Here is a 288,358-nt window from a genome sequence, read left to right as displayed (position 1 = left end):
CATTTTTTTGTGACTTTAAACTATGCATATGGCAAAGTGTTGCACAAATCAACAAATATTTGTTAAATATTGATCTTCATTTTCTAACTGAATATTGTTGAGTTTTGAATTAAATGAACCTCATTCACACAAATCCTTAAGATTATCACAAACTGGATTCTGCTCCCATGAAAGTCTAAGTACACATTTATTTTTATCTATAAAGAGTCTGAAGAAAATTGCTCCAAATATTTGAAGAAAAAAAAAAAGGACATATGAGTTTAGTATAAAGAAAGATATGAAAAGCAGCCCTGAGAGCTGCTAAATGAGGCAGAACTGAATTCCACAATATAGTAGTGAACAACTGACCACCCTCATTCTCTTCACTGACCGTCTGATGTGTTCTGCACACAAAAAGAGCAAGCACTAAATCAGCAGTTCCAACACGACAGGCTTTACACAACTTCCGTGACTGAGACCACACAGGTATTTATATCGTGTAAACGAGGTAACGGGTTGATATGATGAGATAGTTCTTCTGAGAAAGAACTTATCACTGAATTTGCCAAAGTTTGCCAGATTAGTCTCATTAAAACATGGAAATATACTCCAATGTTTAGTTTGAAGCATATATATATATATTTATTTATTTTGCAAATAAATTGCATTTTCCCCCAAGCTTGTAATCGTCAATATTTAAACGTAGAATCACCTAATTAAATTAAACAACACAAAGGAAGTATATTTTAAATAATATTTTAATGACATCTTGTGAACTGTAAACAGACTCTCCTCAGAACCACAGAGTAGTTGTTCCCATCAAATAAAATGCGTGCAGCAACATTATAAATATATACTGCAGTAACGTGGATTGACTAGGCCCCGCTGTAGCCTCGCTAGTTACGTTGCTAGCACCTGGGTGCTTTGCTTTTAAAGGGAATTGCTTCTATGGTATTTGAATTCAGCTTTGCAAATTGTACACACCATCTTTGTTTTGTCAAACGTGCCATCAGGCAACTTTTTAAATGTAAACATTCCTCCTAAAACTCCATCCTTGTCGTTCTCCATCATGACAGGGTGACTTGGTTCGGCACACTCACAATAGCAGCCACAACAGGAAGTCATTAAAACGAGGCAAAAAAATAAATAAATGTGCCGCGTCAATTGCATTTTTTTTTTTTTTTTATGTGTTAAACATCTCAAATTAATTGCAAAGATTAACGCGTTAATCACTGATATATATATATATATATATATATATATATATATATATATATATATAGTACAGGTCAAAAGTTTGGAAACATTACTATTTTTAATGTTTTTGAAAGAAGTTTCTTCTGCTCATCAAGCCTGCATTTATTTGATCAAAAATACAGAAAAAAAAAATAATAATTAATATTGTGATATATTATTACAATTTAAAATAATTGGTTTTCAATTTATTATACTTTAAATTATCATTTATTTCTGTGATGCAAAGCTGAATTTTCAGGATCATTACTCCAGTCTATCACATGATCCTTTAGAAATCATTCTAATATGATGATTCATTATCAAAGTTGGAAACAGTTCTGCTGCTTAATATTTCTTCATAACCTGTGATACTTTTTTAGGATACTTTGATGAATAAAAAGTAAACAAATAAAAAAATTAAAAAGAAGCAAATTTTTTAAAAATAGAAATCTGTTGTAACAACAATATACACTAGCCTACTGGTCAGAAATTTGGGGTCAGTATTTATTTTTTTTATTTTTATTTTTTTTAAATAAATCAATACTTTTATTCAGCAAGGATGTGTTAAATTGATAAAAAAAAAAGTGATAGTAAAGAAGATTTATATTATTAGAAAATATTTTTTTTATTTTGAATAAATCAAAATAATTCATCAAATATATTAGGCAGCAGAACTGTTTCTAACACTCATAATAAATCAGAATATTATAATGATTTCTAAAGGATCATGTGATAGACTGGATGTCACATGTGACACTGAAGACTGTCAGAGTAATGATGCTGAAAATTCAGCTTTGCATCACAGGAATAAATTATTTTTTTTAAAGTATATTCAAATAGAAAACTATTATTTTAAGTTGTAATAATATTTCACAATATTACTGTTTTTTTTTTTTTTCTTTTTTTTTTTCTCTGTATGTTTGATCAAATAAACGCATCCTTGATAAGCATTAGAGACTTCTTTCAAAAATATATAAAAACGTAATGTTTCCAAACTTTTGACCTGTACTGTATATATATATATATATATATATATATATATATATACACACACACACACACACACACACACACACACACAGTATATATAATACACAACTCCTCAGTTACACATATATATGTGAGTACATTGAAGGTTTTTGCATTCGGCATTCATCTGACAGCCATGTATGTCAGCCCATCTTTGTGTTAGTTGTTGACATTTCATTTCGTCAAACTGTTACATCAGCATTTTACATTTTTATTTGATTTGATTAACTACAAGAACTGGACACATTTTTCACAGAGCTGAGAGTAGAATGACAGCTGATGCTGGATATTTGCTGAGAGAGTGAAAAAGAGAGAAAGAAAGATGAATTTTGAGAGGATATGAGAGCTGACAGTAGATATGCAGTTTTCTCCCCAACTCAAGCCTGAGGGAAGGGAGTCAAGCTAAGGCAAGGCTATTCTTAAATATGATGTGATTTTTCAAAGTGTCATTCCTTCGGCTTCATGTATTGGTGATGCATTAGTTTAGCCAGGCTTTGCTCAATATAAGACTTTCTAAATAGAAAAAATATTTATCAGGTTAATATACAGTCAATACAATGCATTGGTTTAGCACGATTAGAGAAAAAATATAAATGAATAAATAAATAAAGCTAATTTTAAAGGATAACAATTTTAAACATTGCTACACTTAAATAACATTTCTGTAATCATTTAACTGATCACAAAAGTAAATAAAACTTTCATCCATATGATTGCATTGAGGAACAATAAAAAAAAAAAAAATATTCAGCGATATTGTAAGCCAATTACTTATTGTTAATATATATATATATATATATATATATATATATATATATATAGTGGGGATTTATTTAAGACTGCAAGGGAAGCTTGGCCTCCCCTAATGTCAAAAAATGAAATGGTCAAATATGTATACTATTGTGTTAACATTTTATTGACTAAAAATGCGTTAGAAAACATTCATCTCAAAGACGAGTTCGTTCAGAATCAGTTATAGCAGGACGGCTGACTCGATTTCCTTCTCATACATTCCCATAGCGTCACAGTGCATTTCCCTGTTGAAGCCCGGCGTCCATTGACTTCAGTGGGGCTGCTTTGAACAGTTTTTTTCAGTGCTTCGAAACTTGACGGTCATTGGATAAATGCTGCGATTATGTCCCGCCCACGGACGCTCAGCGTCTCTGGGAGTGAATGGACTGGAGTGGGCTGGCCTGGACTCCGGGCTTCTGCGTGATGATTGGAGGGTCTGTTCAAAGGCTGCATCTCCTTTTGATTGACAGCGATTTCATACAATAAAAAGTCGCTGACGCTGAAGCTATTCGAGCTCAGTCCCATCGCGGACTTAGTTTTGGCTTGATTTTGTTCGAAATGACGTCACGTCAGTTACATTTTTGCTTGAAGCATATCGTCACTGTTTATTGCCAAAATCTAACAAATCTGGGAAAATCAGGCAGCTGACCGTATTCTTCTATATTAAAGCAAAGGCTAACTTATTCAAATACTACGTAGGCCTAGACTTTTACAGCTGAACTGAAGTGGAACTCAGGTCTATATCAGCCTTGACAAAAAGAGAAAAGCTGACATGATAAAGTCATTAATATTTAATGACATACTAACTTAATGGACAATCCACAGGCCAAATGGGCCCTGTCTGCCTTGACTGGAGACACATCTTAAATAGTGCTTTACTGATATAAGGAACACATCAGACCAGAAATGAATGCATTCATTTTTAATGGGCTACTCTGTCTCTCTCCCTCAATTTCTCTTGATCTCCCTCACTTTTACACCATCTTTGAATACTTATGCATCATACATTGTCATTATGCTCCTGCTCTACTGTTGGTCGGTCAGCCAGGGCCGGAGGGGTCACGGGCAGAAGCAGCGAGGGGTCTGCAGGGTGGGCCACCAGCTGCCTGTAAGCCACCGCTGCTCCCATAAGAAATGCTGTCCCCGACACAAACCCGGTCCCCGTCCTCGGGTTTCTCCACAGCAGGTGCCCAGAGTGTTGCAAGATAATTGAGGTAACCCTGCAAGGCTAATGGAAGCAAACTAATGTTCTCCCTGTAAGCTTACATTAACATCATCGGGGGAAAAAGCATGCTCTGTTTGTCGTCGTTAAGTGAAAAGCAAGAGGGAAAAAAATCTAATCGCTTTTTCTTAAGAAGACATATTCGGGCGGTATAAAATCATCTTGTGAATTTGAGATATATTAAATTTGAGAAGCCTTGAAACCAGTGTTGTTTTAGTATCATTGAGATGCTGTTATAGTTTTTTTATTAATATTTTGAATCAGTTACTTTCATATTTTCTGTTTTTACAATTTTTGTAATTTAGTTGTCTGTCATTTTTTATATATATTTAAAAAAATTTCTATATGGTTTTTATACATTTTCTATTTTATTTTTAGTTATGTTTGTAACTGCTGAAATACAATTTAAGATTGTGTTTAGGTAAAAAAAAGTTATACAACTATTTTGTACAGACAATCAGATATTTATGTTTCTACTGAAGCACAATAATCTCTTCATGCCGGAAGAACATAATCATCAGCTTTTGTTCATGCAGCTCCAGTGGACAAACCTCATACGAATACAGTATTTTTTAATTAAATCGTTAATTACAGAACTACAGTATAGTGATATTGAATGCGGCAGTGTCAATCATTGATCCTCCCTGCTGTGACATCAAGGGGGCGTCACCTTTGAACTTCATCAAAATAATTAAGCCCCTTTATCAAGTTGAGAGATGGGTGGGATCAAGTGACAGTGATGAGAAGGTGAATGGCCTCCTGTGGAAGAGAAATACATATCTCACTATACTGAGATCTAGAAAGATATTCTGATTATTATCTGATTATCTGTAAAGGCACTACATGGTCAAGGTAACAAATTGAATTATTTACTTAGAAATAACAAATCTTAGTGTCCATGTTATGCTATTTTATAGCATATTTTTTCTCCTTCTATAGGCTAACTTCCATCCAAGGTAAAAAAAATAAATAATAATTTTCAGTGTGTTGCAGCATCACCTCTTTTCTCACAGTGTCTGAAACTGTTTGATGAAGGATTAGGTCTTGATTAACCCCATCTTTCTGGGAGCTCTACTCTGATTCGATTGGTCAGATGGCCCAGTCTGAAGTGATTGGTCTACCGCTTATAGATTGTGTTGGAAACCAAACTCCCATTACCATATCTGAATTTCAGCTCTGGATCTTCCTCAGCACTTGTTTACACAGTGATATGAACAGTAACTATGGCATCATTTTTACCTCATCAGTGTGAGTCCTCATCCTTTGGAAGTGTATGCAGCGCAAAATGCTGACAACACGAACCAAGCTCTTCCAGGCCTCGGCTACAACTACAGTGTTTGAGGGGAGGGTCAAAGTAGACGTTGTTTGCAAGAAGCCAATGAAGACCATTGGCTGGCATTATGCAGATTTGTTACAAACCTAATATGTAGGTTCATGCTGGAAGTAAGACTGGAATTACTGACAACTTGTTTCAGATGATTCAGAATCGGTTCTTTCTTTTGGTAGACATATTCATCTTGCACATTGATCTTTGAAAATTTGCAGACCTTTTACATTCACATACAGCTATACACACTCCATGAAAAATAATATCTGAAAAAGCATAGTAGGGGCACTTTAAGTAGATAATACGTCTTTATTTTATATCACAACTTTTCTTTTACACCCCATGTTGAACTCTAGTGCACTTCCAATGCGAATTTTCCAAATCCATAGACAACATAAATCCAGTTATAGTTTACTGTATGTTGTCATTGTGTTACACACAAAATTAAGATATATTTGCAGTAATAAACTCTTAGGGCAAACATCATCTGTTGAATTTACTGAGAACAACTACTGTATCATAACAGCCCATTGAATAATAAAAAAAAAAATAAAAAAAAACTTTTAAAACATCCTTTATTTATATCTGCAATATCTAAATGGATTCTCTACAACTCTGGACCCCAACCAGCCCAATATGTATCCTGGATTTATGGGACTGTATCTGCGCATGTGTGTTTGAGAGAGTTTGTGTGTGTTTCTTGAGGGTCTGGGGTACGACCAGACTCTCAGAGGAGCCATTTAGATATTGTAGATATAAATAAAATATGTTTTAAAAGGGGCAGATGGCTAAATAGCCTTATAAATGGTGAGGAAAATTAAATGCACACATCTAATACACTTAGCAAATTGCATTATATTGACTGTCAGAGTAGTGAAATCCCAAGAGACACAGAAAAGGCGGAATGGTACGCTTTTACTCCGGAGAAAGGAAACCGTCTCATTAGATAATCATTGAATTGAAAGAAGCCCCCCAGACAACAGAGTGCTCTAACACACAACCAAACACACTCGCCCATACATCAGCACAAACAACACACACACACAAGTTAGTCCAAAAACTGTTCTCGTAATGTTTCCTCACCAGCATCCTTAAAGCCATTAAACGCTTCCCTCTATTTTCATACGTCTCGTCTCTCTCCCCAGACGCACGCCCACAACCCAGAGTAAATGCAGTCGCTTTCTCTAAAAGCCCACGTGTCCTTGATGGAAATCAAATCGACAGAGTATGTCAGCCTATATGTTATGACTCTAGTCAGTATTCTAATGGGTGGCTGGGGACTTTTCCATACACATACGGTGAAGCTTATTAAAAGGAGAGTCTATCCATTTTGCATGAATATTTGACTTTGATCTGACAGGATAACATACGGTCGAAAAGTAATGACGGCAACCTTTTTTTTAATGTTTTTGGAAGAAGTCACAATGTTCTAACAATGCAACATGACACGGGATACACAATAAAAGGTATCTTCTCCATGTTAATCAGAGTTTGGTCCTAACCAGCTGGGACGACGAGACATGCCGAGGGATTTTTAGAATTCATTTTAGAAACAGTTCCTCTTTCTGCAACGTGTTGGCTGGAACAACACCACATAAAGCATGACACTGATAATCTCAGCTAATGATTTAAAGTAAATCATTTAATGATTGTTTGAATATGATATTGCGTGACATTTATAGTCATACTGAAAACGACAATGGATAATTCAGCTATCTTGAAAATAAGACAAAGGGGAACTGGAGCGCTGCTGGTATCCCTTGTATCCTCTGGTGCTCATGGAAGGGTTAAATGTTCATAAAAACAATTGGAAAAAAATCCAGGTCCAGGCACTCAGTAGGATGCAAAATTTAAAAAGCTTTATTATTTCCAATTCTTTTTTATCTTGAAAATAAATTTGAGAATACAAGAATGTTCATACTGTGAACTCTGTGTGACCAAACAAGTGTATTCTATAACAAAGATTGTTTTAATCACTAAGTATGTTAAAATTGTGTAATATGTATGAATTTAATCATGTACTTATTCATTCATACTTATGTACACTACATACATGCTCTTTTTACTTATCAATGTTGAAAACAATTGTGATGCTTTTTTTTTTTTTTGAAAACCCTTTTATATATATATATATATATATATATATATATATATATATATATATATATATATATATATATATATATATATATATATTGTATATATATTTCTAACAAAGTTCGAAAGAACAGCATATTCAAATACAAATCTTTCATAATAGAATACATGTAATTTACTGATTACCTTTGCTCAATTTAACACATTCTTGCTGACACCCAAAACTTTGGAACAGTAGTGAATATTTTATCATATATGTACTGTGCAGTGCATTTTGTGCTCTTGCAAAAGTTAAAGACATATCTCAGCAGCTTTGCACCTAAACGCTTGTAATGATGAACTTAAGTTCTACTTAATAATAAGCAGTCTACATGCTGGTTTGGGGAAAAGATGTTACTCCATCATAAAATGCTGCATGCTGTTATTTAAGATGATCTTAATAGCGTGATTTGCACCATTACTAGGAAACCCAGGCCTTGTTACTCTTTTTGCCAAAACCTCTCTCTCTCTCTCTGTCACTTCTACACTTTCTGCAAACCTTCACTCTCACTTCTTCTCTCTAACAAGGTCATTTGGGAGACAATTTTGCAACTTCCTCTTCAAACAGCATGTGAGGAGCAGCAAATTTGGGATTCATGTAAATGAACGGTAGGAAAAACTCTCAAGAGCACCCCTTATCTCCCTCACTGAGAAACAAAGATACGTCATTTCCCCGCACACAATCCGGAGACCAATAAAAGAGAAAGCGTACGGTACAAACAGATTTTCAAGAGCAAAAGAGAGTGTTTTTAATGTGAAAGTTATAAAAAAAAAAAAAAAACACTGGCCCAGTGATGTGGATTCTTTAGCTTTTGGGGTCAATATGAAGCTAATTAAACAAGTTATAATCTGCACGAAACCTTAAGAAAGAAAGAAAAATAGAAAATATGATCAATTTCATCACTTCTTTCCCCCCACTGCATCAATCAGTTATTTTTCTTCCAATGGAGCTGCATTATTCATTCATAAGTCACATGAATAATTAATGGCAGTCTTGTATTGTGTTTCCAGTGCTGTTTAAGGTTAAAAATAAAAGTGTGCAGACTGCATATTTACAGGTGTACGAGGCATTGGCCACATACAGCGGAACATCCATAATGGTATAGAAGCGTTAACCTTGGCTTCACACAACAAGGAGAGAGTTTTGTGATAGGAATACCAAACAAGCACGAAGACAACTTCAACACAGCGGGACATCAACACACCCCATAGCCTCCCACTAGTCACTGTTTTTCTTTAAAAAAAAATGAAAAGAGAAAAGAAAGAATGAGTAAAGAAGGAAAAAACAAACAAACCTTGAGAGCAAAGAAGTGCCCATTTTTCTTCATTGATGTTATCTTACTGGGTCATTCTTAAACACTCTTAAATTATTGATGTAACTGTAGTCAACAGCTATAAGCAAGACAGTTGTCATAATTAAAAAAAAAAAAAAAAAAAAAGTATGCTTTTTCAACTTTTATGTTTATGGTTTAAACTTAAATAAGAAACTTAAATCTGGCTTTTGGAATATGATCTCTGGACTGAGTTTAAGGTTTCATATCATGTATGTTACAGAGACCTGGGGCCCTATCATACACCCGGTGCAATGTGGTGGCAGGCGCGACGTGACGTTTTTTGCTAGTTTCAGCCCGACACAGTTATCATTTTCACATCCTGCGCCACGTTGTTTAAATAGCAAATGCATTTGCACCATCTGTTCGCCCATGGGCGTGCTGGTCTGAAAACGAGGTGTGTTCAGGCGCATTGTTGGCGCTTTTCTATTTTGAGGCAACTGAAATAGACTGTGCCATTGAGCAATTGAAACCTGGTCTAAAGTCAATGGTGCAGTATTTTCTGTTGTTATTTAAAGAGTGCGTTAGTAATGTGTGCCTATAGGCGGGTCCATGACGCGCTTACACTCTGCTTATTACACACACACATACAGCGACGCGCAGCAGCACACAAACATGTCAAATTATAAAAACTCTCTTCACAAACATGTCAAATTATAAAAACTCTCTTTAAGCTTTAACCTCGCGCACAAGCAGATCCGTTTGCGCTCTGGAGACGCATTAGGTCTTTCCACTATCAAATTCCGTCATGTAAATAAATAGCGAATCCGCCATGGCGTGAGTGCAACTGGGCTTTTAAAGGGAATGGGAGATGAGACTCTGATTGGTTTATAGCATGTAAAGCCCAAAGCACCCCCATTATGCATTAAGAGAATAGTGACAACCCTTTTAGACCATGCGCCGGTCATGCCGACCATTTTTTCCCGTCGTTAAACTAGCAAAAGTGAATTCGGACACGCCCTAAGTGCACTTGCGCCGAGCGCTTTAGACCATGCGCTTAGATCGTCAAAATAGGGCCCCTGATTTTACTGCCCTAGATGTATTGCTCAAATGTAACCCATAGGGAAAAGCTGGAGCTTCAATCAATGGGCTTTATGCACAGCTGTACTACTTCCTGAACTTCAGCCAGCTCTTTGTTTCCTGTCTGCCATTATTGGACAAACTGATTAATCCAGGTGTGTCTGATTATTGTTACTGAGGTCAGGCACACCTGGATTAATCAGTTTGTCCAATAATGGCAGACAGGAAACAAAGAGCTGGGGCACGTTCAAGTTCAAAATGGTGCGCAACGTTTTGCTACGGTTTCCGGGTTGAACGTCATGTTTCCTGGAAACGGCATGCACCGGTGTGCAACGGGGTTTGAGATACGTTTTCTCTTGTTCGGTGGGTGTGTCAGAACTGCAGTCCAAACATGTATATAAAGCACGCGGTATTAAAGTGAACTCGCACAATGGGTTCAAGGAAAGTAATTTACAAATGTGTTCGATGCAGCTCGGTATACGCAACAACTGAGGATATTAGACGACATGTTTGTCGTAAGTTTTATTGTAAAAATATAGGATATCAACATAATGATGTAGTTGTTTATATTTTTAGCTTCATTGCAAGTGTATGACATTTGGTATAGAAATAAACAATGGTAATTAAGTGCTTTTCCTAAAAATGAGAAAGAAAATACAGGGTATTAAAACAGTATGAACTACAAATAAAGTCAGTATGTGAGGCTAAATAGATGTGTTTTAGTCTGAATTAGGTAAGATGTGTGCTTCCATTTCAGTTTCAGCAATCCCTTCACTCGATTGGGATGTTCTCTTGTTCTGGGCGGCAAGTAGCCTGACTACGTCAGACTTCGTACTTCCGCTCAATTTCATTTCGCTTCTGTACTCAGTCTGAGACCGCGTCATAGCTTTCCGTTTTCCTTCGGCCTGGAAACAGCCGGCCGAACAGAGGGCGGGCTGAGAGCCATGACGTAGACGCTGATTGTACCGTGGATGCGTAGATTTACTTCACATAATCTGCAAAAGTCGTTCACAGCCATGTTCACTCCGGTATTTCGCTCGATGGTTTTGTTTTCGCATCATACATGTGTTTACAGTGGAAGTTAGATGTGGCTGAGCATGCGCATAACACACGCCATAACCAAACGTTGTGTGATTGGCTTACGGGTAACCAATGATTTTAAGCTTCAGACTAGCGCCCCCAGGCGGTAAAGAAAACGTTTACTTATAAAGCAAAGCAGAGTAGCAGAGTCTGGTATTACCAGGCTAGGCGGCAAGTGCAGTAACTGTAACATCGGCCATATTTTGTAGTAGCCTATTAAACACATATTTATACCGACTTCATCAGGCTCTGAAAATTCTTCACAAAGAACACAAAGAATGGCCTTCTCAGCTGCCATAGTTGCAACTCTTGCGTCATCAGAACAGTGTGTTCAACGCATCACCGTTTCTGTTTAAAAAACGTTGTGCAACGTTTTGTCGGGGCTGAACGCAGCCCTGGCTGAAGTTCAGGAAGTAGTGCAGCTGTGTATAAAGCCCATTGAAATTAGATACACCTTTTAGATAGTGTTTTTTATTTTATTTTATTTTTATTTAAAGCTTTTGGGTAATATATTTTGAATGGTTTTAGTTGTATTAGTTACATTTCAATTCAATACAATTCAAAACAATGAATAAACTGAAAATAATAATATTAATTTGTGATGATGATGCTTAATAGTAATAATAATGCACGGTAAAAGCAGATAGACAGACAGATAGACAGACAGACAGAATAACAGATAGACAGACAGACAGACAGACAGATAGATAGATAGATAGATAGATATATGATAGATCGATCGATAGATAGATAGATAGATAGATAGATAGATAGATAGATAGATAGATAGATAGATAGATAGATAGATAGATAGATAGATAGATAGATAGATAGATAGACAGTCTGTCAGATAGACAGACAGACAGACAGACAGACAGACAGACAGACAGACAGACAGAACGACAGATAGAGCAAACGATAGAACGATGGATAAAACGAACGATAGAATGATAGATACACAAACAATAAAACAATAGATAGAAGGAATGATAGAATGATAGACAGAATGAATGGCAGATCTGATCATGATTTAAACTTATGATCTGCTATGCCATTCCATAAGCTTTAAAACAGAATCTCATTGTATGTACCACGTTTAGAGCCCTTACGAACAGGCACCCCTCAAATATAATGATTTGGAAAGGCAGTTAAGGCACAATATCCTTTTGCCAATATGTGATTGCACTGTTTTGATTAACTAGAAGCGTCTGGAGCGTTTTTTAGAATAAAAAACAAACACTCTTAATTAGAAATTTAAATTAAATTAAAACTGAGGAGACAGCCGTGATTCATTATTTGTCTCTGAATACATTTGTAATCCCAAGGAGGAGTTGGAAACACGCGTGTTTTTTTTTTTTTTTTTTTTTTACCAAGAACGTGAATCATTGTGATTTCAAGTTGTTTTTATTGAGTACGCCAAATAAAAGCCAATGGCCATCTTTGTTTGTAAAATAAATTAATATGCAGTGATTGGCATCTGTTCAAAATAGGGTATTTGCCTCTATCTAGTCAACCGTGGTGTCTTTTGGAGACCAAATGGGCACCAGGCTGTCTGTCAATAGCAGGTCCCTAAATTAACGTGCTGAAGTACTTAACCTCTCCGTGGGGGTGGGGGAGGGGGGGGGGGGACTGGGCGGACTGCACCTGAACACCAAATCTGTCACGCACATGGGCCCCCATCAGGGGCCGAACACAAAGGGCACACGGCACGCAAGGGTGAACGCAATCAGAGCAGCACAGCATTTACTCAGACGTGTTAGAAACACAGATGGATTCACAGGCTCACACATGCATTGTGTTGGTTTTATAAGACAGACATGCATGGGACCCTATGATTTCAACGATGTGGAAAATGCAGACAGAATCGTGGAATCCAGTCATAAAAATGGAATTTACAGTATAAAATGGAATGTCATGGAATTTGGCAAATTTTAGATGAATAAATTAACAGAAGGGCTTAAAGTGTACACTTAAAGTGTAACTTTGCCAATTTTTAACCCACTTTGTATTGTTACAGTGTTGGTATTATATGAAGAGTTCAGATGCAAAAGCCTCTAAGTGCCATCTGAAATTTTCTTCTAGAATGATCATTTTTATCAAGCTCGTATTTTTAAAGGATAATTCCGGTATTTAACACTTTGAGTCTATTTTGTAGTTTGTTTTGGATGAACAAGAATGGTGGACAAAGAAATTTTGACAATGGTTCCTGTCTCGACTTTTTGACTATTTTAGAATTGCCCATGACCGCTTTAGAATGGGAGTCTATGGCCATGCACAAACATGTCCTTAAAACAACCCTTAACGTTCGTTTTCAAAACTGTTCAACTCACCGAGTGGTTAGTGGTGTTCGTTGATGATTAAAAACAAATATATCGGCGCAATGTATGATTTGAATCCGTTTATTTATCTATAGTGGAACTATTTTTTCAGATACCTCACAACCGCGTATAAACTTCCGCTCTTCCGCAACTTCCGTTGCTCTGCTCACGCTAGCCTTCTGAGAGACAGAGAACCGAGCGAAAAGACCATAAAAGACTACAACCAAATGTAAACAGCCCCCTTTCCGTTTCCGGTAGCGCAGTAATATCAACGAGCAATGAGTCCTCCAACGGAAATCAATGGATTTTACAAAATGCCAAATAAAACACGACAGAAACTGTGTTTCGCTACGCTACTTGTTTTGGAACATCAACGAACACCACTAACCACTCGGTGAGTTGCGTTTTGAAAATGAACGTTAAGGGTTGTTTTAAGGACATGTTTGTGCATGGCCATAGACTCCCATTCTAAAGCGGTCATGGGCAATTCTAAAATAGTCAAAAAGTCGAGACAGGAACCATTGTCAAAATTTCTGTGTTTCCAGCATCTGCCATCTATATAAGGACACTCCACATGAACTTCATCTTCTTCATCAGCATTTCACCATTTAATTCGATAAAAACTATTATCATATCATATACACACAGAAACTCAAAGGTTGTCACAACAACTTGTAATATAAAAGCAACAACAACAACAATAACTTTTTTTTTGAAGGAATAAATCCCATTTTCTTCTTTCATGGTTTGCTTTAACAGCAAAAAAAAAAACAAAACAAAAAAAAACAGAAGACATGGAATTTGTAAAAAAAAAAAAAAAAAAATGGTAAAAAAAAAAGAGCTAATTTCATCGGGCCCTAAAAATGTTATTTTATTAAAGCCCCACTAGGTAGGAATTCTGTTTTGGTCAAACAACGACCCCTAGAGTCGCTGTGGACTACTTGTATTTAATGTTACTGTCGTAAATACCACTCGCAGAGCAGTCTCTTCACTCACGGCCTGATCCCCTCCCCCCTGTATACCGGTCCCTGTTCAGTCGGATGGAAGCTGTAACGAGTGGAAATAAGGTGTGTCCCCTTTAAGAGCTGCGCGCGCCCTGTTTAACTGTCGGCAGTCTGTATTGTATGTGCACCTCGAACACCCCATAAGCGGGTTGTTTCTGTTTGATGCTCATTCTTGTCCTATTTTTGTCTATCAAGTAATGCTGTGGATGGTAGAACGTGTGACAGACAGTTACACTAGTTCGATTGGGGAATAAACACAACGCGTTACAATCGTCGGACATCGAACAAGCACAGCTAGCCTCCGAAGATGTCTAATTTACTAATCCATCAGGCTATGGCAGACGTGTCATTCAACCTATTGTAAGTCGATGTACCATCACAAGAGTCTTGGAAATATATTATGAAGGTTGAAAAGTTACCTGGTGCTGCCTTAAAATGTTAATAAATTGTTAAATTGTAGTTTTATGATTTAAAATATTTAGACATGTTTTTGGCACTAACATTTATTTTAGCCAACAAAACGAAAAGGAATACAGGAAAAAATAAATAAAACAGAATTTGGTAAAAAAATAAAACAGATTTCATAGGGCCCTACATGCACACAAGCCAACCCACACCAACATCTCCACGACATTCATTTGCTGACATCGTGAACTCTCTTTTGCACACACACTAGGCCTGTCAAGTCTACTTCCAGGCTGAGTGACAAGACTGCCTGCTTGACTCACACACCAACCAACCCACACAAACATGTCAACAGCCATTCAAAATGAGCCAAAGCATAACAAACACACACATTTCCTACCCGAGACGCACAAACATAACGTGCACACCAAGTTGAGAAAACCAAGTCAACATCAACTCAGGTTAGGCAGACACACATGGACACAAGTTGTAACTGGATGGACTAAACAGGCACACACAGACTCTAACACGCTCAAAATCATGTTCGAGTTCACTCAAGCAAACCATCTGAGAGAGCAACACCACATGCTGCCCACAAAACATCACTTCACAGGCTCTCACTCCTTTCATCACATCTGCCAATCTGCTTACATTTAACCGCACTTTGAGCGATAGGCGATGTTACTGAAACACACAATGATTCACCGCTGTCTTTCTTCACTTGTGGGCTTCTGTAGATCCATTAGTTCTGTCACTGAAACTGAAACTCTGCAGAATAGATGATATGCTAACACCTATTTGATTGAGGGATAAATCCTGGAGGACTCTGGGTGTGAAGAATTACATTAATGTATCCTAATATTGACCAAAAAAAGGAAGGATGAGCAAATAATTGGCCATTTATCTTCTTTTTTTTTTTTTTTTTTGCTAATATATTGCCTGTTTCAATAGCATTCATATTGTTTATTGACCTGCAAATACACTTGAACTTTGTTTGTCTACATTTATTGTTTTACTGTCAAATTTGTAATATATATATATATTTAAAGAATATACAGTACCAGTCAAAAGTTTGAATATACCTGGTTATTGGTTCTTGCTGAAGCTCAAACGTGCTGCGTAACACGAGAACGAACCCCACTGGTTCTCGTACGTCAAGCAAGCATGCATGAGCTTCCGTTGACCACAACTGATGTGTGAGTTGATGAATGTTTCTATGTGAATAAAAGCATGAATTCAATCTGTTCATCATATAAATCTTTTGAAAATCATATTTCGTATGTTACAAAAACAGCCTTTTTCCACCTTAGAAACATTGCTAAGCTACGTAATATGCTATCAGTTTCTGATGCAGAAAAGTTAGTTCATGCATTCATGACCTCGAGACTAGATTACTGTAATGCTTTATTAGCCGGTTGTCCTGCATCCTCAATAAACAAGCTACAGTTAGTCCAAAATGCAGCCGCTAGAGTTCTTACTAGATCAAGAAAATATGATCATATAACACCGATTTTATCATCACTACATTGGCTACCTATAAAGTTCCGTATTAATTATAAGGTATTGCTACTGACTTATAAAGCCCTAAACGGCTTAGCTCCAGTCTATTTAACGGATCTTCTATCGCCCTATAATCCATCGCGCTCTTTAAGATCAATAAATTCAAGGCTTTTGGTCATACCTAGGATATCCAGATCCACCAAAGGAGGGAGAGCATTTTCACATTTAGCTCCAAAACTCTGGAATAGCCTTCCTGATACTGTTCGTTGCTCGGACTCGCTCTCCCAGTTTAAAACTAGATTAAAGACGCATCTTTTCAGCCAGGCATTCATATAATATTGTTAATCTCACAGTTTCAAACTACAATCCGGCCTCTAGTTCATAAATGCCAGAGGAGAACTGGCCCCCGACTGAGCCTGGGTTCTCCCAAGGTTTTTTTTTTTCTCCATTAGGTCACCTGATGGAGTTTTAGGACACCATTAGGCCGCTTGATGGAGTTTTTTCGGTTCCTTGCCACTGTTGCCTTTGGCTTGCGCAGTTGGGGATATTTTGGGGATATTTAATTTTATTCTATCAATCAATAAATTCCACTAGAAACAAACTTTGTTGTATTATTTTATTTTAATACTGTGAAGCTGCTTTGATACAATCTGTATTGTGAAAAGCGCTATACAAATATACTTGATTTGATTTGATTTAAATTGATAGCGTCTCTTCTGAAAATTTTGGACTAAGTCGCTCAATTCATATAGATTAGTTTTACGATCTCTTTATTAACTTTTTGAAGCGTCAAAGTGTCAGTTGCATAGCTGTCACTGAGGGATAGAAATCACTCAGATTTCGTCAAAAACGAAAGAACAAAAGTCGTGTGGGTTTGGAACGACATGAGGGTGAGTAATTAATTACAGAATTTCTATTTTTGGACGAACTATAACTCCTGTCAATCATCTGTCAAGTTGAAAATCCAAAGTTTAAATGGTACTCCCCCATTTATTTCATAAATACATATACAAAAAGCTCCTTTACATATACATCTTAAATCAACTGAATTTCTACTCGCCTTAATTGCAGTCCTCCATGTGACAATTACCCAGGAATGAAACAGGACCCATTTCAGACTATCAGAGAACAATCAGGTGGTGCTTGGTTCCACCTACACTGAGTGACCAAACGCTCTGATTACAGGTTGTCTGTGCCGCCCACCGGTCCATTCAGATTTCCCTTTCAATAAACCACGTCAATCAAAGAGACTTGAAAAGAACAGCAGTCTGCCACAAGCTCAGGCATTCTGTACACACCGTGTTACAACAATAATTGATTCATTTACCTTTCATACCTTTTAGCTCTTTAGTTCAAATTCCAATTTCAAAGTTTTTCCAAACAATCTTGAAATGAATCATTACCTCTGACATACAGCGGAGTAGTGCTTCAGGAAAAATACACGGCTGTAAAATGTTTGTGTGTTTCCTCCTATCAAAATATATGCATGTTTGTAAATGTATTTACAGCATGCAAGTATGCATATGTAAATGTCTGTATGCATGCTTCACATATAGTATTCTTAGCCACATAAAGAAAATGTCACCTTGTACACAACATCTGTTTGCTCTACTTGCTTACAACTTACATCACGGTTTGCAGAGGAAGTGGTGAGAGACCTAAGTAAGAATGTGAAATTTTCAATCTCAAAAAGGGAATGACGACTGCAGTCGTGTCCACGGGAAATATGGCAAAAGAAACCCGTCTGAGTTATTAACTTGAGCTTCTGCTGGCTTAAACCTTTTCAGATGTTTTGATACGTAGGGGGATTTACACAGGAGATCTGGAACCTCAAACAAGTATTGCTCTACATGATGGTCATATTATTACCCACATTTATATCTCCGCTGTCAGGACAGTCTCATAAAGGAAATATGAGTTGTTTAGACTACAAAACTCATAAATTCAGTTTGGAGTATTGCATCAATCCTTGGCTTGATATTATTGTATTGTGTTTAAATAATGCAGGGAATATTATCATGAATTATACACAAAAGTGGCTTAAAATTAATAATGCAGATACCTTTTTTTGAGGGAAAATTGTCAGGAAGAAAACAAAATACAGAAAACCGTTCTACTGCAGCACTCAAATCTCAATATAATTGAAACAGGGCGCATAACAATCTGTCACATGACACATAAGAGCCAATGAAATGAAAGCATTTTAGTGCATCAGCTTTCACTGCATGGAAAATAGCAGGTTGGATATTCTACAAACAAACTTACAAAATGGAAAAGTTTGTACATTTGTGTAATACTTTACACAACACTTGGACCAAACACTGCAAGTGCTGCTTTTTTGCTGCTTTTGATGTATTTGGACCTTTGAAGGTCATACAGTTTTGTTGAACTAGCTGTTTTCAACCCTCCAAAAGTGCACAATTTTAAATATCAGAGAGATATTTGATAACCCCTCTCACTGTATGAACCAGTAAGCACCTTTTTCACCACATGCAGTTTAGATTATATAAAGGGCAAGATGCGCCTCTGTGATTTCAGCACAAGTCAATTGACCTAACTTGCGAATCCACTGGTGTCTTTGCAAGAGGTCAAGCAGAAGCAGCACCAGCAATCTAAATTATATGTTTGTGTATAATTTGCATTGTGAAAAATTAATGTAGAGATATTTTTATACGTTAAAGCATTCTCCATGATATGCCATTCAAATGTTGATCTGAGTGATCACGTTTAACTGGATAAAGACAAATTAAGAACAATTCAAGCGGGAAATAAAAGACAAAAAGAAAAGAAAAAGAAAACAAGAGGGGTAAGATAAGGATACAGGGAGATTAAACCCTCATGTCATTGCTGTGTGTTGTGACAGATATTGATATTGTTAATACATGAGAAAAACTAAATGTCTGCTGGCTGTTTTTTCACATCAGCAGAGGAAAGTTTAAGGCAAAAAATATGTCATTTGAGATTAATCATTGGTGGCAGGTGACAATTGACCACACTATAAAAAAATAAAAATAAAAAAAACCCTGCAGCAATGCATTTAATATACAATCACTTTAATTTTAGTTTACTAATTTTAGTTCAACTTTATTGGATCTGCATCTGAAAATTCATATCATAATAATGTGTCATTTATCATTACACATATAACTAGGCAAATTATACGAATGACGATAAAAATATATTTCAAGATGAACAGGCTCTGTAATTGTTTTTAATCAGCATATCAATAAATCCAGTACAAATGTGCACCAATTAAACACAAAAGAAAATGACTAAAAGTGGAGTGATTATAATTCAAAATTTCTATAAATAAAAAATAAAATAAATTAAATTAAAATGCCAATGTTTGGGCTCTGCTTGGGTGTAAGATTATAAAATACAAACTACATTCCAGAGATTTAGTACAGAACACAATTATGTTTATTATACAGGATGGTATAATGCAGCCACTGAAATACTCAATTAAACTTATGTTTGGTAAAGAAAAGAAAAAAAATGAATTGTTCATCAAATAATGATCAAGTGCAGAAAATCTGTCCTATACACACACACAAAAGGTTACACTTTATTTCAATGTGACATTGTTACAGTGCAATTACAAAAATAATTGCCGAGTAATATTAATTAATTACATGTACTCACTATGGGGTTAAGGTTAGGGTTGAGGTTTGGTTTAGAGTTAGTTGCTTGTAATTATGCCTAATTTACTGTTATTACGCATGCACCTTCTGTAACTACGTCACCTTCAAATAAAGTGTTACCAAGTTTAATAACAAAACAATCTTATGGAGGGAGACACACAGCCAGGTAAAATGTTGTTTTGTCTTAAAAATGTCTGAGCAGCTTGGGTTTCGAGCACCTCCCTGGTGTGCGGTCGCCACCGCAGCGCTTCCTAAAGCCGACTTCCTGAACTGGAAAACTCTCAGCTTATTAAACAGATCAGTGAGTGAAATGACAATGATGCCACAACACCCTTTCTAAAGTAGTAATGTTAGAAGGTTTCTCCTCAAATTAGTGCCATATTTATATTTGCAGGATTGATTACAATTCCAAAAATAACACCAACCATTCAAAAATCAAGAATAAATTCAAAATCTAAATTGTCTTAATTAAAGGAATAGTTCACCCAAAAATTACAATTCAGTCATCATTTTCTCACTCTCATATTGTTCAACCATCTAAGTATTATACCAGTTGAATATGAAATACAGCAGATTATGAAACTTGCGAACAGTAGCCTATTTTACATTCACTTTAAAGCCATTAAAATGGAGATGTGTGTCAAGTAAATGTGTGGAGAAGAGGACAGCCATCCTTATCAATTTTAAACGGTACGCCATATTTACATACACTCTACAGGCTTAATCCTTTGAGACAATTTTAGCAGTTTCCAGGCAGTAACAGCAGAACCGATTTGAGTCAGAGCCCTTTTCTCTCAGTAATTTGTATATGTCAGGTATGATCATTGAAAAAGCGAATCCAATTAGTCTGCAAATTGAACTCTGACAGAGAAACCAACTCTGGGTTGCCCTGCCATCTCCACAGGATGTAGAGTGTTCGTAGATAGAGACACCACTTCCCTCAGTTGCTACCGATTCATTTTACACACAGGACTTCCAGGGGAGAGAAATAGTGTTTGTGATTCAACACAAACCTGACCAGAATTGGCAAAAATCTACTGAGTAAGGCCATGTGTCCACCAAAGCGTTTTATCCTGAGGCTGGCATATTTTTTCCAATTGTTTTCAATGGGAGCGCTGCGTTTTTTAAAACACCAACAGTGTGACGAGGCCCTGAGCGTCTATTTCACACTGAGCGCTTGGCGTTTTTTACCAGATTCTGAGAGTTGAAAAATGTTCAACGCAGCTCTGTAAAACACATCACTGTCACTTTTTACTCAGCCGTCCAATCACAGTGGAGCAAGGGCGGGACAAATACCACAGCGACCAAATGCCACATCCTGCTTGCACAATGGCAACAGATGACAACACCAAGCACGTCTCTTCATTCAAAACTAGTGCCAGAGCAAGTACATTATATTGTGTTAACATGTTTATATTCAGAAACAAACTATTTTCTGAAATCAGGTACTATAAACAGCTGTATAATAGCATATAGTGTCTCAATTGAAAAAAAAAAACCCTGCTGTGCCGTTAATTCCAAAGTGCTCTCAAGTGCCCGCGGTATAAGGTGTTTTCAGAAGAACGCTGATGTTTTCAGCTGGCTAAAAACGTTTTGGTGGACACACGGCCTAAAGCTCACACAAACACACACACAAAAGCAGTCAGGAAAGTCAACACTCCAGTTTCACTACTGCACCATAAATAAAACAAGTGAAATTGAAACCTTGAAACCTCTTAACATGAGAGGTCCTTAACGTTTTATATGCACTGAAATCGCGATTGGCTTAGGGCTGTGCATATTTAATGAATTATACTGAATTGGGGAAGGGTAAGTTTTTTTTTCTTTAATGTTTGTGAAAGAAGTCTTATTTGTATAATTTAATTTATCATTCATCCTCATTTGCTATTGTTGGGCACATAAAAGAGAATGTACGATTTGGTTATAGTACAGCGTAGTAAGTGTCAAGAGTGGGCAGAAGAGCATAACAGGAAGATAATGTCCAATGAATATCCATGTCTTAGTTTGACATTATTTTATTACATTATAAAAAAAAAAAAAAAAAAAAAAATGAAAAGCCTAAGGACCTGTCCTTCACAAAAAATAAAAATAAAATAATAATAATAATAATAATAATAATAACAATAATATAATTTAAATAAATAAAATAAAAAAAGTTAAAGAGTTAAAATAAATAAAATAAAATGAAATTTATAAAATACATGTTTTCTCTTACTAACAAAATGCCTCCTAGGGACTACTGGGAGTGTCTTTTTGAGTGTGAAAATGGTTGTACCTATGAAAATACTTGAGCCGTAATTAATGCCCACATAACGAAGACATTCTTCTCTGCGGGATTCACAGCTGCAGAGGTGCAGGTTCCCTTTCAGCAAGGAAGACTGAATTTAGCCCACATCTCTGCATGAGAGCACATTTGATTTATCAGCAACAGCACAATACATTATGTACAAAAGGTTATAAAGATATTCACTTCATTTACTCAGAGCCCCATGCAATGGCTCTGTACAAAAAAAGAAAGAAAAGGAAACTAAGGTAATTGTTTCCTGAACCAATTAGGCAGAAAAACGTCAATACTTTTTTAGTGTAATGAGAAGGGGGTACAGAGTCATGCACTGGGTATGTTTATCTTGCACAAAGTCCCACGGTATTCATTAGAGGTCACAGAAATATTAGGCTGTTGTTGCTTAGTGATACAGAAACACCATGGCTGTTTCACTCTTCTATTGAGTTTTGCTGATGTGATGCCAAAGCTAACAACACCCACTTCTTGATTTTTATGTCCCCACCTCCACTGTTCCCATTCATTACGAGCTTGAAAAGTCTCACACCCACATCTGAAATCATTTCAGACCAGAAATCCTTGTCTGAACTATAATCCTTACTTTAAAAATTAAGCATTAGTTCAGACAGCAACATGAGCTAACGTCAACATAATTCCCCCTGACACGTGATTCTGCCTCTGGTGTGAACATTTATGGAAAAACACTAATGTGCTCATATGAGCATGTGATCTGCACCCTGAGCACCTGAATAATGGGTAGTCGGGCCGTGAGGGTGCCATAACCGCGGCGAGCCCTCGTCTCAGGCACCTGGTCATTAGAGGGGGAGAAGCCCAGAGGAACTTGTTAAAGGACGAAGGGAAATAGTGGTAAATAAGGTTAATTGGGGCGATCTGTCAGAACGGAGACGATGCGCTCGCTAACACGGCACCAGCCATAACACGACTCCCTCCATCGCTGTTCATTAGGGTTATAGAGGGAAGAGAGAAACATGGGAAGAGACGGCGAGAGCGAGAGAGCAAATTGGCACTTATTGCGGGCATTGAGGGAAACAGAGTGACAGAATAAAGGGACAACAGAGAGACCAGGAGAAAGAACATTCAGTATTGGAAAAAACAGAAGCGGCAAAGAGAGAGAGAGTGTGTCAAACAACGAAGAGAAAGTGGAATATCAGAGGGAAAATGAGTGAAAGGAAATTGCTTTCAGATACAACATGCTGAAGAATTCCCTACAGAAACACAATGTCTTACTGGTGTTCAGGTGTTTGTGCACTTGTTGAGGGTCATATCTTGAGGAATCAAGCTTTCCTTGATGTTCTGACATAAAAGAGTTCATTGTACGGTGAACTCAAAACTTCTACCCCAGTCCTCAGTCTCGTATTGAAACTGAACTACGGTACAAGGCTTATTTTGAAATGCTTGGGTTTCTGATTGGTGGAGGTCCATAATAGGAGGAAAGAGACTGAACATCCTCAAAAAAGAAAATAACAAATAAAGTTTTGAAATTAACTGTCGTGTTGTTTTAAAAAATTTACTCACTAATGCTCTACACACAGATGCATATAATGTAAAACTATTTTTCTTTCATGCACAATAGCCCAGACAAGCTTTAAAGATACTTGTGGGTTATGCCCCGTTACAAAGTCTTGTTTTTGTTTTTGGGGTCTACTAGAATAGTAGCTATTAGAAATAAAACTATTAATTATTATAGTTAACTATAACTAAGAAAGTTGAAAAAGTAAAAAAGCATAATGGGTCCTCATTAACTACTGCATGAATGCCACAAGAGGATATAACAGCATAAAAGCTCATCTTGCTATTAAAAAAAAAAACATAATATTGGAATCATTTAAATCATCAACTGAATCCTTTAAAAAATCTAAAAAAGTGTTTTTAATGGATGTGCAGACTACTAAATTAGACCAAAATATAAATGCAAATTATTGAAAAAAATGTCCAAATAAAATATAAAATGAAAATAATGCTTATTAACAATGTTTTTTTCTATAATGAACAGATGCAAAAACAGAAGAATGGAAGCCAAACTCCTGCTGACTCACTGATTAACAGACAAAATCATGACAAAGATGTCTACAGAGGAAAACGAAAGAAAGACAGGTGTAGAAAAGAAGTACAAACAAGGACAGAAATGTTGCCTTCAGTAGACAGCTCACTAAGTTTTGATGCACAGCTATAGAGAAAAGTTTGAAGAGGAGTGAGACGCTAGCTGAGAGGAAGGGCAGGGTGTATAATTACAGTGTCACCAGATCATTTATATCCTCTCTCATTAGCTTCACCGAGCCTCCGGTCCACACCTCAGACCCGCTCAACGTTCGACGTCAAACTTGGAGTCAAATCGCATGAGCAGCTCTCCTGGTGCAACAGAATCAGTGAGTTAAAGCACTCAGAAGAAAGGGGCCCGGTGTTAATGAGAACGATAAGACAATCACTTCCGCTGCCGGCTCATTAGCTGAGAGTGAAACGAGAGAAAGAGATGATAAGAGCAGCAAGAGAGGAGGAGGAGACGGTTAAATATGTATGACATCACTGTTTCTCCTAGCTCATGCTCAATTAACAAACCACTTCTCCATTTTTTCCCCAACCACATCAACAGCAGGGAGGGGATTGTAAAAATACTTAATTGGAGAGTGGAAACTAATTATATTATCATATCTTTCATATCTAACTGACGTCAGGACGAGTGCACTCCAGGCACTGCTAAAGCTGAGCTGCAGCAACATTTCTCATTGAATTAAAAAGTGGTGCATGTAATTGTTTTCTGTTAAAAACATGTTCTTCTTCCTCAGCTTAATGGCTAACTATGAGTAAGCCATTTACCGGCTGATTGTCCAGAAAGTGCATATACCGTTGCCCTCTCAACACATTTCTCAGTTTGTTTGAACATCTCAACCAGCCTGACACAGCAGCATTGATTGACTCTCTCTTCATAATAAGGTATCATTTGTTAACATTTGTTAATAAAGTAGGTGTGGAGAACTAACAATAAATAATACTGTAACAGATACAGGTAGGTCACTCAAATATCATCATCATTTACTCACCTTGTGTCATTCCATACCCCGATACTTTGCTTCTTCTGTGTTCTATTTTTGTTTATACAATGAAAGTCAATGCAGTCCGATGTTGTTTGGACCCCAACGTTCTAAAAAAAAAAAAAAATGAAAAAAAAAATCTTGCTTTTTCATTTCACAGAAGAAAGTTGTAAGCTACAGGTTTGGAACAACATTAGGGAGAAAATAATGATATAATTTACAATTATGAGTATGCCGTTAGTAATTTAGGCTTATGTTCATTTCTACATGTACACACCAAAAGTTTATATAAGATTATTTCATGTTTTTTGAAAGAAGTCTATTATGTTCAACATAAAAAGCATTTATTTGAATAAAAAATACAATCTAAAATAATTTTCTCATAATGTAATTTATTCCTGTGATGGCAAGTCTGAATTCATAATCATTACTCCAGTCTTCAGTGTCACACATTCCTTCAGAAATCATCTCCACAATCATTCTAATATGCTAATTTATTGGAAGTTCTATTTATATGAACCCTAAACTTTACAATCCGCATTCATAACTGAAGAACGCTGCTGTATAATGTCACCAGAGCTTTTGTGAGTAGAAATGTCATTATTGCCTTGGTGAAAAACCTAAAAGGAAAGCTAGCAAATATGTCAGAAGATCAGAGTCTATTGAGGTGATTACATGAATACTTTTCCATCTATTTGAGCCATCTGATAACTAAAAGATTATTTGGGTGAATGTAACCAGCAATAGCAATTCAAAAGCAGTAAGCAATCATCATGAACTCACAAACCCACAGAACATCAAACCAAACCACCCATACACCACTTGTTTTACTTATTAAGCTTACTGTAAACATTGTCAAACTCAGATGCATTCAATTGATTAATCTGTTTATATTCAACAATAATTACATTTTTGATAAGTACAAGTATTTAATTTCCATTTTAAATTTAGATCTCATTAGCTGGTTTTGGAATAACCAGTTCTGCCCTCGAAATCCTCACCTTTGTCCTGTGACTTTCTCTGTTTCTGTTTCTTTTGAAAGTTTAGATCGCTCAAGGCCCAGACATTCACTTAACGAGCATCTCATATACTGAATGTAATGCCTCATTATGAGGAACAGACTTGAGCATCATAGATTTCAAGCAATTTTTTTGGTTGCATGCATGCACTCCCTGAACCTTCCCCTTAGCATCACTGTAATATATATATATATATATATATATATATATATATATATATATATATATATATATATATATATATATATAACCATCCATCCATCCATCTTCTTCCGCTTATCCGGGGCCGGGTCGCGGGGGCAGCAGTCTAAGCAGAGATCCCCAGACTTCCCTCTCCCTAGACACTTCCTCCAGCTCTTCTGGGGGGACACCGAGGCGTTCCCAGGCCAGCCGGGAGACATAGTCTCTCCAGCGTATCCTAGGTCTTCCCCGGGGTCTCCTCCCAGTGGGACGCGCCCGGAACACCTTCCCGGGAAGGCGTCCAGGAGGCATCCGGAACAGATGCCCGAGCCACCTCAGCTGACCCCTCTCGATGTGGAGGAGCAGCGGCTCTACTCTGAGCTCCTCCCGAGTGACCGAGCTTCTCACCCTATCTCTAAGGGATCGCCCAGCCACCCTGCGGAGAAAGCTCATTTCGGCCGCCTGTATCCGGGATCTTGTCCTTTCAGTCATGACCCAAAGCTCATGACCATAGGTGAGAGTAGGAACGTAGATTGACCGGTAAAATCGAGAGCTTCGCCTTGCGGCTCAGCTCTTTCTTTACCACGACAGACCGGTACATCGACCGCATTACTGCAGAAGCTGCACCGATCCGTCTGTCAATCTCCCGTTCCATCCTTCCCTCACTCGTGAACAAAACCCCAAGATACTTAAACTCCTCCACTTGAGGCAGGAACTCTCCACCAACCTGAAGTGGGCAAGCCACCCTTTTCCGACTGAGGACCATGGCCTCGGATTTAGAGGTGCTGATTTTCATCCCAGCCGCTTCACACTCGGCTGCAAACCGTCCCAGTGCATGCTGAAGGTCCTGGCTTGATGAGGCCAACACGACAACATCATCCACAAAGAGCAGAGACGAAATCGTGTTGTCACCAAACCTGACACCCTCCGGCCCCTGGCTGTGCCTAGAAATTCTGTCCATAAAAATCATGAACAGAACTGGCGACAAAGGGCAGCCCTGCCGGAGTCCAACACGCACCGGGAACAAGTCTGACTTACTGCTGGCAATACGAACCAAGCTCCTGCTTCGGTCGTACAGGGACCGGATAGCCCTTAGCAAAGGGCCCCGGACCCCATACTCCCGGAGCACCCCCCACAGGCCGCCGCAAGGGACACAGTCGAATGCCTTCTCCAAATCCACAAAGCACATGTGGACTGGTTGGGCAAACTCCCATGAACCCTCCAGCACCCTGTAGAGGGTATAGAGCTGGTCCAGTGTTCCACGGCCTGGACGAAAACCACACTGTTCCTCCTGAATCCGAGGTTCTACTATCGGCCGGATTCTCCTCTCCAGTACCCTGGCATAGACTTTCCCAGGGAGGCTGAGAAGTGTGATCCCCCTGTAGTTGGAACACACCCTCCGGTCCCCCTTCTTAAAAAGAGGGACCACCACCCCGGTCTGCCATCCCAGAGGCACTGTCCCCGACTGCCACGCGATGCTGCAGAGGCGTGTCAGCCAAGACAGCCCCACAACATCCAGAGACTTGAGGTACTCAGGGCGGATCTCATCCACCCCCGGTGCCTTGCCACCGAGGAGTTTCTTGACTACCTCGGTGACTTCAGCTTGGGTGATGGACGAGTCCACCTCTGAGCCCTCAGCCTCTGCTTCCTCAATGGAAGACGTGACAGTGGGATTGAGGAGATCCTCGAAGTATTCCTTCCACCGTCCAACGACATCCCCAGTTGAGGTCAACAGCTCCCCACCTCTACTGTAAACAGCGTTGGTAGGGCACTGCTTCCCTCTCCTGAGGCGCCGGACGGTTTGCCAGAATCTCTTCGAGGCCAGCCAATAGTCCTTCTCCATGGCCTCACCGAACTCCTCCCAGGCCCGAGTTTTTGCCTCCACAACCACCCGGGCTGCAGTCCGCTTGGCTTGCCGGTACCTGTCAGCTGCCTCAGGAGTCCCACAAGCCAACCAGGCCCGATAGGACTCCTTCTTCAGCTTGACGGCATCCCTTACTTCCGGTGTCCACCATCGGGTTCGGGGATTGCCGCCTCGACAGGCACCGGAGACCTTACGGCCACAGCTCCGAGCGGCTGCTTCGACAATGGAGGTGGAGAACATGGTCCACTCAATATCTCCAGCCTCCCTCGGGATCCGGTCGAAGCTCCGCCGGAGGTGGGAGTTGAAGATCTCTCTGACAGGAGACTCGGCCAAACGTTCCCAGCAGACCCTTACAGTACGCTTGGGTCTGCCGAGTCTGTCCAGCTTCCTCCCCCGCCATCGGATCCAACTCACCACCAGGTGGTGATCAGTTGACAGCTCCGCCCCTCTCTTCACCCGAGTGTCCAAGACATACGGCCGGAGGTCAGATGAAACGACCACAAAGTCGATCATCGACCTACGGCCTAGGGTGTCCTGGTGCCACGTGTACTGATGGACACCCTTATGCTTGAACATGGTGTTCGTTATGGATAAGCTGTAACTAGCACAAAAGTCCAATAACTGAACACCACTCGGGTTCAGATCAGGGGGGCCGTTCCTCCCAATCACGCCCCTCCAGGTGTCACTGTCGTTGCCCACGTGGGCGTTGAAGTCCCCCAGTAAAACGACGGAGTCCCCAGTCGGAGCACTCTCTAGCACCCCTCCCAGAGACTCCAAGAAGGCCGGGTACTCTGCACTGCCGTTTGGCCCGTAGGCACAAACGACAGTGAGAGACCTATCCCCGACCCGAAGGCGCAGGGAAGCGACCCTCTCGTTCACCGGGGTAAACTCCAACACATGGCAGCTGAGCTGGGGGGCTATAAGCAAACCCACACCAGCCCGCCGCCTCTCACCATGGGCAAGAGTGGTGAAGAATCCATCCTCTCTCGAGGAGTGTGGTTCCAGAGCCCAAGCTGTGCGTAGAGGTGATCCTGACTATCGCTAGTCGGAACCTCTCAACCTCACGCACAATCTCGGGCTCCTTCCCCGCCAGCCAGGTGACGTTCCACGTCCCTAGAGCTAGTTTCCGTGTCCAGGGATCGGGCTGTCGAGGCCCCTGCCTTCGACTGCCGCCCGATTCTCTAAGCAGATAGGCGCTCCGACCAGGCGCTCGCATACGAGCCCCAACCCCAGGATATATATATATACATATATATATATATATATATATATATATATATATATATATATATATATATATAATATAGTGTATATGGTAACTCTTTAGTTTAGGGTACAATTATCACAATTAACTATTTTCTTATTAGCATGCATATTACTATAATAGTGGCTGTTTATTAGTACTTATAAAGCACATATTAATGCCTTATTCTGCACGGCCATATTCTACATTAATAAGCAGTAATTAGGAGTTTATTAAGGGAAGTCATAGTTAATAGTTAGTTAATAGTGAGATGTGGACTCTAAACTAAAGTGTGAATATATATATATAGCAGCTCAGGCCATTTAGCAAGGCAGTTCAAAGAAGCCAAAGCAATCACTGTTCATAAACCTTTCAAGCACTCTCAGCGAATGAGATTAGGCAGTGTATCGTCCCGCCGTGGCAGATTTCTTAATGAAACAGGCCCAACATGACTGTGCATGTCTCTGATCAGTTTGCAATCCTCACCTCTAGCGCTGCCATCTGTGGCACCGTTTATGAGATGCTATCTGATCGGACTGGCAAGTCTATCACAGCTCGGCTGCTTGTGTTAAGCGAGATGGCTGCACCATTACATGGCTCTAATCTCTCGGCCATGCTCTCCAGTTATCCGATCAGACGATGAGGCCATTTCCTTCTCAACCTGCAGATCTAATTATGGGATGTTTGGCCCGTTTCAGACCTGTCTGCGCTTGAGCCCCTACAATCTTAGCCTGGGGGCATGCTGATATCGGTCTATCGTGTGTCACTTTCTTCATCCGACGGTGCATTAGTGTCAGCTTTGCTGAGATACGGCCCTGATGATTGGGTGTTGAGCACTCAAAACTCTATAATTTCTGAACCCTTTGACTTTACATGTGACTTACAATAACCTGATCATGGAAGGCAGAACAGGTCTATAAATATACAGTGGACTCTCGGAACGGTATTGTTTAGCTGTCTTTGCACAATCAAAAGACAAAGCAAGAACTATTGTATTCCCCCATGAAATGTTAGGAATGAATGCTTAAAGTATTCAGTTACCTGAACAACCTTTGTGTGGTGCCTGCAATAATGTCAGTCAAAGATGCACACTAGGGGTGTAACAGTAAACAAAAGTCAAGGTTTGGTATGTTTTTGGTAGAGTTGGAGAAACGTTTTTTTTTAACTTTTTTTTTACTTTTTTTTTTTTTTTTTTACTCTGGTTTACTGAAAACCATGTCTGTCCTAAAATTTTTTAAAAAGTCTGTCAATATTACTGCAACTGGCAGCAACACACATTGCATTTTATGGTGCTTTTCTAATTGGGGGAAGAGATTTAAAGTGCTTACACTTTTGGATGCAAAATATAGTAGCAAAATATTTTACAATGAGGTTAGAATTATTGCAGTCCCATTCTAATCCCCTGTCTATTTGACACACATGCGCAGCGGCACTCGTTCATTGAAGTCTGTGTTAAATAAGTTAAAACAATGGAGACTCACTTGCTGTCAGGAAAATGCTTAATACGAAATGGAAATAGTTGCATGAATTTGTAACATTTACCGTAAGATGTAAGTGCACTGAGGAAACCCCGTCTCAAAGGCATTACACACACATCTGACAGTAGACCAAGCAATGTAGGTTTATGATTTAGTTTGAAGCACTTAATGTGTCTTTTAAGACACATTGGTGCACTTATCCAGCAGCAGATCACTTCTCACTGCCCTTAGTTATTTTTGAGATGTGTTTCCGACTTAAAAGTATATAGATATTAAGGATATTGTCCCATCCTAAGGAGGAAACTCGGAATTTGAAATCACGTTCAGCACATGCAGCGGTTAAAACAACACTGTATTCATTTGGTACACATGCCGAATCAAAAGACCCATACCGAAAATTTTCAGTAAAAATACATGTACCATTCACTGACAGGAAATCATCTGAATTTAATAAGAAAACTTTACCTAAAGAGTCAGTGTTTTTATATCTGAAGTCTCCTGTACATTCTTACAGTGCAAACATCCTAAACATAGAGGGCCCTATTTTAACGCTCTATAAGGGCATGATCTAAAGCGCACAGCGCAAGTTCCGAATCCACTTTTGCTAGTTTACCGACGGGAAAAAATGGTCGGTGCGCCAGGCTCATGATCTAAAAGGATTGTCACTATTCTCTTAATGAGTAATGGGTGTGTTTTGGGATTTAACGTGCGTTAAACCAATCAGAGTCACATCTCCCATTCCCTTTAAATGCCAGTTGTGCTTGCGCCATGGCGGATTCGCTATTTACATGACGGAATTTGATAGTGGAAGACCGAAGCCATCTCCAGAGCGCAAACGGATCTGCTCGTGTGCGAGGTAAAAGTGCGCAAGCAGATCATCTACGGGACAAGCCAGATTCCACCATATCTTTATTTACAAAATAATAATATTTTACATTGTAATCCTTTTAACATTTGCCATGTTTGTGTGTTGTTGTGCGTCCCTGTGTGTTTAATAAGCAGAGTGTACGCGCGTTGTGGACCCGCATATAGGCGCACATTACTAACGCGCTCTTTAAATAGCAAAACAATAAAAAAATAATGCACCATTGACTTTAGACCAGGTTTCAGTTGGTCAATGGTGCAGTCTATTTCTGTTGCCTCAAAATAGCAACGCGCCAACAATGCGCCTGAACACACCTCGTTTTCAGACCAGCACGCCCATGGGCGCACAAATGGCCGCAAATGCATTTGCTATTTAAACAACGTGGACGTGAAAATGATAACTGCGTCAGGCTGAAACTAGCAAAAAAACACTTGCATCGCACTTGGCGCTGCATCGCCCCGGGTGTAAGATAGGGCCCTAAATTGTTATTTGTTTAAAGTTGGGAATTTCCCCCAACTTAGTAAAGGAATCAATGTAAATGCCATCCAGAACCTGGGATACTTTCAGTGCAGAATTTTTGGATCTGAGCAGGGATACATAATGCAGCAGTTAATAAGCTGAATTAAAGCAACAGAAAAACAAATTGTGCCTATTCGAGCTGATGAAAAGAGGTGGATGAGTGGCTGTAAAAGATAGATAAGGGGTTGACGCTGCCATCATGAAATTAGATGATATTGTTCATTCAAGAGACATTTCAAATTAAAGCTTTTGTTAAGGGGAATGTGGAAAATATCAAGACTCCATGATTTTAGGGCTTGATTTGAACAAGTGCCTTTTGGATTCCCCAACAAATATAAAGATGAGAATACACAATACAATTTAATTAGAAAGAATAATACATTTAACAGAGTTAATGCTATATAATTTGCATAGTGCCTTTATTACGCTGAGAGATTCCATATGCATGGACAATTTATAAATTGTCATTTAAGATGTAAAAACAGGGTTTTACAATATCTGAATGTCATTATGAATCTCTTACAGAGCTTTTGCAGAACTTAATCTTCACTTTTTATCTTAAACAGTTTGTAAAATAGACAATTATGAAGAATTCCTGGTAACACTTTATTTTGATAGTCTACTTTATACATATAACTATAGGTAACTGTATAACTCTCATTAATTTGAAACTACATGCCAGCTAACTGCTAACTCTCATTGGCATTAGTAAACTGTTAGGTTAGGGTTAGAATCTATTGATATGTACTTGCAAAGTAACTTATAGTCAGTATAATGTCTGTTGGCAGACCATCAAAATAAAGTGTTAGCAGATATTTCAACGTTATCTCACTACCAATTCGTACGAATTCTTACAAGTGAGTAAAATGTGACTGATTCGTATGAATACGTACAACCTCACTCGTACAAATACGTACAATTTGTCTAAACCCCAGTGACGGTTAGGTTTAGGGGCGGGGTCATTCGTACGAATTCATACAAAATTGGGCAACTCGTAGGCTAAAATATGTACGATTTAGCAAAATGTGTGAGGTCGTATGAATTCGTAAGAATTAGTACGAGATCGGGTTGGATATTTAGCAGACAGTCTACTGATACTCTAGGTGCTAGTTGACATGTAGTTTCAAAGTTACTTATAGTTAGTAGAAAGTGGACTACAGAAATGAAGTGTTATCGAATTTCACTTGGGACTCCCTTTGGATGCTGACTCGTCCTTATGAACAAAAATCTTCTCTGTTATCTATGTATTTATTTAATTAATCTAATCCCTATCATAAAGATATTTAATTCATTTGCACCTTGGTTTATTTTGCAAGTGTGGAATAGGTCACAATCATTAAGAATGAGTTGACCAAAACCTATTGATCTATGACACCTCTTCAAAGTAATCCTTCTATTCTGGCTCCATCACAACACCCAAGATTCACGAGAAGAAAACGGCTCACGAGGAAGATACAAGGACAAATAATGTGTTTGTATAAATGCATACATGCTGGGCGAGCTGACATGTTCCAGTTATGACTTACTTGTGTTTCAAAGTGATGACACTTCGAATGTCAATCAAAAAGATGGATTTGAAAAAGACAGACATGGGGTTGTCAAACACAACATCTCTTTGAAGGATAGTCTTTGAAGCCAGTTCATGGCCAGTTCTCTGATATTTGTTGCTGTTGTAAGCTTGGAAAGCTTTTCCCTGACATTCATTCATACCCTTGAAATGTCTTTCAGTACCTAGGAAATGGTGATGAAATTTCCAACTTTGGTCTAAAGAATACGTTTTAGATTATTCGCAACATGACCATGTCATTTCCATAGCTTTGAAACGTGAGCAGAGGACACACTTGAAAATATTACAAACAGAAACATCACATCAACATACATGTTCCATATCAGCACACGTATATCAGTCACTTCGAAGGCAAAACTCAACAGACTATGGCATGAGGCACTTTCCATGAAGACTGTACAAAATAGAGCATAAAAAAGTATTTAAAAAAAAAAAAATTGATTGTATTAGATCGTATTAGTCATTTTATTTATTTATTACTCAATTTACTAAAAATAAATGCATGTCTAAAAACTAATTTGTGTGATTTTCTAGCAATCACAAACATCAAATACATTTCTATGTATTGAAATAATTTGAACATCTCATGTTTCTCTCACCTCAAGAAATGTCATGAAGTGGTTTTTAAAAATATCACATGATTACCCATCAAATGAGTAACATTCATGGAAACATTCTTGCTGAACACATAGATCAACAATTTGTACATGAAACAACAAGATTAAGAACTAACAGATCAGTTTAAGTAGACAAACAAACTTCCTGACATCACAACACAAAATCAACAACAACAGTGTAAACAAAGCAATTATACAATGCAGCTATTCTGATTATTCACGCCAGAGTGCATGCTGGGAAGTGTGCTGGCACCATCGCTTATTCGCATTGTGATGATTCACTCAATATCTTCATCTGGAATTATTCAAACAGAATGATTATACCCTTAACAACATAATTGAGTACATTTTGTTCAAGACGTTTTTACATTTTAATTCAAATTTAGGTAAAACATGGCACAAAAAATAATAATAATAGTTGGTATCTGTTGTGTTTAATGCTACCTGCTTTTCATGGTATGTTAGATAATAGTGTATCTAACTTGTCTAAGAGATCTCACTCAAAAAAGCTTGTACCTATAATACTTTGTAAACATTAAAAGGAAATCAATATACAAAACCGTATTCATGAAAAATTACCTCTAAAGGCCAATTCACACTGCAACACACTGGCAACTAACGCGGATAATCACAAGATTACAGTGTATCACTTCTCAGACATTCCACGACCAGACAAGTGCCGACTGGGGTGTGAACTGGCCTTAAGTGATTCTCATCCAGCACAGCGGACTTATATTTTAAATTTGTGGGAAGAATTACGCCCCTGCCACTTTCCGGAGACTGCCATTCTTTTACAGTGCATGAAGTGCATTAAGCCATGAAGATGTGTGCAGGGTGGGGTAATGTGTTCAGTATATTGATCAGTCTGTGTCCTGACAGTTTAAGCTAATGTCTTATAGCAGACCTCAATCTCCTTCAGCTGAGGTAATATCCTCTTTAGTTCATGCTTGTCATCTTTTTCATAGGCCAGCATTTGCTAACTCACAATATGCTTTGAGTGATGAGTGCTCTTATGGTGGTCAGGGTCAAGTCAATGCAGCTCCACCGTGGATTCTTACCAAATCCTGGTACATACAGTATATATATATATATATATAAGCAATTACAATGAATAGCTTCAAAAAGGACAAAAAAGCACCATGAAGTGGTCCAGATGACTTGCACACTAAGGCCCTGTCCCATTTCTCCCCCCTTAAAACTTCCACTTGGTTTTGAGTGCCCTCAAAAGTAAAGTCCCCTCAACGAGGGGAAGTGGAGTTGAAGATCTTTCCCTATGAAATGGGACACCACTATATGCAAATTATATACATGCACATAACTATCCCAGTTATGATCAGGATATAAGTATCCATAATAATATGCTAGAAATCTAATAAAGTAATCAAATGTAAAATAACACAGCATAGTTTATTATAGATAGATTAATGCTCATTAAAGCTAAAGTTATTCATTCAAGAGCTGGGAGAAATTTTCTCTTTGCCTTTAGTTGTTTTATTCACATTAAAGGTGTAATCATTCGCAGGTTTATTAGACGCTGCCACTTTAAGACCGAATGCAGATCTAATAATACACATTTTCTCCCAACTATTCCACAACCAACTCCCATTTAAGACATAAACTGTGTTAAAGTGAATCTCCAAACCGGTCATTTAGCCATATTTTTGTCTGTATTTGATCGTTTAGACGCGCACATGAAACCCAAAGTATAGTTTGCTTGTCTAGTTGCAGTCCGTTTCCGAACGCGCGCCGCCATGGGAACAGGGTCAAGTCTCTTGCGCGGATCATTGTGCTTATAATTTTAATAGCTCTTTTTACAATCAAACACCTCCCGCAATTTATAATCAGCAGACACTGCATTTTACAACCATCACTGATTGTGCTCAGTGCTGTTTGGGTTTAACGTTAGTAGGGAGAAGTGACAGCGCGCTGTGAAGAAAAAGATGAAGCACTAGACGAACGCGGCTATTTTTTAAAAGTTTTACCTCACGTCTTCTTTTTATAATAATTGGAAGCCAACATCGAAAATAAAATTAGATTAACTACCCAGATAAGATGTATATTTGATGGGCAGCGGTGTCCGCCATCTTGTTTAAAAAATTTTACCGGCTTGCTGAGCCCGCAAGGTATCCTGGGTAATTTCATCTTCCACTTCGCTTTAAGCCTGCATCGGACCGCACTATGTTTTGAGGGTTGATTTTAAGGGGAGAATAGCACTCCCCCTTGCTCTTTAGAGTATTGGGACACCCTACCCCTACACGAGAACGCACAAAAACAAGGGTTAGGGCAGAAATCTAGGGTAAGGGGAGGTATTGGGACAGGCCCTATATTGCATATCTTCTGAAGTCATACAATAGCTATGTATAAGAAAAAAGGCAAACATTGTAAATGTTAAAAATGTGTCTTTGTGTGATCCATGAAAGAAAGAAAGTCATATGGGTTTGGAACCACACGAGGGTGAGTATACAGTAGATGACAGAGTTCCCATTTTTGGGTTAACTATCGCTTTAAGAGAACCATCACATGCTCTACCTGTGATAGCTCTTGCAGAGAAGCCATACAAATAAATAAAATAAATAAATAAAGCAGTCAAAGTGTCTCTGGAATCGAGACATTCAACTAAATCATTTTTTAATCAAGCAAGAGCACTCTTCTAATAAACGATCATGCCAGGAAGTGGATGAGAGAATGAACGTGCGAGACAGATAAAAAAGACAGTGAGTGTGTGTCCTTGGGAGGATCCCTCAATATAATTATAAATGCTACCTATCCTTATTATGACAAGACAGATCACAAGGGTTCAACTTTTACGCCCTTAATAGACAATGGAATGAAATGGTCACTTGTTATGAAATAGGAGGTTTATGCACCCCATAAATCTCGTATTTCATAACAAATGACAATTTCATTCCACGATGTAAATACTTACAAAGATGTCTGCTAGTTTCACTTAGATTGAGCATGAAAAGTAAACAGTGCACCAATGAGTCCTGTTAGACAGCTGGGCTTCACTAAATATATATCTGACTTCTCTACAACCCCTTTGTTTTAAAACCATATTTAGTGACACACAATCGGTTTGCATTATGTCAAGGATGATAAATGAAAATCAGATAAATGAAAACCATACACATTTCTCCTGCATCCAACATGTTGATTACGAGAACTGATTGTTTGCTAATCATCTAATCTACCCAGACCTTAATATTTGGCCTTGTTAGCAGATGATCAGCAATATTCATAATGTTTTGGTTCATCAGTGCAAACACAAACACACACACACACACACACACACACACGGAAATGTGTGTGAAGCATAAATAAAGGCAATTATACACACACACAACCACACACAATCTGTATTTAGACCATTCAAACTTAATGTACCTCCAGGAGAAACATGAGGCAGTACAGAGAAGTTGATTGACATACACAATGATCAAGGTTACATGTTTGCAGGTTTTGCAGAGATTTTAAAGGGAACGTATACTGACATAACTGGGCTGAACGACATTAGATAAGCATTTGGCAGCTCCATGTTATAAAAAAACATTTCAGGTCAATACTTTGCCTCTTAAGGTCAAGTCCATATGAACTAACTACTTTAGAAGCCAAGCTAAATTCATTAAGACCACAACAATTAACCTAATCTTTATTTTAATTACTGTGACTGCAGAACAGATTCATACGTATATCCTGTCATAATGCTAAAACAATATTGCAGTCATGCACACCACCTTGTTAGGAAAAACAACAACACACATTTCCATTAGTACTCAAAAGAACAAATTCAGTCGTGCTACACCAAGGTTATGAATATAGACGACCAGCTCAGACAAAGTTTATATTAACATACAGACCATATATATTTCAGCAAAAGGAAGACAACGTCTCTAAATTCTGAGCACAGACACCACTTTATGGCAAATAAATAAGTCAAATTTTTCCTTACATGTTTTGCTAGCTAAATATCAGGTTGAAAATGTTCTCTGCACAAGGATGCAACCAGGGTGAGCTCCCTCCTGCAAAACAGTCTTTATCCATCCACAGCTGGCAAATGGAAAATCCCAGCTATTTATCAAATGCTCCTCAATTATGGATGCTGGATATCTTGCACAGGGTTGCAGTAATACATTTCCTGCCTGTAAGTGGAGGGGAGGAAAATGAAGGAAGCACACACACTTTTCACTATAAAGCTGCCGAACGGGCAGCCGAAGGGGCGAGAAGTTTAATCAATAGCTTGTGTTACAGACCCTCTGGCCATATAGAACAAACTAATCAGGATTTATTGTATTCTCAGTGAATTATAAAAATATCATGATCTCACAGTTACAGACTGCTGCAAAATCATTTGATAATTTGCCACACTTTTCATTACAATCTTCATGTAAACATGCATCAGTAATAGGCCTACCAATGACCAGTATACTGTTCAAAATGTTGGAATCATTAAGATTTTATTTATTTTTTAAATTGATCAATAATGACAGTAAAGATTTTGACATTGTTTCAAGAAAAAAAAAATCAGATGCTTTTCTTTTGAACCTTCTATTTATAATTGAAAGAAAAAGTAACTGTCACGGTTCATGAATTCACTGCTTTTTCCTTGTCTCGTGTGATTATGGTGTTGTGTGTTAATTAGTGTGGGTGTGTGTCCTCTGATCATTGCTCATCAACAGCGCCAGCTGATTCACATCTAATTCACCTTTATATTCTCTGTGACTGGTGTCCTCTGTTGTCAGAACCTTGTGGTGTATGCAGTGTTTGTTCCTGTCCCGTTTTGGCTGTGACCTGTGTTCCTGTGGAGTTTTCGTTGTGTCTTTGTCTCAACTCACCTTCGTCATCTTCCTGGATTTGGATCGTCACTTCTGCCATCACCCTTCACCAGCCGGTTGCCTATTGAAGTCCCTGTGCCACTCTCCCACCCCAGTGTGTCGTGTGACCACTCTGTTTATTTCTAATACACATACTTTGTACCTGCTATTGTCTCCTCTCTTGCAATCATGACAGTAACATGACAGTGTATAAAAGAGATGAATGCATAATTAATCAGGAAAGGGAGCACATTTATACACTTTCTAGTTTGATTTCCTCTGTCTCACTGTGTCTCAGTAATCAGAGAGGTTTTGTGCAGGTAACAGGAAATCAAATAGCACAACATGAGCCCAACTCACTAAATCACTCCTTATTACTGTACAGGAACTGAGACTTGCAGAAAAATAAGTAGGAAGTGGTGAAAATAATGGGAAACATGATGATTACAGGTCACATTTATGAAACTCTCTAGTCTAAGACATTCCAACATTCTTATAACTCATTTCAATGAGTCACATCGTTGAGCTATTTTTTTTTTTTTTTTTTTTCAGGTATGTATGCAGTTATTCACACAATGTGTCATGAAAAACAGTTGAGGTTTGATAGAATGTATTTGCTATTTAATTCAATCATGACTGAAAGATCAACAAATGATTTATATATATATATATATATATATAAAGTTTGTGAGGAAAAGTACTAAAATACAAAATACTAAAATATAATACTATGGGTAATATAGTGACTAATAAAAGTGGTTCAGACAACTCAGGGGAAATAGCCCAAGTCTTATGGAGGATTATGCAAAAATTGCTAAATATTTTTAGATACAGCAACATAGCAAATATCAAAATATAAAAAAAAAAAAAAAAAAAAAAAAAAAAAAAGCTAAATATTTTAATAAGCAATAAAAAAAGTTAAGTCCAAGGACGTAGTAATATTTTGTTTTTGATGTTATTCATGTGAGGAGTGTTACAGGAATCTGTGTATCCCCTTTCTTTCCTGTTGCTTGCTTCCCTGATAGATTAACAGCGATCACCTGTTTTCAGTCGCTTACGTGGGTGCCGTCCACACACTCATTGGTGTGTGTGTGCCCCGAGGATTTCAAGATAAAGCTGCAGCGAGAGTGCTGGGGAAGGCGAGAAACAACGCACCGTTTGAAGTTTTCAGCCCTCCTGTCCTAGCCTAGTTAGCACTCCTTGTTGTTGAGTTACAATTTGTGTCACAATGTAATTTTTTTTTCCTCTCAAAGTCTTTCCATATGTTTGTTGTTCCCTATTTACCCCTAGACTACAGGAAGACGTAACAAATAGCATGCAGATTTCGAATGGAAAATCTAAATTGGGTGAAAATATTAATTTCCACATAATTTCCACAGCATCAACTGTAGTCTTTTATAAAGGCATCTGAAATAATAAACTAAGTACAGTGTATGGTTGTCAAATATATTGTCGATATATATTGATACAGAAATATCTGAAACGCTTCCAATACTAATTTTCCACAAAATAGATACAATAGCTGCGCTTTATCTCTCTCTCATCTCTCTGACAGCGAGTGACACAAACCCATCTCCCGTCACACTCATTTAATTTGCTCTGGATAAATATTGTTGATGTTTCAGGGCTTGAATTTCGGCGTGGGATTGAATGTATTGCGCATCATTTTACTCATTCCAGCAGATTTTGTGCTCGCACCCAAAGTGCGCACACATAAAGCCACCTCTCAGTACTAGATTGACTTCTTTTTCCATGCTTATTGCGCTTAAACAGTCAAATAAAAGGATAAAATAATGTAAAATGATGTAAAAAATGCCTGTCTAGGCGAGTATTCATGTAAACCATTTCAACAGTTAAGAAAGAAAATGCATGTGCAACAGTATAATGGATCCATGCATCAGGTCTTAAAGTGACAGCAGCCTAATACCTGCTTCCAAATTATGCGATAATATTAAAAATAGCTGTATGGTAGTTTTTCCCCATGGTCTCAATGTCAAAATTGTGGCCAGTGAAAATGCTGAGTAGCTAGCCACAGTGAGCAAAAAAGTTACTGTCAAGCCCTGCTGGATATCTCTAGATTCAAGATGCACTATCTGCATGGGTTGCTTCAAAATGTCTCTTGCCTCATCCAGTCTGACATAAGAGTTTGATTATTTGAATGCTGTCTTAAAGGCTTATCTCCCACACTCTCTAACTAAAAACGAACCCATAGCCTAGTCTATCAAGCTACAAGCATGTAGACAGTCCTGAGGCAAAAAAAAACAGATCAATACTGTCAAATGGGCTGCTTGGAGACTTTAGTGACAGTGAGGAAAGAGAGAGAGCAGGTGAAAGAAACCCTTCTGTTTGACAAATCAGCCTGTGAGGGTGACGATTTGGCTGGAATGGAGAGCGTTTGTGATTCACAGTGGATGCAGGACTTACCGCATGACTTCCCCCAGACAGCCCGAAGAGCTTTTGTGTTCGAAATCACCTCTGTTGAACCGAAAGGCCTCACCCCGCTGTGAACGCCACTCTTCACACATAATGCACTCTCCCTAGGTGAAAAACAGGCCAAGGATGCGGACGTATAGCCGAGCAGCCGAGGATATAGATACATCCTTCAGTGAGAGCAGTTCTCCTTGAACCCGTCGCTGAGGATCCTGACACTAAATGGCAAACCTTGCCACAAGGCACCCAAAAGATCTCGTTAGTCAGAATATTTGGCCTAACGCAAGGATTCCCTTCAACTCAACTGTACCCTTGAAACTCTCGCAGCTTGACTTGTCTGATAATGATAGTGTGGTGTTATACACTTATGACCTCAGAATAGTTAGAGAGGAAGAGAACAAGACGTGCTTGTATACGCCTGTTTAGGGACATTTTAATTTTAAAGCCACCTGAAGGCTGATGCATGCATTTGCATGCATTAGGCGCTTCTTTCCGGGGGAAAAAAGAAAATCGGAATCGTTTCTATACCCAAGTGCATTATCCTAATGAAGAATTCAATGCATTTGAAGCCATTTAATTTTCTTCAAATTTGGTGATAGCCTCCGGTTAAATGCATGTTTCTTTAATGAGTAAATGTTCGAAAAATGCGCAAAACATGAAGGGCTGCTGCGTTGACGTGGGTTCGAATCTGGCCTGAGTCATGTCAAAAGGCCAATCTTGGTGCATGGCAGATTAGCCAATTATTCAGACAATGCAGCTGAAAAGAATACATAAAAATACAAATAGACATATTTGAATAAATAACCTATTGGTTTCACCTCATTTTACTACTTTTCAGCTTTCCAAACTTTAATAATATCAAGAGATCATACATTAGGGCTATTTTCATATTGAAACGCTGAGGACAGATACATTTCATTTGGTATCTTGCTGTGCAATAACAATGACCCAAGAGAGTTTCCCGGAAGATAATGAGTCTCTGTTACAGAGAATGGGTACAAACCGTAAGATGTGTCTGCAGGTGGAAATCACCCCGATTCATTATCAGTACCATGCCTAGTTGGCACATAACAAAGAGAAATACTGTACAATACCTGCTAATTTCACAGATCTGCTTTAAATGGGACATACTCGGTGCATACCTTCTCTAATGTTCACAATGCAAAGCTTCACTGCAGCAAAAACGGGTCGTTCAGAAATCATTATTATTATGCGGATAACCATAAGCACATTAGCATATTTACATATCAAAAAGTATTTGAGTATTCAGCCTGCCCTGATGACTACCCAATCATAAAAAGATTAATTTAAAGATCAGAGAAAGAGTGATTAATCATCATTTTGAAACTAAATTCTGACATTTGTTTTGGCCAAGAGAAACCTTGATGCATGCAATACAATGTAAATTGTCACCTCTTTAACCCCCAGAAAGGCACTGCTGAAAGCTACATTAATTAATAAATATTAATCAGATTAAATAATGCCTATTTTTCATCAAAACAAGCAGCTCAGACTGTCAAATGTATAATAGCATCACGTTTAACAGGAAAACATTTACAGTTTAAATCCCTCAGGTCAATGCATACTGAGACCATTGCTAAGTTTGGATCAAATGAAGCCATCTGTGAGGTATTTATGTATTTGACAGATGCTTTTATCCACAATGACTTATAGTACATGCATTCCCTGGTAAATAGCCCATGACCTTGGTGTTTTGTTTGCAGGAATTATAACACGTGACATTTTGAATCTTAAAAACCTTGCACATTTTTTCTTTTCCAAATTTCCGTTTTTTTTTTTTTTTTTTTTTTTTTAATCAACCACTGGCTTCTTAAAATACATTTAAGGGGAGATATATTACCTGTTCACTACAGGTATAGGTATCTCCTCTATGAAAGCAAAGCCTCATTGGCTGTCGCTGTGATTATGTGAACGCATCCCAATAAATAATCTATGTGAGACGCAAACAGCTAGCCAGGCTTATAATATCTAGACCGCTTTCATGTTCTGGCTGTAAAAACACCTGATGATCACTCCCTTTACCTGTCCGATCTGCCTCACTAAAGACATTTATCCTCATCTTCTCCACATCAGCTTTGGCTTTGCATGAAGGCTCAGCGGGATTTGCTTTTGTAGTTCAAATCTTTGTCGCTTCTGGTTTGCTGCAGCGCCTCATATCAAAATGCCTAACAGATTAGACACCACCACCTTCAAAAAAAGGAATAAAAAGACAGTCAAAAGAAAAAAAAATTTTTTTTTCAAAGATTATGCTTCACAGAGAAATGTGGCACAAAGGGAATTCTTAATCCAATTTCTAATGATGCGAAAAAAGTGTTTCTTGGGAATATTTTTTATTTATTTTTTTATAAATAAGATTGCCAAAGGCTGTTCACCAAACTGCCACAAGCGGAATTTTTTTTATGCACGATATTAGCTAAGTGATTCACTTGCCCCATGATTTTTCCATGCTTATATGTGAATAGTATTTAAACCCTAGTGTCTGTGACAGCAGCTTAACAGAAAAAAATACTCTTAACATGACCTTCTTTGTATTTTAATTCATATTTCAACACTTTCATTTAAAAGGATAAGGCTTTCTTAAAGCCAAACATTCAATATTATGGACTTTAAAAATCCCTCAAGGGAATGCAGTGAGACAGATGTACCGCTGTGCAGCTTCTTGCTCTGGTTTCCACAGCATAAACATTAATATGTGACATACACTGCATGCTGTTTATAGACATGCAGGGAAGCAGTTTCATTTATCTGTCTGTACTGTTCTGTCTGACGCTGTCATACACATACAGTATATATATATATATATATATATATATATATATATATATATATATATATATATATATATATATATATATATATATATTTCTGTACGATTGAATTTCTACACAAATAACATAATTAGTCACCTTTAACAAAATAAATACAATTCAATCATTACACCAAGTTTATTGTAATCTTGCAAAAAGGGAAAATTACATACTATTTGCAAGCAGTGTTGCTATCAACCTCAAGGTCATGGATCGGGCCTCCATTAAATGCATGAACTCATAAGACATTTAAGCATTTGGTTAATGCATAAATGTGAATGCAAACTTTTAAATTTGTACACTGTAAAAAAAAATTCTAACCTCCCCTACTCAAAATTTTCTAGTGACTGGTGTCGTGGAAATTTTAAACTCTATATTAAACTAACCATGTTTCTAACATCTAACCTTATTTAACATCTAACATTCGAACAGGATGTACTGTACGAAACCAATGGAAAACTTGTGACTTTGAGTGTGTGTGCATGTGTGTGTATAAATAACATAGTTTGGGAAATGAAACTAGACAGACTGTTAGAATCTTGTGATTAACAAATGAAGTCATCATTAAAACAAAGTTTGCTTTACCTAGTAACAGAGGGGTTTGCATATGAAGAACCAATCAAATAGTGGGGAAATTATGTAATGCAGCATGACATTTATGCCATACCTCTATACTATAAAAACTGTTGTATTCTTGTGTACAGTGGGATTTTCTCAATGGAATTTGTATGCGATCCTCCGGCCTTGATTCTTCTTGGGAGAGTTTCGCTGAGAACTGCTCAAACACTCTCCCGGCCGTTAATAAAGGCTTTTAAAGGACATTTGCTGAAAGTCTGTCTGTTATTACTGCTGCGCAGCAGGTCAGTTTAGAGAAGCAAGTAAGTTAGAGTAAGAGACTCGGCCAGTTGTCGACAGAAGATGCAGAGAGCTAGAGTATAAAGGTTATTAAGTGTTGATTGGAAGACGCTATGGGTGTCGATTTGAAGACGCCAGATTTTATTTATTAAGTGTCGATTTGCAGACGCTAGATAGTCAGGTTTATGGAAAAATCCACTACACTGGTCACATCTACATTTTTTTAAGTGGCTCAAGTGAATGCCAATTAAAATTTTAAAATTGAAATACAATTGAAATACATTTACAGATTAGTGAATACAGCCCTAAAAAGTGCATACAAAAATGTTAAAAGACTTTCCTCATTACAAGGTGTAACCCATGCCAGGCTCTGGTCCACTATGATTACAGGTAACAGTCCCAATCACAGGAAGTGTCCTCCATCTGCATAACCTTGAGGAGTGTGAAAAAGTCTGTTTTTCTTGGTAAATGTGTCTAAACAGGCTGGCCTTTCTCCTCTACACCTGTTCGGCTTAATATTAGCATATTTCTGTGAGGCTGAGAGGATTAGTGAGAGATGCACATGAACTCCAGTCCTGCGCTGCTGAGGAAACACTCCCTTGTGGTGTTCTGCCACTGCATGAACTGTGAGCGACAACACATTTCTTATTTCATAGAAATACTGTGTATGGGCCGTGTTTGAGCCACAATTACGGGAAAGGTTGGTGCCATTTAGGTTATTGCTGCTAAAGGATGGGGAAACCAGTGTTGTTGTTTTTTTTGTTTTGTTTTTGCAATCTGAATTTTTGCATGGCGAAAAGCATAACTTGAATGATGTACACCCCATAATCCAATCAAATAAGACACAGACATAGCTAACAATATAGTCCAATCCAAAATATATATATATAAAAAAAAAAATTTAAATGAAAATTTAGACAAACATATACTTTCATTCAAAATTTTGGGATCAGTAAGATTTTATTTTTGGGAAGACATTTTTTTTCAACATGATCTTTTTGGCATGTTTCTCGACCAGCAAATCAGCATATTAATGTTTTCTGAAAGACTGAAGACTGGCTGCTGGCAATGCAGCTTTGCAATCACATATTAAAATATAATAAAACAGAAAACAGTTATTTTAATTTTTAATGACATTTCACAATTTCTGTTTTTACAGTTTTTTATTTGTTTTTTTTATTTTTATTTTATTTTTTATCAAATAAATTCAGCCTTGGTGAACATAATACACTTCTTTCAAAAGCATTATAATACTAACCCCAAACCCCAGGTTTTCGGCAAGCAACATATTTCGCCAATGACATTTTTTGAAGGGCTTTTAGAAGCATGACTTGCATTTTTTTGTTCTGTTGTTGACATCACAGCTCATGCACTAGCCTGGAGCAAGGAGTTCTTATATACTAGTCAAGGACTTGGGACTGTGCACATCCTAATGATTCTATCAGCCAATCAGTGTTGTCAATCAGAATGTTGTTTACCTTCTGGTCTAGCAATCAGTCACATGACATTAATGGGGGAAAAAAAGAGCAATGGCTGTAAAGCAACGAGCAAGCTAAAAGATTTCACAGTAGACAACATACTTCCTGGCTTATTCTAAAAGCCAAATACCAGAGACTGAACTTCAATTCACATCAGTGAACAGAACTTTTGAATGTTTGTACTGACTGATGCAATAACATGAACGTTTCTGAAAAATGTTTCAGCCAACCCAACTACAGATTATGCTAGCGTGCAAATTACCGGTTAACATTCTCTCCGTACCAGACTTTGATGTCCAGTTTGAGAGGAGACATCCTCATCTCCATTAGCATACATAAATATAATCCCTTAATATGTACACCAAGGGCCTTCAAATTATTCATCAATTATGATCTCCATTCCTTAAATGTTGCTATTATCGAAGTCGTTCTCTGAAGGGGAAAGGCCACACTTTTACTTTCTCTTCAAGATTTCAAGTCATTAGAGAGAACACTTTCCATATTCCTTTCGCGACTGATGTGAATGGTTAGGCATTTAATTAAATTTGCTGTACATAAAGTCATTAGCGAGCTTTTTGAAAAATGTTATGCTCAACTGAGTCTAATTATTACCCAGTGAAAGCTGGCTTCAAAGTTATTGTCTTTGATGATGATACACAGTCTCACATCGGCTGTTCCTTTGTGATCTTCAGGCGCCTTCTTCCTCAAATTCACCTTCTTTTTTTTCAAAGAGTTCAAAGAAAACTGCAATGTATTTTTAGCTCAGATTAGGTAAAACCATAAGCTTTCAGATCACTCCATTATACTATGACCTGAGAAGCTGAGAAAATGTTTCCTTCCCATAACTTTTTATAGTACTTCCTATCAACTTTTTGAAAACTCAAACAAAGGAACACATGTGACTGATGAAAACAAGTCCATGAAAGTGAAACTAAAAATGAATGAGTCCAGATAACTGTGACACATACTAAAGCATTGCAAATAAAATAAAACTGAGTTGTTCTGAAATTACAAAAATCTCATTTGAATATGAAACAAATTTAAAATGTAATTTAAAATTTGTTCAACGACCATAAAATATATTAATGATTGTGTTCTGAAGATGGTGTTCGGTGTCAGATTTGATATTCAACATCAGCAAATATATTGATTATTTAGGTGAGCAAATCGATATTTAATTATTATTATTTTTTTTAATCATGATATTTTAAATTAAATTTGATCTAATTTGTAATTTGCACCCCAAAGATTCACACCCCTAAATAATCAATATATATTTGCTGATGTTGAATATCAAATCTGTCACCAAACACCATCTTCAGAACACAATCTTTTATATTTGCATGGTCATTGAACACATTTTAAATGTTACTTTGAGCTATTGGAATAAAGAAATGATTCATGCCTAGGGCGAACTTCCTTTTATAAAAGTTAAAGGTAATAGATTACTCACAAATACATAATACCTGTGTGTAATGAATACAAACATTCAGATTTATAGAATTGGTTGTCCACGTTCTGATTCCTTTCTTTTTTTCAGTGAGCTTCACGTGACAGCAAATCGTAGAAAAATGTCAAGAAGCAGTAGTTTAATATGTCGCCCTTCTTCCTTCCTTAATTGGTGAGAGTGACAGACCTCTGACAGAACGGCCTGAGATTTCAGCAAAAACAGTCGGTAGGTTAGACACACCAAACAAAATCATTGTTTCGAGTCAGCTAGTGGGACACAGTCTTTTTTCCTTGCAGTCATTATTTTCTCCAGTGTCTAGAGTCTGTTTTGCTGAACCCTCAAAAGGTTAAACTCTGTTTCCTGATTCAAACACCATTGATTTCAATGCCTAGCTGCCTCCCCTCCACTCAGCACGACTCAGCAGAATCACAAGCTTTAAACGCTTGAAAGCCAAGCCCATTAAAACACAATAACTCGTTAAATGAAAGAGGTGTTTCCACTGTTTTGGGATGCAATTTAGCACAATAAATCACTGGTGAAAATCCCTCTTTGCAATGTAAGGATTAGTCAGAGCACATTCTTTTAAAGTATCTAATGAAGCCATGGCTCAGCTGAAAGATCCTTCTCTTTCCTAAAATGAAGGTTTCTAAGTCTCCCTGTGAGAAAGGGACAAGTGAACCTAGAATCTAAAGGATCTATCAGCGGGGCTTCAGCTAAAAAGGAACAGGAGCAGAGAATAACTGTCATTGAAACAGGGACTCAGAAACATCAGACTGCAGTTCCATATGGAGTGATAGATAGATAGATAGATAGATAGATAGATAGATAGATAGATAGATAGATAGATAGATAGATAGATAGATAGATAGATAGATAGATAGATAGATAGATAGATAGATAGATAGATAGATAGATAGATAGATAGATAGATGATGATGATAGATAGATAGATAGATAGATAGATAGATAGATAGATAGATAGATAGATAGATAGATAGATAGATAGATAGATAGATAGATGATGATGCTAGATAGATAGATAGATAGATAGATAGATAGATAGATAGATAGATAGATAGATAGATAGATAGATAGATAGATAGATAGATAGATAGATAGATAGATAGATAGATAGATGCTAAAACATGTTATTTGTAAAAAATTGTAAATAAATTTGTTATTTATAAAAAATATATATATTTTTTTTACTTACTGAAAAATAAATAAATAAATGACTAAAACAAATCATAATTCCCACTGCTAAATAGAGAGGACATTCAAGGAAAGCGTTTCTGAAATGCTGAGACATTATGTAGCTGACACAGGGGTGGTTGTATACACACACACAAAGATGAAGATGAAGACGACGATGATGATGATGATGATGATGATGATGAAGGCAAATAGGTAATATTTAATAAATCCAACAGGTTTTTTTCAACACCAATAGAGCAACATACAACACATCCAAAATAGATGACACTGAAACAGAACAGAACATTATCATACAGGTGATTGATGATGATGATTGAGTGCACAGCTGAACATAATTAGTGTCCGTGACAACACATGAATGACGAAGGCAGACGATGAACGTGATTGTGACAGTAGCATTTTGTTATGCTACACAGCGAAGTGTTGTTGAAAAGTAACTTGTTTCATGAAAAAAAGTAAAAGTGACAATGTAATTCATTCTGAAAAGAGCTAAACTACTGTCACAATACCTAAGTCAGTAGTGTTCATTGTTGACTTGCCAACACTGCTATGTTGCCATTCAAGTATCAAAATATACATTTTCAAAAGGACTTCAAACTGGACTTTTTAAATCACAATAAACAGAATTGTAACTTTGTTCAATCACAACGACTAATTCAATTACCCCAGCAGTTTGTCAGGAATGGTGTAAATACTGAAGTTTGGCGCTGTAGGTGGCTTGGCAGCGGGCCAGCTATTGATCATGAATCCCATACCAACAGAGGGAAAACTGCTGACAGCTCATGAATTCACCAAGGACATGGGTGTCCATTATTTAATCATCATTTTCTGGGTAAAGGGATCAGTTTTCCTTCTTCTAACTTCCTCTCAATAGGAGCTGCCACTCCAGAACCAAAGAGTAATTTGCAGCTGTTCCCCTTTCCTCATTTCTGCCTTGTTGCTCTTCTTGATGTTAAAAGTGAGTCATTTCCCATTTGCACCATATAAAGGTAGAAGTATTTTAGCATGAGAAACGACACAAGTAATGGGATTTAACGGCACAAGAGAAAGTAAAAAACTGAAAAAATTTGCCTAGCATATTTTCAGTGAGAATGTGAATTCATTTTTTATTAAAGGGACTGTGTGTAGGAATTTCTCCCATCTAGTGGTGAACTTGTATTTTGCATTCAAACGAATAATGCTCTCCAGCACCTCACTTTTTCAAATGCGCGTTGCATCTACGGTAGCCGTTATGTACCAAAAAGCTATGACAGGATGTCTTATAATAGCACTTTGAGTTTTTCTTCGGGTGAACAGGTTTGTTATTTAAAACAAACTGAAACTTGAAACAACGAAAAAAAGAATGCTACAGTATGAATTACTGACTGTGAAAAACATTAACTATGGTAATTAGTAGTATTAATAATGTTATTTGTATAATGTATTATTTTTCTTTTTAATATTTATAACTTTTTTATTTCTTATTAATGAATTTTCTCCCGAATTTTATTTATTTATTTAATTAATTTACATGTTTATAAATTTATTATTTACATTTTTATACATTTTCCAACAAGCCATATTTTTAAGCTCTATACTAAACATATACATTCTTCTCTATGTTTTCTGTATAATATTTAGACACATTCTGCTCTTGGACATGCCTTCTTTACTCGTTATATTTTTTGAAGTACGAGCATTGTTAGATATCATCATCATCAGCGGAAGCGCCTTAACGTTACTTTACTCAATAGCTGCTATTCATCAAAGAGCCTGTTTAACTTTTAACTATAAATGTTCTACTGTCTATATAATAAAGTACACAACCAAGCAATGAAAAAAAAAAGCTTGTAATTAAGACCGTAACATTGACTTACCTGTCGAGAAGAAAGCAGGCAACTTCAGCGTCTCTTCTGAAAGCTTTCTCCTGCATTAGCTATCCCGACATTAACCCTTGTTTTTGTAATCTCCGGTGACGTTTCCTTTTACGGTCTATTTTGGACTTTTTCGACGACGAGGACTCCTTATCCTGTGACTCAGCATATGTATGAATGAACGGTGTATAAATAACCGTGGAGTGCAGCCTTTTAAACTTGCGGGGCAGTGACAAGCGCCTCTCTCTGCTCTGCTCCTCCGCTTCTGCTGGCTTCAGTCACGTGACGCTGGTTCTGAATGAAAACGCGTTGTGGAAACGCGTTGGCCTAGTACTTTTTGTCCCTCTCTGCTATTATAGTTTTTCAAGATGGCGGAACTACATGGAAGCCTCCGTGGACCTACCCGTCCCATGTATATAAAGATAATAAATTCTTCGTTTACGAGGATTAGTCTGATCATTGGCATAGGTATTTGTACACCATTGAGGGCATATTTATTAATAAAAATATTGATTTTAGATAATAAAATACCTAAAAAGCTACACATAGTCCCTTTAAGGTCAGTAAAAAAAAAATATATATATATTTCTGTAGCAAGGTGAATTTATAATAAATCAAGCAATTTGCAGATACTAATAATTACACTAATTTCAACCTTCTTTTGAATTAAAAAAAAAAGTTCATTTGTTCTTTAATATCTGATTAGGTCCTTTCCTTCATTTGTCATTCTAATAACACCATGGGAAATAATTGCTTTTCAAATCACAAAAGGGTTATGAAACATGCATCATACATTTTGAGGAGTCTCAGGGTTTTTTTTGTGCTGCTTGCTGTTCAATGAAGGAACAAATAAATAAAAAAAACTTTAAAGAAAGTGAAAAAGAGGAAAGCACCCTATCTGACAGTTTTGGCAGAGGCACTCATGCAGGGAAGTAAAACTCCCAGAATGCCACAGTTCCTGCTCTTCCTGTGAACCGTAGTGGCCCAAAAGGCTAAATACACAGAAAGAGGAATCAAGATAAATAAACACTTCACTGATCCAATGACCTGTCACACTTCAGATGAAAAAACTGTTCAGTTTTAGAACTGTATTCACTGTTTTCATTTATATTATTAGCTGTATTAATTCAAAGCTCTGCAGAGAAAATGTATGAATCATTTAACAGCAGATTTTACACTATTTTTTCATTAGATGGGTGAAGAAGAATATGAGGAGATATCAGGGGAACGTGACGCACATACGACTAAACTAAACTAAAACTAGTGATACTGTGTTCAACCAAAAGAGACAGTTTAGACCTACAACCAGGGTTAGGTGCTTCTACATTATTCACCTATCATTTCCCTCTGATTTTAGGGATATCTTATGGGTAGGGTTAGGTTTAGGGGTTGGTATAGGGTTTGGACTAAACCACAGCTATAACGATGACAGCACAAAGAAACAATATCGTTGGAATCACTTTGTGGGATGATTTTTTTCCCCAGCTGATGAATTATAAAAAACATTGAGAGCAAATCAGAATCCATCCTGCTTTAAAGAACTCAGTCATTTAAAGTGACAGACGACAAAACTGCATCGAGCGCTTTGAATAAACAGAACGATATTGTGCATTGGTGCAGACACTAATTATTGTAGTTATCATTCTTGGTGTGAACGGGCCTTAAAACAATGCTACAGGAGTGGTGTCCAACCAAAGAAGAAAGAGAAAGAAGTGATGACCACATGGATAAACATACCATTTGCTTACTTTCAGTTGTCTAAATATTGAACTGGGTTTATAGAAAAAAACTCCATTTACGGTTTCAGCAGTGTATTTTCTCTTTATCAATCCCTCAACCCAGCTAAATAAGTATAAGGTATACATCATCAAGACTTGATTTAAAAGCAGCAGCAGTAGCAAAGCACCCGTGCTGAGAGAGCTCAGGCTTTCCCCTCTGAGACACTCCTGAATTGGTCTATCACCTTCCATTTCTCCCACACTGAGGAACGTCACGCTGCTGGAAACATCTTAATGCTGTGTCTGCCCACACTCTCACCTAAACACACCCAGACATCACGATGAACTCACTTTAGGTGAAAATTTACTCAAGATTACCAAACTCAGATTATAGACTATTCAAAACTAACAGAAACTGCTTTACCCAGTGGTCAAATTATTTGGTTAAAGGCACAATATGTAACTTTTTTGCTTTAAAAATAGCAAAAATCACTATATCTATGTTATATATTTTTTTTAGTTGTGTACTTACATTATCCCGACTGTTTCCAACAACTTTCAAACCAGGAGAAATTTGTAATTTAATTTGAGAAACGTCCCGTTTCTTTATTTCCGTTTTGTCGCCGCCAATGCCGTCATATCCGTGTTGTCCCTAGTTTCCGCTCGTGCTGCCATAGCAACCAGAGCTATGAACCAGAGCCCTCTGATTGTAACCAAAGCGACTGATGTGGACCACTGTGTAGTTCGCAATGTCTATTTGCACGCTGTTGTTGTTTCGTTCAAACATTATGGACCATGGCAAGCAGACTTTGGATAAAAAAGGAGAACTAAAACGAGAATCAATATCAGCGCGGTGTTTTCAAGATGCCGAGAGCTCCCATAGACAGTATATAAACGAGAGCTCCACGTCCAAGACTTCGACCGCTCCTACATGTACTTTATTAAACAGGTGAGCACATTTACATAAAACTAATCAATGTTAAACAAAGTTCAACAATGATAAAATGTCAGAATATGATCTGTATGTTATTCTAATGTTGATCTAGCTTACTGCTAGTCTCATACAGACAAACTAACACATGCATTTCAACACATTCAAATGCAGTTTAGTGTGATAGTGTAATGTTAGACCAGGTGAAACAGCGCTGCGTTACCTCACAAGTTTAATTTGTCTAATAAACTGACCTGTGAGTAGTAATTCTGCGTGTAGTTCGGTAGAATGAAATGTCCATATTCATTTTATATCCGTGGGACTCGCGTCGCGTGTGGAGCTGATAGCTGTCTCTTAGCAATCCCGAACTGCTTCATATCACAGTCATGATAAAAACATCGATTCAGTCATCCATAAACATTATTAGATCGGTCGGCTTGACGTTGACGACAAGATCCATAATTCTTAGCAAATGTTGCATCATCAAACTACGCCTTTGTTATTGTAAATAGGTTAGCGACCCCTAGAGGCGAAAAATGGCATACTGTACGTTTAATGGCTGATTTAACCAAAGACAAAGTCTAATTTATAAGGATTATACGCAGAGATTAAAGTGACAGTTCACCAAAAATATTAACATTTTGCCTTTTTTTTTTTTTTTGGCGTTTCAAATAAAATATGCCACATTTAATGTGGACATCGGTGATGTCATCTCCAATGACCGTCACTGGCGTCAAAAATGAAGTGACACTTCTAACATCACCATATTTGATTTTAAAATAAAATTCAGACTGTTCATAAGACTCTTGTATGGCTTTATCTATTTTTTTGTTATTTTACTCTTGTAAGGAATTGTCTTATGCTCACCCAGGCTGCATTTGTTTGATCAAAATACTGGAAAAAAATTTGGTCACACTTTAGATTAGGGTCCAATTCTCACTATTAACTAACTACTATGACTTTTTCCTCAGTAAACTCCTAATTACTGCTTATTAATAGTTAGTAAGGTATTTGTTACGTTTGGGTAAGGGATATAGAATATGGTCCTGCAGAATAAGGCATTAATATGTGCTTTATAAGTACTAATACACAGCCAATATCCTAATAATAGGCATGCTAATAAGCAAGTAGCTCATAATGAGAATTGGACCCTAAACTAAAGTGTTACCAAAATATTGTTACGACCAAAAAAATAAATAAATCTGTTTTCTATTTGAATGTATTTTAAAATGTAATGTATTTATTTATTCACTTTCAGCATCATTACTCCAGTACTCAGTGTCACATGATCCTTAAGAAATCAAAGACTCCCTTTGTGTTCCACAGAGGGGGAAAAAAGGAGACAGGTTGGGACTGAACATATGAATGCATCCTTGAATATAAGGTTACATCCTTGATGTAAATAATGTCAGAATTTTCATTTTTGGGTTACACAATTCTATTTTGTAACAAATGGATTGTATTATATATATATATATATAAAATAAAAAAAAAACCTTTTGTACATATTAAATGTCGCTTACACCTTTCCCCTTACATAAACCATATAAAAAAAAACACTTTAGATGTTTTGCTTTCATTCCCAGAGAGGCTGGCTGTCTCATCAAAAGCTGATAATGACAGCAGTCCGCTGCTGCCGGAGCAATGAGTGTTTGTATGAACAGTCATCCCTGTGATGTTTTCACACCCACACACACACACACACACACACACACACACACACGAGTCCATAAATCTGTGGATATGATTTCCCTTGGTGCTCAAAGAGTATATATAAAAAAAAAAAAAAAAAACTGAAAGACACAAAACTAATGGAAAATATCCGGGTGGATGTGTCTGTGAACTCTGCATATATTTGGAGATAATCCAGCTTTGTGTTCTGTGGTAAAGCGGCACTCTCCTCCAGTGTCACAGCGACTTATCATTGCTATAACAATTATAACAACATTAGGCACAGAGAAAGCACACCAAGACACTGCTTTTGCCGTATAAACAAAACGGATGTAGCTTTGATCCACCATTGACTTGTGATCTGCAGCATCGGCTAGATGTCAGGCTGTTTAAATATGAGCCAGGCTGCTCAGATTTAGAAACGCTATGAGAGGATACTGGGTAATTAAAAAGGATAACATGTAATTTCTTTAAACACATAAAGGGATGGTTCGGAGTAATTTCATCCTAGGGACCTTTGCAACATGACCTCGAGCCAAACACCCCCCCAGAAGCTTTTTTTCCCTTGGTCGAACATTATTAAAGTTAGAGCTTATTTAGAGATATCAGCCGAATGGCTTAGTGCAGGCGCTAATGGATCCAAGGTTGTATCTCGGAAATTACCACACTAATAATGCCCAGAATGGTACCAAACTTATACAGTAGTACAAATAGGTTCTGTACTCATAAAACGAGGCATTGGAAAGTTTGTAAGTACATCAGGAGTTTATTTAAATAACATTTGCCTCATGGCTAATGCTACCGCTAACCCGGACTGATTTGGGAAATAATGAAATTAAATGACATGACATGAATGAAATGAAACATTTTAAGCCATCTTTGCTGAAACTTCAAGGGAGAAACATCTAAAATGTAGATATTTTTTAACAGAAACATCTGAAATTAAGAATGATTCAGCAAAGGTTTAATTATGCTTCAATTTAATCATATTGTTGCTTAAAAAAATATATATATATATTAAAGGGATAGTTCACCAACAAAACAAAAAGAAAAAAGTTATTTACATGAAACACAAAATAAGATATTTAATTTCAATAGTCAAAAGGGTCCAATATTGTTTTTTCCAACTATTTTCTTTATATTTTCTTTTTTTTAACATTTTATCAGAAAAAATCGAATCCCGTAAAGCCGTAAAGTATACTTTGGCCGTAACTTTCTTTAATGGGTTGTCTGCGGGAATCCACGGTCAAAAAAATTGGGCTGCATGCGGATGGTGCACGTACAATAGCGCATGCGCAAGGTGAATGTTGAGACAGAAAAGTCCACTAGGTGGCAATACACACAGCTGTGATGTACTGTGCAGTAGCCGAAGAAGAGTGCGTAAAGAGCGATACAAAACAGTAAACAAAGCAGCATATCCTTCTCTGTCGTTTTGGTTCTTGTTCTAAATTTTGCATGCAATGGCGGATCCACTACTTTTCTTCTTCTATCATTCTGAGCAAATATCATGTAAATGACAAGACTCATAGCTGCCCTCTGACATCTGGTAAAGTGTAAAAAAGCGGACCCGACTGTGCATGAGATGGAGCAGAAAGCGGAAAATAAAGTATACCTGGGCCATAATAAGCATAACCAAAACAAATCTGTCATGAGCCTGCCAATAAGGGGGTTACAGCTCCCTCACACAGCAATCATCATAAACTTATTTTAAAAGTTTACTTTTCTTTTAAATGCATGTTTGGTCCACAGTATAGTTTACACAAACAAAATGAATATTCATTCCGGGCACATCTGCCAAAACAAGCATTCATCTGCACTATGACATGATGATGCTTCCAGCTGTATTGACAGCGAAGCACTATAAAAATGAATTGCTTGGCAAAGGCCACATCAATTTACTGACCCAATTTTCAGGGGACATGAAGGCCGAAATCCGCTTATTCCGTCGCCTAAATGACTTTCGGGATCATAACTGTTCAAAATAAGCTACCTCATGTTCTGCAGAGATTAAAAGACCAGTCATAAGTCATGCGATTCATTAGGTCAAATATAACTGACCGAAAAGGATCACAACACGCCTCAGCCTGAATATTCAGTCCATGAAAGATGAGATTACATCATTAGATGACTAAAATAGCAAACTTAGTCTATGCATCTAACCAAAAATCCATGCATCATTATCATTTTAACCATTTATAAATAATATATATATATATATATATATATATATATATATATATATATATCATATTCACATTATTTAGAAACAATTGATATACAGTACCCTTAAAAAGAATGCAAATTATTTTATGTCCAATCTATATTAAATTTATAAAACAAATTACCATTAACTTGGACCAGAAATCCCACTATAAATAATAAACATGCAACACCATTAAACACAAATGAATCACGTAAGTAAACGTATTAACAGTGACAAATGTCTCTGCAAGAATAGTTCCCTGGCCAGGCTTTCCCAGAGCATATAAAACAGGATTACAGTATCCAGACAGTTCGAATCAATGTGACCTCTGTATGAATACCATCAGTGAGAAGAGAGTTGAGCAGAGAGAGAGGATAGAGGGTCGTCTGTTGAGCTCACCACGTGATAATATCCCACAAGTGTCCAGCCTGTGAATGAAAGCTCAGGGCGCAAACGAGAAAGACTCATGTTGGACACAGAGCTGCGCTGTATGATCACCCAGAATCCCTTTCTCCACACAAACCTCCAGCTCTGGCCCCTGAGAATTCAAGAGAATAGAACAATGATACACAAATAGAGTGATGCAGGGATGATGCATTTTTGTAAACCCAGAAGTTAGGATCACCCTGGTTCCCTTGACAAAAAAACTAAAAACAAATGGGATTTTTCCATTGGCTTTTGGATTAGCCTCTAGCTTTGAGACTAACAAAAGTTTATGATTCTTTCATGTTTTGTACATCATGATAATCTTCACAAATGAACACAACTGTTATGTATTGTGAATCATAATTTAAACGCCAGAAAAAAAAAGAAAAAGCTAAACGTATGCTATAAACAAACTACACTTCAATGTAACCATAACTAAGGCTGCATTTACACTGCAAGTCTTGATGCCCAATTTCGATTTGTTGACTAAATCCAATATTTTGAAGACCAGCTTACATCTTCTTTTAAAAGTGACCCATATCCAATATCTGCAGTTACACTAGGGTGAAATAACCCAAGACGTACTGACCTGGAAAAGTAAAAAAGTAAAAACGCAATCAAATGATAACACAAGCTTTTGCTTTCTTTTGCTTTTTTCTTTAAAGGTCAGCACAACTTTGGGTTGAGCCTTCGTCCTCTATTGCGCCACTGAAAAGAGTCATGTGATCGCGGTTGATGTCCAACTGAGTTGACGTCATTCGCCACCATCACATTTTCAATGATGTACGACTTGCATTGACAAGCGAATATATGATCTGTCCAACGCTATCTCACGACCAATTCGTGAGTATTTTACGAGGTGGCTAATTCGTATGAATTCGTACTACCTTACACGTAAAAATTTGTAGGATTTGTCTAAACCCCAGTGAGGGGCGGTTTAGGGGCGGGGTCAGGGGTAGGCCATTCGTCCGAACTCATACGAATTGGGCAACTCGTAAAATACATTAGATTGAGCAAAAATCGTATGAATTCATACAAATAAGCCACCTACGTACAGATTGCCGTGAGATCGGGTTGATCTATCCACTTTACATGGCAGACTCAAATGCACATATCCGATTCATATCAGATTAAATTCCACATATGAATGAGGTGATTTTCTCCTGCTGGGACCACATGGGAGGAAAAAAAAATTGTAATTGGGTCACTTGAACATTTTAATGTAAATGCGACTCTTTCAGTTTTGATGAGTTAGATGAGTTTACTACTTCTGTGTGATGACGTTTAATGTCGCCAACAAACTAGCTACTTGGTAGCAACGGTCTTTTACAAGCTAAGCACAAGAGGGTATTATTGATGTTTTTATGTCTTGAGCTTCAGTTAACCACAGACCTAATTTCAGGCATTTAACCAAAAAACCCATTGACTTTAGGACAATGGAACCGGAAGTGCTAAAATGGCAACTCGTTTTTAGTTGTTTTTTTTGGCCTACAAAAAAAAAAACGGCATCTCTGCAGCACTCTATTGGAGTTTAAAATGAAATTTCACCCTATTGCACATTATCGGCAACTAAATTGTATCCCTCTTACTTTTCAACCTCTTCTGATACATAACAGCCATTTTTTATTTTATTTTTTTACAATCCAATCGATCCCCATGTATAAAATCAAGTCCTGTCCTACATATTCACTTGGAAATACGTCCAATAATGGAAGTAAAATGAGCTGTGAATCCCATTTCATGTTGACTTTTAAACTAATGCTAATAATTTCCTTCAGTACAAACACACTTTTCAAACAGCACACACACACTTCATTATAAAGGATAATCAATAATATTAAATCAGCATCTTATATCGTTAACTGGCACAGAACCGCCTGTGTTTCAGTATGCATCCTCAACACGTCTCACACAAACCTTCACATCATTGATAAAACAGCTCTGTGAATCTCTCCAGTGACATGCAAAGCATTAAATGCATTATAACCAATCAAAAAGCCAGAATCATAAAATATTGGTCAATCAATTATTTTTATAACTGAAGAATAATAAATAATTACAGCAATGATAATCTGATTATTTTCAGTCAAATGTGCTTCACAGTGTAGGCATGGGAAATAACAGAACAGGCAGGAAGAACATGACAGAAGTTCTATTTTTAAAAATAAACACAAACATCACTCAGACATCAATCAACGGATGCCAATACGACAATGAATGCACTACATCTGAGTAAGCTAGTGGGTGGAGAAACAAAGAGAAAAGGGACATTTTTATACATATACAGTAGTAGGTTGTAAACATTTTAGCATTTTTGCCCCTTTTTGTTCTTTTTTTTTGGTACATTTTACACTTGTTATGCTGCAAAGAGAGTGAGAACTATTATTAGATTTTATATTATATTAAAAAATATAAATGGTTACACATCATGGTTTTATAAATATGCACTTGCAATACAGTATCTATTGTTACTTTTGTAATTGGCTTTATTAAATAAAATAAAACAATTTTTTTTGGCCTTTGTCAAAAATTAACCATACATTGTGTGTGTGTGTGTGTGTGTGTGTGTGTGTGTGTGTGTGTGTGTGTGTGCGCGCATATAATTTCATGTTCACAACAGCACTGTATCTCTTGCAAAACAGTGATGTTATGAACTTGAAATCCCAGAACTATTTTAGGATGCAGAGCTTATTTTGTGAATTAATCATCGCTGCACACTTGCACGCACAAGATTTCCCAGTTTCTGTTCCATACTGAAAATCAATGGACACGTGGATGGACTCCAGTTGAAATGATGCCCATTCATTTAGCTCTGACTCGCTAGCTTTTTCACACATTTGAGCCTGCCTTCTGTGCAGACTTTTTTTTTAATTGTCTGTGCTGGACTAACATTAGCTATGAGGGAACATTGACCATGACGGTTACCACACAAATACAAACACCACCATAAGCCAGGCACTAATGCTCCAGTGAAGTAAAGGACAGTTCTGGTTGTGGTGGCAGCATTAGACTCGGGAAGTCTGTGTGTTTTCCATTGTCAGCTATTGTGTGTACTGTCACTCATCACAATCATCACAATCATCTCTCTCACTCTCTCACTCACTCACTCACTCACTCACTCACTCAATCATCACAATCATCTCTCTCTCTCTCTCTCTCTCTCTCTCTCTCTCTCTCTCTCTCTCAAACGTCAGAAATACTGATCTGCTCATTCAAATGCCTCACAAAAGTCACAAGACCTTGAACATGCCAGTTTGTTTTATGTAAGCACAAATGATGATGTACCATTTACGTTATATATTTTCACAATACCATGATGCTACCATAGTACATTTAAAAAAAAGTTAAAAAAAATAAAAATAAAAATAAATTGTGGTACTTTAAGTGTTTTTGTACATTGTTGTTACTGTTTTGTATACGGCAGAGTCTTTCAAAAGATTCACAAGAAGGTGCTGAAAATAATAAAGACCTCCTCCATTACTGGCAAACACATTCTTGGGTTTTGTTCCAATAGATTGTAGGTAAAAATCTACTTTATCTAGAGCTCGGAGATCTGAAGTATCACTACCGAGTGAGAAACCGCAACAAACGATTCAGTGAGTCAGCGAATGATTCAGTTATTCAGACTGAATATTGAACCGATTCAGGTGTGCGTTTCCAGAAAGCATCATTAGACATCTATGATTGCAAGTTCTGTCAATATCAACATAGTTCAATGAGTCGGTGTTTCCCGAAACCATAGCAAAGTTGTGTGATTGGAACGACAGATCTTGACCTGTGGTTAGAAGTGTAGTTTCTTGTTTTCATGACATGTGGTCTTAATAAATCCTTATCTTGATGTGCGAACGTGCGTATGTAAGAAAGGGCCTATGATTGAATATAGCAAAATAACTGATAAAAATGAGAATTAGTCCTCATATGCCATATCTGTAATGTAGCCTATAGGAAAACAATCTAGCATGAATTTGATCTCAGACGGATTAATTAAAATACGTTTTTACTCCACCACCTTCATCACATCAACTAACGTGGTTGAACGTCAAATTTGCGACAATATGGTTTCGGGAAACAATCATGACTAGCTAATTGATTTCTTCAAGGATGCATCTTACTAGTTAAGCAGTGAGTTATGTCGTTGTACGGGGAACACTCCCAAGAGTGTTTGCTAACCCCTGTATGTGATTAATTTAAAAGAACTGACTCAGGGTGATTCCTTCGTGAATCGGGCATCGCTAGCTAAATCTGCAGACAACTGGCAATATCACATGACTTGATTGCCGTTGAACTGTATAAAGGTTTGGAAAGGTGGTTCTCCATGGACCCCTAGATGCCAATATAGAACCTTTATTTTTAAGAGTGTATGTGGCTTTGTAATTTAGAAACGGAAGATCATCTGATTGTTCATAAGTATCATGTCTAAATAAGCCAATTCTGCCTCATATTAGTTCAACATTAGGGTTCATTCGGGTCTACTTAGATCAAAATAAATAAATAAATAAAATAAACCAGCTTACCAGAAATGTTGTTGAAGTAATAGCTCTCTTGCTTGCCATGCCATATTACATAAAGTGTAGACACAGAGGCAGAAATGAATTCTCAAAAAAACAAACCAAAAACTCTGGATTGTGGCAGGCCATGGATAACCACTTGGTGGGCTGAATTTGGCCCGCAGGCCAGACTATCACTGCATTGTGGTTCCTCTCTATCTTCTGCTCACACACAAAAACCTACATCTGTGTCCCTGAGGCCATTTTCTTTCCAACACTGCAGTGGAAATCCCTCGCAAGGCTTGATAATACTGACAATGGACATTTTCTTGTTTGAGCAGTCATTACACATGTGGCTGTGTTATTTAGAAACTGAAGCTTCCCTCATTCTTCATAAGAATCATGTCTAAATAAGCCAATTCTGCCTCGTATTAGTTCAGAATTAGGGTTTATTCAGGTCTGATTAGCAGTGCAATTCAGCTTGCCTGTGAAGATGATTACAGTCAATGGCTTTCCCGATGCGTGTCTGAGGGCACACTGTTTTCCGTTTCAATCTCGATTTATGTCTTTTTCTTCTGATCCCCTCCCACCTCCATACAGAAGGTTTGCTTAGAGAGAAATAGATTACAGCTTGTTTTACCATGTTTAACAGAGTATGTCAATAAAAACAAGTCCCTAAACCGAATTATTAAAATTTAAACAAAATGTGTGTAACCTATCCAGTATTTTATTTTTTTGAATGACAAAAAAAAAAAGAATAAATAAATAAATAAATAAATAAATAAATAAATAAATAAATAAATAAATAAATAAATAAATAAATAAATAAAATAAAATAAAATAAAATAAAATAAAATAAAATAAAATAAACCTATCCAGTAATTTTTTTTACTGGACGACCCACGTACAAAACATCCCACGTTTTGTATCGCATTACTTGGAAGATTTACCCCCAGTGGCTTTTCCAAATATGGATGTGTGCGGCCTGCTTAAGAAAATGGTGGAGATGCATGCCGACATCGGTGCCATGAGGAGTGCACTACAACTCCAGGTGGATGTGTGTATGGACCTCTGTGCGATCACAATGGAAGTGAACTGCTGGGTGTGTAGCCTGGAGTGCGCCGCGGATGTGGCTCGGGATGGTGGCCGGGACTTGTGCGGATCAGCGCTTGAGATGACTTGTGACAGCGGCGGCGGCTCAACGCTGGTGGCGGAGGACGTGACCATGCCGGTGACTGAGGCTACTCGAGCCGCTGCGTGTGAGGAGAGCGGCGAGGCCAGATTCCTCGCTCTAAGCAACAGTGGAGAGACGAATGGTGGAAAAGTTACACATTCGCCTGCTTCCCCAAAGTGGAGTAGGCTACTGTTGTCAAAAGAGGAAAGCGACAGCCAGAAACTGCCAACACAGGAGGACGCATTGCTACACCTGGTATCAGGAAAAAGGGTAAAAACATGGCAATTGTGGGCACATGAGCAGCAGGCCACATTAAGACCAGAAGCCTACGATCGGTCAACGAGCGACGGCTCGTGGTTCCATCACAGAGAGCCACAAAATCACTTTCCAGAACATTCTCATTCACAGTTCCATGCTGGTGGAATGCTCTCCCCACCCTCATCCGGAATGCAGAATCCCTGACAACATTCAAAAGACAGCTGAAAACCCATCTTGTCCGTGAGCACTTAACCAAAAAAAATTATTTCCTTTTCCTTTAATCCTCCCTTATCGGGCTTATGCTACTCTGAACAATGCCTGAACTTTGTATGTTGAGCACTTCTTGCGTTGTTTTTGCCTCTTCACGATGACTCGCTTAATTTAGTCCTAAATTGTAAGTCACTTTGGACAAAAGCATCTGCTAAATGACTAAATGTAAAATGTAAATGTAAGACTGTGACCACAAAACTGGTGAGTGTTTTTGCCTCTAAATTCTCACCTGAATGTGCAGACATTAACTGACTATCTACGGGATCAGCTGGGCAGCGAGGTTTCGTGCCAGACAATAACCACTGTTAATGACAGATTCGCATTGCAAGTGTCGGGGGAGATGTATAAACCAGAGATCTGGCCGGTGGGCGCTTATGTACGCCGTTTTTATGAGCAACGCAGCAGATCTGATGTTGCTGGGGCAAACCGTGCTGGTCTGGCAGTGACTGGGGCCTTGTCTGCCCATGCCACTGAGGCTGAACGAATTAATATAAAAGTAGTATTGCAACTGCCGTGGCCTGCGCGTGGGCCCGCACGCAGAAGACCGAGCACGCCGTGTTGTTATAGACCAGCTCCTGGATCAGTGTGATGTGCTGTGTTTACAAGAGACATTTCTGACAAAACAGGATCTAAATGGATTAAGCGCAATAAATTATAACTTTCTTTGGGCTGGGGAGTCCAGTGTGGATATTAGTGATGGAATAATTCGAGGGCGCATTCCTGGCGGAGTGGCAATTCTCTGGGATAAGAGACTTGACTCTTGCATTAACATAATTAGACTAAATGGCAAGGAATATGTTACAGTATCTTGAATGTGTACACCCTGTATGAGTGTCAACTTAATGAAACTGAATATCTTAAAGGGGTCATGACATGAGAAACCAAATTTGCCTTGATCTTTTGGTATATAAGAGGTCTTTGTACCATTAAAACGTCCTGCAAGTTTCATAGCTTAAGACGTCCTCCCCATTATAAACGAATCATTTATTTAATCAAGCTCTAAATACAGCTCGTTCTGGATCCATGGTATGAAGTGACGTAGCAGTCGTTTGCATATGACCGCTTCCAGCGTAGACAACTACGCTTCAAGCGCAAGATAACTACACCTCATTTCATCATCGCATCTGTCACGCGCTTCACATGTGTTCAGTCGACGCGCAGCGAGTGGGTCAGTTTACAAGAAGATTGCGATGTCACGCAGATGTGCTGTTCCTGGCTATGGACAAACAATGTTTGAATAATATACGCTGCTGAAAGATCCAGACGTCAGGGGAAGATTGATGCAGTTTATGTTTCGCGGACGTCCCAGTCACGGCAGTGTTAATTTAAGCGTGTGTTCTCCACATTTCAAGGATGAGTGACAGTTGAAAACAATCGCAGTTTGATGATGGCTTTGCCAGAAAACTTTTGTACAAGATAAGGCCGTGTGGACTATTCTGGGCTACACAACGACGACGCAAACTGTAAGTAATGTAGGCTATTTAAAACTTAAAACTTTTTTAAAGCGTTAATTGCAGTTTAATTCATTATGAATAATCACCGTGTTTTTTAGCCTACTTATTGTTTTATGACCGTCATGTTCATGCCCCGTAGGCTATTAAAAGATGTAGGCTGTTAAACTGACAAAATAGTTTCACACTTTCTATGTGGACGGATTCATTCTGATGGTTCATTTCCTCTGATTCCGACTCAAACATCATAGCAATCGCCATCGCCTCGCACGCATCACCCGTTACTATGGTAACGGTAAACACAGCTCCGCAAAATCCGCACGTTTTGACAAGGGGGCGTTAACAATTGATGCATAGGCACTGACGTTATCCAATAACAGTGGGTGTTAACACTGAACTCTTAAAGGGGAAACACCCCCAAAACAGACTGTTTGAATCAGAGCATGAGAAGCAGGGTGGGAAAAGATCATAAATCACTAAATTTTAAACGTTTTTTGTCCAAAAAACTATAGTAATACTATAATTGCACCTAAGGGAACACTATAAAAGAAAAAAACATGTCATGACCCCTTTAATAGACTTGCTTTTTATAAATTCATTTATACAGGACAAGAAATTATCTAATGTGTTTGTTGTTGGTGATATGAATTCAGATATAACTGACAGTAAATACATTTTTGCTTATCACTTGAACCAGTTTTGTGAAGACAATGGACTAATCCTGTCAACGAAAACGCTTTTGCCCACAGATAGTTTTACATATATAAGCGAGGCATGGCATACAACCTCGTGGCTGGATCATTGTATAGCTACAGCAGATGCACACGCCTCATTAACAGACATGAAAATTCTATATGAGTTTTCAACTAGGCTACTGATCATATTCCATTAGAGATACAAATAAACTATGAATTGTTACCTTTGACACAAAGTTTCGAAAATGAAAGTAATATTTCTTACTTGGATTGGAGCACTCTTTCAAGAGAAGAAATCTTATCATATTCTATGAAAACGGATAACTTGCTAAAAGATATCTACCTGCCAAAGGAGGCTGCCTTGTGTAGATTATAACTGTAAAAACTCGAGACACAGATAAGAAATTTGTTCTATGTAAGCATTGGCTGATTCAAGTGATCTCTCACAAAGATTAAAAACCAAAAGAAAGTTAAACCAGGTTGGAATACTTATGTAGCCGACTCTTATGATCAGGCACGAGAAGCTTCCAAAGAGAGGATACTTGCAGGTAGACCAAGATATGGGCCTGTTTTTGAGCAAGAAAGGGTCACCAATGCCCAATATAAGTACACTGTATGTTTTATTAGTAAAAATGAGAGTACTATGAGGGCTGATTCAGTGGCAAGGAAACTTGTTTGTAACAACACGTATGACTTCTGGAAGGAAGTGAAAGGCATGACTGCCAGTAAGATGTCACTACCATGTGTTTTTGATGGCATGTCAGGTACTGATAATATCTTAGAACTTTGGCGACAACACTACAGTAGTTTGTTTAATTATGTTAAGAAGAGTGAGTCCTATACTGTGAATAAATTTGACAGCACAGATATAATTCTGTCACATGAAGTTTTAAAGCAATTTGCAAATTGTCTAATAATAAAGCTAGTGGGTTGGATGGTGTTGCTGCTGAGCATTTAAAGTTTGCAGGTGCGAGGTTGGCTCCACTGCTTTCCATCTGTTTTACTGCTTTTCTTGTACATGTTTTTTTTTTTTTTTTTTTTTACCTGACTCAATGTTAACTGTCTTGTATGTTCCTGTGGTCAAATACAAAACTGGGAAAGTTGGCAGTTCTGACAATTACAGACCAATAGAATTGACCAGCATAGTGTCAAAAATGATGGAAACAATCCTGCTGGACAGGATTTCAGAATTTGTTAAATCTACGGATAACCAGTTTGGTTTTAAGGCTATGCTGGGCACAGACGTGAATATATGCTCTTAAAGAGATAATTGCTAAATATAAAAAACAGAGCTCCTCCATCTGTAAGAGTTTCTTAGATGCATCTAAAGCATTCGATAGAGCAAACCACAGAAAATGATTTATTAAATTAATACAAAAAGGTGTACCCAAATATGTAGTACGTATTTTAACCTACTGGTATGCACAGCAAACAATGCAGATCAAATGGGTGAACAGTGTGTCTGCTCCATTCAAAGTTAGTAATGGGGTGAGAAAAGGGGGAATCTTGTCCTTGTCCTTGTTCTTTTTAACTTGTATTTGGACTAACTGTCAACAAGGCTCAGAGCGTGTAATACTGGTTGTGTGGCTGGGGATTTTGTTCTGAATCACCTGATGTATGCAGATAATCTCGTAATGTTTAGACCGAGCACTGCTGGGCTACAGCAGTTACTCAACATTTATTCAGTCTAAGGTATAGAACATGACATACAGTATAATGCAACTAAGAGTGTGGTCATGATCTGTAGGACCAAGGAAGATGCATGATGCTTCTGATGATGAAGACATTTTTAGACAATATAGAACTTTGTACGCCCAGGCTAATACTCTTGCACGGAAGTTTGGACACTGTACAGACAATGTTAAGATGACTCTGTTTAAGACAAATTGTACATCTCTGTACATGGCCCATCTTTGGACTAACTATAAAAAAGCCAGTCTGCAAAGGCTCCAGGTGGCCTACAATGATGCTTGTCTTGTGCTTTTAAAGTGACCAAGATGGACTAGTGCGAGTGAAATGTTTGTCACAGCTCGAACACTCTACAAGCAACTTTTCGAAAGTTAATGTATAGCTTTATCTGTAGGTTAAATAAATCTGAGAATGAAATAATTATCACTAACAAGTATTAGATATAGTGCCGTCCGCTACCAGCCCAAGCTGTGAGGCACTGGTGCAGCTGTCTTTTTAAAATGCCTATTTAATTGTTGTTTCTTTTTATTTGGTGTGTGTGTGTCTTGTATGTATATTGGACCACAAGTCCGGAATAAAATTTAATTGAATCTATCTGTCTGTCTGTCTGTCTGTCTGTCTGTCTGTCTATCTATCTATCTATCTATCTATCTATCTATCTATATATATATATATATATATATATATATATATATATACAGTGAGGAAAATAAGTATTTGAACACCCTGCTATTTTGCAAGTTCTCCCACTTGGAAATCATGGAGGGGTCTGAAATTGTCATCGTAGGTGCATGTCCACTGTGAGAGACATAATCTAAAAAAAAAAATCCAGAAATCACAATATATGATTTTTTAACTATTTATTTGTATGATACAGCTGCAAATAAGTATTTGAACACCTGTCTATCAGCTAGAATTCTGACCCTCAAAGACCTGTTAAGGCGGGCGTACACGGTGCGAGTTCGGACCTTCGGACCACGTTGCGAGTCAGTTTAACTGATAATCGCGTCAAAGCAGCTGGTACATGGCACGACTGTCCTGCACGAATTTTATCCCGAGCCGGCAGCAATCACGTGAGCTTTCGCGCTAAACACAGAGACCGTCAATGTTGCATGATGCAGGCAAAGCTTCAGATAGAAAAATGACAGAAATGTGTGTGCAAATGATTTGTTGAAAAGCAGAGATCAGTAGCCATTCCTTTCAACATAAAAGAGAGAGAGAGAGAGAGAGAGAGAGAGAGAGAGAGAGAGAGAGAGAGAGAGAGAGAGGGGCGTGTGTGTGTGTGTGTGTGTGTGCGTGTGTGTGAGAGAGAGACAGTGTATGCGCACGCTGTATGGTTGCTGCCACTGAGGTATAGCCCCATCGACGTGGTTGTGTATGATTTGGCAATAGGGGACAGCTGGTGAAAATCGGGCCGACTCCCCGAATTTTTTAAACATGTTTAAAAATTATCGGGAGGTCGGGGAGGTGCTCATAACGTGCTCGGCTCGGCTCGTAATTCCTCTCACACGCTGGGGCTCCATGCAATATCTCACCTCGTGGGGTCTCAATGATCCTAAGAAAGGTGAGAAATCAGCCCAGATCTACACGGGAGGAGCTGGTCAATGACCTGAAAAGAGCTGGGACCACCGTTTCCAAGGTTACTGTTGGTAATACACTAAGACGTCATGGTTTGAAATCATGCATGGCACGGAAGGTTCCCCTGCTTAAACCAGCACATGTCAAGGCCCGTCTTAAGTTTGCCAATGACCATTTGGAGGATCCAGAGGAGTCATGGGAGAAAGTCATGTGGTCAGATGAGACCAAAATAGAACTTTTTGGTCATAATTCCACTAAACGTGTTTGGAGGAAGAAGAATGATGAGTACCATCCCAAGAACACCATCCCTACTGTGAAGCATGGGGGTGGTAGCATCATGCTTTGGGGGTGTTTTTCTGCACATGGGACAGGGCGACTGCACTGTATTAAGGAGAGGATGACCGGGGCCATGTATTGCGAGATTTTGGGGAACAACCTCCTTCCCTCAGTTAGAGCATTGAAGATGGGTCGAGGCTGGGTCTTCCAACATGACAATGACCCGAAGCACACAGCCAGGATAACCAAGGAGTGGCTCTGTAAGAAGCATATCAAGGTTCTGGCGTGGCCTAGCCAGTCTCCAGACCTAAACCCAATAGAGAATCTTTGGAGGGAGCTCAAACTCCGTGTTTCTCAGTGACAGCCCAGAAACCTGACTGATCTAGAGAAGATCTGTGTGGAGGAGTGGGCCAAAATCCCTCCTGCAGTGTGTGCAAACCTGGTGAAAAACTACAGGAAACGTTTGACCTCTGTAATTGCAAACAAAGGCTACTGTACCAAATAATAACATTGATTTTCTCAGGTGTTCAAATACTTATTTGCAGCTGTATCATACAAATAAATAGTTAAAAAATCATACATTGTGATTTCTGGATTTTTTTTTTTTTTTTTTTTTGATTATGTCTCTCACAGTGGACATGCACCTACGATGACAATTTCAGACCCCTCCATGATTTCTAAGTGGGAGAACTTGCAAAATAGCAGGGTGTTCAAATACTTATTTTCCTCACTGTATATATACTGCTGCGTTAGACCAAACTGGGAAGGGTCACAGCACTTACAAATTGTTGTTCTATTGTTAGTTTAACTGCTTATTGCTCTCCTCATTTGTAAGTCACTTTGAATAAAAGCATCTGCTAAATGATTAAATGTAAATGCAAATGTAAATGTGATTATCATATGTATTTGTGGGCGGGCTCTTTAGACTGAGTTACCATCTAGCAACCATTCAGAACACCCTAGCGACATAAATCCAGTCTTAACCACCCACAATACCTAGGGCTGTGAGTTTAGCACAGGTTTTGCACAATACACATTATCTTTAGAAAATGCAAAAATGCAGAGTGGGTTTCAAAAAAATTTTTGAACAGGAACAGAGAACAGGAAGAGTGGAATCTTTTGTTACCTTGTATACCAGAGTATGTCAATATGGAAGTGCAACTGTCAGACTACAAGAATCAGAACAGTCTCTCTGTGGCAAGTTTTTATTGTTTCTTCCTCGCTCTTTTTATTTTATTTTACTATTATTGTTTTCTTCAAATCCATTATTAACCATTCAGGTAACCCTTAAACTAAAAAAAAAAAAAAAAAAATACTTCCATTAAAATGCTTGGGTATCAAATCCTGAATCATTTTTTACAGACAATCTCATTAACCAAACTAGCATATACCACTAAAACTCTCAGTTTGGGTTTTTACTAGAAATCTGTAGGATTTCTGTAGGAAATCTGTAGGATTTAGGACTAGAAATCTGTAGGAAACCTTGTTGATTTCAATCAAAATCTCTTTTAAACAAAAATGTAAAAATTATTTATCTTGCAGGAAAGCATTTGGAAGATAATTAAACATTTTTGTTGCTTATAGTCTTGATTTTACCACAAACGTAGCTATATAAAAAGACAAAAGCATGCCTTTTGTCATTTTAATTATGCATGCTATAAATACATCAATATGATTAGATGCTTATATGAGAAACGTGTCTTTTGCACCTGATTCGAAAAGTCTTTCATCGAGGTTGAAAAGAGAACACAATATCACATTATAATTTAAAGAAAGTGAGGATGAGATAACTTAAATTAACAGATGTGAATTAAGGGTTCAGACTGTGGTACATAATGAGCCAGGAACAAAGAAAGCCCAGACTGTTGAGACTCATGAGCGCACAGACACAGACAGACACGCAGCTGGTCCATAGAGAGAAAAGGGTCTAGTTATAAGAGGGCTGTGGTCCGCAGACAGCAGGGCCCTTTCTATTAACTTGCTCACTAATGACACTAACACACCTGAGTCCTCAACGTCCTTTTTCCCCTAGAGACAAACACACACACATAGTAGCCTGACGTCGTCATAAGATTCTAGTCAGAATGTGAGTCTGATACTGCTCCATTGGGCTGTGATTATGGGGCGTGTTTCAACCGAACCAGGAAAGAAAATGCCTCTGCACTCAATTGGATAGACCTACAACCAGTCAGAGCAATGGAGTAAGTGACGAGCATCACTAAATGTTTGCAGGGTTTGTAATGGTTGTGTATGAGTCCCAGTGTGAAAAGATGGATCTCAAAATCATACAATCACTGCTAGTAAGGAGTCAAATATGCAGAAGATGCTGGAAAAGCAAAGAATGTGCAGGCGCTGGAGGATTTTTCTGAAGACCATTGGGTTCTGGACAAACAAGGGACAGCCATTAAAAAAAAAAAAAAAAAAAAAAAAAACAGTTGTGGATACTTCAGTTAATGACACACAATATTAAAAATCAAGCCTATGTAATGTGTCTTGTATTTGTATTTTGTCTTTTGGAGGACTAGGCTATTAAACATCTGTTATGTGAAAAAGCTGTTTCAGGGCAGTACTAAATAGAAACAATGTTTTTATGATCCTTCTTATTAATAAATAAATAAAAATAACATTTTGGAGATTCTGCAAGGTGTATGTAAACTTATGACTAAAGTGTAAATGTAACAAAAATCATAACATTGTTAGAAGCCAAAATGTTGCTATGGTCGTTCTCATGTTACTATGGTTACTATATCAGTCATGGCAATTTCATGACTCACAGGACTAAAATTTAGCGGATTCACTCCCAGATTTAAATGCAGTTATCACTCTTTATAATTTACAGTGTGAACGTAACCACTGGTCCTCTAGAAGCATGAAAAACAAAACTATTATTTAGATCAAAAGCGCTCCCTTTAAGCCAGCACTTACCGCGTTCTGCACTCCCCCTAAAACTCTCGTCATAAACTGAAGTTGTCCGTACTGCACAGTGAATCTCTTATTTATATCGCGTCTAGACTTTGTTGTTTATGAGGGGATTTGCGAAAGGATAAAGCTCGCGCTGATTCGGAACATACATTTTGAGCGAATTTTCCGCATGTTGACTCTAAAACCCCTCTGATTTGCCACTGCGTTCATGCGCTTAATATACATGTCTGTGATTGGCTACAATGCTCAACGCTGAAACAACACAAGGAGTTTCGTTTCGTTTTTGAATATCCTCCAGTGCCTGGACTCGACTGTACTCGAAAAATTTTCCAAGTCTAAAATGTCCGAGTCTGTGTCAAGTCTGAGTTCATTCAAAATTTGACTCGAGTCCGAGTCCGAGTTTGAGTGTTCGAGTACCCCAACTCTAAAATTTAATGCGCTGTCGATATCTTCTATAACAGACGCGATGGCGGAATTTACACATCTCAATTCTCCAGCAGCAGTCATCTTTGTTGTAAACGAATTCAACCTAAGCGCTCTTTGGTGTACGGTGACCGGGAGAGGACATGTTCGGTTCACTTAGTTTTGTCGTGACCACAACATATAAACCCGCGGGAACGTGATAATATGTTGTTGCCACAAGATATTAATTCGTGTGAACGTCATATTAAGTCGTGGGAACGTGATAATAAATCGTGGCCACGAGATCATTTTGTTAAGGCAACAACATCATTATGTCGTGGCCACGCGATGTAAAGTCTTGGCCTCGAGTTGAGGGAACGAAATATTTTTCTCGTGGCCATGACTTCATATTTTGAGAGAAGGACATCTATTTCTCGTGGCCACGAGTTATGTTGAGGGAACCACACCGGTCAATACTGTAACCATATACAGCAGTCAGAGATGAGATGACTGATGAAATAACAATTTACTTTGAATTAGGAATGCCATAAATATACAGTGCGGTCTCTGGCATTAAGACCGTACGTGAAAGACACCTGAAGCGCATTCTTAAGTTGAATGGGCTTTTTTGTCGAAAATTTGCTGGCTTGAATGAAATACTCGGGTCACGAATAAAGTCCCATTTTAGGCAATAAACTACTGTGACCGGGAGGGGACATGTTCGGTTCACTTAGTTTTGTCGTGGCCACAACATATAATCTCGTGGGAACGTGATATTAAGTCGTGGGAACATCTGTCATAATATCTCGTGGGCACGAGATCATATGTTGAGGGAACGACATCCGTTTCTCGTGGCTACGAGTTTTATAACGTGGGAACCGAATCTTCACACGCGACATGGGCTCTCCTTTTACCCCGGGCATAATTTACTTTATTATTTGTTAATTTAAGTTTCTCATCATTTGTTTTTGTTTATTGCCTTAAACAGGACTTTATTTGTGACCCGATTATTTCATTCAAGTCAGCAAATTTCCGATGAAAAAGCCCAAATCCCATCAGGTAATGTTCAATTTTGGTGCTGTTTTGTATTTAAATTAGGCAGGTCAAGTATCGATAAATACATACATGCTTATATATTTATACCATCATACCGCCCAGCCCTATTAATCTCTCAGAAAGCATATTTTGTAGGGCTTGTTAAGCAGACTCCCTGCATTGCAAATGTATTGTAACTCAGCCTCTGAGTTGTAGTCAGTGCTCCCCAATGAGTCTCACTTGTCATTCAATGGATATTCAAAATCAGTGAAGTAAACACATTGAGCAAATGAATTGAAAAACCAATAACTGTGTTTTTTTTTTAACACAGTGTTGTAGCAAGATAACAAGGCCAGCTATCTGTGCAGCAATTCTGAGAAGTGGCGACACGTCAAGATGTTCATGAGGGCAAAGCAAAACCTTCTCTGTGCAAGAATAAGCTTTTTTCCTGTATTGAATATTTTACAGAAGTGTCTTACAATGCATATATATATATTTTTTTTTTTACTGGGACCATCCATCCATATCTCTATTCACAAAACGTCTGATGCACACAAAAAAAAATGTATTACTAGAAATAAAATAAAGGTTATTTAACAAAACAATGCTTAAACACTAAAACAGACTTGGCTTTTGTCAAGGTTTTCTGCAATGAATAGTCAAAAGAGTTTTGTTTGAGGAACTGCAATTAGACGGGATATCCTTGAACACACCATTTCACTATCTTTCACAGAAATTCTGACCACTTAGCCTGTCTTCTTGGAATTCTGAAGACCTCTTATTTGATTTGAACCCTCAAGGTTTCAAGCACAATTCTTTAAAGTGCCCCTGTAATGCTTTTTTTTATTATTACAATTGTTGCTTTTAATATTACCTTTCATTCAGGGTGTAATAGCTGTTTGTGAATGTAAAAGGTCTGAAAAAATGTTAAAGATCAAAATGCACGTCAGATAAAGTTATCATCTCCTGAAAGAGAGTCGTTCAGCAATTCCAGTCTCACTTCCTGTTACATACCTAAGTAACAATGTAACACATTTGCATAATGCCAACCTATTGTCTTCATTGGCTGCCCACGAACAACGTCTACTTTGACCCGCCCCTCAAACACTGTTGTGGCTGAGGCCTGGAAGAGTTTGGTTTGTGTTGTCGACATGTTGGAACTGATACGGTAAAGCAAACGATTTTGTTCATAGCACTGTGTATCAAGCGCAGAGGAAGATCCAGAGCTGAAATTCAGATATGGTTTCGTTTTCTGACATGCTCTGTAAGCGGTAGACCATACACGGGCCATCTGACCAATCAGAGCAGCAGAGGCTCGCAAAAAGGAGAGGATTATAGAGTCTAAACTTACCGTTTTCAGACTCTTTGACAAATGAGATGATTTGGAATGTATATTATGATAAAATTAAAGTGTTTTTGACCTTAACCCTCATCCTTCCTTCAGGTCATTTTGACCTGAAACTCTTTTATTTATTTTTATCAGAGGACTTTTGTCGCACTTGAACCGCAAATACACACAAAAAATAAAAATAAATAAAATAAAATAAAAAATAAATAAATTGAATGGATTCGAGGATTTTTGTGGTTGAAATTTCAAAAAGTAACAAATCCTTCACTCTCGGGTCTATTTGACCCCCTTTAGGAATTAATGTTATGCGAGGAATGCTTCAGTACACATAGAAAATCCTAAAAATGCTAAAAATTCTAACTAAAAATGCTAAAACTTTACAAAAAAAAAAATATATATATTTTATGATGTCTACATGCATGTGTATCTGAATGCATATTGAAGAGAAATGACTTCAGGACCCAGCGGAACAGGTCATTTGCTCCAAATAGAGCTATAAGGCCATCTACTGGCAAGAGTCATGAAATATCATGCTATATTACTTTTTTTTCCACAAGAGGTCGGCAAAGACACCCAATGTAAGATATTTTGAGCTGAATTAAAAGGGTTATGCAAGCAATTGTGAGTTATTTTGAATTTAAGTTGAAATAATGTGAGGAATGTGCTTAAAGAGTTAGTTCACCCAAAAATGAAAATTCTGTCATTAATTACTTACCCTCATGTCGTTCTAAACCCGCAAGACCTTCGTTCATCTTCGGAACACAAGTGAAGATATTTTTGATGAAATCTGAGAGCTTTCTGTCCGTCCATGGACAGCAACGTCATTGCAACTTTCAAAGCCCAGAAAGGTGGTAAAAACATCGTTAAAATAGTCCACGTGACTACAGTAGTTCAACCTTAAAGGCACACTATGCACTTTTCCATTTTTGTCAAACAGCGACCCCTAGAGTGGCTGTGGAGAACTTGTATTTAACGTTACTGTCGTAAATACCACTCACGCAGAGCAGTCTCTGCACTCACGACCTGATTCCCTCCCCCCTGTATACCGGTCTCTGTTCAGAAGGATGGAAGCGTCGGACATCGAACAGGCACAGATAGCCTCCGAAGATGTCTACTGACGAGGTAATGTTTCACGATTTCATACAAATATGCCAGCTAAAGTTTGCATAAACACAGTACACATGCCATACGAAACCTGAACCAGACAAAGGACTATGCAATAAATACATATCACAACACTTGAGTTCAGTTGGTAAACTTGCTCGTGAGGCAAGCTAGGCAATAAAACATAATGCAAAAACACGTAAGAGAAACAAGTGTTTGTTATCAAGTCTGCGAACAGCTCTGCTAATCGATAGCTAGCTAGACATATGTGGAAATTAGTGGACTGGTCTTATTATCAACACTGGATGAATGAACAACTTCGTTGACATACAACAAAGAACGCAAGCAAGTTTACAAATAAAAGATTTACTTACTAGTCCATCAACAAGAACGCCAGGTCAGCATCGCTGTTGCATCCTTTGCTGCTTTTTAGCTCTCACCAACGAGTGAAAGCCTGACCGAGTGTCTCACTTTCTCGTTTTCTTTTCCTTTACTCTTCCGACCGCGTTTTCATCGTCGACTCTGCCGTGATTCACGTCTGAAATGCGTGCTAGTGTCTTCCATAGAGGCTGCTTCATATGTTGTTGATGTATGTGACATCGTGCCGTAAAGCAAGTCGTGATTCTCGCAAGATTTGTCGAGGGCGCCACCACTCAAACTTGCATTGCTGGTTTTGCCAGCGGCGTTCCTGGGCGCTTCAGAATGTAGGCTCACTATTGGCCGACGCTGGTCATGTGTGTGATGCATGTGATGCTGGCCAATAGTGAGCCGACGTTCTGACATAGAACTAACTACTAACTTGAGGCTCTGCAGTGGTCACTCACAAACATGCATGCATTCCTTGTTGTAGGAGAGTTTTTGTGTATCTCTCCTTAATAATGCATGGGTATATAGAGTTGTTGATTGGTTCAGTAACAGCCATTTTTTGTGCATAAAGAGAAACGTAAAAAGAGATTGTGACTTTCGAAGAAAGGAACAAAAGAGGTGTGTTTCCTCTATCCAATAGTGAGCATCTGTGCCTAATGGAGTCACTTAGTGGTCACTCATTCTCAAGGTCGATTTGTCAATCTGAGTGAAAGGGAATTGAGCTTGCTGATAGCAGTCTTTTAAAATGCAGAATAATTGTTTCTGTGCATACAATGGCACAGCAGTCGGGACAACTCCTCTCAGCATGACTCATCCTTTGTTTTTCCTTCTGAAAGGGGAAACAGCAACCGATCACTAAACCTCCATGTTCTACCATCTAAACTCTGTTAAAAGAGGTAGCTAGATGACTGCTGACTACAGACAAACTACTTATTCTTCTTTATATCCACCGCGTTATGTGAGTGTTGGTAAGCTGTGATAAATGATCAGCACACTCTCAAAAATAAACTCTAGACTTTTATACTACACCAACAAAATGTCACGTTATGCTGCATTCAGGTTTCAGGGGATTTCCAAGGATTTTTAGACTTTTACTTTACCCAAGGCTAAACCTTTAGAGTTAAAGTTGAATTTAAATCAGAATTTACTCATTCTCATTTACAAACCTGTATTTCTGTTTTCTGTGAAAAACAAAATGAGTTAGATTTTTTTTTTTTCCCAAGCTGCAGCTCTAAAAATGACAGATCAACATAAGTACCATGAAATCACTCCCATGGATTGTGCATTATATTTTAAGGCAGCAGCTATAAAAACCAGAGCTCCTTCATTTTTTTGATAGAGTAAAAAACAGAAAATTATGTATTAAATGAATCCAAAAAGGTGTACTCAAATATGTATGTATTTTAACCTACTGGTATGCACAGCAAATAATGCAGATCAAATGGGGGAACAGTGTGTCTGCTCCATTCAAAGTTAGTAATGGGGTGAGAAAAGGGGGAATCTTGTCCTTGTTTTTAACTTGTATTTGACTAGTGTGAAGAGGAGACTGAAATGTAATCACCCCCTCCACTTCTGCATACATATTTTTTAACTTAACATTATAAACTTGCTGCCAAAACATACAGTGCATGAGGTTTGACATCAGCTGTCAAATTAAATTAGCTCTAGCATGTATTGTGACTGATTACAACATGCTGAGTTTAAATGAGATTTGAGAGACGTGGCAGGAAAGTTTCAGCAAATAACAACAACTCACGCTTTTCCCACAAACAGCTATATGGCTTCATGAAGGCTTGATATATAGTATGCAATGCTACTTTTAAGGTATTTACTCTGCTCTGGACTGATATTAGCCTTGTAGCTCCAAGACAATAAAAAAAAAAAAACATATCTAGAAAAGATTTATAACATAATGGTAAGTAAACAATGAGAACATTTCTGGGTGACTGAACCACACTCTATTCAAAAGTTTGGTGTTGGTAAGATGTTTTAAACATTTTTGAAAGAAGTCTCTTTATGCTCACTAAGGCTGCATTTCTATGATTCAAATACAGTACACGCTCAGAAAAAAAGGTACACATCTGTCACTGGGGCGGTACCTTTTCAAAAGGTACACTTTTATTTCCTTTAGGTACCAATATGTACTTTAGTGACAGCGTTTGTACCTTTTTTTCCTGAGACTGTAGACACAGTGATATTTTTTAATATTATCACAATTTAAAATAACTGTTTTCCATTTAATATATTTAAAAATGTACTTTTTTCCCCATGTGATGCAAAGCAGTCATTAAGTCAAGTCAAGTCAAGTTTATTTATATAGCGCTTTTCACAATACAGATTGTATCAAAGCAGCTTCACAGTATTAAATTAAAATAATACATCAATGTTTGTTTCTAGTGGAAAACGTCCACGTTTTCCACATTACTTCAGTCTTTAGTGTTAGCTGATCCTTCAGGAATCATTCTAATATGCTGACTTGCTGCTCAACAAACACTTATTATTAATGTTGAAATATTTTTTGTAGAAACCATGATAAAACATTTTTAGGATTCTTTGATGAAAGAATGTATTAGTAGTGTAGAACCTATTGCATATCACAATTAACTGGTGTGAAAGTTCCATTACAGTTATTTGCATGCAATGTTTTAGCACCCAATTTACATCTAAACGTGTTATTGTAAATGCAGTTTTCACATCGCAGTCTTGCTAAGTTCTGGAACATTTTACTGGTACTTTCACACAGCAGTTTCACAACATCACTGTGATCCAGGCATCCGAATCGACTCTTTCAAATGAAAAAAAAGTGTGTTTGATCTGCCCTGATCAAAACAAAAGTGCACAGAAGATATATTTTTAATACATAGAAAGTAGACATGTTTTTGCAATGCAAAAAAAGACAATGACTTAATTTGAAATACTAACAATTCTATTTAAGAATATTTAGGGCCTGGTTAAACTGGATTGTGATGATTGAAGAAGACTGAGATGAATTATTCTGCATCTTGTTAATTCAGGCCTTTTTTTTTTCTTCTTCTTTTTTTACATTCATTCCTGGGTGATATTCAGTGTTTTACAGATGAATGAATTACCTTTGTTAATTTCTGATTTAATCATCCTCTGACCACTTGGTTCTCTACCCTGACTAGGAAATAGAATGTCTTGCTTTGCTCACTCTCTGAGAACAGTCATTTTTATAGACAATTTCATATGCACATAGTGATTCCAGCGGCGGGCATGATACCCTTGTGCAGTTTTCCATCAGACAGCATCAGATATTCAAGGGAAAAGAACTCACGGGACTCTCTGAACTCAAGAAATCTAGAAACTCTTGAGTGAGACAGACACAAAGACAGATTGGTTGAAAGACAAGTTCAGACAAGTCCATATGCAATGCACAAAGACAATGGGCCCTATTTTAACGATATAAGCGCATGGTCTGAAGCAAGTGCACTTAGGGCGTGTCCGAATCCACTTTTGCTAGTTTAACGACGGGGAAAATGGTCGGCGCGACCGGCGCATGGTCTAAAAGGATTGTCACTATTCTCTTAATGAGTAATGGGTGTGTTTTGGGTGTTACGTGCAATAAACCAATCAGAGTCTAATCTCCCATTCCCTTTAAAAGCCAGTTGTGCTCACGCCATGGAGGATTCGCTATTTACATGATTTTGCAAGCGGAAAGACTAAACGCTTCTCCAGAGCGCAAACGGATCTGCTCGTGCGTGAGGTTAAAGTGCAGGCAGACCATCTACGGGACAAGCCGGATTCCACCATATTTTTATTTACACAATAATAATATTTTATATTGAAATCCTTTCATTTTTAATATCTGGCATGTAGTGTTGTCACGGTACCAAAATTTCAGTATTCGGTACCAATACCAGTGAAAATCCACGGTTCTCGGTACCAATTTCGGTACCAAAGCTTAATTTAGATTAAATTTACATAATTATATTAAAGTGTATATCACAGTTACAAAGATGGAAACTGTAGTATTAAAAACACTTTACAATAAGATTCCATTTGTTAGATAACATTAGATAAAATGACCTAACAATAAACAATAGTTATATACTGTCGCAATTATTCTCCTTTAGGGGTTAATTTAAAAATACATTTTTAAAATCAAAAGTTAACATTATTTCTGTTAACATTATTTAATGCACAATGAATGAAGTGAACAAACATGACCAATCAAGGGTTTGTATTAAATAACATTCACAAACATTAATTAATGTTGTAAAAATATATTGTTCACTCAATGTGTTATGTTAGATAACGCATTAAGTGATGTTAATGAATGGTATCTTATTGTAGCGTTACCAAACTATACAGGAGATAAAACGTGTTTTATTTGACTTGACTGTACTTTTATTTAATCCAAAACTGCATTCATATTTAATTTTAAAAGGGCTTTTTAAACCTGCTAGGCGTTATCCAGCCAAGAATAAGACTAGAACTGTTTTTAAGACGGACTGATATTAATGACGGCTTTTTATTTCTCATCTCCATAAATTTCATAAAGTTCCTCTCCTCTATATATAAATAGGCTATATATAGTAGTAAAGCTAATGCAAGGGCTAGAAATCAATTAATTCTTTGCTAATACTTCCTCGTCATCATGGAGAGCGCAGTTCGCACCGCTTTCTCCTTCCCACAAGCGCTTGTTCTCCCGTGGCGTCTGTTGTTGCTATGCATCCATGAACATAGGCGCGCATGGAAAAACGAGCGCGCCGCTTCTATTATGAGCGCGCTTGCCACGCGCCATTTGAAATAACGTATCTGCACGCGCAAAAACATCAGCACCTCATCAGCAGCACCGCCGGTCGCCATGTCTCAGCGCTTTTATGAAGAGGACGCAACTGCTCGCGCTTCGGGCATGCACGCGCATCAAGTACCGGGTTTGAGAAAACCTGGTACCGTGACGTTTAAAAAAAAAATTGTACCGACTTGGTACCGAAGTACCGGGTCTTTTGACAACACTACTGGCATGTTTGTGCTGCTGCGTGTGTGCCCTGTGTGTGATAAGCAGAGTGTACATGCATTGTGCACCCGCTATAGGCACATATTACTAATGCACCCTTTAAATAACAGGCGGGCACGCTAACAAGGACGCTGAAGACCGCAGTCTCTAGTGTAATTCGCTAGCACGCCTCTTGAGATCAGGGGAGTGAGGTTTACCTGCACAGCTCTGACTTTCCTCTGTTACATAGGGTCTAGTTAAACTGGATTGTGGGTGATTAGTGAATAAGACTTATAAATTAATTACTATGCACTGTGTGAATTAGACCACTTGATTTATCTCCACATTGTCTAAGAATTGCAATGCCTTACTTTGCTTGTTCTCTACGAACAGCAATTTGCAGACAATTTCATATGCAGAGAGCGATTTCAGCTGTGGGCATGATACCCTTGTGCAATTTTCTGTCAGACAGCATCAGATATTTAAGGGAAATGAACTCACAGGACTCTCTGAACTCAACAGGTCCAGAAATACAGAAAATGCAGAGTGAGACGGACTGGATGAAAGACAAGTTTAGATGTAAAACCTCTCGTAGAGCAATCGAAAGGCTATGAAGAGTTTAATTCAGCTGCACAAACTGAGATAAAAGAGCAGATATGGATAAATCTCTCCAGTCACCAGGATAACCATGCATTGTAAGAGTCTATAACCAAAAGCACAAGTACACTTAAGCAAAGGGGTTGACCGTTCATCTTTATCTTATCCCTTTCCTCAGCATGTGTTTTATATTTGTGTATGTGTGTGTGTTTTCTAAGAGGATTATCTTTATGCCCCGCTGAGGGTTACACACCATCTGGATGGGAGGTGACCCTGAGTGGGGAGGGGCCACGTCTGGAGCCGTTAGGACGTTGATGGTGTGTGTGTGTATGTGTGTGTGTGTGTGTGTGTGTGTGTGTGTGTGTGTATCTCTAATCCAATACTCCTGTCCAGTAATGTTACAATTCAATGGAAGCATACCGAATATAGCTCCCCCTGCATCTGAACTGAGCAGTCAATGGATTTAACCATTCAGCGAGATGGGAAGACACTATACAGGATCATTTAGCCTGGCTGTCCCCACGTGCCTGTCTCCTTCTCGCTCTATTCATGTCCATATGTTTGGACGCTGCTCTGTCACAGCTGTACACCTGCTTAATTAATCTCTGATCACTCCCAGTTCCAGTAGAGGGGGAGCTGTCCAAATGAATCACTACGAACAACTGCTTCCTTAATGCTATCTATCGCACTGATTATCAGCGTAGACTCGCACGGTTAGCTCAGAGATTGCTTAAAGGGATAGTTGACCCAAAAATGAAAATTACCTCATGATTTACTCACCCTCAAGCCATCCCAAGTGTATATGAAATTCTTTTTTCAGACTTTTATGGACTTCAAAACATAAACGGCCATTATAAAGCTTGGAAGAGTCGGGACATTTTTTAATATAACTCCAATTGTATTCGTCTGAAAGAAGAATGTCATATACGGTACACCTAGGATGGATTGAGTAAATCATGGGGTAATTTTCATTTTTGGGTGAACTATTCATTTAAGGCAAAACAAACAAACAAACAAAAAAGCTTGAAAATGGAAATTATCAAGAGATCCAAGAAAGTTCATTGGAAGTTCTGTAGAATATTCATATTAGGCATTAAGTTGTGATGAGGTAATTAAAATGGTCTCATTCATAATGATTTCTGAAAGTCAACCTAACCTATTTCCCATATGATTAAGAAAGCGTCCAAAAAGGGGTTTTGTAATCCGAGCTCTCTTGGATCTCTTGATCATTTTTATTTGAATGTTTGTGTTTGCCCTAAGCGGTCTCTGAGCTTACTAACAAAGTATCTGATGATAAAAATAGAGCATTTAGGAAGCTGTTGACTGGAGGGATTCACTGGGACAGCTGAGCCTCTGCAGGAACTCCCAATGATCAGACTGAAGATTAATTAAACAGGTTCTAAAATGCATGTGATCACATACAGTATAAGCAACAATGTATAAAATATGAGACTTTTTAAATATATATTGTTTTATCTGTCAGTGGAATAAGATAAAACACAGTTATTGAAGATGTATTAAAATCTCGAGCAGATAAATTTCTCAAGTAAAAATCTTTTTAAGGGAAAATAAGGCAAAAATAGTCATTAAGAATGTTTTTTTATTTATTTATTTTTACTGCAGAGTGCTACATTATGGCTCTGACAAGGCAACAACAACAACCAAAAACAAGTTTGATAGACCTTCAAATAGACCTATGATGTCATCTTTTTTTCTTTTTCTTTTTTTCTTCTGAAAATACTGGAAAAAACTGATCAAGGTTACAAGAGGAGAAATAAGACATCTTATACTTGCTGAAAAAGCATGCATCTTACATTGAAAGAGAAGTTTACAAAACGTCAAAACCTCACTTATTTTCTGACTGACCATGAAGATTTTTTTTTTTTTAAATGCATTATTTTAGCTCATAAAGGAGTCTTGTAGGTACATTATAAGAGAACCATTATTCCATGTTGCATTCATGAAGTGTAAGTCTAGTTATTTGAGATGCAGGAGAAATGTGAAGGGAAAAGTTAACCTTTCCCATGAGTGATGGCCGTCAAGGCACACAGCTCCTCTTCATGACAACCCCCTATCCTTAAAGGTTACATATCACTATCTATATTTGCCTGTCACTTTATGAGGGTAGGAGTTGAAACAGAGTGTAAAAGACTCCAGCCTGGATTCAATCATTCAGCCATCAAACCAACTACCCATGCAAAAAATTCCTGGTTAGCAGCATTGCACCAAATTTCAACCAAACTTTTCAACCAAAATATTATGCTTATAATATATTTTGTAATGAAAGAAAGGATTAGATTAGAAAAAGAAAAAAAAAGAAAAAAAATCCCTAGTGGTCTCAACTCAACTAAATTGGATGTTGAATTGGATTGACAGGAAGAGGAATTAACTGAATTGCAATCAATTTATACAATAATTAAACAACACAATTTTCACAACAAAATTGGAGAAGTGGAGTGCTCACTAACACAGATTTAGACAGATTTGTGAACAATATTTAGAGAAATAGGCCTTTTGTGTACATAGAAAAAGTCTTAGATCTTTGAATTCAGCTCATGAAAAATAGAGGCAAAAACAAAAGTGTTGCATTTATAATTTTGTTCAGTGTGTATATATATATATATATATATATAGAGAGAGAGAGAGAGAGAGAGAGAGAGAGAGAGAGAGAGAGAGAGAGAGAGAGTTTTGAATTTTAACAAATTACTTCCAAAAAACATCTTCAAATACAGAACACAAAGCCCTATTACAACACCAGATACCTTCAAGTGACATCTTCCATACAGTAATTCAAATCAATCAACATTCTTACTTGCACTGTGTTTGAAAACTTTATTCTGCTCCGAAAGTGTTAGAGAGAGAGAGAGAGAGAGAGAGAGAGAGAGAGAGAGAGAGAGAGAGAGAGAGAGAGAGAGAGAGAGAGAGAGTCAAACCAGACTAACACATGACATCCGCAAGTGTATTCGTTTGGTAAAAAAAAAAAAAAAACGTTCCCGTGAGACGCCGAGAACGGGATTAGCATATTCCTGCGATGACCACACAGATCGTTGCTTCTCTGCGGGACTGACGGAAGGGAGGGAGGAGGAGTGAAGGGAGGGATAGAGGGGAGGCTCCATCTCTCTAATGTAGTTGATGAAGATCCCTCACTCCGGAGACCTGACAGGGGTCGCACTCTCTCCAATCACGCGAGCCAGTCAGCAAAGCGCTCCCTCATTCCGCTTGGTCTTTTCCTCTCCGACCAGTTCACTCACTGTCACTCTCTCTCACACACACACTCGCGAGCGCTCTGTTTATTCTATACCCGCAGGGACGTACACTTCAGCACTCTCTCTCTCGCGCGCGCGTGCGCTCGTTCAACCTTATTTCTTTCCTCACTGGCGGCACGCGCATCTGTCTCCGCTTCTGTACTGTAGCCTACAGGATGAAAAAGAACGATAGACTCCTGAGAGAGAGAGAGAGTAAATGAGAAAACAAGGAACTAAAACAAGGAAGGCAAGGTGAAACGAGGATTGAAAAGAGGCTGAGGACAGATGAAGGAAGAGAGTTTGTGAAGCGTTTTGGATTTTACTGGTTTCCAGCATCAATCTATCATTTTGGCCGGTGGAAAAGGACTCAATTAAGGTAGGGCATTTTCTGTGCACAAATCTCCTGAATGTGTGAGTGTGTTTTGCTGATGTGGACTTTCTTACCAGGTCAGTAATGAACAGTTAGGGAGCGCGGAGAGCTCATAACTCTTGGTGTAAGTGTTGCGTTCCTCTCAAGCCACTGATAAATCACTGACCTGTCAGCATCCTCAATTATGAGCGTTTATCCTCAATCGTACAGCCATGTAAGCTGCACTACTTTCAGTGCTAAGAGTCCAGAAGGAAACATGCTCATGATTAATCCCTGCACCCTTAGAACAGTTTTGCCCTCGTTTTTGGAAAGGCTTGAGAGTTTGACTGTGGAGGCTGAGGGGAGGTTGTTTTGCTGACTCTTCAGTCAGGTGAAAACTGGCTTGATGTTTGCAGAGATTGGAGTGGTAATCCTGATTGCAACCCACCAGTGCAAACACTTGTACATGGAGTGTGTGTGAGCTTCAATTATGAGTGTGAGGCAATATTTACATAAAAGCAGATGTGTGCTTCGTTTCTTACTGCCACAAAGTAGTGAAACACTGGCTCAAAAAGAGCTCTGCCAATAGACATTTGGGCAACATCAAGGTCTTGCTTCAAGTGCTTTTGAGGGACTAGAAAACACAGACACATTACTTGCAGCGCTGGATATCTCAAGTGGCTCTACTGACAGTTTGTTCCCAGATGAAACAGCAGTGCAATGAACAGTTTCAGGGTGTTGTGAATTATGAGTATGATACTTAGTCCACATAATGCACTTGCTAAATCTCACACATCATTGTCATTCTATTAATAGAGATATTCATGTACAACGCACTGGTGTTTATGTACATATTAATTTAATCTCACAGAGATTATGGATTTTGTGACATGCGAGAGGGATTAGACCTCAAGCGGAATATATGAATCACATACAAAAAAACATGCACTCTACTGTATTTCTTTGTTTTTAGGAGGTAGATGTGCCATGCTGATTTGGATAAACAAATGCAAGACTTATGTGATAGCTGAAAATGCACAACTTGACTTTTATAATAGCGTGTCAAGAAAAGAGGAATACTAATTAATAATAATATTATATATAATATATATAATAATAATAATAATAATATTATTTGATTTAGGGATGGAAATATCTCAATATAAATTTTTACCATTTAAACCTAGAAATAAGTAAAGTCTTGGGGTTTGATAAAATGTAAACAAATGTGTGAAATTAGCCAAGTGAATTCATTAATACAAAAGACCAGATGTTCTTGCTTCCACTGAAGCACAACATGGTCTTTTGATCATTTCATATCATGCTGGAGGACGTGATCATCAGGTTTTTCTCTTGTTGAGTTCATTCAGATTTTTATAAAATGTTGTACAGTAATTCGAAACAAATTGGTATACTGATAATATAAGGAAATAGGTTGCAAAACAGCCCTTTTAACAAGTGGTCTCAGACTAACATGTTTGCTTGTAGGAAACACTTCAGACACTTAAAAATTGCATATCTTGCATTGCACATTGCATTAAAATGCAAAAAGAACATCATCTGCAGGTTTAATATAAAGATCAAATCCACAATTCATGTCATAAATCTGTTTTGAAAGCATTTCATGACTTTCAGAGTTACTCATTATGGCATGTGTTACCAAATATACTGTAGTAGAATCACACTCTGGTGGTAAGTTTTCCCTTAGAGAAAACATTTATATAATGTTCAGTGGTTGTTTGTACAACTATATTGTGGCAGCTGTTATGTGTGTGTGTTGGGGGAGGTGTGGAGTAATCCCTTCTGGATAGTAAAATTCAGAATCAGCATTCCTAGAATAAACCACAAAGTAGAAAACGATGTTAAAAATAATAGGAGTTGAGCTGTGACATCCACTTAAATTCATCCAGACTCTGCCTCTAGCTGTCATAAATCAGAGGATGTGATGTGCCAGGAATACGACACAATATCGGCCCATCTCTAACTGTATTATCCACCTATTTTCATTTGATCTGTTGCGGCATTGCAATTGCAGTCCTATGTTAAAAAAAGCTGATCCCGTCCATCTGTTAAAGGTTGCACGGATTTGTGGGACGCTCTAGGACAAAAAAGAAAGAAAAAAAAGAATAAAAGATGAATGCACAACAGTCAGTGGACAGAATTTAACTCACAGATGAAGCCGAAACACATCCTATCTTTTCCCTGGATCAAGCCAGCCTTTACAAAGACAGGAAACACCAGGCTTCAATCAGTGTCTGAAATCAGTAGGCAGGGACAATCCAGAGATCCCTCCTGAACGTACTTTAGAAACTCAGAGCTGGCAGGTCTTGGGTTTGCTTTTGTGACAGAGATCAGAGCAGACAGTAGAGGAAGCAGAGCTCCTAGTGATCTGAGCTTCTGGTGAAAACAAAGCCACGTCCCAACAAGAGTCCAATTCCCCAGAGCGATATAGCAGATGCACTAGCATTGGGTTTAATGAGGAATCCTCTTTTGACCAGTTGGTAACACCAGAGACGGACAGCTCACAGAGAGAGACAATCAGCACTGATGGAGAGAGAGACAGCTCTGAGGGAGAGACGGCTTTGAGGGTGAGCTAAATGAGGTCTAATCAGCTCAAAGCAGATGGGAACCCTGAGACGGAGGGGATCGGGAGGAGTGTAAGATTTGACATGTCCCTACGTCCCTCTCATCAGAATTCAATTGGAATTGAGAGAAAATGATGACATAAAGTGGAACTGGTCCAGGGACATGAACACAAGGGTCAATAACAGCTGGAAACACTGATATATTTGAGTGTGTGTGTGTGTGTGGTTGTGTGGGTGTGTGCGTGCTATAGACCTACACATTCAGATTAACCTTGAACGTGCCCCTATACCATTCCCATAAAACCCCCAGCCTATCCATCTCCATAAAATGACCAAATTAAACACCATATCATGGACCAAAGGGTTTTACTTCCTCTTTTAAATTAAATGAATGAATTCAATGCACTATGTAGACATGCTCTGTTCCCAGTCCAACCAGACAATTATGAAAAAAACACTGCAAAAGGGGTCATTCAAAAAGCACATAAACAGAGTAGAGCTGCACGATTAATCGGTAAAAGATTGCTATCTCGATTTAAACACCCATGTGATCTTATTCCTAAATGAAAACGATTCGCCTGTTTGTATTAAACCTTTTGACAAAATCATACAGAAACATTCAAATCTGTGTTCTCGCTACTGCTGAGCCAGAGAGAGCAGTTGTCATGTTTAGGTATGAAACAAAGTTTCATTATTTATGTTACAAGTATCCAAATGATCACAGAAATACTGAGATAAAATCTTATAATTTGGATATAAACACTAATGTCTACATTAACAATCAAAATAAAGCTAATCACCTTTTGATTACCGTATTTTCCGGACTATAAGTCGCACTTTTTTTCATAGTTTGGCTGGTCCTGCGACTTATAGTCAGGTGCGACTTATATATCAAAATTAATTCAGACTGAGATGAAAACATTACCGTCTACAGCCACGAGAGGGCGCTCTATGGCGGAGTTGTTCAGAAGCGACACCAAGGATGAAGAAAATTCAATGGATTCAGTGAAGTGGAATGAGATAGCGGGAGCTTGGTGAACTTGTTTACTGGTAACTTGCTTGTTGGACTCACTGGCTTATGTTAATTTAGCCTATTCAGCCTCCCAGGTATATGTTCTTTATGCTATTGTGTAGCTGAATAACTGTTAGTGTGTTGTGTTAACACACCGGACACCTACTCAGCCTGTTGTTCTGTGTGCTACTGTGTAGTTGAATAACTTGCCTTTCCAGATTAAATGTCTGTTCTTGGTCTTGGATTTTGTGAAATAAATTTCTAAATAAATGCGATTTATAGTCCAGTGCGACTTATATATGTTTTTTTCCTCTTCATGACGCATTTTTTGACTGATGCGACTTATACTCCGGAGCGACTTATAGTCCGGAAAATACGGTACATACACACACTACAAGATAACCGGGCCAATTTTGGGCCCAATTCTCCCCATTCAATCCTTGGTAAAGTCCCGATTATCTTGATAGTTATACAGATTATCTATCAGATTTTCTTGTGGTGTGATGTGTATTAAGAGTGACTGAATCTGCTTGGAAGAATGTCCAATCTCAAATCTTAAATATCCAACATGTTAAATATTTAGAACTCTGCGGACAAAACGCGAACGCACTCAGTAGATTGTCACGTGGAACGAAACGATATCAGAAAGCAAGCTGATGGAAGACGGAAGCATAACACGACATGATCCAAACCTTTTTCTTTTTTCCCCAAAAATTTTCTGTAAAAAGCATTCCAAACACTATTATCGTCATTTCTTCGTGCCCGTCATCCGCCATGTTCGTTTACTCTAAAGTCACTTTTGACCGCAAGAGATTTTGCGAGATTTTCCGTGTTCACAGTCGGGACCCTGGTTGTTTGTGAATGGAATCTGTTTGTGTGTGCTGTGCTGTCTTGGTCACATCGCAGCACTACACACACTATAGAAACAAAACTGTTAAATCTATGATTTTCTTATTGTCATGTTTGCGGTCTCTCACATTTAAAAATTTGATAAGATTTAAAAAATCTTTTCCTGTGAAAAATAGCTTAAATGCATGCAGTTAACTCCAAAGGTCAGAGAGGAGGAGATAAATGCTCATGGAGAACTAAATTACAACTGTTTCTGCGGCAAGAAACCTTTAACATTATAAGTGGACTTCAGAGAAAATAAAATGCTGCCAAAGTGTATGATATGGCCCAGAGAAATACTTCACAACACGTCCTTTACACATTTTACACTCCCTTGACACTCCAAAGCATCAAGTTCCTCATTTCAACCAGTCCAATGGCTCTTTTCATTCACACAAACCTGAGCCGCTTATCTCGAGTTCTCTCTTAAAGTGATCTCAATGCATAATGCAGCTGAATAAGCTCTCTCTTTAAAGAAAGCCATCGCTGATGCAGTGAAAGAGCATTGAGGGAGTGAATGGCTGGGCAGTGCTGTACAGAGGAGGATATCCTCTCTGGTGTGGTGCACGGAGCCGTAGGCTGCAGGAAAGATCCATGGTAATCCCGTGTACTTATTGTGTGATTGACGAGGGCCTTCAGATATCCTGGAGACTGAATGGGTGGCAGAGAGATGATGCGACGGGCCAGCTGAACCCTTATAATGCCAAAGTCAACAAGGCCTTAGACATTTCAAGGAATAGTTCATCCAAAAATGACAGCTCTGTCATCATTTACTCAGCCTAATGTTGTTTCAAACGCGTATGACTTTCTTCTGCAGAACACAAAAGAGAAAATGTGAAGGTTTTCTATGCTCTTTTCCATGAAATTACATTAAATGTGCACTGAAGCTTTCAAACTTAAAAAAGGCATCATAAAAGCGTTCTGTTTTCAGATTCCACACAATAGGTGACTGGAAAAGAGAAATTTAACTCGTTATTCACTGAAAATTTTGACAGCCAGTTATTCACAACAAAATTATTTTTCGTTCTTCGTTTAGGGGTAAAAAGAAGTTTGAAGTTACATGTCACAAGTTAGCGAACATACCGACGTGTTTAGATGAATATGTGTTGCGTGCTTTCCTCTCAATAACAAAATAAACATAAATGAACTATAATAACAGCCGTTATGAAAGCATCTGATGTTACAAGCTCTGGAATTCGGCACTCCAGTAAAGACACGTCACGTTTATTTATATCACACTTTATACAATGTGCTGCATTAAAACAAGCAGCTTTACAGTATTAAACATGTAAAAACAGTGCCAGTGTCTTATTCATTTAGAATTACAACTTCAATTTCTGCTAAAAGCGGCTTTTCGGTGTGTTCATGTTTTTACTCGTGAAAGTCTGACCGCCACGGACTGAACGAGAGACCTGGACCGTCAAAATAAATATTACGTAATCGCCACGGACCAACGGTAGTTCAAAGGTGTTTACCAGCTGGAGCGAACTTCGCTTTGGCAAAGCTATTTCGAACTCCCAAAACGAACTCCAAATGACCTCCGTTTTGGCCTATTTTATTAGTTTAATAAAACTTTATTAATTTTAATGATTCAGATAATCAGTAGATTTGGTTCAGAATGAGAATCCAGTCTGAATGATTCATTAATCCACTTAATATTCTTGTTGCCATGGATAAAAGGCCACTGGACAGGAAGACTGTCAGTTAATTTAATCACAAAATTCTACATATTTCAATTCTACTTGACTCCATAAGACTTAAAATATACATATGTATATAGTTTATGATATTTCATAGTGCGTTTTTGATGCCTGAAAGCTCCAGTCACCATTTATTGTAGCTGCATGGAAAAAGCGCAGCCGGAATGTCTTCACATGTGTTGTACGGAAAAAAAAGAAAAAGAAAGCCATACAGGGAACAACATTAAGGTGACAGAATTTTCAGTTTTAGGTGAACTATGCCTTTTAGTTCTTTCTTTCTTTGCTGTGGATATTTATTCTTGTTCTCGCTTTCTAAGATCTTACTTCTTGCTTTCCTGTCTCTGCTCTTTTCTTTTCTCCCATGTAATTTTAATGGGAAGACACAGCAGCTGCTCATACCCTCCTTCGTGTCCGCAGTGATGATAGCTCCTGGTATTGAACTTGGGTGTGTGCGTGTGTGCATCTGAGTATCCATTATCATTTTCATCCAGAGCGAGAGATCCGACCAGATCACTCATCCGGATATGCCTGGCATCAACACTCACTGCTGCAAAACACTCCTGCGGAGAGCCCTCTGCCCAACGCCGATCAATAATTGAGATTATTTGGACTCCCTTCACCTTGGGCCATATGTAGTTTAAAGCTTCAATAAAGGGACTCATTTCTACACTGTTTTATCACAGGCAGAGCTGCTTGAGTGTGTGTGTTCGTGTACATGCGTCTACTCGCGCACAATTGAGATGTCACCTTGGTACGGTTACAGATATATCCATGGCTGCCATGACATTGTTACTGCTATTCTGAAAGTTTTGAAATGTATAAGGCACCAACTGCAATGCACAATCTATTCAACATATAGCAGCCTGAAATAAGTAAATAAAGAAAATGGAATAAAAATCATTTTGAGGCGTTTCAAGGTTAAAGCAACAACAAAACATTCACTACCTCCGTTTTAAAAGCTACCGAGCAGGCAAAGGCAGCATTCCATATGTCCTTCAAAAAGAAGGTAATCTCATAATGCTTTGCAACAAGCTATGAAAATATATGGCAGATGGAGTAAAATAAATGTTAAATATAAACTTAATGCCTAAAAATAAAACAAAAATAGCTTATAATAATAATAATTTTATTCTACATTTATAGTGGAAAAAATATATATATTTCAAATAATTGCTGTTCTTTTAAAGTCTTTGTTCATTCACAAATCCTCAAAAAGTGTATCATATAGTTTCCAAAAAAAATAAATAAATGAAAAATGAAAAAAAAAAAAATATATAATCAGAAATGTATTTTGTGCTGAAAATCAGTATATTACGATATATTACGATTCAGTATAGAACGATTTCTGAAGGATCATGCGACACTGAAGACTGGAGTAATGATGCTGTATGAATGATATTGAAAATTCAGCTTTGCATCACATGAATTAGAATTTAATTTATAATTAAAAAAATATATATATATTTTTTATTTTTCTTATTGTAATTTTTCACAATATTTCTTGTTTTACTGTAATTTTGATCAAGTAAGTGCAGTTTTGGTGAGCATAAGAGACAAATGCAAATCTTATTAGGGTAATGGTAAATGGACTGCATTTATATAGCGCTTTCACAGACCTATGGCCACCAAAGCGCTTTACATTGCCTCACATTCACCCATTCACTCACTCATTCATACACCGACGGCGGTGTCAGCCATGCAAGGCACCATCCAGCTCGTCTGGAGCAGCTGGGATTAGTTGTCTTGCCCATGGACACCTCAACACTTGGTCAGGTGGAACCGGGGATTGAACCACCAACCTTTCGGTTTGTAGACAACCTACATGAACCACTGAGCCACTGCCGCCCATTATTAGCAGTATTGCTTAGTTACTTAGCTACATGTCCACAGCTGTGCACTTTGTGAGAAGAACTGCTGTGTATGTACAGCATTAAATCAGTCCATTACAGTTTGTATGCTTCCAAGGCAGTGCACTAGGAATTGGAACAGAGCCACTGTGTTTTCTCTCAATTCCATCACTTTCACTTGAATCTTTTTTTCCTCCCATGTCAGAACTCCAACCGTTCTCAAGCTTTTTTTGTTTTATTTTGAACATGTAACCCCTCTCTGTCACTCTCCACCTGCCACACACACACACACACACACACACACACACACACACACACACACACACACACACACACACACACACACACACACACACACACACACTTGCTGTGAGACAATCAGCAGAAGGGGGCCTAAACATCTCAAATTAAAGTCTGGCTGTGATGGATGGGCTCCTATCTGAGAGAGATATTGCACCTGTTTCCCCCCTGAATGATAGCCACTTCTCCCCATCGTTTATATTGATTTGTCTCCATCCTCCCTGCGCGTTTCCAGCAGCTACTCGTACACACACTAATACATGGCAGTAGCATGAACAATCGTGCTTCAACACATCTGCATACTAGCTATAATTTGACTTCTGATGTCTTTAGTGTAATACCAGTCCAGAGATAAACACTTCAACTGAGCATCAAACATGTTCCACAACTATAAAAAATAATCTTTCCACCCTATTTTTAAATCTTTCTCTTGTTCTCATACTCTGCATTTTTTCCAAGGATTTGCAGACAATGAAGAACGCACGTTATTGCATTTCCATTGAGAGAAAGAACAGCAAAGGAAAGTAGGAAGAAGAGAAATCCTTTGCCAATGCAGAGGTGGCTTGGAAGAAGAATAAAGACAACAACGAATTATAATATTTAAAACAAAACAAAACAACAACAACGAGGCAGTAAAAAAGACACATAAGAAATGCATCTTGCAATGTGAAAAGACAGCATGACATCAAAATTGACCCAATTTAGTTTTTTAATAAACATCCCTGTTCCTTTTGTGCACAATTTATCATGTTTTGTTAAAAAAGCGTCAAAGTGTCAAAGTGCATTCTCAGCTTTTGAAACAACCTTTCTGACTAAACCAAGGCTGCAAGCAGAGTGATATCAGTTAATAATATCATATCCTAACATGTTTTACTTGCCAATCTTTTATCATTGTACAAAACTGCAATATATATTGTAGAGTTCTAGTGTTCTAATGTTATCTGTTCTCTCTATCCATGAAGAGAGAAATTTTAAGTATTTAAAATAAATAAATAAAAACTTTCAAGCAAGCCTGCCAGCTAAATTAGTAGTATTGTTAGTTATTCACCAATTCCATCAATTCATTCAAACCCAGACTGATAAAATAAAGTCTCACCCTAAAGTATTTATCTCTAAATATTCTGTTTTAGTTGTAAATGTCACATTATGGAAATTGAATAATTGGGATCACCATTTCATGTGATGTGTTTGCATTATTCTCTCTCCACGGTTGATTTCTGTTCTCCAGCATGCGGTTCTGCGCTGCGTCGTGCTGCTGTCACATGCCGTGCCATGATATCTCTCCTGTGTAAACCTTCCTCTTTCTGTGGATGCTGTGTGTGCAGTGACATTATCCACTTGTTCTGTCCTCATACTGTTAATGACTATCTCTGCATGGCTTTGATCCCTTTCAGTCTTTTACATGATCAATTTACTGTATTTATTTCCAGGTCCAACAAACTGTAATTGGTATTAATTATTTATTTATTTATTTATTTTTGTGTGTGAATGTCTGTCACAGAACTGTTCCATTTGGATAGCTGATGTGTTCAGGCTGTAGAGGAAGTTTTAAATATATTCATGGGATTTCCTGGGACGAAGTGAAACCCACACAATGAAACAACATCCAGACAGAAACAAACTGGCTGAAGTACCAGAACCGTGCAGAAAATGCCACCGCTACAGCAGGAGACAGAACATGTTTGAGCACTCGTGTGTAAAATAGAAAGAAAGTTTCTGTGTGTCTGCATACTGCCACATATGCTGCATTTGTATTAATCTCAGCATGACATTGCCAAACATACGTTGTACTCTATCCATAAGTGTATGTGTAAGTCTGCATAGACAGGAGGACGGATGGACGGACAGACAGACAGACAGACAGATAGATAGATAGATAGATAGATAGATAGATAGATAGATAGATAGATAGATAGATAGATAGATAGATAGATAGATACCTATTTGTACTTTATTTATAAAAATCATTATGCTTTGACACTTGAAGCAATCAACCTGGAACTCACTTTTTTTTTTTCTTGTGTGCAAAATACATCAAGCAGTCTGTGGTTGAGCTGTGTGAGGCCGATACCGGTAATCGTTCTCCAGATAAACTCTCATCAACTCTCCTTTCCAGCCGCAATATATCCTTTCAGACCGACAGACATTTGTACAACACATCTCTCTTACCACTTTGGCTGCATTCATCAGTCTGGGTCGCCTGTGAAGCCCCAAGGCTCAGGGGAATGCTAGAGTAGGCACACAGAACCGATGGTCTCCTCTGAGGCTTTGCAACCTTAAACACAACCCAGCCATCTAGCATTGGTACCAGGGGAAAGATTTCCTGTCAACCAGGTGAATGACTATTAGTTTACAGAGACTGCAGGACTGGGGGGAATGGGGAATCTAATGGCCCTCAGAGATGGGCTCTGACTATTCTCCCCTAGACATATTACAGTGTCCCACTGTCTTGGGGACTCTTATCTTCCGTTTTCACCCTTTCTGAATGGCAGAGGAGATAGCATGGAAAAGAGCTAAAAAGGCTGACTGTTGGATGATCAAAAACTTGAAGTGGTTGTTGTGAGAAAACAATAAAAAAAGAGGAAGTAAAGAGGAAAGAAGGGGTGACAAGGAGAGAGTCTCGGCCACAAGCCACTAAACAAAATCAATGAAGCAACTTCAAAACATCAGAGATGCTCCTTTCAGACAAAAGGACCCAAAGAGTCACATCAATATCATCAATACATGTTCTCTCTCATCCATAACTGAATGTTGTCAAGCCATGCTGAGAGGTTCTCTATGAATAGATTTTCTGTCAGAGAAAAGACTCATACATAAACTCATCTCGGGCCTATATGTGAGCTGAAACAATTACCTTCAATCCCTCTTGACCCTGGAATAGCATTCATACTAAATATTTATATGAATATATTTACATGAATTAGCTATTATGTGGGGGTTCCCTGGGAAACAAACCTATGACCAGGTATTAATAAAAAAAATGTTTTAAAATGTTTGATAACAAAGGGTTTTTGTTTTTTATTTCCTATGGTGAAAAAAATATATAAAAAAGATTTAAAAAAAAAATATATATATATAAGAAAAAAGTAAAGTTTTTAAAGACAAAAAAAAAAGTGTTTAACGGTTCCAAATAATCTTTATTATATACTAATATATATATATATATATATATATATATATATATATATATATATATATATATATATATATATATATATATATATATATATACTGTATATATATACTTCCATTCAAAACGTTTCAGACTGTTTTATACAGTCTATGGTTTCAGCCTACAGCTAATCACAGTCTGTCGAATTCTTGAGTGTAGTAAAGTTTTAAATAAAATTATAAATAATAAATAAATTATTTTAAATAAATTAAATCAATTAATAGATAAAATTATATTTGAGTTTCACTCACCAGAAAAAATGGAGCCCAGACTACTTGGACGGTCTGCTAGTACAATTAACCGCACAGCAAGCCATATTATTTGATAATTGTATGAAATAATCCTGAAAAAAACTTAAACACAGCAGAGATGCCAAGTTCAGACGGCTAACAGACAGCAGACAAACGGCTAGTAGTGACAGTAGCGGCAATCCACCTGTCACTCAAGTGGCCACGTCCTTAATTATGCAGAACTTTAAAGCTTAATATAATTTAAACGGATGAGTTATACAAATATTCACACTCCTCACAGTTGTCATGAAGGGTAAAATTTGCTATATAGACCAAAACAACTTTTTGTACCAGGCTGTAAACATATTTTTTTTCTGCTGTAAAGTTGGGCATTTTAACATGTGGGGTCTATGGGATTGACTCCCTTTTGCAGCTTGTCTCTAGCGGCCAGTCGATGAATTGCAGTTTAAGTCACTTCAGTGTTGGGTTCAAAAGAGAGACCGGTTGTTTGCCGCTTGGGCAGTACACTATGAGAACTACCAAGGAAAGTCTCAGGAACTGCAGATTTGCTCATATCACACCTTGCATACTGCTAGACGACTTTTAATATCTGCCAGTGCTGTTAAGCATGCCATGTCTTCGACTTACACTATCAAGCAATATGACACGTGTATTTTAAGACTGTGGATCTTGTTACCCATCTTGTTCTACAAGTGCACTCAAAAGTTTGGGGTCAGTAAGACATTTTTTCTTTAAAGAAATTAATACTTTTATTCAGTAAGGATGCATTAAATTGATCAAACGTGACAGTTAAACCTTTTACATTGTTACAAAAAATATATATTTAAAAGAAATTCTGTTTTTTTGAACGTTGTTCATAAAATAATCATAAAAAATATGGTTTCCACAAAATTATTTAAATATTATCCATATTTTTTTCTTGAACAACAAATCAGCATATTAGAATGATTTCTGAAGGATCATGTGGCACTCAAGACTAGAGTAATGATGCTGAAAATTCAGGAGCATACATTTTTAAAATTTTAAAACACAGTAAAATATAAAAAAACAGTTCTTTTAAATTTAAAGAGACATTTCAAAACTACTAAACATGTTTTGAACAGCAGCGTATGAAAACTTGCTCACTCAAATGCATCTTACACATATGAGATTAATTAAATACAGTATACACAACATAAATATAATATTACACTTTACATCTGCAAATCAATGTACAAGTGAACTTGAAGTTCATGCCAGTCAATACGTTTAAGTCATGTTTAATTTCGCACTTTCTTGCCAAATAAAATTTCCATCACTAAACTTAAGTGCCGATTTTGACAAAAATAAATAAATATGATTTGAACAAAACCACTTTATTTTATGGTGACGTAGTTACATTTTACTTACTGAAGTAAGTACTGAGTAACATTAAATAACTACGCATAATTTACTGTTATTACTATAGTAAGTACATGTAGTAACGTGTAACTACATCACATTAAAATAAAGTGTTACAAAAAATAGTGACTAAGTTTACGTCAAAACACAACACAACAAAACAAAAATGTGAAAAGGACACTAGTTCCTAGAGCAATGCTTTGCCAGCTGAGCTACATGTTCATGGAAGACAGTTGACTGTTTGAAGCTGCATTCGAAAGTGGGAAGACAGCTGATAGTTTGACTGATAGCACTCAGTGCCGCCCCACAAATTGTCTTACACTTGTCCATCACAAAGAGCCCTCTAGCTAGCAGAGCCGTCAGAAATTGTGTCTGATATCATGAGACTGATGTCAAATTTGAGTGTGAATGACTGCTGAAAAAAAAAACATTTTTTTTTTAAGCATGACAATTTTGTGAATGCATTCGAGGTGCTGAAATAACAGTAATACCATTATTTGACTTAATAAGACTATTTAGAATTGCATTAATCCATGGAAATCGTGTAATTATGATATTATGATAAGAGCTGTCTTATCACATATATTCGTACTACTGCATCGGTCTAGATCAGGGATTCCCAATCCTGTTCCTGCAGAGTTCAGATCAAACCCTGATCCAACAAACCTGACTTTAAATGCTCCTCAATTAGCTGGTTCAGTTGTGTTTAATCAGGTTTGGAGCTAAACTTTGCAGGAATAGATATCACAGAATTGGGCATATAGATTACTAATACTGACCACATTATTTAAACATGACTAAGGCCTAAGTGAAGCCTTTGACTCATTTTAAACACAGTTGTCAGTATGAATAAGTATTACTTTCTAATTGTGCTTTTCACCAGAGCCCTTTCCTACCTCTTTGAAATGAATATTTTATCCACTGCTGAGTGTCACAGAAAATTTGAGGTTATATCCATGCATGCCAAATCCTATCTTCATTTCATTAAGAGGAAAAAGCATTTCCCCTGATTAAGTCATTTCCCAGTCCAATAGGTCAGGAATTTCAATGAAAATTAAATATATGATGTGTATATACAGTACATGTTTCAGAAGGTAATGGAATTTCCTTACGTATATGATGTGATATTATACATGTAACATATACGCAAGAAGTGTTTCAGTAGTGTGCTGGATTTCATCAGAAAATCAACTGTTCATTTGAAGTGTGTCATCTGGTGATGTGTCATCTGTCTGATCTACGACAAAGCTGAATTTCATAAGAATATAAATATACTTGCTTACTCAATTTGACCTCGTTTCACAAGCCAGTACAACAGGATTATCTTCCTCTTACAACAACAAAGATACAACATACATTTTAGCAGTTATTATTTTTACCACAGAATATCATGACTGACCAAACAGATTAAAATAAAACAGTGGGTAACACTTTATTTAACACTTTATTCCCATTTAAACTTTCTGTTGACTATAAGTAACTTTGCAACTACATGTCAACTAACTCTCATTAGACTGTCTGCTTAATATCTGCAACTCTTTATTGTGATGACTGTAAGTAACTTTGCAAGTACATTGACTTATTCTAACCCTAACCCCACCAGTCTACTAATACTCGAGATGTTGGTGCAACGTTACTTAGTCAACAGAATGTGTTAAAGGGACCATCAAAATAAAGTGAAACCAAACAGTGTAATAAGTTAATGCTAACATAAAATGGGGGAAAAAACTTTCACTCAGAAATTGCTTGTAAATTTCACACAGTTATAAAAAAATGGAAAGTACTATTGAAATTTTAAAGTAGAAGGACTGAAATAGTATTTTATTGATGCTACACATCACTAGGTTACCCTAATTAACCTCATTCTTGGCAAGCATATGCTCTGGGTTTGCACAAGGGAGGAAAACAAATAGATACAATTGTAGATTTTGCCCAAATTGTGGTATTCTGCGATTCATAATTAAATAAAAACCGCAGTCTGTGCGCTCCTGCTGTAGTGGCTCAAACCTCACTCAAGTGACGGATCTTGGCTCAGATTCTGGCTTGCCTCCCTGTTTCCCTTGAGCTGGATGGAAGGAGCAAACAGTCTCAGTGTTTGTTCATCAATCACAGAGATTTCTCTTCCTCCAGCTTCTGCTTTCTCTCCTTCTCATGTTCCCTTCCTGCAGGGTCACGGTCTTAGCCGCTCTCATGATTCCTTTTTACAGAGTAAATACCAGTGACATTTGCCTGATCTCAGGATGGTCACCGATTAGTCTTAGCATTAAACATAAGCAACCATTAGCCTATTCACACACACAGAGACCCTTGAGTTATATATATATATATATATATATATATATATATATATATATATATATATATATATATATATATATATATATATATATATATATATATATATATATATATATATTTAAGTTAGAATTATTTTTTTGTGTGTGTGTGTGTGTGTGTGTGTGTGTGTGTGTGAGATAAACATAAATGTGACCCTGGACCACAAAACCAGTCACATGGGTTAATTTTATGAAATTGAGATTTATACATAAGCTTTCAATTGATGTATGGTTTGTTAGGATAGGACAATATTTGGCCGAGATACAACAATTAGGAAAATCTGGAATCTGAGGGTGCAAAAAAATTGAAACATTGGGAAAGCCACCTTTAAAGTTCTCCATTCGCACAAACAAACAAAAATACATGTTTTATATATTTGCTGTAGGAAATTTACTAAATATCTTCATGGAACATGATCTTTACTTAATATCCTAATGATTTTTGGCATAAAATAAAAATCGATAATTTTGACCGATACAATGTATTGTTGGCCATTGCCACAAATATACCTGTGCGACTTGTGACTGGTTTTGTGATCCAGGGTCACAAATATCAAAGTTTATTTATGTATTTATTTATGTATACACTATACTTCTCTGCTGTACTTTTCCACAAACCCACTAAAAATCCATTTTAAGACCCCATTTTTAAAAACATTTGCCCTAGATGTTTATACGGAGTCAGACAACCTGTAAAATCCAGGGAATGGATTGATTGATTGAAATACTTTAATAGAGCAAGCAAAGGATGTTGATCCAGGAACATGTCCTACTTTGTTAAATCACATTAAGGAAGATAAATAAGAGTTTGCTTGAGTGCAGAAAAGGGACAGGATTAAATGACAGTCAATCAGGCCACATTTGGCAACCCAAAAAGGAAAAGCGTTTCCCTTGAGCAGCCTTCAGACAAATTCAAATGCTATTGCTGAAGTAACAGCTTCATGATTGATGTGTGTAACAGTAAGAAACCAACATGCTGTCCACGCCTCGTCAAGTCTGACCCACATCTGAGCCAATGCAGATTAACCTTCCAGGACCCCAGAGCAAATACTCACAAGCCCTTGACCAAGACGATGCAAACTCTGCCTTCTTCCTTACAATGTCCAAAAAACAAACCAGTATTTATGTATGAAGGAATCTCTGAAGAGATAGAAAAGTTAAAACAGTATCTGTCAATCCTTCAAAGACTCTACGTCGGCTACGGATTTACAACAAAATTGCCCATGTTCCCAAAGCCCCCCTTTAAATTACAACGACTGGGAAGAACGTTGTTTCATCACCATACTTTGACTAAACAGCTTACTGTTTGGATTAGGGCTCGGCCCCCCCTCCGTTCCGACACTGCTGCCTCGTATAAACCATGAACCCGGGGTAGAGATAAAGCGTTGCTCTTCAACTACCGAAATGGAATAAGAAATCATCATGACAGAGCCAAGCGTCTTGAGGGCCCGGCAAGTTGCACAGAGAATGAAGGGGCGGCTGAAGGTCACTGTTTTTCAGAGCCTTCCCTGGAAACAAAGACAAAGTCGGTTTTGATAAGAGCACGGGTTAACGCATTCAGTTTAGTCTGGGAAAGGTGAGCGGTTTAAGGTGAGAGCCTGATACACCGTGATGGACAGAAAGAGACGGACAAGGATGTCAAAGAGGCAGATAGCGATTTAGGATATCATTGAATCTCTTTATCAAAATGCAATTCAGAAACAACATGATTAATCCTGCATAACAAATCTGGTAGACAGCAGATGCAGCATGATGACACCTGAGGACAATTTTTTCCTGATGCTATCGCAAGAATCTCAATGCCGAAGTTTGGTTTGCCATATATCAGAGTATAATGCTGACTCATGCTGAATATACACCATAGAGTCACCCTGTTGTCAGACCATTGTGGAATGTCATATTGGACCAACCTATGATATCGTTCTCGTGTTCCCTTTAGTTTAAAGTCACCATGAAATTAAAACTGATGGAATATTGCAGAATTTAATATTAATGATTTATCTGTGCACATCTTTCTTTTTTTTTTTTTTTACATTCATGTGGCCTTGTAATCTTTAATCTAAATAACTTCCCTTCCCACTTGCAGCAACATCTTGTGTTTACTGGCGCAAGGGCGGGGCAACCTGTCACACACATGAGATCCACCAATAGCAATCCACAACAATTCAACCATCCAATCAAGTCCCCACGGTTAAAATCAAATCACACCCTGCATTATTTTCTTGTTCGAAAGGACTGTCGCAACTTCCGTTTCATGCCGTCTTTAACAACCACAATATGTGACTTGATGATAAAAAGAACCAATCTTCAAACAATGTTCTTTAAACAGTGGCAGATCACTGCATAAGACAGTTCTCTGCATTTAGCACTCTGTCCTTATTCGGGCAGTCTCATGAAACATGTGGCTGCTCTCCATTCAGCTTGCACATCTCACTGAAAATGAATTGTGTCTTAGTGCATAATTTTCTTCGAGCAGTTTCTTTCTTTCTTTCTTTCTTTCTTTCTTTCTTTCTTTCTTTCTTTCTTTCTTTCTTTCTTTCTTTCTTTCTTTCTTTCTTTCTTTCTTTCTTTCTTTCTTTCTTCACCCCATTTCACTTTCCTTTCTATAGTATCTGTCTGCAACATAGATATATAATAAATGGTCTGGTCATAAAACGTTTCTTCACCTGCTAGAAGCCAACAATCAGGAAGGGATGACAATAGTACCATATTAAAGATCAGATGCTTAGTGTACACCCACTGACAACCAGTTTCAATACTATTTAAAAAAAAAAATGCAAACCAAGCTGCAATTTGATAGTATTTCTATATAATGTTCACTACTACAACTACTACTACTACTATTATTATTATTATTAGTAGTAGTAGTAGTAGTAGTAGTAGTAGTTGAAGTATAAGTAGTGGTAATAATCCTAATAGGTTACACTTTTATTTCGATAGTCCACTTTAGATATTCTACTAACTGTCAACTCACTCTCATTAGAGTATTAGAAGACTGTTAGGTTAGTATGGGATGAAATTAGTCTCATAATGATTAACAAATGCATGTACAATCAGCCATGAACTTGATAAATGTTGCAGGTATGTTTTACTATCCACAACCAAATGCCTTTCATCTTGCGTAATTGCATTATTACATATTAAATAAATGTGCAGCAATTTGTACAAATAGAGATATTTAGATACAGAGACAGATACAGAACACAAGCACTAATTTTAACAAGTAAAAAGAGACAAATATCTGCCACCTCTGGAATACCAAATGCCCCTGTAAGTAATTCTTCCTTGCGCTGACTCTAGAACTACACATAAAAAATGAAAAAAAATAAATAAATAACAAGAGGAGAGGAAAAATGGATGTGGTGAGGTGTTTGCAGCCAAACCTGTAAGAAACGTATTTCCTGTGGAGTCGGTCTGCTCGCGGGTGTTGCATAGGGACGGCGGTGGGGTTGAACCTGATACTCTGCAGGTGAAAGGAAGGCAATAGTTATTTCCCACCTCATCCATACTCACAGATTCCCTCTCCATCAAACATGACCTACAGGGTGAAGAAAATACATTACCAACTGGAAATGTAGAAACACATAAATGAATTCACATTCTCATGTGAACTATTCTTCCAAACCCGGGAGATGGATGATGCTCTAAACCTACTGATGCACAAGCCAGTTAGAAAAACAAAGCCTGCACTTCAGTGATGATGCGTCTGTGCAGGGCCGGCCCGCGGCATAGGCGGAATAGGCAAATGCTAGGGGCGCCACTCATCCATAGGGGCACCAAAATGAGTGAACAAGTGATTTTTGTCATTTTTTAAATGTATTTATTTTTTACTAATACTATTTTAAAACCATACATTCTAAATACTACCAAATAAAGCAAAAAAACTCCACAAAAACTTAACTAAGTCCCGACTCCGGTCCGGCACATCAATCTTCCCCCGCCCAGCGTGAGAAACAGAGCGCGCGCGATCAGTTGTTGGTAATTTGTTGTGTAGCGTTGCCTCTCGCCGCAACCAATGCAGCATTGCTTTTGTTTGAGGGCGCTTAACACACTGCACCCCTGTAGAAACGGGCCTGGCAGCTCGCGCCAGGTCTAGACACGGTGAAAGTTACCTGATTGTGACGGATGGCCGAATTTACATGACACATTATACATTAGCTATATAGTCTGCAATAGATACAGTGTCAAAAAGAAGAGAAGAGGATAAAAGGGGATAAAGACAGAGGTAAAGTGATGGAATGAATGAACAGTTTATCTAATTGCATAGTAGTAAGATACTATAATTTAATGCCAGTTATTTTTACCTTAAACTTTATGCTAGCAGTTGTTCTGAGTTCTCCAGAGGCCGCAGACAGTGTGATTTTGTAACAGTTTTTTAGACGCATTTAGGCCTACTATCACTTTTTTAATTAATGTTTTACTCTTTGTGCAGTTTTGGGGGGGATATATGGCTTTTTTTTTTTTTTGCCAAAATTAGTAATGATATTTATATACAGGTTTAATAAAATAGCAATGTTTTATGTAAAAAAAAAAAAAAACTTCTGCTGCTGAAATGGCTTTAACAAAAAGTAACAGGGTGAAACTGAATGAGAAATTGCATCGTTCCAGAGCAGCAGAAATGTCATCATCCAATATCATCTGCCAAGAAGTACAGTTAAAAAAAGAATGACTTTGCCCATTTTTGCCTGCAGAGAGATAATCAGGAATGCTCAGTAGACTTTGCATATAGATACGGCAATGCCTTTGGGAGCCTTGCAGGCGTAACACCACGTATATATGTGATTGATTTTTTTTTTGTAAACAGCTCTATTTGAAACGTCATCACTGTCTACAGTACGTCACTGCTCTGTGTTCCATTCGGCAGAACACGGCATCTGAGCTAGCTTATAGTCTAAGTACACTGGGACCAGGAGGGTTGATCTTTCTTATCCTCAGTGATCCAGAGAGATTGTAGAGCCCCTACTGAGGTTGGTTAGTTTTTGGCTTACTGTTCTTACAGAGAACATGGTTTATTGTATGTTTTTTTTTTTTTTTGCAAGTTTAAAGCCCTTCTTTCTTATTTGGATTTTTTTTTTTTTTTTTGTTATGTCCCGCTCATGTTTGTCCATATAATGCCAGTTATAGCGACCAGCATCAAGCATCAAGTCTTCTGTGCACTTCGCGATGTGAGATTTTAGCACCGCATTTCACTCTGTCTTGCCCAGAAAAAGCACACAAGTTGTGATCAATTTAAGATTAATGAATACGTGTCCTTCTTGAGCATCAAGTTATATGTAAACTTTTGAGCACAACTGTTTATATTTATATAATGTACATGTCTGACACTGGTACTAAAAAAGCAAAGCGTATTACAAATCCACTAGAAGCTATGTCATTATGCTTAAATTTAATTTAGTAACGCAAACTAAAATAGTGGTATTTTGGAGTCAAAAGAAGAGCGTAACTATTCATGACTGACTCTGCATATATGGTGACTAAAAGTTAAACGTCATTAGATTCTTGTTAGCAAAATGTTCAAAGGAAATTATGAATCAACCAAAAGCCAAAGCAGAACAAACCACACACTCTTTCAGAGAAAAATAAGGCAATCTATTCTAGCAGGTCTTGAAATCTTGAATTCTCTGCTCCGAAAAAGGTCAATCAAACTCTGTCCTACTTTTCCTCCAGTGAAGTGCCTGCAGTCTTCCACAGCACGTACTGTATTTGTGTGTGTGTGTGTGTGTTTTTTTTATTATTATTTTATTTTTTTATAGCACTATTTTTTCAGCACTACGGGGAGCCATCAAGACCGTTCTCAAGAGATAGTTGAGGATTTCCTGTACTCCACAAAGAGTCAAGTCTTTCACTGAAAGTTTTACGCTTTTATTCACTCATTTAAATTACAAGCTCTTGTCGTAAATTCCTTTAAGTCCAACGGTGCCTGTAATTAAATCTTGCACAAATATGCCCAAGGCTTACCAATTTCCGATTCCCTCCATGGGTCAAATCAAGGATGGAGAGATTTTAAGCAACACAGCTTTCCCCATTGTCACTGCAGCAATTCTGCATGTCACACCGTGGTACATATATATGGAAGAGTGGGCGGCAATAGGATAAAGCTCATAGCAAACCTAGCTTGGCTGCGTATGAGAAACCAGATTAGCTTTTATATTCACAACCTGCTCTTCACGGTTACTGCAGAGGAACAGAATGTGTTCGGAGGAAACAAACGGTACAAAAACACACTAGTATATACTAAATGCATGATGAGTCGTATTGGGGAGGTAGTAATATATTAAAAGTAAATTACATTGTGCTGCAAGCCCTACCTTGGTTTTGCATCACCATAAGACTAATTTCCCTGGGGAAATCAATAGTGAATTTTCTGTGTCTGCACGTTTGGGAAGGTCTCATACTTTTATTGTGTTCGCTTTGCCTCTATTCTCCATCAATACCTGTTTTTAATCTACCTCTCTACCATTTCTGGCTTTGCACACATGACCATCCACACTTACTGTAACAAAGCACTGGAGCATGTGGACACCCTAAATGAGTTTTACATGATAGATTATCATTTGTTCACTGGCTGCCCCGAGAGAGCCAAGAAAGGGTATTGATTAGTCTTCATGATAGTTGTGTGCAAATGACTTCACACACAGCCTAGATGTGACATCCAGGGGTTTATGTATGCAGAAACACATACATCCACAGCCTAGATCAAAATAGATGAACTTGAAAAAAGGGGTCTTCCCTAAGGCTCCATTTTACAGACACTGTCTACGTGCTATAATTGTGCATAGACATGCAGAACTCTCAACAAAGTTTTAGCTGGTTACATTTACAACCTTTTCGACGGCTTTAATTATTGACACTTGAGACTGCAAACGCCTTCTTGGAAGTTCAGATCCATTTTCACTTCCTAGGTTTTTAGAACTTCTCATACCTGGAACTCCAGGATGTTTTAATAGCACTCAGGCTCAGAAATAGAATCACTTGAAGCGGTTTCAAAGCTTTTGTGAGTGTTATAATTGAGCTATTCAATATTTCAATAGGATTGCCTGCAGTCAAAAGCACAGGGAAATATTGTCATCCTCTGAGAACCTGGGAGTGGCTGATCTACCTTCCAAAAAGATAAAACTGAGTGCAAAAAAGGGAAAAGGCAGATGATAACAGATGGAAGAACGTCGGCAACTTGCCAACATCAGTTTTTCTCTATGAAATGCTCCATTGAAAACTTTGTCAGAATGATTATCTCAATGTGATTTCAATGAGCCATATTCTTTTCTACTTCTTGTAAATGTCAGTCAGTGTCTCCTACAGTACACCAAAATTGTAATTCTAGATGTACAATAAATGCATGACTTATGCAAGTATCTATCTATCTATCTATCTATCTATCTATCTATCTATCTATCTATCTATCTATCTATCTATCTATCCATCTATCCATCTATCCATCCATCCATCCATCCATCCATCCATCCATCCATCCATCCATCCATCTCGAACAAACTCATTTTTAAAAATCAAGTAAATATTACTAAATTAAATGTAAACAATAAGTATTTCTCAACTCTCCAAATATTGCTTCAAGGTTTGCAATTACTCAAGTAAACACGGAGTATGTGCACAAATATGCATCTCAAAGCAGTTGAATGTCAGTCACACAGCCTTTGGGCATCATATTAAGTAGAAAGACTGCTATCGTTGACTGTTGTTATTGTACTAAAGTACCAGTACTTTTGACATCCCTGAGTGATCTGTTTTTCACTGTCAAACTGCCTACTTCAAATGGCAAAGTATGCATCTAATTCATTGATGGAGGTATTTCATACTTATTTGGGGATTTGCATGCCTCTGTGTGTCTTCACAGCATGATAGGTCTTTGATTAAGTGAGTTGTATCACCTCATTGCCTGAAATAGCCATGCTTTAATACCTGGCAGTGGGATTACTGTGACATGGCCCGGGGCTAATGTGTCTCTTCCTGCTACTTGATTACTGCATTTAGAGGTCTAATGAGACCAAGCCGGCCTGGTGTCTCTCACATTTTATTCATCTGGCTCAGCTATTAAATACAAATACATTAGCGTTTGTGAATTGCATATTGGAGAATATTTTCCTTATGATTCAAGGAGTCTATTCAATATCAAATCTTAAAATAATTAAATTAAAATATTAATTTAGCATTTAAACCAGCACTTGAAGTGAAAAAAAAAACCCCAAACAAACAAACAAAAAAGTTGTTAAAAACAACTTCTGTTAAAAAGTTTGGGGTCAGTGATATTTTTTAATGTTTTTGAAAGAAGTCTCAAATGCATATCAATAATGCAATTATTTGATAAAAATAAAATTGATGTAACATATTATTATAATTTAAAATAACTTTCATATTTTATCAAATTTTTAACTGTGATGTTATGGCAGACCTGAATTTTCAGCAGTGTCATGATCCTTAAGTGTCACGATCCTTCAGAAATCATTTATTATCATTCTAAATGTCTTTACTGACACTTTTGATCAATTTAATGCTTCCTTGCTGAATAAAAGTATTAATTTCTTTTTAAAAAAAAAAAATATATATATATATATATTATATAATAAAAATCTAAATGCACACACATTTCCTTTTGAATAACATGCATATACAGTATATGTCTGAATTTATCATATCACATTAAGGTCTGACTCACCAAACTTTTGTGTAATACACAGCATGTGAAATAGCTGTGTAAGCCAAACAAAAAGGCAGCCCACTTGAGCGTTAACTTGTCCTCAAGAGCGTTTTATTAACTCCTCAGCAAATGGCCCGATTGCTGCCACAGCTTCTGCCACCAAGAACAAATGGCTTAAAATATCCATGACCAATGCCCGGTCATGTGTTGTCTGCGATTATTGATGAATGCAAAGAGTTATGTTTTCTTTTTTTACACAGAGTACACAGAGAGCGACCGCAGGTTCCTTATAAGATGTACTTAAAAGTAAAATAAATGGAAAGACCTACGCAAGCTGAAGCAACATATATTTACTGAACCTTTAGTCAATTTACACCAGGTGCGGGGGGAGTTAGATGGAGACTGAGCACTCCAAGACAATATTTTAATGGACTGAATGTACCGAGAACCTCATCACCCCATAAAGGCCTAATTCTTCCTGTCACCTTTGCCTGAGATTGTTTTCGGTATTCACAAGTGCATGACAGTGCAATGGAATTACGCCTAGTCAAATTAAGCCCGGGTAGATCAGCCATAAATATTCACGATATGAGGAGCCCGTGCTGGTTAACATCCTTCACCAGACCCAGAGGCCTCAACATTCGGTGATATAGAGCTCTGACAAATGGATAATGCACTGTAATCAAACTTGATAGACCTATTTATGGAAAATTGGACAGAAAAGTCAGCTTTTAATGGCATGTGTGCGCATTAATAAATAGAACATCATCTCATAGACGACGCATGCTAATTCGATTATGGCTTGGTCCCCATGAATTTGAAAAAAAGTGCTATTGTAGTGCTGTTCAATTAGTTAGAAATTAGATTACTGGAACCATTAGCAATACAAAAGTTTTTAAGAGAACATGCACCACAGACACTGACAAAAGGACAACACTGAAATGAAATGCTTTTGAATAATTTAAATGGATTATAGCCAAATCTTCAGTCCTTTTTCTATGAATCTGAGGCCCTGTTTACACCTGGTATTAATATGCATTTTGCTCGATCGAATCACAAGTGGACGACACTTAATACAGGTGTAAATGGGGTCCAAAACGTTTTGAGCTTGTCCACTTTCGACCACTTCCAGAGGTAGTCGAAAACGCATTCGACCGGTTTGCTTTCGTAGTCTATTTCGTAGCATTCCTGATTTCTAACACCCACTCACAGCGTTGTCTTACGGCAGAGCAGAGACGAAAGCTGATGCTCTCCATATGTTTTTACGTCATCTCCATGCACGTTCATATGTAAATTGCGCAAGCTTATTTTGTGCATTAGATCTAAAGAGCTGAAAAAATAAATAAAAAATAGACCCATAGACCCTCCCCTTTAATAAAGCAGGACAGAAGTGGTTGAAGGTAGACACAAGAGATGGATTAAAACAGGTGTAAATGGGAATGTGTCTCCCTCGTCTACTTGTGATCCGATCGACCAAAACGCATCTTAATACCAGGTGTAAACAGGGCCTGAGAGTAGCTCAGCCACATTTGTCTATCACAGGACAGATAATAGTCTAAGAGACCCGATTTTACAAAATGTGTAGTTATTTGAGCTCATATTCAATATGGGAAAAAAAAGTAAGTTGGGTTTGAAACAACATGAGGGCCATTTTCATTTTTGGGTGAACTATTCCTTCATCTTACTCAACTGTTGCATCGCCAATGATTGGTGTTGCTCATGCTGCCTCAGTTTGCCAATTCTCATCAAAAATGAATGACTTCCAGTCACTTTGTCGCAGCAAGTTGCTGCCAGCATGAATGCCCCTTTAGCGTTTTGCTATAAATGACCCTTGCCGTGATGTCATCACAGAGAAATTCCTCATGTTTTATTGATATATTGAGATCAAGAGTGTGCAACAAATTGGCAATCTTTCATCTCTCGCAATTCCGTACACTTGCACACATTCACTGCGCCTTTCACTCTCAAAGCGCTAATGAGTCTCAATGCGACTAATGACCCTTAAAGCGGCAGAGAAATATTTGCCGTTTCATGGCAAGTTTCGAGTTCAAAACTATAAAGAGCATTTAAAAAAAGTTAAGATTACTGTGAAAGCATAAAGGCTGGTGAAAGTCAAATAGTGAGAATGGGGTGAGAAAGATGATTAAAAAAAAAAACTAGAGAATAATGAACAGATGAACAGCCAGAGGCCTGACAGAGAGAAACAGAGAGAAATAGAGAGAAATTCAGACCTGTATGTGCAGATCCTGGTGGGAAACAGCTGAATCACCCCAGCACTCAACATCCAGTGAGCTACAAGGTCAGCGGCATCGTTTTAGGCTCACTGAGTTGGCAAAATCTACTGTTTAATGCAATCAGAATAGGTGGTGTCTCTCCAGGGTGAACAAGAATTCAAGGGCGGACTTGTGCTGGGGTGTATCCTGTTTCACATGCTGTAGAGGAAGTAGCGTTCTCATTATATCTACAGCATGTGAGCAAGAGTATCTTTTTCTACTCTTGCATTCTCTTTCCATTTTTATAATTATTTATCAACGGGCAACAGATGGACACTGTTTCATGAAGTAATAGATTGACACACAGTGAAGCATATGATTTTTTTTATTTGTATTTTATTGCATCTGTTTGTCAGTATTTGTAGGCCTACATCAGAAATGGTGGTGGATTTGGTTGCATTTTATTTTATGATTTCACTGGTATGCTATAATCATTGGAAATCACTGGAAAAGAATGCAACGTCTAAATGTTTCCATCCTTTGTAACGTCACTTGAGAAGTCATAATAATTTAAACAAGGAATTGCATGAGCTGGGTTGTATAAAAATGTACCGGTACATGCAAAATCTAACCCTAATCATAAAGTAAATTTCCAATATACATTCCAATATATATCCCATGTATAATGAATTTGAATAGCAAACAAGAACTCTTAAATTCAAATTTAAGGAAGTACAATTAAAATGACTTGATTTCCCAATAAGAAATCAATTGGGAAATAAGGGGAAAAACAAACTTTGAATGTTGGCTTGACAGCCTTAGAAGTATATATTTTTTTAAGTGTAAATGTTTCATAGTAATGCACAAATACATTTTGTCTTCGTACAATCCAAGTCGTACAACATTATACAATTTAATCATCTCAAACTAATTATTTGGAATTTTTATAAAAAGGTCACTTATGACTGGAAGGGGTTCCGCTGGGGGTTCTGGGCCCCCTGGCGGACTATGAAGGTGAACTATCTTCACCTTTTATTCAAATATATTAAAACTTTGTTAAAGATTTTGTAAGCATATTGCGTAGTTGTGCTTGGAGTCAATTGTTTTATGTGTAAAACATAAATTTGCCAAATTGCTTGGACATTTTGCCCAGGCTGTCTTATGAACACTTGTAGAATCAAGAGAGAACCAACAAAATAATAATAATGAATTATGTTGTAGTCAATGTATGCTTGTTCGTGTGAGCTTTTTGTTTTTCTATGCTTTGTTTTGCTTAGTCAAATAAAACCTGTAGCTCTAGTTTGCCTTTTTTTGCTAAATAATTTTGTCAGATAAATACCTTAATATACTTGAATAATACATATATATGACAATGTCTAGCGGTTTAAGAATTTATCCTGTATAAAGGCCAGAAGTGTTTATGAGTGCCACAAAATTATACACAAAGCCACTGATACCGTACAACACACATACACAGGTACTGCCACAATATCTGATGCACAGTGGATGAATAATGACTCACTTTGAAGGGGAAACACTCCTGAGATGCATATGCACAAAGCGGCAAAAAAAAAAAAGTAGGTTTCATCTAACTTGCAGGTAAGATATTTCTTGAGGACAAGATAAGGCAAGTTCAGACTAGATACATACCCCAGACAGGTGGCCATTAATTTTAGTCCTAACTAATTGGTGCACATAGTAAGGGGGCAAATGACATTCATATGTAATCAAGTAGTGTATTAATTAAAGCAGATAACACACTGCCTAAAGACACTTCATTTGTCTTTGTCACTTAGAATGTTCTTTAACTCAAGACTTTAAACCAACACAGCGTTAAATAATGACCCAGGCCGAGAATAAATCTTGCAATATCACTTGCAGCATGCAAACGAAATGAAACCAATGTCCAACACGGTTGTGTGATTTGAATAGAAAATGCATTTTAAATTCCCTGAATTAGAATTGAATTTGAATGGTAACAAACAGGATAGAGGACTGTCAAGACAGAGACTTGTTTGGGAGTGTTTTTTTTGTTTTTTTTTGGGTCGGCTTTTGAAAATGTATGGTTTATAGACCTTATGTACAGACGTCCAGACAGACAGATGTCTAGACAGACAGACAGACGGATAGATAGATAGAACAATAGACAAAGAGATGTTAAAGCTTAAGGGCCCTATCATACACCCGGCACAATGCGGTGCCAGGCGCGACGCACATGTTTTTTGCTAGTTTCAGCCTGACGCAGTTATCATTTTCACATTCTGCGCCACGCTGTTTAAATAGCAAATGCATTTGCGCCAATTTGTTCTCCATGGGCGTGCTGGTCTGAAAACGAGGTGTGTTCAGGCGCATTGTTGGTGCATTGCTATTTTGAGGCAACTGAAATAGACTGCGCCGTTGACCAACTGAAACCTGGTCTAAAGTCAATGGCGCAGTACTTTTTTTTTAGGGCGCATTAGTAATATGTGCCTATAGGCGGGTGCACAACGACCGCACATTCTGCTTATTACACACACAGGGACGTGCAGTAGCACACAAACTAGCCAAATATTAAAAATAAAAGGATTGCAATGTAAAATATTATTATTGTGTTCATAAAGATATGGTGGAATCCGGCTTGTCCCGTAGATGGTCTGCTTGCACACTTTAACCTTTGCTCTCTGGAGAAGCGTTCAGTCTTTCCACTTGCAAATTCTGCCATGTAAATAGCGAATCCGCCATAGCGCAAGCGCAAATGGCTTTTAAAGGGAATGGGAGATTAGACTCTGACTGGTTTATTGCAATTTACGCCCAAAACACACCCATTACTCATTAAGAGAATAGGGACAACCCTTTTAGGTCATGTGCCTGGCCATTGACCATTGGCCATCACCATGACCATTCTTCCCGTCGTTAACCTAGCAAAAGTGGATTCGGACACGCCCTAAGTGCACTTGTGCCGTGCGCTTTAGAACATGCGCTTAGATTGTTGAAATAGGGCCCTAAATGTTACTTCTTAAAGTGACAGTAACCTCTGCACTTACTGGTCACACTGTCAACCTTGCACTGTACGCTCACTTTTAAGCCTAGAATGACCTCAACAACCAAGCTAAACATCAAGAAAAGCACATCAAATCGCTCGGGAAAGTTGGTGCCGGTCGATATTGGCGTAGAGAGTGGGATAATGTACGGCATCCATTCTGAACTCCCCTTGCCTGTCATGCAGTGTTGGTGACAAATCGTTGGTGACATATCGCCACGTCCAGGTGGAGAGAGTATCCTTATCATGAGCTGACACCTCTGGCCAGCATGTTTTGTTCATCTGTTCAAGTTCATCCTTGAAGAAAATGATATATTAATGGCACGTCTCGCTGGAGGTCGACCAGGCCTCTGGTTCTGTTTCAGAAAAAAAAGAGTCTAGCTACATCTTTAGTGTCTGCACTCAAGTTCATTCTATGCTGAGCACACTGTAGAAGCATTTTTTGTTTTTTTTTCTCGGCAGTCTGACTATTTGTATAGTGACTTATTATGCGTATCTGGAATAACTCCTACAGATTTCCCTTCTGCAAACTGTATTAAAAGACACTTTATTTCCTCCAAGCATTGACACTTTTTTATTGTTTTTATGCGATTGTTTGAGATCATTATTCTGAGTAAGTAATGGAACAACTACGCCATGTCTCTTGGTAATGTATTATCCATAATGTGGATCTGTTTTCATAGCAGAGAAATTAAATTCTAGTCTTTTTGAATATAGCTGCTCATGTGTTTTTCGTACCAATGTGTGCGTGTTGTAAAACGGGGAGAATTCATGCATATATTGAGGATATAATTAATATATAACTGATTTCTGATTCCCGCTCTCCATCATGCTAAAACAATTATGAATTGCTTAAGGTTATTTGTTTTCTAATAATGAGCACCAGCCAACATGATAAAACCATCTATAGACTGATAATATATTTAATGAGCTGATTTCTTGAAATCTTGTTTTCATTTTTCTGTCTCAAAAGCAGACTGTTGTCAATAAAACAATTCAAATATACAATGGGATCCAAAAGCATGAGTCCACTAATGAAAATGCTATTATTTTACAATTGTATCGTATGGAGTTAAATGGTCACAAATTTACTGACACTTTTGATGACCTAAAACAATCAAAAATATTTGTTAAGCACTACCTTTTAAAAGTTTAGGGTCAGTAATTTGTTTACTTTTTTAAAGTTTGTTGTTGTTGTTGTTTAAAGAAAGGATGCATTAAAATCAATAGAATTGATGGTAAAAAAAGACATTTATAATGTTACAAAAGTGCTTGATTCAAAATACTTTATAATATTTTCAGAGTTGCATATAGTTATGTGTATCTCTACAAATATTAAGTATATATAAAATATTAGGATTCTGAAGCAATTCAAATATATTTTAATTATCAATCCCAGACTTTTAAAAGAGTTTTGGACATTTTAACCCCACTGTATGTTAGCGTCTCGTTGTTCTTGAGTTTCCTTAGTCTCCCTGTTATCTGTCTCTCAGTAATGTTGAGCCATAATTCATTCGGGGGTAAAATGGTAAATCCATTCAGAGCTTTAAATAATTAATCAGATCTTTCTCCGAGTTACCAATCCTTCATTATTTATGCAGAATGCTTATTGGACCATAGCGCATTTGCTGCACTCTGTAATTACTTGTGGAGTACCTTAACGTGTTTACTTTCTATGGATTATAGCCTTACCGGCCCAAAAGCAAGCAATTTCACGAACAACCCCGAATACAAGCTAATATTTTAGACACGTAAGATGCAACAAGATTTTTCATTCTGTCTATGGTGCCTGATCGTGTACCTTCACACTCTGTAATGGTACCTCAGTTAGAAACACATTGCAATGCAACTCAATACCCTTTCATTACTTCACGCTAGTTTGCACACCATTAAGTGAAGACTAAAGGAAAACTCCTTTTTGTAAACTCTTCCTTTGTGGAAAAAAAATGGAAGAAAGAACTAGAAACTGAAAAGGACAAAGAACAACTCAAAATTATTTCACATCACCTGTAAAAGAACCAATATCAGACAATCCCTTTTTCGACAAATCCAGGGGACTGAAAAGCTATTCAATCTATTGTGTTCATTGCTGCCATTGAAATTGTCTGCCTGTGTCTTGACCTTGGCCTCTGGTTACAATATCACTTGGTTCTCTCAAAAGCCTCTTCTCTAGCAATATTTGAACCAGGTTTAAGCAAAAGTGAAATATAGCTGAATGCTTTAAACATACCATTACAGTATGTGTGTTTGTTATTAATAAGAATAATTTATTAAAGCTCCAGTCCGTAACTTTTTGGGTTAAAAATTATCCAAAATAAATTTTTGAGCAAGTACATATCCAGCCAGTGTCAAAACTATCTGCTTGCCTTAGCTCGATTCAAAACGGCAATCTTGTAATAATGTTTTTAATTCCAGTGGTACTGGAAATTGGAGCATGTCTTTGCGTCATTACGTCACATCTGTACACATAAAGAAGATGTCTCGGCCAGTAGGCTATATTGCGTGTGATGATTTTGGCGGTGGAGAGTTATAGCCTTTTCTCACAGCACTTGATACAATTAATTAAACTTATCAATTTGATGGTGGATCCAAAAAGTGACATTAACAGTGACAACTGCGATTCACCTGTTGTAAAATGCAAAAGACTTCGGACTTCGGAGTGGCTACAGAAAAAAAGAGACTGCAACCGCGCCCATGCCAAAACAAGGATAAATATCTGAAGGCCATTAAATGTAGTCACGCAATGCTGATGTTGTTAACATTAACAATTTGAAAGCAAGGTATAATTTGCATGGTTTGACGTGATAAGATAAGCGATCGCGCGATTTACTGCAATGCTTTTTTTTCCCTTAGTTGGTCAGAACAAAAGTGAATGTTACTTACTTGTTCAGATGACATTTTCCGGTGAAAATTCTTATGTTGGTCATACTTCCAAAAAGTAGAATCTGTGATTGCGAATGCCAGTATCCACACCGGCGTGCTGACTGACAGCCGCACATTCTCCTCAAAACATTGGATTCATCCGCGCTGTGCCATGCCGAGGCACAACGCACATAAAGTTGATAATTCCGCGAATAACTGCAATTGCAGATTTCGAACAGAGATGGCAACAAAGAGGAAAAACTACGGACTGCAGCTTTAATGAGGAACCTTTTTCAAATTTCCAAATGTATCGCTTATAAAACTCAAATAATTGTAAATATAAAAGAGTAGCATCCCGCACCACAACTATAATGATAAAGACAAAACAAAAAAACAACTTTAATATAAAATTAGAAAAATCTTGAACCAATGTTTACATAACTTATAAATAATTGTCTTTTTGCCATTGTTAACATTTAAATTGTTAATATTGATATTAATATTTAACTTTTAAAAACATAGCACAGTTTTTAACATTAGAACAGGTAAGCATCTCCAGAATGGATTTATATGAATACCGCAAATGTTCCCATTAAAATCCACAGCCAAACCATCATGCTCCATTGAGGAAAAATTTCCCAGACTCCCCAAGTGAAGTCAGCATCTATGCGAGCCTACATCATCTCCTTAGGGCTACACGTGCCCCAACAATGAGCAACATTATGCAAAGCCGAGCAAACGGTTCATTAAAGAAAGTTCAGCTTTCTACGGGTGTCAGTCATGCTGCAGCTCTGCCTGCGAGCACAACATGCTAATTGGCTTCTCTACACCAACCCATAAACATAAAATGGACTATAAATTGGCTGAATCAGATCAGCTATGAATCACTGTTATTGAACAATACTGTGAGACTATTGTAAGCAGCTAAATGCGTGCCGGGGGTCGACCGAGTTCAGAGATGAGTATGCTTTATGCTAAATGTGGGAGATTCTGCCTCATGAGCAATTTACATTTAACATTCTCATTTTCCACTAGATATTTTCCTCTACATCTCATCAGCAATTTTGATTTTGGCACGCTCTGCAGCAGCTAGGGTGACCACCCGTCCCGCTTTGCGTTGTACCGCACAGCATTTTCACCCCTTGTCCCGCACGTCGCATATTGAGAAAATGTCCCGCATTTTCATCAGTCTGTTGGTTTTTAATTATCATATTAAGAAAACGTGCATGCGTTCTTTTGCCTTTTTAAGAAAGCATTTTATTTATTCTTTTTGCGGCATAGTTTTTCACCCATAGTTAACCGCGCTTCGTCAGAAGTACAAATACAACAGCCGTTTTTTTTTTTTTTAAATCCTATCCAATGGTTGATAAGAAAGGAGTAAACACGGTTGTGACGGCTGTCAATCAAAATGTAGAGCGCTGATTCGTTCCATGTGTTCCCTGTCAGAAAACAAATGGATTAAACAAATTAAAAATTTTATTTAACAGAATTTATCAACTTGTTGCCTGCTGTGATTGTTTTAATTCACATCCTTTCTAAAAATATGAAAGTTTTTGGTTTAATATATTATTAATATATGAGACTGTCAATTAACTAATTTCATTGTGTTTTATATTTTATTTGTTCATTATTTATTTTGTTGGATTTTAGTTGGACTTGGTCAGAACTGTTTCAAAAATAGTTATCTGCATGATGCCTGCTGCCTTTGGGCTCAGTGATGTTGAATTTAGATGACATGTAAAATAAAGACATGTTATGTTACACTGTGATGGTGTTTTCTGGAAGGGACTAAAGAACAAATAACTTTTATCAGCTGAAAGGCATAATACAAAGGTTTTTATTAAGTTATATAGACATTATATAACAGTTTCAGATTATGTTTTAGTGTTGGTAACATGTCCCACATTGTCCCACACAATCGTCCCACATTTGGTTTGTTTGATGGTGATCACCCTAGCAGCAGCTGACCACTAAGGAGCGAATGTACAGTGATGTGACATAACTGCCAGATTCAAACTGTGCTTTCGCGCTATGGCTGGCTCATGTATCACAACTATTCAGTGTTTTTAACCACATAATGTTTATTTTAGGTTTCGGACATTTAAATACATATAATTTATAGCAAAACATGCCGGCTCAACATCGTGATGTCTGTCAGCCATCGCGATGGACGATGGCATTGTCTACCGGCCGGACACTAGCATGTACAAGGGCAGCAGTAGTACTAGCAGGAAGAAATGGTCGAAGACGATTAATATTTCTCAGATGATAATAAGCTGACCGTGTAATGTTATTTACATGTGCCTCATGGGCAACTTGAAGGGAAGGAGAGGCAAAATAGAAAATTTGTCCTAAAGGCAATAAATTAGATAAACAATAAACAGAAGAGGGCCGAAAACGGAGCCCTGAGGCAATGGCCTGAATCATAAATTCAATTTTGGTTCAAAATATTTGGTAAGTCTTTAAAAAAAGGTTAAAAACTTAATAAATTATATATATTACAGTGTTTATTAATAAAAGTGTTGTTTTATTATTTAAAAACTGTTATTCAGCTTTGCCATTACAGGAATAAATTACATCTTAAAAATATTAAAATATAAAATAGTTATTTTAAAGGTGCTGTAAATATTTTTTTTCCCCACTGTACTCAAGCATAACAATGCCATAATATATTTGCAGATATTTAGGAATCAAAGTCTACTCGCCTTCAATTGTCAATTTCACTCGGTCCTCAATCTACCAATCTGCATGAGCGTCGAGTCTGAGGAGGAGGGGGCAGGGCCAACTCTCTCCAATATTTAGAATTTGGACTGTAGTATCCATTTCAAATGCTAGCTGTCAATATTACATACAGTACTGCACCTTTAAATTGAAAACTAACTGTTAAGAAATGAAACCTTACTGTACAGTGCCACCAATGATCCTTTTTCTTGTATTTTTAACAAGTAACACTTGAAAAAATGTATCTTTAAAAGTTGTAACTTATGCGCCACCAATGTTTACAAATTGAATGCAAAATAATGTCTGTATAATCTTCTGTACATGGCCTCTGATCTGCTATTGGTCAGACAAACAGATGCCTGTGTTAAACAGTCTCCATTGGCTGAGCAAATATTGCAGACATATAGAAATGTTTGATAGTGCCACTATGTTTGATACACTTTCCATTGAAATCTACTAATGGCTTATTTCAATAAAATGGGTCTCATTCACTAAGCATGCATATGCACAAATTTGAGCGTGAAATCTGCGTATGAAAGTTTTCATGAACAAATTATAATTCACCAACAAACTTTTGTACTAAAATGTATTCTAAATTTACAAAAAAGTAAAGGAACAACTGAAACCACACGTACTAAAACATAACTTACGACTTATAATTGTGTTAAAAATTAATATATTTCATTTTATCTGACTATAATATTAAACTATTTCATATATAATAAACTAATAAATAATACAATTTAGTTTCATCTTAAATATATTTCATCATATACTGTGAAAAAGTAAGAAAAGCTGTGTTATAGCTTTTCACTGTGAGGTTTCTCTGAATAAAGCTGCTGATATTCGCATATGTACAGCTGCCTAATGGAAGGTCTATAATCTGGGTCTATATAAAATGTGTTTATTGTGTTTGAAATGGTTTTAAGAATGACACACTTGGCATTGTTTGATAATCTGGCGAGGACTCTTCAGCAACGCAGCATAATGTGCTATTCGGAATATCAACAAAACTGTTACTAGTATCGGATTTTTCAAAATAGTTTGTTTCTGAATATATTGTAGTTTTTTTTTTTATCATTGTACAAGAACAATGTGACGGTTGGTTGTTGTGGTATTTGTCCCGCCACTCCTCCACTGTGATTGGACGGCTGGGTAAAATTGACAGTGATGAGCACTGCATTTTACCCAACTCTCAGCGACCAGTAAAAATCAAGGTGGACACGCGGCCTTACATCTTATATTATCAAAGATTTTAGATATACAAAGACGGTGCGCTCATATTACTATGAATGGGAGAAAGGGCAAAGCGCAATCTGGCGGAATAAGTCCCGCCTTCTTAATAAAAAAGCCAATCATCAGTCATTAGGCTTGTTTGACTTGAACCGGCACGGCGCAGGCCGATCGATGTATGACATCAAAGTTCCGCGAGAGCGATTCAAAAGCACGGTAGCTGTTTTTGTCATGATTTTAATGATTAGAAACAAAATTTCTGATACAGTTGTTGTCAGATTTTATTGATGATTTCAAAATTTCATTGTAAGCTTGATGAACAGCTTTGGAGAATTAGATTTTTCCCCATTCAAAGAGATACAGTAGGAGCTGCACTTGCATGACTGAAATAGCTGACCGAGAGAGGCATTTCAAAGATGGCCACCAAGTAAAATGACTGACTTGCCTTAAAGGGACTTTGATATTAAGTGAAACACTGATTTTTACTGATATAAACAACCAGACACGCTGTAAGCCTCACATATACACCGAAAACGGTTCTAAATCTCATGATAGATTTAGTTCATAAGAGTCAATTATTTGCAAGACAGACTGCACTGATCTGATTACACAACGTTTGCTGCAAGCCACCGACGAGGACAGCAAAATACAGCAATGCATTGTCTATTAATTGCCTGGACTCTTGAGTGTTTTTTTCTCATTACATTCATTGCAGGCTGGAAGTTCACAACGCATACTTCTCATAGAAGTGCCATAATATAGGCTACTATGCAAGCACCGCATTTTATTCGCATAAGCCAAAGAATGCAGATTTTCAAGGGCTTTTAACAGAATAAGTGTCACAAAAGCTGTTGGTGACTGTACTTTGGAATAGGTTCTGTTTCTCGTATCTTCCCTAGCACAATCACCTCTCTGCAATAGCTGCATGTGGCACTGTAAATGCATTTACAAGTGTGTGTGTGTGTGTGCGCGTTTGTGTGTCTGCCAAGGGAATGCTTGACAGCTAGAGCTAAGTGAATGCCATGTCACTCATTCTAACAGCTGGCCTGAGCAAAGATTGATGGCCAGGGTAGCTGGAAGTGGATAAAATGAAGCATTTTACCGCCACTGGTCCGTATCTTCTTCCACAGGCCCAGATGCAGTAAATCTACGGGGCTCCGCAAGGTTTTGTTCCCTCACTATAGCCCTTGAGAGCCGGCCGTTGGCACAGACAGGAGCACAAGCTTGACGCATTTCTGCTATTTTTCAGCCTGTCAGATGACACAGAGCAATGAAGGATGAGAAACACTGTGTTAATTTGGGGACGAACACGTGTTTACGGGGCAGCGAGAGGCAGTTCTCTTGGATCAATGTTCTGACACCGCTGAGCCCACCTGAATTGTGTCCTAACAATAGAGCGTCTTCCGTCGAGTCTCCGCATCGATACAAATGTGTTTTAAGCTTGTTAAAGGGTATTAAGAAACACATGAGCGCACACAAATGCACACAGTCGACCGAGAAAGAGCGATAGGAAGAGAAATTGTGAGTTTATCATGTCCCAAAGGATGATATGATGGATTGGCACTCTTGTCGTGAGTGCTTTTCCTCATTTAACACAAATCCCTGCTCTCGAATTGAGATGCTTCATTGAGACCCTCGGTGGCACGTTAACACAGTAGACCGTCATCACCTTTTATCGAAACCCACTGAAAAATGATGTTCCCATTTGGAGAGGAAAAAAAACAAAGCTTGTGTCTACGGGTTGCATCTAAGCTCTTTGGAAAAGAGAGCCAATCAAAATTTGCATTTAGATTACAGTTGTAATGGGAAAAAATGGGGTGATGAATCTTGCTGAGGTAAAACAAGGACTAATTTTCTTGTTTGCCAAATAAAAACGTATACAGCACCACATTGAGTGGAAAATATGTATATGACTTGGTTTTATGAGGAACTGTAATTACCAGATATTGCAGTATTTAACTGATAATAGCTGCGTGGTAAATGTATACAAACGAGTCAAAAAGTCAAAAGAAACTGCTCTTTACTATAAAATAAGATTAGCAACATTTTAAAGAGGAATAGTTCAACCAAAAATGGATATGGGATGACTTGAGGGTGAGTAAAATATGTCAAAAGTTTACATATTTTCCTCACTCTCAAGTCATCACATATCCTGCAGGGAACACATACAGAGATATGATTAATCTTTTTTCACAGCTATTTTCCACACAAAATTTTTGTCATTATTCATTGCTAATATTCTTCTCTAGCAAATGTCTGGAATCTTTTCACAATTGCTTTTAGATTAAAAAAATAAATAAAACATCATGGGTTTGATTCTCAAGGAAATGCATGAACTGATAAAATGTATACCTCGAATGCAATATTTGAAAAAAATGTAAAATGCTAAATATAATATTTATATTAATATTTATAAATGTCATCAATTTAATAATCTAATCTAATCTAATCTAATCTAATCTAATCTAATATAATATAATATAATATAATATAATATAATATAATATAATATAATATAATATAATGTAATAATATACTTGTATATATACAAGGTCCATTTTGGTCCTTTTTGAGTTTGAAAGTCATGGTCATTACTGTCATTGCATTCAAAAGAACTGTATAAAGAAAAAAAAAATCATATTTGGTTTTCAATATATAAATAACAGCTTGCTGTACTACTTAACCGTACATTTTGTTGTTACTTATGAAAACTGTATATGGAAACAAAACTAGTCCAAAAGCCCTGAATGTTAATCTACACAGGTTATATTAGACCCATAAGTCAATTAGATAAAGACGACATGTTTTAATATTTATATCTGCAGAGGTTATCTCATTCACTCTGCCACAAGAAAAGCTCATTTGTTTTCATAGAGCCCAACCCTCAGCCCGATCCTGCCATTCAAATCATCCGAGACCCGAAAGTAACAAAGGTAGTTAATTAAACAGCCCGACTTTTAGGACACATGGACACACGATTGAATGATCTCGTAAAATTAAACAATACAGCTATTACGCAAATGCCACACACAGAAACAATGAAATTAATTCTCTGGTTTCCTCCATCTGTGACTCAGTCCAATCATCATTCCCTTATTCACTTACAGATAAGCCCTTCTGAAAATAGCAAGTATTTCTTACAGAGACAGACACTCTATTTCCATCTCCAGAGGTGTGTGCGAACCTGTTGCTATTCTCCCAGCCATTATGGCAATCATCTGACTGTCAGCAGACATCAGTCTCAGTGTAGGGGTGATGAAGACTCAATCCTCCTCTTCTTCCCCCAGAGCCCCTCAGAGACGCCACACTCCAACTATTTAAGAGCCACTGCTAACTGCTCTCAATCTGATGTCTCGGCACCTTTATTTACTCACGCAAACTCCGAAATACAAATTCAATCGGCTTCTTTATACGTGCCCCAGAAAAAGTGCTTGTTGCTGCCGCAGGAGGGAATAGAGATTTGCTGTTTTCTTTTCCCCTCATTCTTCATAATCATGCAAATCAGATCAGGGCTGAGCGAATGCTAAAGAGTATCATGGGGTCTCCCCGTGGCCCCTGAGGAAGGGCATCTGGGGCTGTTTTCATAAGCATTTTATTTAGATTGTGACCTTAAGTCATACAATAAACAGGCTATCATTATTACCTCTCTATTTATGAGTTTGCCCCATGCACTTGAATTTCTCATTGCACATCAGCAAACAGTCACGTTAGAATCTGAAATACCGCCGGTTTATGCTCATAATTCTTTCCCCAAAAACGCTCAGCTCTGCATAGTTTGGAATTATTGGAATGAGAAGTACAGTAGACTCTAAGAAAAACCTGTGACTGCGGAAATGTTCATTATATTAGCGATGTGCAACCATCCAGCCCGTTCTCATACCCAAAGCGTCACTTTTTCGTCACTTTCTGACATTCGTCAATATCCGACGCACAAAGCACCCTTTAGCGTCCATATGAGACGCATAACCCTACCACATACCTAAACCTACCCATAACCGAAGCGTCTCATATTGACGCTAAGGGTGCTTTGTGCGTCGGATATTGACGAACTTTCGAAAGAGTCAGTTACCTGACGCCTAAACCTACCCATAACCGAAGCGTCACATATGGACGCTAAAGGGTGCTTTGTGTGTCGGATATTGAAGCATGGTTGAAAGTGACGCTTTGGGGTGAGAATGTGTTGAACCATCTGTGAACGGTTGCACCGAAAACTGTAAAAAGAAAAAAAATAAATAAATAGCACATAATGTGAAAGTGATAATTGCACTTTGATAACATAGAAAAAGTACAAAGTACAAAACTTAATGTTATGCATATGTCAGTCATACATGAACAGGTACTATAAGATACGATTTCTGGATTAAAAAAAAATACTGATATTATTACAACGTATTAACAACGTACCAAAAGTTGGAACTTTTTTGTAAAATACAATAAAATCAAGAATCTGTGATTGTTAATTCTCTTTCAGCTTTATTTAAATGACACAAGTACAAAGAAAAAATGTCCAATGTTTTCACTGAGCAACTTAAATTGTATTTTGTAAATATAAATCTAGTTTTGATGGCTGCAACACACTCCAAAAAAGCCTTTGTGAATGGCAGTCTCAGTTTCCTGTTCTTAGCTGACAGGAGTGGCATCGGTGTGTCTTCTGCTGCTGTAGTCCAGCTGCTTCAAGGTTCGATGTGTTGTGCATTCAGAGCTCAAACCAGTCTAGTCAAGTCATTCTCCTCTGACCTCTGTCATCAACAAGGCATTTCACCCACAGTAATCCCTAGAGATGGTTGTGCGTGACAATCCCAGTAGATCAGCAGATTCTGAAATACTCAGACCAGCCCGTCTGACACTAACAACCATTCCACATTCAAAGTCTCTTAAATCCCCTTTCTGATGCTTAGTTTGAACTTCAGCAGATCGTCTTGACCATGTTGCTGCCATGTGATTGGCTGATTAGATGTTTGCATTCACAAGCCGTTGAACAGTGTACCTTATAAAGTGGTTGGTGAGTGTATAGCCGCTTTCCGACCGGAGGAACCTTTTCACAGTTCCTAGAACTATTGGCTAAAGTACCCGGATGTCGGCGTGTTCGCACCGCAGGAACTAGGAACGATTTTAATTCTAGGAACTCCATTTGGAGTTGGAGGAACTAATTTAGGTCCTACTTCAGAGTAGGGTCTAAACCAGCACTATAGGAACTACCCGTGACGTTAGTGTACGCTGATTGACCGAACGCACGCGGAGCACCAGCACCCGCCATTTTTAAAACAGCTAGAATGTAAACACACAGATTATAGCCTATATATTTTCTCCATGAACTAACTATACAAACATGGAAAACAGTGATAGATGGGTCTCTAAACCTTTATGCTGAAGAGAAAATCCAACGCAACTTTGAGGGGACCAAGTCAAACATGATTTTGTTTATCTGCCCAGCTAGCAACACTGGACATCAACCACATGGCATAGGCTAATAACCTTTTTTTTTCATATACTGTCTACTTTCTAACAGTTCTATCTAATAACATATTAAACAGTACTGTTAGACGGATCGCTAACTAATAAACACAGAGAATGCGAGCATTGTTTGCTCTGGCGTTCTCAGCGCCGCCAAAATAAAGGTCCATTGCGCCGTAAAAAAAAAAGTCACCGTGCTTGCGTCACTCCCTTACCCCTCCTACCAGTTCCTATGGCCACTTGGCCAGTGCGAACGCAAACAGCAAAACCGAGTTTGGGGAGAGTAGTTCTTAGAACTGTTTAGAAGTGGACAGTTCCTAGAACTAAGTTCCTGTAACTACTTGGTCGGAAAGCGGCTTATGTATTACTGACAGATATGCATCACATTAAGTTTTTTAGTCAATTCATGTTTAATTGATGGACATTTTATATGCAATTCAACAACATTAATCTTACATTTATGGTCTTTTTAAATATATATACATATGTTTGTTAAAATCAAATAAACTTGCTTCTAACGAACAAATCTTGCCTCAAGCAAAGCTCTGATGCCAGTAACCTGGAAAATGTTGGCAAATCCAGTGATTAGTCCTTCTTCCTGTCATTGCTTTTATAGATAAAAATCTAACTTGCAATCATTTATCAGGATCTGAACATGAAAAAGGACATGCAAAACAAGTATCCATTTACCATGAGATCCATTAGATGCTCAAAGTAAAGTGCATGAGATATACACCTAATTGAGATGTAACTGGTTGCCACCAATATAACCATTTGAGCATGATGAGCTGTTATGAAATATCAGACTAGGATTGCAAAGTAGGTGTTTCTAAAATCAGAACAGCGGACAGAAGCCAGACTTCTATATTTTATAACCCTATAAAGAGGAAGTTGTGATTGCTGCAGAAGTGCGGTGTCACCTTCTAGATAGAATGAGAATAAAGAGTTGTGTCAGAGCCAGCACATGAATGATTTTGCAAATTATTGACAACACTCTAAAAAATACGTTGAAGAGATAATAATCACAACATTCATAAATACCATTTTTAATTGTTTTATTTTAATTAAAAAAAAATAACATTGTTTATTACACATTAAATTCACAGGGTTTAAATAAATAAGAAACAAGAACAATGACACAATAAAAAAACTGCATCTAATGACCAGTAAGAAGACCAGTTGATAGACTGCAGCAATGAAAAAAAAAACTGCTGCAGGCAATCTGTCAAATTCACAAAATTAAGTGTTGCTTTTTCCATCAATTAAAAATAACGTTCTTTCATTTGGCATTCGCTAAAAGGGATTCAAATATATCACTGACATCGGTTTTCAGAAGAAAAGATTTGTTGCTGTGGAGGATGACTCATTTTAGTTACTGCCAAGAGATTATTTGCTGGAAGTACTCAGTCAAAAACTCAGAGAAGTGAGGTTAATCAATATTTTGACAGTTTTACCTGCAGTTGGTGGATTACTTTTGCACAATGACAGAACCCAGTCATCCCGCAAATGCAACAACAACAACAACAACAACAACAACTGAAGACCTCAGTTTGAAGTCTATCTGTGCCTGCCAAGGACTCTGATCCAATGAGACCAAATGAAGAACAAAAAAAAAAAAAAATCCATTAAGTAAAGCGTTGCAAATTAACACAATTATCATTTGCTTGGAAAGTGCTCTTATGGGAGAGCAGGAGTGGAGCAGTGCTTTACAGTCAGACTAATGAAGCTTCTCGTTTAACAGGAATCAAATGTAGCAAGATGGAGTATAAGGCATGCGAGTGATTTATTGGCTTGGAAGATTTCATTTCCTTCTCTCTAATAAAAGTGTTTCAACAAGGGACACTTACAAAGTAAAAAAAAAAAAAAAAAAAAAAAAAGATAAAAGTTGCTTTTACAACCTCCATCACTCATAAGTTTACCCGACGCTGGTTCACTTTTCTGCACACACTGAACAAAATGCATTAAAGCAACACGCAAACATAAATCGTTCCATCTAGGACATTAGACGGGCAATCACAGAAAATAAAAAAAGAGCACAAGAGTGACCTCCTGTTTTTTTTTTTTGGCCTTGAGTCTCTGGAAGGTCTGTATTTGCAATATTTGAGCTAAAAACTGTTTTTTGATGGAAAAAAATAATATATGTGTTTGTACATTTGGAGGCTTGATAAAGAATGATGTGTCAATCAAAACAGCATAAGCTGAATACCATTAATATTCATTTGTAAACTACAGTGTTCTCTCACTGACACAATGTACTCATGAATAAAGATGTGTCTAGAATCTGAGTGCAGATAAAGCCATATCTTATGAATTAATATGACTATTCCAAGTCATCTCTCAGATTGCCCAGTGAACATATGGTGCAGTTCTAACCAGCTCATTTAAAAGTTCAGGTGTTACAAAGGATAAAGAAACTGAGAAAAGTTTAATATTCGAGTCAGCTTGTTAGCAGATGTTTTCATACTAAAAGTGACAAAGAAGAAAGAGTTTTTTTCTGATGTACTGTCTAAAACTATGATCCAAAACATAGTGAGCTGCTTATACACAGAGGAAATGCGGAATAAGCTGTCCAACAATGTTTAGCACAATTATGCTAGCTTCTATTATTCTGTCCAAATTGGCAATGTTGCATTCATCCTTCACACAGAAGACAATCCCAGAATGCACTGTAAGCTGAAAGTTTGGGGTTGATAAGTTTTTATTTTATTTTTTAAAGGCTCTTATGCTCTCTGAGGCTGGTTTATAGTAAAGCAAAATAGTTATATTGTGAAAATTATTAAACAACTGTTTTCTATTTGAATAGATTTTAAAATAGAATTTATTCATGTGATGCAAAGCTGAATTTCCAGCATCATTACTCCAGTCTTCAGTGTCACATGATCGTTCACAAATCATTATAATATTATCGAATATTATCAATGTTGAAAACATTGGAAACCATAATAAATTTTGTTTCAGGGATCTTTAAATAGAAAGTTCAAAAGAACAGCATTTATTAAAAAAAAGGAAATCTTTTGTAACATTATAAATATCTGTATTGTCAATTTTGATCAATTAAATACGTCCTTGCTAAATAAAAATATTATTTTTTAATAAAAAAAAAAATCTTACAGGCGCCAAACTTTTGAATAGTAGTGTACATTTTATAGTTATTTTCTTATAGTTGAGTATATACAGTATCACTTTCAATACCTAAAAACACTGATTAAAATACTGTAGATAAAATGATAAATATAACCCAGTATCTGAGCATACTATTACATTATTAGCTTAGCAGTGTGATAAAATAAGTTTATCATATTGAAATCATCAAGTTGTGAGTTAAGCTGAATAAGAATAATACATTTATTTTCATCACATTGTTCATTAACTTTGGTTTGAGATACATGAAAAGACACTTGAGAATAAAAAAATAAAAAAAAGGATTTTTTTTTGATAAGTGTGCATACTGTAAAAAAATAAAATAAAAATAAGGTCAAACCGATTATTGGTCCATTTCTGCTTATGAAGCTCCATTTCATTTAGCATGCTTCCATGAACTGTAGGCAGTAAACTGCAATCTAGGTCTCTTTAAACTGTCCAGGGTACATCAGTCCAGGTACAGTATAGCGGCTGACATAGTCCCATCTATCTTTCTGTGTATGCTAATGCTCATTGGTAAAGACTAAGAGGAAGCGTTGCTCCAGAAACAGGCTCCATTGCTCTGCAACACTTTGTAGATTCAGCTCTTGAACTGATATCAAAGGACTGAAGGCTTATGCTCAGGACAAAGCGGGTTCCAGACCCATAAATGATGTGTCATTGCCGCTAGTGTTGTTGAGGCTGCAGGGTTTTTAGATTCCTCTGCTCGCACTGACACTGTTTCCTTACTGATCTTACTCCCTTTCTCTCCGTCGAACACATCTTATGTCTCACCCTGAGTTTTATTTTCTGATTTCCAACCACGGCTTGGACTTTTAAATCAGAATGTCTAACACCAGGGGTTTTAAACTTGACGTATGCTTCTTACAGGGTGTTTAAAGTCACAAAGCTTCAGATTTGAGCTCCAGAACTGCCCGGCTCGTTTTCATTTGCTGCATATTTTCAAAAAAGGCTTGGTCTCTGCAACTCTGACATTTGACAGGTAGCTGGAAAATATAAAGTCCAGATGCTTGGAGCCATCTCTAAACTGTCAAATGATGTTTCCCTCTCCTTTTGCTTGCTTTCGTTTGGTGGTTGCATCATAGGCCCTGATTCTTGGCAGCGAGGCCTGATGTGCTCCCATAGGGCTCTGCTGACTCAGCGCCTCGCGTATCTCTGCTGTTCCTTGCCCGCGGCTATCTCTGTCTGTGTGTTCACACTCGCTGTGTCTTCAGGGGGTAAAGGAGAGTTCATTTCTGTGATGTTATGGCAGCTGCGCAGGTCATACAGAAGTAGATCAAGGAGAGTTTAAAAAGATGTGGAACATGCAGACTAAGTCATGAGATTCAAATTAGGAATGCAAACCATTTAAATAATTCCACTTTTTAAAAAAAAAATCAAAGGAATAGCTCAGTCAAAAATGTAAATGCAGGGACACAAAATCAGGAATTCTTAATAATCATTATACAGCATTTATAAATTCTTCATTTACCAACTGTTTTTAAGCTCCAATGAGCTTTTTAAAAAATATTTAAAAATAAAGTCATCCATACAATTTCTCTATAGTCTAAGGGGCTGATTACATGACACCGTTTTCAACTAAAAAAGGGAACACTTTTTATTCGTTTTGAAAGTTCATTTACACAACAATGGTGTTTTGGGGGACTGAAAATGCTTGAAAAAAAAAAAAAAAATCAGTTATCTTCTCAGTGTTAACTACAAAAATGCTAATTTGTGAAAACAGTGATGTCAAACGCATGCGTGTTATGTGTTCAGTCTATAGGTGCGTAGTGTTTCTTTACAAAGTTCCATCGGCAACTACTGGCCTGACTGCAGGGGATCATGTCTATGTTCCCACAGCCCTATGTTCCCACAAATGGCCTACCCCTGACCCCACCCCTAAACCTACCCGTAACTGGGGTTTAGACAAATCGTAAAAAAAAAAAAAAATTCTTAGAAATGTGGGAACATAGGGCTGTGGGAACATAGGGCTGACCCCGACTGCAGAATACAGCAATTTTTGTGGTTTCGCAGATCCATGTAAACAGGGATCATTTTCACAACATTGACGCCTGTATGCGGAAAATGCAAAGGAAAAACATTTCTGTTTTAGTACATCATTTCCGTGTAAGTCTTCTAAAGTCATACAATAACTTTCTATGAGGAAAAAAAACACACAAATTGGAATATATTCATATAGCCTAAAATAAATGTGAGAAACAGTCACATTACATGCCATAAATATACAGTAACTTTGTGAAAAGCAATTATGAGATATACAGTAAACTGTTTTAGAAACAAAATAATTATAAAAAAATGTATTTCAATCAAAAAGTTAAAAATTAAAAAATGCTGCTTGTCAAACTGTGGAACATGTTCACAGCTAATGTGATGAACTAACACAGTGTTACTCTGCTTAAGCAAAAGGAAAACTGACTTAATGTCTCCGCATCGAACATGTCGGTTAGAAATAATTGAAAACAAAAAATCTAAGAAGTTAAAGTTTTGAGCTAAAGAAGTTAGTTTTGAGAAAGCTCATATTATGTTTGCTGATGCCACTTGGTTTACTTTTTAGGTTGAGTATGAAGTCACAATTATTTATTTATTTTGTATTATTATTATTTTTTTTTACACTGAAACTTCAGTCTTCAATTATGAGCTGCCTGAATATTCTACTTTTTTGTTCTTTGGAAAAATACCAGCATACAAATTTAAAATGACATGGGAGTGAGTATGCCATCATATTTACACATTTTAGTGGACTACCTGTTTAAAAACAGTTCTTATTTTGGTCTATAATCTGTTTGGAGAAAAGATAAGAAGAAATAAATGTGTTGCTACAGCCCTACAGTGGGATGGAGTTCTCAGCACTGTTGGGAGATTTAAGTGAGAGACACGATTGGCATTTAATCCAGTCTGCCCGAGGTCTCTCTGGGGCTTAAGCTCCATCCGTGCGGGTTAGCTTCCCTCCTTCCTCCTGCCTCCTGCCCAGGGCCAGGCTGTGATGGAGGACATGCATGGGATGGGAGCTCAGGCCACCAGCACAAAGCTGCAGGCAGTTGTTCCAGATGGCTGGCTGGTTAATAGGAAGCTTAGCTTGGGGTTTGAGTCACTCAAATGACCGTTTCTCTGGTGGGTATGTCTTCGACAAACTGGACACTGAAAAGCTCCTGATCCCATGGTGTTTACACAGCAATGTCGCATTGACTGGAACATACAGCAAATGAACGGGAGGATAAACAATGTGTCTAAACCCTGGCAAACATGTCACTTTGCTTTTAGATCCAGAGGGCTCTTATTTAAGACAGTCTATAAGAGGCACAGACTGTACTGCTGCACTATTCCTTCTGCTGATAAACATCGGTTCCTCTAGTAGCCAAAAGTGCCATTGATTTAGATAGAATCTACAGACAATCAGTGCACCTTTTCCAGCTGAATGGAAGTCACTGGAAGTGCTGAACAGCAGAAAGGTCAGTCAATAGAACAGTATCAGAACTTTCTTTTTTAAGGGTCAATGTATAAGGGTCAGTATCAGCCCCCTGGAACTGATTTTCTGGGGAATTTCACAATATTTCAGCTTAAAAATTCAATAAATCTAAGCTAATTGAATAAAGATATTGACTGAAATAAATTAAATCAGATCCCTATAAAATTAAAAGAACCCTTAAATATGACTGAACTACTATAAACATAGTAGTATCTCAAATTACTGGCACTTTTGATCTCTTAACACTATGCTAGAATCCATTAGCCAACATCCAACAACACCCCTTTCTGAAACTGTTAGACGCAGTAGTACAAAACCCATAAAATAATATTTTTAAATATATATAAACTCACTGTAAGGGCTTTTTTTTCTGCTGATTTGTGGCATCCTCGATTTATTTCTGACATTGCAATGTTCTCAACAGCATGATGCCAAGTTTTACTAGCCTGACGTCGTCATACTCAGATTCTAGTCAGAATGTGAGTCTGATACTGCTCCATTGGGCTGTGATTATGGGGCGTGTTTCAACCAAACCAGGAAAGAAAATGCCTCTGCACTCAATTGGATAGACCTACAGTACAAGCAATCAGAGCAACAGAGTAAGTGACGTATGTTCTTCATTCATCTTTCCGATCGACAAATGCCTTGATCGCGGTTCTCTGTTCGTCTTTTAAAATTAATGCGCTGTCAGACGCGATGACGGAATCTACATGATGTTTCATAAACAAAGTTCGGGAGGAGCACGTTCAAATAATCAATCCAATCAACTTGTCATCAAACAATTACCAGGTCTACCCTATCAGCATGAGAGGAAGCATATATTTATTCACTCTGTCAACTCACCTAACATTCCTTGACAGTTTTCAGCATCCTTCCACTCACTATTGGCTTGTTCTTCCACAGCCTGGAATACGGGGGGAGTACTTTGGGTTCGGGCCGAATACCGAGCCCGGAGCCCTCTCCTCGGACAGCATGCCAAATATGCATTTATTCTATCTGACTTATTCGTAAGTGTGAACTCGTGAAATCTCAATTCTCCAGCGGCAGTCATCTTTGTTGTAAACGAATTCTACCCAAGCGCTCTTTGGTGACGTGGATGATTACGTTACTGTTGATCATCTGTCCATCATCGTATAAAGCCCACCCTGACAATTTAATTGGTCCGAACAGCTTTTGTTCGAGCATAATAGCTCCACAACAGATCAAGTCCAGACCGAACTTCCCGACCTAACAATGTTGTGGGCGGGGCTAAGTTTGGCTGGCATCCAGGGATTGCAGAGTTAAGAACGTATTTGATCTTCTGTATTTTCTTATATACCTTTAGTCTTTGTTGCTTTCTGAGTATCGACCGCATAATCATGTAGAGCTGCTTTACAGTGATTGCCCTGCGCCAAAATGTAACCAGTGAATTGTTTAATAACCCTTTGAGTCAAAGCTTGAACAAAAACACAGAACCAAATATCCATTTGCAGGCATTGATCACTGCTCTTAATATAAAGCTTAATTCTCACATGTGTCGCTCAGACTGACAGCAGCACAATGTGGAACAAGGGGAAGTAGATGAGTGAAACAAGGGAAAAGCGTGAGGACTTGAGTAAAAGCAATCTGATGACTCAGCATCACAGACCAAATGAAAACTATAAGAAAAACTTGGCTGTTATTGAGATGTACTCGGGTGTGATGGTCTTTGCCCCTGAGCTTGGCACTGCCATCCACTGGCACGCAGCTTGAATGATCAAACCTAGTGTGGCTTTGCAGGCTTAAGTTCTTTGTTGAAGTTGGAGATTTGGAGTTCTTGTCTATTGGCTTTGAGATCATCTATATGCTAGTGCTGCTAAACTTTGACAAATAGCCTATCTTTTAGCATATATACACATTTCAAATGGTCTTCCATTTACAAGGAAATGAACCTAAAGTCTGATGACCCTGCATTCATCCTATATGGAGTTCTGGAGTTTGGAGTCTAAAGTTCTGCAGCGGGGTTCAGCTTCTTAGTGTCCTTTTGTTAAATTCATGAGCCCTTTCTTGATTATTTATTAGCCTGGTTGAGTCTGGTACACACTTTATTAGCTCTTTCCATCTTTGTTTTCTCAGCCTGTCTTTATATAAACACCCCTTTATCTTTCTAATTTTTCTTCAAGTCTTTGTCCTGTCTTTCTCCTCCCTGCAGTTTTGGCTTCAAATCAGTGATACACAACAACCGTGTTTTTACAAGGTCTTACAAAAGGTGGTCAGGGGTACAGTTCATGTGAAAGCAATCCATCTTAACTCACAAAGGTAAACCGCTAGAGTATATTGATGACGTATAATTTGCATGCTCCTGGTCATTTATAGGATAATATATTTCTCCAAGCTGCTTGTATACAAATAACTCCCTTCGGAGAGCATCTTGCATTCTCTGCATCTATTAAAACTCAAGTACCATTCTGTATTTTTACTGCCTGTTTGCATTGCAAATTACATCTTAGACTCAAATGTTACTGGTGACATATATTTTTAAGGCCATTTTATTGACACATAAATCTCTGCTGAACATTTTCTAATGGTGAGTAATATGTTTGGAAGTTTGCATGGTGAATATGCTTAAATGTCTATGACAAAGGGCCATTTCCCAAAGCAAATCCCTCTTGGAAAATGATGGACTATCCATCCATCCATCCATCCATCCACCCACCCACCCACCGGTATGTTAGCTTGTTTCTGCCACAATGTAAAAAATAAAAGAGGTAATTGTGAGTTTAAATCTCACAATTCTGAAATTTGTATCAGAATTGTGATATAAACACACACTTGTGAGTTATAAAGAGATTTAAACTCCCAATTCAGACTTTTTTTTTCTCGCAATTGTGAGTTTATATCTTGCATTCTGACTTCTTTTTCCCCTCAGAACCATGAGATAAACACACAATTGCAATTTATCCAAGTCTGGTACAAGCTTTTATATTTAATACCATCCATGTCAGTGTCTATGGAAATGTTTGAAAATGCACATGTGCAAATACGAACTAATACAAACACTCATGCACAATATATATCAATTTGTAGCCAAAGCCCTGATTCATGGGTTGCAGTCCCCCAAGATTTACAGTATGCTACCGAGTACATAGGAGACGAGAGAAACAAGAATTGCTGTGCTATCATTCTAAAATTCCCCAAAGAATTCCAAGGATCCATTTACCTTAATTAAAACAGCTTTGACTTCTATGCCTAATACAATATTACTCACCATACAGTCACCACACACACAGGCACACACCTGTGCTATCGACACAATTAAAATACCGCATTTTACTATTGAGTGATACACAGATTTTAGATTAAGGTCTTCATCCAGATGAGTTCCATCTTTCTTTCTCCAGTTTGCCACAGTTGCAGCTGCTTATCAGTTAATCATGTTTACGACAGGCCTGACAACTAATAACTTTCCCAGGGAGTTTCGTCTCCCGCCTCCTAATCGGTGGCGGCAGCTCGGCGAGCCATATGCTCGCTGATTATTGAAGGTGATGAGAATGGGGAACGTCGGGCAACACTCAGGGAATGCTGTCAGGCCCAGGCTCCGTGTTATCGAGGGCCAACATGCAGGTCAGGGCTCCAAACGCAAGGCTTGACACATGCTAATGAAGCGCGCTCTCATCAAGCATTCGGCTCAATGCGGCCCGTCGAAAACGACCGGCGGAGCGTTCTGGACTCTCCCGGAACTGCGGGAGCAGTCATATCCCATTATGTCAGCACAGAATAAGCACTGACCCTCACCGTCACTCGGACGACCTACGTCGTGACAGCTTGTCTTGATCGCGAGCACAGGTGGAGGAGGAGAAGATACCGGCTGATGAGTTTGGACTTTAAAGCAGCATCTTGCGGGTGTAAGTGAAAGGGGAAATGCTGCATAACCTTGATAAAGTCTTCTCTCCTGTTTCCAGCGTCGTTTCAGGTCTATGGAATTAGTCGATGACAATGGGTGTCAGCAAGACCAGTTCTAATTGAATTAATCTGGCTATGACTTATAGAATTATTTAAATTATAATCAGTTTAGAATGGAACTTTGAAAGACATACAATAGACATTTTCTGAAACAGTAGTTTAACTGTTATAGTTTGAACATTATAGTTTGACATATACTGATGCTTAAACTTAAAAGAAGAGAAAATTGTCAGTCATTTAACCATCCTCTTTTTGTTTCAAACCCAAATGACCTTTATATTTTTAGAGGAACACACAAGAAGAAATTAAACAATTGTACTATTCATTCTTCTCCATGCAATAACAATGAATGGTGACTAAAATGTTCAAGCTTCAAAAAGGATGCAAAAACACAATAAAACTTTCACAAAAGTGGTTTGTACTTAACTCTACTGTTTATGGGTAAAGAAACAATGTTTAATTCCTGAATGAATCTTTAGAATTAGATATATAATTTTAATTAATTATTTATTCAGTTTAAGTTGGTCTGAATTAAAATTGCATGGGGAAAAAGACAGTTCTTTAAATTGTCAGTCACTTTACAGTAAGGTTTTTAATTTAATTTTTTTTTTATTAAACTACAGTAGTTAACATGAACTAACAATGAACACTATTTCTACAATATTTACAGATCTTAATGTTAATTCCTACATTACTAATTACTAATACATTTTTTAAATCAAAATACAGTTCAAGTTCATGTTAACTACTTAATTTACTAATGTTTACAAATTAACATACAAATACAAATACTGTACAAGTTATAAGGAAAATAATGACCAATTTGATTAATCTTTGAATTATGTCAATAACATTTTACATGAAGTGTACTGGAATTACAACTTGAAATCTTTGAAGCTTCGCTGTTCTCTTTCTAGAGATCTATAGTTCTGCTGGAATTTAGAGTCAATATTTCAGAAAATTCCTTTATTTTGAGATAAATATTGAGCGCATCTGAGAATATCTCCAAGGACTGTTGCCTTTGGCTTGCTCAGTTGGGGATATTTGGGATATTTAATTTAATTAATCAATCAACAATACTATTGATCAGCATTACCAAACGTGGACATTTTCCACTAGAAACAAGCATTGATGTATTATTTTAATTTAATACTGTGAAGCTGCTTTGATACAATCTGTATTGTGAAAAGCGCTATATAAATAAACTTGACTTGACTTGACTTGACAACAACACACTCGCATAGGATCGATATTTTTAGTCTGGATCACGCCTTCTCAGACTGGCAAATTTAGGCTAGGTAATTTGCCCAGACCCACCAACGCTAATTAAATGCAAATCACCAAATGAACTCCTGCTGATGGGTTGGTTTTCCTTGAACTTTGTTTAATCCAATCCTTTAATTGCTTAACAGGATCAATCATGGAACCTTAATTAGCCTAAATGTCCAGATGCGTTTAAGTCATTCAGGTTGTGGAGATTGGAAGAATGTAATGGAGGCTGGCAGTCTGGGGCTGTCTGGGAATTCATCTACTACAGTCAGTCGTCTCCTTGAAATGCGGCGTGAATGCTTCCCTCTCCCTGCCGGTCTACTTTCTCTCCGTGCGGTGAGATCAGTCAGTGAACGGATGCTGTTTTGCTCTGCTAAATAATTTTGCATTAGGCCTACCGCTTCCAAAAGTGGGATGACGCAACTGGCACAGGCCTCCGTTTAAATCAGCCGCATTTTGACCGAATGACTAGGCTAGAACTGCTGAAGTGATTCTGTAATTGAGTGAAATTCAGAGAAGTCTCCTGCAAAGTCTCTAGTTGAAGAGAGATATGTGTTTCACAGGCGTCGAATGACTGGGATGAGTTTGACTTCAGGTCACTTCAATCTATGCTGAAGTGACGGAGGTTTCGAAAGTGTTGATATAAGCCTTCTGCCTGTGGTGGAATCAAGGGCGTAGGCTTGTCTTTAACATTGTATAGGGACATTTTAAAATCAATCAAACTATATAGATGCACCAAGCTTCCGCCTACACAGTGAAAATGCCTGTTACAGTTGAACAGATGTTCTTTTCTTGCAGAAGAATGAAAAAGCCATAGCCTTGTGGGCAGGGATCCAACATACTGTAAGATGCAACAACACTTTGGGCGATCCAAATTTCTATCACTTCCTGTATCATTGTTTCCTGTCTTTCCCATACTGTCCTATAGACACAGACAAACACGTACTGTAAAAAGATGACATGATCAATAAGTCATGACAACATGTTTCTACATTACTTCAACTCATCAAAATACAGTAAGTTAAGCCACTTTATTTTTTAAGTTATACAAAGTATTTTTTTTTTTTTTTAAGTCAGTTTAATGTAATTTAATTTGAAATGACTAACACAGCCAAGTTGATTGTACAAGTATATTGTACAGTCAGTCACAGCATGTGATTATTATAAATATTGATATGGATTATTCTGAAGTCTCTTATACCCAAATCTACAGTGACGTAAAGATCTTTTATTTTAGTGGAAGACTTTGTGTTTAAAATGCCACTTGAAATAAGCATTCAGATGTGCAGAGATTGTTTCATGCGTTCCTCTCAAGATAAGACACAAACGCACATTGCTCTGTTTGTTTTCCTCATTCACTCACTTCATAGCAAATACTAAGCATACATTGCAGTACATTAGATAGTAAATATGTAATCTAAACTGATTTAGCAAGGCACATTTCATTGGGGACAACTCAGATGGAACCTGCATGTTAAGAGCCTGAAGTTACTGCAGAGATTTTATAACCATAGCTTAAATTTATGACTCTGAATCATTTTCACGTTTGCTTCTTGATTAGAACAGGCAGGTTAAATTTCACCAGCCGTGTCTCGCTCTATATGAACCAGTCTGAAGTGTCTCTTTGGTTTTTTTTGGCTTTGAAAAAGGCTGTTTCGTCTGAGAGCATCCAGGGATAAGAAGTCAACTGCTTTTCCATCAACACCTCCCCTGCAGGAGTATCAAGTCTGGCAGGCTTTAAGAGCTACTCCTTTCTCTGGCCTCCTCCGACCACTCTTGGTGTGCCAGCACCTCCAGATCTATTGTGAGCTAACTGAGAAACCTGGCAGGCTTGGCTTACTGTTTACACTTGATGCACTTGAATGCTGCCAAACTACCACTGGGTGGTAGCAGGTGGGGTTCAGTGCTGGCAAACTGATAAGCACATTGACCTGGGCACAAAAAGCTAGCGATCAATCCCGCAGCCAATGAAGCACACTGGAGAGGCGAGATGCACCCAGGCATATCGGAGATTATTGGGTTGGCATTAGGATGAATCAGGTGGTGTGAGAGCTAGCGAAACTGAAAATGTTTAAAATCTTATGGGTGAACTGGATTTACAAGATCGATGAGGTGTTGAGCACAGGCTCGCAGTGATGTACAGTACATCTGTTACAGCATTGTATCAGGAGGTAGAGGATGGCTACTGAAACACTTGGCACTGTATTACATAACCACAGCATTAAATGTAAATGCAGATTTCATATACTTTCATGTTTGGCCATGCATTAGACAAATACATCATCCTAGTGCCTTATTTGTATAAGAGCAGCGTTCTCGTATATGTCTCTTTCAGCCCTTTGACAATACCAAAGATCAAAGGCCCAACAAAAAATATTTTATAATATAAAATCTTAAAGTCCCCCTGTGGTGAAAATCAAAGTTTTAATATTGTTTATATGTCTGTGTGGTGTTTTAAATATGCTTTAAGACAAAACATGTGTACATTTATAAGTCAACACCATTGCTGAGTATTTTCTCCTTAAAGTCTGCGTGAACCGGAAGTTGCAAACGACTTTTCTCCAGTGTTGTGACGTATTTCCCAGTGAAAAGGAATATTGAACAGAGGGCAGGGTTGTACTCTAGCGCTCCTCCTCTCCATCTCTCGCTCATAACAGACTAACGGTTTGAGGGGAGTGGTTAAGCGTTAACCGTCATCGGAGAAGGAACGCCATTCCAGACCGGAAGTAACTTTTCAGACTTTGATTAAAGATTACGACGGCAAACAATTTTTTTCTGTGTATTAACTTGCACGGATTAATTGTTCACCACAAGACTAGTAATATGCGCTAACAAAGTAAATAGGGTCAATTTTGATTTCAGTTGGACTTTAAAACTGCAGTGAAACTACCTTGTAACCAATCACGTCATCGTGTGATCATCAACAAGTGGATCTCTGAGCTGGTGTGAGTGAGTGGAGGCGGGGCTAATTTGCATATTCATAGAACCGAGCATACTAAATGAGCCAAGGGTGTAGAGTTACATTCAAGCTATTTAAAGACATGATTTTTTTCCGCTATTTTAAATTGTAATACTATTTCATAATATTAGTGTTTTATTGTATTTTGATCAAATAAATGCATTAGATACTACATAATCTCACAGACACCAAACTGGTAGTGTAAGTATATTTCCTTACAAGTTCCTGTTCTGGTCCTTCCAAAACCAGGACATTTTATTAGCAGTGCTAGAGTGTCCAATTGGAAGGCTTTCCCTTCCTCACAAAATTGTCTGAACTGATTTCAAATAGTGCTAAATTGCCCTATGACATCAATATCTGAAGATATGACAGTCCCCAGTAATCATGGTTACATGATTTGTCTCTGCTCTTGGATGTACCGTGGTCCATTGCATCTTAAATATGGTTTAATGTCATCCAAATCCACGCTGAAAGGTTTATTTGCTGTTTTTGTTTTTGAACAAGGGGAATATGCTTTGTTCCTTTCTCAGAGAAACTAACTGTTTGATTAAATTACCATCTAATCATGGTAATTTAGGAACCTGACACATCTTGTTGAACGCGTTCCTAGGCAGAGATGCTCAGATAACCACTAGCTCGTTACAATTCTTGATGGATCTGAGCAATAATTGCAAGCTGCTCCTGGTGACAGCTTCTGTGCAAAATTGCTGACTTTAATGGAATTGCTTTTTGCTAACAAAGTGACAAAGGTTATTCTTAACATGATATGATAATGATTCACAGATAAATGTTCGCTACACTTTCCCAATGAACTGTACGTAGTGACAAGTGTGTGCGGGTGTGGTGAAAGTGACAGAAAAACTGTATAGTTATTGTCAGAGCATGTTATAAGTTATAAAGAATAAAAAGTCACATTCAAGTTCCAATTTACCAAAAAATAGTCTCAATTACCTTTTTTTCAACTAATAATAACACTTTTTAGGACTGGGTTATTGACAACTAACTTAAAATATAATATGATCCGTATAAATATGTCATGATTCCATGCACTGCAACACATCACAACATCATAAATTGGATTGTGACTGAAACCCAGTGTGTCCATAACAGAGTGAATCTCTGTGCTTATTTGGACGACTTGCTGCTTCAATCGATCTGTTGGACATGATATGGATGCACAAAATAAAAATATTGATAAAAGGATCTAAAGCACAATATCATGACAACAAATATTTCTCTATCAGTATGATTGTATCAGCACAGCTCTACTACTATTACTAAACAAATATTTCTCTAAGCCATATAGGAATAACAAGTGATGGGCCAAAGGTACTTCTCATACAAATCCTTTCAAATCCATTACTAGAACACTACATTAATCAACTAAATTCTAATGCTATATTGGAATTTTAACTGGAGCATGTTATAATCTTTTTCTATTTGAGTTCATACAGTTTACCGTTTTCTATTTGAATGTATTTTAAAATGTAATTTATTTTGGTGATGGTAAAGCTGAATTTTCAGCATCATTGCTCCAGTCTTCAGTGTCACATGATCCTTCTGAAATCATTCTAATATGCTGATTTGGTGCTCAAGTCTTACCTCAAACTTTTGAATGGTGTAAAAACTTTTTCCAACATTTATAATAATAAGAAATATTTATTGAGCAGCAAATCAGCACATTATAATGATTTCTGAAGGATCATGTGACACTGAAAACTGGAGTAATGATGCTGAAAATTCAGCTATGCCATTACAGGAATACATTTTAAAATATATAAAAAAAAGAAAACAGTTATTTTAAAATGTAGCAATTGTAGCCTTGGTAAGCAAAAACATATTTAATGAAAGATGTATTAATACTGAATTATCAAAACATTTATTTAGTTATGTATTTAATAGTGAAAGTGAAAGTGACATGTGAAGGTCACGCATGGTAACCCATACTCGGGAATTTGTACTCTGCATTTAACCCATCCAAGTTAGTGCACACACATTAGGAGCAGAGTAGTGAGTAGTGAACACACACACACACACACACACACACACACACACACTGCAAACCGTGACACACCCGTAACAGTGGGCAGCCATTATGCTGAGGCGACCGAAGTGCGATTAGGGGGTTAGATGCCTTGCTCAAGGGCACCTCAGTCATTTCCCTAAAGCCCTAAATATTGATATTGCACCCTAAATCCTCAATACTGAGTTTCCCACAATTCGAGCACTGATTTTAAATCCAAGGATAAAAACAAATTCTCAAGGCACAAAAAAAGAACTCCACTATGACAGCTTTTCACTATGCAGTTCCAGATCTCTCTAAGAATGGACATGCTGTGAGTGTACGCCAGTATTAATAGAAAGACAGCATTCCACAGCAGCCACAGAGCATTTTAGAGGCTGCATTAAGCATTTATGTTCATGTGCTTTCACTGTGCTTTCATCTTTTCAGATGCCAAACAGGGGTCAAAACAGGGTCACTGATATATTTAGATGACTAGATATTCCACAAAATGTATATATTCTGCATACATTTTTTTTTTTTTTTTAAACTTCTGCATAGCTACAAAACTGATTTCTCTTTTTTCAGTTGCAGGTGATGAATTTTTTACCTGGCTGACTTGAGTCAAATCTCCAGCGAGGGGAGTGGTAGAGCACCGGACCCCTGACTACCCGGACACCCTCTCTACTGGATTCACGCTCCAGCTTGTGAGCCTCGGAGCCCTGGATCTCTTGTCTCTCACCTTTTTCCTCTGGACCTTGACCTGGGAACAGCGCCATAACAGTCCGCCCAATGCTGAGGAGGAACTGCCTGCTGCTGTTCCTGTGCTTCCTCTTTGAGCAGAGCTCCTGCGCTCCCGTCCAAAGCAGGCCAGGGCAAGAGTGGCCCCACAGCCAGACGGGGCCATCGGCGGCAGGAAGGAATGGAGGTTCCAGAGGATTCCAGAGGGTCAAGAGGGGCTGGGTGTGGAACCAGTTCTTTGTGCTTGAGGAGTACATGGGCTCGGACCCACAGTACGTTGGAAAGGTATAAAGTGCTTTGATCAAGGATAAGAAGTATGATTGCATTTCAACTGCAACTTAATAACCGTAACAGCTTTCAGAAGTCATACTGAGCCAAAGCCAGTCCCCGCTGCCTTGGGATCTGTCTGCCTTTCCTTTAATTTGTTTAATCCAAACCCCCAGCTCATATTCGTTTGCCTAAATTAACTAACATATTCTGTCCCATATTAAAGGAACTCAGAGACTCAGTGTCTTAACGTTGCTTAAGATAAGCTAAAAGCACAGGATAGACAGGCATCTGCCATAATATTTCCATTATTTTAATGTTTCAGTCTGTGTTTTCTTACCACGACTTACCAAGATAGTTAAGCAAGAAAACATAAGTAGTGACAGCTTACCCATTGTAACTGTCACTGATTTGAGATCTAATACAAATCCTCTTAAGTAAGAACAGTCAAACAGAAATTGGGTCTCATTCACTAACCATGTATACAAACATATGTGCATAAAACCTGCCATGAAATTTAATTTAGTTGCATCCTAAGAAAAAGTGTTTTCTTAGAACTGTCAAGCAAATATAATTCACACTGTAGTTTATGTTTTTGTCTGTTACTCCAAAAAAGCACTCAGTACATAAATAGTTTCATGACAAAATATAAAAATCTTCACGTGTTTAAGGAAAATACAGCAGCACATATTGGAAGCGATGAAATCCAGCCACCAGACAATACAGACAGTGAGACTTTGCCATTAATTCTAATAATAATGCAGCTGACAGGTCACATAATGTAATTTTTCTGTTGTATTGCATTAACATGAATCTGTCATCAGGTAAAAATTGGTTTTTAGCATGATGCACACATTTTGGTGGAAGACATGTGCACACTGACAGTGATCTTTAATCACAAACCATTCATATTCATTGGTGCATTTCCGAGCATGCGGTCACAACAACACAACTTGAAGCTGAAATCTAATTTTCATGCAGAAAAGTGCCTTAGTCTTCCACAGAACATCGCCTTCAGCAGATTATAACCCGACCTGATCTTTCCACACACTTATCAAGTAAAATGAGACATTTCAGTATGAATATTATTTTACATTAATAAGATTCATCGCTGATGGGCCTTGCCACTGTGTCACTGTCACCGCCTTTTTTCCAAATACTGTACATGCAGATATGTGGAGAGGAAGAGACTAAACAAATCTCCCAAAGTCAAGTTCCTTCTTAGTAGTGATTAGGGCTTCATTTTGTGCCAAAATCATCTTAAAACAGATGGCTTCGTCCCCTGCCATGTGGAGCATGATTTGAACACCTCACTTTATTTAACATTTAAAGAGGATTTTCCCTCTAAGGAAGTATGAACTAGTGCCCTCCACACTTTACCCAGTTTAATGGAACAAATCACCTGATACATCCTATATGTCACTCGAAGCAGAAGGAAATGACATATTATATTTAGCATTTGCTTAACTTTTTATGTCAGACTACGGTTAGGTTTCCTAGAACAGGAATTCATTCTCTTTCTGCAATAGCGGTTTCATTATCAGACAGGTAAATGTGAATTCACCAAGAGAACTAGGAGAAACAAAGAAAAAAAGTGACAATGGAATGCTCAAGGCCACAACACATCAGCAAACATGACTTGCGGCACAGATGAATACTTCGCCAGCTTTAGCGGGGTCTGCTTTGCATACTCTTCAGAGCGGTTTGCGTAAGACGTCTTAATCAGGACAATGAGCCAAAATACCAGCAAAACTGATTAGCATAATAAAAAATAAATAAATAAACACGGTAATGTCACAACGCATATTCAGTGAGTTCCAAGACCGTAACTGATCATGGCTGGGGTTTAGAGGTAAGAGAAAAGGCAAGGAAGCTTCTCTTTTGGCTTGTTTTGTTTTTACCTTGAACCAGGGACTGGCTTTTGTCTATTTTGAATTAATAAATGCACGACTCTCCTAACATTTGTTTACTGCTGTGTGACAGAAAGAGGGTTGTGTGCTATGGTGTCTAAGGACTGAACAAAATGAAAAAGGAGCGGAAAGAACAATGCTTGTGTTTCTTTTGGCTTCTTAGTCAGGCATAAATTGCACTTGGGACTTTGTATTGTTTCTCTGCCATGTCCATTACCTTTATCTATTGGCATCCAAACTGCTTTTTGTTTGTGTATGGGTTGGTATTTCTGATGAACCATGAATTAAGCCACAACACAACGAAATGAATCCACAACACAACGGAAATGAGCCACAACACAACGGAAATAAGCCACAACACAACGGAAAATGTCCAGCACAACGAAATAAAGCCGCAACACAACGGAAATGCTTCCGACCACTAAAGGGCTCTCGGAGCCCGGTGAAGTTAGTTTCCCTTTATACTTATTTCATTGTGTTGTACATTTTCCGTTGTGTTGTGGCTTATTTCCGTTGCGTTGTACATTTTCCGTTGTTTTGTGGATTAATTTCCTTGTGTTGTGAACTTATGTTTGCTTTTTAAATTTCGTTGTGTTGTGCACTACTGGGCCACCGTAGCAAGGCCTGTCATAACCTGCTACATGTGTTTATGAAGAGATAACACATACATTTACCATTTATTTTTATTTCTGTTACTTTTTATTTAACCATTTAAACAATACCCATCAGAACATCTCAGCAACCACATAGAAACGGACAACAAACCAAAAAGAACACTTCAGCAATTGCATAGCAACGCACTACAGTCCAATCAGATTGAAAAATAGAGTTGTGACATGCTTTGATCTTGCTGCCACGTGGTCACATGGTTCATGGTGCTCTCAATTGTTCCAAACAACTCTGCGCTGTCAATCTCTTTGAATGTGTTTGAGCAGGATAGACATCACTATGTTTGAATTAATATTTTCTCATTTTATTTGTCTTATTTTATTATTTTAGTGGTTAGAATGAGTAAAGCTGTTTGTTTCTGTTAGAATGACAAATGTTTTAAAAGTAAAAATTTTAGGCTGCTCTGCCTCAGCAGTCTAACATCGCTCAACAATGTCAAATTAACCAATCAAATCGAAGAAGGCGGGTCTTGTTCACAGAAGACGAGTGCGGAAGAGTGTAGTGGTAAGCAGCTAAACATTTGATATTTGACAACTGTTTTATGATAGAAATGTTCAATGACTGACAGTAATATCCAGCGATGCAAACTACTCAACTTTTTATTAAATTTCGCCATTTTGAATTGAACATCCTATCATGATTCACACAATTCATAACTGAATGTGACAAGACAACAAACATTTGACATATTATACATATGAAAAAGTGAATGTGTACATATTTTAAAATAAAATATAATTTGCAAATAATTTAAACTGATTACGCAATAACTACAATTAGACCTAGAAGGTCTTCCTTTTTCTTTATTTCTCACCCCCGTCTGACGGTAGGTCAGTGCAAGCAAATATTGAACTTAACCCAAGACAGAAGTTTAAAATAGCGTTACATAAAACAAGGCAACCAAGTGCATTCAACAAAATTATTTATTGTATAATATATCCAGTGAGGTGCTAGATTATTCCTTGAATAGGAAGTCTTCATAAACTCATTCGACCTCCTACAAGTAGAGAAAGATATTAAAAAGACCAAAATCGTTAAAATATGACAACTGGAATCTGGTTATGGTAGCTATTGAAGTATTGCTTGCATTATCTAACTTCAATTATAGTCTATCTATTATCTAACGATATACATGAACTAAAACACGCTGCAAAAAATACCACTTCTGGCTTGAGGTCAACTAATGTGTTAAAATGTCAAAAAATGCAGTTATTTTATCAACTTACTTGCACGTCTGCTTGATAATCTATCTATAAATTACAGGAACGTCTGTCTGTCTGTCTGTCTGTATGTCTGTCTGTGTGTCTGTTAACCGCATATCTCTCGAACCGTTAGTCCGATGGATTTCAAACTTGACAGGTGTCTCGCCATGGGCACGAGTAAGTGCAGTTCCAAGTTTGACGTTGTTTGGATGAGAAATGCTAAAGATATCGTTAAATATATCATTTTTAAAAGGTTGTGGTTTAAAAATAAACATTCTGACATTAGAGGGTTGTATCGGTCAAAGAAGCCCCAAGAAGGTTGTGGTTTGAAAATAAACATTCTGACATAAACACTCTGTCAGCTACACTGTTTACTTCTGAATATTATAGTTTGGTTCCAGAACGTGATAAATCCATTTTGATTAATTTGAGTAAAAATGTGTTTTCTTTACCAAGAAAGTGGCAAGATGAAAACGACTATTTTCTGTTTCAAACTTTCACATAGCATCTTTAGGTTATAATAACATAAAAAATTCAAATCCAGATTTAGATTTTCAAAGATTATAATTATATTATTTCTATTATAAAAACTGATTATTTTTCCCCAAAAAGGCAATAAATTCATGACACTTTTTTTTCAAAATGCAATTAATCCATTGAATCAATATAAAAGTTATTTTTTATCATATTGAAACTGTTGAAATCAGCCATCGCTAAGAAATATCTCCTGAACTTTTTGACGGCGATCAGCTCACAAAAACTGATTTTGCACTTTGCACTTTGCACTGCTCCCTGAATCGACGCGCTTATTCATTTGTGGATGTTAACTGTATCTGTAAGTCAGCTATGCTGTTTACTTCTGAATATTATATTTCATTCTGATGCGCTTAAAGTTATCGCTACTGTGTAATAGTAGCCTATGCTATTCACCAACTAAACATATCCTATTCAATGCGATCACAGTCTCTTTCACGGGCATCATTTGTAGTTGCCTATTCACAAACTGTTTCCTCAAGCATAGCGTTTTCTCGGAGTTCACTGTGTGCTTTCTACCATGCACAAATAAAAATGTCACTGAACTTTTGCTGTGTAATTGTAACAATGAGCACTCAAACACACCAAACCAACAATTACTCAAAACACACTCAAAAACTGATTTTGCACAGGCATTTTGCACTAGCACTTAGAAGGTTGTGGTATAATAAACACTCAGTCAGCTACACTGTTTACTTCTGAATATTATAGTTTATTCACAGCCATCATTTGTAGTAACCTAGCCTGCTCCCTGAATTCAATGCGTTCACAGTCTCTTTCACGGGCACCAAACCAACAATTACTAAAAACACACACAAAAACTGATTTTGCACGGGCATTTTGCACTAGTAAATATAAATTAATAATTTAGCAACATCGTAAACTTGACTGTCTCTTTCCATATAACGTTAACGTTACTCCATAATTGGCTTCATTCATGTGACGTTTGTAGTCATCAGACTACCTTTATAAGTTCAATAACCAACAACTTTAACTGCACATCAAACGCTGTTGTAAGTTATTAAAGGCAGAATAACAGTATTTGCGGGTGGACAGACTAAAAACTACATAAATAAGGATAGAGGGCTGTTTAACTCAAATAAACACCGTGCAGTTGAGAATAACTGTAAAGGCCATGATACAAACACTTCAACCGTATAACTTAAACAGTTAAACAAAGGCAAACAAAGTGACACTTAAAATGTCATTTAAACAGAAACGTTGTTTTTTTCGGGCTCAAGCTTAATTTCTTCGACCAGTCGTCGTCGGAAAACTATACCGTGACAACAACACTGGAAAAGATTTGCAACAGCTGAGAAGAATCTGTTTCGATGAGAACTTACCATGAGGAGAAAAGCGGCACTTGTGCCTTATAAAGGAAGTTAATTCGACTACTTTATACAAATACAGCACCAATAATCCGCATAACAAGAAGAAACGTTGCCTTTATAGCGACCTCTCCGCTTTATGAGAAGAGTTTGTCGAAGTATAAAGATGAAGTGAAGCCATTACGAGAGAATCCCGCCTCTAGTATAAATAAATGGGGTTCAATGCTGGAACTTTAGTGTTTGGAACTATTTGTTGCTCCACGACCCGCGTTACTTCCGCATTCCTCAGTTCCTATGGAAGTCAATGGGAGTGTCGTAACTCTGTTTTTCAACAGCTCTGAGTCCAATAAGAACACATCAGCAACAGCATAGCAACGCACTACAGTCCAATAAGAACACCTCAGCAACCGCATAGCAACACACTACAGTCCAATAAGAACACCTCAGCAACCGCATAGTAATGCACTATAAACCACTCAGAAAACTTCAACCACCCATTACATTCAAGCATCGTGATAAAGAACTCTGCTTCACTCACATTTTCCTTACAAAAAGTAACAATCTAATTGAATTGTAAATAACATGGCCTGGGTCATTCATGTTGAGCCAGTAGGCTACTTTGAGATCTGTAACCTTTTAAAACATCTGTATGCTTGTGTTGTAATTTAAGGAAGTAATTTTATGAAAGTGTATACAAGACTTTCAGAAATAAGCTCTGGTTAAGAACAGACACTTAAGCTTTATTACTTTTAGGCCCGGTTTCACAAAAATGGCTTAGATTAAGCCATGTTTAGGCCTTCGTTCAATTTTAGTAGCTTTTACAAATGAGCCTTATATATATATAATGTGCATAATGTGTTTTTTTTTTGTGTGTTTTTTTGTGTTTTTTTAAATAGACTTCAATAGGGATTAAAAAAATGCCATTTTTCAGGTTAGAAAGAGACTAGTAGTACCCAAAGACATGACAAAAATAACAATTCTCAAATGTGTTGCAAATATATAAAATGAATTCATCTTTAAAAATTGAGAGTTTAATATTTTATCCATTATAATGCATACCTTATGACAGGGACACTGAAATGTACAGCATAACAGGAATAACCAACCCCGTTGTTTTAGCGGTAGACATGGAATTTTGGCAGTGGAAACCTAATAGATATCTTATTTTATAAGATAACATTTTTGCAAGCATAAAATATTCATTCCAAGCAGAAGAGTTGATGGATTGACATATAATATGCAACAGCAGGCAGATGTTTTTATTTTATTTTATTTTTTTATGCATTTATGCAAAAGCTGTGAGCATGAGAACATCACAGCTTCCAGATACAGGAGAAACTCTACAACACATCAGCATTTTATCGTTTATTACAGATGAATAAAAGCCTCATTGAGCCTTTGGGAATACAACAACAAAGCCTCAATTCTGCAATTAAATAATGCACCACCGTCCCGGGTGTTGAGCAATGTCTGTTCGCGGGAAAAACGACAATCATTCTGCTCACTATAAATCAGGTTCTCTTTCTCCTCCTCTCCCTGTCCTGCTTTAGCCTTTCAATCACCATTAAATCCTCCTCTCTCTGTCACTTATGACCACCCACAATTCACCTCTTTCTTCAATCATCTGCGCTAATAACATAATAAAGACTATACATAATCTCAAAAACACAGGTCGGCAGGTTTAAGCAACTTTATGATGTAACATTATTTATGACATCATTAGCCAAAGTGCAATCAGTCAACCTCGGTTTCCAACCTTTCATATCTGATGTGTCATTTTATGATGTTTCAGGTCAACATGAAATCAAAATTGAACCCTTTCTTATTAAAGAAATACTGCATACTTTCTTAATGCACGTTCCTGGTCTTATTGTGCATGATGCATCGAGACACATCATTCCAAATGAAAAAAATATTTTTTTGTAATGTTGCATCAAAACGTAATAACTTTATCTGCCTCCAAAACAACTTTTATTTTCAGCTTTCATGAATCCTTCTAAATTTTCAACCCTATCTTTACAACCTCCTGGCTCCATTCTGGTAGCCTGGTTGACACCAGACCCTTCTCAGTTGTAACTGAAAGTGGGTCTGGGGAAGGTTCATTTACAGCCCATTTCCAAAGGGGTGTCACCAACGGACGTCGCTCAAATGCCTCTGAGCGCAATTGGATAGACCTAAAACCAATCAGAGCGATCGTCATCGTGTAAAGCCCGCCTCAACGTTTGTGAATGGTGCCTCGATTTGGAAAAATTGGAAATGGGCTTGAATGGGCTCTTGGCCAGATGGACTTGCAGAGCAAATCTCAAATTTGCCGAAAGTTCGTCAGGGTTTTCCCAGGCTACCATTCTGGTACTTAGTAGCCAATTTTGAATACTATTTTTTTTATATATATATAACACACTCATATACATAAACTGAATCAGAATGAAAATCTAAATGTAGCCTAAAACATTCTTGAGTAGACATAAATAGATAGGTTCAAATATGTGAATTCAATTGTACCTGTAAAAACGTTATACTTTTGTTAGCTTTTGAAATTGACGGCGAGAGAGAGAAAGTAGAGAATGTTCTTATTAAATTAACTTTGAAGCACAAACTTTACAAAACAGTCATTTAAATTTCCTTTGTGTCAAAAAGATATAAGTCAAGATATAATTATTTTCTTATTAAGAAATTAATAAGAAAGTACCATAATTGCATTGGAAAGGTATGCAATAACACCCATGTATTTAGTACTCAATATTACTTGAGCAAAAGTACAGAATCCCTCAAATAACACTACAGTATTTGCATACACCAAATATATAAGTTCCATAAAAAGTACAATTACTCGAGCAATTTATTTATTTATTTATTTATTTATTTAAAATAGGGGGGGGGGGGGGGGTAATTTACAGGGCAATACATGAATATAGATATTTAATTACACATATACACCCCTGTAAATTCAGTTTCACTCAGTTTGCGGATGCAAAACGGCTGGAAAAGGCATTTCAGATTGATTATAGAGCAGAGGGAGCTTCTCAGAAAGTTAAGCTGGATCACGTTCACCTCATATCTGAGGATTTCAATCCCAGATGAGCACAAACGAATCATCAGGAGAACCAAGCGGATCAAGGGTTTATACTGTGTTTACAAAGGCACAACCGAATGGGCTTTTTCTGTGTGTGTGTGTGTCCATCCCGCGGCAAGCTCTGGCGAGAAAGGCGCAGGAAACTGTATGTGCATGGAACACAGAAGAGGATCCGTGCCCTTAACAAAGAATCTGATAAAAGAAAGATTATCTCTGTCTAAAGGAGATGTACACCACGTTGTCTGGGAAAATTTGAGATAGGTATTTACAGACCCAAACCAAAAATGCCAGCTGGGCGGGATGCTCCAGATCTTTTGAAACCTTCCCATTCTCTCAGTTTTACCTGCACTGACATCATCTTTCACTCATCTTCAGCCTTTCTCAACACAATCTGTTCATCAACTGCTATCAAACTGCCTTTTCAATAAACCATTTAGCTTCTCCTTTGCTGCCTCTGCCTTACTCTTGTGCTCTTTTTGTGAAAGAAAAAAAAGAACACTTAAAAAGAACAAAATCACTTCATTTTTGCCTAGTTTTTGTTAAATAAACAATGACACTGTGTATTATGTAATGTGTTGTTGTTCATCTTTAAGACCTACTAATGACTAGATGATTTTTTTATTTTTTTATTAGCCTATGTCTTATTACGTAAAACCATAGAATTCAAAAGGTTGCCCTTTCTTTGTCATGCAAAGTTGAAGTCCCTGTAAAGGCAATTCTAAAACACATTATAAATGTTAGAAATGTGTTGCTAAAACACATTACAAAGACTGTGAACTGTGAAGTACTGAATTGTGGAGTTAGACCGTTAAACAGTTTTTCACCATTGCTGTGTTCAGGATTTTTTGGGCGGGGCTAAAACGGTGGCTCGATGATGCACTGGAGCCTCTGAGCTTCCGGCCCCGCCCCTACTGTCGATGACACACTGGAGCCACTGACGCTGGCCCCTGCCTAACAATATAACTATAGCACATTCGCATCAGTTTGCCGCTCAATCGCGAGTTACTGTCAGTACTATTAGTTACTACAGCCTACAGTTTGCTAGCTACCTATGCCTGGTCACGGAAATGCGTATTACCTGGATGCGATCACTTACAAAACAGATCGGTGTCCTTATTTAAATTTCCGAACAATGATCATATCAACAAGAGGTGGATTAATTTTGTGAAGAGCCATCTTGATAAAAGAGCTGAGGATCACCACCAACAACCACCTCTGTAGTGATCATTTTACACAGGATAGTTTTATAAACTTTCGTCGGAGACAACATTCACTGATAATCCGCTGTTACTGGTGAATGGGGCCGAACCGACTATCTCCCGCCTCGGCCTTCATCCTCCCGTCGCGCCGACAACTGGTGCCATCATCGGCAGTGCGTGCCCACGAGTTTCCCGTGAGTGGGTGTGGTTTCAGCGCAGCCAGCGGACACGCCCCCAGCGTTTGAGAGCAGAGACCACTGCTCATTTTTTCAAGATTTTGATAGCTTATTTTATTTACTTGGCTGCTTTTTTTATCATTCAAATTTGGCTGGGGGGGCTAATAACACATTTTTCTTAAGTGTGACAAACTCAGAACACATACTTAATTTTGACTTTACAGGGACTTTAATAGTGGCCGAATATGTTTTATCACAAGAGAAAACAAACCTTAAAATAGCAATAAAAATAGTAAGTTCAACTTGCAAGTCTTCTAAAGACATGCTACAGCCTTGTATGATGAACAGGCTGAAATTGCTGAGGTTGTCAGCATATAAATTTGCTGCCCAAAATCCATTAGAAAAACTTCAGAAAAATACTTTCCTCAGAAAGGTCTCTCATTTACTATAATGCATTTTGTAGAAAGACCATCAATTTTACAGCTTGTTTACGTGAGCTCTTTCTGGCTAACAGGTTGACACTTACTCACTTCCATCGTGTTATTGACACCCACGTCCACCTCTTCTCTCCCCGTCACCTTCTCAGATTAATTCCCAGAAATGACTGCAATCTTATCTGTCTGAGACAACCTATCATTAGCTTTCATATTTTTTCAACATAACTTATGAAGACATGGATATGAACATGGGAGTCAAGAGGGCTTTTTACCAATTTAGTATGCAAAAAAAAAAAAAAGGATGTACACAGCTTGATAGAACTTCAACATCAATATGAAATCCCAAATTGAGTCTATGCACTTTTCTTAATTACTTTTTCTTACACACTTAAGGTCTTGTTTTGCATAAATTAATCAGTGCACATAATAAAATAAAAAAATAAATAAAAAATAAAAAAAAGATCATGAAGAATAACTTTATCAAAATGCAATAATGTTACTTTCCTAGGCCAGAAACTGTGCCTTCCTTAAGTATAAGTAACTTAATGCTGGTTAACATTGATTATTATTTACTGATTTTATTTTATTATATATATATATATATATTTTTTTTTTTTTTTATATAAGATTTACTCTGAAACAACTTTCACTCACAAATTGCTAGAAAAATATTTACAAAGAAATGGCAAGTAATATTGAATGAAACATACAAATCACTCAAAAGTATAAAATAACAATGAATTCAACAACACTGGAAAAGGTTAAGATGATGTTCTAGGTGAACTTGACCTTCAACCTCCATGACACGGTCTAAAAACCTCATCCAAAATTGAGTGTCTGTACTGTTTCAGACTCAATCTAGTATGAAACACTTTTCACAATCCAATCAATTCCCACTGGATACAATCTAGTACTGCCCTACTTTTTTTTTTCCTCTTTGAATATTTATTTCAGAAATGTCACATTAGAGAAGTAAAATGGGTTAGGAACGTTGTTTCATGTTGACTTTGAAATGAAAGAGAACAAGCTTCATATGCACAATTTACAATGATATCCAAGATACCCCATCCCTTCAATTTAAAATTGTTCATAAGTTAAATGGTTAAACCGACCCTTTAAATGTCTAACACACATATCAATACACAGTAGCTGGAGTGAGAACACTGAGCTCCATAATGCAATCACAGGCTGCTCTCTCCAGTAATCAGCGTCAAATGACCAGACAGAATCTCTCCAGTGACCTGTACACTAATCAAGGTTACCATGTACATAGACCCAGCAAGACACACTGCAATTATCCATTCATTCTCTTCACCAAGCATGTCTAAAGCATTAACAGTGGTTTTGAGTGCCATTGCCATGGATCACTTAACTGGGCTTATTTATGGTTAAGCACACGATGCACTATCTATGGATGTGTGGACTACAGTGTCGCATGTCACGCATTACACATTTATATATACATATATACATACATGCCTACATATAGATATATATATATATATAGTAAAATGCAAAAAGCAAACTGAGAATTAGTCCTCGATGCCGTAGATGCTGTGATTTATAGCAAAAAATCTGGCATGAATGTGATCTCAGACAGATTTATTAAAATAAGTTATTACTCCACCATTTGCATGGCATCATTAAATATCATGTTTGAACATCAGATTTAGACAATAAGGTTTCGGGAAACTCTTGTGACTAGCTTGTTGATTTCTTCAATGATGCATCGTACTGGTAGTGGTAGTTAAGCAGTGAGTTACGTCGTTGGACGGGAAACACACCCATGGATTGCAAGAAAGTTCAACACTCTTACTTAAGTAATAAAATAAAAAATAATAATAAACAAATGTGATGTTTATCTAAAGTCATTTTTGCTTGCTAGTATGGTTGAACTGGATCAACGAAGGTCAGCAGCAAAGACATTGGTAAATAAAGTGAGATTAAATACATAAAGTATATGTGTATTATTTAACACGTTTAATTATTGCAGGTTTGCATAATATTCATTTGTTTGTGTTCATTTTGTATTCACTTTCACTGCTGATAAACGATTGCTTTTTGCCTCTGAGTCCAAATGAATATAATTACATGGATTTGGGAGAGATAATTCCAGAATGCTTACTTTGGTACCCAAAATGCAACAGCACACTTGAGCACTAAAGTAATACTTGACCTTGCTGGGATCAGAAGTGCTTCTTCTGCACCAAATGTGTTCCAAGCCAGATTGAGCCTCTTCTGAATTCCTCATCTAGGGTTGACCTTGCAGGCTGACAGCAACTAGTAGCAGATAATAATGGATTTTGTGCTGGAGAGCTTATCTTAAACAGGCCAATCTTTACCTGTGTGTGTCTCACGACATAGCTTGGTTAAAAGAGAGGTCATCTTTACTGTGTGCATTTAATGAGACTCTAGCATGATTGGAAATGTGCACCTGATAAGACTGTTTTCAGACCCATAGGGCCCTATCTTACACCCGGTGCAATGCAGCGCCAGGCGCGACACAAGTGTTTTTTGCTAGTTTCAGCCTGACGCAGTTATAATTTTTCACGTCCTGTGCCACGTTGTTTAAATAGCAAATGCATTTGCGCCCATTTGTTCGCCCATGGGCGTGTTGGTCTGAAAACGAGGTGTGTTCAGGCGCATTGTTGGCGCGTTGCTAATTTGAGGCAACTGAAATAGACTGTGCCATTGACCAACAAAAACCTGGTCTCTAAAGTCAATGGTGGGTGGGTGCACAACGCGCATACACTCTGCTTATTACAAACACAGGGACGCGCAGCAGCACATAAACTAGCCAAATATTAAAAATCAAATGATTTTATTTATCTATTTATAGATTTATTTATTCCACGCGCTTACATTTGAAGAACGATGATCCAAACTGGCCATGAAATGCATGTAAGAACCCGAGCAGCTCAATAACCCAACACCTCAAAAACAATCACGCTGCAGTAATCTCACCCCTCCCAAAGCTCACGGCGTTTAGCTCACAAAAACCTGATGCCAAACTAATTCTGCAGATGTGAAGTCATTTGTACGGATAACTCTGCCCCAAATTATGCAAGTGAAACCCAATGCAGCAGCCCATCCTGTATGCCACAGATGACGAATGCGCTGGCACAGATAGGTTAAAGGAATAGTGGAATAATGATGTCATTTATCTGCACTGCCAATATAATACACGCATTCTTCTAATCCAACTTTTATAATAATGAGATTTCTGCTTGAATTGCACTGCACACGTAGTTCAAAAACCTCTAATGTTCCTAGCAGTATCTCTCGCTCCTTGCATTGAGGCCAGATGAATTCAGAGTGAGCCAATATTACTGACTTGAAAGTTGAAATTGCTTTTTAACACTTTTCCTTCAACTTATTCATATAGCTTATTAATTTTTTGAACTATGATCCCCATTACAGGCCTAATTCAGATATAGCTGAGGAAAAAAGATGTTCACCTGTCATGTATAAAAGCATTAAAGCTAGACAATCTTGCATCAGTTAATTAATTGAAAGATGGTATTACTTTTTATACAGTGCATATGATTAAAATGCCAAAAAATATAAATGAATATAACAATATATAACACTATACAAATATAAACATATAACAATAAATGTGCAATATTATTACAATTTAAATGAACTGTTTTCTATTTGAATATATTTTAAAATGTAATTTATTCCTGTGATGGCAAAGCTGAGTTTGAATGGGCTGCTGCTTTTGCGTAGTTTGTGCTTGCTGTTTAACAATCATTTGGAACTTATCAAACTGGCTGATCCAATTGTAAGATGAAAATATTTATCTTGACCTCTGTCACAAAAACTATTTATAATTAGTAATTACACAATGTATTAATCAATTAAAAGGGAATTTATACCTGTATGATATTACGCTGCACCCACATTGGACCAACGGTTTGGGAAATGGACGGATGGATGATTCAGCTGTGAGCGCCATCTTCTGGTCAGATGCGGGATTTCATTCGGTGCGCGACTCTCACAGTGCATTATGGGTATTCTCTAGACGTTGAGCATACATTGTCTGCCTGTATGCTTGGTTGTACACTCGTTATTGCAGTGCATTGTGGGACTATATGAGTGCACTCGATAACATCTACCATGGTTTCGGACACCACTAATGGCTGTTCCCTCAAATAGTGCCCTATTTAAGGGTATAGGGGGTGATTTCGGACACAGCCTTTCTTCTTCTGTGTCATATTTTTCCTGCGAACCAGAATGACAGCACAGCTGAAAGGTTTGTTTGAGCTGCACCCTCTACTGTAAAGGAGGGAATTTGCATTTCCTTCAGCCTGAGGCTTATTCATTTCACTTGTGGCATGAAGGGGCCTTTACATTTGCCAAACATAGAACTTTTTTTGTTATTAAAAAAAATAAGCAAGCCCAGCCCAGGTGAGAAAATAATGCATAAGTAATGAACGCATTACTTTCCATAAAAAGTAACTAACACAATTAGTTACTTTTTTGGGTAACGCAATATTGCAACACATTACTTTTAACTTTCCCCAACACTGTGTATGATAATATTCTGAAAACAGAACAGAACAAACAAACAAACAAAAAAACGTTTGTCCTCTTATCACAGAACACCCAGAAGTTTGAAAAGCTACTGTCAGATATAATTTGTCCTTTGAGCCTGATGGACTTTGATTGTTTGTTTATATGCAGCTTTTCCACTTTTCTTTTGTTCCAGTTGTTATGTGAGTGTGTTGCTGCAGTTTTGATGTGGAAGTACAATGTAGTATTCCTTAATTGCTTGCGATTAGATCAGCTGTTTATCCACCTGAGACTCTCTCCATCTGCTGAGGCTGGTGTGTTTGTTTCATAACACACACACACACACACACACACACAAACACAAACACAAACACACACACACACACACACACACAGCACGTCAGTATTCCAACTTATGACAAAAAAAAATAGAAGCTTACACAAAAATGTGCTTTCTCTCTCACACAATCAAACAGCGAACTGCATGACAAACTACAGCAGTGTGAGACAGATTTCACAGTTTACAGTGAGTCTGCACCCCAGAGCACCAGAAATGAAAACAAACACAGGCACTCTTCCGTTCTCTTACTTTTATCAAAACTACAGACTTGACATATGTAAAACGCACATCCTGATCTCAACACGCCCATTTATTAAACATTCCTAAGCCAATACAGCCATTCCCAAAGTGCCTGATGATATTTACAGTACCGTATAATTATAAAAAAAATATAAAAAAATTTGAAAGCCATCTAGGTATAGTGTAGGGTCCAATTCTCACTATTAACTAGTCACTTAGCATGCATATTAGATATTGGCTGTTTATTAGTACTTATAAAGCACATATTAATGCCTTATTCTGCATGACCATATTCTACATCCTTTAATCCTACCCAATACCTAAACTTAACAATCCCTTAATAACTATTAATAAAGCAGTAATTAGGAGTTTATTGAGGTAAAAGTCATAATTAATAGTGAGACTTGGACCCTAAATTAAAGTGTGACTGATATTTATTATGCTTACCAAAGCTGCATTCTTTGATCCAAAAATACAGAAAAAAAAAAAAAAAATTGTAAATGTATTCCGTTTTAATATATTTTAAAATGTAATTTATTCCTGTGATCATTTTTTCAGCATCATTACTCCAATCTTCAGTGTCACATGATCCTTCAGAAATCAATCTATGCTGATTTGCTGCTCAATAAACATTTGCCATTTAACATTCATAATTATATATATATTTAAAACATTGTTAATTATTCAGCAACACTATGGCTGCTGGAAATTCAGCGTTGCTATCACAGGAATAAATGCCAGGAATTTAAAATATATTAAATAAACAAGTTCTTTCCATTTTAATAATAATACACAATATTACTTTTTTTACAGCATTTTTTTTTATAAAATAAATGCAACCTTGGTAAGCAAAAGAAACTTAATAAAAAAATAAAAAAAAACATTGACAAATTACACACACACGCACACATAACACACATGATTTAAAAAAATAAAAATAAATCCACATATGATGTAAGGTTTTGGTCACACATAATAGACCTTTAACCACACACACAATCATATATTTATCCTCTAGCACAGATGTCTGCTTTTTCACATAGCCTACATAAACACACACACACACACACACAGGTTTGGAGTAAAGGATTCACGCTCGTCTCCTCAGACTCCTTGCAGTCGTAACACGCTGGGGAATGTATTTATTTAAGTGAATTGGCTGAGTGTTTAGGCCCCGGTCTGACTGTATTAGCATGCATGTGAGTGTGCAGGAACGCTGGTCCTCAAGGGGTTTCAGTATCCCGGTGTGTAAGACATATCCAGTCATTGAGCTGACGCTTCCTTTGCAAACCAAACATGCATTTAATTACTGGTCCAACCCCATGCAATGAACCGTATGTTCATGCCCACGCTTGAACACAGAAACACACATAATGTGGGGAGCTGAGCTTATCAACCACACATATTATTATGAAAAGCACACTAACAGATCAATGAGATCTGGTCAGGGCTTTGAAAACATTATACACATCCTGCAAACACAGCTTATCTTTATCCTCTCTGCAAAATTACAGCTTTAATAATTACTAGTTTTGTAACTGCTAAAAAGGCAGCTGAAGATTTGATCCTTCGCTTAGGGGCTCTGAATGATAATAGACCCTTTATTTATTCCTCTAGTGTATTAGAACCCTATTGAATCCCCAGGCGGTAGAACAGTCCTCTAATTGTCCCTGGTTTGAGAGAAGGCAAGTATTCGACTGTTGCTCTCTCAGCACCTGTGACAGTATGAAATCCAGTGCTTATCTTTACTGTAGATAGGAGGTCTAAGCCTTACTGTATGACAAAGAAATTCCAAATATGTTAAGCAGATGTGTGACTGCAAGCTACAAATTTGCAATAACTTGCCATTTGATGAAATAAAAAAGCAAGCTTCAATATTCAGCATTATCTCAGACTAGAGCTTTTTTTTTTTAACATAACATAATATAAGTGCACATAATATGCAAGGAGTTATTTATTTAAGCAATAAGGTACATTCATATTACAGTAAAGAGAATATTTACTACATAGCATGGCCAAATAAAAGTGTAATAAAATATTTTTTTTGGTTTTGGATAGTGAGTAAATTCAAGTGAAAACATTTTATTATCCTAAATTAGTTTTTTTTTTAAAGAAAATAAAGAAAATAAATCTCCACTTTATGCCTAAGCATGCCAAAGAGATTCTTAAAATAACTATAAAAGTATTCAAGGGAAAAATTCTTAAAAATCATTCTCAAAAATGTGTGTGTGCATGCGTGCGTGAACACACATCTAACAGGTAACAGACATCTTAGTATGCACTGAACCTCTGCTTTCTATTTCTCCCCTGCTGCGTTTTCTGATTTGGCAAGAATTTGCATGTAAATTCATATTTCCCACTTTTATCACTTTTTATGTACTTGTCAGTTTGTGCTGAACGACTTTCCAACTTCTCATGACAGTGAAAAATAATATCAAGTGTTTCTTCTGAGAGCCTAATGAGTGTCTGGGAAGACCGGTTAGCCTGATTTGTGTTTTATTTTTTTCTGAACTTATTATCAGAGAGAGAGAGAGAGAGAGAGAGAGAGAGAGAGAGAGAGAGAGAGAGAGAGAGAGAGAGAGAGAGAGAGTGAGAGAGAGAGACAGAGAGAGAGAGAGAGAGAGAGAGAGAGAGAGAGAGAGAGAGAGAGAGAGAGAGAGAGAGAGAGAGAGAGAGAGAGAGAGAGAGATGTTCTCACTAATTCTGCGTGAATATTCGTGAGGTTTCTTCCAAGACGTCTCGAGGACCCAGTCTGCACATGAATCCTTTTTGTGTAATTGATTGCTATTGTTATGCTAATTCTATTTTTAATTAGTATCACCTAACTTTCCCACTTCAAGTTATCACTGGAGTGATTGTTGAATTTTAGCTCTTTTGAAAATCTCCCTTTTCTTTTTTCTTCCTCTATTCTCTTTCCTTTCATTCACTTCTGAATGTGCTGACATGTGACAATGAGGCGTTCTGATAATTAAGCTCTCTTTCTGATTTACGGTGCGCTCTAGATATTATGCAGATTGGGAAAAACAAAAGCTTTTTAAAGTTTCAACAACTTCTGCACAATCTTTGATTGATGCTCCCTCAGATGAGAGACTTGCATATGATTAATGACACTGTGGAGCATTGATATAATATCATTTTTGAACAATTTTACTACTTTGATTGCATTCAAATGCAGTTCACTTTAGATACGACCAGGGTTGAGCACTGTTCAGAGCTGAATTAAAAGTACCATAATTCAAATCAGAATTTATGAGATTGCAAATAAAAAATCTGAATTAAATTAATATAACAACAGTAAAAATATATATTATGTGTCTAAAATAAATAAATGTATATAAAATTATTATAATAAATTATATAAATTGTATAATTATATAATCATTAAATAAATAATACATTTTATTTGCAATTATAAAAAGTCATAATCTTGTCATTCTAAATGACATTCAAATTCAAAATCAAAATCTTCTTTGTTATGTGGAAAAAAAAGGAGCCCATTCATAAAACTTGCATTTAGCCCAAACATTGTAGACATAGATTGGAACTGAAAAATGTTATCATAAAATCTGACTTTTTCCTCCATCATTCAACTTTAGAGACACATTTCCTCCAAGACTGGCACAGCAACCCAGACAATATGTGTTCTAACATAAAGCTTGAGGGTAGAAAAAAAACCTAAAAATAAATAAATAAAATAAAATAAAATAGAATAAAAAGAGGATTTAAGCAAAGCGAAAAACTGATAGAGAGACGACTGTGCAGATAGAATTAGGTCAGGTTCATCTACCTGCAGGCTAACAGAGCAAATCACATCCTCAGAGTTCAAATCAAAGGAAATATTTTAATCATGCTGAAATGTGAAGTCAATGACGAAACAGCAAAGTTTTCTGTCAGGAAAAATTACATTATAAACTTCCAGACCCGTATGCAAAGTTTATATATAGCACACGGGCTATCCTTGTATGTGTAATCTCTCTTTTTTTCAATATAAGGAAAAACATAAGGCAATGCTCCTCCCCTTAACTTCTTAATCAACCATATTATGCAACATAATCAAATACACCACTAAGGTCATTAAAACACTTTTTGTATTCCAGAGAGCTATATTATACTGTACATCTGTTTATTATCCGTTTACTGTATTATACCGTTTGACACATTTTTGCCACTCTTTCTGCCTCCCTTAGTTACACACTGACTTGGATAAAGGGGATAGCGGAGTGAAATACACTCTCTCAGGCGATGGGGCTGGAACCATCTTCACCATCGACCAGACCACCGGGGACATACACGCTTTACGCAGTCTGGATCGGGAGGAGAAGCCTTACTACACGCTACGAGCGCAAGCGGTGGACATCGACACCAACCGTCCTCTGGAACCAGAGTCCGAGTTTGTCATCAAGGTGCAGGACATCAACGACAATGAGCCGAAGTTCCTGGAAGGTCCCTACACGGCTAGTGTACCTGAGATGTCACCTGTGGGTAAGAAGCTCGTTAAAATGGTTTCTTCTGCTGAAACATGGCTGGTGTTGGGTGCTAGGAGTTAGTAAAGCCCTGATTTTTCCTTTATTTATTGTTTAAACTATACAAGGTTCAATTCATCAATTAGTTAGCAATACTTTTTACAGCATTTATTATTCTAGGATAACGTTAATTTATAAAGAAAAAATATTATCACATTTTATAATTATTAAATTAATTAATTATTTATGTTTATAAATATTAATATTAATATAATTAATGTTTGTTCATGCTACATTAATGTGAACTAATGGTTGTAAAAATGGTAATGGTTCCCATACCATACCATTTTTACAAAATTGTCATATTTAAGTTTATTCTTCTGCATAAGGAACAATGCAAACAAATGTTGGAGCAAAAAAAATCAATCAATCAATCAATCAATGAAGCATAAGATTAAAATTATGATAGTCACAGTGTTGGAAAATTGGCACATTGAAGCTTACACCATGTCTTAACCAAAAGCGATGCGATGAGATTCCAGTGACAAGCAATTTGTTTGTCTACTACACCATAGTCCACATGGTAATTGACAAAATCAATCAAAAACCACAGCCAATCAGAACAGTGTATGGGCGGAGTCTATCTGCAAGCGCATGGCACTCGCAACGCAATGGATAAGTACATAAATGAATAAATAGTACACCATTTTAAAAATACCATTATTAAAAATACATACTGAGTAACTGAAGCAATCTTTGTCATATACTGCACTTGTTTGCTCACACTAAGTTCACAGTTTGAACATAGGCCTACTTGTTTCCTTGAATTTATTTTCAAGATCTGAGGTGAATTACAAATGTTCATTTTCAGCAAAGCAAAATGATATTTAAACTCATATTAAATTATTTTAAAATGAAATACAGCCCACAATCAGTAACTGAGATTATCATTGTCATAATTTGTATGTTGTTCCGTTCGCAGAAATAGAAACCGTTTCTAAAATAGAATCGTCGAAAAATGCTGGAGTAAAACAAAACAAATAAATTGAAATGAAATTTTAATCAATGGATGTCAAATAAATGATGCCTAAAGGTTATAAGGAATGAATGTTATGTTATGTAATGTAATGTAACATAATCCAAACAATGAAGCCTAAAGGCTACACGGATGATTGTCACAGTGTTACAGCGAGGGATGCTAGAGGTCGTATATTACTCTTGTTATGAGTTTGCCAAATATTCATTGGTGTGGCAGAGGGGATCTAATCCAGACATTACTGTGTGCCGTCAGATAATGAGAAGTGCATGGGCTCCAAATCCCCACCAAACTGGATTACACAGCCCTAGTAGGATTTCTCATCTCACAGAGACCTTGATTGTATTACTGATTATTTCACCAAGGCATCTGCTCTGGGTGATGATGGCAGCAGGACCTTATTTTGTTACTGTCTCTGCTTCTCTAAAAAGGCTCGTCTCTTAAGCCGGCCAGAAGTTGTATTGATTTCCACACAGCCTAATCCAATCGCCGTAACTACTAGCAGATCAATGTAACGCTATCCGCTTGCATTCATGGAACACATTGCAGAGCTTGTTAAAGTCATAATGGCCTCCATTATTTGGACAAATATTCTTAATCATGATGTCAAATATGATTGCAGACGATGCATCAATCCCTGAGGCCACGCTGGGGAGCTATGTAATATGACGCTACGTTCCCTGCAAACATGATGGTCGATGAAATGCTGGTTCCTTTGAGTTATATAACATTTAACTGGGTACTTCACTGATTTATAGTCTAAAGAAGAGACGGAACTTGTTTGTTAACCAGTTTAGATGGAAACATCAAGGGCCCACCATTGTTGTTTGCACTCACTGCATGCTATTGAAACATAATTTAACAGATTTATTGCAGAAATGATACAGAGAATACAAACACACAAAAAAAAAATCGTTAATGACATGTATAATATAATAACGCAGCACATGTCTGCATTCACCTATGCTCTGGTATATTAGAATGATCATGTCTAATTTATACTAAATGTCAAACAGTTTAGTAATACTTTAGACATTCTACTAATTGTAGATTACTTTAGCAGTCATTAGAATATTATTAGACTCTATGCTTAATATCTGCTAACACTTTATTTTGATGTTCCTCCAACAGACATTCTACTGACATGTCAACTTATTATAAACCAACAGTCTACTAATACCATAATAAGAGTTGACAAGTGTGCAAAGTTATTTAGTAGAATGTCTAAAGTGGACTGTGGAAATAAAGTGTTACCAATTTGGGACACAAACACAGAAAAAAAGAAATAATAATTATAATAATTTAAGAAAATAGGCAAAACAGAGGCTGTCAACAGCCAACAATTTCACAGCTATTTTGACAGGTAAAACATGAAGCCGATAAATTCAAAGTTGCAGTTTCAAGCAGTCTTATATTTATAAGAATAAAATGTGTTTATGACAAATGCTAAGCCTTTAGTTTCATTATAGGCTACCTCAAATTATATCATTACAATTACTAATATTTTATGCCTTCCAACGACTTCCAAACAAAGAGTCTGAAAATCGTATTTTCATTTATTTCACTTTATTCCAAATGAATTCCATTCAGAGTTATTTGTAGCACTTTTAATGAATGGTAATTATTATTAAGTTGCTTTACATATTTCAGGAATTGCCTGCAATAGTACAGCGCAGTAAACAGAAGCAGTAATTCTCTGGGACTCATAATAATTTGTTGTCATTGGCCCTGAGAGAGATCAGTTTTAAACAACGGCCCTGAACGAAAGCATTCACTGACTATTTTAGGAAAAGCAAGATTTGGTGGAACTATTCATAAATCTGTAACAAGTCCTATAAAAACATCATGAGATCATCTTAAAATATTACAATTATGCTTTTGTCTTGATACCCTATATTTTTGTATAATTTACACATGAAGACATCATGTGATATCATGTCATTCTTGATGAATGTAAGGATAAAACAACTGGAAATACAGAGTGCATAGAAAGTTTAATTGCATCTTATGAAAGCTGATACTGTAAAACTGAAAATTACAGGAGATAAATCACTTGTTACAACTAACCCTGATTTAAATCGCCTTTCATCTGTCAAACACAAAGCAAACAGTTTTGTTTCGAATTTGTTTTGAGCTTGTGAGTTTAAAGAGATTTTCATCATGGAAAAGCCAAATATATATTCAGATAAACAAAAGAAATAAGCAAAGCTTTGCATGGCAAGAAGGAAAAAAAAACACCAAGAGTTTGGTGTCGAGCTTAATAAACTACATGCCCTATCCAACACCAAAGCCCTTTTCATGTTGCTTCCCCTGAGGATGACAGATCAGGGTAATTCACTTTGAGATTGCCTGTTCCTTGATCTGAATGGCAACAGAATGAAATGAAACCCTCCCCTTCCCAGCTGAATCAAAGCTACTCATGATCTCAGATAGCAAAATGTGAATAGACCGGTTTATAAGTGCACCATAGTCCAACACTGAAGCTATAGGCCTATTTTGCAGACGTCTGTGTGATTTATATTGTGGCTGCTGCCATCCCAAAAGCATAACTGAGTCTTGCTGTTACGCACAAACAAGAGAGGATTCCTGCAATTCTGCCTTGTCAATGTGTCCATATTTCTTAACTTTAGATGTATTTAATCAGGATTTTGCTCTGACAGAATGTGGCTCTAATTTGGAAGTCTCTTAAAGAAGGGGAACTGTAGGTTTTTAATGCTTTTCACCTCTTTATGTGGAGGCCAGAACAATCTGAAAGATGAGATGTGTGCTGAGAGAACTTTAAAAAAAACAAAAAAAACACACATCAAAGGTAATTGCATCAGCTGGTTGAAAAGGACTTCCATTGGGAAATGGCCTTGATTTAAAATCTGTACAATTACTTCTTGGTTTCTTTTGTTTCTTTCTTTTCTCTCTCTTCCAAGCCTTCAAGTTTCATTCCTCATTTCAAACAGTTCAGTGTGATAATTCATTCAACGTTGTGGTTTGAGTGTTTTCATAAAAGATGCTATAAAATCACAATTGACCTTATACTTCTTATGAAATATCCCTGTAGATATATACACCTACTACTGTATATATGTCCTATATATAAGCAATATATCACAAGCAGGAGTATGAAATGGATATAATCAGGAAACTATTCTAGAAGAACACACAATTGCTGCTAAACTGCGAGATGGTCAGAGTGCAGAATTCTGCTGCATTTCAGTAAAACACGGTGATTCAGCGGACCGTGACCATCAGTTCATTTCACAATACAGATGGTTTGTCATTTATTGGGCAATTTAAAAGTGCTGCCCTTTGTAATGTAAAAAACTGCTATTGCAGACATATCAAAATACAGTGGAAAATCATTACACAGGAATCCATTTGGTTTTATGTCAGCCCATCAGAACAAACGCATATAACGACGTGCCTATATAGGCCTGTTTTCGAGTCACGGTCAAACCCTATCCAATCTACCAAGGGCCGATCCATACAGTTATAACCTCGAACAAAGCACATCTTTCAAATCTATTCATGTAGTTTAACACAAATGAATATCCTCTGTCTATTTGCAGGTACGTACGTGATGAAGGTGACGGCAACAGATGCAGACGACCCCACATACGGCAACAGTGCCCGGGTGGTGTACAGCATACTGCACGGCCAGCCGTACTTCTCCGTCGACCCCAAAACTGGTAAAGCACTCCTGAATGTTTGAGAGAAAACGTACAGAAAAATGTTTGCTACATTAAAAATGAAATTATGATTATAAGAAACAAGTTCCGCTGCTTTGTTTGAGTAATAACAACAGGCTAGGCTCATTAATTTCACAGTTCACAGGTTTCAACATAATTACATTCATTGACCCTATTAGACAAATAAGCTCGACGGTTTGATTTGATAATGTGGCCAGCCAAGAAAATGGATTTGTAACTCAAAATAAACTGCAATTCATTTTGAATAGCGGAACAGAAAGGGACATACTGTCAGCTAAGCAGGCCTGAAAAGAGATATGGTTATACAATCAGGTGCTACTTTTCAGACCCCAATACCCTCTAAGTAGAAAATAAAGTAAGCTTGGTAAGAGCAAATGGATTTTTCTGTTGTTTATATGGTTAGAAGAACTGTAGCATCATCAAATGATGCAACAAATAAACTGCCTTTTATTTTCTGCCACTGAATATTTTGTTATGCAATATTCAGGAGCGTTTGCTACAATGAATGTGAATCTACTAATGGGCGTCCTCTGCATTCAGTGAGCTGTAATATCCAATATGTAAAAGCACAAAGCCCAAACCTGCAAGGAAAACTTGATGCACAGAGCGTGTGCGAGAATTTCACACTTGTATGTATGTCAGTATGTTTACGGCCTTGTTGTACAAGTATGAAGCATATCAAACAGGAATACATGAATACAAATATAATATCCTGATATCAGCAAACCCGCTGGGCTCAAAGGGTGAAAAAAATCAAATGATTAGTAAAGGAAGAAAAATCTGGTTTTGTCCCATGCAGGCCGTAATAAATCCGGCGGTAAACAAAAGCTGTGAGACGAGGGCGGGGGTAAAAGTCAGGGGGTAAAATTCATAACGGAATCAGCAGAGTCGTGAGAGAAAACAGACTCAGGAAACACACACCTTAAAGGAATAGTTCAACCAAAAATGAAGGTTTGCTACCATTTAATCACCCCCGTGTAGTTCCAATCCTGTGTTCTTTTATTTTGAAATAGGAAAGATCTCAGGCAGAGTTTCTGCTTTCAGTGCAAGAAAAATGCATGATGATGCAGTAAATTATTTTTAGGTGAACTACTCCTTTAATTACTGACACAAACTTCAAAAAGAGATCTGTCCATGCAAACCTAAAGTCAAAAAACAGATCCTCATGTAACAGGTTTAGAGAATCCCATGTGATACACCTTTTACATTTCATTTGAAACTGGTTTTGTATGAAGGTCTGTGCCCTTTTTATCTGCTCACTGCCATATCTAATTCATCCTATGAAGTGCTCTCTTGATCTGGGAAAGCTTCTTGTGACGTTGGGAAATGCATTAGTTGTGCTTTATGGAAGAAAAGCGAGGAAAGGTGTTGCTACATTGGCTTTGTCGGCTTGTTAAGACTGTTAAGTATCAGAAGCTTTAGGACTGACCTCAATCTTTTAGCCAGAGAAAAACACTTGAAGGAAAAGGTGTATATCACTGGTTTCGGGAAGGTTTTAACAGTTTGATGCCCAAGGAGAACATTTTTAATTTCTATGGTACTTTAGAAACCATCTATGTGCTGGAACTTTAAATAACCCAAGAGAGCTTTTCCATTTTTTAACAGCTGATTTCTAGAAGCAATAATGTGTTCTGAAGGGGGTATAATATAATATCAACAACAAAAATATATATTTCAAAGAGCCACATAGTCATATATTTTTATCCAGTGTTTGATGTACTATGTAGACACACTCTAATGCTTCCACCTAAAGCATTTATGGACACTAAACTGCAAAAATGTTTTTTCAGAACCATAAATACATTAACATATGGATGCACAACTTTACACAAACACCTATTCAATGTTCAGCAACTTGCAAAATGAATGACAATATGAACTTATATGAACTTTCCATGCAAAGAAGCCAGTCAAAACAAGTCATACAGAAGTCATACAGAAGTCATACAGAAGTCTTAAAGCTATATAAAAACAATCTGTTTAACTTTTTTGTAAATATTAAATTTACAAATGTAAATGTAAATGTAAATGTAAATTTTGTAAAATAATAAGCTTCAGATTTATGCTTTTAAATCCTCCCAAAATTGGCTACATTTTATTTCATATTAAGTGCCTCAACATAAACTTTTTCACTTCAAAATTATTATTTTTGTGTTTATTAACATTATATCACTTCACATGTGTTGAGCCCTGAATATTCCTTTAGTTCTAAAAGTCAGCGAAAAGGTTGAGAATGGTCAATTACAGCAAAATCAGCCTTTAATACAGAAAGAGTTATTTTTAATATTGAATGTTTAGTTATGGCATCAGAGGCTAACAGGGTCGTGCTAATTAGCAAAACCTCGACCCATTGTTTGGATTCCATTCCACTGAGTAGACACCATGTCCTATGGATTAAAAGATGTTGGTACATTTTACAACCATGATAAATGTGTCAAAAATGTAGGAAACATCAGCCAGGACATATCTATCAGGATGTGTACCTAAGCAGGACTAATGTATAATCCCCAAACACTAAATTGAACCCTATAACAACACAAATGTAATGTGGGTAAGTCATGCTGAGAGGTTAATCGATTTTCAGAACACCAATAGCATAGAAATGGCACACTGCACCTTTAAGTTCAATTTGCTTTGGTTTCCTTTTCCGCAAAGCTCCAGACTTCCATCCCGCTCTCAATCTCAATTGTGTCTGTTATTTGAGATTACCACTCACATCCCTTTCTCAGCAGGCCTCATTCTCAGGTCTAAACCCTATTCTTCTCCTCACCTTACCCTTTATCACTTTATCATCCTTCTCTCTGGTCTCTTCTTTCCATTAACACTGTCTTTATATCTGTGTGCAGGTGTGATCAGGACAGCTCTCCCCAACATGGACCGGGAGGTGAAGGAGCTGTATCAGGTTCTCATCCAGGCCAAAGACATGGGTGGGCAGTTAGGGGGTCTGGCAGGGACCACCACCATCAACATCACCCTAAGTGACGTCAACGACAACCCACCTAGGTTCTCCAAAAGTAAGACAATGGATAATTGATAAACTACCAACTCATGTAAACTCAAATCAGTCAAAAGTTTGGACACACCTGCTCATTCTTTTATTTTCAACATTTTAGATCAGAGGTGTCCAATCCTGCTCCTGTTAGGCCACTGTCCTGCAAAGTTTAGCTCCAACCCCAGTTAAACACACCTGAACCAGCTGATCAAGGTCTCACTAGGCACATTAAAGAACTTCTGAGCAAGTGTGTTAAGGCAAGTTGGAGCTAAATGCTGCCGGACATAGGACATACTTTGGACACCCCTGTTTTAGATGAATAATAAAGCCTTGCCTTGTAATGGTCTTAACCATTTTAATCACAAATTACTGGTCAGTAAATTAGCAAGCAAATGCACCAATACTGTAGATAAAGTAACTTAGCACGGAATAGCCTTCAACTTGTAGACAGCTTTTTACAGGAGGAGGAGTCAGTGTTGTTCCACTCAATGTTAGCGTCTTAAAACAGTTCATGAGTAGTTGAAAATGTCTCCCAGTTTGTTTGAGCTTAATGTGAGACCAAATATTCACTATAGGGTTCAAATCTGGACACTGACCTAAACATGATGGATTTGTTCTCAAGTCACTTCTTGGTTGTCTTTGTGATTTGTGCAGGAGCGTTGTCTTTACCAATAACATCTGATCATTCCTCTTTAGATAACAACTTTTCAATCGTGGGAAGCAAGCCATTCTGCAATATTCTGCTGAACTCCAAAGCATTAAATGACTTTTCACGGTGAAGCATTTCACCAATAGCAGCAGCTAAAAAAGGCTCTGCACACAATGACACTCTTCATGCACGCTTCACTGTGGTAGAGATGCATGTATTATTATATTTCTCAGCAGAGTTTCAAAGACATCGCTCAGGAGCATCACCATGCAACTCCTGTTTCATTGTGATTCATCACTCCACACATAAATTCCCATTCTGCCAAAAACTTCATTCTGTCTTTTTTTTCTGAGACAGCAATGGCTTTAGTAGTGCATTTGCTTACATTTAGCAAATTTCCTGACCAATAATGTGTGGTAAAGACATTTTAAAGTCCCCCCTGTAGTCAATCATTTTATCCCTTAAAACTCACCAAAATAACACATTTAAAAAAAATTTCCTTAAAAAAAATGTCATGCCCTAAAATAGCTTTAATGTAACACTACACCCTTGCCTCATTTAGTATACGCGGTTCTATGAATATGCAAATTAGCCCCACATCCACTCACTCACACCAGCTCAGAGATCCACTTGTTGACGATCACACGATGATGTGATTGGTTACAAGGTAGTTTGTGATGTCAGAAACACCAGCGATTTCAATCCAAGTTTTTTAGACTGTCTTTGGTTCACTGCTGTTTTAAGGTGAAAATACTCAGCAATGGTGTTGACTTATGAATTCCACATAGACATATAAACAACATTAAAAACTTTATTTTCACCACAGGGGGCTTTAAAGCTGATCATTCCACTTATTCTGCTAACACTACCCCTACAGTCTACTTATACTCTAATGAGAGTTAGTTGACAACTAGGTGCAACGTTACTTATAGTCAACAGAATGTCTAAAGTGAACCATCAAAATAAAGTGTAACCAGAAATTGTATTGGTTCAACAGTCATTTGTTTAATAGTCACTATATAATTCCCATTCTTCCATTTGTTCCATTATTTTATTATTATTGTTTGATTATTATTCAGAGTTTTCCCATTACAAATGTAAATGTTACATTTTTTAACATTATGAAAAGAGTTCAGAAGTTTGCCTTCTGCTCTTTTGAAAATATAAAATTTTAGTAGGCACAATTTATTCTGTCCACAAAACAAATTTAAAGCATTTATGCATAAACCTTTAGATCATAAGCTTTTTAAGATAATGAGAACCATAAACTCAGGCAAGTGTGTCTAAACCTTTCACTGGTAATGTAAATTTGCAGCATTTTCTTTTTAAATGCACATAGAAAAGCTTAGAAAATGTATGCCAGCATTTCTTGAAAAATACATAAAATAATCTTGAATCTATAAATATTGTTTGGATAAACCAGTAAATGCAGCATATTTAACAGCATCCCCAGAGAAAGTAGTAGGAAGAGAGAGAGAGAGAGAGAGAGAGAGAGAGAGAGAGCTGCACACAAATAGCATTGGTTCTTGAGTGTATCAACATGCTAGATTTGAATATGTAAATTAATGAGATTTTTGGAGAAACCAAAGTTTCCTAAGTGCAAGCAATCATAAAAATGAGAAAGCAGTCTTCATAGCTTCTACCTTACAGCCTCATATTTCATGCATTTTTATACTTGTAGAACTTCCTTTGTTTTTTTTCCACTGAAATAAGCCCAAGCCTTTAAACAGGTGAATGTGAACAGGCTCCATTTGCGCTCAGAAATCGTGAAATAGAAATCATGTTGAGTTTCAGTGATGAGCACTGGGTTTCTCGCTGTGTAAATATTGGTAATACCCTGGGAGAGAAGTAGATTTCCATCTGCATGTCTCAGAGGATGGCACTATGATGACTGCTGCATTCTGGGCCGTGACACTCTCTCTCTCTCTCTCTCTCTCTCTCTCTCTCTCTCTCTCTCTCTCTCTCTCTCTCTCTCTCTCTCTCTCTCTCTCTCACTCTCACTCTCACTCTCACTCTCATCTCTCTCTCTCTCTCTCTCTCTCTCTCTCTCTCTCTCTCTCTCTCTCTCTCTCTCTCTCTCTCTCTCTCTCTCTCTCTCTTCTCTCTCTCTCTCTCTCTCTCTCTCTCTCTCTCTCTCTGTTTGTTTTTTGGTGCATTGTACTAACGCATCTAATGACTTCTTAATTAGCTGAGGTGTTTTTTTTAGCTGGGGCATGGCCACTCAACACATTAGTTTTTACTAATCAGCAAGATCTGTTTGTGCCTACCGTGCATGTGTCTTCACTAGCATTGGAGTAACTAACTCAAAGTAGCCGTTCTACTAACTTAACTACAGTTTTAGTAGCGTGACATTAGTTCAGCTGTTCACAGTGTAGCTTAGCCAAAAACAAACATTTTTCTTACAAAAAGCAGTGTGTGAAACCAACACCACATCCCTACTTTGTATGTCACATTTACATCCAAGTGCATTGAGGCAGTTAACAAGCGCTCTTTCCAACAATAATGTTCTCTTTAGGGTTGCCAACTTGCGAAATTTGGCAAAGAAGGTGGAATACTGTGGCAGTATGGGACTGTTGTTATGTAAATAAAATCAGAAATCAGAAATCATTGAACATTAAATCAGAATCAATGCCATTTATTTACTTAATACACAATCCTGGTCACTTTAAAATTAAAATTAAGTCAACATTTACTCACCCTGGTGTTGTTGTAATGCAGAATTCCCTTCTTTCTTTTTCTGACCACAAAAGGAGAATTTTTTAAAGAAAAATGTCCCGCTCGCGCTCGTCCATAGAATGGCAGTGAATAGCGACCAGCATCAAGCTTTAAAAATAAATATGCAAAAGTAGCCTATCACAGAATGTTCCCATACAACATGTGCAGGGTGCGGACTACAGGGAGCTAGGCTTCCCTTAGTAAGACATGGGCTCCCGGAAAATGTGATTTGTGAAATTTGATGTAAATTCAATTTAAACCTAATTCACTTCAATAAAGATAACTATACATGCTATTCTTGTCATGAGCATCAAGGTGTGGTGGCGCTGCAGTGCAAATTCCACTCAAGTTTACGTTTAAATTTATGCATTTGGCAGACGCTTTTATCCAAAGCGACTTACATTGCATTTCAAGGTACACATTTTACATTCTTATCAGTTCTCAGTTCTTGCTTTCCCCTGGGAATCAAACCCATGACCTTGGCATTGCAAGCACCAACACTCTACTGTTTGAGCAACAGGAAAGCTAGTACATGTGTTAACTCAAAGATTTGTAGAAAAATATAAACATTGGAGATCATTGATCTGTGAGCAAAGTCCTTGAAATCCATTCTGCAGTTAACATATAGCACCACTTCTTGGATTTCTGGACGAACAGCTAAGGAAGCTGACCCCGGGCCTCTGTGGTCGATTCTGTGTTAAGGTTAAGGTTATTCCCAATTATGTGTTGTGGCTGGGTCGTTATAGGTCTGCGTGACTCTCAATGTCTTATGCCTAATTTAACGCAGGAATTATGGTATTATTCTGTAGCCTGACGAGTAATTTAACTGTTGTTCATGTGAACTGAAAGACAACCTATTTATAGACTATTTGTGGGTGGCTGTTTGCTGTTTGACATATCAATTTGTGTCGATAAAGTATAATAGGTATCCTGATTTATTCTATATAGTGCTTGCATAAAGCAAGTAGTGCATACACTTGTAGCTGTTATGTATCTTTGTAAGTCATTGTAAGGCCTCTTTTGAGGCACGCGCAAACGTACAAACACCCCATGTCTCATGTCACGTTTTTAGTCATTGGTACATGTTATTCCAAACATGAATAAAACTGAAACATTTGCTCAAAACTAGTTTTCAAAGCAGCTTCCCCAACATGTGCTTTTTGATTCTACAGGCATTTTCCATCTGCGTGTACCGGAGTCATCAGCAGTCGGGTCAGCGGTTGGCCGAATCAAAGCTCATGATCTGGACATAGGGAAAAACGCGGAGGTGGAATACAACATCGTCCCTGGAGATGGAGGAGCCATGTTTGACATCACCACCAACGAGCACAATCAGGAGGGAATCATCATGCTCAAAAAGGTAAAGCCTTATTTACTGGAAAATCTATTCAAACAGCAAATAAATACACAGGTTAAAAGCTCAGCGGTTGATTTGTATTAATAAATGGAGGTCACATTAAAACATTAAAAATGCAACATTTTGTCATGCTTTACACTTGCCGTATACTAATTAGAATTGTCCCTCAGTAAATTAAGTTTTATCAAAAGTTAGTGGACTTGTTTACCAAGGAGAGATGAGATGAAATATGAGGTGTATTTTGTGTGAAGAAAACAGAAAAATCAAGGTAATAATCTCTTGTAAAATTTCCAATTAAGCTGCAATTATGTCAAATTGTGCAAAAAAATGTGGAAAACATTTATTAAGCCAGTTTTCAACCCTAAGGTTCTACATGCTGCCATGAAGTCACACTATAGAACAGAAACGCACAAAAGCTTGACTTTTAAATACAGAAACATTAATATACAGTACATGCAAAATGTCCTCCCTCCAGGTCAGAGTCTATCAGAGTTGCCATAGTCCTTCAACGCTGTGTCGTGACTCAACCATACGCTGAAAATGACAGAGAGCCCATCATTCATACAACCGCAACCGCATTATCAAAACATCACTCAAACATCACTGTTAAGAGCACTTTGGGATAATTGTGTCTGACATTAAGGACTCCCCCAAAGGTAAACTCGAACATTCAGCTCGACTGGAGAGTGCGCAAGGTGACTTTCTTTGATTTGAATTGAGCTCAGTACTTAAATACTGGCAGCGTGACAGGACTTATTATTGCGGCACACATCTCTTTATACTATCTCTATTGTCTCCGCCTAGTGGAATGAGAACAGCCTTGTCAATAAAAACAGCTGGTATAATAGGCTATTACCGAAACTGCACTGCGTTGATCTCTTTAGTGTTAGTGGAGATATATGAGGGTGGAGAGCACTAACTGTGTCCATATGCTTCCCTCTAAATGCACACAGTATGCATGAAAAGAACACAGCCAGGAATCCCCACATACTCTACACAATACTTTCTAGACATCATCTATCACGTGCACACTGCTTTCGAAGTGACAGGAGTGTTTATGTGCCGGAATGAAACACAGAGGTTGTCTAAGTGCAATGTTTTACCTGATTTTGAAGCTGTGAACAAGAACCATTAATCTATATAGGGACATTTTTAAATAACTGTTTTCTATTTTAAAGTTTCAAAATGTAATTCATTCCTGTGATGCAAAGCTGAATTTTCAGCATCATTACTCCAAGTCTTCAGTCACATGATCCTTCAGAAATATGCTGATTTGCTGCTCAAGAAACATTTATTATTAATATCAATGTTGAAAATGGTTGTGCTGATTAATATTCTTGTGGAAACCATGTTACTTCTATTTAGGATTCTTTGATTAATTTAATAAATACTAAAACAAATATTCATTTATTTGAAATACTTATATTTTGTAACATTATAAATGTTGTTTTACTGTTACTTTCAATCAATCAAATGAATGGGTCCTTTTGAATATTTATTCAAAATTCCTGACCCCAATATTTTGAACAGTATACACTAAGTATACAAAACTGAACAATAAAATATTAACAATAAGAATAAAGTTTGTAGACAAACTTTAAGTTGGCTTGAAAATGACATTGGCAGAAAGTTTGAAGTAGTTTTAAAAGCTTGAAGTTTGAAAGTTTTCAGATTGAAATAGTAGTTTTAAAAGAGATTAGATAGATGGATGGATGGATGGATGGATGGATGGATGGATGGATGGATGGATGGATGGATGGATGGATGGATGGATGGATGGATGGATGGATGGATGGATGGATGGATGGATGGATGGATGGATGGATGGATGGATGGATGGATGGATGGATGGATGGATGGATGGATGGATGGATGGATGGATGGATGGATGGATGGATGGATGGATATAACCTAATAATTGTATGTACACAATAAAAGACCACAGCGATATTAAACAGCATCATGATTTCATTTTACCTGCATGCCTGCCATATTTTCCAGAAAACAGAGATGACTAAGTTACCTCCAGGAATAGAGCATTGCACCATTCCCAAGGGTACTCATAAAATCTGACACATTCACACTCAGAGTTGCAAACACTTCTCTTATAAAACCGTTGAAGCTATAAATGGTTTCGTTGTGATTTGAAATTTTCTTTGTCAACACATTGCATAAAGAACCACATGGGATATGGAGGCCGAGCTAATAAAGTGTGTCATAAAACAACAGGCAAGCATCAATTGATGACATCAAAACAGGAAGGGTTTTTTTTTTTGTACCTGTTAACATCTCCCTAAGTTGCACACAAGATAAGTCATAGTCACTGATTCAAAGACAAATGGAACTTTGCACACTTGATGAATCAGAATGAAGGCTGAAATAAAATATGTCATTACATTACATGTAATATGACTGTTTATTCTGTGCAATGGTAAAATTGTCAAGAGAAAGAGATTTAGCTATACTAACCTTTTAATCATATCATGCACAACGGGAGCTGTAGAAATGAAGGTCCTGCATTACAATTTAAAAAGCCCATCACTTGTTTGTTTACTCTAAAATGTGCACATTTGCTGGCCCAGACTAAAAATATATGACCATAACATATTTTGAGAAACACAAATTAAATTGTAAATTACTTTAGGTCTTTTTTGTGCACTTTCCACAGCAACCGTTTCCACATCAAAACATCAGCATCTCAGTTACCATAGAAATATAGATTATTGAGCAGCGGTCTCACAGCACTAAAGGCTGAATCCATACTATATCAGCATGCTTTTTGTTCTTCTCCTTTTCTTTTCCAGTGCACAACCTTTCCCCCCTCCTTTGAGGCATAAAGATATAACATTATGATTTTGTTCTCTACACTTCTCTGACAGTCCACTAAGAGTTTTCAGTGCTTTGTTTGTATTCTTGGGGGTTCAAGACACCAGTTACAGGTGTGGACAACAGAAATTAGTGCAGTCATTTTCTCTCTGTACAGCTGAGAGAGATTGGGAGAGTTATTGTGGGCATGTATTGTCTCAGTATGACTGTGTGTCGTGCCAACACTGAGACAGAATGATGCATTCTCCTCAATAGGAGATCCAGGCAGCAATCCTGCCAGTGTGGAGATGCTGTCTCTAAGCGAAATAATTGAAGCATGTGCCCTACAAGCAAAACATTACATGAGGTGAAGAGGTTTCTGTTTTTTGGTTTGTTTTTTTTCCCTCTGTGTCTGAGAAGTGTTTTTGTGCACATGTGTGCTGTTTATGTGCTTGATAGCAATGAGGCATGGTGACCCCTCTGTGATTTGGAACAGTGGGCAGAACAGGAATAATCGTTTACTGCAGTTTAACAACAGGAACAGACTAACACAAACACACAATGGGAATGTTCCAGATGCTATTCTACCTACTGTTTTGAAAGAAAAAAAAAAAAATAAGCGGTTTGTGTGCTGTGTTCGAGATGCTGTGCACACACATTTATTTTGAAATAAGCTAATTTCATTCTACATTTGCTAAAATATGCAGTAGACTATTAGAATATGACACTGTATCCCACCATTTAATACAATGCTGAATTAAACATGCAACACCAGTGAAGGTAAATAATGTAGCATGCTGTTTAAAATGTTTGTCATTGATAATTGCATATAGTTTAAGATGATATTTTAATAGGCAGTATGCAGAAAATCTTGCCAGCGTTGCTAAAATCATTTTATTTAGGCTTGCCATGGTTTATGGTGATGCTGATCATAATTTGTACAATAGATACCAGCGATACTGGTGTGAAAATGTATATTTGGTAAAAGGTGGAAAGTATGGAAGCCCATTTCCACCACATAAAAAAAAAAAAACAATAATGCTTTGGTAAATCCTAATTATAACATTAAAAGTCAAATTTATTAAATAAAAAGTCATAATTATGACAAAGATATTGACTTACGTCAACAATGACCTTTTATATCATAATGATGATGATTTTTTTTTTTTTTTTTTTTATGTGGCGGAAGTAGGCTTCCAGCTGTTTTAGGATGGGAAATAGCTCTTATGTCAATATTATAAGGACAATTATTGCATATCACTATTAAGTGTCCAACCAGTGGTATTGCCGGTATAGCCAGTTTGAATTTGAATAACACAGCAACATGCAAATTACAGTCTAATTATACATGAATACACCATTATAATTACACTAAAAAGTATTTTACTCAATATTGCACAATCTATAAAATTTGCTTGGAAAAAAGTTTCATTCTGTTCCATATTTTCGACCAAACTGCCACTGTTACCAAGTAGATTACATTTTGTTTAATCAATTCAAGAAATACAAATGCCATCTTAAATAACCAAGGCATGTTTTCCCAATAATTTTGAGATGCTGCTAACTGCAGAGCCAATGGGTGGAGCTTGACATCCAGCCCCCCTCTCTGGGCACAATGGGTGGAGTTTGAAGGTCTAGCCACACCCTAACCCTACCCATAAGATGTCAAGCTCCACCCATTGGCTCTGCAGTTAGCAGCATCTCAAAATTATTGGGAAAACATGCCTTGGTTATTTAAGATGGCATTTGTATTTCTTGAATTGATTAAACAAAATGTAATCTACTTGGTAACAGTGGCAGTTTGGTCGAAAATATGGAACAGAATGAAACTTTTTCCCAAGCAAATTTTATAGATTGTGCAATATTGAGTAAAATACTTTTTAAAATACAGTTTTGATGGCGCTAATTAATCATTGAATCGGTATTGAATCAACTCACTGAAACATACAGGCTGAATCCAGTACCGCATACTACTCTTATTATTTTTACTATATCGTCCTATGGCAGAAATACTGTAGTAGTAAGCTTGTATGTGGTTCCAAATTCAGCAACTAATTCTATTCAGATAAAGGTGCGATTTTACTTGTAAAAAGCAAAAGTAAGCTGAAGACTACTATAGCGGGGCTTTAGCTGAATGGTGCTTTGTGCTGGCCGACTGAATGAGATGTATTTGTGTGTGTGTGTGTGTGTCTGTGTGTTGAGAGGATCATCAAGGCTTAAGGATTGTGAGTGATTACCTGCTCTACTGTCAGATTGAACATGGGCAGCACAGGAGATCATGAAAATGTTTATACAACCTCTCGGCTAAAGCAGCGATTAAAGCAAACAATAGGCCCTGCCGATCCCCGCTACAATCGTGCGAAACATCCCTATTTACAATTCCTCAAATAAACGTTCGGCGGCACAATAATGCGCATACACATGCTTATAATGTGTACACAGACACACACACATGCAGCGAGTCACATATTCCCTTATCTTCGGTTCTACTCAAAGGATGTTCTTGTCAGATTAAAATGCTTTGTGATGTATTGTGTATTTGTGTGCCTGTTAGCGATTGTGCATGAAATGAGTGTTTTGTGAAAGCGGTAATTGAAATACTAAATATAGAGAAGAGGCTTTTATGCTACAGACCCCACACATTTTACATTTAGGGCAGACCAGGGCCAGTTGTCACAGTTTTTTGTGAAAAATTCTCAGGAAAGGTTTCTTTGTCACAATGAAAATCTGCTATTAAATAACATATATTGTGGTTTAGTGTGTTTGTGTGTGTGATTATATATATACTAATAATAATGAATATATGTAAATGTTAAATTATTTTGGGGAAAAAAACATTACTGAACCGAAATTGATTTGACACACTATCAAGTTTGTTTGTTTTTGTTTATTTTTATTTATTTTTTTAAAAATTAATTCATACTTTTATTCAGAAAGGATCCATTAAATTGATCAAAACTGACAGTAAAAAAAAAATTCTAATGTTAGAAAAGATTTATATTTCACATTAATGTTGATCTTTTGAACTTTCTATTAAGTAAAAATAAATAAAAAGGTTTCACAGTTTTTAACAAAAATATTAAGCAGCTCATTAGAATTATTTCTGAAGGATTGTGTGACAATGAAGACTGGAGTATTCAGCGTTTGCCATCACAGAAACATAATAAAACAGAAAACAGCTGCAATAATACTAATACACAATAATGCTGTTTTTATTGTATTTTTGATCAAATAAATGCAGCCTTGGTGAGCAAGAGAGTTCTTTCAAAAACTCTTACCGACCCCAATGTTTTGGACTTTTATGTAGCCTACACACAAATAGACACACACATATATACATAACCAAACGGTCAGGTATAACCACGTTGGGAGATTTACATTTCACACCAGTCAGCATTCTGTGCAGTGGTGTGAAGCTACAACAGCCCCGAATTCCCAGAAAGTGGGTCAGCTCATGATTAGTCATCAAAAACAAATGATGCTCATTTCTCCCATTAGTAAACAAAAGCAATTATTCTTTTAAGTTGTGAGAGAAGTCTGATCCCACAGGATCTCACCGTCTCCCACTCCCTCAGAGTTGGCAACACAACACAGAATATAATTATCACATAGTTCACTTAAACAAAGAAACAATGGCAAAACACTGAAGACAATCTGAGCTGCAGAGAGGCTAACAAAACATGACAAGAAAAAGTGTGAGGCAGATGGACATCCGTGGCAGAATGTCAACACAATAATCGATGCTGCTCTTCAATTGCCACATGGAAACATGACTTCTGAAAGTAAGGCACAGGCTTACATGCCTTCAGTCTAATGACTCATTCCTGCAGTGTCCTACTCTGTCAGAGTTTCTCATCCCTCATTAAGTATGTCATTAATGTGCTGTTTGATCTATAAATCAGCTGAGAGTGCTCAAACTGCCACTGTCACTGGGATTTTAATGACTCACCTCTTCCGTGATAAAAAAGTAATGGCATATTCACCTGATTTGAGATCGTTTGGGAAGGAGGCAAGTCTTGCATGCAAAAATCACATTGGATAGCCTTGTTTATCCATGTTTACTCTACATTTTCTACATGTGTTTTGTTTGGGAACAGGAACTGTAGGTTTCCAACAGGAGAAAGCAGTGCCACCTATGGGTGACTCCTGATTAATATACTGGTAAAATAAACAAAAAGGGCAACGTTCAAAAGGGAATACTAGCTTACTTCTTACTGAATACTACAAATCTACCATATACTGGTTATTAATTATTAAATAGTGTGTGAAACAGAATGCATTATGCAATAATAAAGATTTCAAACAGTAGTTTGTAACATTGTTGTCACATGACCTTGTCACATTCAGTTTGTCTGGTTAGCTTTTGTAAATATCTTGTTTCTCCATTAGAAAAGTGTACAGAATGACACAAAAAAGTGTGTTCTATATATAAATGTGTGTGGTATGAATGTAATATGGACATACTACATTCGCCATGTTGCCATCATCATGTGATCTACTAGCTTCATTTGCATCACTTCTCTGCCATTCACAAATCCGCTCCCGTTGCATCATGGGATAGTAAAGTGTCCACCGTATGCACACTTCAGAATCTCGCCGGAAATAGTTGGTCATCTGGGTATTTTTTCCTTCTCTTTTATTATCACTGTGAATTCAGACATATTTCTTTTGTTTTTCTCACCTACTATATAATAGGTATAGTATGCGGTTTCAGACGCAGCTGGAATGTCAAGTCAAGTGCATTGTATTGTGGGATATAGTATTCCGTGCAAATGGAAAGTAGGTCATTCATGTGGAAAATTTGCATACAGTGCACAGTTTACATTGTATATTCTGCAGAAATAGTAAGCTATTATGCTATTTCAAACAGCCAGGAGGAATAATATCGTATTCGGAAACAGAAACAACTTGTTTACCTTCATGCAAAAGTGTGAATGTGAAATGTAATGACATGACAGACAAGTGACAATGATGTGATGATGTATACTTGATTATATCCGATTATACATATCAAAGACTCCACATCCAGTATGTGTGTGTGTGTGTGTGTGTGTGTGTACGTACAAGTAGGAATGTCAGCATGCACGGCATGTGGTAAAGAAAGGGGATATAAAAAAAAAAACTTTAGCTGAGAGCAGCAGTCTGAAGGTGACGCGATGTTAGTGGTGTGTTTGTGTCAGCGCTGTGAACTGAGGTTATTAGTGGGGATATTTTTTACCACCAAATGTCAAGAATCTAGAAACCAAAGGTGTGTTATGACATTACCCGTGTGCCTGCGGATATATGCATCATTTGAAACCTGGTGTGCAATATACATTTGTTGTGCCCTAGTTTTGTGTGTATGTCTGAGTTTACCTATTTCGAAAATCCCGAAGATCACTTTATCCTTTTTACTATGGTGAGATAACACCATGTCAACGAAGACATCAAACATCCCAGTTACAACATGAATTATCGACACAGAAAACTCATTTAGCAGTAGAGGGCTCTGCATGCTTTGCTGGCTCCAAATAGAGGGCTGTTTGCACCTCTAAACCCTGCTGTGCTTGGAGTAGGCCTTACCGTCTATTCCCAGACACTTCTGCTCAAAGCAGAGCACACACTGCTGTGTTTACCTCCAGTGATCATTCCGTTTTAAAACAATGTCAAGTTTGATGTATTGGCCAATACTTGTGGAACAGTGTTGTGAGATACAGTTTATGAATTTGGTTGTGTGGTTGCATGCTAGTTTAAGAGATTCTGCTACTGATTCTGTGAAGCGCATTATGGTAAAATATTCAGCAATTTCAAGTGCAGTTCCCTTTAAGGTTCTCAATTAGTGGGCCATGAACCGAAAATGAGACACAGGGTCAAAACATAAGAAAAAAAAATCATGCTTTGGTAAATCATAATTGATGTAATTTATGAGAAAAAAAAAAGAGAGAAAGTCAAAACTATGAAATACAGAGTCATAATCATATAAGATAAAAAGACAAAACTATGAGATACTAATTCATAACTGAGAAAGTCAAAAGTGTGACAAAAAGTCAATTACGATTATTATTGTCTTTTTCTCATAATTACAACTTTTTACTTCTTTTAATTATTTATTAAAGCTCTCGGATTTAATAAAAAATAGGCCTATCTTAACTTGTGTTCCGAAGATGAACGAAGGTCTTACGGGTTTGGAATTACATGAGGGCGAGTAATTAATGACAGAAATTTCATGTTTGGTTGAACTAACCCTTTAAAACCCACTGGAACTGATGGCTAAACATCTCCTCAAAGGCGTCATGCTGATACTCTCCAATTACTTTTATCTTCCAACCTGCAATCTTTGTACTTCCAGCTAAGAGGCTTACAGCAATATTGAGGTTGTTTTCAATATAATGTCTAGACGTTGCATTTGTGGCATCCTACTGATTTACAAAGACATTCATTTTGATTTGTCTCATGTTTTACAGCAATTCAAATCATGTTTTACAGCAATTCACTTATAATGGAAGCCACTGTTTAAGAGATGTGTTTATACTTCTAAAATTATGTGCAATTGTTGAAAAGCTATAGGCTTTTTTTTTTTTTTTTTTTTTTTTTTTTTTTGATTTTGATCATCAACATCACGTTTACTGGTAATCAAATGTACACCCTTGAATACGAACTCTGCTATTTTTTGTGTTGTAGATAGATATAGATAGATATATTTTGTCATATTTGTCTACTCAAAATAGTTTAAGACTATGGTTAGTGCCAAGATAGCGGTAAAGAGTTGCAATTTCAATGTTGTCACGTCAAAAAGTGCATCTGGATGAGTAGTGTCTGTATGTGGACAATAGGTTAAAAGTCACTGTTTGTCTCTGTTTTCAAATATTTTCCATCTATTTCTTTCAGAATGATGCTGCCTTTCCATATTGTACCTCGCTGACGCACATTTGTTTGCTGTTTGCCAGAGTGTTACAGAATATAAAGCAAATTAAGTCAGCAAAAAGTTTCATAACAGTATAATTTTAGAACTGCACAACTGCAGTTTCCAGTACTCTCTAAAGTCGTGCACTAGCCGAGTGGACTTATTTTGGGAGCTGTGTCTTTGTGTCAATACAAATTATCCACTGTGCAGTTTCGCTAATAAAATACATCAAGCTAACTTGCGTGATGATCCTGTAATGCACTCATTCATGCTGATTAAATGGGCTCTTATCCACCCAGATCGGCAGGAGTTCTTTACCTCAGAAAGACATCCTGGCCATGGCTTGCATTGCCAGTAATTAAGCACATTCTGACAAAATAGAATATATAATTGGGTCCTTTTGTTTCATTAAAGCCTCTTGCTTTCCAGGTGTCCAAAAAGAATCTCACACCACTGCATTAAGATGTACTGCTGTTGTTTTCTCTGGCGCTGAAAGTGTGTCATCCTTTTCTTTTTTTTATAATTAGTATGCACAAGGTGCAAATATAAGTAGGCCAGATTTCTTTAAATAGAAAGCAGTCTTGCTGTTTTTACAGAATTTTTTATCAAATAAATGCTGCCTTGGTGAGCATAAGAGACAAAAATCTTATCGACCCCAAACTTTTGAATGGTAGTGTAGTCATATATAGTGGAAGTGTAGTCACAGTCATATATGGAACATTTTTGTTTAATAACACTCTAAAAATGATATAAATTCCTAGATTATAATATTATTAGAACCTAGATTTTGTTTGTTAGATGATATAAATAGATTACTTATTAAAACACTACTCACAAGAAAACACATATATATATATATATATATATATATATATATAGCCTATATATATATATATATATATATCAATTTGTCAATGTTATAAGTGAGTGCAGCACCCAGGGACATGGTAAAAATAGCAATTTCCTCTCAAGCCAAAGATTTACATTTAAATATGTTCTCTTAAATGTGATATTGTGATCATATTTTTACAGTATTTTTAAACATAATATGGAGACGTACTGCATAGTAGGAATTACAGGTGGCAGGCAGAGCTACAATAAGTGTATCGTTCCATGTGTCCATTTTATGCCCATCTTGAAAAGGGAATGAAAAAAGTTGTGTTAGAGTAATACTGTTCCAAACACAAACAAATCCAGCTCTTATTAAATATGCATCATCCTGCATCCTGCGTCCTAAAGAGGAAAGTGTACAAGTGAGCCAACGAGCTGATGGGCTCATAAAAAAAAAAAAGAAGCCTTTTCATGAAAACTTGGAGCTATTTCACAGGCCAAGGCTAACAGGCACACTGTTACAACAACAAGAGGAGCACTTTTTCCGGGTGCTTCACATTGTAATCTTATTTAGATGAAGGCAAACTGCATTACACTTTACGAAAATCTGGGAGCGGGTTCTGCATACTAATAGGAGGGTGTATTGATATCGTGCAGAGAAGCCCTGAGGATTAAAGGGCTGACTTTAATAATAGCTATTGATTTCACAAAGATCTTCTTAAGTAAGAATAGAATAATGCAGTATTTGGCTGTGTGGGCAAAATGTCTGCTAGAGCTCCTATTGGTTACAAAGAATAAGCGCAGATCCGCTAATGGAAATAAAAACGAAGTTTACATCAAAGCGCTCTCACATCTACAACCTGAGTCGCAGCAGAAATTCTCCAGAGGACAGTGACGCTGCGTTCTAAAAGCCCCTTAGTGTTTTAGAAATAATCATGAAGAGAATGCTAATGGCAGACATATTTACATTGCACCGAACGGCTCGGAGCATCTGCACCTACACAATGGATGTTGTTTGTTTCAGGATCAGGTGCGCAATTATTCAATTCCCACAACTGGCATTGACGGCTTGGGCTGCGATCATCTGGATTTCTCTGCTGGCACTCACACCAGTGCAAGGAGGGAGCACATTACCATATCAAAGAGTTCAGTGGCATGAAGTGTTGAATTTAAAGTGTCTTTTGTTCTGGTAACGTTTAAGTGTCGGTACACGCAGATACGGAAATGAGTATTTCCCTCACGTACACATGTACACGTACTGCCTGAACTACTAACACCTTTCCTGAGGCCTTTGATCTACGTAGTGTTGATTAATGTTCTTCAAAGCTTTTAGCTTCTCAGACCAAATGTATCTGTTATAGAGATGAACTGATGCCACATTTATCGTCCGATATTGATAGCCAGTTATTCAGAATGATATCTGCCGATACCGATATTTGATTTTCTTGAGGACAAAATATCTCTCCCAAAACTATACAGGGAACCTTCTCATTTGGTACATTACTATAAAATTAACAACAGAGCTATTATATTCAACTGCTATTTATTTTCGGATATAATAATAAGATATAAGATACACTCAAATAAAAACGGAAATGCTTGTATGCAGCTCAGTTGAAATTTATTCAAGCATCCATATATAATTGACAGTAAATAAGCTCCTCTCTAGTGTTTTTTGTTAACACCGGATAACTTTCCTGAGGTAAACGCAACGTTAAGTGACTGTTTTTATTGACATCTTTCCGTGGTTGAAACACTGATTGAGTGATTACATGAGACATGATTAATTTCAGTAAGTTGTACTGTATTATCCAACTCCTTCTTGCATGTTTGAGGTATAACCTGTATTAAAGTGGAAGAAAAAGCTTGAGCTGAGGTGTACAGCGACATGTCACGCCACAATTAAGTGCATCAAAACAGCATTTATTGTTTGAATTTCATGACAGAATTTGAAAGCTGAGTCTTTGTTTCTAATCACAAGCAACAGAGCACAAAGCTCTTTGTAATTATTGGATGGGGGCGTTACAAATAATGTTTGGATTAGGGAAAAACTGCTGACCTGGCAATGCTGGCTTTGACGGGAGTATTTTGTGCATAGTGGCCGTCATCATCGAGTGTTCCCATTTGCCGTTTGGGGTCCTGGCGTTTGCAGTCGTTTGGGCTCTGTGGCATTCAAGATGCAGTTCGAAGTGGGTTGCTTGATATACCCACTCTATGAGGGACTACTCTGGTTACTTCATTTTTACCCTACTGCTCATTCTTTTCATTTGGTCAGATATTTGTATATTTTTCTATGCATGATTACTATATGGTTATTGATGGTTATTGTTTGTTCTATTTGTCCTGTTTGTGATGTATTTATGTTTATTGATTGTAAAGCGCTTTGAGCTTGGGAAAAACACTATATAAATTAAACATATTATTATTATTATTATTATTAAATCTAACAAACACATTAGTATATATTTTGCAAAATTTGAATATCCATAAACATATATATATATATATATATATATATATATATATATATATATATATATATATATATATATATATATATATATATATGTTAATAAGTAAACATATAAAAATATACGCAATTATATTTAAATTAGTTTAATTTATTCTTGTGATGGTAAAGCTGAATTTTCAGCATCATTACTACAGTCTTCAGTGTCACATGATCCTTCAGAAATCATTCTAATATGCTGATTTGCTGCTCAAGAATTTTTTTTATTATTATTATCAATTGTCATGGTGCAGGCAAAGAAAGATGAGCAGAGGATCTAAATTGCAGCAGTTTTAGTTTATTTACAAAAAAATAAGCCAAAGAAGGCTATCCAGAAGGTAAAAATCAGCATAACAGCTTCACACAAATAAAGACAATACAGGACAATGAGGAGAACCAAACTGAGGGCTTACATTCATGGTTAAATGGGGAACCAAACAAGACTCAGGTGAACATAATCAATGAACCAATAAGTAATCATGGAAACTAACTAGCAACAGGAACAAAGGGAACAGGAACTAATGCTGCATTCACAGCATGTCGTAATTACTGCAATTTCAAGATGACAACGCGTGACGTGGAAGCTGCACTATCAACGCCCAAATGAACCTGCAATGGTCAGGTAGTACAAGTAGGAGCTCTCTGAAAATGTCCAGTTTACAAGCTGTAGTTAAAAGTTCTATGAGGATGTGAATGCCTTTCTCAAGCTGGAATCTTGTAATTACAATAATTTTGAGTTGGCCTGAATACACCTTAAACACAGGAAGGAAATATGGGAACCAAAGGAAAAACAACATAAGAGTCACACATAGAACATAACCATTACATCAATGGTGAAAATAGTTGTGCTGCCTATAGTTTTGCGGAAACCATGATACTTTTTTTTTTTTTTTTTTTTTTGATTATTTGAGGAATTGAATTTTCATTAAGAACAGCATTATTTTGAAATAGAAATATTTTGTAACATTATAAATGTATGTAATGTCACTTTAATTATTTGTATGCAACTGGTTTTCTTTTAAACAGTCACCTGTTAGCAACACCATACAATTCATACAATTCAGTCCCCAGTGAAGTTTGTGGCTTTTATAATGTTCAAATTCATATAATTACAATGTTAATAGACCAGTTAAAAAATAAATAAGAAATTACTATTTAATACACACTGCTGTGCTGTGTAAATAATTTTCCTTGAGCAACATTTTTGTTCAATCAAATGTTTTAAATGACTTTCCCTCAGTAGCATTTTTTTATTTTGTGTAAATGTTTCATTTTAACACCTGAGGTGTTCTGTGTGTCCCCTGAGTTATTGTCCTCCCCGTCGTGTCCTGATACTGTGACCTTTAATTGAAGATCAATGTTTTGTAATGACAATATTCACTAGAAGTGGCATCAGCCATTAAGTTAAAAAATGGTGGAGTGTGCAACTCTCCTGTTTTATGTTGATAGATAATAGTTAATGGATTTGGGATGTGCAAAATACAGTTATTTTGTCAGTTTTTCTGTCTGATTGTAATGACAAACCAATAGATGGAGCTGCAAATTAGTTTGAATCTGGCGTGTAGTCTCAATTCATTAATTCACTGCCAGATATTTCAGTGTTCATAATTAATATTTGACACATTATTTTTCTATCTGACCCATTTGCAGTGATAAGCAAGGAAAAACCAATTCAAGAGTTGACATCATAGGTGAATGTCTCTGAACATTTTCTTGATAAATAAATATTTTCAGTCCTCATGTATAATCAGTGAGTGGCTACAAATACAAATATGTGCTGTTAAAGCAAAAGCTATACTTCTCATGATCAAGGGTTTAGTGTTGACAGCACAATGTGAAGCATTCAGGACCTTTCCAAGTAAAAGATGTTGTAAAGTATAGTGTTCACATTGTGATTCAGTTTCATCAACAACTAGTGACACACTTGAGAGCCTTTCATTAGGTTTGAGTCACTGTCATTACCCTTCTGGTGTCTTTTCTCTCTTTCTCTCGCTTTTTCCCTCGGTCTCTTCTCTTGTCTCAGCATAAAGTCATTAACTAGGGCCGCCGGGGTGATGTGGCCACTCACACACACTAAAAGGGCAATGATGCTCTTGACATTCTTCTAGGCTAAACCTCCTCACCTCCAATAATCCTGCAGCTTCCTCTGACATTTAATCACCATTCACGTCCGTCCACCATCAATACCGGACACGGGCTCGGAGAGACGCCACGTCTGGTTCACCCTTTTCACCTCACCTGTCGTGAAAACTCAAATGGGAATCTGATGCACATGGTAATAAGAGCAGGTGTTGGCTTGGAAATGTGCATATGGCATAATGGAGTGCTTCTTTCCCTTTCGTCATGCTTAAGGAACACTCACTACCGATCAAAAATGTTTAATAAATAAGGCTTTTCAATGTTTTTTCTAAAAGTTTCTTGGGGTGATTGGTAAAATTGTAACATTGTGAAATATTATCACAATTTAAAAGAACTGTTTTTTTTTTAGCAGCAATGTCTTCAGTATATCATGATCCTTCAGAAATCCGATTTGATGCTCATTTATTATCAGTTATTATTGGTGCTCAAATATTAATAGTGTTCTTATTATTACCAGTTTCGAAAACAGTTTTTGCTGCCTAATATTTGTTTTGGAAACTGTGATACATTCTTTGATTATTAGAACGTTAAAATAGAAATAACATTGCATCATCTGTTCTGCCACTTTTGATCAATTTAATGTGTGCCATCACAGGTATAAATTACATTTTAAAATATATTAAAATAGAAATCAGTTCCTTTAAATTGTAATATTATTTTACAATATTACTATATTTCTCTGCATATTTGATCAAATAAATGTAGCCTTCTAGTGAGCCTAGAGAGACTTCTTTAAAAAAAAAAAAAAAATATATATATATATATATATATATATATATATATATATATATATATATATATATATATATATATATATATATTCCAAACTTTTGATCGGTAAAGTATGATCACACTCCTTACATTCGGTCCACACAAATGAGGATAAGGCGGCTAACACATTCGACTTCTCATTATTTGTCATTTTGACACACTGCTGGCTCATGCACTTGAACTCCAAGGCTGTGCACAGTCCATATGTTGTTTCTTTCCAATCTGTAAGTCTATCAGATATTGTATTCATATGTAATATGGGAATTGATCATCTTCCAAGCAAAGAAGATGGTTTGAAATCTGTCTGCCTGCAACAAATAACCCATTTTCATGAGAGCTGAGGCGGATGCTGTTTCATGTCTCATCTGTTTCTGCATGTTTCTAAGTATTATAATTTATACCGAAGCAAAGCTGTTATGTGGTCAAATAGTTTAAATGACCTTGAAAACTCTCTGCGGGAGTATAAATGAAAATATTGTGTCATGGAGGGAAATATCATAAGGCGGCGCAGGGCTTTCTCAGGCGATGCGACTGTGAAGATCAAGCCATAATTCAATAAGAGCATCACTAAAGATCCCTTTGAGGGGACCTAAATGGAAAATAACCACATGAAATGGCAGTCAGAGAGCAATTTATAGCTTTTGTTTCAAATTAGAGTTACAAAGGCTGTGCGTTCTGATTGAAATGAGGGACGTGGCATAATGTCGTCCGGATGGAAATACAGTTTTACTAGCGTTATGCATATTAAAGAAGACAGAAGTCCTCCATGTGTCCTTTTTTTCCTGAAAAACAAGCAATTTTGCTTGTAAACTGCCTTTCTGTCATATTTCCATAGCTTGCGACCTTAATATCAATGCATCTCTTGGCCTCTAAATGCCAAACAGTGTCGTCTCTGTGGGGCACAGAAGGCCATAGTCGAGTTTTAATAATGAGAAAAATATATTTTGTGTACAATGACTTGGGTCCTAATTACTTGTGGGCAACTGTAAGCTTACTTTCCCTGTATTTAGACTTCAGTAATACCAATGCTTCTGTTTTCATGTCAACAAGAACATTAGCTAATTAGCGACTGCAGTTTTTGGAGGTTCACTTTAACCTGATTGGGATTCTAATTAGCACCATTTGATTTAGTCGGTGTGGAAACTTCAGCAAGGGCATTTGACACAGGCAAATCCCAAACGATTTGGAGTTGCCAATCACCTAAAGCTGGCGGTTTTTTTTTTTTTTTTTTTTTTTTTTCTCTCTGCTTATGAACTGTTTGCTTAGGAAGTTTCAGGTGCAAAATACATGTTACTGCCATATAGAGTGCATATGCTGTGTATTTACAGGTCTGCGGGTGCCATTCATTTATACCTGTGGTGTTTGTTTTCATCTAAAGATGATACCGCACTAAATTGCTCATGATGGAAACCGTATACAGGTCAGATATATGATCTTTGTCTCCTTCGCCCTTTCGCTATCCCCCAGCGAGACAGATTGACAGAGACAGAAAGCTGTGATTGTACAATAGCATTGTATGATTTTCATCTCTATAGATGGGCTGCTTTGATTTAGTGGTGCAAGACCACAATCATCCACACTAGCACATTATATGGCTGTCGTACTGATGACAGACAATCTTTGATTCAGAAGAACTGAAGTGAGAATTTAAAGATAGATATCAGCAGAAAACAGGGCCCCGAATCAAGGGGGGAGAAAAATCAGGAGAAAATGCACAAAGGAGCACAAGAGAACCGTTTTTGGAGTATGTATTGTTTGTTTGACATGCCTGAAAGCAATTGTGACAAACTTCCCCAGACATCGACACACTCGAGATCTGAGAAAGGGCCTGCATTCATTATGATCAAAGTGAGCAATTCCAGCAAAAAAAAAGAGAAAAAGATAAAACGCAAATAAATGAATTAAGCCTTAATGTAAGACCTCAATGAATGGCTAACATGGAGGAGTTATATAATAACTGGATACTATTCATTAGCTTCTTTTAGAATCTGATGCTGTATGTTGCAACATCTACCAACAGGGACTAAGTAAAATTTATGTAAAAAAAAAAGAAAAACATAAACATACTTGAATATTCAGCAAACATGAATTAAATCGAACAAAAATGACATTTAAGAAATGCATAATATTACAAAAAAATATATTTCAAATAAATGCTGTTCGGAAAATTCATCTTTGCATCACATGAATAAATATATTGTTCATTTTCAAACTGTTATTTCACATTGTAATAATGTTTTGCAATATTACAGTTTTACTGTATTTTTTTATCATATCATATTATATTATCAATTATTTTAAAAACAACAAATCTTACCGACCCCAACATTTTGATAAGTGCTCTTTAAGTCCAAAATATATTTTTAAAAAAATGTAAACAGAACATATATAGTGAGGAAAATAAGTATTTGAACACCCTGCTATTTTGCAAGTTCTCCCACTTAGAAATCACGGAGGGGTCTGAAATTGTCATCGTTGGTGCATGTCCACTGTGAGAGACATAATCTAAAAAAAAAAATCCAAAAATCACAATGTATGATTTTTTAACTATTTATTTGTATGATACAGCTGCAAATAAGTATTTGAACACCTGAGAAAATCAATGTTAATATTTGGTACAGTAGCCTTTGTTTGCAATTACAGAGGTCAAACGTTTCCTGTAGTTTTTCACCAGGTTTGCACACACTGCAGGAGGGATTTTGGCCCACTCCTCCACACAGATCTTCTCTAGATCAGTCAGGTTTCTGGGCTGTCGCTAAGAAACACGGAGTTTGAGCTCCCTCCAAAGATTCTCTATTGGGTTTAGGTCTGGAGACTGGCTAGGCCACGCCAGAACCTTGATATGCTTCTTACAGAGCCACTCCTTGGTTATCCTGGCTGTGTGCTTCGGGTCATTTTGTGTTGGAAGACCCAGCATCGACCCATCTTCAATGCTCTAACTGAGGTAAGGAGGTTGTTCCCCAAAATCTCGCAATACATGGCCCCGGTCATCCTCTCCTTAATACAGTGCAGTCGCCCTGTCCCATGTGCAGAAAATCACCCCCAAAGCATGATGCTACCACCCCCATGCTTCACAGTAGGGATGGTGTTCTTGGGATGGTACTCATCCTTCTTCTTCTTCCTCCAAACACGTTTAGTGGAATTATGACCAAAAAGTTCTATTTTGGTCTCATCTGACCACATGACTTTCTCCCATGACTCCTCTGGATCATCCAAATGGTCATTGGCAAACTTAAGACGGGCCTTGACATGTGCTGGTTTAAGCAGGGGAACCTTCCGTGCCATGCATGATTTCAAACCATGACGTCTTAGTGTATTACCAACAGTAACCTTGGAAACGGTGGTCCCAGCTCTTTTCAGGTCATTGACCAGCTCCTCCCGTGTAGTTCTGGGCTGATTTCTCACCTTTCTTAGGATCATTGAGACCCCACGAGGTGAGATCTTGCATGGAGCCCCAGTCCGAGGGAGATTGACAGTCATGTTTAGCTTCTTCCATTTTCTAATGACTGCTCCAACAGTGGACCTTTTTTCACCAAGCTGCTTGGCAATTTCCCCGTAGCCCTTTCCAGCCAATTTTGTCTCTAGTGTCTTTGGACAGCTCTTTGGTCTTGGCCATGTTAGTAGTTGGATTCTTACTGATTGTATGGGGTGGACAGGTGTCTTTATGCAGCTAACGACCTCAAACAGGTGCATCTAATTTAGGATAATAAATGGAGTGGAGGTGGACATTTTAAATGCAGACTAACAGGTCTTTGAGGGTCAGAATTCTAGCTGATAGACAGGTGTTCAAATACTTATTTTCAGCTGTATCATACAAATAAATAGTTAAAAAATCATATATTGTGATTTCTGGATTTTTTTTTTTAGATTATGTCTCTCACAGTGGACATGCACCTACGATAACAATTTCAGACCCCTCCATGATTTCCAAGTGGGAGAACTTGAAAAATAGCAGGGTGTTCAAATACTTATTTTCCTCACTGTATATATGAACAGCCAAACGTTGACCCCCCTGGTTTTGCCTAATTCAACAGGCACTTTACCTGAACTTTTCTTTTTTTCTTTTCTGTTTCTCTGTCTCTCAGCCGCTGGACTATGAGACCAAAAAGGCGTACACATTTAAAGTGGAGGCCTCGAATGCACACCTGGATCCACGGTTCCACAGTTATGGCCCGTTTAAAGACACAGCAACAGTAAAGATAAACGTTCTGGATGTGGATGAGCCTCCCGTCTTCAGCAAACCCTCCTACACGATGGATGTTTACGAGGACACGCCGCAAGGCACCATTATAGGAGCCGTGACTGCACAGGATCTCGACGCAGGGAACAGTCCAGTCAGGTATGCAAACACAGCATATACAAAAGAGTAAGACTCAGGGCTGGTAACCGGAGAGGGTTGTTAGTTCAGTCCTTGCCATCACCATTGTACCTTTGAAAGAAAGAAAGATTATAATTGGACACAGTCCATCTGACACATCTCTATAGCTTTGTGCACACTCAGGTCAAAACAGCAACATCCTGAAAGATTTACCTCGATTTATAATCCATTATGTTTTAGAGTTGCACTTCTTAAGATTGCTTTTTAAAGTTTTACAAGAAGACAAACAATTGATGCACCATTGCCGGGTCCCAACACTATAACGCACCGTGAATCAGTTTCTCTATGAATATTTCATTCAGTATAACAAAGCAAAATGGACAAAGAAAGGATTTGTATTTGTGAAAGGGCTTTGTTTTACTTTTGTTTGGGACATTCTTGGTTAATTATTCAGAAACATCGTAACATTTCTCAATGGGGATGGGCACTTTCTCATCCGAAAAGAGTAGTCCCCAATGAGGTTCTGTGCGAAAAGAACAAAGCTTTTAAAACACTTCTATACACAGCGCGTGTCCACCGCGTGCATGAAACAAAATAGCTAAAGTGCTTTTTGGTAGTTTCAGCGACTTTCAAAGCTTTTTAAGGTTGTTTTTTTTTCCAAGCTACAGGAGTCAAGAAAAGAGCTTCAGAGAGATCAGAAATGGATGGACTTATGAAAGAAGTAAAGTCATCCGAAGCTGTGTTGTTCACGTCAGCTTTAGTTCACAAACTGAAATATTTCTTGAGGTAAACCACTCAAAGAAAAGTTAAGTGGGCAAAATATATGAGGAGTAAAGTTCTGTACAGAATATCAGATTTACATTTCTACATTGAGAAGATGCATTTAACCAAAGTGACTGACAATTGGGGAAATAAAACATAAAATACTGCAGTTTCAGGATTGATCAGAGAGGTACAAAGAACCAAGATAATGAGAAATAATGAAAGAATAGTTAAAGAGAATAGTGATAAATGTGCATGCATGCATATACTATTCTCACTATTCTCTTCTATAGTGATACTATTATAACTATTCTATTTAGCTATTCTTTCATCATCTTGCCACACACCAACAGGTTTTTGTTATAAATAAAATGTTTATATTCACAATCTTTTATCAAATTTTTTTTTTCTTTAATAATATCCTGTTGCACTTGTAAATCCATCATATTATGGAAGTAAAATTGGTTTTGAACAGCCTTCCATGTTTGTTTTAGATCAGTTTGTCCTCAGATGCATCTGTATTTATGAATGTTTGCTTTTTAACATACTCATTTCCTCAGGGATATTTATCTCATTACACATTTGGATCTCAGGCCCAGCGAAGCTGCTATTTCAGCTGAATCGACCCACATCGCTTGCTTTCTTTTTCCAAATACTTATGAATGTTTTAGCTTTGAGTCAACATAGGAATATGCTCAAACTATCCTGACTGCATGACGCCTGATAAAATTCAGGAGATAGACATTAGTTTAACTGACTCTCACATCACGCAACAGGAATAGAACAAGACTTATGCAAGTTGTTAAAATAGGACAAATTTGATGTTCTGCTTCATCTCTCCGCACAGCCAAGGGTCTGTTGAGCTGGTCTCTTAACTACTTTCTACAATGAATAATTTGTTCATCAGTCTGTTTGTTTTGTAATCTCGTAGTCGTGTAAAGTTTAATGAAGCATCATATTGAAATTCTGTTTTAAGTTTTTTTTTTCCTTTTTGCAGCAGCAGCAGCAGCAGCATTTGCTGTTTAAAAAATTCAATAAAAAAAGGCTTTGCTCAGATACAGTAGGTTAATGATCAGCTAATTAGAAATGAACCAAAACTTGTGTAGACCCAAGTTTGGTTTGAAGATGAAAAACATACCAAGCACAATGTTCTCTCACCATTTCTAACATGCACTCACTGCGTTCAGCATGGTCTTGCGTCTGTAAAAGCAGAAACGAAAGCTGATGCTCCCCGTGTGTTCATATGTAAATTACTCAAGCTTATTTTGTCCATTAGATCTAAAGATCTAATTAAAAAAAAATAATAATAATAATACATTTACCCGCCCATAGACCCTCCCCTCGAAGAAATCAGTACAGAAGTGGACAAATGAGAGTAAATAAATCACCAGATGTAAACGGAAATGTGTCTCTCTCGTCTACTTGTAATCCGATCGACCAAAATGCATCTTAATACCAGGTGTAAACATGGCCTGAGGGTTGAACAATCTTTTCTTTTCCCAACTATTTCCTGTTTTGAAATGTGCTATATTAACACAGTATCACATACTGCTCCGAGACATGAAGGTTGAGGATCCAAATGAAGTTTATTCTGAAAGGGTAATCCAAAAACGTAATCCAAAGACGTAATCCAAAGTACAGGCAAGGTCTGACACAGGAAGGCAGTCCATACAAACAAACACAACAAAAAGGCAGGGGACACAGGCAAAGGGGAATCCAAGAAACAGGCAAAGATCAAACACCAAGAACAAGGGATCAATAGAGAGAATGCTCGGAATTGCAGTACAAACACTAAACAAGACTTCGCAGGGAATGAATGTGAAAACCAGGCTTATATGGGGTGAGTTGAACAACGTAATGACATACAGGTGAACGTGATCATGGCTGATTAGTCGATGGGCAAAGGATTATGGGAAACGGAGTCTGTGGATGTGTGGTGATTGTCCGGGTTGGAGTGCAAGACACTGATGGTAATCCCGGGCACTCTTACTGGTGATCGTTACACACAGATTCAGAATGAGTCATTTATATGCATTACATTCCCACTACTGCAGTCTCTGTATGGTATGTATGATGATTATTATGGAGAATCAGGCCTCCTTACGGTTGTGAATCAGAACATCAAAGGCGTTTTGTTGAGAATCCAATGCAAATGCACAAAAATCCTCAGATGTTTTTCTTTTTCTTTTTTTTGACCACCTTTTGAGTAAATGTAACAAGGCAGCTGCTGAAATGTGTAAACTATAAACCACATAGCATCCCACTTCACCCAGCTCTCCCACTTAATTTCCCTTTGCTCAATTCTCGGTCAAGCCACAAATAAACAAACAAGCAGTGTTGAAAATACCAGCCATGCATTAATACGTCCAGAAGTTCAGGTTTGAAAAAGTGTTTGTGAGAGAATGAGTCCAAACCGTCAATGGTATATGAATGAGGTCATCGCAAACCGAACTTTCTCATGCATATACTGGGGGGAAAAGTCTCACCGAGACACATGTTAAACACCCCATGAGAATGGTTACGGGGTGTGTTAACAAGGTTGCTAGGCTATTACACCGACATCACATCTGTTCAAAACTGGACCCACACATAGCAGTTCGCTAGAGTGCACAGTATTTTCATGCCTGCTTGCCGCATGACTAAATCAAACATAATGAGCACTGTGCAAAACTGTGAGGATGAGAATAGAAGGACAAAAATGGCAATATATACCCTTGAACATCGCCTACAGTAGTGCCTAGCCTAGTAAGGGTGAATATGCCCCTCAAATGTACTGTATGAACTAATTCTTTGTTCTTCAGGTATTCCATTGACTGGAAGAGCGACCTGGACAGTTTCTTCGACATCGATCCCGTCAGAGGAACCATCTCGACCAATGAGCTTCTGGACAGGGAGAGTATAGCGCAGCACAACATTTCAGTTGTGGCCACTAAAGTTAGTAAGTATGGCTGTGAACCTCAGTAGTGATTCATAAAAGTCCAATTGTCTTAAATGCAGGGATTTTATCTAACGGATTTACGGTGGCCCATCACTGCGCAGTCAGCAGCAAATTCCATTAAGTCTGCTTTTTACGAGCATTCATAAAATATGACGACTCTCCTGGAATATGTATCATTACTACAGTGTCTTTCTTTTCTCCTTGACCTCCTGAATTTAACAATTGATGTATTCCCAAGTTCTTAAACTGCTGGTGAATTAGTTGTTCCTTGCCATCAGTGTGGTCATTTATAGAAGACTTGGTCTCACATTATGTCGTCATGAACAACAATGATACAACTTTAATGATAAGGTGTTTCAAAGTCAAGGTCAAAGTTTATATTTTCATGTTACTGTCTTACTGTTCACAATTCATTGGTGCTAAATGGTGTTAAATCTGCAGCATCTGCAAGATTTTTTAAATGTTTTATTTTATGCTCACCAAGGGTGCATTTATTTGATCGAAAATATAGTAAAAACTGCAATATTGTTAAATATTTGTACAATTTAAAATATCAGTTTTCTATTTGAATATATTTTAAAATGTATTTTTTTCCTGTGATACAAAGCTGAATTTTCAACATCATTACTCCAGTCAGTGTCACATGATCCTTCAGAAATCATTGTAATATGATGATTTGCTGTTCAAGAAACATTTATGATTATTATCAATGTTGAAAATACTGCTACCCATTTTATTTTTTGTGTGAAAAGAGTGATACTTTTTTTCAGGATTCTTAATGAATAGAAACTTCAAAAGAACAGCATTTATTTGAAATCTTTTATAACAAAATGAAAACTCTTTGCAGACACTTTTTTATAAATTTAATCAGTCCTTGAGAACAAAAAAAAAATTGTATATATATATATATATATATATATATATATATATATATATATATATATATATATATATATATATATATATATATATATTATAACTTACTGACCCCGAACTTTAACAGTATTTTTTTAATGTATTTATTATTATTATTATTATTATTATTATTATTATTATTATTATTATTATTATTTATTTATTTATTTATTTTTATTTTTATTTTTATTTTTATTTTTTATTTATTTATTTTTTTACATTCTCCACCCCTTAAATGACTTTCCTTTTTGGATGACATCACAAATTAATTTTACTGTAGCACTTTATTTTACAGTCCTTTTCCACGTGTACATACTATGTACTTATTATAGCAATTTCAATAACTGGGTAATAACTAGGTACTAACCCTGGACCGTCCCTAAACCTAATCTTAACCCATGCAGTTACCTTATATTACCAGTACTTTCTTGGGTAACTGAGTACACAATCACATTTTACAATGTCAGCCCTCCCCTCCAGCCACCTTAGTTGTGCTAAATAACACCCATAAGCCGATCAATTCTCAAAGTCCCGGCCTACAATTTTTATCTTTCTGGTTGAAAATGCTATTTCATTTGGAAAGGCCTTCAGATTATGGAAGTAAAAGGGGTTGCAAACTACATTTCACATTCACTATTTTAGGAAGCCATTTGAAAGGCGATCACGAACCAACGTCAAACTTGTCATTGCTGTAATTGTGTTTGTGTCGGAAAAGATCTGTGGATTGAATCACCACGTAAATAAGCAAATCCATCGTCATCAAGTCGTCAAATCCGTTGAGAAGTCACCAAAGCCATTATCTTGGAGACTATGTGGTGCTCAATCAAAATTACAAACGCGGCGACTCGCATTCATTAAGACAGAATGGGGATGAGAGGTCGTTAAAAGTTGAGCCTTTATCACCATGGTAACGGTTATTACTCACTGTCTCTCAAGGTTGCACTGGTGATATGCTAATTGTGATTTCTAAAGCTAATTTGGGAGAGACTTGGCAGAAGTCAGAGCTGTTGCACTTCACTCCTCTACTGCAGTGGGAATTGTCCACCATGTATTAGAAGCTCAGTTTTTATCCAGTTTTTGTCTTCACTATCAGTGTATTTTAGACAATTTTACATTCTGTTCCCTCTGTTTCCCTGATGGAATCATTCAGATTAAGAGAAACACAGAGCACATCACAGAGCACATAGTCTTTCATTCATAACTCATGCCTTTCTGAATATTAGAAAAAAAAGAATATATTTCAATTCTTGATAAACTAAGCCATCTCTACTATGTTTTACTTTTTGAATAACACATTTATATTAGATTTACATTGTTGTTTGAAAATATATTTGATTTATTGATTAAAACCTTGATTAGAAAAATATATAACACACGTATATATATATATATATATATATATATATATATATATATATATATATATATATATATATATACACACTTTTTTGGGTTACATTGACATATACATATATTAAATAAAATATATTTATATAAAAAAGATCATTGTTCAGGCATCCCAGCTGAATAGTCCATTTTACATTTTACTATTTAGCATGTCCCTAAAAGTTAGTTAGTTTGTTAAAACTTTTTCACCCACCTCTGCTATTTGGAGCTGTAAATTTATATGAACACAAGAAGTACTGAACCATCCATTTTTTGCAGTCTTACATCTTATAAATGCTCTTTTTTCACCAGCGCGTCATGTGCAATTCCCTCACTAGCATTATACAGAGTCTTGTAAAACATGCGTCACTGCTTTTATATCTCTCAGAACCAGTGATTACGAGATGCGCAGAACACCTGTTTAACACCATCACAAGGTAGTCTAGCATATTTCGCAGATTCTTGTTTTTCTGCCTCTCTTCTGAGCTTTTTAGCAGTGTTAATGTCACACCAGGTGGAATTCCAGATGTTCTGGAGTCTCTGAATCATATTGTACTAAATATGAAAATGCTGAGGAAAGCACGAGTCAGCACGCAGTTTCCCAAACATTTCACGCTTGTTGCACATGATGAAAACTTCTGCCCTTAGTTTCCATTAGAACACACAGATACCCTTGATTTACATAATCCCTTCTATGAATAGTCAGCTAGCTAAAGAAAACAGCTTTTTTTACTTTACAGTTAGAATAAAATATGTTTCAGCAGACATAATTATTTGCCCTGTTTACATCAATACCAGTTGGAAACGGGGTCACAATCAAGTTAATGGAAAGGAAAGTGTGTTTCTCATAACAAGCTAATATACACAAATTGTCTGTCAAACCTGCAAAGCAAATGACAAAAACATCACAAAGACTCATAAAGACACATTTACTGTTATTACTCTGTCTAAAAGTCTGGTGATTTCACTCTTATACAACATCACCATCTAGTGGTTAAATCCGTCCTTGTTGAAGCCATGGTTAACTAGATTAAAGAATATTCATGTTTTTTTGGATGTTCTTCATTAAATATAGAGCTGCCTAAAATATAGGCATAACCAATGTCCATCGCATATTGAGATTGATATCTAAATTTTCATCAGCATGAAACACACACACACACACACACACACACACACACACACTTACAAGACAGTCATATAGAATTATGGGTCAAAGTTCACACCCTGAATTGTTAAATTATTTTCAAGATACTATTGATATTGTTCATAGATTATGTTAAGCTTTATAATGACAAATAGAAATGTCTAAAAGTTAAGTTAGAAAATTATAATGTGTTGCCATGTATGAACATATTAGATACTACGCAGGTTCAAATTTAGCATTTAACATTTAGTTAGCCAAAACATTTTTTCTTTTCTTTTTTCAAATCTCTTTCAAAACTCCAGTATTGGCTACACAACAAGTCATTTTCTGCAGGATATTTGGGGCAGAAGCACAAGGCCTGGATAGTTATGATGTGTCAGATCTCAGATAAATCTCAGATAAATTGTAGCAACAGTATTATTATTTTTATTTTATTTTTTTACTGGACATCAGACACCCTGGAGTCCCTGGAGCTGAAGTAACAAACAGCTGCACACACACACACACACACACACACACACACACACACACACACACTCCCTCACTCTCTTTCTCTCCAGGAAGATTGCTCATCTTCATCAAGGTCGCCCACAGGTCTTGGCTTTATACGGGACCCCTGGGAGGGATGAGTTCAGATCCCTCGTTCTAAGCCTTCTCACCTTCTCCTCAGACATGCTGAGCCCATCTCACGAATCTGATCTATAAAAGTTTATTCTGCACTGATGTTCACCTCCACACACTGCCCGCTCAAACAATATCAGCAAGACGTGTTCGAACATCAACAGCTGTGCCAGAGAGGACACCAATGACCTTGTGTGTCAGCTAGAAACTTCTTGGATTATCTTCGGTGTTATTTTATTAACCATGTTATTCAGTTAAAAAATGATGAAAGACATCTATACATTTATGAATAGAATAGAATAGAATAGAATAGAATAGAATAGAATAGAATAGAATAGAATAGAATAGACAGTTTAGGAATAATATTTAAAAACCCTTTAAATTACTGATGTAAAACCACATGGTGGCAGTATAGTAGTATGGTTTAAAATAGGGATGGGCAACTTCGGTCCTGGAGGGCCACTGTCCTACAGAGTTTAGCTGCAACCCTGAAAAAAACACCTGCCTGTAACTTTCTAGTAATCCTGAGGACCTTGATTAGCTTGTTCAGGTGTGTTTGATTAGGGTTGAAGCTAAACTCTGTAGGACAGTGGCCCTCCAGGACCGAAGTTGCCCATCCCTGGTTTAAAACATAATGTTCAAATCTTTAGGACAGTGTACCGCTCTTTTTTATGCCTGTAAATTATATTTTCAGACCTTTTGGTTCCTCAATAGAAAGCTCATGTGATATGCCGTCTATGTATGATTTTAGTGGATGAAGTGTGGAGTTTTTAATGTGATCCAATCCAAATACAAAGCGGTTCTGAATCCATCATACCTGCAGTTATAAAATGTATAGGTGATTCTGTTTTAAACACTCTGTTTGAGTACTTTAAATCTTAAAAAAAAAAAACTGTGCTAATGTTCAAATGTTAGAGGTTCGATTTTTTTTTATGTTTTTCGAAGAAGTCTTCTGCATTAATTTGATCAAAAATAATAAAAAAATAGGTTTAGGTTTTTTTTTAAATAAAAATCTTTTGTGACGTTATAAATGTCTTTACTGTCACTTTTGATAATTTTAATATATCATTGCTGAATTAAAGTATTACTTTGCTTAAAAAAATATAAATGTATCATGGTGTAGATATTGGATTGTTTATTTTGGGAGGAACAGAAAAGTTCCCCTAACAGAAGAACGACTGTAAAAGTGTGCATTGTAACGCATGTAATGAGTAAAGCAAAGTTCACAGGGTGCTGTTTGTCATAATATCTTACGTGTGTGTTGTTTGTGTAGATAACCCAGTGCTGACCAGTAGAGTGGCCGTCACAGTTCATGTGCTGGACATTAATGAGTTTCCACCAGAGCTGGCCATGCCTTACGAGACCTTTGTGTGTGAGAGCGCCAAAGTCGGGCAGGTGAGTGCATATAAATGGTTGTGTGTGCATGTGTGTATGTTTGCATGTCGAAAACCAATTCTGGTCTAATGAGCCATTTAAGATGATGTATGACAGACTCCAGACTCTGACACTCTCATTAATTCCAGAAAGTGCAGTATATTCCCTGTTCTAGCCAGGTACAGCGTGTGTGTGTGTGTGTGTGTGCCCGCCCATGTATTTCCTAATCTACTGTATCTTACCCTCTATAACCTCTGAACCTCAGAGTGAACAGGAAAACCTTTCTAAAAACCTAATTATGAGTAATTGTATACTATATATTTTATTTTATTTTCACATTCCTGCCTCACTTGGTACCAGTAGTGGTAGAAAATAAAAAAAAATAAAAAAATAAAAACACTTGTTCCATTAAAAGTTCTCCTTTTCTTAGTTTGAATATGTATGACGCTTCTGGCCAGAACTGTGTTCATTGATACACTGGACAGGAAGAGCCTGGTGGGTAAGTGATGCATTGGAGCTGTGCTAATCGTCCTACCCAGCATGCACCTGTGGTGCCTGTGACAGCTCTACAGCAGGTGATGCCAGCGGGAGGGTGGGCGGTACGGATGTCTGCTAGCCACAGAAGATCGATCTGCTTGCGATGTTAGTGCACAGTGTTTCATGATCACTGGATGTGAAAGCAGACTAATTGGTTTTAGATGCAGAATGGAGAAGAAAAACCACAGGAGCAGTGTTTTAAACATTATTATTGAGCACATGTTTCCGGCTGATGCGTACATTCATCCGCTTGTGAATAGTTTTTTAATTATGCTTCATTTAATGTTGTGAGTTTAATTGCTTCATATATATATAAAGCACTGTAAATTGGGTTGTTTTTCTTATAAAGTATATTATGTGGCTGTATATATATCTCCATTAATTATGGAAAATTAGTTTTCTACACTCTCTGTATTTTAAAACACCCCCATGGTTACAGATAATGTTTATTTATGACTATAGTTTGTCCATAAATACCTGAAGATATTAATTTCAATTTTAATAATGTATATTTAATAAAGTTTAATATAACTGCCCAAGGGTTTATTTGCCTGTGTTCACTAATAACCTTCATAAATCATTAGAACATTCAATATTCACCATAAAACATTTAAACAGAAGTTGTATTCGTCTTTTATTCCCTATTGTGACATATCTGAGTGAAACTGTTTCTCAAATGAGAAGAATGTAGGGCAGGGCTTGATTCTGTCCATGGGGAATTTATTGGTTGTTGGATGTTTGTGGTTTGCTGCTATTGGTGGATCTCATGTGAGTGACACATTGCCCCGCCCTCACCCTATCAGAGATGTTGCTAAAAGAGGAAGAGGTTAATTTGATTAAATATTATGAGGGCACATGATTTTTTTTTTTTTTTTTTTTTAAAGATGATGATGTGCACATATAAATCATTTAATTAAAAACAATCATTGTACATTTGATTTCATGGTGACTTTAAACAAGAGATAAGTTATGCAATGATTACTTTAGTTTTTACATTTTTGCCACATTCTGGGTGTCAGTGATAAAATATGCCATCAGAGACCGTTTATGATCGGTTCTTAAACCCTGATCAATAATCTTTCGATTAACTTTGTGTCACAGGTGGTTCAGGTCATCAGTGCAACTGACCAGGATCTCCCTCAAGCCGGACAACGATTTTCCTTCAAATCTCCTCAAGAGGGAGTGAAGACCAAAAACTTCACCATCAGAGACTTTGGGAGTGAGTATGGCTGTTATTTCCTAGTCAAGTGATCTGTTCGGAAGAAGAAAAAAACATATACATTTATAAATTTACAGTGCTATGCATAAGTTTAGACACCCATGCTAAAGTTGACTAAAAAGAGGAATAAAAAATCATCTTTTGGAAATTGAACTTAATGCCATAATTAAAAAAATTAGGAAAAATCTAACCTTTAAGGACACCAATTTTCTTTGTGAATGAATAATGTATCGTAAATAAATAAATGTTCTTCCTTAAAATACAGGGTGCATAAGTTTGGACACCCCTATGTTAAATTCCCATAGAGGCAGGCAGATTTTTATTTTTAAAGGCCCTAAAATGGGAATTTAAGGAAGAATATTTATTTATTTACGATACATTATTCATTCACAAAGAAAATTGATGTCCTTAAAGGTTGGATTTTTCCTATTTTTTTTAATTATGGCATTAAGTTCAATTTCCAAAAGATGATTTTTTATTCCTCTTTTTAGTCAACTTTAGCATGGGTGTCTAAACTTATGCATAGCACTATATATATATAATATATATAATATATATATATATATATATATCCCTTATATCCTAAAAAAAAAAAAGCTCTTTGTGCATGCAATCTTTAGGTTAAAAAATATTTAATTCAAAGAAAAATCATGAAACTGTGTTTTATGTAATTGTTTATTATAACGCAGCTGACGTGCTATTCTTCCACTACGCTCACTATTTTTGGCCTTATGAAATGGCTGTCCTCACTTTAGGCATGACTGCACACTTAAGATGTGATTTACTGGGACAAGGTGACAGTTTCCGCTGCGGGCAGTTCAGAAAAAAAGGTGAAAAGGGTCTACCTGTAACATGCAAGATTTTCTTGAAAATGCCCACCCGTCAAGAAAATGCGGTCAGCATAAAGTCACAGAGACAAGGTTGTCTGACATTGTTTATTGCCATTTAACCTTTATGACTGGACAGCCTGGTCTCATTGTTAATATGTAGTATTAATACGTAATTTTCAAAGATAGAAAACGTACGTTTTGTACGTTTGGATAGATGCTGAAACGTATGGTATCTGCAACAATTAAACGTAACATTATTACGTTTTTTACAGCTACAAAACGTAAAATATTTACGAATCTTTCATATCATTAAGATATCTGTATAATTTACCTTTTACCGTTTTATAGATAAATGTAAGATCCCTTAACCCTACTCCCAAACCTAAACATAACGTTACCCATTTTATACAGAATATAAAAAGGACAAAACGTACAGAGATGTGTAGGGAAATGGCAATTTTATTAACAATATAGCATTAAAAGATTTTTTTAGCAGCTAATCCTACTCCTACCCCTAAACCTACCCATAACAATTTCTTAAAACTACATAACTTAGGCTACAATTATGAAGAAAAACAACATTTTTTTTTATTGCGAAAATGTCAAAACCGGTACCAAAAGTCGTTCACATGACGATGTGTTGCAGTCACAGTCCTCTCTTTCAGTATATAATAGTTTTGAATGAGGTACAGAGCAGAATTGAAGTTATTAATCCATGAAAATGTTCATCCGGCTTCGCTCTGTGTGAAGGCGCGCGCGCTTCTCCATTTCAAATGTAGTATACCGACTGAAATACGGCATGTCGCAATCTGTGGCGAGAGCATAGACATCATATAGAGATAGACGCCCTATCAACCGCTACTGCCTACTGGCGCGGTCGAGCCGTGGGGCCGCCATCTTAGACCGGTCACCCGCTCCACTCAGTGTAATCTGAATGGCAGGTGCAATGAGCTGTCAGCGCATTTAATTAATCATACCTCACTAAATACCGAACTGATTTTCAAGCGGGTTTTTTTGCTGCAAAGGTCATTCATGTAGCTATGATACAGGACACATGGTTCGGCGTATTTTAATATTCATAGTAGGCTTAACAGTAATATAATATTCAGATATAAGATATAAAGTGACCAGACGTCCAAAATCAAAATATGTGATGTAGGATATAGGGTATTTTATAAATCACACACTATAAATATGATAAAGAAGCAGAAACAGATAGTTGCAGTAAAGTAATATTTTAATAAGTTGAAGAAACGTGTGTGTATTACATTGCTTCCTGATATCACGTGTGCAAACACAAATAACACACACACACACACACACACACACAGGCTAGGTTATTTGTGTAAAACAGTTATGTCCGGTCGAACAATGTATGAATTAACTTCAGTTTGGATTGTGTTGGTAATAGGCTGCAGGCACTTACCTAACCTAACGCTAACGCACTTCTCCCAGTGTCTAGAACGCAACTGAATGCCTTTTCAGGCGTGTCAATACCCTATGGTCAGTACTTGAAAAACCACAGGAAACTACTTTTAAACACGAAATTATTTGATTTACAGTGGGTCTATTCGCACGTCTATTAAAACATTACCTGAGGTAATTTTCCCGGACCTTTTTACAGAAGGTAAAAGTCGCCATTACCTTTACTGACATTGTCCGTAATGATTACTGAGATAGCACATTCGGACGGGACTAAAATAACCGAGAAGCTCTTGTAATTATTACTTTCCTCTCCATGCCGGGTGAACACCGGCTGGTGCAGTAAACATAGCCTAGCTAACGTTAGCTAGCTACGATTTCAGTACAGTAATATCAAAGATAATTGCTCCTTCTCAATTATCTGGTAATATTCTATTCACAAAATACAACCAATAGTACGGTAATGTTAAAAGTAATCCCCCGGGCACTATTTGCGATGGTCCGCCGATTAGAACAGGAAAATGGTCCACAGTGCTCTGGCATCTTAACTGCTGCCACGCAACGAAACTAGGAGTACGACCGGTTTAAGATGGCGGCCGCATTTCTCAGTGCCCAGCGGCCAATAGGGCATCTAGTCTCTATATGATGGCTGTGTCCAAATTCAGGGTCTGCATCCTCTTTAGGATCCTTCCTACCCGGTTGAAGGAGGAGGGGTCCTCCGACGACCGCAAAACCCGGAAGTCGGTGTTTGTGAATTTGGACAGCCTACCCTTCTTTCACATATTTTCAGAGGAGAAAGGCCGCGAAATTTAAAAATACTACTGTTACTGTGTCACGAAATGTAGTTTTAAGAGTTTTTCAGTCGACAATGTAGTTGTTTAAAGCTCAAATCTGTGGTTTATTTATAAAGAGTTTTAAAAATGTTATCTGACGGTTTCGGAGTTGTGAGATCCAGGGATCACCGGGCGCTCAGCGCTCATGTACCCCGCCGAGAACAGCCTTGCCTCGGCTAGTGCTTCTGACGTTCTGACGTTCGCCGCTGTCAGTCTAGTGAGAATAATTCGTCTTGTGTTTATCTAACGGGCGATCTTTGGTTTCATTAATCTATAATTTGTTCCTTGGCAGATTGTTGTGGCTGAGGGCAAAGTGAAGTTTCATAACTTTATATATTTAGGCTTATTTAACTTTAACGGTGTAGCCTGCTGTATGTTTGACTGAATCGTTTACTTTATTTCTTGACTTGTATAGCTTCTTATACCTTTTAAAAACTGAAATTTAACAAAAAGAGACAGGGTTGCGTCATTTTATTTTATATAGCCTATGTAATAATATTTTAAAATGTATAAATTTACATTATTTATTATTGTTATTATAATAATATACCACTTGCGATTATCAATCTATTATAGTTATGCTGTTAAATTATTTTACTATTCATAGTAACTATTTAACTTATTATTTTTTATTGTCTATATTCTGTAATTGATATTTCATATTCTATTGCTATTATTATACATAAACTATATGCTATTATCAATATATTATTATTATTATTACATTAGTACTTATGATATTATATAATTATACTTTTCATTACTATTTTATTTGCTGTATACTGTTTGTTTATTTTATTGACTAAACTATTTACTATTAGCCTACCTCTCACTTTATCTTATATTTACTATTTGCATTGCACTGTAGTTGTACCATATCATATGTATTACCATAAAGGATCCATCAGTTATCTTTGTTATTGCTAAAATCCGGTCAATGACAGAATATGCTTTTCCCACAATAAGAAAACTTTATTTAATTTAATGTTAAAATTAAATTATATCTCAGTATGGGGTTGTTCACAATTCTTATCCAAGAATGAAAAGCCAAATACATGACAAGCCTGAGCTTTGGCCATTCCTTATTAAAAAAAAATAAAAAAATAATTCAACCACTGAAAATATATATTTTTTTGAAAAGCCAGTTTTTAAAAAACTTACATCGAAAAGCATACTCCTCTCCCACTCCGCTACCGCTCGCTTCGTCCGCCATTACGCTCTGCCGAAAAGAATTATGGGATAGGTAGGACGGGAAAGGATCCACCACACCCATCCTTCCAATTCGGGGAAAAGGAGGACGTATTTGTGGGCCGCATTTGAAGGATCCTACGAATTTGGACAGCCTTCGTCGCGGCGCTGTGACGTAACATCCTTCAAATGAGTACTCCGAAGGATGTAGACCCTGAATTTGGACACAGCCGATGTCTATGGGCGAGAGCCAATGAGCGTGTGATATCACTGCCGTAAAATATGTTGTAACGCTTCTTGAGGGCGCAATTTTTGAATTTGAATTCATCACGAGCGCGGGATTTGACAGTTACGGACTGCGCTGCTGTGATAGCCTGTGAAATGGAGATGAATATCACTCACTGGATAAAGGGCTGAATTTGGATCTCTTTCTTGCAAACGTATGGATTCTAAAGATTTGGATTATAATATCAAGCTAATAAAATTGATGTCTTTTTTGAATTTATGTTGGGTTTTGGTGTATTATTGTTCTATTGGAGAAAACGCATTTTGTGTCTCACTGTAAATAAACTAAATATTACAAAATGGTTAAACGATTAAATAAGGTATTTTTAAGGTTTTAAAGTGTATTCTTGTTTAACTGCATAGGCTAATCCTCCGAAACGAGTTTGCAGCAGAAGGCACGGACAGAGCGAAATGTTATTAGCCTAATGTTATTTCTTGAGTAAACTGCATTTAATAAATGCGACTGTAAACGTAATTGATAAGACATTTGAATGCAATAGAGTCAAAACATTAATGCCACGATTTTAATATGCATAAATAAGAATACGTACAAATATGTACGTCGGTAGAGATGTTCATACGTAAATAATTTACGTTTTTGTGCTGTTAATACGTAAATATTTTACGTTTTAGTGCTGTAAATACGTCAGTATTATACGTTTCTGTGTGTATAAAACGTAAGTAAATGTACGTATGGTAGAATTACACTTTACGTAAAAATACACACGTATTCTCATGAGATCACGTTGGACTGGAGCATGGGTGTTGCTACAAGGAAAAATCTCCTTTTGTGACATAGAATCACATTTTTAGAGATCATAGCTGCGCTATCATCACAAGAAAATAATGCTGTCCTATATATAATCAATGCTGTGTCTCTGTCTTCTGAATCTGTTGTCATATGAATCTACTAGTGCAGTGAAGTCTGATTCACTTTAATGAATCAATTTGTACAGACTGTTCATGTCAAAACATTATTCACTGATTCACATAAGTCCCTTATAGCACAAAAATAGTTTTGTAATTAAATATTTAGTTAAATTCTAATAGATTTAGTTGTGTCTATATTGAGTGTAAATTTACCTATTCAAGTTTAATGATGTCAATGATAGATAACACTGTAATTGTAAAAGATGTATGACATGTAAAACATGCCATTTAAAATGGCAGCTGTCAAGGGAAATGTTATAAATGATTATAAATATTTTTATTCAGCATTAGAAGTAGCCGTATCTCTTTTGAAAAGCCCCATTTAAAACTATCTGTGCATTTTGTTTCCCACAAAATTAGACAGATTAGAAGCATGAAAATGTCCGATTCTGTTGGAAGGGTTTGGAACTGAGTCAGAGAGATGGAATAGCCTTCAGGAAGTTATAAATCTCAGCTGACCAGCAATGTTACAGTAGGTCACCAGAAGGTAGATTGTGAAAGAGCTTCTCTACCTCCTGTAATCATTGCAGATGAATGTTCAGGCTCAAACATTCTCCTCAAAGAGATAAAGCATTTTATTTAGATGCTTGAGGGGGATTCGGCACTCGGCTGTAGTGTGATATCCCTGTTGAACTAGACTGCATTGTACACTAAACTCTGAATAGATTGTTCACTATGAAAAATCATGCAAGAGAGCTTTTTGTGATGCACAAAATCATCTGGATGAAGGATGCAGTGGTTATGGTAAATCAATAACAATCCTTTATAATGAACATACTTCCTGCGGAGCTATATCTGTTAACAAAATCACCAAACAATCAATAGCTGTGTGTTCATAATCACATTCAATTTGTGGTTTTCTGTATTTGGGGGTTATTATTAAGTTTAATAAAAAGGAAAATGTGTAGGTAAAGTAATTTTGTTAATTTTTGCTCCCCTTGTCGCTTTCTGAGCCTAATAAAACTGACTAATAGAATATATATATATATATGTATATATATATATATATATATATATATATATATATATATATATATATATATATATATACATACATACATACATACACATATGTATATATATATATATATATAATTAAAAAAAAAAATTATATATATTAATACATATATTTATATTCCAAATAAATATTAATAATAAAATAATAATATTAATATTACAAAAAAATCCATTATTTTTCCTTTGATAAAAATGCCAAAAAATATATATATTTTGGCAAGACAATTTTTAAAATGTCTGCTGTTTTTTTTTTTTCCTAGATAACACTGCTGGGGTCGTGGCCCTGCGTAGTGGTTTTAAAAGGTGGTCTCAGGAGATCTACCACCTTCCAGTGGTGATTGAGGACGGCGGCCTCCAGACTTTGAGCAGTACCAGTACTCTCACCATCCGCGTCTGTGGCTGTGACACCGAGGGATCTTTATTAACATGCAGCGCTGAAGCCATTTTCCTCCCTGTGGGCCTCAGTACCGGAGCCCTGATCGCTATTCTGGTGTGCATCGTCATACTGCTGGGTAAGAAAACATCCATCCATCAGAATGTTTGACAGAGAGAGAGAGCTGCCTGTCCATACTCCATTTACCAGATGTAATCCCAGCTCAATATGGAGTGACAATGCATACTGCAAAGCAAAAGCTGCCAGGACCTTATTTTGAAAGATAACTAAAGGAACTGTGATAGTGTCCGTCATAGCACATGCACTTTTGAATCACAATATTTCCAAATAAATAAATAAATAAATAAATAAAAACAGTCATTATCTATTTATTTATTTAGTTATTTATTTATTTGGAATGGAACACTAGCTTACAAGTTACAAAGAGTGTACAATATATACTGTATACAGCCTACTAATAAAAAAAAATAGGTGAAATAGAATGCATTCATTGACATTAAATCTAATATGCTACATTGCTTTCACATGACTTTACTGTGTCTGTCACATGACCTTGGCATTCCGTTATCATTTTGAAAATCATTTTGCAATTTGAATCCAATTTGGTGCAAAGAATATTTGAGTGTAGGATCAAAAAAATGAGCCCAGAAATAGATTCTTCCAGTATATCAGTCACCCAAATGGAAGATCATTTTGGCAGATGGAGTACTCTAGGTCATACAGAAAATCTGCATACTGTGCACAATATACATACTACTCTATATACTGAGTAATGTAGTATTCCAAACAGCATTATTTTTACAATATCATCTTGTTATGATAGTGGTTTTAAAATTACACACTTACCTTGATCTTAGCCATGAAGCACATTCACAAATGATTTTATTTCTATTATATGAAATATCTCAAAGTGAAAGCATTTGATAAAGAAAAATACTGATTGGATCATGAAAAGTGCAAGAATGAGGCAGTTGGAGGGGAGATTTGAGAAATCGTTACATCAGTCGAAAAAGGAAAGTGATTATGATGTGAAGTTGATGTTTGTTATGTCTTTGTTTGAAATAACATTAATCAATCATGCACTTTAAAAAGTATATTTTCATTTTGATTTCATGAAGACTTCTTTCAGCTGGCTTTAGGCGCTTCTTGGACTCCCTTTTTTTCTTGTCTTCGCCCATCAATGTCATAGTGAAAGCCCTAAATCTCTGAGTGTCATTAACATCAGATCGCATGCAGGCTGAATTACTCTCCATGTTAACTTAACCCCTGAGGTCAAGACGGGGGAAATCTCAGGAGTTATAAACCCACTTCATTTGCATACGGGATATGCTGGGTGTTGGGGTGGAGGGGTGAGGAATGAGGAATGAAGTGGAGACTTTTATGGCCTCGTTTCCATGGTAATTTGTGTGGGCTGGCTGGTCATTAAGTAAGAGCGTGCTCAACAAAATGAGGTTAGCACTCGGCTGTCCTCGAATGAACCTCAGACACAGATCTCACTATAGCCTTTCAGTCGGAAATGATGTGTATGTCCACCGGACTGACACTTAAGCCTATACTTCAGGAAAATTACAACACACAGACTATCTGCGAGCTGGACCGGAACGTGGACAGTCTGCATGATATAAGTTTTGTCATCAGCACAGACTGCAAGGTCAGGATTGAACTTCCAGCTGTGTGCAAAATGCTGTGGAACGTGGGAAATGAAGTAGAACTGAGGTCATCTATGTTCAGATAGATAGATAGATAGATAGATAGATATCTTCAGTTACTATGCCACCTGAGAATGCAGTTTCCATGATTATTTGATGAATAGAAAGTCCAAAAGATCAGAATTTATTTGAAATAGCAATGTGTTGTGAAATTATAACCGTCTTTACTGTAACGTTTGATCAGTCAAATGCATCCTTGTTGAATACAAGTATAAATTGCTTTAAAAAAAAAATGTACAACCCGAAACTTTTGAACAGTATTATCTAGTCAAAATCTGCTAAGGGGTAATAATGGAAAAGTGATTTTTCACTATTATTTACAACAGGATCTGCATTTCCATGGGTAAAAAAAAAAAAAAAAAGTGTTATAAGACAGGACAACTTTGTGCATCAAAGCCACTCCTTTCCTGGTAAATGAATTTGCGAAAGCTGAATGTAACATTTTTAACAAGCCAAACATGTCTGTCTCTTGAGTAACATCATTTATTTATGCCACGCAATAAACTTCATTCCGTAAAATAAGTATAATGAATAACACAAAAAGCATTTCGAAACGCCTCCAGTACGTTTTATAATTACCCAGAAAGCAAACATAGTGCACTTATGCATGTTATCACGTCTGTCAAAAACTTAATCTGGCTATTGGTTGGAATATTAGAACTAAAAGCATCGACATAACACACTCATGGGCATCAATCACTTCACTGAATACTTGCCGGCTAAGAAATAAATAATTATTACTTTACGATCCATCATTTAAATATCAATGCATCGATGTCTGTCAAAAAATAATGTGCACAAAACAGAGTAGTATTTACGAGAAGCAGTGGTCCAGCAAGCGCACGCTCTTCCTGTTGATGAACGTTTTGATTTGTTTAGATGTCACTATTTTCATTCCCATTCTCCTCTCTGCTTTTTCAGCATTCATGCTTTTAACTCCTGTCTCCATCAAATTTCAACTCATTTCCTTTCTTTATCCCTCCACAATACACCTACAAAGGACACAAGGCTTTGCTTGCTTTTTTTTTTTTTTTAAATAGAGCAAATTAAGTTGAATCACAAAAGAAGAGGGTCTGACGAGACCTCAAATACAATTTAGGCCTTCCTGCATTAGCCATTATGGTTGAAAGAAAACTGGAATGCATTGTATTAACAGAAGCTATTTTTGACATTGACCATATTAAAGTCAACATGACATCAAAATATTCTTAATGCAAATCGTATTGCTTGTATTACAAATAAGAGGACAATGGTTGTTTTGTAATAACTTGCTCCACAAATGGATTTCCTTTTCAGCTGACATCACAAATCTCTCTTTAAAGGGATAGTAAACCCAAAAATGAAAAATCATTTACTTGAAGAATGTTGGTATCCACTTTTGGTTTCCATTGATTTTCATTGTGATTTTTAATCATACAAGAGGTCAAATGGGAACCGATCCATTTGGTTACCAACATTTTTCAAAATATGTTATTTTGTGTTTCACAGGAAATAAAGAAATGCATACAAGTCTTATCCTTTTTCAATTGTTCCCACTGTATACACCATTTCCAGTTGTAGAATGACCTTCAGTCATCATTTCATTAAGCTGATCTTCACACCACTTCGAAAAACAGTCAATCCATCTTTTACCATTACGTGACAGCTTGTATTTAAGAGACTGCTGCAGCGCTCTAAAGACTGACCTGTCTCACAGATACTGGCAAGCACCTCTCAGCATCACTGCGTCCTTGCTAAAGGTGCCAGCCAGGAAGCCATGATCACAGACAGCGCAGAAAGAGAACACATTGTCGAGCTGGAGATAAGCGATTATCGGTGCTTCATTTGTCAGACTGACCCATTTCCCACTCCACGGATGCAGTCATGGCAGACCGAGCAAGAGATCAGCGTACCGAGGACGAGGGCTTATCAATCTCTAACCTATCTCCTGCATATGCCAGTCAAATCACAAACATTGACTCGGAAAATAGGCTACATGTCTGACAATGGTTGAGAATTACAATGCAAATATCTGTCACTTGGGGGCGCTGTCATATCACAGACACTGATCTAGAGTGTTAGATTATATATAAACAACCTTGTAATTTGTTTTATAGTATTTTCCTCTAATTTGCTGCATACTAATAAACATAGTACAGGTGTTAACTTACGTACTTAGAAACCTCCTAAACGTGTATGAAATACTCCAGATCTCCATTACAGCACAGTGTGAGACAAAGCATGTCGTGATCATGGCTCTGTTTCATCCATCCATCCATCCATCCATCCATCCATCCATCCATCCATCCATCATCATCATCATCATCATCTTGTTCTGTCTATCTAGTTGAGGATCGTCTGTGGCCAGTCAATATAAAATTAATAATAAAGCGAGAGGAATTGGGTTCTGAAATAGTCACACATAATAGGTGAGAGAGTCCATCAGATGGAGGGCACACATTACTGCTGCAGCTTTCATTCCGTCTTTAAATGATGACTGCAGTCAGGAGCTGTTTGCCAATCATGGAAAACTCTGACAAATGAGGGGGTTGTCGCCTTGATTAAATGAGTGAGTGTTTCCACTGGCCTCTGCCTGCCTCACTCCCTGATTGTACAGACAGCAAAGCGAGAACGATTTGAGTCACCCTTAGAAATGGGAGAAATCACAACACTCAATACGGTGGCTATAGGAACAGAAGACTCGCCTTCTAATTATTATGAGCTAAACGACTGTTTGTTTGTTTTCCTTGTCACATACATATTGGCTTGACCTAGCCTGAAAACAAATATGCATGAGCTAAATCACTCAGATGTTTGATATCATTATTTTCAGATTTTATTTACTGATTTGTGCATATTTTTCTAAAGATGCAGACACATTTACAGCTGTTCGTCAATTTAACACAAAATCAAGTAGGAATCCATGTGATTGGGAATTTTACCCAAGGTCGTAAGATTCCCCCTTGCAGATTTAGGGCCCTATTTTAACGATCTAAACGCATGGTCGAAAGCGCACGGCACAAGTGCACTTAGGGCGTGTGTGAATCCACTTTTGCTAGTTTGACGACGGGAAAAATCGGCGCGCATGGTCTAAAAGGGTTGTCCCTGTTCTCTTAATGAGTAATGGATGTGTTTTTGGTGTAACGAGCAATAAACCAATCAGAGTGTAATTTCCCATTCCCTTTAAAAGCCAGTTGCGCTCGCGCCATGGCGGATTACTATTTACATGGCGGAATTTGCAAGCGGTTTGTGTGTAATAAGCAGAGTGTACGCGTGTTGTGGACCCACCTATAGGCGCATATTACTAATGCACCCTTTAAAGCTACATTCCGTATCTTTTTTGGGTTAAAAATGATCCCAAAATAAATTTTTGAGCAAGTACATAACCAGCCAGTGTTCAAAACTATCTGCTTGCCTTAGCTTAGCTCGAACCGTAAGCTTGTAATAATGTTTTTAATTCCAGTGCACTCTTAGAAGAAAAGGTTCTATATAGAACCTTAAAAGGTTATATCAGGCACTACGTATTTGGAACCCCTAAAAGGTTCTATATAGAACCCTTTTTAAGGGTTCAATCAAAAGAACCATTTAGGGTTCTTTGTAACCAGGAAAAAGGTTCTATATGGAACCTTTTAGGGGTTCATTCATTATCATCTGTTTTGTCCTTTCCGGATTAAATATTTCATATTATTGACAAACATCAAGACCCTAAAATGTAAAAATGTAATTCACATAAAAAAGTCACTCATGAATACTGAAAAAAGCACACCCAAAGTGCATAGAACTAGTAATTTATTTATATTAACAAAAATAATTACTATTACTGAAAGAATGCTACTGTAATTTCAAGTATTCAAGGCTTTAAATGTACAAATCAACATTAAAACATCAACCATTTAAAAAATATCTCATAAATAATGAAAATAGTTTCATCTACATCTACATATTACAAAATAAGTCCATAAAATATACAAAATTACATTAATCTATCACTAATAAATAATGCAAATATACAGATTCATCTAAATTCCCATCAGTGTTAGAACAACATCAAGTCTCTCAAAACTACAAATCCATATTAATATAACTCACAATGGAAATGTACAGATATAGAAGTACTTCCAATCTACAAATTCATATTAATATCACTCATAAAGAATGTGAATACACAGATTAAAATTCAGATCAGCATTTCAGAACATCAAGTACTTCAAATCTACAAATTTACATTAATATCACTCATAAAGAATTGTAATTACAGATTCAAATTCAGATCAGCATTTCAGAATAACATCAATCGCCTCATATTTACAAATTTACATTAGCACTATTCATGACATATCAAAGTATTATGATAATTGATTATACATTTTGAGCACTGGGACAGACAGTTTTTTTTTTTTTTTTTGGCTGCTGGAGAGTTTAAACAGGTAGTGCTCAACAAAATTCATTGTGTGAGTGACTCCATCACTGGTTGATGGTTTGGAGCCATTTGCAGACATCATCTGTAATCTTGAAAAGGAAAACAGAAAGTTACTATTAATTTCACATCATGTACATGTCACTACTTTATTAACCTCTTAGTCTACCATGAAAAAAAGTAAAGTTGTATTCTGTAAATGTAAATATTAAAGTAAATTAGTGTATATTAGTGGAATTTCTAAATAATGTATTGATTTTTCATATAAAATCGCCTAAAACTTTAAAATGAACAATCATGATGCATATGTAAATTTCTCAAAAACAAATCTTCTACAAAAAGCATTAAACACATTTGTATTTGAACAGGATATTTAAAAATGTTGCTGAGGGAAAAAGGCTCCAGCCTCCCCACAACCCTAAAGAGGAAAAGTGATTTAGGGAATTAATGGATGAAGGGGGATAAGAACATGTGAATAGACCCTAATTGTACAGTCTACAAGCAAGTGCATTCCAAGTAAAGATACAGTGTCAATTTAATACACTTGTTATCAAGGCTGATTAATTGTAGTTAAAGCGATAGTTCACTTTAAAATGAAAATTCTGTCATCATTTACTCACCCTCAAGTTGTTTCAAACCTGTATGAGTTTCTTTCTTCTGCTGAACACAAGGGAAGATATTTTGAAGAATGTCAGTAACCAAACAGTTAACTGGAACCATTGACTTTCAGTATTTTTTTTTTTCCTACTATGGAAGTCAATGGTTCCAGTTAACTGGAATATATGCTTCATTACCTAGGAAATCAAAATATACTGTCCATATCCTTAAAAAAAAAATCGATTTTCATTTTTTTAATTAAAATGTCACATAAATCAGGCCAGGTATGATTTATTTACAAATCCCTCTGAAAATATCTTCAGAATACTGCTAAGTGTATAACTGGAACGTTTGGTGTACATAGGCTGAGATGTTTGTACTGGAGAATGACAAAAAAAAAATATTTTGAGAAAATGGCATTTAAAGATTTAAATAGCTCTAAATGAGATTTCGTCATCAACTTTAAATCCCTCTTTGGACATTCACGATTGGTTACTGATAGAAAGGAAATGCCCATATTCGGGTTACATAGCGTTGTGCAGGAGACTCAGAGCTTTACAAAGATACCGGTCATGACAGACTTCAGTAAACAGACGGAACTCGGCATGTCCCGTTGGAATGCTAACTTCTTGGTAAATTCGGGAGAAACTTACTGCCGCAAGTAAACAAAATGTAATAAAATAAACATCTTAATGTATATTTATAATGTTTTCTTTATAGCAGCTTGAAAGAACACATATTGAAAGAGTAAACTAGCCCAAAATCTCAAAACTGACCACTGCATGAAAAATCTGTTTTTGCCTGCCGTGTCTTGCCTTGAACAATGTGGCGCAGGACGTGAAAATGATAACTGTGTCAGGCTAAAACTAGCAAAAAAACACTTGCGTCGCGCCTGGCACTGAATTGCACCAGGTGTATGATAGGGTCCTTGGTCATGTTGGTCACGTGAATTCACTGCACTGACGTACAGAAAGCCGCTTGGTTTGAAAGTGAGTTCAGAGTGAACTGTGCTCTGTAGATCACTATACACTATGGACAATAGTCAATATACCTTTTTCGCCCACAAAACATTTTGCCGAAATGTTGCTAATATGACCGCACCTTAAGTCATGTGATATATATTGTGAGATGCTTATTCAATAAATAATAATATTTTTTTATTATTTTCATCATTCAAATTCAGAAAAATAAAATGAAATAAAATCAGCACAGCAACTCCCTCTGGGAGGTATTTTAGACAGACGCTATAGAGACTGCGGTCTTTGTTAGCGTGCCTGCCTCCCATGCCGGAAAGGCCGGTTTGCATTGCATTGCATTGGAGCGGGGCGAGTAGGATCAGAGGGGTTACATTGGTGCCGTGGCCTGGATAGGAGTGATGTTTGGGGGGGTGAATGTAACGGAGGCCAGTTCAGGTAAACCTCACTCACCTGATCTCAAGAGGCGGGCTAGCGACTGATGTTAGAGACTGCGGTCTTTAGTGTCCTTGTTAGCACTCCTGCCTTCCATACTGGAGACACCATTTGAGTCCCGGTCATTGCTGGGCGAGTAGGACTACATACAGGGGTTACATACAGGGGTTACACAGTGTGTGTGTAGGCTACATATATGCAGTATATACACACACGTACTGGCCTCTTTATAAGGTAACCGTTTAACTGCTCATTAATGCAACTATCTAATCAGCTGTCTAATTGTATCTGTATCTTTTTTTTGTTTATATTCATTTAAGTATAAAAAACAGTATAAGATTAAAAAAAAGATGGTTTATGCAGTATAGATAGATAGTTGACCTCAAACCTGACAGTCAAATTGTATTGTATTTATTTATGTTTTATATTTTATATTTAGCCTATGTAAAAAAAAGTCTGTATAAGATATATATATAAAAGATTACTTAATTCACTATTACTAGTTACTAAAAGCCACACAATTTCGATTTCAGGGCAGCTTTAGAGACCTTGTTGTATCACATTCTGAAAGCCTCCTCGTGATGTATTTTCATTTGCGTTCTGCTTGTGTGTTTCCTGCAGTGATCGTGGTACTGTACGTGGGGGTTCGGCGGCAGAAGAAGAAAGAGACTCTCATGACATCCAAAGAGGACATCCGTGACAACGTCATCCATTACGACGATGAAGGAGGAGGCGAGGAGGACACGCACGCCTTCGACATGGGCACCCTCCGCAACCCCAAAGTCATCAAGGAAAATCTGTTTCGCCGAGACGTTAAGCCAGAGTTGGGTTTTTGTCCACAGCGGCCAATAGCCTCTCAGAACAGCGCTGACATCAGCAACTTCATCAGTCAGCGGCTGCAAGAGCACGATGGTGACACTTCCGCCCCGCCATACGACTCGCTGGCCACATACGCCTACGAGGGCGAGGGCTCTGTGGCCGAGAGTTTAAGCTCTATAGAGTCTGTAAAGGGTGAAACAGAGGAGGACTACGATTACCTCAACGAGTGGGGGCCTCGCTTCAAAACCCTCGCAGGGATATTCGGAGAGCGATCAGAGAGCCAATCAGACGTAACATCCAGCACCGCCACTGAAAACAAACACTGATGTTTTTTTTGTTTTTTTTTTGGCTTTGCTTTGAAACAAACGTAGATGTGTGTTTAACTCTGACTTTTCTTTTTACAAGATTTCATTGTATTATTTTGTATATTGAACTTTTTAGTTTGCCTTGATTTCGCACTCAAAACAAGAGAGGATAAAGGAAGCTAGAATAAAATGCAGCCGTCGGGTTATCTGTAAATGAATGTTGGAGGTTTTTTGGTCGTATTTAATCAACTTTGATTTTCAAAAAAAGAAAAAAAGAAAGAAAGAATGGAAAAAAGGAAGAAAAAAAAACACACATAGAAATGCAAAGTTTTTCTGACATCCTTAAAAAGTGCCTCAATGGAGTTGGTTTGTTATTGTTCTTTTTACGGTTTAGCTTTGTTTTGTCACCCTTCTTAAGGATGAGTGGCGTCCCTAACCGAAGCTTCGTTGGAGGGAGTTTTGAGGAGGAATTGTCTACACGGGCCTCGTTTGGCCAAAGATGTTTGTTGAATGTTATTTATGATTCTATTTATTTATTTGTGAGGCTGTTGAGACGGGTTGTAACGTTTTGTTATGTATTTATCTATTTATCATGATTTCAAATCGAATATTATTTTTTTGAAGACACAAGGATTTTCATAATTATTTTCTCCTCACGAGGACATGGACGTTGTAGTCCCAAGAGGAACTTGTATAGACTTGTACTTGTTGTAAAAAAAATCTACTTTAGGGCTAAACATGAGCTATTACAGTGGAGTCCTGTAATAAACACAGTTTTCATAAATAAACACCACTTGGAGAAAAAAAAAAAAAAAAAACATATTTCAATTGCTTAAACCTGTTCTGGGTTTGTGTAGAATCCAAAGATCCAAAAGACAACAACTTGTCCCCAATTCCTGAATTTCTAAATCCCAAACTATAGGTCTGATTGTGCTTGAGATATGGTGATATAACAGACAGAGCCGAGAGAGACTGCTGAAAATGAGATGGGTTATCAAATATACTCTTTGATCTTATCATGGTGTCCGCTGAGTCGGAAGGAGATTTCTTGAATCACACACTGCCAATAAATGAAAGAAGGCTGCATACAAGGCACACACACACACACACACACACACACACACACACACACACACACACACACACACATATACCACATCACTGTTAGCACATCAGTCTCTGTGCAATAAAACCATGATGAGTCCATAGATATTCAAGTATTAGAATATAGAAACTTTATCAGATGAACAAGCAATCAATCAATCTACAAATAATTGTCTTTCACAGAAATAGTAGACAAGAGATGGATTTACCATAGTAAACAGATATTTTGGTTATTCATCCGGATATTAATTTATTTGGTAGTAGAGCTAATTAAAATTTGCTCATAATGTACTGTTCTATATTAGTTATTCATATGTCATGAACTCAGACTGCTGTGAAACCAAACCAAACATCATCATGCAGGCATGTCAGTGGAGAACCTCTGTACCTGTTGCATTTGTATTACTTTGTTTGTCTTGGGGCATGATCTAGGCTAAGGCACTCTATGAATATGCAAATGCACCTGTCGTTACTAATTTGCTTAATGACTCTCTCCATGGGAAAGTCGGACAGTGATAAAATCTGCTGATCTTTGCAGTGAGCTCTGGAGCTCATTAAACAGCAGGAATCCACTATTGCTGGAAACACTTAGGATGTTGTGGGCAGATAACGTACAGTAAGTTTATGCACACAGAAAGACAGGATTTTTCAAATTTACAATTGAATCATTTAGCAGACACTTTTATCCAAAATGATTTATAAATGAGGAAAAGCACCATGAATGCATGTATCATAAAGAAGTTAACATATTTATTGCACATCTAATGATAGGAAACGAGTTTCAGAGATAGAAGAGTGAATATCTGATACAGTGCTTATTTCTTGTTAGAGATAAAATTTTAACTTTAAAAATAGTAATTATAAAAAAAAAGTATTAATATTATTATTTTTACATGATTTACATATATATATATATGCAGCCATGTGATAAGGAAAGTACACCTTTTTGAATTATATGGTTTATATATCAGGACATAATAAAAAAAATCATCTGGTCCTTGGCAGGTCTTAAAATTAGGTAAATGCAACCTCAGGTGAAAAATAACACATGACATATTACACAGTGTCATGGTTTATTTAACAAAAATAAAGACAAAATGGAGAAGCCATGTGTGACAAATTAAGTACGCCCTATACTTCTTCCATAGGAATTTAGAGGGTAAGTTACAGTTGGGCTGCTAATCAAATGCCCTTGATTAATTGATCATTAGCAAGTGAGACCAACTCTATAAAAGACGACGTTTTGGCAGTTTTATGGTCTAGAGCAGTGGTTCCCAACCCTGCTCCTGGAGTACCCCCAATACTGCACGTTTTCTTTGTCTCCCTAATCAAACACACCTGATTCAACTCATCAGCTCATTAACCCATGTGATAATGAGCTGATGAGTTGAATCAGGTGTGTTTGATTAGGGAGACAAAGAAAACGTGCAGTGTTGGGGGTACTCCAGGAGCAGGGTTGGGAACCACTGCTCTAGAGCATTCAGGTGTGTGTTAACACAATGCCAAGGAGGAAGCAATGATCTTGCAGAAGCAATTGTTTCTGCCCATCAATCTGGGAAGGGTTACAAGGCCATTTCCAAACAAGAGCATGCTGGGAACTACAGATCCACTGCCCAGGGCTGCATTTCCCAAAAGCATCATAATCCTAAGTAGATCGTGACCATTGGTGGCGATGGCTCTACGATCTTAATGTTTAATGTCCAGTAATGTTGAACATTCAGAGGAGTTTCTGTTACTGATTTGTTTGCGGTTACCATTGTGCTGAAGAGTAGTGCTTGTGCTCAGGCTGTGAGCACTCAGTGTTCTGCTAGACTTCTGTCTTTTCTTAATGCTTCATTATATATTGTGCATAATGATAAACGTTACTGTTGACCCAACTCAACTGATTTAATTTGAATAAGCTAATTTAAGTTGTGTGTAAAAATGTCTTCAATTAAATTAAGGAAAGGAAATGAATTCATTTTTGAGTGAATTTACATCTAGGTGGAAAAAGGCTTTCATCACATAAAACGAAAAAGATGATATCAAACTTATTAAGTCATTTTACCTTGCTGGAGGTTACATCAGCTGATAGTTATGCTTAAAACAGTTGGTTGAATTCAGTTATAATCAGTAGTCTTAAATCATTTATTTAATTTCAACAAAATCAGTTATTGAAGATGTTACCACATGACATACATTTTCTAAGTTGAACTGACAAAACAAGGCAAAATATTAAGGTCTGATTAGATAAGCAAACAATCAGTTCTTGTAATCAACATTTTGGATGCAGAATGCAAAGGGCAGGAATTAAGATCTCAGCGACTTTGACAAGGACCAATGGACCTGAGTTTGATGCTCTGGGCAATGTTCTGCTGGGAAACCCATAGGTTCGGCCATAAACATTGTTGCAGACCAGGAACACCCCCTCATGACAATGGCGTTCCCAGGTGGAAGTGGCCTCTTCCAGCAGGATAATGCACCCTGCCACACTGCACACATTGTTCAGGAATGGTTTGAGGAACACGATGAAGAGTTCAAGGTGTTGCCCTGGCCTCCAGGTTCAGCAATCAGGAAAATGACAAAGTAATTGTAACTAACAATAAATCAAGTTCATTAACCATATGCAAACAACAGCAGATGCTGAATGTGCATATTGTATGTGTCTGTATTTCAAAGTAGCAAAACCAGGGCCTTCAATATACAATGCATCAGTATTGTCGATTACTGCACAGACACTGACATTATAAGAAGGAAGAGAGTCACACTCTGAAAATACTTAATCATGTTATCCAATCAGTCACTCTCTCCTTTTTCTTTTCCTTGTTCTTTATGTTCCATATCCAGAATCTACTTTGAACAAGCTTCAATTCACATGCCACAATCTACAAATACTGAAGTTTCTAAATTATTTGTAAGGACAAACTGGCCTCGGGTATAGCTTTGATAGTACCCAACATTGTTAAAAATTAAATAAACAATGTTTAATTACTGTAGTTTCTGAAGTTCAACAATTTCATCATGATGCAGCTTTTATTACAATTTATTTTAAAGGGGTAGTTCACCCAAACATTTAAATCCCTCCATGATTTACTCGCCCTCAAGCCATCCTAGGTGTATATGACTTTCTTCTTTCAGACTAATACAATCGGAGTTATATATATATATAAAAAAACCGTCCTGGCTCTTCCAAGCTTTATAATGGCATTGAATGGTAAATTGGATTTTGAAGCCCAAAAAAGCACTTTTATCCATCATAAAAGTGTTCCATGCACGGCTCCATGGGGTTAATATAGGCCTTCTGAAGCAAAGTGATGCGTTTGTGTAAGAAAAATATCCATATTTAGAACTTTACAAACTAAAATAACTAGCTTCCAGCATACGGACATACTCATCGATTTACAGCGAGAGAGTAACACTTGACCTGACGCATGACGTATTGACGAACGTGGAAGCGCTGAGGATAGAGCAAAACAAAACACCAGTCATGAATTAGAAGTCTAAAACGAGAATCTTTAAAGAGAAATGTCGGAGGAGCTTGAGGGAGCGAGGGTCTGTCCATATAAACTTCCCTTGTCCACTTCACGAAGTGGAACGCACTTCAAAATGGCGGCAGGGATTAGGGAAGGGATTTGCGAACTGCTTAGGGAAGTTCGCAAGTGCGTGTCTAAAAGTGGACTGGAACGCAGCCATCAATCCAATTTGCCTTCTTCCCAGCATGCATTGTGGTATGAGTAATTAATATGATTGTTTTATTTGCTTGATAGCAGGTTTTATTTTCATTGTTGATTCTGTCCCATTTAGTAACTTGTTTTCTGACGTCATATTTGTTCTTCTTAAAATTATTTTGTTGTGCTTAGCTCTCCATGAAATGTAAACTTCTTAAAGAAAACAAGATGAGATACTTTATAAACAATTCAAAACCATGTGAATAAAAGGAAGACTTTGCACAGAACTCTTCAGCTTATTACGAAATCAAGTAATTGCTGAAGTGTTGCAAATTTAAGTTCAATCAAGACATTTATTTAAAATAAGTAAATGAATTGAACATAAAAAGTCGTGCAACTATTACCTTTTGCATGCAGTCTTTTTATATATGCAGTGAACTTCACAATAACGTTATCATTATAAACAATCTTATCTTTTTTTGCAGCCATCAAGCTCCAAATAAAAAGTGAAAATAATGAATGGCTGTAGCTAAGGTCTCAGGGGCCCCGGTGCGGGTGGTTGGACCCCTCGGATGAAATCACGGGGGCCTCCCGAAAGCCTATTGTAAAATAATTGTCATATACACAATTACTATGATATAGATTTTGGTCATGCTTCCCATCCTACCTCTCTCAACTCATACTTAGTCATGATAATGGAAGGTGAAACACCATCATATGTCAGTGTGTTTCATACTGCGTGGCTGCGACAGAAGCAGGTCAATGTCTAAACATAAATTTTTATCTTGGAGTGTCAGGTAACACATCTATTACCATTAATATATGTGGCAGAGAGCGTTACCCTGCAGAAAAGGTCATAACCTTGTCATGTCCCAGCTCGATAACACGCTTCTTGCTCAGGGAACACAGGCGCCTGTGACCAGTCAAGGAAAATATATTAGTTTTATTACAGGATCACACATACTTGCAGAACAGACAATGATCCAAGCAGCTGTCCAAAGGATTTTATTCACGACTTTCCTATTTCCCTTTTAATACTTTAAATTCAACACCTGCCAGTTACACTTTCAGCCAGCAAATGCCCTTCTGACATTGTGTAGCTCTGTGAGTGAGTTAGTTTCAGTGACACAAGGGAAATATCCGAGTCAATGACTCACTTTTCTGAGACATTTTTACAATAACTTTAAACTAACCAGTGTCATTTCAAACAATTTATAACAAATCCTTTGTCTGGCGAAGGGGATTACCAGTCCATTTTTAGACACGCACTTGCAAACTTCCCTAAGCACTTCCCATCGAGGGAATCCCTGCCGCCATTTTGAAGTGCGTTCCACTTCGTGAAGTGGACTAGGGAAGTTTATATGGACAGACCCTCGTTCCCTCGATTTTGACTGAGGGAGCGAGTCTACTTCATATGTACACTTCAGGCACCTATATGTCCCACAATGCAGTACGATTGTGATGTCACCACAGATCTTGTCTAATCACCACCACAACAAACAACTCTATGATATATGAATTATATCTATTTTTAATTTAAAACAACCCAAACACACCTATATACATTTGGATGCTGCATTAAACAAATTCTTAAAGGGAAAAACAAATTAATATATATATATAATATATATATATATATATATAAATATAGCTGCGAGCAGCGATTGCGGGCCCAAGCCGGTGGCACCGCCACCCTGGTGCCTTTAGTTACACTAAAGCCACCGGGGTGGCGGTGTCACCGGCTTGGGCCCTCCATCGCTGCTCGCAGCTATATTTATATATATATATATATATATATTTTATATATATATATATATATATATATATATATATATATAATATATATATATATATATATATATATATATATATATATATATATGTATATATGCCAGTTGGTGGCGCTATAACTTTGACTCCCAATAGTTACATCCATCTGATCGGCCTCTTACCACGAACACACTGCTGAAGTTTCAAGATCAGTTAACGTATGCAGAAGTTATATTACTTTGTGTTTCTCTTTTCTCGCCATTGTTTCCTCGCCACGGCCAAACCGTTCGAGATATCAAAAATCCGTCCGGAATTTATCATCCTCAATGTCTTGACTTCATGCTGACCGAGTTTGGAGGCGATTGGATGAATTCTCTAGGATGAGTACATCAAATTCCACAGCATGCGTTTTTCAAACAACCCATAATAGCCGACTTCCTGTTGGGCGGAGCTAATAACTTAGAGTGCGGAAGTTGTTCGGCCCGATGAGATCTATATGTGTACCGAGTTTCATATTAATTCATGCAAGCGTGTTTGATATATGGACCAAGTTTTTAGACCGTGTCCAAGGGGGCGCTGTTGAGCCCCCCTGCCACACCCGGGTACCAGCTTCAGCCCGGCTCTGATGACTGTGGGTTCTGACCTGTGTGGAAAGTTTCAAGAGTTTTTGAGCACGTTAAGGGCCCCAAAAGCCACTGAAACCTTGAAGAACAAAGATTAAATGGAATAGACAAATCCCCCCCCCCCCCACACACACACACACAGACACACAGAGAGAGAGAGAAAATTCTCCAGAAAATCCACATTCAAACCAAAATATCTGACTTCCTGTGGGTCTGAGGTAATGACTGTAAATTAGAAAGGTGTCCTGCTTGATGAGAACAATACACCTACCAAGTTTTGTGATTCTAGGAAAAACTAAGCCCCCATTTTTGACTAAAGGTGGCGCTACTGAGCCATTCCACCACGCCCATTTCTGAAACTTTGCACATGTCTACTGTATAATAAATGTGATGTGTCTGTCGAGTTTCATGCATTTTCAAACATGTGAAGAGTCTCAAAAGCATCCGAAAAGAATATTAAAGTTTGATGCGTTGCCACGGCAACAGTATCTAAGATATCAATAATCCTTTCACAGGTCTACATCTGCCGTGTGTCTACATTATACACATAAAGTTTTAAGCAAATCGGGTAAAAATAAGAAAGTGATTTCAAAGCATTTTGAAAGTGACACACTTCCTGTTGCCAGTTGGTGGCGCTATAACTTTGACTAACTTCGCCCTTTCAGGGCTTGGGCCCTAATTAAAGCTGCGAGCAGCGTTTAGCGGGGTTCGAGCATTTGAGGCCTTTAAGCACATGAGGCAATTTAGTGAGTTGTCTGAGTTTTCGTTTAGAATTTACAGGCTTTTGAGTGTTTTTTGCCATACCCATTCTCTAAATGATCCTGTTATGGCTACCCAAAGGGTAAAGTTTAAGTTTTTTATATAATTATTGATCTAGAGAGTCCAGAGAATTGTACTGCGCTGGTTTGGTTCCGATCGGGCGATAATAAATCAACTCCATAACTGATTCCAAGTGATCAAGGGCTTAGAACGTTCCAATTCAGCCTATTGCAGTTTCCTCCAGTAGTGGGCACTCGTGCAACGTAAGCAATGGTGTACATCCGAGTGAACGAGACGGAGGGAAGTTAGCAAGTGAAGGGCATGACAAAAGAATAAAGAATAAACACATTGGTTGCCAGCCACCGCAATTATCCCTAAAATAACCACTGCAAGAATACACTTTGAAATCCTGCTGCTCTCAGTAAATGAGTAAATATATAAATAAATGTAATGTCCTGAAAGTAAAAAAAACCTGCAGGTTAAAACGAAAGGGAACAAAAGGAATCTACGTATTTCTATTTATCAAGGAGAGGCTTTACAGTCTAAAGTGCACTTGCACTGCAAATAAATTGTTCCCTGTTGATCGTTTTGCACTCAAGACTCCAGAGTAAACATGGCACGCAACATGCTAAAGGAAAAGAGGTGCATTTTCTGACACTTTCTTTATTATTAGGCAAATGTTATAATTCCCTGTATGCCATACTTCTCATGCTGTTTCAGTAGTGCAGCACATCAATTTTAAAACAGCATCTCGAATGCCGTAGGAGTTTCCATGTGAAATGGGTTTCTTGGATGTTGAAGAGGGCAGGTTAAAAATTAGAACTGGAAAACAGGGAGAGAATTGTTGAATTATGGCTTTTTATCCTTCCTGGGATTTTTGCCATTTTTGCCATTTTATTGACAGTGAGAGTCTTAGAGGTCACAGGAGATGTTAATGCCATGAGTTTAAATGCCACAATGTAATGTATCAGAGCTATTTCGCACTTTTCAGAGACCACAAGTCATTGGTAAAACATCTACTGTAATAAAATGAAACGCTTGTATGTCAGTGACACCTATTTAGCGTTGAGAAACTAAATACTGTAAGAGTAAAATGTGGTAAAGTCTATCAAACCATGTGCTGTTCTTATCGTTTGTAGCTCCTGTCACTTTGCATACTGTAAGTTTTTTTTTTTTTTTTTTTTTTTTTTAAAAACAAGGTACATGATTATTTCAGTCTTTAACAGGTTGTGCGGCATATCTAGGCTTGGATTGTTTAGTCAACCTGTCACAATGTAAAGCAGATTTGCTAAGAGGCAGTAAGTATGGAGCAGTTAAAAGCTATATTAGACCAGACTGCAAACCCACGCCTTGCAGAAAATATCTATTTCTCATTTCACCTGCAAAGAGGGAATTTGCATGAAAGTTCATGGTATCTAAATAATAAAAACATCATTAACATTATTATAAGTTACCATCATGACACTGTTAGTCAGACAGATCAATAGAGCACCAGCACAGCATGTTGTAGAGAGGAAAGGAGAAGCTCAGCATGTGTCAGAAAGACAAGTAACATACTTGTACATGGCACTTAATGTAGCGGGTGATTTTAGGTATGATCTCATCCTCTTCTTGGATCATAATTGCGTTCCTGCTGTTTCTAGACTTCGAGTAGACAGAACAGAGAGCGCTTAGATCACTTTCTCTCTGAAGACACGAGCAAAGCTAAAACATGGTACCACAGGAGGAGACTTTTTGATTATTTTGAAAGCTTGACACATTCCTGAAACTATTCAACGTCAGATAATTCATTTCCAGTCCCCTCACCCCTGGGGTGTCGAATAATGACAACATGTCTACCCATGCCCCCCACCCCCATAAAAAATAAAAAATAAATCTGAAGTCAAATGATGGATCTGTGTGGTACACAAAACTGAATATTAATTTTGTTATTCTAATTCTTCTGAGTATTTCAATATATTGTTCAAATTAAATATAACACTTGATGGTGCAAGTTTGTCGTGACCAAACGTCATTGATGTTGATATTTTTGTTATTTTTTAGAAATGTTGTCTTTTTTTTAATGTTCATTGTGAACTATTGATTTTAAAAAGAAATAATAATAATAATAATAATAATAATTGATTCATAGCCAATGCTAAATTGTTAAATGTTTCTAAACTTCAGAGTGATTTAATAACATGTTCCACGAATCTTCACTCTTTCACTTTTTCGGGTTTGGTGTTATTTGGATGTGAAATTAAAGCAATGGCCATTGCATGGGCATTATTGTACATTTCACTTTTGCAGCCTTAATACATTTTAAAAGTTATGCTGCCATCAAATGCACTCGTAACACTGGGGCATTAGTCATACAACGTCATGTATTTAAGTCGAAAGCATTACATGGAAGCAGCGTAAACAAACCCCAGGAAATAATTTTGTGAATAAATAAACCCAAATAACTACATCTGAATTCAGAATAATGAAAATTATTTAGTTCTACCAGTTATTTATACATATTACCAAAACAGTGTTTGTTTTACATACAGTTGTGGTCAGGATTATTGGCACCCTTTGAAAATATGATCAAAGATGGCTGTAAAAATAAATCTAGATTGTTTACCCTTTTGATCTTTCATTCAAACAGTTCACAAAAATCTAACCTTTTATTGAAGTAAAAGAATTGAAAGTGGGTGGAAAATTACATTATGAAATAAATGTGAAGTAAATCTCTGAAGTATATTCCAATTAATATTTATATTTTTAGCACACCAGAGTGTCTAGGAACATGATGTTGTCTAGCTATGACTTCTTGTTTCACAGGAGTGTAAATATGTGTAAATTTTTTGTTGTGGCACCCATGGAGCGATTGGGGGTTAGGTGCATTGCTCAAGGACACCTCAGTCATTTCCCGCCAATATTGAGATCAAACCCCCGACCTTCGAGTTACCAGTCTGACTCTCTAACAACTAGGCCACGACTGCCCCCTAACAGTATAATTATATACATTTCTGATAAATGATTCACGGTCTGGGTGGAATCGCAGGACCAGTAATTGCTGACCTGTGCTCTAGTGTGTAGTCGCCTATAGTCCTCCCCACACTTCCACCTGTAATTACCTCATTAATGACTGAAAAACTAAAAAATGATCTGTATGAACACTGATAATCAGGTCTATTGTCCAGGGTTGCAATGGTTCAGCGTCACTGCTTCTGCCAAACAGCTGCGTCATGTGAATTCATCACTAATTATGAGCCCCCAGATGATAGGAAGATTTACAGGTCAGCTCTGTATCAGCTCCACACAAACATTCCCTCGCGTCCCAACATGTGATCCCATCGCACGCCTCAGTCCTTCACTCTTTTTACGCACTGGCTGTCAGCTGATGAAGCCCTTGCAGTAAATTGAAATGGATGATGGTCTGACAGTTTGATGATAGTAATTATCTTCTCAGCACTGGCTGTAACATTTTCAAAACGATCAACGGATGCGCCGGGGCTGGTGGGATGGACTGTGTGAATTGCTGCAGCTAATTGGGTAGCCAGGGAAACACACACACACACACACACACACACACACACACACACACACACACACACACACACACACACACACACACACACACACACACACACACACACACACAAAAACAAAAAACACTCCCTCTGAATATGAGTGAACACTTAAGACAAAATAAACCTACAGGCTATCTGCTCTGCTGCTGATTGTGTGTTTTAAAAAATGTACAGCATTGTTTCATCCCTGAGACACCCAGGGGTCAGAAGACAGGAAGCAGTGAATTAATTGACGTCTTCTAATACTAATTTTACTAATCTGACAAGCTTTTAAATAGTCCCACTGAGCAATTCTCCCTCTTAGCTGCATGTGTGCACTTCTGCGCACTACTGATGTTGCCCCTGTGCAGACAAAAAATCATGCTGAAGAAAAACGTTAAAAAATGTTTTTGTTTTTTTGAGATTACAAAATTTGTTTGAGGTTTAAATGGATGGATAAAACTTAAATAAATGCATGGTTGCGAGTTCTAATTTATTGTTTTAATTAAACCTTTTAATTTGCAAACAGTATTTTGTTGAGTTCTGTTGATGTAATAATGTTTATCATTACATCAACTTAATATTGTCTGCAACTAAAACTCAAATTTCTGCTTTTTTTATTAAGTAACTTTATAATTGTCAAAAATTATATATAACTTTATAATAAACAAAATTGTCTTGATAACTTTAGAAATTAGGCAGTAGATTTTTAGTTCCCAGCATGCTTTGCATAGGACTGGATAAGGAGAATACATTATTTGTTTTTCGTGAAGGAAAATATACCTGATATAGTGTGTAATGCTGTTTTGTTTGATATTTAAACAAGTTTCTGTAATGCTGTAAAAGTTTTTTTCGGTTACTTTTGTGCTGAAGAGACAACATGAAGGTAAACACTACATTGACTCTACAATGACTGCGCTAATGCCAGTATATCTTACTTGTTCATTAAAAAAAACATGCTAAATAAGTTACATTAGCATGTGTTTTGTTAGCTGTTGATTTGAACTAATAGATAATATTAACTGGTTCCAGGGCTACAACTCAGTTGCTGTTGTTATTTTTTTTTGTTTTTTTTTATCAACTTAAAAATTTGTGTTTATGCTACAAATTATGAAGTACCTCTAACTCAAAGTAGCTTGCTGGTTGAATGTGATTTCATTCAAAGTTGTCATAAAGATTTTTTTTCTTGGAGCCAACATTATTTTTTAGATTAGTGTGTATAACAGCCCACGGGCACTGCATTCTTATTTATATTATAATTAATTTTAAGCATATAAAGATTTATAGTAAAATAATGATAACAAAAATACTACTACTACTTGTAAATACTATTTATGATATAGAAATATTTATAAATTTATATTTATGTATAATACTTATTTTTCTCCCTTTCTACAGGAAATTACAGTGACAAAGTCTTGAATACAGTACACAATATAGTATTTCATCATTTCACATCATTTTGTCAATGATGAAGAAATATGAAATTTCCTTTGTTTAAAATGATTATTTTTTTCCTTATTTTAATTTTTGTTCAATCTTCTCTATTTTCTGGTTTAAATTGGATTTTGAATCCAGTATTTTCTGTGTGTCTGGTAAGTGTCTCAGGTGCTCAGGTGGCTGAACGGTCCGCCCAATTGATTTGGGTTTTGCTCAGCAAGAACAAAAATTAGAGGGAACATTGCCAGTGCGCATCCCATCGTAGTTTGGTTACCACTAATGGTCAATGGAGGGTGCTGTAGGGTTTCATCTTTTGTCAGGCCTTCAGGCCAAGTCTTTATTTTTTAAATTATTTTTATGGGTCGGGTGACCCAACACTAGGTAACCTCCACTTGATTTCTGCCGCTGTTTCCATGGCAATCGGTCATTTGTGGTTTAAAGGCTTGTCTGGGTGAAATAGTGTGGACTGTCGTTGTATTACAACCCTTTGATAACTTGTCTGTAAGCAAAATGTGAATGCAATACGCAGGTGTCAGCATGTGTATGGAGGACACTTTGACCTCCATGTTGTTGTGTAATTGTGTGACCATTTGGAAATGTGTAATTTTCTAAAATGGATCTTTGCGGATGAGCAATAGTTAAACTTTTAGAAATCACAATTATACAGGAAAGGACTTGTGTGTGTGTGTGTGTGTGTGTTTGAGCATGCATTTGTGTCTGTGCGTACAGGTGTTTCTTGTGTGCAGCTAGCTGTCTAAACCGTTTAGACGGCTGATAATTCCAATAGATTAGATCCCTGAAGCTGTTTTTATAAACCTCTTTTTCTTTATCAACATGTCACCATTACTTTTCTCTGTTGTATAAATATGGCTAATAATCTGCCATCTCTCAGGGAAACGACTTGGATGTGTTGATCTCTATAGCAACCAGTAGGGACTCTCAACCACATTTAATTTCCAGGCACAAAGTCCTTTGAACAGTAAAATAGTATGTGACTAAACTAGAGATTGAATGGCATAGATAGACTATTCTTGAGTTAATATTAATATGAATTCATTTTGTAGAAGTACATTTTTCACCTTTTGAATTTTGTTTGCTGGTGTACAAATCGGTGAATGTGATCTTTGTTGATCCTAGAACAACATTCCAATCAACCAATCAGATTTGAGGGACACGTTTACAGTTTATGTCAAGTATAGGCTTACAACCAGGGTTAGGTGCTTCAGTGTTATTCACCTATCATTTCCCTCTGATTTTAGGGATAACTCATGAGTAGGGTTAGGTTTAGCGGTATAGGGCTAGGACTAAACTTTCAGACAGAATTGTTCCAGGATCAACAAAATATGTTGAGCCAGGAACATGCCTTACTTGGCAAAATCACGGTGACCGTACAAACAACACACTTCACCTTTAAAAAAGAGGGTTTGTTGCCTGCTAACACTAATAAATCATACATGAAATGTTACTAGCCATATTGATTTTGAGTTTTTTAGTTGAATGCCTAATCTATTCTTCTTTAACCTTCATAATATCAATACATTGAAGTGTTCTCCCTTAAAATGACATTGGAGAATTCCCACTGACTTAGTGGGCATAGCTTGTTATTGTAAATCAATAGCAGGAGAGTAAATTTTGATTGATACAGTCAGAAAGGTTGCGGGAAGGTTGCCATATTGTCAGAACCTAGATGTGAGCAGTTTCTCGCTTTTTTTGACACTGCAGGGTCATCTCATTCATATTTGTATGGACAGGCTTATTTGGTGGCATGTTGTACTCTATATATGTCTTGAATGCTTGGATATACACTCAAACGTACAATATTAACATATTGACAATCTTGAATGTAAACCTTTTTACAGATGGGCAGCTTCAGAGACGCAATCTTCGTAATTGATTCATCTTCAGATTGATCTGAACTAGGAAAAAAATATATATAAATAATAATAAAAAGTCCATGAACTTCATGAATGAATGTAAGAATCAACATTCAAGATGCTGACAATACATGCATGTCATTAAACGTATGAACATGTATATGTGTTTTTACATATGAATAGCCTACTATTGAGAGGATGTGTCATGGACAGACTCAGACATAAAACAGGTGTTTATTAACCGAGCATGGCTTGATTGTGAAAGTCTCATTGCTGGTCAAAATTTCACTTTATCAGGTTTAGAAGAGTACCGAAGCTCTGATTTCTCAATAGAACATTTAAAAAATGGGAATGGCAGACATTTGCAGAGTATTACAGTTTCTATTTCTGAGCAAAGTGATGCATTAAATAAAGAATTGAGAAACCTTTTCAGTTGAAACATCAAAGAAGTGAGCGCCTCAAAACTGCTGGTACAGTTTGCTATTACTCTTCAAGACCAAAACAGCAGAATTGAGTTACACACTTACAGCTAACAGCTTTGGCAGATTGAGTTGACAATGATGTGCCGTTCTTGTTTCAGAGTCAATAGGGGTAAAATTGACTAAATAGTATCATGTGTTTTTATGCTTGAGAATGTAATTTGTCGTTTTTAGTGTTTTCTTTTCTTTTTGTTTTAAAACAGATTGCATAGATTTAAAATCTGAACCTATTGTACCTTTTTTTCAGAGAGTGTAAGAATAAGCAAAATAGCAACAGAAATAGCATACACGTTTTTTTTAATTTTGAGTTGATTTATTTAGATAATTGGCATTAAGCTGTTTAATGTCAAAGACCGTGTCACGTTAACTAAAGAAAACTAAGGGAGGACTCAAATGCAAAGGAATAATGATATTTATTACAAAAGAAACACTAAACAAAACGAAACCCACGAGGGGGAAAACATAACTTGTTTTGGGGGATCAACAACGACGACGACGACGACGACGACGACGACGACGACGACGACGACGACGACCATACCAAAAGGGTCACGGGAGAACAGGAGACGTGTACAAGACAACGATCCGACAAAGACTGCAAACACAAAGGAACTTATAAGGGGAAACTTATCAGGAGGAAACAGGTGGATGAACTCAAACAATAATCTGATAACAAGGGGGAGGGATCAGACAATGACACGAGCACATGACCCAACATAACAAAACACCCATGTGCAGCACAAGACAGGACAGGCATGTGACAGACCGCTGTTTCAGCATTTCTAACCAGAGTTTCCATTCATACAAAACTAGTTGGCATAATTTGTTTAAAGGTCACCCATATTAACTCGTCGTTCCATATGGAGCTAAAATATGAGTGTTATCAATGTAAGATCAAGTGAGAAATTCCAGCGTGCTATTTTTTGAATGTGTTATTCCATTTAAAAAAATGGGTGGATAATCTAAATGTCACATTTATAACACTTTCTTGAAGAATTCTGCAAGATAAACACTTATTAATATTAATAAACATGTAGTTAAAAATAGAACTTCTATAAAAGTACACTCATGCCTTGAAACTAGAACAAAACAGGTCAATGACGCATGCATACATCATTGTTTGTAGAAGTGTGACAGTAGCTCTTCTGATTTCAAAACCATTTTTTTTTCTGTTACAAACTGCTTTTTCCACTGTGCTTTTGTATTGTGTACAGCTTTACAGCCGAGCTTGCTGAGGTAATAATCCAGCATCTCCTGAAGTGCTCTTTCTATGTGGCACTTGCAAGGACACATCCTTTAATAGTAAATCTGTTTATTTGGATGGTTCAGGTGAATTAACTCTGTGGGAAATTACTTGCCAAGTACCTGCTCAGATGTTCCTGTGTTCAATTTTTTTATGCTGTTTGTCACTATTTAACACTATAAATTTGGCCAGATGCATTTGGAGACGCACCAAGTGCAAATAGCGATAGCTAAGCGATGATATTTGACTTATTTGCAGATACTATTTGCACCTCAGTGTATTATTACATTAAAAAAAATGCAATTACAAAAAACATATGAGCAAATAAGTCTGTGATCAATGCAAGAACACCATATCCATTTTCAGTTATAGGTGAGCAGCTTAAGTGATTGAGATGGAAATAATTCAGAGGAGATGGTTTCAGGGACAAGCCTAGAAATGTCTAAATTGCAGGAGCAAAATCACAGCTCCTGGATAAATATGAATAAGGATTGCAGAACATATATTCAGTTTGAACTACACAGTTTGCATGATCTTCACTGTTGGCTGATTTGGCAAGAAAGTGTCTTCTAAGAACATAAATGCAAATCCACAATGAATACGGAATACTGTCATTACGACTAGATTGAAAGTGCATTAGCGTTTTTAACAGTACATTTTAAGTATTTAGCATTTTTGAGTTGATAAGAGGAGCCAGAATCCTTAATTCCTAGCCACATGATACCTGTGCATTGTCCCCATGATTCGGAGAGTGTGACTGGAGCATTTTGATGACCTTTCGGTTCCTATGATTGCTTGCAGGTGTGTTTGCCATTATCATTCAAATCTATTTTTGCCCCTATCACCCCTTCTCTCTCAATGTTTTTTTTTTTTTTTTTCTCAGATCCTTCATCCTGTCATGCCCCATCTCTTTCTTTTTCCCTCACCAAAGATTATCTTATTGAGTTTCTCAGAATGCCGTGGGAGGTTGAAAGCAGTGGGTGGGATAAGACATTTAGTGGTTGGCTTCCTGTTGTTAGCACTCTAGTGTATGCTGCTCCATCTTTGCGGTCTCCTTCTTGCTTTAACCTTTGGCACTGAAAGGAAAACAGGAACTCTGGAGTGCAGATGCCAGGGAGTCTTTGATTGTCCTTCACCACTACAGAAAGTCTTTTGTCCTTAGCATAGCAGGACAGAGGTGAATATGGATGCAAAAACAAGATGTTCACTTTAAGGTCCACCTTTTATTTTTTTTAAAACACTAGCCTTTAGTAGCATGTATTTTGTTAAGTAAACGTAGTGAAGGCATGTGTTTCTCTAAAAAGCTGTAAGATGTGTGATGTCCTCCGTATTTTTAAGTAAAAATCACACATTTACTATGAAAGTGTCCCCTTGCACATTTTTAATGCATAGGTAAATATACTAGATGTGTAAGATAAGTTGTGCATTGATAGTTAAATGTTTTTTTAAAGTAATCACTTATGCTCACCAAGGCTGCATTTATTTGATTAAAATACAGTAAAAAAAAAAAAAAAAAAAAAAAAAAAAAAACAGTATATTGTAAACTATCATTACAATTGACTGTTTTCTATGTAATATATTTTAAAATGTAGCAAGAGAGAAAAAGGATTCATTTTTTGTAGGATTTCGCAAGAGCAATATAAAAATATAAATAAAAATGCATTTATTTGAAATTGTTTTTTTTTGTGATAATGTTAGTCTGTCACTTTTGATCAATTTATTGCATCCTTGAGGAATAATTGAAGTATTATTTTTTTAAGTATGACTTATTAATAAGTTGTAATGACACTTTGTAATGAATCTTTTTTTATACTTTATTTTATACTCTTTAAAAAAAAATTAATGCATTTTAAAATTCACAAATTAAATTCATAATTTGTTTCTATTTCTTAAGATGCATTTTTCTTTTCATACATTTTCTGCCTTGTGGCCCCGTTTAAAAACCCGTTATATAATAAACTTTAATTTAATTTGTTTTATGCACAAATAGTAATGCACAATTTTGCCATTTATTTTTTCCGTGATTACTTATGTGCCACATTCAGCCTATCTTGCTTTTTTCCTTCCTTTCTTCCTTCCTCTGGCAGCCCAATATTCATATTGACAGTGCCAAGAGTGTGCGTGTATGAGCTGGTATTAAGATGCAGTGCTTGCAGTGAAGAAATAGTTTGATTCTATAGAAAGTGGCAGCATTCATATGTGGTGATGGCAGCTTGTGATTACGTACAGGGGCATGTTAAAATGTCGTCTATTGAGTCACAGCCTGAGGAGTTATAGGGAAAATGAGGGTGAACCTCAAAGAGTGCAACACTTTTCAATTTTACTACAGGAATCTGCCGACACCCGCTGCGGCGCAGTTAATCAGACTAGTACGCTTTTCCCATCATGTCATTGGTGTGAATATGTTCCCTTCCCACACCAAAAGCATCGTTTCTTTATCTTCTGCCGCTTTAACGCCTTTACGCTGCTTGATAGTGATCTGATCACACGTGCTTTGATCACGGCATGGGCTTTCAGATTGCAGACATGGGCCAGAGCTCTCCGAGAGGTAATCCGAAGTGCTCTGCTGTCAAAAACGTTGCTAACTCATGCAAGGAAGCCTCTTCTAGCGGGGTTCTTTCTGCCAATGCTTTCAAATTGGCTTAAGGGTCCTGTGGCACTTTTTATCTGAACTTCAATAACGGTTCAGCTCCTCTTGGTGTATCTATTCCAAACAGGGCTTGGCTGTGCTGTTTCCCTTTAACAAAGCCAATATCTCATGAATTATTTACTCCCTCCAAATTTGAAGTGAAAAAAAAAGGAGTATTAAAGCGCTTTCGTTTTACAAAGGAATCTTCTCAGGCTTCTGCTAACCTAAGAATATCTGGCCTATAGTAGTGAGAGTTCTTCTCTGGCCCCAGTAGGCTCAAGAATTGGTTAGTTAACATGCCCAGCCATGTAAACTACGTCCAAAAGCTTAGGCAACTGACTTGTTGCCTTGCTGTCTTAACAGGCAGTGACTTTGCAGGCAGTGTTTATGTAACCCCTCCACCCGGGTCCTACTCGCCCCGCTCTGTGCGGGCCTCGAACCCGGGTCTCCGGCATGAGAGTCAGGCGCTCTAACAAGGAGGCTAAAGACTGCAGCCTCTAGCGTCTGTCGCAACTATACTAACTGGCCTTCGTTACACTTGCTCATGAAGATACCTCACAAAACTGATTTCAGACAGACTTCTGAGGCAACGTATGATCCACAGCAAAATCGAGAGAGCTTTGGTGACAACCAAGCAAATATTTCATTACTACAATAGTCATTTCCCGCTAGAAATGACCTCAAAAGTGGAAACCGTTTGTCAAAAACATACACTGAAATACAAACTGACCACCAACTGCAACTTTCAGATGGCATCTTTTGCTTAATTGTCACGGAATGGAATGGAATTGTGGGATATCAAAGGCAGCGGGGGATACATGGTGCCTTTCAAAAATCGATCAGATGAAGGTATCTTAGGACACAGGAAGTGAAGTAAACTATTGGATTTGGACGTGCCTTAATGCCTTGAATGCATCCTCTGAAGGCAGCATTTTTAAGCTTTCGGATGCAGCCGTTGTAACTACACCATCTGGCAGCAAAAACATGTTTTTCCATTGATGGAAATTCTGTAAAAGTATTGTTTTTGTTTTGGCAAGCGATATAACATATATAAGTATAACATACAAATATTTAATTGAATTATAGTACATGTTTTACCAGTGTCAGATTCTCTTGTATTTGTAATCTTATTATTATTGTTATTATTATTGTTGTTATTATTATTATTATTATTATTATTTAATTTTTCAGTGATCTTAAATGCTCTGTCTTTGGCATTGCAGCTCAGATATTTGGGAAGTGCTTGGGACTATGTGTCATCGGCTCTGTCTTTATGTGACTAGTCACTGTCTTTTTATGCATTATTAACACTGAATCATTCACTCAGTCGTTTATCAGTATTATCAACAGTATTATCCTTTATTAAGATTCATACATGTCCAGTTTTGTTTTGTTTTTTACACTTGGCAACAAAGTAGATCCATCCATTCTGTTAGATAAAATATATCTAAAAGATATATATATATATATATATATATATATATATATATATATATATATATATATATATATATATATAATGCACTAAATAATAATGCATTTTAATAACTAAAATCATTTTTCTGTTTCCTTTGTTTCCTGTTTTCATTGTTGGCCAGCAGTGAATTGAAAATTAACGAGAATGATTTGTTCAGTTAAAAAAATATTATTTCAAAAACATAGTCATACAACAACTAAAACACCATTTGCTGATATTATCTCTAACTTAATACTACTACCAAATTAAAAAGCTTTTCACCTGGCTGAGGGGAGCTGACTGTTTCTAGGAAGATTTCCATGACCTTCATGTGTTTGATTTTGTTCTTGTACCTGATTTGTCAGAAGGAAGAATGAAATTAAGGATTAGTACCAGCACACATCACGCAAACGTGAGGCCGGCAGTATTGTCAGTTGGCTCGCGTTTCCGGTATTCGTGCTGGAATGAATAGATGATTATGAATGAAGTGCTGAAAGCAACAGAGGAGAAACAGACGAGAAAAAGGTGACTCCAGAGACTCAGGCTGGACAGAGCAGATATGAAGATCACCCTGCTGAGCCGTGACCAAAACCCAAATACACGTACACACACACACACACACACACACACTCTCTCTCTCTCTCTGCTGCCCTCGATGTTCTGCCTCCTTTCCTTACTCCACTTTTTCTGGCATTGAATCTGTAACCCAAATTCATACTCCACACATGTTTTCTGAAGGTTAAAAGATAGCAGGTCATTCAACTTATACTGTTATGCTGTGTGATGGTTTAAGGGATATGATATGAGGATGAGTCTTGTGACACGTCTTGATGCTCCATATTTGAATATAGGCTACAGAACTGCAACAAGATTTGAGTATGTATATGTGGTGGGACGTACAGAGTTTCCTTTTTTTTAATTAATTTAATGCTTGCGGGTAATGTAGTGTCCAATTATGTTCCGCGAGGGAGTGTATAAAAAAGAGATTCGAATGCACCGTGTGTGTGTGGTCACCGCCTGTTCCGGTTTGTTTCATCCCGTCCGCTTTGAGGTATGTGTTGTCTGGCTGACTAGTTAGCACATAGATTTGTGACTTTATGTAACAGTCATTTGGTTTATAGCATTATGGCCGATGCCCTGGGCTATTCATATGCCCTGCCTGCATTCCCGTGCTTTGTGACATGGTGGTATCCTTCTGTGTGTGCGTGACGTGGATGTGCGCCTGGTTATGAAATGAAGGAGGAATAGACTGTTCGGCGGGGAAACGCTGTTTGACGCTGCTGCTTTGTATCCCGGATTTCTCCTGTGACAAAACTTTCTCATCAACACGTGCGCGCTCGATCTAGGCTGTGTTTGTGTGACGCCTGCTCTCCAGCATTGTTTTCGTGATCGCTGGGTTTTGTTTCTTTCTTTTCTTCAACTAGTCCTTCAATGTGTTTGTAATTTGTTTTATTTTTTTTGGTATATTTATTTTACTATTTTTTTTTTTTCAGTGTATTCCTTGATGAATGTTGTGTTTAATTGTATTCTTTACTTGACTCATTTTGTGAAGTTGTCTTGTAGTGTGTTTTTGTGTTTTATTTTGTTTTGCTTGAAGGGTGCAGCGAGAAGGAGATTGAGGTGAACATACACCTAGCTTTGATGCCAAATCCTGATCTCCATTATTGTAGTATTGTTTCATGATTTTTTTTGATTTATTAATTTAAATGTTTATCATTTGTTTGTTTTTTTTGTAATTAAGTGTCCTTGAGATTATTGTGGTAATTGTGTCTTCCTTATAGGAGCCGAGGCTTCGGGGCAGGCCGCTAGTAGGCCCTCACGTGTGGAGGTTTTGTCACAGAGTGCTGTGCGTTCATGCTTGACCTTATTGGAGTGTGTGTGTTGATACCTGTTCACAGGGTGGTAAGAGTGATTATAGGAGCCTTGTGCTCACTAAATGGTGTACCTGCCATTGTTAAGCCTCTGTCTCCTTTTTGGGTTCGTTAGAGCCGTGAATGTTGAGTGATGAATGTTGACCCAGTCTTTTAATGCTGTCTTTTAAGATTAATTAAATAAAGCTTTTGTATTTTTTTGTATCCACGTCTCAGGCCCTTCTTCGATAACCATGTTCCTGTGTGTCCTTTGTAGGAAGTAAAATGTATCCATATTTCCCTGTTTAACAGGGTGGCGTAGTCGTGCATATGTAGAGGTAGTTTTCTCCTCTTGCGGTCCCGCTACATTCTGGCGTAGTCGGCAGGATATGTAGAGGTAGTTTTCTCCTCTTGCGGTCCCGCTACATATACATATATTACTTAAACTTTTCAGTGATATTTTGACTTGATTTTAATATATTTTTATGTGATACAGTCATTCAAAAGTTTGTGTTTGGTGAGAGTTTTTAATGTTTTTGAAAGAAGTCATATCAAGGCTGCATTTATTGTCAAAACTACAATAAAAACAGCAACACTGGAATGTTATTAGAATTTGTTTCTGTGATGGCAAAGCTAAATTCTCAGCATCACTACTCCAGTCTTGAAAACAGTTGTGCTGCTTCATATTTTTGTGGAAACGAATACTTTTTTTTTTTTTTCAGGATTCTTTGAAGAAGTTCAAAATAACTATTTATTTGAAAATGATTTTTTTTGTAACAATGTAAGAGTCTGTACTGTCACTTTTGATCAATTTAATGCATTATTGCTGAATGAAATATATATTTTTTTTTATCTTAAAAAATAAATAAAAAATTCTTACTCCAAACATTTTAATGGTATTCATCCCGCATGGCAATTTAGTCCTGCTAATGAGCGTTTTTCCCTGTAAAATATAAAGATGTGATGAAAAATAGCCATCGAACTGTAAATTGAAGTCTTTTTCGGTAGAATGTAAAATCATTACTTTTGCTTGGTTCATTAAGTTAACTGTAGATGTTGTATAAAAGTGACTACATTTTAAAAAAATAACTAAATAAATATTTTTAGATAGCCATAATTTAGGAATACACTGAGTTCAGGTTATATTTCAGATTAGATTCCAGATGGCATGTTCCATAGAAGTATTTTTACCAAAGGTTGGGCAACATTATTTAATTGAAGGTGTAGATGTGAGCAACACCTTTTTTTTTTTTCCTTCTTTTTTTTCAATGTAGACCACCTGTTACTCTAAGGTAGATATGTGGTTATCTGGCTACATAAGAATCAAAGACATTTGTTGGTCCCATGAGGAAAACAGCTTATAAATTATACTAAGTGATGTTTTTGAAAACGCAGAAAGTTTTCTAACATGATAACACTTTGAAACACAATGTACTAAAACGTTCTGTCCTGTGTTTTTGAATGTTGTATGTTGTGTTGCCATACCCCTTTTACTTTGGTTGTGTGAGTGTATAAATAACACATTTGGGAACTGAAACTAGACAGATGACTAATTTTGAACCTTTGTGATTAACAATGAAGTAATCATTAAAACAAAGTTTGCTTAACAGAAGGGTCTGCATGTGAAGAACCAATCAAATTCATATAATTTTGCCATACCTCCCTATTCTATAAAAACTGTTGTATTCAAGTTAACTGGTGGGATTCTCAATGGAATTTGTCTGAGATCCTCCGGCCTTCCTTCTTGGGGGAAATTCTCTGAGAACCTCCGGCCGTGATTAAAGCATTTAAAGGACATTTTCTAAGTTCTGTTTGTCGATTATTCCTGCGCAGGAAGTAGTTACGGGAACAAGTATTAGCACCCAGCCGATGTGTAGACGCGCTAGGATTTAGAATTAGACTCAGCCGCCATCAATGTGTAGACGCGCTAGAGTATAGGATTAGCACCCAGCCGACGTCGATGTGTAGACGCGCTAGGGTTTAGGATTAGACTCAGCCGCCGTCGATGTGTAGACGTGCTAGAGTAAAGGATTAGCACCCAGCCGCCGTCGATGTGTAGACGTGCTAGAGTAAAGGATTAGCACCCAGCCGACGTCGATGTGTAGACGCGCTAAGGTTTAGGATTAGACTCAGCCGCCGTCGATGTGTAGACGCGCTAGAGTACATGATTAGCACCCAGCCGACGTCGATGTGTAGACGCGCTAAGGTTTAGGATTAGACTCAGCCGCCGTCGATGTGTAGACGCGCTAGAGTACATGATTAGCACCCAGCCGACGTCGATGTGTAGACGCGCTAGTTCTACCAGAAAGACTCGGGAGATAAAATGATGTAACGAAGCATACATTTATTGACAGCCCAGCAAGCATTGTAAAGTTCTTTGGCGTAGACCCCGTCCATAGTTCGTAATCCGAGGGTAGCGGATCTGCATCTCCTGCCTGAAGACGAAGGCAGGGGCGCAGCCGACCCCCCTGGAAGGTATGGACAGGACCATCCTGGTGGTGGTGGGGAGGGTGGAGGTTGTTGTCACGTTGGCATCTGCAAACTCAAACATGTGTAAGTACCGATCTTTTATACAGAAAGTATAAAGACGTGATTGGATAGAGATGAAGGTAATAAGTGACGTAGTAATTAAGTATTCCTGGCAGAACTTAATCTAAAGCTTTCATGGTATAGGGTTGTACTCAGCCGACGTCGATGTGTAGACGCGCTAGGGTATAGGGTTGTACTCAGCCGACATTGATGTGTAGACGCGCTAGAGTATAAATATTATAAGCCCAGGTAGATTTAGGTTAGATGAGATAGGACTTAGTTAGGTTTAGGGAAAAATCTACGACAGTTGTTATTTTGAACCTTTAATAAAAATAGGCTACCAGCTCATAGGGCTCTCTGTATGTTCACAGCATTAGGTGAGTTTTTTTTTTTTTTTTTTTTTTTTTTTTTTTTGAGAAAAATTAACATGTATCTACTGAACTTAATAGAATCAAGGTCAGAATAAAATCCCAAGAACTGAATTAAAATTGGGAAATTTTGACCATGTAAACATTGTTGTCACTGAACTTAATAAAATTCTGCTTAGTTACCAAATGTTTTGACAACCACAATACACTTATTGTGAGGCAAGTGTTTGTTTTTTTGTTTTTTTCACATCAACCCAACCTATTTGAAAGGGTTAAGGTTATGCTCAAAGGTTGAGATATGAGAGAAAATATAATAAAAGAAAATCAAATAGCTCAGCAGTAAAAGTACGTTAGTCATCATTCCACTGAAAGATTAATCAATGGCTAATTTCATAAGTAATTTGTGCTGAAATACCAATTTTCCATAGAACAGAAATGAATGGAGAATGGCGCTGATTTTGTATTTGTCTCTTTCGGAGCTTGACCCCTGCTCACATTTAATGTAGGGAAAAGAGCCTATCATTTCCTTTTGCATTCCACAGAATAAATAAATTCATATGGGCTTAAACACTCCGAGGATTAGAATAATTAGTGCCTTAATATCCATGAAAACATATATTATCTGTCACAAGAAACATGCACCTTTAAATCACTAATTACATGGTGTTACATCACTGCTTTTGTAGCTGAGCTTGTGATCTCTCTAACGAGAACTAAATGGATTGGTGCTCGTGAGTGTGGTCTAACAAGCTTGTTAGATGTGTAATTAGTAGAAGTGTTCGGTGTTCCAGTCACACATTATCCTGTGTACAAACACAGACGGGACCAGTTTCTGTGAAACCGTCTAAAGGGGGCATTTAGAAAGGTGACGCATTGCTCATTAAACAAACGGTGTCCTGGATATATTTTGAAGACCCCTGATACTTTTCAGTCTGTTTTGTTTAGCCGCAATATTTATTTTTGCCGTTTTTACCTTTATTATGATAGGACATAGGAGGATGGAAGCAAAGTGGGAGAGAGAAGATGGGATGGGATCGGGAAAGGTCCACGAGCCGGGACTTAAACTCAGTTCAGATCTAAATCTAAAACTAGTGTTGAATGTGATTATTACTAACACATTTAAACACTGAACACATTCATTCGACATCCTCTTTCCACAGACCTGCCCACAAAATTACCATGAACATGGAAGCCTTTGGATGCTGTCAGCTCGAAAACACATGCTGCAACCACAAGTCATCAATTCGACAGTCCCATGAGATGGTGTGAAACAGCAGTATTTTAGCATTTAGCCTACCCTTAGTTAAAGACCTAAAAAGCCTCGCTGATCTAATTTTTTTTTTATTTTCTTTTATGAAGTCTGTTACATCCCTTTCGAGCTTGTTGAGGCTCAGGCAGGGTATGACTACATAATGGTTATGTCATTATGCAGTCATGGCCATATGACATTTAAAATGTCTCTGCCTGTCAACCAGTCCCAGAGTGTCTGGCAGGAAAACAAGGCGGTAATATATATTTATAAAGCCGTGACTAACCGGAGCGCACAGGGCTGAATGGAGGCATGTGGCCGATGTGATTGTTTGACCCTCGGTTGAAAGGAAGAGTTGACTGACATCTTGAGGCATTGTATTCACAGTCTAGATCAGCTCTGTGAAAGGAAGAAGACCATTCGCTTTTGACATAAATGTGTTTTCCTTCTCGAGCCGCCCAGACAGTATCTGACGGTTAGGATTAAGGGCTTCATATATGCCTGTCCGGTCTGTTCTACAACCACAGTTTGCAATTGCTGGATCTTCATTTCCATGTTGCTGTGTCTCGCTCTTTTGAAAGCTCACTCAGAGCTTTTAAAATGCAAATAAAAGAAAGAAAAAAGGTTAATGTGACAGGTGGATAACACTGCAATAAAAGCTTGTTTTAGTTGGTGGCTTTTTTTTAAGGGTTGCGCATCTCTGGTCTTCCTCTTTCAAGAAGCTTCTGGAAAAAAAGTATATTTTATTCATACTTGCACAGACCATAACCCTGAGAAAACCTGATGCCAATGGCAACATACAAGAGAAAAGGAATGACAAAGGAGCATTTTGAAATGGAACGAGACAGATAACGGATGAGAGAGTTGAGGTAAAGTTTCTTTCTCAGCACTTAAAAGGACTCGAAAATTGTTTCATGAAACACAAGCGAAGAAGAAGCAGTGTTGCCAGACGTACGATAATTATCGTATTTGTACGTTAATTTTGACCTCTGTACGATGTACGATCAATAATGAAAAAAACATCCCATTATGTACAATCATTTCAGAATTGTGTGACACTTCAAATGATAGTCGTTGTAATCATAGGGCTTCTGTACTCATTGATCTAGCTGTGGATTCTACGTCTACCATGAGAAGAACGTGAACGTGGTGTTAAGCATGTCTTCCATCTCATCTCACGCTATGTCTTCTTGGCCAATCATCGTGGAGAATGACTCTCTCATGAGCACAAGTTAATGTTCTTTTTGTATATTGTATACAAAGTTGTATATCATTAACATGTCATCTCTGTATGTTTTGCAAGAAGAAGAAAAAAGTTTAAAAAATAAATAAATAAAAGTTAACGTTCCTTCCTAAGCGGCGCTTAGGTCAGTTTTTTTCCCAAGCTGAGGTCGATATTTTAGCAATAAAGTCATTTTCATGTCTTGTCAAAGTTGCAATAAATAGCTGTATTCTGTACGTTTGACTCGTGTACAATAATTTTCTTCCAAATACGATAGTTTTGAGCTTCTGGTACGATACTTGGACATTTCCAATCTGGCAACACTGAGAAGAAGCAGAAACAAGAGATGGAAGTATTGTTTACAAGACATTAAAAAGCATGTAAATTAAAACTGCCGAAAGTTACTGAATGAAACAAAAAAAATCCCGTTGTTTTTACGGAAAAAAAACTGGCTGCTGTGGTTACCAGAACAATACTGTAAAAAACGCATCAAACTGTAAACATACTTACGGAGTTACATGTAAATTTAACATTTTAAACATGTATATTTAACATTGGATTTCAGGAATATGATATAATGTTAATTTACCGACCTATTGAAGTATTAATATCTGTTTTATACAAAAGTATTACACTGACAGACCAACAATCTCAGCAGTAATGAGAGTTACATAATTAAACAAAGCTCATCACAAGTAGCTCTTCCACAAGAAAGTTAATATTAATATATAGAAGGTGCACAGTGTCATTCACACAAAAATTAAACACCATCATGGCCACACATGAAATTTTAAAAATACAATAAACATTAATTTAACAACATTAAATGTAACATAAACCCTAATGTACATAACTGATTATTAAAAAAAACTAAGAAAACTATGACGAAACATAGTTATTTCAACAAAAATATATAAAATGTGAAGTGTCACACAGGGAATTGTGGGAATGTCAATTTACGTTTTTTCACTGTAAATTATACGACTTGTTCGTTTTTACTTCCAAAAACTGTAAATTTAACGGTATTTTACAGTAAAATTACATTAAATGTACCATTAGATCTATCATAGTTATCCACCGTATATAGTACGGAAACTTTCTGTTAACCAATTAACAGTTTTTCACTGTGGCATTTTTACAGTCTTTTACTGTTAAAATCACGATCATTTTTTACAGTGAATGTCAGCCTAGGAAGATATATAGGACTGTGTAAGCTTTTTTTTTTATTTAAAAAAAAAAAAAAAAAAAAAAAAAACCCTGGCAGGGAAAGAGTTATAGCAACCACATGTTTGGAAGCACATAAAGGTGAGTAAATAATGACAGCATTTTTATTTTTTGGTACTTTTCCTTTAATGTTTCACTTTGCTGTCTTCATCAGCTTTGTGTAATCTTTTTTTATGGTACAGTTCTCAGAATACAAGTTGTTTTATGTTCTGTGTTTCTGTCTGAGATTTTATCAAAGGCATGCCATTTTGTTGCAGTATTGTTGATTTTGTCCTATACTTGTGCTTGTGAGTGAATTGTTTAGCGCTCTGGCTCACAGCTTTACCTGCTGGGTCTTGACACCTCAAGTTATTTTTCTCTTCAGAAACAGTTTTAGCCTTTTCCTATGGTGTTTATTCTGTTGTTTTCTTCTTCCCATCTCTCCGGTTATGACGCACCTAAACCTCAAAGATACATGTATTGGAAGGACTGCCGTAATCACAGAGATTTGTATCTTTTCTTTTCTCAGGAATGCCAGATCTGAACCAGAACACAAGCTCTTACTGGCCTATATCCGTTACACCAATACCAGCAACTGACCAAAATATAGTGCTATTTATTATTTTAGAGCTTCAGTGTAGGGCAAGAGTTTTTTAGTCAATAACAACTTAAAGTCTTAAGTTATTGTGTAGCTTCATAAGAATTGGAATATAGTTCATGTTCCTTATAGACTAGGCTACTTTTAATTCTTTTTGTTTTTGTCCTTTTTGTAGCTTGATATTGAAATGATGTAGACATGAATAACTGGTGGTTCAGACTCAGACTTTGGGATGGGGTTAAAGCAGGGGAAAGTATCAATAGGCAATCAATTATTACTTTAATTTCTAGTTTACAGTAAATTACTGTACACATTTCCAGAATGACACTCTTCTGCTGTTAAAATTGTGCATTACAACTGTTGTAGAGCAGGATATTTATTATTTCTTCATGACTAATCATAAGCAGAGTTGTGAAACTAATAATAGTGTGCCTACAGCCCTTCAGTTTAAAAAAGCCCCTAATTTTCCTTTCCAAATTAAGCTGTTTATTGCCATTTAACTTGAAAACTGTATTTTGCAGTGCTGTTTTTGATGGTGATGATGATATGAATGATATAATGAAGAGGCAAATTTGGCTCCCTTGTAGGTTCCCTGCGAGCATATTATTTCCAGGATGTTATTGTTGCCAAGAGCAAAGCTTTAGAGCGGCCAAGCTCGCAAATTACATTTTGTCATATGATTTTTCTCCAATACTGAACCCCGTGGACAAACACTGAAACTTTGTCGTCTGACTTAAGAGCTTGACAAATTGAATTCATATTCCTTCTGAATTATAAAGAGGAAATTTAAAGGCTTTCATTTCCAAGGGAACCAAAAACTGGCAGGCGTTCATTTTTCAGATACATGATGCATGTTCATTAGACACGTCTGACTTCACACTCCAGACCACCAGGGTCTGTCGTTTTATCGTTCGTTCGTTCGTTCGTTCGTTCGTTCGTTCGTTCGTTCGTTCGTTCGTTCGTTTGTTCGTTCGTTCGTTCAGTCAGTCTGTCTGTCTGTCTGTCTCTCTATCTATCTATCTGTCTGTCTTTCTGTCTGCCGTTCTTTCTATCTGTCTGTCGTTCTTTCTATCTGTCGGTCATTCTTTCTATCATCATATATCTTTCTATCATCATACATCTTTCTATCTATCTATCGGTCGTTCTTTTAATCTCACGGTCGTTCTATCGTTTGTTCGTTCAGTCATTCATCTTTCTATCTATCGGTCTTTCTATCTATCGGTTGTTCTATCATTCTATCTGTTCTGTTGTTTGATATTTCTTTCTATCTCTCTATCGTTCGTTCGTGCATGTGTTGTTTTATCGTTCGTTCGTTCGTTCGTTCGTTCGTTCGTTTGTTCGTTCGTTCAGTCAGTCTGTCTGTCTGTCTGTCTGTCTCTCTATCTATCTATCTATCTGTCTGTCTTTCTGTCTGCCGTTCTTTCTATCTGTCTGTCGTTCTTTCTATCTGTCGGTCATTCTTTCTATCATCATATATCGGTCATCTTTCTATCTATCTATCGGTCGTTCTTTTAATCTCACGGTCGTTCTATCGTTTGTTCGTTCATTCATTCATCTTTCTATCTATCGGTCTTTCTATCTATCGGTTGTTCTATCATTCTATCTGTTCTGTTGTTTGATATTTCTTTCTATCTCTCTATCGTTCGTTCGTGCATGTGTTGTTCGTGCGTGCATGCGTTCATTCGTTCTGTCATTTGTTCGTTCTATCTTCTATCTGTTGTTCATTCATTCATTCATTCATTCTTTCTTTCGTTCATTCTATCTATCCATTTGTTACAGTTTTTTTTATTCGCTTTGGCACTATTTTCACAAGTAAGGTGTACATTTTACAACTCTTACAAAAATTACAAAAATCCAAACTTAGCGCACTTGTAACACAGCTAGTCATTCTTTCAAAACCTGATATCATGCTTTCATTACAGTTATACACTTTTCAGTCCACATAATCATTGTTTCAAACACAAGATTATTGTAATATGTAATGAGAACATTTGGTTTAATCACAGAAACACAACAGTATGATCTTCTTTCAATTTAGTACTTTTACCAATCAGCTCATTCAACAGCAAACAATGCAAGATACATGTTTCAAATCACCATTGTTGCTGAATTAATTACAGTAATACAGGCTATGCCACATTAGAAAATACATGCGCATAACCTAACTTATGTAATTTACAGTAATCCATGATGTTTGTAATAGTATCTATTCAGTGTTTTATCAAAAGGTGTGATGAAGCACAGCCATGAGGTTCTGTGCTAGAACAGAGTTTGCTGGCAATGAATACAGTAAATGATTTTGACTATTTGACTGAATATACTGTAGTGGACCTTTACAGATGAAGGTTGAGTTACAGTAATAGTCCAGTCATTTTACTGTAAGCCAAAATGGGGGTCAACCTTGAACAAATTGCAACAGAAGCAAACTCAACTGATTTTGTATCCTCAATATGTCCTGAGTAAGGAAAAAAAAAGTCCAGAAGAATCCCATTAGGGGAAAGTTTAGAAAAAGACCCAAATATACCCCATTCATACGCCTATTCATTTTTTTTCTTACGTGAATAGGGTAAAAATTTGAACCTTTAGATATCACCATGAAAATTACTGAGTTGATTACTTACATCAAGACAAACAAAAAAATGTATTGCAAGTTTTTTTTAATTGTTTGTTACTGTAACATGGACAAACGGTGCATACCGGTAATCTAATTACATATGTGCTAATTTGCATAAATACCACAACAGATCTAAACATTGGGTCTAGCCAGGTGAAAATGTCTTGTTGAATCTTGTTGACACATAACAGTAAAGTACTTGATGTTACTGTAAGGTCTGAATGGGACCCATTTAGGCTACCCATGAGCATTACTGTAATACATAGAGGCAGGAAGAAGTACTTTAGAAACCAGCCTTTATTCATTTTTTAAGAGATTGGGTTTGGGGCTGGGTCTGTGGGACTGGCTATACCCAATGTTTTTTTTTCCTTACTCAGGACATATTGAGGATACAAAATCAGTTGAGTTTGCTTCTGTTGCAATTTGTTCAACCTTTTTTTTCATAAAATGACTTGACTAATGTAACTACCATGCCTCTACCATGTTTACAGTATCAAATGGCATACATACTGTAATGTAAAATGCTGTATTTGATGCCATCTGTCTCCCATCTACTGATGCATCTCTGATCAATCTGATGTTTTACAGTCATTGATTGTTTCCTCTCCCTTATACCCTATTCTGCTTTACAGTATTTTCACAAATGGCAAATTTCTCAGTATCTTTCTCTCTCTCACACACACAGACACAGACACACATGCGTGTGCACACACTTTGAACATTGTGTTGGTTATTATCTATAAATCACTTATGTAAAAATAATTCATTACATTTGGTTTTCCATATCGGAAATTGCAAACAAGTTCTATAGAAACTGTGTATTGAATCAATATCTATAGAAATCTATAGGTGCACCAAATGATTCATTGATTAACCATTAAGATCAGTTGGATTAAATAATAGACAAATGTATTAAACTGAACAAGAAGAGATGCAAATCAAAAGTTTGATAGTAAGAGCTTTATGAAAGGCAGTGACTGTGAATGAAACATTTATGCAGACGAAACACTTATTTTGTGTTGTGAAATCATACTTTATGATTTTGTGTATTGTGCTAACACAATTGAAAACATAATGAAATGTTTGAAAAAAGTGCACTTTTGATGATCTGTTGTGATATTTGCACCAAGAGGTTTGAAAATGTACACCTAACTTGTGAAAATAGTACCAAAGCGAATAAAAAAAACTGTAATTCGTTCTATTTATCTATCTTTCGCTCGTGCATTCATTCATACATTCATTCTATTTATCTATCTGTCATTATCTATTGTTTGTTTCTTTCTATATATCTGTCGTTCGTTCTATTTATCGATCTGTTGTTCTTTCTAATGGCCATTCTTTCTATCTGATGTGAAATTGTTCTATCTGTTGTTCTATCTATCATTAGTTTGTTTGTTCATTCGTTCTTTCTATCTGTTCATTCTTTCAATCTATCTGTAATTCTATCATTCTATCTGTTCTTTTGTTCTATCATTCTATCTACCTTTTGTTCAATCATTTTTTTTCATTTGTTTATGACATGTTAGCTTGTCGCTAAGTGGTTGATATGATGTTCTGTGTGGTTGCTAAACAGACATAATAAAGATAGTTTTTTTAAGCTTTCGAGGAACTTGGAGAGTGGTTTCCCTCATCAAGCTTCTGCTGTAATGATTGATTTGAATGGCAAACAGTTGGATCATGCTCTGTTATTCTCAGCCATGAGATGGTGGAAACACAACATTTCTCAGAGGTCACAAAGGAAACTTCTCAATATTTAGAGTATGCAGAAATGAAAATGGGAAACACGTTGGCACTAACCCACGGACTGTACCGAGCCGAGCAGAATAACAATCACTCTCTGAGCTGAATAAAGAAGAAAAGGTGTGTCTGTCCTACCAGCCACTTTACTGCTGTGCTAAAAAATTGGAATCTTAATCTCTACGCTTTGCCCTTGGAAACACTTTGTTTTTAAGATGAAAATCAGACTGTTGTTTGCCAAAGTTCTTTAACGACTCAGCCAGCTGAAGAACGGTGCACACGGTCATTGCATCTTAAAACATCCTTTCAGCTGGAAATGCTACTGAGATGGAGATGCATTTGTAATGTTTATAATGATCCTAAAATGGATAGTTCTGACTTTAAATTCTGAGCCTTTTAACATTGTTGTAAAAGGCTGATAAACACACACCCGTGACTGCCCATGTTATACTAATGTGGCAAGTTAAATGGCAACTGTAAACAGCCTACAATTAGGTCAATGACCTTCAGATTATTACTTGGTGAAAGCATAGTGCACAAGTATTAATCAATGTATCCCTGATGTATTTTATTATATGATGGCACTGTTTTGTATGTGTGCTTCTTAACATTGTGTCTAATGTGGTCAATTCACTTTAACTCACAAACTCAGGTGGCGTATTGCTTTATTAGATAACATGGTTTCCGCAGCTATAATGAATTTTAGCTCCACTTTTCATTTCAACTTCTTTGAATAGTTTAATTAAAGTTGAACACTTCAAGAATGTAATATTGAATGTTTAAGCAAGTTTTTTTTTTTTTTTTTTTTATACCCCTATGAATAGTCTTTTTTTTTTTGTGGATTTAACAGGCACACCTTGTGTTTTAAAAAGTCAAGAAGCCTCTGTGGATATTTTACTGAAGTTATCTGTTTTAATGATTTCTTTTTTTAATTATTAATATCATTGTTCAATGTTTAGTCAAGTAGACCAATCTTTTTTACCCCATTCAGGGAGGAGACCACCTCAGGCTGTAGTTGGGGATATTGCCTTTGGTCATAGGTTAGAAACATGGAGAACATCCATTAAACGGTCAGCAAACAGATGGCAGTGATGTCTGAAAGCTGTAACAGAAGGTCACTTTGCAGTTCAAGCTCTCGGTCACCCTTCCTATCTGCTTGACGGTTCCTGCACTACCGGTAGAACCGAACACTGGGTATATGCGGTACCTGCTGATAGATGCTGCTTTCAAACGCTCTTGTTTGTGTTTGTTCGAGCACTCTCTGAGCATCAAATGTTTATATTTACAGTGTGTATATTCAAGTGTTGACCACTGTACCAAATCACAATCATATCTATTGAGCACGTGAACACTGGCATATCAGAGGTGCTAGTCTGTAAGTTAGTCAGAATCTGCTCAACGCCATTGAAAACACACACGGTTTTGTTTTGTTTAACGCAAGCTGCACGCTTGGGAATCATTTCATTATAACCAACAAAGTGTAAACACAATGTAAATAAGAGATACATTGTATGATTAAAGGTCCCATTGCATGAAAATTTCACTTTATGAGGTTGTTTAACCTTAATATGAGTTTCCCTAGCCTGCCTATGGTCCCCCAGTGGCTAGACGTTTTGATGGGTGTAAACCAAGCCCTGGGTATTTTTGAGAAAATGAAAGCTCAGACAGGCAAATCTAGAAATCTTCCCCTTATGTCGCCATAAGGGGAAAAGTCACCTCCCCTTTCTCTTCTTTGCCCGCAAAGAGAATTTGGCACGCCCATGAGAAAATGAGCTGCACGAGCGCGATATTGTTTTTTCCTCGAGAGACATCATGGCTTGCAAACGAGCGAAGCATGGCAATTGCTCAGTGTTTGGATGTACAAATGAACACAAAAGTATTTTTTTTTAGTTCCTTCATCCGAGCCTCTGAAGAACCAGTGGGTTATGTGAATTTCTGATGTGTAATTGTTCAAGTTCAGACAGATAATCTTTCTCTCAAAGTCGTTCAATACTGTTTATGCATCAGTAAATCAAGCCAGTGACTAAACAATCAACTTCACGTCGTTTCTCTCAGTAGGATGAAAATAATCTTACTTAAGCTGTGATTAATATATATATATACAGAAAGCGATCAAAGAACGTCTCGGGTTACGACTGTAACCCTTGTTCCCTGAGAAAGGGAACGAGAACTGCGTTGAATGATACTTTGAGGGAACGCCCCTCAGCGTAGCGCCTCTGAAGTATGAATGAAACTAAGCCTATCCTGATTGGTGTTGCGTCATGACGTAATGTGTGACGGCATATGCGGAAGCTACAAAAGGACGCCGGCACACAACAGAGATAGCCTTCTGTGATGAAGCAAGTGCTCCCAGGCAGGGGGAGGCGTGGCGAAGGGACACAGTTCTCGTTCCCTTTCTCAGGGAACAAGGGTTACAGTCGTAACCCGAGACGTTCCCTTTCGAGGGAACTCGAACTGCGTCGAATGACACTTTGGGGGAACGAGTACCCACTATGCCACAACGAGCCCTGCCTGTCCTTATTTCTGTTACTTGTGGCATTGTCATGGCTAAAGTCTTATTACACTGTATTCAGCACAAACTCTGCTACAATAATATATTAGCAGCATGTATGTAAAAGTTTGTAGTTTTGAGATAATGAAATTTATGCGTGGTTTGTGAAAATACAAAAAAAAATTGTCACTGAAATAAGGCCATGAAACCCATACTGATTATTTCTTCACAAGACTTTTGAAAATTGTATCACGTAGCCTAGAATATTTGCTCCAAAACTATGTGAAAATCACCCTGACTGCTCATTCAGGTAAGACAATATATTGATTTAAAATGCGTACGACGTGTTTTGTGTGAGAAAGCTTTATGCGAACATCATGAATATTTAATTTCTTTCACACCTGAGAAAGACAAAGACCCTCCCTAATGGCCCTATTAGGAGCTATCAGGCCCTATCATGAGCTATCAGGCCCTATCATTCTGAGCAACCTTGCACAAAGAATGAGGAGATTTAAAAAAGAATGGCTTTTAGATTTTTGGGATTTATTTACAACACAACATCATCCAAAGATACACAACAAATGACAAAAAAGCACATTACTGAAAACATGATCCAAAGAAAGAGACCTTTGTGGCATTCCTAAAAACATTGTACATACCTTTCATTTCCAAGGTGTTTGATTTTCACTTTACCATGTTCATATACAGAGACTCATGTGGATGTTGAAGTCAGCAGGACTCAGTGGCATCTGGGCCCTGAAAAAAACAAAAAAAAACAAACAAGTGAACATACTGGTATCAAGAGAAACTATAGGCCACGATTTTGGGAATACATTTTAGATTTTTCTGGTTAAAATTGCTTTTTAAAATTCACAGAATACACACACACACACACACACACAAATGTTTCCAACAATATATAATATAATGAACACCAGGTTTGTTGTGCCTTGTAGGCATAGGCTATGCGCAGTGCTGCATAAAATAATAACAATAACCTATAGCAGCCTATAAATCTCTCGGGGGTTTCAGATTTCAGTAACAACTACGCTAGAGAAAAATATATTGATTATCATATGTTACTTCAAACGTTTCCATTCGTTATGATGATATGAAATGAGATAATAGTAAACACATAAAGCCTACTGTTTGGTGCGTTTTGCTTTTCAAACGCGATCACGCTCCAAAATATACATTCAAACGCACAGCATGCTCCAGAATATGAAACATTATGGTTACCATATTATACATATCTATGTTTGAGCAGATATCCACAAACAACACAGTATTTAACAGTACACGGGTCTAAATTTTATAATATTCACCATATATCTAGCAACAGTTCAACTGCAATGTGAAGTTTATGCAACAATAACAAACTAATATGTAAGAATTTCTTACCTTACATCTTTCTTGTCTTTAAATCGCGTTCTTCTTCTTCTGAGGTAAATCCAATGTAAGCTCACGGCGTGTCTTTCAAACTCGATGAAAAGCAGAGACTTGTGAAGTGTTTTGGTGTTTTGTTTTTGAGGTAATGAGCATGTTCACGTTCCATGTGGAGATTTGCATGTGAATCTCTTTTGCGCGAGTGGGCGTGGTCAAATTACATATAATGAGCAAGCGTTTGAGATACTGGACATCTTGTTGGTTTTATACAAATTACTTAAACAGAGAATATTTGTTTTCAGTTTGAATCCGATCAGTTAAAAGTACACACTTAAATGTTTATAAAGGTATATGGCTCATAAATGTGTGACAAGTATTCGCTGAGTTTGGTTTCAGTTTATAGACGTGCTCAAGAAAAAAAAGTTCACTGCGACGGAGAGGCAGAAAGCACACCCTGTTTATTTTCTTTATTTTACAAAAGCACAATGTTTTGATTTGATTGTAAGTGGACACATACAAAAGTAGAAATATCACAGATTCTTTTTTTTTATATTTCTTTTTTCTGTATGACCATAAATGACAGAGTAATTTAAGTTTATAGTGCTACAATGTGAAGAAAATCCAGCAAAACACGCCGGCGCATTTGCTGACCTCAGAGGGTTAACTGGGTCCACCTCACGCTCTCTGCACCATACGGTGAAAACATTCCATTTTAGGCCGTACAATTTCCTCGTGGAGGGAGCTCTAGAGCTGAGTATGGTCTCCACTACTCCTGCTGACAGGCCGGCCTCTCAGTACCGTGCCCCCTCAGGGGCAAGACCCACAGTTTCCATAGTTCGGGCCGAGGGTGAAATATTGAGCCCTCTGCCAGAGTCAGCAGGTCCCTCATGATGGGAAGCTCCCATGGAGGGCCGTCCAGGAGTAATATTATGTCTGAGAACCATACTTGGGCCGGCCACAATGGGGCTACCAATAATAGACTGATCCCGTCGCAACGAACCCTCTCTAGAACTCCCGGGAGCAAATCGATCGGGGGAAATGCATACAGACGCAGCCTCAGCCACGTCTGTACCATGGCATCCAACCCCAGCGGGGCTGGATGTGTGAGGGAGAACCACAGTGGACAGTGAGTCGTCTCTCGAGACGCGAAAAGATCCACTTCCACTGGGCCGAACCTCTGACATATTGACTCCACCACCTCGGAATGGAGTCTCCATTCCCCGGGCACCAAGCTTCCTTCCACATAGATAGGGAACGAAGGTATCTGCGCATGACCCTGATCATGCGAAATGGGTTTCCCCTCTGGGAGAACCCCTTGGTTTTCAACCACCACTGCAGGGGCCTCATGTGCAGGAGACCGAATGGAATGATGTTGGATGTTGCTGCCATGAGCCCTAACACTCTCTGAAAATGTTTTACAGTGATGGCCTGGCCTAGCTTTATCCTGGTCACCATGGCCAGGATGGATTCGATCTATGCAGGAGACAATTGTGCCCGCATCGTGACCGAATCCCACACCACTCCCAGGAACGTGGTTCTCAGGGCTGGTGCCAACACGCTCTTTTTCGTGTTGAGTCTCAACCCCAGGCTCTGGATGTGGGCAAGGACGACATCTCGATGCCGAACTGCCAGCTCTTGTGACTGGGGCAGAATCAGCCAGTCGTCGATATTATTGAGGACCCTGATACCCTGAAGCCTCAGCGGTGCTAGAGCTGCGTCCATACATTTTTTAAATGTTCGAGGGGAGAGAGCTAGGCCGAACGGAAGAACCCGATATTGGTACACTTCGCCCCAGAAAGCGAACCTCAGGAACTTGAGATGGAAATGTGGAAGTATGCATCCTTCAGATCTATCGTGACAAACCAATCCTCGGATTGAATTTGGTTCACGATGATGGGAATAGTGAGCATCTTGAACCTGAATCTCCTCAGAGACCGATTCAAGTGCCTGAGATCGATTATCGGACGCAACCCCCCATCCTTCTTGGGAACTATGAAGTAGCGGCTGTAAAACCCGGACTCCCTGTCTGGAGGAGGAATACGTTCTATAGCCTCTTTTAACAGCAGAGAGTTTACTTCTTGTTCCAATACCCGACTCTGCTCTGGGTCAACAACAGTCCAGACCACCCCGTTGAACTTTGGTGGGCGGGAACCGAACTGTAGTCTGTACCCCTTTTGAATAGTGCGCAGAGCCCAAGGAGAAATATTCAAGGCTGGCTTCGGGTATTAATCGGGATTCGTTTTTGGCACCCTGAAGCGGATCTCCGGCAGGGTTAGACCGAAAACGATTCTCGATGTGTGGACGCGAGTGCTGCCTGGCTGCAAGCCTGTGGGGCGGACAGTGCAGGGCGCGTTCGCTGGAAACCGATGCGTCCCCAAGCGCACTTGATGGCGGGAAGTCGACATCGATTTTCTGCGGGCTCCGCGGAGGAGGCGACCTCGATCGCTCCCCCATGGGTGGGGCCGCCCACAGAGGACCTAGGCTGGCTAGGACCTCTTTGTCGAAGGTCGCCCTGCTTAGGCTGAGAGCATCGTCTATGCCCCCAGGCTGCTTGAGGGGGGGCTCTAGAAGCGACGCTCTCTTTTTGCGCCTGTCTCTAGGCGGAGGAGCTGGCGGATGGCTGCGGCTGCCCGCTGGGGGCAGGCTTCTTCGATTTCGAGCGGCGAGGGAGATATTGTCTGAAGGCTGCAGACTGTTTCTTCGCCTCCTGAAACCTGTCGCCGAACAGGCCAGAAGGCGAAATCGGGGCATCAAGGAGGAAAGCCCTGTCTTTCTCCTTGATGCCCAACAGATTTAACCATAGATGTCTCTCCAAGACCACCATTGCCGCCATGGAACGGCCGATTGCACGGGCCGTTTCCTTGGTGACTCGGAGAGACAGGTCTGCAGCCTTCCTCAACTCCGCAATGTCTTCCCGCACCACGGGGCTCACGAGCCTGGCCATCCTAGTTGAAAATGGCCAGGCGGGAGCGCAGCACACGGATTGTCAATCTCTCGCAATCCTTGCAAGCAGCCCCCCCGAGAGCTGCCTGCGCGTGCTATGCTCCCAAACAGTGTACACACATTTGGTGTGTGTCCCCACCCGTAAAACGCACAAAAAAATGCACACACCTCCTGTAACTGCTTGTGCTCACCATGATAATATATATGTGCTTGTTGTGACTGAGACAATACAACACCAAATAAGACAGACAAGAGACAGAGAGCGCTTTGCTGAAGAACAGAAAGCTATCTCTGTTGTGTGCCGGCGTCCTTTTGTAGCTTCCGCATTTGCCGTCACACATTATGTCATGACGCAACACCAGTCAGGATTGGCTTAGTTTCATTCATACTTCAGAGGCGCTACGCTGAGGGGCGTTCCCCCAAAGTGTCATTCGACGCAGTTCAAGTTCCCTCGAAAGGGAACAATCCCTTTCCAATCGCCCAAGCTGTCAATCACACAGCGCGAGTTTATCTGCACAATGAACAACGAAGCTCGAAGCTCTTGCAAACTTACTTACCTCATGTTTGCATTGGTGAAATCATTAGTGAGAGTGCAGAAACTGCGTTGCAATGATAAGATCTTCATTCACGCGATCAACAGGCTGTCATCTGCTCAATGCTCATCACACTCAAAAAAATTAATTGTTGAATGAACGTGATTTAATCGTAGCACCCATTATGCATCTAATCAAATCAAGTAAACTTGGACTACTTTGAATATTTTATATGAACACAATATACATTTGTAGATTCAACATGATTGTAATATGTCAATGTAACTTCTTTGCAACTAATTTAATCAAAATGTTTGTATTGTGTTAGTCTAATCAAATTTATTCTTATCCACTCAATGTCGGTAAAGTGCTTCAATTCAACAAAATTCTGCCTTGTTACATAAACTAGTTAATGTCTTGTTTTGGTAGTTTAATGAATATCTATCTTGTTTCAATTACATTTGTTTTAGATGACAGCACTAAGAAGCATGACATTACCAAAACTTAGTAATCTACTAAAAAAGCACAGAAAACATGCAAACAATTTAATTTTTTTTTTTTTTTTATATGCACCAATCAAGTTTAAACTGCTTTCTTCACTTTAAGTCTTCCATCCATCCATATATAAAAACCTTACAGCAGCTTGCTGTGATATCACAAGAAAATTATTTTGATAATTATAAATTACCAGTTGCTTCACATCTGAAAAATTAAGCCATTTTAACACAATCCTTTTTGGGAATTTGTAAGTTAAACCTTGGCCTGACACAAAAAAGTTTAACATTTCAACAAAAATGAATGAACATGAATTTATAACATAAAAACAAACATTTGTAAGTGTAACAATTTTTTTAGCTGTAAAATAATAGAAAAGACATAGTCTGATACAATACTATTAAAAAAATAAATAAAAATAATAAAAATAAAATAAAAAAACACTTGCAGCAACTTGCTGTGATATCACATGCAAATTTTGTTATTTATAAATTTCCAGTGTAGACATAATGCTTCACATCTGAAAACAAACAACATAATACTGTGCATCAGTGACTGCTCCACTCCCAGAAAATATTTGTAAGTGTGTAACAACTGCTTCAGCCAGTTTTCCCTTTGGTAAAACACTGTTTTAGTCTCAGTCCATTTAAAAGCTCAATTACTCCAGCACCATAGACAGTTGCCTATAAAAGCGCTTCTATCCAACTGAAAATGTGCATCTTCCTGAAGTACACCAGTCTTGTTCAAGCTCACGTGCTCCAGTAGCTTTGTTTGGAGGAACTTTGCCAAAAATAAGTTGTCCATATACATAAACTCCAAGTGCATTTTGTTTGACTTAAAAGTCTTGTTCAAGGTTACCTGCTCCAGAAGCTTGTTTTAGAGAAATTGTGCCATTAATAACAGTTGTCCACCTATCTACGCAACAACTGCAACTGCAGAACTCCAAAAGTGCTTTCTGATTGACTTTTCTGTCTTTTTCAAGCTCACTCACTCCCAAAAGCTTGTTTTTGAGGAACTGTACCTTGGATGACATCTGTCCATTTAGATTTAGAAAGATATTCTGCAAGACTTCAAAAGTGCATTTGAGCTCTGGTGGGTAGCTCAGGATCAAACAGTATATCAGTCCAAATAACAGAGCACAAGCCTGTGCAATGCTATTCAAGTCATTGAGAACTTCCACACCTTCAATTAGGACACCAATGTCTGCTGGGTCATTGTCAGGCAGCGCTCCCTCCTTCAGTATGACATACACTCCCATCACAGTTTGCTCCATGGTACTTTGTAACTCAAAGTCTGAATCCTGTGGGACGAAATACATGAAAGATCACAAACAAAAAATAGCTCAAATATTTATTACAAGAATTGCACACTTATACACTCACTGACCAAAGTAGACATCAATCCAATACAGGAGCTCTGCTGTGAATTCTACATCTACAAAGTTATAATTTCTCAGTTGTTAACCTGAAACTGTCAGAAAGGTGACATTTCTACTATGTTTATTATTGAGGTCACAGTGGGTGCTGGAGTGTTATTGTAGTGCATTATATTATAAGATTGTTATAATTTAACTGGCCATGAACAAGGTGGCTAAACATTAGAAACATCTAAGAATATAATGCACAGCAATAAAACAAAAGCATGCAGTTTCTGATGCCGTTATTGTTTATGTAAATTAGGCCCCAAAAGTGTTCAACCAATATGAATTAAATTATTGGTTTAGTACATCAACCAATTCACATAAGAACTTTGTCATGGTGTACCATCAGTTTCCTATAAACTAATTTGTCCAGCTCAGTAATTTGATAGTTATGTGTTCTCTCATGTCACATGTTTGTAGCAGCAAAACATGGCCCAAGTACAGATTCAATGGGCCTTTGAAACTGTATTTTATCATCAACTCACCAAATATGCCTTCACCAGATTTTCAGGGTCTTCATTCAAGTAGGTGCCCAGAGACTTGATGACACAGGCTCTTCGAGTATGTATAGTATCATATATGGGGTGGGGACAAGATTTATTCAAACTTCAGTGGTGGCACAGCTAAAGAGTACTGTTTGGGAAGAAAATGGCAAACTGCATCCGTCTTTCCATTTGCATTGAGAATGACTATTAAAGCCATTTATCAATACAAACCTTGGAGATGGCATCCATGATTTGTGTGATTTTCTTTCCTGCTTGCCCGCCTTTTCTACTGAAGATCTCCATCAATCGTGGCGAGTACCGGTCAAGCTCAGCAAAGAATGTAGAAAGCAGTGGTACAGTAAAAATCCGCAAGAACTCCCTATCAATCTGAAAAAAAAACCCCAAAAAACCATTGATAATACATTTGTTAACTCTCATTATTTTTCAAATGTGTTCCAATGTGTAGAAATAAATCTTTTTCTGTGGAAAGGATAGAACGCTCACATATCTCACATCGAAAAGTATATGCACATGTTGCTGTCTGTGTAGATGTAGAATGTAATGGGTGAACTATCTATACACGTGGGTTTTAAGTCCTGCCCATGTCTTAAATGTGCATGGACAATTTAAATATACACAAACATAATGATTGCCGCTTCCTAAACAATGGTGTAGTTTATAATGCTTAAGTAATTTGTACCTACAACTCTCCTTTGCAACACACTGCCTGCACTGCCACATACACGTCACTGAAAGAGAAAGAAAAGGAAAGTTCAGTAATCAATGATAGTTAGTTATACATTACTGTATGTGAGTGTTACGAAAAACTACTTACCATGTAATAAAGGTGAGGTTCACACCAGAAGAGCATGGGGACAGCTTTATATATATTCTTTTTTTGTATAAAGAAAAGGAACAATTTCGCTGTGAAAAAAAGTGTATAGGGGAGAGTGGGGTGATTTGTGCAAGGAGGGGAAGTAGTTCCACCCTTGTTTCTGGAAAACCATAGAAGAAACTGGTCATGTGACCACATCATTTTGAAAAGCAATCACTTTTACTCGTCCTCCAAAGAAGAGAGACACATGGCATGAGAGTTAAGCATATTTTAGTGCAAAAAACTGTTTTTTCCCTTTCAAAGTAAAATTTCTATGATTAAGGTTTTTTGATTGTAGTGTCTGAACAATTATAGACAAGTTTGAAAACATTTCACACATGTTTTAGTGCTTTAGTAGGCTACACAATGAGTCTATACAGTTAGCATGATGTTAGCTCTTAACTGCTGGATCATGCTAGTTTTTCAAACTTGTGGGTCCGGGGTGATTTGTGCCAAAGGGCCTGGGTTAAGTTGTGCCAGATCCAGACCACCTAGACCTACATTCTCACAGGGGATAATCTTGAGAAGTGAGATGGGCATGCCTCATCATTGTTTTACTTGGGCCTGCCTGTTATTTGTTTAATTTAGCTAACACTGATTTCAGTTTTGAGTTTGCACTATGTTATTAAAGAGAAGTTTTATTCCGTTTTTAAGTGGCCTATGTCACAATAGGATGTTTAGAAATGAGCCTAGTCACTTTATTCTTATATGTTACATAATTGACAAACAGCACTATGTCAACAGGCATCTATTGCCAAAGCCTTTTTGCCTGAAATGATTCACAAATATCATATATTGTGTTGCTATGGTGCTCTAAATGGTTGCTAGGGCGTAGCTTGATAGCTTCACAATGATCCTGAGAGACTTATTGGTCGTTTGAGTAAAATGAGCCCGCCCCCTTGTCTCTATGACACTGTGATCCAGAGTTATGTTCAATACAAAATCCCTATGCAATTGACCATAGTAGGAAAAACGCATGCTATGGTATTCCAGGGTGACAATATCTAAATAAACCTTAAATGAGTAATTTTGTATTGAATTTATCTTGCTTTCATATAGCATTATGGTTCATAACATTAAAATGTTCTGTTTTACTTCAGAAATCACTGGCACAATTTACCCCCATTGTATTCCCCCAAAGGCACAACTTCCCCCGCACCAGGGGCAAGTTGTGCCATGGGACCACTTTTTTTCCAAGAGCTATATTTCTGAAACAATTTATTTCAGATCCAAAGTTATTGTTCTCAGGGATGCACCACATCCTGAAATATATGTACATCCTTAAGTTGAAGGCATTACTGCCATGGCCTCACTTTAAAGTCACTTTGAGTAAAAACTGGCACAACTCACCCCACTCTCCCCTAAAAGTTAAGGCCATTGCACACTGAGTCCGAAATTTTCATCCGAAATTTTCGCACGTTAAAAAAAAAAATCGACCTCACGTTATGTCAATCACGCTTGCACACTGTCTACGAAACTTTCGTCCGTAAAAAAAAAATTCGGATTGGGTTCGATTTTCTGCGTTTTTCGCATCCGCAGCCAGTGTTTTGAGAGTTTTTTTGAAAATTCAGAGCCACCGTACAAGCGAACGACAAAATCCAGAATGACGTCTGACAAGTTGATACACTATTCGTCTCACAGCACAAGTACTGTATGAAAAACAAAATGCGGATTACAAAGACACTGAATAAAATATAACCTGTATACAGCTGTTCTGTCTGCCCGGTCTCACCCCAAAACGTCACGTACTGACGGGTCTTGACCAAACGGCAACATACGACGAAAAGGGTACCCCTAAAACGTCCATATGAGACGAAGACATAAGCGCACCAGCAGCGCTTCCTAGCGGTACCCTAACGCATACCTAAACCTACCCATAACCCGAATCGTCACATATGGACGTTTTAGGGGTACCCTTTTCGTCGTATGTTGCCGTTTGGTCAAGACCCGTCAGTACGTGACGTTTTGGGGTGAGACTGTGTTACTTCCGCCGGTGTGTGTGTGTGTGTGTCCGTCCATAGACATACTGTCAGTCTCTGTTCAGGATCGATTGGTTCACGGACATTGGTGGTCTTCTTTTTAATATGTGGCTCCAGTATCGCTAGCAAAGCATCAAACTGTTCCACTGACATTCTGAGGTAAATTTTGAATCGTTTGGGATAATTTCGCAACTCCTTGATAAGGAGGTGAAACTCTCCTTCCTCTCAGCGCAATCTCAGGATTGGATGGACCCAATATTTCCTCTTTCTTTTTTTCTTTCTCTTTTTAAGAAGAAAGAGGGCAACAAATTCATCCTCACTGCTTGACGAATCCATTTTGTATTTTTTGCGTTTTTTTCCGCAAAGGTTTAATAAATACGCATCGGACTCAGTGTGCAAGGTTTCTGTGCGTGACGAATTTTAAGGCTGACGAACACGAAAAAACGCATACGAAAATTTCGGACTCAGTGTGCAATGGCCTTAACTTTAAAAAATGGGCCAAAGAATATGCTGCTGTTACTAAATATCTAAAACTATAAGTTTTACTAATAACCCTATATTCCCTGAATTAAACCGTGCATACCTATTCAATTATAACTTTTACTGCAATTTGTTAGGACATTTCAAATATATGGGCAACTGCATCATAGATTTTACTTGACATTTTTTGCATATTGTATTCAATGAGATTGGTAAGTTAGCATTATGTGGCATTTTGGAACTCCATGTTTGAAAAGACAGACATGATTAGTTACAAAATGTTTAGATTAATATTTTGCTTATACACATGAACATTAGTTCATTTAGATAATAAAAACAGTCCCTCCGTTGGCACAATCAGCAAAAACTCAAAAGAGAAATAAATAAATAATTAAATAAAGCTCTTAACGTCAGCTAGACTGAAAAGAGCGACGAGAAGTGCACATTGTTTCAGCATTAACTTCTGTTGTTTCGGATATAACCGATAGACCAAGTTACGTACATGTACCCAGGGGTAACGTTATATCGTAAAAATGGCACAATATGTAGGTTATGTAGTTAATAGTTAGGCGTAGCTAACATTGAATTGTAACAGAAATGCACCAATTATAGCGGATATATTAACGTTGAGGTGAAACTCGTATCGACGAAGACACATAATTGAACCCAACACGTGCTTCAAGTCTGTGAAAATAAGCCTGCTTAGAAACATCGAAACAGTGTCTAATAACTTATTTTTGATCTATAACCCAACAGTACTAATAACAAACAGGTAAATATAAAGTACTTACCCTTCAATATCAAGGATGCAGATTTGCAGAACGATGAGACCGCACAAAAAACTTCCAGCCGCCTGGAGTGGACTTGCGTGCTCCTGAACTTCCCGCTGCAGTGCTGAGCATGCGCAGTGGCTCGCCAGAGAGAATTGTTGATATGAAACGCCTCAGTCTCATTGAATCAACAAGTGCTGATCTAATTCATTTAATTATTTCTTAATTTAGTTACAAACAACAAGAATAAATCATTTAACAGAAGTAAACTCGTTATGTTCTTATTAATCAGACATGTTTGTATTTTGCAAATCCAGCAAGTGGCTAGTTGACTTTTTTGAGTGCAATGCAACCTTTTATGTGATGGGAATAGATCTAAATACTTCTCACGATTCGTTAATCTCGATAGCTGTAATAGTAAAAACGTATAATAGCTGTAATAGTAAAATTATTCAAGAGAATTCCACATGTAATGCTAGATATTTAATATGCAAGTATGTCAGCCAATCACAGCAGTGGGCGTTTACACTGAAGTCTCACAGCAGACACGCCCCTTCAAACAGAGCGTTTAAATCAGAGGATAAAATCAGGCTAGGAAATATGCCTTTTATGTCTACATTATAACAACTTTTGATCTAAAAAACATACTAACATTATAAGGGCACCCCAGGAAACATTCTAAAATAATAAAATAATCCATGCAATGGGACCTTTAAGATTTTTTTTTATTATAATGTGAGTTTTCACAAGAGCGGATAACTCAGTGAGCTTGTGCTTTAGAGATTGACAGCCTATGATTATAAAGTGAGGCTCTTTTCTTGCTTTCTGTTTATTACTCATTCACTTGCATGCTGCTGCTACACTGCAAAGTTTCTGGATTGACAACCGGATGTAAATGTGCGATTGAATTGGAAACTGCGATGATTGACAGTGAAAAACAACATACGAGACAAAACAAGACCACATTATTTAAAGTTCTTATTTCAAAGGTTTTTGCTCTGAGTTCAAAATCGATACAGAGAACTGTACAATTTTACTGTTATTGGTACTGACTACTGAAATTTTGGTACTGTGACAACCCTAGCTAACACCTGTCAAAGAGTTATTTATAGGGCTGTAAATCGATTTTTAAGAAGATTATTCAAAGACAATACATTATTGTTAGTAAAACTTTTAATTTTGCAGTATATGAAATGTTAATGTGCTTATTTTATGTCAATGCATTGTCAAAATTATTCACATTGTAATTTTGTGTGTGTGTGTGTGTGTGTATATATATATATATATATATATATATATATATATATATAAATTATATAAAAAGTCTGCATGTTCTACAGATAAAGAAATGCATATGGTTTCGGAAAGACATGACAGTCACTAAATTATTACAGAATTTATATTCTTGGGTGAACTGTATGTACATCCATGAATAATATGAAGTAAAATATGAATGTGTCTACAGTATTAAGTAGTAAAGAAACATGTAAGGCTAACTGACATCACATCATTGTATATTTAGTCAAAACACCAATATCCTCTGCTGAGCTTCTTCTCTTTTTCCCGCAGCTTCAGTATTGTTTCAAGTTTAATCATTTGTCTTCATTTGTGGCAGTGACATCACTACAAAAGATGATTAAGTTGTCCTTTTGAATGAGGATACTGAAGAGACTAGTGCACAGAGTAATTACATTGTGCCTTCTCTTTATAGTAGGACAGATTTGATGTATCACGCTGTAAAAAATGAGAATGTGAAACTGGGTTTCTGTCACCCCTCATTGGCTGATGGTCTATTTCACACTGAATAGTTCTTACTCAATATACAAAAACGCATGTGCATACGGACAGTTTCCGCTTATTATGATGACCAGACCTGAATTACTGTAGACGTGTGGAAAGTGGCCAAGCCTGTGTAAGAAAATATTAAACCATGGCGTCTGCAAACAAATTCAGAGCAAGCTTTGCTCAGGACTAATTTCATTTTTCTGAGACATTTGTGCAGTGAGGTTTAACTAGTCCCAATGTGATTTTTACTGGCTGTATGAAATCAGTTCCCCTCAAGTTCCTAACATAATAACCACAGACAAAGTTTATAACATTTATTATGGACATGTTCAACAATCATTTGACTAAATTGTCTTTTTTTTATTATTATTATTTTTTAATTACTATTATTAAATTCATATATTATGTTTAACTAACTAGTCATTTTTAATGGATGTTTGAGGTAACATTTGGTAACACTTTAGTTGGGGTCCAATTCTCACTTTTAACTACAGTAGTTGGTTATTAGCATGCATATTACCAGGATACTAGCTGTTTATTAGTACTTAAAGCACATATTAATGCATTATTCTGCAGGACCATATTCTATATCCCATAATCCTACCCAGTACCTACATTTAACAACTACCTTACCAACTATTAAGAAGTAATTAGGAGTTTATTGAGGCAAAAGTCATAGTTAATAGTTAGTTAATAGTGGGAATTGGACCCTAATCTAAAGTGTGACCTTAAATTTACTTTTTGTGCATGTATGGCGTAACTTTTATTAATTATTTTGGAATTACTTTTAACTTATTGGTAATGTTTAAAGGGGTGGTATAATGCCCTTTTCACAAGATGTAAACTAAGTCTTTGATGTCCCCAGAGTGTGTATGTGAAGTTTTAGCTCAAAATACCCCACAGATATGTTTATATAGCATGTTAAAATTGTCACTTTTTGAGGGTGAGTAAAAACACAACGTTTTATGTCTGTACCTTTAAATGCAAATGAGCTGCTGCTCCCAACACAGAGGGCGGAGCTTCAAGAGCTTGTGTGTTAGCAGCTCTAATTACCTCACACAGACATGCACTGAAAATTTCAAAAACGTTTAGCCTTTTATGTTAAAACCGAAGTCAGACAATGACGGAGAAACTCAAGAAGAAGTGACAACACGATAGGACATTTCTGAATGGTTAGTTGATGAATTTATGAAGCTTATGTGTAGTTATCTTCTAGTCATTGATTAGCATATTCTGTCTTGATAATCAATAAATCGTGTTCCGAAGGGAGGAAGCTTGTGTAGTCCCTACCAGCCGTTTGTTGTAGTCCTTAAAAAGGAATTTCTTTCAAATATTTGCTTTGAACTTTTTACATTGTAACTTTGCAGATGTTGTTTATGCTCAAACAGCGACATTACATACTAACTAAAGTTGAAATCATAATCAACCACCTCTTTAATGGATACAGTTTAAATTTAAATGTATACATTAATTGTAAATACATTTAACTAATAAGTAATTTTAGTGGATATGTTAAGTTATTTTTATTAATAATATTTACTTTTTTTGATTTACTTTGGTTACACTTTATTTTGATAATTCACTTTAGACATTTTACTAACTATAACTTTCCAACTACATTCCAACTCATTTGCAACTACTCTCATAAGTAGACTGTACTAAGTCCAAATACTTTTTAGGCCTATTATCTTTTATTTGGTGTATTAGTTAAGCCTTCTATTCAATTACTGTATATATTTTTGACACAGAGACTTACTGAAGTTGCTAACTTGGATTGTCAATGAGCACACAGGACATTTTGACACTACTTCATCCTACGGGTCGCATTATCTGTGGCAAACTAGATTTATTGGTTCACATTTTTCCAAACACACACACAAACAGACACTGCTGTGTCAACTAGACACAAATGTAGGCTATTTTAAGCAGAGAAGAGGTCTGACGCTTGCAGTGGTAAACTCCTACGGAAGGTGAAGTCATTACTCGACTGCCTTAGGGCTATAATGGCCCTATTCTTGTATTCCTAACTTGACTGACTGAATAAATAAATAAATAAAAATAAAGCAAAGTAAAAGAGTCATTTTCTCTCATCATCCACACCATTACGGATCCATTCTGTGATGGAGGAAGGGAGGTAGGGGTGTGTGCATGTTGTGTATGTTTATGGAAATGGCTTAAGGTTCTACTCATCCATGCATTATCAAGCTCATTTAGAAAATGACAGACTTTCAATTTACCAAGCAGACCTAAAAACAGACCTTAGTGCATTACCATGACAACATATCCAGAATCAATGAGCCTGACCTTGTTGGATGGAAATGGGTTGGAGGAATACATTGTACTTTTGAAATAACAATAAGCTGTGAGTGAGGTGTAAGAGTTCAAGTTTTGTCGCACAAGCTCTTAAAGTTCTACATCTAGCTGATTAAGTCAATAAAAAAAAAATTTAAATAAAAAAAAACATCTTTCTGTCTGTAGCCTTATGTTCAGAAATATCACTTCTCTGCTAAAAACTACTTGGATTGACCAAAAAAATTGAATTTATTTCTTCTGCTGAACACAAAATAAAATATTTTGAAGAAAAGGGGTAACCAAACAGTTGATGGTCCCCATTGACTTCCATAGTATGGGAAAAAAGACTATGGAAGTCAATGGGGCCCGTCAACTGTGTGGTTACAGACATTCTTAAAAACATCCTCTTTTGTGTTCAGCAGAAGAAAGAAACTCATACAGGTGTGGGACAATTTGAGGGTGAGTAAATGATGACAGCATTTTCATTTTTGGGTGAACTATCCCTTTAACTGGTTTTAGATGGGCAATGCTGGTCTAAATCAAAATTGACCCTATTTGGTTTAAAACAACTTTCACTGGTATCTAGCAAGCACTAACTGGTCATCACGGGTCTCTAGCTTGGCTTGTTTTATATTCTCTCTCAGCAGGCTTAACAATATTTTGTCTGGTGTCACCTTTGATAATGTCATGAATGTTCCTCTTTGACCAAACTTCAGACCATGAAAAATATCAGTACATAACTCATTTCTATGCTTATGTATGAGGAATTGGAAAAGTTTAAATGCAAAATGTCTTCCTATTACCATATATGATTTTCTTTGTTTTTTTGTTTATGGATGCTTTATATTTTTTGTGGAAACGGTGAGGTTTTTTTTTTTTTTCAGGATTTTTTTGATGAATAGAGAGTTCAAAAGAACAATATTTATTTGAAATAGAAATATTTTATATATAACATTATAAATGTATTTTTTTGATGAATGGTAGTGTAAATCAGTATAGTGGCCAAGCTGGTTAGGCTGGCTGGTTTTTAAAACCAGCTAAACACCATCTTGGTCGGTCTGAGAGTAAAGCTAGACCAACTTAATCCTGCTAAAACCTGCAAACCACCTTAGACTGGTTAAAGCAATTTTTCAGATTCCTGGCAGCCCCAGTGGATCAACTAAGGATTTCCATGGCCCAGATTCAACACACTAAACCACAGATGCTGTTTTGCATCCATTTGCTAAACGACATTTTTAAATAAATGGCCTGATTTAGCACTTAATCAACTTATGACAATCATTAAAGGAAAGGACTGGCTGATTAATGTACACAGTGTATGCTAATGATACTATAGTGTGTGCTGATGGCACTTTGGTGCATGCTAATGATGCTATAGTTTTGCTAATGATTTTTATTAACCATAACCATAGTTCCCAAACATAGTTCATACAAATTATTAATGTAAGACCATAAAAAATGTATACAGGATCACTTGCAGAGCATGTGAGCGGAGTGGAGCGGGAGCGAGCGGGGAGCGCGAGCGGGCGGATCTTGGACAGAGCGCAGAGCGGCAATTTCAAAAGGACGGAGCGTCGCATTTCCCGCTCCAATTTCACTCCGCTCACACCACGAGTCTGAAGCATGTTCAGTCAAGCCTGACCTTGAATCCATTTGTCTTGCACAGTAATAAACAGTAGACTATTTTCAGGCAAAACTCGGCTCAATTATGGAGTTCAAAAAGTAATTCAAAAAGGAAAATGAGAAGTCATACAGGTGTAGCCTATCAATATAAGTCGCATCAGTCAAAAAATGCGCCATGAAGAAGAAAAAACATATATAGGCCTAGCCTAAGTCGCACTGAACTAAGTCGTATTTATTTAGAAATTTATTTCACAAAAAAACAAAACAAAAAAAAAAACACAATGTTATGGACGGGACAGTTCTCCGTTACGGACGTGAGCGCTCTGAAATCGACACTAAAAGACTGCTTTAAAACTTTCACTGAGACCTCAAACAGAAAGCACAAAGCCTGTCTTTAAATTTTATTTCGTTTTGTATTAATTGTATCTTAATTTTAATCAATGTTTCATCAAACAATTGTCTGGATTTAATAAATAAGAAGTAAATATATTAGTAAATAAATAGATAATCACGACACGAAGGCGCCGGCGCGTGAACCTGGAGTTTGTCTCATAAATGAACCAAAACTCAGCGTATAGCCTACTTGCCTCACAGACCTGAGACATAAAGCTTGAAATGTCTACTTTTAAACAGAACAATTCAAAACGAAAGAAAACAGACTGCTCTCTTATGTAATCCGTATGAGAGTCAGCATCTTTCCAGCCGACACAGACATAAAAAAAATTAAAATGTCTCCTGCTATATTTTACATATTCATAATCATTAATTTTGCCGGTTCGTTGTGACAGCTTTTAGGTGCTTTATTGGCAGCGCCACCCTACATGTTACATGAACGCAGCACCGAAAACATAGAGATTTTTTTCTTTTGGGGGCATTTTGTTTGTGTTCAGACTTTCTCAGTTGTCTTTAGGCACGATGTTAGAGGACGCTGCTAATAGAGTTGCTAGTAGGCCTACACATTGGATTCACGTTTATTATTATAGGCTATTTAAAAAAATACCCCAGTTTTTATGCAGGTCGTATCATTTTATTTTGTTGTATTTATCCGCCACACCTTGGCCGGTCCGTGAAAATATTGTCTGATATTAAACCGGTCCGTGGCGCAAAAAAGGAGGGGACCTCTACAAGTGATATACATGTAGATTTTTTTCCTTTTTTGGAGCGAGCGGGGGGCGATTTGAGTGGAGTGCGAAGCAAACTGCATTGAGCGCTGAGCGAAAATGAGCGGAGCGGCCTGATGTAGCTTTGAGCGGGGAAGCGGAGGGGTGAACAGTTCCGTGAGCGATGAGCTGAGATTCTCGCCGCTCCACTCCGCTCATATGCTCTGATCACTTGTAAACAACACTAGAAACTATTGTAGAAATTATCAATCACACATAAGCCACAGTTTAACTCACACGCACACGTCCATGGGAAAGATACAGTATGATATGAATATGAGACTGTATAGGCAGACAGACCTCTAAAGTATACCGAGTGCAGAGTTTGGATTGATGTAAGCAATGTCTTGTAAAAGCTCATTACAGTTTCTGCCTTGAGTGTTTCAGCATGTTGTGGGTGGAACGCTAGTGGAATGAATGGAGGTTAGCGGTATCACCCGCCCTGTCAAACGTCACCGGTCTGCTCCCAACATGCATCATTTTGCCTGATATTAAGCTTGGGAATCGATGGAAATGCGTCAAATGCTGACACACACACACATTCGCCCCCAGTATCCCTTGAATCAACGGCCTGTGTGCCAAACAGAATCATTCAACACCAGATATTAAAATATAATCATGTCATTTGTTTGGCTTTTGAGGCAGAGCACTGGTGCATATCAAATAACAAGAGAAGCAGTGTCTGCTCATGAGACCCAGGTGTTTTATTAATTGTTAAATGTTTATGCATCCGTCCATCCAAAAACAAATCTCTGCATATGGTTTTAAGCTCCGGGTTAAATATGGTCAAGTCCATTTTATTTGTATGGCGCTTTGTTTCAATACAGCATTATGAAAATCATGAGGTTAATTTTTACAATATCTTCATGCCTGTCACATTTAGCAGATTAGAGCTAGGCGATACTATAGTCATTCAAGTCAAGTCATCTTCATTTATATAGCGCTTTTAACAATGTAGATTGTTTCAAAGCGGCTTTACAGTAACAGACGGATAATTTAAGGTAACAGAGATTGTTTTGGCTTTATAGCGGTTCTTGAATAAAGATATTTTCCAGCTAAAGTTAGTTTTGATTGATTCACTTCCGTCGCAAGGATCATTTGTTATTAAATTAGAGGCCGCTGAGACGACATCGTTCTCTCTACACAGACTTTAAACGCGAACCTGTGAGAAACACTGATGGTGCTCACGTGCGCATCAAGAATTAATTCTATAGTTATGCGCATTTGAATATATGTGCGCAGGTTTGTAATTCCCTACAAACCAAGCCTTAAACTACTTGTCTGGCCTTAACATTTTGATACAGAATTTTATCACTTCGGAGTAGATACGCGAAACCGAAATTATCCCGACAACGCTTTATCTGTAGAGTGGGAAAGGGATCCTTCACAGGGAGAGAGACTAGTTGGCACTTCAGCACTGCGTTGTCATCGGGTCCAGGCACAGGTCCTTCGTCAGATCTGGATACGGCCTGGATCCGGCAGGCTGCGGGAAAACCTTGGGATAAACAAAGACACTAAAATTAGCGTAGATGCAATTAGCGTATAGTTCACATTTTACAATAATATATATATATATATATATATATATATATATATATATATATATATATATATATATATATATATATATATATATATATATATATATATATATATATATATATATACTTATATATGCAAATTTATACATGGAGCATGTGCTATAATATAGTTAAAAGTTAGTGGTGATATATACAATCAAGCAATGAGATTTGCTATATATAGTATCTCTGAAAAGTCCTGGATGTGCTCTTTACAGGACACCCAGGATGTGACATGTGACATGTATGATGTCAGAGAAATTCACTAAAATATGTCCACTACAGTGGACAAAAGTCTATTCCTTGGTCCCAGGAGGATATATATATATATATATATATATATATATATATATATATATATATATATATAAAAAAGTTATATATATATATATATATATATATATATATATATATATACATATATATATATATACATATATATATATATATACATATATATATATATATATATATATATATATATATATATATATATATATATATATATGAATATACTCTATGAATTCAAATATAGTTGGATATACTTATATATCCAACTTTATAGAGCTGTGCGATAATAGTTTTCATTAGGCAACAATATAAATTATTAATCAGTTGAGATGTGCTAAATAATATATAAAGACCTACATATCCAACATTACATAAATAGCTACATTATATAAAATTTTACATTTTGCGACAATATAAACAATCACAGAGCCGAGATTTGCTATTTATTATATATCGCTTTCCATGAGTGTATATATATATATATATATATATATATATATATATATATATATATATATATATATATATATATATATATATATATATATATATATATATATATATATATATATATATATATATATATATATATATATATATGTGTATATATGAGTGTGTATATATGAGTATATATATATATCCTACGTACAATAATTGTCATTGAATTTGATTTTGGAATCAGCTTTCCTATGCATATGTATTCAGTGTGTTTTTTTTGTTTTTTTTTACTGGCTTTCATTTCCCTACCTGTTGATCACACAGATTAAAAAGGTCATACTTTTTTGTGTTCTGTCATATCATTCATTGTTTTGTATGAGACAGATAAGCAGTTATTTGTGAACTGATGCCCTTATATCAGCACAATTTATCAGATTTAGCCGTTCTCAAGGGTGTAGTCAGAATCACCTAACCCATCTCCCTCTCAGCACACAGGTAAACATTATTATAGGCATGACCTCATGACCCCAATCTCCCTCTCACACACACACTGTTTAAAGCGGTGTGCGTGGGATTTCTGGCAGGTACAATTGTAAATACTGCATGAATGCAACAGAAAAGGCTATTCTCTTGTGGCTCCCACAGCAACTGCTACAAACCAAAGACCATCTAAAATAATGCCGTCATGAGGCCTCTGCCAATGCAAATTCAGTTTTTGCATGAATCTAACTTAATGTATTCTGTCTGGGTATAACTGAAGCTAGATAAATGATTTCTGCCTTTAACACAAACAGGCTGACAGATTTGCTCAGCATGAGCCAGCTGCTGCCGATAATATTGTTCATGGAAATGCACATCATTGAGAAATATGCTCACTTTCCAACAAACACTGATGTCTAGTTATTCATCATAATTAATTTATTTACTTGGCAGATACTTTGAGTGACAAGCTGCTTAGAAGTGCCTGTGTCTTGTTATGGCTTGCCATTTGTATTTAGGTTATAGGAAGTGCAACCTAACCCTAACCCATGAGCAGGTTGCTAACAAGGCTAAGGAGCAATCTACTGAGAAATTCTCCTCCACACATACGAATGGTGCAAAACCAGCTAATTGCAAAAACGTGTGGAGTAATTATCATTTCAGGAACTGTTCATGCAGATTACTTTGTGTTGTGTCAGTAGGTGATGACAAGTAGCAGTCTTTATAAATGAGTCATTCGACCGATCCAAAAAACACTGATTCAAGTCAAAATAATGATTTTAGTTGTGAAACAACACGTTTCCAGAAACCTGTTATTATTGACACACAACATAAAAATGACACACTCCACCTTTAAAGGGGTGGTTGATTATGATTTCACTTTTCTAACGTCAGTTAGTGTGTAATGTCGCTGTTTGAGCATAAACAACATCAACAACAAGTTACAACTCTCAAAGTTCAAAGCAAAGGGAGATATTTTCTTTTACAGAAATCGCTTTTTAAGGACTACAACAAACGGCTGGTAGGGACTACACAAGCTTCCTCCCGGGTTAGTGACATCACAAACCCTAAAATGTACATAGACCCTGCCCCCGGGAACTTGATTTATAGATTATCATGACAGAAATGCTAATCAATGACTAGAAGATACACATAAGCTTCATAAATTCATCCACTAACCATTCAGAAATGTCCTGTTGCATTCTACATGTTGTCACTTTTGGGGACATAAAAGACTTATTTTACATCTTGTGAAAAGGGCATTATACCACCCCTTTAAGTGTTTATCATGTTTAAAATGTTTAACAATCTGAGAGATATAATGCTGCCATACATTGCATATTATCAGCAATTCAGCCATATGACAATCATATATCCATTACAGTTCCATCAAGAGTGAGACCAATGTATTTTCTCTCAGATTAGTCTTCAACCTTCAGTCCATGCTATTTCCGCTTGATTAGTTTGCACTCAATCACCATGGGAACTGCATATGAGGTCACCGATGGTGGACTGACCCAGTCTGATAAAGACATGAGCTTTGCATGCACTGAGATTCACCATTGTATACTATGTACTACTCTCACAAACAAAGGTTCTTTATTGGCATTGATGGTTCCATGAAGAACTGTTAACATCCAAAGAACATTTCCATTCCACAAAAGATTCTTTAGATTTTTAAAATGTACTTCAACCTGAAAAAAAAAAAAAAAAAAAAAATTGTTCTAGAAGTGTTCATTAGAATGTTCTCTGGGGAACCAAAAATGGTTCTTTTGTGGCATTGCTGCAAAAACTTTATTTTAAAAAGTGTATCCATAAAATATTCAGTATTTCATGACTATACTTTATTCCATACTATTAAATTATACTTTATTTAAGAGCACTGTAAAAAAAAAACAAAAAAAAAAACATAAATAAATAAATAAATGAATAAATAAATAAATGAAATATTTGTGGTTATATGTATAAAAAAAGAAATACAAAAAGGATCCAGACATACAAATAGTGTCCATATGAGAAACGTGCTTTTTGTCCACATAATGATGTAGTTACAGCATCCACCATCTGGGGCTTACTGGATTTGGCTGACCATTCAGACCTCGACCTCTTGGATTGTAGCATAACCAAAGTTTAAATGTAAACATTCATATCCTAAACAGTTCTCTTTTATGAAATTAGCACTACATATATCTGTTCTCCCTAGATATATAGGCCTAATTATTAATGTTTACCACTCAACAAAACAGATGGTCTTTGCTTTGACTGGAAGATTCTAATTAACTTTATTTGGCCCTGCAAAGGGTTATCATGGATTTACCAAACAGCAGTTAATGAGTGAAAAGTTTTGGTGTAATTTAGATTATGGAGTATGTTGGGGCTGGTCTGTAGCTAACTGAAGCATCACACCTGTTCTCAGTTCAACACTGTTGTCTTTGTAGTAGATTTCTGAAGGACATAACAGAAAGGCATGCTATGCATTTATAAAATATCATATGCTAATGCCTGGTTGAGTTTTGTTAGTATAGTGTTTTGTCACCATGTCCAAGTGTCAGTGTTTACACCTGAGAAGCTGAAACTCACAGTTATGGTAAGTGGAATGACATTTCTGACATTTCACCCTGGTCCAGCAGACCAATCAGAGCTCATAGCATTTTTCGGACTGAGGGGACTCATAGAAATAGGAAATAAACAAGGATGCTTTTCCCAAAAGCAAATATGGTTGCAAGGTCAACAAAACTAGTGGGCTAACAAAGCTTTTGGGAAAGCACCCCAGAGCATTACCGACAGACTGGAAAGAGAGGTGCTGCAACAATGTCAAATATGTAAAAAAAAAAAGTATTCCAGTCCGTCAACTGGTTTCTCTGGATTCAGTATTTGGACACCTCCAAGTACACAGCTTTCATTTCAACCAGATGATCCCACAGCAGCTTCACAAATCTAAAGCTGTCTGGCGGACATCTCGACATGGATGAAAGATCATCAGCTCAACCTTGCAAAGATTCTATCGCCCTATAATCCATCGCGCTCTTTAAGATCACTAAATTCGAGGCATTTTGTCATACCTAGGATATCCAGATCCACCAAAGGAGGGAGAGCATTTTCACATTTAGCTCCGAAACTCTGGAATAGCCTTCCTGATACTGTTCGTTGCTCAGACTCGCTCTCCCAGTTTAAAACTAGATTAAAGACGCATCTCTTCAGCCAGGCATTCATATAACATTTTAAATCTTACTGTTCAAACTACAATCTGGCCTATAGTTCATAAATGCCAGAGGAGAACTGGCCCCCGACTGAGCCTGGGTTCTCCCAAGGTTTTTTTCTCCATTGGGTCACCTGATGGAGTTTTAGGACACCATTAGGTCACTTGATGGAGTTTTCGGTTCCTTGCCACTGTTGCCTTTGGCTTGCTCAGTTGGGGATATTTTGGGGATATTAATTTAATTTTATCAATCAATAAATTTACACTAGAAACAACCTTATTGTGTTATTTTGGTTTAATGCTGTGAAGCTGCTTTGATGCAATCTGTATTGTGAAAAGCGCTATATAAATACACTTGACTTGACTTGACTTGACTGAGCTTCTCGTCTTCCCTGCCAATCTGACTCTGCAGGATGATTTCACCATCCAGTTAGGTTCATCATCAATTACCCCATCAAGGTCAGCTAGAAATCTTGGAGTAATCTTTGAGGACCAGCTGACCTTCAAAGGCAACATTGCAAAGACAGCTCGGTCATGAAGGTTTGCACTGTACAACATCAGGAAGTTCAGGCCTTTCCTAACCATTTCTAGGCTTGATTACTGAAGTGCTCTTCTGGCTGGACTTCCATCATGTGCAACTAAACCTCTACAAATGATTCAGAACGTTGCAGCACATCTTGTCTGCAACGAGCCCAAAAGGGCCCACGTCACACCTCTCTTTATATCTCTGCACTGGCTACCACCGCCACCTCATCCAGAATGAAGAGTCCCTGACAATATTCAAATGACAGCATAAAACTTATCTCTTCCGTGAGCACTTAACCTCATCATCATCATATTTTTTTTTTTTTTTTTTTTTTTACTTTCCTTTAATCCCTCCCTATTCTAGCTTATGCTACTCTAAGCAATGTCTAAAACGTTGTATTTTGAGCACTTCTTGTGTTTGTTTGCCTCTTCACGATGAATCGCCTGCTGTATTCCTCATTTGTAAGTCACTTTTTAATTTGCAAAATTAATAAATGTAAATGTAAGTCATGCAATAGATTTGTGTGAAATTTTCAATTCTAAAATTGTATTTGCAACCAAAAAGTAAATATATATTTTCCTTTTTAAAACTTTACTTGCACAGATGTTGTCACAAGAATTAATAGTGTTTGGGTTCTGGTGGGGCTCATTTATTTAATTTATTTTTCCATTTAAATGTTTTAATAGATTTGATATCTCCAGCTCAGGGCTGCAGAGTGTATGTATTATTATTATTATTATTATTATTACAATAACAGCCTAAATTTTAGTTTCTCACACTTGGAATAAGAGTTGAACTACTTTTATGACACTTTTATGGTACTTTTATGGCATTTTTGGAGCTTAGCTGCATAAATCAACACCCCCTTTCATTGTATTTTCACTTGGACGTTGAGCCAGACATCTCATTATGTATTTCAAGGAAGGGAAAAGCCATATGGGAGTTGAAATGACATGAAGGTGAGCGAATAATGACAAAATATTCTTCTTTTTTTGGGTCAGCTATTCCTTTAAGACAGCTGTGTAAAACTTTTAAAAGTTTTTGTCTTATTGATTTGTACGGTATAGCAATAGTCAGCCCACTAATCTTCTGATGAACAGTAAAACGTGCTTAAATAGTAGGATTGCTCATGAGATTGAAACAGTAGTGCAGCAGACCTTGTCAAAGCATAGATTTGTTCCAATCCTTGGGGCAAGACTG

At 37.2% G+C, this 288,358-nt stretch overlaps 1 protein-coding gene across 1 annotated transcript; it reads left to right on the top strand.

Annotated features, from left to right (window-relative positions):
* The first annotated feature begins 86,257 nt into the window (after positions 1-86,257).
* Positions 86,258-226,792, top strand: cdh12b (cadherin 12b). Its single transcript, XM_084135125.1, has 12 exons — positions 86,258-86,805; positions 145,751-146,188; positions 165,984-166,278; positions 170,856-170,975; positions 173,843-174,010; positions 178,525-178,712; positions 198,733-198,986; positions 202,529-202,665; positions 208,008-208,129; positions 209,747-209,864; positions 216,630-216,881; positions 225,496-226,792. Exons 2-12 carry the CDS (start codon positions 145,955-145,957, stop codon positions 226,017-226,019), a joined length of 2,412 nt encoding a protein of 803 aa, XP_083991251.1. The 5' UTR covers positions 86,258-86,805; positions 145,751-145,954; the 3' UTR covers positions 226,020-226,792.
* The last annotated feature ends 61,566 nt before the right edge of the window (positions 226,793-288,358 follow it).

Source organism: Abramis brama (assembly GCF_963993115.1).
Source record: "Abramis brama genome assembly, chromosome: 14".
Taxonomy (NCBI): Eukaryota; Metazoa; Chordata; class Actinopteri; order Cypriniformes; family Leuciscidae; genus Abramis; species Abramis brama.
The sequence above is the reverse complement of the archived record's forward strand: the minus strand, read 5'-3'. Positions and strand labels throughout refer to the sequence as shown.

Excerpts from the sequence above, each read along its gene's own strand:
- cdh12b (XM_084135125.1), top strand. The coding sequence starts at position 145,955 with ATGCTGAGGAGGAACTGCCTGCTGCTGTTCCTGTGCTTCCTCTTTGAG. Across the intron at positions 208,130-209,746 it reads AGAGCGCCAAAGTCGGGCAG|GTGGTTCAGGTCATCAGTGC; the intron begins GTGAGTGCATAT and ends TTTGTGTCACAG. Across the intron at positions 216,882-225,495 it reads GTGCATCGTCATACTGCTGG|TGATCGTGGTACTGTACGTG; the intron begins GTAAGAAAACAT and ends TGTTTCCTGCAG.